General features: G+C 41.0%; 2 protein-coding genes and 4 pseudogenes across 2 annotated transcripts; 1 reads left to right on the top strand and 5 right to left on the bottom strand.

Moving 5' to 3' along the window:
* Window positions 1-43,352: 43,352 nt before the first annotated feature.
* On the bottom strand, window positions 43,353-162,336 carry LOC138592138 (mucin-2-like). Its single transcript, XM_069662834.1, has 49 exons — window positions 162,267-162,336; window positions 161,490-161,742; window positions 146,315-146,432; window positions 136,713-136,803; window positions 134,870-134,976; window positions 132,888-133,098; window positions 132,642-132,767; window positions 132,402-132,519; window positions 114,118-114,256; window positions 113,752-113,862; window positions 113,499-113,568; window positions 106,144-106,281; window positions 105,872-106,036; window positions 105,629-105,723; window positions 105,408-105,538; window positions 104,252-104,494; window positions 102,472-102,515; window positions 102,092-102,198; window positions 101,840-101,991; window positions 96,651-96,789; window positions 96,359-96,466; window positions 95,826-96,002; window positions 83,613-83,852; window positions 83,169-83,325; window positions 82,928-83,056; window positions 81,910-82,057; window positions 79,787-79,830; window positions 79,424-79,624; window positions 78,974-79,151; window positions 69,939-69,948; window positions 68,637-68,808; window positions 67,604-67,842; window positions 67,284-67,467; window positions 66,173-66,446; window positions 64,838-65,022; window positions 64,680-64,749; window positions 63,638-63,759; window positions 63,520-63,551; window positions 63,266-63,434; window positions 55,485-55,580; window positions 51,038-51,078; window positions 50,483-50,564; window positions 49,302-49,345; window positions 46,665-46,778; window positions 45,117-45,215; window positions 44,597-44,725; window positions 44,459-44,498; window positions 44,229-44,349; window positions 43,353-43,608 (listed from the first exon to the last, which is right to left on the bottom strand). The coding sequence occupies exons 1-49, from the start codon at window positions 162,334-162,336 to the stop codon at window positions 43,407-43,409; spliced, it is 6,435 nt and encodes a 2,144-aa protein (XP_069518935.1). The 3' UTR covers window positions 43,353-43,406.
* A 6,943-nt stretch (window positions 162,337-169,279) lies between these two features.
* LOC138592061 (uncharacterized) lies at window positions 169,280-196,922 on the bottom strand (annotated as a pseudogene).
* A 1,117-nt stretch (window positions 196,923-198,039) lies between these two features.
* Window positions 198,040-200,679, bottom strand: LOC138591978 (uncharacterized; annotated as a pseudogene).
* Window positions 200,680-204,721: 4,042 nt separating this feature from the next.
* On the top strand, window positions 204,722-229,137 carry LOC138591829 (uncharacterized). The gene is given in 18 exon segments (XM_069662546.1): window positions 204,722-204,805; window positions 205,474-205,980; window positions 210,037-210,271; window positions 211,582-211,706; window positions 218,099-218,207; window positions 218,462-218,481; window positions 218,588-218,622; window positions 218,757-218,844; window positions 218,990-219,083; window positions 219,235-219,302; window positions 219,391-219,456; window positions 219,621-219,782; window positions 220,094-220,225; window positions 220,349-220,411; window positions 220,591-220,671; window positions 221,137-223,473; window positions 224,586-227,500; window positions 227,502-229,137. Coding segments are annotated over 18 exon segments (8,757 nt in total).
* Window positions 229,138-243,696: 14,559 nt separating this feature from the next.
* LOC138591738 (uncharacterized) lies at window positions 243,697-248,228 on the bottom strand (annotated as a pseudogene).
* Window positions 248,229-249,304: 1,076 nt separating this feature from the next.
* LOC138591646 (uncharacterized) lies at window positions 249,305-253,955 on the bottom strand (annotated as a pseudogene).
* Between the last annotated feature and the right edge of the window lie 23,878 nt (window positions 253,956-277,833).

The following is a 277,833-nucleotide window of genomic DNA, read 5'->3' as shown; positions in this document are numbered from 1 at the left end:
GATTTACAATAAAACCAATAGTAACTCACCAATGTCATCGTGAAAGCCACAACAAATACTGAGTTTAAACATGTTAATGCTCACAGTATTGTGGAACCTCTTATTTTAATATTTATACACTGAAAAATTGGAAAAGTTAGGTGTTGTGACTTTGTTGGAGCAATTTGGTTTTTAATAAAATATTAATAATAATAATCATGATTATTAACATTAAAATCATTCTAGTTGGCCTTCTGGTATGGCAGACAAGCAAGCAGCAGCATTAACCCGGCGCTCCAAGGTGGAGAAAAGTGATTTAATGTAGAATTAAAGGGGGAATAAACGAAAGACTAGAGGAAAACCGCAGCAAAACATTGAACTAAACGATAAATCACTGAGTGAAAGTGAAGATGCTGGCGACACTGCTAGCAGCCAGGCTGAGCACGAGGATATGGAGGCTATTCAAGCTAACATCATTACCGAAATACAAGCGTTTCGTTTGGACTGGAAAAAAGAATTTACTGAAACTACGGGACAACTTCAGAAGGAACTGGCCGACTTCAGAGGGGAAGTTAGCTAGAAGCTAAATGTTATCACTACTGATTTAAAAGAAATAACGGACAGACTAGACAAGACCTGACAGAGACTGGCCGATGTGGAGCGCAGAATCTAAAGAGATGCTTTGGCACACTGTGGAACTTCAGGACAACATCCAAGCCAAACTAACGGACCTGGAGGCGCGCCGACGTAGAAACAACATACACATCCACCGAGTTGCCGAAGGGGCTGAGGGAGAAAATATTCAGGATTTCATTGAAAACTTTATCTTAACGGAGCTAGACCTTCCCCGAATCACCTCTCAGTATACAGCGCTGCCACCGGTCACTTGGAGTTAAATCCCCGCAAGGTTCTAACCCAAGGTCGATCGTCGTCTATTTTCTGGAATATAAAACTAAGGAGCTGGTACTGCGCAGTGCGTGGAAGAAGAGAGAGATCCAGTACGACGGAAAATGAGTGTTTTTTGAGCAAGACTTTCTGACCAAGATAGTTTTAAAAAGAAAGGCTTACTCCACCATCAGAAAGGCGTTAAAAGAAAAGGCGCTCCGCTTCCACACTCTTCACCCAGCAAAACAGTTTTTTGACAACGGTCCCGTCACCTACAACAGCGCACCAGAGGCCTCGGATGACTTGAAGAAAAGGGGACTGCTCCCGGACACTTCTGGCGAAAACAACACGAAAGGTGCACCCGCGGCGAGACAGAGACGGCCTCCCTGGGAAACAGCAGGTGCAACATCACGCCGGCATCGGGAGTCACAACTAAAAGGTATCCAATACAAACTGAAGGGGTTTCGACGCAATGAAGACACTGCATGAGAGCCAACTAGTATAATAATGACTGTAAAAAGTTTCGAAAAAGTCTGGTAAGACGACAGCGTGACACTCACACAAAACTGGTTTGCAATATCAATCAATCAATCAAATTTGATTTGTATAGCGCCAAATCATAACCAGGGTTATCTCGAGACACTTTACAGAAAGAGCAGGTCTAGACTGACTCTTTGTTAAGTTATTTAAAGAAAGGCCCAACATGAATCCACCATGAGTAGCACTTAGCAATTCGGCACATTGGCAAGGAAAAACTTCCTTTTAACAGGCAGAAACCTCGAGCAGAACCAGACTCATGTTGAACAGCCATCTGCCTCGACTGGATGGGCCGAAAATGGGATAGAAGGCGATGCAGGATAGAGACAGGCAAAGAGAGCAACAACAACATATGTTCTTGTTACAACAACAACAAATGTCCTTGTTACATGAACAACAACAGACACATACTTATGGTTACAATGCCAATAATAGTGGTAGACTAGGGTGAAGATTAGCAAAATAAATAAATTAGCGAGAGAAGCAGAGTAATGATAAAGGCTGAGGTAATCGTAATTGTAACAGTTGAAGTCAACAGGTCTATTATTAGCATTAGCAGCAACAATAATGATACTATGGGGAAGGCTGATGTTAGTAGTTGTTGCAGTCGAGCAGGTCCACAGCAGCAGGTGGTCTGCAGAAACGATCCTCAGGAACCTTCAAGACAAGGGAGCACGAGAACTCCCGGGAAGATATGTGGTTAGTAATGTTAATGGGACCGGAGGATACAGAGTTAATGAGCTGCATTAATATGACACAGAGAGAGATAGAGAGAGAGAGAGAGGAAGAGAGAGAGAGAGAGAGAGAGAGAGAGAGAGAGAGAGTCAGAGAGTCAGAGAGAGAGAGAGAGAGAGAAGCTTGGTGTGTCAGATCCCCCCGGCAGTCTAAACCTATAGCAGCATAACTATGGGCTAGTCCAAGCCTGAGCCAGCCCTAACTATAAGCTTTATCAAAGAGGAAAGTTTTAAGTCTACTCTTCAAAGCAGAGAGGGTGTCTGCCTCCCGGACCTTGACTGGTAGATTGTTCCAGAGGAGGGGGGCCTGGTAATTGAAGGCTCTACCTCCAACACTACTCTTAGACACTTTAGGTACCACAAGCAGGCCTGCATCCTGGGAGCGCAATGTTCTCGAGGGGTAATTTGGCACTATGAGCTCTTTAAGATATGATGGTGCCTGACCATTAAGAGCTTTGTAAGTAAGAAGAAGGATTTTAAATTCTATTCTAGATTTTACAGGAAGCCAGTGCAGAGAGGCTAATACAGGAGAGATGTGATCTCTCTTCCTAGTTCTTGTCAGCACACGTGCTGCAGCATTTTGTACCAGCTGCAGAGTTTTTAGTGACTTATTAGGGCAGCCTGATAGTAACGAATTACAATAATCGAACCTGGAAGTAACGAATGCATGGACTAGTTTTTCTGCATCGTTTTGAGACAAGATGTGTCTGATTTTTGCTATGTTGCAAAGATGAAAGAAGGCTGTCCTTGATATTTGTTTTATGTGGGAGATGAAGGACATATCCTGATCAAATAGAACTCCCAGATTCCTAACAGTAGTGCTGGATGCCAGGCTGATGCCATCTAGGGCAGCTATATATACGATATAAAAAGAGGTTAAATGAATTTTCCTGTAACAATCTTGAGTGATTTTTAAATAGATCACACTGGGAACTGTTTTGCTTTTCTATGTGCACTGCTCTGATTTTAACCAGTCAGAGATGTAGGTTTGCCCTTGGAGGCCACCTTTTGTTACTAAGGGCTACCCCTCCTAACATAGAAGTGAAGTTGATAATTCAGAGATGGGAGTTATTAATGTTAAATGTGTGTGTTTATCTGTTATGTCTAGTTTTATTTTACAGACAGAAGGTTCTTTGTTCAGGTCATCTTGGTACGTATAGTTATCCAGGGAAATGCTTTTTCTTTCTATTTTACCATTATCTTTTTACATACCATGCCGCATGAAACATACAGAGTAGTCACTCTTAATGTGAATGGGTTACACAGCCCTATAAAAAGAAGTAAAGCAATTGCTAAAATGAAGAGAGAAACAACAAAAACTGAACATGAGAAGTTGAGGAAATTGGGGTTTAAAAATTCATATTACTCATCTGATGAAAGGGGAAACTCAAGGAGGTTGCAACATTAATCTCAAACAAAGTAAACCTTCAGTTTTCCTCTCAAATTACAGACAAAGAGGGGCGTTATTTACTAATTAAGGGTCTTATTGATCATAAAGAAGTTACACTTCTGAATGTTTACAGACCACCAGGACATGACAAACAGTTCATCCAAAAGATTTTTAATTTGATATCTGTGGAAGCATTGTGTACTATTATATGGAGGGGACTTGAATATCTTTTTGAATCCCTCCCTTGACTCCTCAAATAGAGCAAAAAAAGACTCAACTAGAAGCTTTATACGTTTAAAAACTGCTTAAAGAAACAGACATGATTGACATATGGAGAGATTTACTTCCACGTGATGAACATTTTACTTTATTTTCTTACCCTTACTATGTGTACTCAATAATTGACAATTTTTTATGTTTAATCTAGACGGACACAGGATTATAAAATGTGATATAGGAGTAAGAGACATTTCTGACCATTCGGGGGTGCATTTGATGCTACACCTAGGCAATAGGCCAAAACAGACACTATGGAGATCTTAACTCTAGCCTCTTAAACGACCCTATAATAATAATAATAATAATACATTTTATTTGTATAGTGCTTTTCAGGGTACTCAAAGTCACTTTACATTAAAAAAACTAAACAAACAAAATAAGAACAGCAAAAGAAACACAATAAGGAACTATGAGAAAAAAAATCAGCATCAGAGGTTCAAAGCAGTTCTAAAAAGGTGGGTCTTGATCAGAGATTTGAAGGAAGTCAGGTCGGTACAGTCTCGGATGTATTGGGGTAGAGAGTTCCAGAGGGAGGGGGCAGCTATGGAGAAAACTGTCACCCCAGGTTCGGTGCTTGGTTCTGTGTGGCGGAGAGAGGAGGTTTGTCAAAAATATATTAAGAAAGAATTTAAGAATTATATGACCAACATAACCTGATTCCATGACCTGATAATGGAACTGTGTCTCCCAGCACTCTGTGGGATGCTGCAAAGGCCGTCCTCAGAGGCAAACTTATAATGTGGTCATCGCAGAAGAAAAATGAAAGAGAGAAACAAATTAAGTACCTGACTGAAAAATTAAAATCTTTGGAGAGCAAACATATGGAGGATAATGACAATTACATCTTAAGTCAGATCCTGGAAACAAAACAATCTCTTAACAACCTATATGAAAAACAAGTAAAGAGGAAAGTTAAAAAAATGAAACAGAATTTCTACGAGAATGGCCCCAAATCCAGTTGTTGCAGTCGAGCAGGTCCACAGCAGCAGGTGGTCTGCAGCAATGATCCCCAGGAACCTTCAAGACAAGGGAGCACAAGAACTCCTGGGAAGATATGTGGTTAGTAATGTTAATGGGACCAGAAGATACAGAGTTAATGAGCTGCATTAATATGACAGAGAGAGAGAGAGAGTCAGAGAGAGAGGAAGAGAGAGAGAGGGGGGGGAGAGAGAGGGAGAGAGAGAGAGAGAGAGAGAGTGAAAGGAGCTTGGTGTGTCAGATCCTCCCGGCAGTCTAAACCTATAGCAGCATAACTATGGTCTAGTCCAAGCCTGAGCCAGTCCTAACTATAAGCTTTATCAAAGAGGAAAGTTTTAAGTCTACTCTTCAAAGAAGAGAGGGTGTCTGCCTCCCGGACCTTGACTGGTAGATTGTTCCAGAGGAGGGGGGCCTGGTAATTGAAGGCTCTACCTCCAACACTACTCTTAGAGACTTTAGGTACCACAAGCAGGCCTGCTCTTGGGAGCGCAATGTTCTAGAGGGGTAATATGGCACTATGAGCTCTTCAAGATATAATGGTGCCTGACCATTAAGAGCTTTAGAAGAAGGATTTTAAATTCTATTCTAGATTTTACAGGAAGCCAGTGCAGAGAGGCTAATACAGGAGAGATGTGATCTCTCTTCCTAGTTCTTGTCAGCACACATGCTGCAGCATTTTGTACCAGCTACAGAGTTTTTAGTGACTTATTAGGGCAGCCTGATAGTAACGACTTACAATAATTGAACCTGAAAGTAACGAATGCATGGACTAGTTTTTCTGCATCGTTTTGAGACAAGATGTGTCTGATTTTTGCTATGTTGCGAAGATGAAAGAAGGCTGTCCTTGATATTTGTTTAATGTGGGAGATGAAGGACATATCCTGATCAAATAGAACTCCCAGATTCCTAACAGTAGTGCTGGATGCCGGGCTGATGCCATCTAGGGCAGCTATATTATTAGAGAAAGAATCTATAAGGTGTTTTGGGCCGAGCACAATAACTTCAGTTTTGTCTGAATTAAGTAGCAGAAAGTTTCTAGTCATCCAGATCTTTATGTCCTTAAGGCATGCTTCTAGTTTAGATAGCTGATTGGTTTCATCTGGCTTCATAGATAAGTATAATTGAGTATCATCTGCATAACAATAAAAACTAATGGAGTGTTTCCTCATGATATTACCAAGAGGAAGCATATATAAGGTAAAAAGAATCGGTCCGAGAACAGAACCTTGTGGAACTCAATGACTAACTTTGGTGTGCATAGAGGACATATCATGAACATTAACAAACTGAGATCGATCTAATAAATAAGATTTAAACCAACTTGATGCAGATCCTGTAATGCCAATTAAATGTTCTAGTCTCTGTCACAGGATGTGATGGTCTATCGTGTCGAAAGCGGCACTAAGATCTAACAGGACGAGTACAGAGAGAAGTCCTCTGTCTGAAGCAGTAAGTAGATCATTTGAAACGCGCACAAGGGCTGTCTCAGTGCTATGGTGGACTCTAAATCCTGACTGAAAGTCCTCAAATAAACTGTTGTTATGAAGAAAGTTACATAATTGATTAGCGACTGCTTTCTCAAGGATCTTTGAGATAAAAGGAAGGTTAGATATAGGTCTATAGTTAGCTAAGGTGCCTGAATCTAGGGTAGGCTTTTTAAAAAGTGGCTTAATTACAGCTAGTTTAAAATACTGGGGTACATAGCCAGTTGATAAAGACATATTGATCATATCTAGTAAAGAAGTGCTAATTGAGGGAAAGACTTCCTTAAGCAGCTTGGTTGGAATCGGGTCTAAAAGACAGGTTGATGGTTTAGACGAAGATATCAGAGAATTTAGCTCAGGAAGGTCAATTACACCTTACAGAGGTCAATCTTACAGAGGTATCAAGATTTTTAGAATCTCTGGATTTACCATCTGTGGGAACGGAACAGAACAAAATAATAACAAAGGAGATAACAGAAGAAGAAATAAACAAGGCGATATAAAGACTGAAAACAAACAAAATGCCAGGTGCCGATGGCTACCCATCAAAATGGTATAAAACCCTCAGAGAGATGATAGTACCAACACTTAAGGAATGCTTTAACTATATTCTGAGAGGTGGGGAGACCCCATTGTCCTGGAGACAAGCAGTTATTTCAGTAATCCCTAAAATGGGTAAAAATAAAACAGAATGTAGTTCTTATAGACCTGTATCTGTCTTAAACATGGATTACAGGTTATACGCTTTAATACTAGCAAAACAACTGGAAAATATAATCCCTGATCTGATACATACATATCAGACAGGCTTTGTGAAGAACAGGCAAACCCAGGATAACCTGAGGCACGCTCTCCACCTCTTTGACCACATGGGGAAGAGTGACAAAGATTCTTGATTATTATTAACCTTGGTGCCGAAAAGGCTTTTGATTCTGTTTGTTTGGAATATCTATATTTGGATTTTGGATTCAATAATCAGGAAGTCACATGTCTGAATACATTTTAAAATTGTACTTGCCCTATAAGGCCATAAACAGTCTGGCTCCCGATTACATAAAATAACTTTTAACCCCCTACAGCCCAGCCAGGCCCCTGAGATCAGCTGATCAAAACTATTTTGTTGTTCCACAGACCAGACTGAAAACCAAGGGTGAACCGTTTGTTCACGGTTATGAACCTTGGCTTTGGAACAGCCTTCCCCTTAGTGTGAGATCAGCAGACTCCACTGCAGTTTTTAAGTGCCTCCTTAAAACTCACTTTTACAAGATGGGCCTACTCCTAAGAAAGTTTTCTTATATTTTCTCGCATCACTTCATTCACCAATTCACCATTTTGTTGTGTTTTACGTGAATTTTATTGTCATTGTGCTTGTCGTTGTCTCATCATGTATGTATGTACTTTCTATGCACTTTTATTTGTCGTACGTTCAGGAATTTATTCTTTTATTGTCATTCTATATATTTATATTTATATTACTATCTGCCCTTATTATTATGAGATCATATCTTATATCTGCATCTGTTTCTTTATGTGGTTAGTTCCTTTCACCTGCTCCACATGGGCTCATTCTCTTATACACATTTTACTTAGTTATACCTGAACTTAATTATTTTGCATTTGCACCACCATGTGTTTAGGTATGGGTTCAGAGCTGCTTGCTGCTTTATACTATTGTATGTTGTATGAATTTTGTTTAACATTGGGGGTGGGGGGGTTTCCTGATTTCTGTTTTTTCTCTGTAAATCTTTCAATCTGGAAAGCACTTTGTGCTCAAAGCTTAGAGGGCTTTATAAATAAAAGTATTATTATTATTATTATTATTTATTCAATTGTTAAAGAAGTTGTTGACATTCCCCCGGAGAGATTACAGCGCACCGTAGAGATGAGAAGACCAGATATTTTAAGTTTCCCATTACGTGTCGACTCGCCGCTATCTCACCAGGCGAGCGAGCAGCGAGTCCGCTAATTGTTTACTTTATGAATAAATACCAGCAGTCAGTCACCGTCACAAACATAATTTCCTCTGTAGGAAACACAAAGTCAAACTACCTCATTCATTATTTATACAGTCTATGGCTAATAACCAGGAGCTACACTGAGGAGCATATAGCCTAGCTTCGTAGCCGTAGCTGACTATTGCGGCCCGCCCATAGTGCTCAGCCATAGGCTTCAGCTCAGTTGCTGCTGCAATTCGGGCTTCAAAACACACTAACACACAAAACCAATGGGTTACGTCACTGAGACTACGCCATTATTTATACAGTCTATGGTAATGCATAACAATTGAGAAAGTTATCAGTTATGTTCTGGATTAGGGCTGTCCAAAATGTAATGCACTTCACTTACAGTCACAGAACCAACAACCTGTCTATTAGATTTTCCACAAAAAAAAATTGATGACCGGGTCCTGTTAATTCTTGTGTTTTGCTGCTGTTTTTGTTTTAACTCAACTATCACGCTAAGACCAGTTCAATCCCTACTTTTACACTGTGGTTACTTTTTACATGGTTAAATAAGAAGTTAAAATAAGCAGTTTTGATAAATGTTGAATGTAAACTACATGAGAAAACACAGATTCTGCCTGTAATTTCATGTGTCATTTGTGATTGGTTAATGTGAGTGTCAGTCAGTGCCACCTGTGGTGGAGATAGCCTGGTGAAAGTTGGTGTAAACACCAACACCAGGGAAGCTGTAGCTGTGGATTATTATACACGTTTATTGCTCAATCTCAGTTGACTTGAGTGACGTTTCGTGTGTCTGGGCTAAGCTAATGTTGATGCTCCGCCAGAGGGAGGATGCCATGATGCCAAGCCCTTTCAATTTTGCAGATTCTAAAGCCAATTAAGTGGTGTTCTAGTTTTGATAAAGGTATTTTTGTTTAAAATCATTTCCTGAGGTACTATAGGTGATATTTGAGACTATAAAGGGGTATTTTTGCGTTAATTTGTGTGTCATTTGCATTTAACTTAAAGGGTTATTTGTACAATTTAAAAAAACATTAAGTAAAAACCTTCATTTCTTTTTATTCCAAAAAGTAGGGCTCAGTTATTTCATATAGAGCATAGTTAAGGTTAAAATACTGCTATGTGTGACAGTCATGATTTTTATCAGGGTATTGTATTTTCACCCATAACAGGTAAACCCTCGAGGTAGCTACCTTAAAAACCGAATCCAAACACCCCATCATTTAAGTCTAAGGTTAGTTATAGCCACTTAGGTATACGCTGGGATCTTTTTAGTTTTATATTAGTTCCTGACCCAGACAACTTCAGTAGAGATATAAAATAAGCAGAGCATTTGCAAGAGAATAAATTAAAGCTGCAATAATATTTTAAGTTAATGGGTTTTGAAAGTAAAATCAAGGCTTTATTTCAGTTAATAGCTTTAAAGTAAGCAACAATAAGTGATATCCTTGGCTCAGATTAGCTTTCTCTATAGAAAATTGACACAGTAAAGGCTACAGCCAACAGTATAGTGCAGTTCCCAGACAAAAGGTACCATGACACAACTAAAGCATTGGTGCAAAGGAGAAGACATTAACCCTTTGCATGCCATATTGGTCAAAGATGTCCGAGAAGACACAGACATTGGCTTCATTGAAGGAACCCTGCAGTCCATAAAAGCCCCTGGACGTGTTAAAGTCAGAGGAAGGATCTATGATCCTCAGTGTCAAGGTCTAACTGTACTATGTGAATGCGGAGAGCAAGTTAACACAAGAGCAATCCCTATAGACATTTTACCAGAAGGCACTAGTTCACCGTGGAAGATTTTTGGACCCTCAGAGGAGGAAACTGTATCCACTGATGAACAAATAAGGACAAATGAGAACATATGGCCTACTAGTGACAGTAACTCATACAGGAGATTGAGAATGTTTTCTGGTGTCATCCCCACACCTCCTGGAGAAGAGCAGCTGGATAACTGGATAGAGCAAGCAAGGCTAATGATAGAGGGGTGTGATCGACCAGACAGAGAAAAGAGAATCACAATCATGACAAGTGTAAAGGGTCCTGCATTAGAGATCCTGCAAGCCATTCAATTCAACAACCCAGACCTGTCTCCTAAAGAGTACATTGATGGGATAGAGAGCACTTTTGGTGCACCTGAAACTGGTGAGGAGCTGCACTTTGCAAGTGACAAACTTTCAGCATTTCTGCAAAGGATGGAGAAAATTCTGAACAAAGTAGTCCAAAAGGGAGGCTTGACCAACTCATGAAAGATTGTCCCAGATCTGACATGATGTTAAATGAGATCCACATTGAAGAGGAGTACAAAGCCTCTCTGACTGTTGCTGTACCAGTTGGGGCCGACATAAAAGATCTCAGAGCAGAGATACAAGAACTGAAATCACAAGTCACCGAGCCTACAGCCTTGGCAGCATCACCGTTCCCTCAACCACTTGCCCCTGCAGTCACTAATGAGGCGGAAGCTTCAGGGGAAGATAAAGACCTCAAAGCATTAAAGAAAGAGGTTGGTAAGCTGAGGAAACCTACCAGTGTATCCAAAGATGGCCAACACAGTCAAGATCCTCTGCCCATTCAAAGGCAAGAGAGAGCTTCATCACAAAAAGACTCAAGTGACTTTTTCTGCTACCGTTGTGGTGAGGAGGGGCATTTTGCTACTAAATGTGGCACTTCAGAAAACCAGAAAGTGGTTACAGAAACTAATCCATGCTCAACAACAACTGAAAGCCAGTCAGAGAGAGAAAGGTGCCACTACAGTTACAGAAGGCACCCATAATGTCAATGTGAGGAGGAGTGCCATGGACGTCCAGACTAGCCGTCAGAGGTACTAATAGGGCCACCCTCCACTGTCTGTGTAAAAGTTGAGGGCCAACCCTGCACCCCTCTCCTTGATGGTGGATCACAAGTTTCGATAATCTTTGACAGCTGGTATGCCATGCACCTGTCACATGTACCCCAACATCCAGACAGCGGGTCAGACATCTGGGGACTCAGTGAATCAGAGAGCAGCTACCCCTACAGAGGCTACCTCCAGATTGAATTACAGCTTCCAGACACCTGGCAAAGCCAAGTCAGTCCCTGTTCTTGCCTTAGTGTGCCCAGATCCCTGTTGTACAGACAACATTCCTGTCCTGATTGGTACCAATGTTCACAAGGTCCGACTATTCACTTCCAGTGAGGACATTGTGGAGCCAGATAACATCCGGTCATTGAGTGTTACCGAACAGAAAGCCCAAACCTTACCCCCCACAAAGCCTCCAAATACATAGCAAACAGCTGTCTGTAAAGTCGAAGAGAAACACACCTTGGAAGATAGTATCCTTATCACCAAACAAGCTCCCTCACCTGCTCTCCCTACAATTCTGTTTGTACAGCCATCTGTCCTATTCTCAAAAATGATGGACAAGAACAAGATCCTAGTGTTGTTTCGGAATGAGTCATTGAAGGACACCTCCATTCCCAATGGCACAGTGATTGCACACCTGCATGTAGCTGATATGGTGACAGAGGTTCCAAGACCAAAGTCAGAGACTACCCCCAAGATTGATGGGTCACTATACGATTTTGGAGATTCTCCCATGAAGGATTAGCCAAGGGAGTTGAACATCATATTCGGCTGAATGAAAACACCCCCTTCAGAGAAAGGTCTCGCCCCATATCGCTTGCTGACCTTGACGACCTTCGTCGTCACCTTCAGGGCCTTCTGGCAGCAGGGACAATAAAGGAATCGAGAAGTCCCTATGCTTCACCCATTGTCTTAGCACGGAAGAAATCTGGAACACTGCGCATGTGTTTGGACTATCGGACACTGAACCGAGGAGCAATCCCTGATCAATATACAGTGCCATGGATTGATGATGCCTTGGACTGTTTGGCTGGCAGCAAGTGGTTTTCACCAGCGCAGTGGTTACTACTAGATCCTGATGGCCAAAGAGGATAAAGAGAAAACTGCCTTCATATGCCCACTGGGATTTTATCAGTTTGAAAGGATGCCACAGGGGATCACAGGGGCCCCAGCAACTTTCCATAGGCATATGGAGAAGGCAGTGGGGGACATGCACATGCTGGAGGTTGTGTATTTGGACGATCTGATTGTGTACGGGAAAACCCTGGAAGAGCACGAACAAAGACTCCTCAAGGTGACCGACAGGCTGGAAGAGACTGGTCTAAAGTTGTCAAGGGACAAATGTCAGTTCTGCCGACCACAAGTACCTACGTGGGGCACATTGTGTCAGAGAATGTAATCGCCACAGACCCTGCCAATGTTGAAGCGGTAGCTCACTGTAAAAAGCCCACTGATTTGCCCTTTCTGCAGTCCTTTTAAGTATTCTGTGGGTACTACTGCTTCATATAGAACTACTCCATCATAGTCAGACCTCTTACAGAATTTTGCAAAGGTTACCCTCCAACCCAAAAGAAGGGGAAAGCAGATAAAGCACCTGATAAGACCTACTACAAAGCAAGCTAACCTTTTGGGGACAGGTGGGATCAGTCATGCACAGAGGCCTCCAAGAAGATCATTCACTGCCTCACCAACGCACCAGTCCCAGCGTTTGCTGACCCAGCCAAGCCCTATGTGTTACACATAGATGCTAGTTTTAAGGGCTTAGGGGCTGTGCTTAACCAAGAGTACCCTGAAGGGCTGAGACCAGTCGCCTTTGCTAGCCGGTGCATCAGCTTGAATTCCTGGCACGTAAATGGACTGTGGTTCATAAATTTCATGATTATCTGTATGGAGCAAGTTTTACTGTGAGGACAGATAACAACCCCCTAATGTACATTTATATCCTCACAACCACCAAGCTTAATGCAACTGGTCATCGCATACAACATATAACTTCACCCTTTAGTACAGACCAGGGAGTAGCAACATTGATGCCAACTCATTGTCACGCAACCCCCTTCCAAACCATAATGTTGTGTGGCAAAACATTCTGCCTGACAGCGTCAAAGCTCTCTGTACACAGATCAGATGTGAAAAGCCAGCAGGGGAGTTTCTCAACTGTACAGAACCGTTAGGTGTTTCAGGTCATTTAAACCTTTAGTTTGATGAGGACATCAAATCTTTGAGAAGGGGGAGAGTGTAGTCCCGGTTTAAAAGTAAGGGAAATTAAAACATTTTTATTTAGTTCCTTATAAAGTTGAATACAACTAAGGCAGAGAGGGAATTCAACTGCAAGTAATTTAATTTACTAAAGAAAGCAAAATGGTAAATTGAGGGATTAAAACAATTTAGTAATAATAGAATGTAAATGGTTAAATAAGAAGTTAAAATAAGCAGTTTTGAACAATGTTGAATGTAAACTACATGAGAAAACACAGAGTTACGGTAACTGGGTTTTGTAACACACAAGTTACAGTTAACTTTTAACTGTAACTTTACCATTTTCAAATTGTTGATCTTTCCTTATCAACCCTTCATATTGTTTATGTTATCACAATTTTTTCATTATGACGAATCTCTCCTAATAGGGACTTGGGCTTTAAATGTCACTTCAATAACACATAACAATGTCTGTATATTTGTTTACATCCCTTTTTGTTTCTCTTAATATGAATACAGCATAAACATATCGGTTAAAAAAGTGAAATGTGAAACATTGTACTTTAATGTTTTTATTTATTGAATAGCAGGCCTAAATAAAAATTGTGTGTCTCATCTCTCAGACATTGTACAGAAACAAATAATAAAAAACCTTCAACCCTCTGGGGCAGAGAAAGACCTGTGGCCAAGACAGGGAGAGAATTGTGAGCATATTCTATCCAAACCAAATTTCTGCCCCAGAGGGAAGGTTCTTGGGATACAGGACAGCGGAGTCCTGTCTCTAGCTCCTGGTTGTAACGTTCAGTCTGACCGTTGGACTGGGGGTGGAATCCAGTGGACAGACTAGCCGTAGCCCCGATTAGTCTGCAGAACTCCTTCCAAAACTGAGAGGCAAACTGAGGGCCCCGGTCCGAAACAACATCCTGTGGGAGCCCATGCTGTTTCCTTGGCAGAGGAGAGCTTAGAGAGAGGGACAAAATGAGCCATTTTGGAAAATCTGTCCAACATGGTAAGAATAACTGTGTTACCTGCTGATGGAGGCAGTCCAGTGACAAAGTCTATGGAGATGTGAGATCAGGGTCGCCGGGGAATGGGCAATAGGTCGAGCAAACCAGGATGCCGCAGGTGGAAGGTCTTATTCTGGGCACAGACAGGGCAGGCAGCTATGAACTCCTGGACATCCTCCTTCAGCGTTGGCCACCAGAAACGCTGTTGAAGGAAACTGATGGAGCGACCTCAGGGTGACAGCTAAGGTTATAGGAGTGCCCCCACTGCAGGACCCGCGGACGGAGGGCGCGCAGGACATAAAGTCGATTTTAAGGGCAGGCTTCAGGAATCTCCTCCCCCTCCAATGCCAGGGTGACCTCATCAGCTATGCCACCCGTCACTGCTCTGATGACACAGGACACAAGAATGGTGGCAGGAGTTTCAGGGGTTTCCTCACGCTGAAACTGCTGGGACAGGGCATCTGGCTTGATGTTTCTAGAACCAGGACGGTAAGACAGGGTGAAATCAAACTGATTGAAAAACAGTGCCCACCTTGCTTGATGAGAGTTCAATCTTTTAGCAGTCCTAATGTATTCCAGGTTTTTGTGGTCAGTCCACACCAGAAATGGCTGCTCAGCCCCCTCCAGCCAGTGCCTCCACTCCTCCAGAGCCAGCTTGACAAATAGTAGCTCCCGATTGCCCACAACATAGTTCTGTTCAGCAGGGGAAAGTTTTCAAGAAAAGAAAGCACAGGGGTGAACCTTGTTGCCCTTGGGGAAGTGTTGGGAGAGGACCGCCCCCACCCCCACATCAGAGGCATCAACCTCGATGATGGACTGAGCTTGGGATCCAGCAGGGTGAGTATGGGAGCAGAGAAGAACCGCCGCTTGAGGGATTGAAAAGCCTCCTCAGCTGGAGGGCTCCATGCGAACCTGATCTTTGGGGACAAGAGAGCATGGAGAGGGAATGCAACACACTATAGTTCCTAATAAAGTGTCTATAGTCTAAGTTAGCAAAGCCCAAAAATCTCTGCAGCTGCTTTCTATCAGTGGGGACAGGCCAATCACTGACAGCACTAACCTTATCAGGGTCCATCTTAAAACTGTCAGGTGCCACAATGAACCCCAAGAGGGAAATAGAGCGTTGGTGGCACTTGCATTTGTCTGCCTTGACAAATAGTTTATTCTCCAGCAACCGCTGAAGAACCCACCAGACGTGTTGCACATGCTCCTCCTCAGACTTTGAAAAGATCAAAATGTCATCAAGGTAAACAAAAACAAATTTGTTTAACATGTCTCTTGGAATGTCATTTACCAGGGCCTGAAAAACTGCTGGAGCATTAGTGAGACCGAATGGCATGACAAAATATTCATAGTGGCCACTTGGAGTGTTAAATGCAGTTTTCCATTCATCCCCCTCTCGTATGCAAACTAGATGATAAGCATTCCTTAAATCGAAGGAATTAATCAAGAAAAACTACCACAGGTAAATCATTGACTCCTTGCTGACTATGTACTACGAGCGTATTGCGTCATTTCCTGTTTTCTCGCTGCTACTGTGTTGTCCTTTGCTGTTTGTAGCTGTTCCTAGAGCTCGAGCTAAATCGATGATTCTGCTGTAATTGTCATCACTGCGGTTATTAAGCCGGCTCCCACCTCCGTATTTGCAAAGACGACGTCGGACTCCGTATCTTTCTCTGGACCCCTGCCTAATCTGATCAGTGATGACATGTATAGCCGCATGTCATCATTCAACCGCTGGCTGTCGAGGTGGTGCCCAGCAAATTATGTGGGCTACATAGATAACAGGCAGACATTCTGGGGAAAGCCTGGTCTGATCGGAAGAGACGGCATTCATCCCACTTAGGATGGTGCAGCTTTTTATTACAGTTCAAACTTAAATAAAAAACTTAAATGAAAAACTGAAATAAAAAAGGAGTAAATCAAAATAATTTTATAAAAATTAAAACAACAACCGAAGTTATGCCAAAAAATATGATAATTAAAAGTGGTCTGTTAAATATCAGATCCCTGTCATCTAAAGCTCTATTAGTGAACGATCTGATATCAGATTATCATATTGATTTACTCTCTTTACCTGAGACTTGGCTGTGTCAGGAAGAATATTTCAGCTTAAATGAATCCACTCCTCCCAGTCATCTTAATACTCATATTCTTCGAGACACTGGTCGAGGTGGTGGAGTGGCAGCTATTTTCAGTTCTAGTCTTCTAATCAACCCTAGACCCAAACTTAGTTTCTCCTCTTTTGAAAGCCTTGTTCTGAGTTTTTCACACCCAGCCTGGAAAACTTTACAGCCTGTTTTATTTGTGATATTATACCGCCCTCCTGGCCCATACTCTGATTTTCCAACTGAATTCTCAGAGTTTTTATCAGATTTAGTTCTGAGTTCAGAAAAAATAATTATTGTAGGGGACTTCAATATTCATGTAGATGTTGATAATGATAGTCTTAGCATGGCATTTTTGTCCCTTTTGGACTCTATTGGCTTCACTCAAAGTCTAAACCAGCCTACTCACTGATAGAATGTCTGAGGGCTGTAGCTAAATTTAAGGAAGCAATTCCGGCTGCTTTTAATTCTTCACCACATCGCTTTACTACAGAAAGCTCGTATGCTAATGTGAGTCCCTCTCAGCTTGATCAGTTTGTTGATAGTACTGCAGGTTTGCTGAGAAGTACTCTAGATTCGATTGCCCCCTTAAAAAAGAAGATTATTAAATGACAGAGGCTAGCTCCATGGTATGACTCAGAAACTCGTAACCTGAAGCAAAAGTAGCGTAAATGTGAAAGAATGTGGCGATCCATCAAAACAGAAGAGTCTCGTTTGCTCTGGCAAAACAGTCTTAATAATTACAGGAAGGCCCTACGGCATGCTCGAGGTGTCTACTACTCCTCCCTCATAGAAGAACATAAAAACAATCCCAGGTACCTTTTCAGTACTGTAGCTAGGCTGACAGAGAGTCACAGCTCCATTGAGCCATGTATTCTTATAGCCCTCAGCAGTGATGATTTCATGAGCTTCTTTAATGACAAAATCCTAAAGATTAGAGACAACATTTGTAACCTCCTGCCGTTAACTGGTGCAGATGTATCTTTGGAAACTGCTCAAAAACCTGATGTTTACCTTGACTGTTTTTCTCCAATTGACCTTCCTGAGCTAAATTCTCTGATGTCTTTGTCTAAACCATCAACCTGTCTTAGACCCGATTCCAACCAAACTGCTTGAGGAAGTCTTTCCCTCAATTAGCACTTCTTTACTAGATATGATCAATATGTCTTTATCGACTGGCTATGTACCCCAGTCTTTTAAACTCGCTGTAATTAAGCCACTTCTTAAAAAGCCTACCCTAGATTCAGGCACCTTAGCTAACTATAGACCTATATCTAACCTTCCTTTTATTTCAAAGATCCTCGAGAAAGCAGTTGCTAATCAATTATGTGACTTTCTTCATAACAACAGTTTATTTGAGGACTTTCAGTCAGGATTTAGAGTCCACCATAGCACTGAGACAGCACTTGTGCGCGTTTCAAATGATCTACTTACTGCTTCAGACAGAGGACTTCTCTCTGTACTTGTCCTGTTAGATCTTAGTGCCGCTTTCGACACAATAGACCATCACATCCTGGTACAGAGACTAGAACATTTAATTGGCATTACAGGACCTGCATTAAGTTGGTTTAAATCTTTTTCATCAGATCGATCTCAGTTTGTTAAAGCCCCTGGAAACCCAAATCCACAAAATCCTTCTCACTATGCAATTTAAAGTCTTATGTACATACTTGTAAGCATGTTAAAAGTTTTAGAAATGACTTTTAATCCAAACTGGAGTTATTGCCATTCTTACTTTGTTAACTTCCCTGACGCTGGGGTTAAATTGGGCGTGGTCAGTGAAGATATTTATGTCGTCATAAATTTTCTCGAACCAATCGTGAAATAATCAACAGCAGTTGCCCCGCCCTGACAGGTGCAATATCACTTCTCGCGATCAATCCCTCTCTCTGAGTCTGCGCTTACTTGTGTCCACATACCTTCTCTACATAACATCTCTGCATACCTGTTGCAGTTACCTGCCTAACGATCGCCTGTTTTCCCCATCATGCCTGTGTTTGCTGTCCCCGGGTGCACATCCACCATCTGAGATGACAACGTGTCATTCTTTTATTTTGTAAATGCGGCGGACTTGGAGAAGCAGTAGTGTTTCCGCCACATACATTTAATGAATTGTTGCAGCCGTTGCTTCAGAAGTTGTAATTGAACGACTCTTTGGAGATTTCCACTGCAAATCAACGATCGTCCATCCTCTCCTCATTGAGGAAGACCACTGAAACAGTGAACTCGTGAAGTCTTGGCAACCACATAAACAACAGCGGAACCAGTTTATTTCTAACGGCAAAAGAGGGTCCGCTCCGCATCGCTGACATCGGCATGCATACGCAGTTCTAATACGCAGTGTAAACAATCCACGTGCCCATATCAGCTGTGCGCTCAGTATCGAACTTTCAGCTCCCTGGCGATCTCCCTCCAGCAAGCTGCACAATATTATACTGAAATGAGGAGATATTGTCTGTCTAACTCCGTACGTCCCTACTGTAAATACATTGATTGTCGCGCTTCATAAAGCTTATAAAAGGAGATGTCATTTGGTAACGATCGATCGTTTAGATCGCTACGTCATTAATAACGTCCCTCGTGCACACGTGACTCACTTGCTGTGAGAACTGAATTGCGAGAGAAAATATGTAACTTTTGTGACTTAATTAAACAGACTGCTGATGAAGACAGTCAACACCGCAGACAGAGAGACAGACAGAAGCGGGGGCGGGGGGGTTGAGCGGGGCCAGTAGTGGTGCAGGGAGCAGAGGTGCAGGTGTGTTGGGGGACTGAAGCAAAGTGATCAGGTTAAAGTAGTTTGTGAATTAAAACTTAATGAGGTGAAGAAGAAAGTACAATTAAAGTGTGGAAGTAAGAAATAACCATCTAGAAAGAGGGTAAGTCTACATGTGATGTGCTTCTCACAGAAATCATTGATATATGAGATTAATTGAAATCTATTAATTACAAAGCCTGTAATTAATTAGATTCATTTTTTTAATCACCTGACAGCAATAGCTTTGATATGATGTGCGCACATACCTGGGTGGTACAACACCGTCTACCCTACTGCTGAGAAAAATCCTAGAGGAAACACTGCTTTCCCATGCGCCATTGTTGTGTTGACAGTTGCCATGAGAATTCGGACAGGCGGACCCCGGCAGGTGTCAATAAACACGGGAGCTGCCACGCCTACACAGTCCTGAGAAATTGTCTGCACAGCCAAACAAGCTGTTTTTCAAGAAGATTTTCTAGTGGTTCTGAACGTTTATTTTTGTGGATGCTTTATGACACACTCACAACTGATATCATATATGCATTTTTGCTATTACAAGCTGAGTTTCCAGGGGCTTTAATGTTCATGATGTGTCCTCTATGCACACCAAAGTTAGTCATGCAGCTCCACAAGGTTCTGTGCTTGTGTAACCCCTGTGTTCATGTAATAGATTTATATTTCACCCAAAAATCCATTTGTTCCAATTTTGTTAATGAGCTTATCAGAATATACATGTTTCTCTGTCAATTCTTATTTTGGGTACCTCTTTTTTTGACAATGGTATTTTATTTTGTCGGCCAGGTTTTCCGGTTGCGCCTCACTTCCTGTGTATTTGCAGTATTTTCCTCAGTCGGCTAGATACGCTCCTGAGAAGAGGTGAGACTATGCAATCGGTCCTGCCATTGCCATGTAAAATGTGATTAAAAACACTGAATATAGGTGCAAATAGTTGTTTCTTCAGGTCAGAAACTTTGGTCCATTGCAGTAAGAATGTTATTTCATTGTGTAAATGTATTTTTATTGAGTACAGCAGTTTTGTTTAACTTGTTAACTTGCCGTTTTCAACCTAGGCTATATGGCGCAAAAGTATGGTTCTTCGTGTATTCATTCTAAACGTATTTAGTATTTATAATTTTGATATTTCTTGGTTATTCACATACAGTATATGTCTTTGTATGCTGTATGCTAATGTTTATATTCAAAGATTTTATATTAATCCATAAAGTATAAAACATTTTAGCTGGTGAGTGGGAAAATTTAATTTTCAAAGTGACATATTGACTGTAACTATACGATCAGGATTAGATGTATTTTGTTTTATTGATTTAATGTGGAAATGTAGTTATGTTAGACATCTTATACACTGAGTTGGCTAGATGCGCTCCTGAGGAGAGGTTTACATGTAGAACCGGAGATTGTGAAGCTGCTGTGCTGATATTTTTGTGGTTTACACAGAATAAATCCGCCCCGGATGGCAAGACAGTGGTCTGCATCTCCTTCATTATTCACCAACACACAACGCAGTGGGTACAGCAGCATGGCGTGTCAGGCCAGACCGGCTACACTTGGACCGATTCTTTTTAGTGGAGCAGATAAGTCACATAATTGTGCATTTGGTGATACAAGCATAAAAAATTGGCATGAGCAGTCTCCATGGGTCACTTGACAAGAAAATTGTCCCAGCCACTTGAAATTTCAAGATGGCGGCCATTTTTCAAGATGGCCGCCACCTTAGTAGAGCAGTTAAGTGATGTTATCATTCAGCTGGTAATACACACATGAAAATTTGCATGCGCAGTGTACATGGGTCACTTGACCAGAAAATGCTCACAGCCAATTGAGATTTCAAGATGGCGGACATTTTTCAAGATGGCTGCCACCTAATTGGAGCATTTAGGCTAATACAAGCATGGAAACTGGCGTGAGCCGCCTAATGGATCTTCAAAAGGTCCATTTTCTCATATAAATATTGTATTGTAAAAATACACTTGTGTTGATTTGGTGATTACAGGTAATCTAGACAATAGTGAATATCTGCACTACCAGGGCACACTGGTGATATATCACTGCTGTTAAACTCAGAGTGTGGTTCAATGTCAGCTAATTGAAAGTTAGTATCCCAAATGTTATCTAATTTACCCCAAATCAGTTAGATAGCCGCACCTGAATTGACAGGTTGTGCCAGCGCGGCAGAGCCGAGCCAAGGTTAACAGGGTTTTAGTTAACCGGATGGTTTACAGATCGCACGGGATTTAAATGGCATTGGATGAACGATAGGACTAGGTGCAGGGCGAAAGCATGAACCTAGTTGTATCCCATACAAGAATGTGCTTGGTAAAAGGTGGTAAAAGGATGAACCCTCGGCCTTTGCTTATACATTTGCTGCAGACATGGCAGAGGTTATCATAACAGTTCATAAAAACCAACTGGGACAGGAAAAACTCGTTCAGAAAACATGGGACGTGTGTGATGAGGTCTCAAACACATTTGCAAAACTCAGTGAATGCCCCTCTGCAGTTGATGACAGCGACCTGCAAGCTTTGAAGAGATTTGTTGTGCTAATGTATGACAGATCCAGCGATGTCACAACTGTGAATGAGGCGAGGCTTGATCTCTTTGCCAGAAAACAAAGACCATATGACCTGATCCCACCAACTCAAGCAGCACTCAAGGAGCATGCCAAACGTGCATCTTATGAGGCTGGATACGTGTGGGGAGAGGCATTAAAGCAACAACCGGAAATGCCAAGCCCATCCGACTGGGGATGTATGAAACAAGATGAGGAGAGGAAAATCTTTTGGACTCCTCTTCCACCTATTGCAGAGAGTTGTTGGGAGTTGACCAAATGCGGGTGCACCAAGGCATGTACTGGAAGGTGTAAGTGCTTCAGATATGGAGTCACTTGCACATGTCTGTGTAGTTGCCCCTGCTAGACCCTGTGTGTGTATTCTTTTGCCAGGGTTACTCCCCCTTGGCCACCTGTGTTTTCTGATGTAGACCTATGGCTCGGCTCCCCATCGCCACATCAGTGTGTCTTCATTTCTAACAGTGAATCACATTTTTAGTTTAGTTCTTTAGTATTGTTTTCCACTGGCTAATTACCAGTGAGAGATATTTTTAGTTGAGGAGTTACTTTGTAATGTCAGCACTTCTACCTTTTATTTGTGAGAGATATTTTCAGTTTGTCATGGTTCCACGGCTGTCAGTCAGAGCTGCTGTTGCCTCTGGATCGGCCTATATTGCCATTCAGTACTAATTGCTCAATTATTTTTTGGAGCGCTGTCCATTCAGCACCACAGCTGTGCTATTTTACTAATCTTCCTTTTTGTTTTCCCATCCCTTAGTATTTATTTGACAATGTAACTGTCTGTTTGTTTAGGCCTTAAAAAAATAAAAAAATAAAACCTCCCTTGTGACTGTTACCTTGTCGTGGTAAGGGAGCTTGTGTACTTCACTGAACCCTGAGAGCTATGCCGTACTCCTGGCAGGTTTTACCACATCGGACAGGTCAAGAGTGAGGAGTTAGACAAAACACAATCAAAAAAACACTCTTGGCCTTTTTAGGAACTCAAATTAACATCAATCAATCAATCAATCAATCAAATTTTATTTGTGTAGCGCCAAATCATAACCAGAGTTATCTCGAGACACTTTACAGAAAGAGCAGGTCTAGACCGACTCTTTGTTATGTTATTTAAAGAGAGGCCCAACATGAATCACCATGAGTAGCACTTAGCAATATTCGGCACATTGGCAAGGAAAAACTTCCTTTTAACAGGCAGAAACCTCGAGCAGAACCAGACTCATGTTGAACAGCCATCTGCCTCGACTGGATGGGCCGAAAATGGGATAGAAGGAGATGCAGGATAGAGACAGGCAAAGACAGCAACAACAACATATGTTCTTGTTACAACAACAACATGTGTCCTTGTTACATGAACAACAACAGACACATACTTATGGTTACAATGCCAATAATAGTGGTAGACTAGGGTGAAGATTAGCAAAATAAATAAATAAATAAATTAGCGAGAGAAGCTGAGTAATGATAAAGGCTGAGGTAATAGTAATTGTAACAGTTGAAGTCAACAGGTCTACAATTTAGCATTAGCAGCAACAATAATGATACTAGGGGGAAGACTGATGTTAGTAGTTGTTGCAGTCGAGCAGGTCCACAGCAGCAGGTGGTCTGCAGCAACGATCCCCAGGTACCTTCAAGACAAGGGAGCACGAGGACTCCCGGGAAGATATATGGTTAGTAATGTTAATGGGACCGGAGGATACAGAGTTAATGAGCTGCATTAATATGACAGAGAGAGAGAGAGGGAGAGAGACAGACAGAGAGAGAGAGAGAGACAGAGAGGGAGAGAGACAGAGAAACACAGAGAGAGAGATAGAGAGAGAGAGAGAGAAGCTTGGTGTGTCAGACCCCCCCGGCAGTCTAAACCTATAGCAGCATAACTATGGGCTAGTCCAAGCCTGAGCCAGCCCTAACTATAAGCTTTATCAATGAGGAAAGTTTTAATTCTACTCTTAAAAGAAGAGAGGGTGTCTGCCTCCCGGACCTTGACTGGTAGATTGTTCCAGAGGAGGGGGGCCTGGTAATTGAAGGCTCTACCTCCAACACTACTCTTAGAGACTTTAGGTACCACAAGCAGGCCTGCATCCTGGGAGCGCAATGTTCTAGAGGGGTAATATGGCACTATGAGCTCTTTAAGATATGATGGTGCCTGACCATTAAGAGCTTTTTAAGTAAGAAGAAGGATTTTGAATTCTATTCTAGATTTTACAGGAAGCCAGTGCAGAGAGGGTAATACAGGAGATATGTGATCTCTCTTCCTAGTTCTTGTCAGCACACGTGCTGCAGCATTTTGTACTTTGTATTCCTAACAGTAGTGCTGGATGCCAGGCTGATGCCATCTAGGGCAGCTATATTATTAGAGAAAGAATCTCTAAGGTGTTTTGGGCCGAGCACAATAACTTCAGTTTTGTCTGAATTAAGTAGCAGAAAGTTTCTAGTCATCCAGATCTCTATGTCCTTAAGGCGTGCTTCTAGTTTAGATAGCTGATTGGTTTCGTCTGGCTTCATAGATAAGTATAATTGAGTATCATCTGCGTAACAATAAAAATTAATGGAGTGTTTCCTCATGATATTACCAAGAGGAAGCATATATAAGGTAAAAAGAATCGGTCCGAGCACAGAACCTTGTGGAACTCCATGACTAACTTTGGTGTGCATAGAGGACACATCATGAACATTAACAAACTGAGATCGATCTGATGAATAAGATTTAAACCAACTTAATGCAGATCCTGTAATGCCAATTAAATGTTCTAGACTCTGTAAAAGGATGTGATGGTCTATCGTGTCGAAAGCGGCACTAAGATCTAACAGGACAAGTACAGAGAGAAGTCCTCTGTCTGAAGCAGTAAGTAGATCATTTGAAACGTGCACAAGTGCTGTCTCAGTGCTATGGTGGACTCAAAATCCTGACTGAAAGTCCTCAAATAAACTGTTGTTATGAAGAAAGTCACATTTGATTAGCGACTGCTTTCTCAAGGATCTTTGAGATAAAAGGAAGGGTAGATAAAGGTCTATAGTTAGCTAAGGTGCCTGAATCAAGGGTAAGCTTTTTAAGAAGTGGCTTAATTACAGCTAGTTTAAAAGACTGGGGTACATAGCCAGTCGATAAAGACATATTGATCATATCTAGTAAAGAAGTGCTAATTGAGGGAAAGACTTCCTTGAGCAGCTTGGTTGGAATCGGGTCTAAAAGACAGGTTGATGGTTTAGACGAAGATATCAGAGAATTTAGCTCAGGAAGGTCAATTACACCTTACAGAGGTCAATCTTACAGAGGTATCAAGATTTTTAGAATCTCTGGATTTACCATCTGTGGGAACGGAACAGAACAAAATAATAACAAAGGAGATAACAGAAGAAATAAACAAGGCGATATAAAGACTGAAAGCAAACAAAATGCCAGGTGCCGATGGCTACCCATCAAAATGGTATAAAACCCTCAGAGAGACGATAGTACCAATACTTAAGGAATGCTTTAACTATATTCTGAGAGGTGGGGAGACCCCATTGTCCTGGAGACAAGCAGTTATTTCAGTAATCCCTAAAATGGGTAAAAATAAAACAGAATGTAGTTCTTATAGACCTGTATCTGTCTTAAACATGGATTACAGGTTATACGCTTCAATACTAGCAAAACAACTGGAAAATATAATCCCTGATCTGATACATACAGATCAGACAGGCTTCGGGAAGAACAGGCAAACCCAGGATAACCTGAGGCCCGCTCTCCACCTCTTTGACCACATGGGGAAGAGTGACAAAGATTCTTGATTATTATTAACCTTGGTGCTGAAAAGGCTTTTGATTCTGTTTGTTTGGAATATCTATATTTGGATTTTGGATTCGATCATCAGGAAGTCACATGTCTGAATACATTTTAAAATTGTACTTATGCCCTATAAGGCCATAAACGGTCTGGCTCCCGATTACATAAAATAACTTTTAACCCCCTACAGCCCAGCCAGGCCCCTGAGATCAGCTGATCAAAACTATTTTGTTGTTCCACAGACCAGACTGAAAACCAAGGGTGAACCGTTTGTTCACGGTTATGAACCTTGGCTTTGGAACAGCCTTCCCCTTAGTGTGAGATCAGCAGACTCAACTGCAGTTTTTAAGTGACTCCTTAAAACTCACTTTTACAAGATGGGCCTACTCCTAAGAATGTTTTCTTTTCATTTTCTCGCATCACTTCATTCACCAATTCACCATTTTGTTGTGTTTTACGTGAATTTTATTGTCATTGTGCTTGTCGTTGTCTCATCATGTATGTATGTACTTTCTATGCACTTTTATTTGTCGTACATTCAGGAATTTATTCTTTTATTGTCATTCTATATATTTATATATTTATTACTATCTGCCCTTATTATTATGAGATCATATGGCCTCAAAGCTTAGAGGGCTTTATAAATAAAAGTATTATTATTATTATTATTTATTCAATTTGACGAAGTTGTTGACTTTGCCCCGGAGAGATTACAGCGCACCGTAGAGATGAGAAGACTGTTATTATAAGACAGTTATTTTAAGTTTCCCATTACGTGTCGACTCGCCGCTATCTCACCAGGCGAGCGAGCAGCGAGTCCGCTACTTGTTTAATTTATGAATAAATACCAGCAGTCAGTCAACGTCACAAACATAATTTCCTCTGTAGGAAACACAAAGTCAAACTACCTCATTCATTATTTATACAGTCTATGGCTAATAACCAGGAGCTACGCTGAGGAGCATATAGCCTAGCTTCATAGCCGTAGCTGACTATTTAATGCGGCCCGCCCATAGTGCTCAGCCATAGGCTTCAGCTCAGTTGCCGCTGCAATTCGGGCTTCAAAACACACTAACACACAAAACCAATGGGTTACGTCACTGAGACTACGTCATTATTTATACAATCTATGGTAATGCATAACAATTGAGAGTTATCAGTTATGTTCTGGATTAGGGCTGTCCAAAATATAATGCACTTCACTTACAGTCACAGAACCAACAACCTGTCTATTAGATTTTCAAAAAAAAAAAAAGATGACCGGGTCCTGTTAATACTTGTGTTTTGCTGCTGTTTTTGTTTTAACTCAACTACCACGCTAAAACCAGTTCAATCCCTACTTTTACACTGTGGTTACTTTTTACATGGTTAAATAAGAAGTTAAAATAAGCAGTTTTGAAAAATGTTGAATGTAAACTACATGAGAAAACACAGATTCTGCCTGTAATTTCATGTGTCATTTGTGATTGGTTAATGTGAGTGTCAGTCAATGCCACCTGTGGTGGAGATAGCCTGGTGTAAACACCAACACCAGGGAAGCTGTAGCTGTGGATTATTATACACGTTTATTGCTCAATCTCAGTTGACTTGAGTGAAGTTTCGTGTGTCTGGGCTAAGCTAACGTTGATGCTCCGCCAGAGGGAGGACGCCATGATGCCAAGCCCTTTCAATTTTGCAGATTCTAAAGCTAATTAAGTGGTGTTCTAGTTTTGATAAAGGTATTTTTGTTTAAAATCATTTCCTGAGGTACTATAGGTGATATTTGAGACTATAAAGGGGTATTTTTGCGTTAATTTGTGTGTCATTTGCATTTAACTTAAAGGGTTATTTGTACAATTTAAAAAAACATTAAGTAAACACCCTTATTTCCTTTTATTCCAAAAAGTAGGGCTCAGTTATTTCATATAGAGCATAGTTAAGGTTAAAATACTGCTGTGTGACAGTCATGTTTTTTATTAGGGTATTGTATTTTCACCCATAATAGGTAAACCCTCGAGGTAGCTACCTTAAAAACCGAATCCAAACACCCCATCATTTAAGTATAAGGTTAGTTATAGCCACTTAGGTATACTTTAGAGTGTTGGGGTGCTACATAAAATGGGGGCACCGCTGGGATCTTTTTAGTTTTATGTTTGTTCCCGCAGCTGACTTTTTCCCCCCTCCTCTGTGACTTGATTGACAGATTCCGAGTATTTTTTTCTCTCTGTCCCTTTAATGTTATTTAGGGATTTCAAGATGATCAAAACATGTTTTTGAATATATTTGTAGTGCTTGGCAAACTTTATATAATGAAGTCAGTCCAAAAGTTGTCTTTGAGAACCTTTATTTTAAGGATTAAGGATTATTATCCTCAGGAAAAGCTGATTTCGAAAAGTAAAAAGTGCAATAAAATAAAATGGGATATCCTGACATTATCAAAAGCCTGGGATACAGAGGAATGATTCTTATGATAATCTTATGCTCTCCATAATGTAATAAATTTTGGTATCTTTTGATGTTAAAAGAGTGAAGAAACTTTAGACCTGAATTATTTATTTTTTATTATTATTATTATTATTATTTGTATGTATTCAAATGTATGTAGAAAATGTATGTAGATATATATATAGACACGTATGTATATACCGTTTGCTTGGGTATGTGTATTTTGGTAAAAAAAAAAGATAAAAAAACAAACAAAACTAGTGCTGCAAACAGCATTGAACGGGCCTTCGCACCACCGACTCTGACACCGGGGTGTGTCCGCGTTCAGACCGGGTGCAGTCGCAGAGGAACCTGCTGCCACGTTCTCACATTTCAAACACAATGCAGCGAAAACAGCTCTAAAATCCTCCTAGAATACCTCAAACCAGTAGGTGGCGCTCTGAGAAAGACTGATTCCGACATGTAGGAGTGTTTAGGCAGTGACATATGTCGTACTTATAAAGTTTCAGGCTGACAAGATCCTGTATGTTTGAGTTAAAGCAACTTCCTGTTTCTTTGGCGAGCCACGGCCACGCCTTTTAAGTTGCGGAATAGTTTTTGATAACTATGCATCGTTCATGTGTCCTCTGTGCCCTGGAAAAATTTGAGGGGGATTGGCGCAACGCCCTAGGAGGAGTTCGTTGAAATATGAGCCCTGGAAATGTCGAAAAACCCCGGGTTTTTGACAACGTCATCTACAATGGCGGACTTCCTGTTGGTTTGACAATATGGGTCCAAGAGGCTTTTTTGTAGATCTAGCCATCATACATATGTGTGCCTCATTTCGTAAGTCTAAGTTTAACGTGCTGCAGGGGCTGCATGTTTGAAAATTGTAGGGGGCGCCACTGAGACATTTAGCCACGCCCACTAACAAAACCTATACAGACCTTCCCAGTACCCCACTGGGGACATGTGTACCGATTTTCAGGGCTGTATCAGTATTGTAAGCCCCTGAAAAATGTACTTCCTGTTAGTGGCGAACAACGCCACGCCACGGCAACAACGTGGGACATAGACTCATGGGTTTCAAGATGGAGCATGTCAAAGGTCTTGTGAGGTTGTTGACCAAATCTGAAGGGGTTACCTACAACCTGATAGGAACTGGACGTGTAAAAGTAGAACGAGTGACTTCCTGTTGCCAGTAGATGGCGTTGTGCCCGTTATGCAAATGTTGAGTATAGATGTGTTCAGAATGGGACTCTTATTAAGCACATGACATATGATGCAGATATGTTGATGTACAGTTGAGTTATGGCAGTTTGAATTTTCATGGCGAAGGATTTTGCCGACTGTATTTTTGCCACGCCGCCACGACCACAACTCTGGAGGCAGAGTCACAGAGTTTTCCCCAGACCTTAATCCAGGTCTTAGGTCCCTACTGAGACACATTTGAGGAGGATATGTTGTACCGTCTTTGAATGGTAGCTCATAGCGTAAAACATGAAATTTCCTGACATTTCCTGGCGCCAGTAGAGGGCGCTTGGAGTATCAGTGAATTATGGCATATCAACGTGTTCAAGCCGGGAGCCTTATCAAACATGGAAAGTCAGGGGCACATTGGAACTTGTACGGCGGAGTTAAAGGCAACTTCCTGTTCACTTCCAGGTTAGAAATTCGTCCTATAACTTTGAGCCCCCCAAAAGGCCACTCCCCCTTCAAAAAACGTCAAGCTTTTGATAACTTTTAATCCTCAATGTCTTGTAAGTACACTGACCGAATTTGAAGTCGATTGGATCTAGTCTCTAGGAGGAGTTCGTTAAAGTATCGACCATGTAAATGGCCAAAAATCGCCAAAAAACGCCCTTTTTCTGACAGTAAAGTAGGGCAGTGGGTTATGGGCATATGTATATGAGACTTTTTTGTAGGTATGGACATGATACATATGCCTACCGAATTTCAGGCCCATAGGTGAAACCTCCTTTAGGGGCTGACTTTTGGGAAAATTCTAGGGGGCGCTATAGAGCCATTTTACCATTGCCATGTGGGAAACCCACAAAATATGAAATTTTTCGCCAGACATGATGCACATTCCAAATTTGATGAGTTTTGGGGCATGTTTAAGACACCAAATTTGCGATTCATTGCGGATTAAAATAATAATAATAAGAAGACGAATAATTCCTTGCATTCCAAGAGGTCCTCGCCACTGCGTGCAGTGCTCGGGCCCTAATAATAATTCCTTCAATTTCAAGAGGTCCTCGCACCGCCTTCGGTGCTCGGGCCCTATTTAAAGCCGCAAACGGCGATGAACGGGCCCTCGCACTCGTGGCCACGTTGGGGCTTGTCGCGGCCGATCGGACAATGTATGTGAGAGTTAGTACTGGCTCTGCCCAGTAGGTGGCGCTATGACTTTGAGTGAAAAATGTATCTGTAGATGTGTTCAGGGCAGTACCCTCATCAAACCTGTGAAATTTGGAGGAGATTGGACAATGTATATGAGAGTTGATACAGGCTGTCACCAGTGGGTGGCGATATAGGATTGGTAAGGAAAGGAGTGTGTAGATCTGTTCAGGGCGGGACTCTGATCAAGCATGTGAAATTTGGTGCAGACAGGATGAAGTACAGGCGAGTTATCGTAGCCTAAATGTCATGGCGAGGCATCATGGCAAAGGTTATATTCGCCGCGCCGCCAGGGTCACGCCCTCTGTTGTAACCTGACCAAGTTTTGTCACAGACCTTAATCAAGGTCTTAAGAGTTTCCTGACATCAATTTGAGGTTAACATGTTTTACCACCTTGGAGGAGGGGCTTGTAGAGTAAAATATGTCACTTCCTGTTTCCAGTAGCGGGTGCTAGGCCTGATGGGAAATATTTTCCTGTAATTGTGTTCAGGCTGGGACTCTTGTCATACACGTGAAATATGAAAAAGGCAGAAGACTATATATGAGAGTTACAGTGATTTTACATTTTTGGCATTTTGCCAAACAAACATCAGACTTTGACCCCCCGCCAAGGCCACGCCCATTCTCAAAAACTCAAGCTTTTGATAACTTTTCATCTCCAATGTCTTGTCAATACACTGAGCGACTTTCAAAAGTCTGGGAGGAAGTCCCTAGGAGGAGTTCGTTAAAGTATGACCACTGGAAATCCACAAAAACACGCTTTATTTTGAAATTCAAAGCAAAATGGCTGACTTCCTGTTGGGTTATGGGCATATGTATATGAGACTTTTTTGTAGGTATGGACATGATACATATGCCTACCGAATTTCAGGCCCGTAGGTGAAACCTCCTTTAGGGGCTGAATTTTGCTAAAATTCTAGGGGGCGCTATAGAGCCATTTTGCCATTGCCATGTGGGAAACCCACAAAATATCAAAATTTTCGCCAGACCTGATGCACATTCCAAATTTTATGAGTTTTGGGGCATGTTTAAGCCGCCAAATTTGCGATTCATTGCGGATTAAAATAATAAGAAGAAGAATAATAATTCCTTGCATTCCAATAGGTCCTCGCCACTGCGTGCAGTGCTCGGGCCCTAATTAAAGCCGCAAGCGGCGATGAACGGGCCCTCGCACCCGTGGCCACGTTGGGGCTTGTCGCGGCCGCGGGGTGTGCTGCAGACACGGGGTGCACCTCAGAAGCGGGGTGTGCATGAAGCACAGGATGCGCTGTAGCCACAGGCTGTCCACTAGTAGGGGCTTGGTCAGCATCACCCAAAATTCCTATGGAGATCTGTTCAGGCCAAGACTATAATCATGCATGTGAAATTTGAAGCTGATATAACATTGTATGTGACAGGTAGTACTGACTCTTGCCAGTAGGTGGCGCTATGAGTATGAGCGAAAAATGATTATGTCGACCTGTGCAGGCCGAGACTGTTATCATGCATGTGAAATTAGGAGCTGATCGGACAATCTATGTGAGAGTTAGTACTGGCACTGCCCAGTAGGTGGCGCTATGACTATGAGCGAAAGATTAATATGTAGACCTGTTCAGGGCAGTACCCTCATGAAACCTGTGAAATTTGGAGCTGATCGGACAATCTATGTGACAGTTAGTACTGGCTCTGCCCAGTAGGTGGCGCTATGACTTTGAGTGAAAAATGTATCTGTAGATGTGTTCAGGGCAGTACCCTCATCAAACCTGTGAAATTTGGTGGAGATTGGACAATGTATATGAGAGTTGATACAGGCTGTCACCAGTGGGTGGCGCTATAGTATTGGTAAGGAAAGGAGTGTGTAGATCTGTTCAGGGCGGGACTCTGATCAAGCATGTGAAATTTGGTGCAGACAGGATGAAGTACAGGCGAGTTATCGCAGCCTAAATATTGTGGCGAGGCATCATGGCGAAGGTTATATTCGTGGCGCCGCCAGGGTCACGCCCTCTGTTGTAACCTGACCAAGTTTTCTCACAGACCTTAATCAAGATCTTTAGAGTTTCCTGACATGAATTTGAGGTTAATATGTTTTACCACCTTGGAGGAGGGGCTTGTAGAGTACAACAAGTCACTTCCTGTTTCCAGTAGCGGGCGCTAGGCCTGATGGGAAATATTTTCCTGTAATTGTGTTGGGGCTGGGATTCTTGTCATACACGTGAAATATGAAGAGGATAGAAGACTGTATGTGAGAGTAACAGTGATTTTCATATTTTGGCATTTTGCCCAAAAAACATCAGACTTTGACCCCCAGCCAAGGCCACGCCCATTCTCAAAAACTCAAGCTTTTGATAACTTTTAATCTTCAATGTGTTGTCAATAAACTGAGCGACTTTGAAAAGTCTGGGAGGAAGTCCCTAGGAGGAGTTCGTTAAAGTATGACCCCTGGAAATCGCCAAAAACACGTGTTATTTTGAAATTCAAAGCAAAATGGCTGACTTCATGTTGGGTTATGGGGATATGTATATGAGACTTTTTTGTAGGTATGGACATGATACATATGCCTACCGAATTTCAGGCCCGTAGGTGAAACCTCCTTTAGGGGCTGAATTTTGCTAAAATTCTAGGGGGCGCTATAGAGCCATTTTGCCATTGCCATGTGGGAAACCCACAAAATATCAAATTTTTCGCCAGACCTGATGCACCTTCCAAATTTGATGAGTTTTGGGGCATGTTTAAGCCGCCAAATTTGCGATTCATTGCGGATTAAAATAATAAGAAGAATAATAATTCCTTGCATTCCAAGAGGTCCTCGCCACTGCGTGCAGTGCTCGGGCCCTAATTAAAGCCGCAAGCGGCGATGAACGGGCCCTCGCACCCATGGCCACGTTGGGGCGTGTCGCGGTCACGGGGTACGAGCCAGCCTTGGGGCGTGCTGCAGCAGCAGAGTGTGAATGAGCCACAGCATGTGCTGCCGCCAGGGGCTGTGCACCAGTAGGTGGTGCTATCAGCATCACCCAAAATCCTATGGAGATCTGTTCAGGTCAGTACTCTCATGACACCTGTGAAATTTGGAGGAGATTGGACAATGTATATGAGAGTTTATTCAGGCTCTGCCCCGTAGGTGGCGCTATGACTATGAGTGAAAAATGTATATATAGATCTGTCCAGGCCGGGATTATAATCATGCATGTGAAATTAGGAGCTGATCGGACAATCTATTTGAGAGTTAGTACTGGCTCTGCCCAGTAGGTGGCGCTAAGAGTATGAGCGAAAAAGTAATATGCCTATGTGTTCAGGGCAGTACGCTCATGAAACCTTTGAAATTTGGAGGAGATTGGACAATGTATATGAGAGTTGATACAGGCTCTGCCCAGTAGGTGGCGCTATGTCTATGAGTGAAAAATGTATATGTAGATGTGTTCATGGCAGTACCCTCATCAAACCTGTGAAATTTGGTGGAGATTGGACAATGTATATGAGAGTTTATAAAGGCTCTGCCCAGTAGGTGGCGCTATGACTATGAGCGAAAGAATAATATGTACATGTGTTCAGGGCAGTACCCTCATGAAACCTGTGAAATTTGGAGGAGATTGGACAATGTATATGAGAGTTTATTCAGGCTCTGCCCAGTAGGTGGCGCTATGACTATGAGCGAAAGATTAATATGTAGACCTGTTCAGGCCGAGACTATAATCATGCATGCAAATTTTGAAGCTGATATAACATTGTATGTGAGAGGTAGTACTGGCTCTGCCCAGTAGGTGGCGCTATGACTATGAGTGAAAGAGGAATATGTAGACCTGTTCAGGGCGGTACCCTCATGAAACTTGTGAAATTTGGAGCTGATCGGACAATGTATGTGAGAGTTAGTACTGGCTCTGCCCAGTAGGTGGCGCTATGACTTTGAGTGAAAAATGTATCTGTAGATGTGTTCAGGGCAGTACCCTCATCAAACCTGTGAAATTTGGTGGAGATTGGACAATGTATATGAGAGTTGATACAGGCTGTCACCAGTGGGTGGCGCTATAGTATTGGTAAGGAAAGGAGTGTGTAGATCTGTTCAGGGCTGGACTCTGATCAAGCATGTGAAATTTGGTGCAGACAGGATGAAGTACGGACGAGTTATCAATGCCTAAATGTTATGGCGAGGCATCATGGCGAAGGTTATATTCGTGGCGCCGCCAGGGTCACGCCCTCTGTTGTAACCTCACCAAGTTTTCTCACAGACCTTAATCAAGATCTTAAGAGTTTCCTGACATGAATTTGAGGTTAATAGGTTTTACCACATTGGAGGAAGGGCTTGTAGAGTAAAACATGTCACTTCCTGTTTCCAGTAGCGGGCGCTAGGCCTGATGGGAAATATTTTCCTGTAATTGTGTTGGGGCTGGGATTCTTGTCATACATGTGAAATATGAAGAGGATAGAAGATTGTATGTGAGAGTAACAGTGATTTTCATTTTTTGGCATTTTGCCCAAAAAACATCAGACTTTGACCCCCAGCCAAGGCCACGCCCATTCTCAAAAACTCAAGCTTTTGATAACTTTTAATCTTCAATGTGTTGTCAATAAACTGAGCGACTTTGAAAAGTCTGGGAGGAAGTCCCTAGGAGGAGTTCGTTAAAGTATGACCCCTGGAAATCGCCAAAAACACATCTTATTTTGAAATTCAAAGCAAAATGGCTGACTTCCTGTTTAGTTTGAGGTATGGGTGCAAGAGGCTTTTTAGTGCGTCTTGGGCTGTTCAATATGCTTACCAAATTTCATACACCTAGGTGAAAGTAACCTCTATGGGGAGGCGTTTTTGAAAATTTCTAGGGGGCGCTATGGAGCCATTTTGCAACAGTCATCTGCGAAACCCACAAAATATCAAATTTTTCACCAGACCTGATGCACAGTCCAAATTTGATGAGTTTTGGGGCATGTTAAAGCCGCCAAATATGCGATTCATTTGGCACCAGAAACAAACAAAGAAAGAATAATAATTAAAGCCGCAAGCGGCGATGAACGGGCCCCCGCACCCGTGGCCACGTTGGGGCGTGTCGCGGTCACGGGGTACGAGCCAGCCTTGGGGCGTGCTGCAGCAGCAGAGTGTGAATGAGCCACAGCATGTGCTGCCGCCAGGGGCTGTGCACCAGTAGGTGGTGCTATCAGCATCACCCAAAATCCTATGGAGATCTGTTCAGGTCAGTACTCTCATGACACCTGTGAAATTTGGAGGAGATTGGACAATGTATATGAGAGTTTATTCAGGCTCTGCCCCGTAGGTGGCGCTATGACTATGAGTGAAAAATGTATATATAGATCTGTCCAGGCTGGGACTATAATCATGCATGTGAAATTAGGAGCTGATCGGACAATCTATTTGAGAGTTAGTACTGGCTCTGCCCAGTAGGTGGCGCTAAGAGTATGAGCGAAAAAGTAATATGCCTATGTGTTCAGGGCAGTACGCTCATGAAACCTGTGAAATTTGGAGGAGATTGGACAATGTATATGAGAGTTGATACAGGCTCTGCCCAGTAGGTGGCGCTATGACTATGAGTGAAAAATGTATATGTAGATGTGTTCATGGCAGTACCCTCATCAAACCTGTGAAATTTGGTGGAGATTGGACAATGTATATGAGAGTTTATTCAGGCTCTGCCCAGTAGGTGGCGCTATGACTATGAGCGAAAGATTAATATGTAGACCTGTTCAGGCCGAGACTATAATCATGCATGCAAATTTTGAAGCTGATATACCATTGTATGTGAGAGGTAGTACTGGCTCTGCCCAGTAGGTGGCGCTATGACTATGAGCGAAAGATTAATATGTAGACCTGTTCAGGGCGGTACCCTCAGGAAACCTGTTAAATTTTGAGCTAATCGGACAATGTATGTGACAGTTATTACTGGCTCTGCCCAGTAGGTGGCGCTATGACTTTGAGTGAAAAATGTATCTGTAGATGTGTTCAGGGCAGTACCCTCATCAAACCTGTGAAATTTGGTGGAGATTGGACAATGTATATGAGAGTTGATACAGGCTGTCACCAGTGGGTGGCGCTATAGGATTGGTAAGGAAAGGAGTGTGTAGATCTGTTCAGGGCGGGACTCTGATCAAGCATGTGAAATTTGGTGCAGACAGGATGAAGTACGGACGAGTTATCGCAGCCTAAATGTTATGGCGAGGCATCATGGCGAAGGTTATATTCGTGACGCCGCCAGGGTCACGCCCTCTGTTGTAACCTCACCAAGTTTTCTCACAGACCTTAATCAAGATCTTAAGAGTTTCCTGACATGAATTTGAGGTTAATATGTTTTACCACCTTGGAGGAGGGCCTTGTAGAGTAAAACATGTCACTTCCTGTTTCCAGTAGCGGGCGCTAGGCCTGATGGGAAATATTTTCCTGTAATTGTGTTGGGGCTGGGATTCTTGTCATACATGTGAAATATGAAGAGGATAGAAGACTGTATGTGAGAGTAACAGTGATTTTTCATTTTTTGGCATTTTGCCCAAAAAACATCAGACTTTGACCCCCAGCCAAGGCCACGCCCATTCTCAAAAACTCAAGCTTTTGATAACTTTTAATCTTCAATGTGTTGTCAATAAACTGAGTGACTTTGAAAAGTCTGGGAGGAAGTCCCTAGGAGGAGTTCGTTAAAGTATGACCCCTGGAAATCGCCAAAAACACGTCTTATTTTGAAATTCAAAGCAAAATGGCTGACTTCCTGTTTGGTTTGAGGTATGGGTGCAAGAGGCTTTTTAGTGCGTCTTGGGCTGTTCAATATGCTTACCAAATTTCATACATCTAGGTGAAAGTAACCTCTATGGGGAGGCGTTTTTGAAAATTTCTAGGGGGCGCTATGGAGCCATTTTGCAACAGTCATCTGCGAAACCCACAAAATATCAAATTTTTCACCAGACCTGATGCACAGTCCAAATTTGATGAGTTTTGGGGCATGTTAAAGCCGCCAAATATGCGATTCATTTGGCACCAGAAACAAACAAAGAAAGAATAATAATAATTCCTTCAATTTCAAGAGGTACTCGCACCGCTTCGGTGCTCGGGCCCTAATAATTCCTTCAATTTCAAGAGGTTCTCGCACCGCCTTCGGTGCTCGGGCCCTAATAATTCCTTGCATTCCAATAGGTCCTCGCCACTGCGTGCAGTGCTCGGGCCCTAATAATTCCTTCAATTTCAAGAGGTACTCGCACCGCCTTCGGTGCTTGGGCCCTAATAATAATTCCTTGCATTCCAAGAGGTCCTTGCCACTGCGTGCAGTGCTCGGGCCCTAATTAAAGCCTCAAGCGGCGATGAACGGGCCCTTGCACCCGTGGCCACGTTGGGGCTTGTCGCGGCCGCGGGGTGTGCTGAAGACACGGGGTGCACCTCAGAAGCGGGGTGTGCATGAAGCACAGGATGTGCTGTAGCCACAGGCTGTCCACCAGTAGGGGCTGCTGTCAGCATCACCCAAATTCCTATGGAGAACTGTTCAGTCCGACACTGTAATCATACATGGGAAATTTCAAGCTGATTGAACATTGTATATGAGAGCTACTACTGGCTCTTACCAGTAGGTGGCGCTGTGACTATGAGCGAAAAATGAATATGCAGATGTGTTCAGGGCAGTACCCTCATCAAACCTGTGAAATTTGGTGGAGATTGGACAATGTATATGAGAGTTGATACAGGCTGTCACCAGTGGGTGGCGCTATAGTATTGGTAAGGAAAGGAGTGTGTAGATCTGTTCAGGGCGGGACTCTGATCAAGCATGTGAAATTTGGTGCAGACAGGATGAAGTACAGGCGAGTTATCGCAGCCTAAATGTCATGGCGAGGCATCATGGCGAAGGTTATATTCGCCGCGCCGCCAGGGTCACGCCCTCTGTTGTAACCTGACCATGTTTTGTCACAGACCTTAATCAAGGTCTTAAGAGTTTCCTGACATGAATTTGAGGTTAACATGTTTTACCACCTTGGAGGAGGGGCTTGTAGAGTAAAATATGTCACTTCCTGTTTCCAGTAGCGGGTGCTAGGCCTGATGGGAAATATTTTCATGTAATTGTCCAAATTTCACAGGTTTCATGAGGGTACTGCCCTGAACAGGTCTACATATTAATCTTTCATTCATAGTCATAGCGCCACCCACTGGGCAGAGCCAGTACTAACTCTCACATACATTGTCCGATCAGCTATTAATTTCACATTCATGATGACAGTCCCGGCCTGGACAGATCTATATATACATTTTTCACTCAGTCATAGCGCCACCTACTGGGCAGAGCCTGAATAAACTCTCATATACATTGTCCAATCTCCTCCAAATTTCACAGGTTTGATGAGGGTACCGCCCTGAACACATCTACATATTAATCTTTCGTTCATAGTCATAGCACCACCTACTGGGCAGAGACAGTACTAACTCTCACATACATTGTCCGATCAGCTCCTAATTTCACATGCATGAGGACAGTCCCGGCCTGGACAGATCTATATATACATTTTTCACTCATAGTCATAGCGCCACCTACTGGGCAGAGCCTGTATCAACTCTCATATACATTGTCCAATCTCCACCAAATTTCACAGGTTTGATGAGGGTACCGCCCTGAACACATCTACATATTAATCTTTCGCTCATAGTCATAGCGCCACCTACTGGGCAGAGCCAGTACTAACTCTCACATAGGTTGTCCGATCAGCTCCTAATTTCTCATGCATGATAACAGTCTCGGCCTGCACAGGTCTACATAATCATTTTTCGCTCATACTCAAAGCACCACCTACTGGCAAGAGCCAGTACTACCTGTCACATACAATGTTATATCAGCTTCAAATTTCTGCATGATTATAGTCTCGGCCTGAACAGATCTCCATAGGAATTTGGTTGATGCTGACCGCAGCTCCTACTGGTGGACAGCCTGTGGCTACAGCACATCCTGTGCTTCATGCACACCCCGCTTCTGAGGTGCACCCCATGTCTGCAGCACACCCCGCGGCCGCGACAAGCCCCAACGTGGCCACGGGTGCGAGGGCCCGTTCATCGCCGCTTGCAGCTTTAATTATTATTATTATTACATTTTCGTATGTTTACCCTTTTTCCACCTGGCTTTGATTTTTGATGTTTTATAATGACACAGCAATGTATTGTCTTCATGTTCTTGTCTAATTGTATCAGCGTCTTGTACAATGTTTGTTATTGCACAATGAAAAACAAACAAATAACAAAGTAACCCTGGCTTTTAATATCATTAAACAGAGCAGTATTTTGCAGTCATTAAAACTTTGGATGGTAAGATACCTTCACACATATACTACAGCCTGCTTTAACGTTAGTCCTAGTCTAGCTAGATGTGAAATGTTTTGATCCTAAATCTGATGAATGATAATAGATGTACAACATTTTAAAGATTTTTATAAGCTTACAAGAATTGAGAATGAATGTGACATGAGGGTCATAAACATGAGTAACAAAATATGGATAGGAGACCAATTCCTGGACTCAAATTGTTTAACTTTGAGGTGCTCTTTGGATATTGTGTTGCCCTTTAGGCAAAAGGTTGTTTAGACTTTTATTTTGATAAGACTACTTTTATTTTTTCAAGTCCATTTGTCATGCTTGTAGACATCTGACTGTGACCTGTTAATCATTTGAGGAAGTCAGGTAAGTGAGAGCAAATGGCTTTTTGTCTCAACCTCTACTGACACTGTAAACGCCACAGAGGCAATGTCGTAAGTACATAAATAACTTATTTCATGGTTAGACTTATAAGTTATGGTTAAAATATATTATTTACACTTAAAAAGTATTTTATTTGTTGTAATTAAAAACAAATTTATTTACATGTATGTGCATTATGAAAAACACATTTAGTCAGCAAATTTGTGACAGTTTGTATTGTCTGTTACAGTTTTCACTCTGTCTGTGTATGAAGATTGAGCCACAGTAAAGAAAGAGAAAAGGCTAACTACGACTCGAGTCATCTTTGTACAAGAAAGAGTTTAGCTGGTGGGATAGCTGCAGCTTCTACGCTGTAGCGAAGACAACATAGATATTGAAATGCCTTTATTGTCACAGCATGGTCATTTTAGACCTTAATAAACTGATAAATATTGTTTTCCCAAACAATGTGTTTTAAGCTCTAACATTAAAAGGGCTATATGTAAGATTTAACAAATATTCATCAATCAAATATCATTTTATATTGCCAATGTGTGAAGTGATAGTAGAGGAACTGATAAATAGAGACCTTCCCCAACTTCCTCCATTGGCCCTAACAACCTGTGGGCGGATTTTTATGTAAAGCACTCTGGAATTTTTTTTCAGCAAACAAGAGGATGTGATGTATCTGCGTGTTCGCGAGTACCCCTGCCGAGGGCTAATTCTACGCCACTACATTCAACAGTGTGCAACACAAGACAACACAAGCTGTGAAATGGAGATGGATAATACCAGTGAACGACCGGCACCCACAACAACACGAACACAAACTACACACAAGAATAAAAAACAAAAGTAAGTTTTATCTAGTGAAGCCCGTCTGATCAAACAGGAATGTGATCGACGTCAGGGGGAAAACTAGAGTCAGCATCGCCAGGGAATGCGAATCATGGAGACCTTTGATTGCTTTTGGGGATCAAAACAGACCAACAACTTATTGTTGTCATAGAAACAAAACCCACGCGCAGCGTTCTCTCACCAGGTAAAGCGTTTTTTCTCTCACAGCACAAGTGCTTCTTCTCAGCTCTCTCCAGCTGCCCTGACCTGCTTGGCTAATGTTAGCTGATGCTTGTGATGATTTGCTGGTTAACCGGTTAACCTTTGCCAGCTAACATGACAAACAGTGTTGATTTTGTAAATTATGAAGCAGAACACAGAAAATGTGTATATCTACCGATTGTCTTCTATTAGCCAATATCACTGCATTACCTGCCTAGGCTAATGTTAGCCAACCAGCTGTAAGCTGGCAACAAGCTACCGTTAGCTTGTCTGCTATCGCAAACGATTTGCCAGTTAGGCAACGTAGCAAAACACCGTTGAGTAGATAACATTGGCTAAGTCATGCAGACTCCTGTGACTGATCTGGCTAGTAATTGAGTAATTTGCTGTTTGGTTATGAAGCATAATGCCAGATCCATGCAGTGTAGTTATGTTCGAGCTAGTTGGTTAACCTTAGCATGCTCGCTAATGTTATGACAACCAAAATACTATTCAAGTGTGTATGTCACATAGACTGTATAAAAACACGGACGACATGACAGCTCCCTAAAAGTGAAGCCAAAACATTTCGGGCGCTAATGTTATGACAACCAAAATACTATCCAAGTGTGTATGTCACATAGATTGTATAAAAACATGGACGACATGACAGCTCCCTTAAAGTGAAGCCAAAACATTCCGGGCGCCCCCTGCTGACTGGCTGCAGTATAGGTCATAAAGCCCGTCTCCTCCATATTAACAGGTGGGACATGGGTCAAACAATAAAATCAAAATACACGCCCGATAATTTTTTCCTCAAACATGGTTTCTGTCATTATAGCTAGTTATTATCATGGTGATTCACGTGCTAGTGTTCATTTTTCAAGTTTTTTTTTAATTAGTTATTTGATGCTGTCAAAATGATGATTGACAGCTCTGTTGACAAATTCGATAACCTCAGACCAACAGAGAGAAGCTATTCTGCTGTTAAACACGCCGGTGTGCGGGATCCTTGCTGTTTTTTCACTAAGTTAGGTGTGTGTTTGGGTTAGCGGAAGTGGCTACGGTTGCTTCACTCCCCAATTTCTACTGTGCAGTATCTGGTGCCATCGCAAGATGGCGGCGCCTATCACAGGGGCTATTTTGGCATCAATTTCGTACAATGGGAGCAGATGGAGACGCGTTGTCCATCTATATATACAGTCAGTGTTGTCAGTCTAGCTTGACAAATAACTTCACCACCTAACATGATATCAACTTAGGTGTTATGACAAAGTGACGATCCAATGATTTTGGACAACATGATGCTGGTCAACATGATACCGGTCAATGAACACATCTCGTCAGTGAAAAGTAAACAGAACCGGTGAGTTCTGAAATTGAGCATGCTCAGTTTGACTGCAGTTCCCTCAACGATATAGCGCTGCTTTGGAGCTACTGCCTTTAGCTGCTATTAGCAGTGTCACTTAACATTAAGTTTGCCTTTGATAATGGCCATAAATACGGTAATGTTTCATCTCATTTCAGCATGAATTTGTTAGTTTACACAGTAATCTTGAAGAGATACAGGCAGTATCAAGTTGAAGAAATTCAATGTTTTTTTCATGTCTGTTACATATTATACATGGATAGACATGGATTATATTGCGGGTATTATGTGAATATGAGTATCCACAGACTATCTTAACAGTGTAGTTTGGCTTAGAACAGCATGCAGCTTGTGGAACCTTCTATTCACTAGATGTGTGGTGCTGTGGCAGAAGAGGTTCCACAATACTGTGAGCATAAACATGTTTAAACTCAGTATTTCTTGTGGCTTTCCTATTGACATGTGTGAGTTACTTTTGGTTTTGTTGGAAATCTGCTCTCAGCCAAAGTTTTCTCTGAAAAACTTTCTTTATTTTGTGACTTTAAATTTCAAAACTATTGCTGTTGAAATTTTAAATTAATTTTTCATATTATTCTGTTGTACCAATTTAAATGCTACAAAAAACTAAAGTCCAGGCACATAGGTCTTAAAGCTCCTCGCAGGAACTTCAAAGTTTGAAGTGAGAAAACAAAAGGAGGGCAGGTGTGTTGTTCCAGTAGTTGGCTGAGGAAATGAAAATGGTGATTTATGGTGGCACCAAAACCACAACAAGAACTTTTAGAAACCTTTGTCCATTGTAAACTACAGTCATAAAAATGTTTTGGAAACAAACTGCTCTTTAAAGAATATAAAAAATATATTGATTTGCTTTAAAGTCTTAATCACATGATTAATTCCCCAAAAATAAAAAAAAGTTCACACTAGTGTTTTTGTTGCAGATATCTATTTTTAATAATATTGAGTTGAATGAAGAAAGATTATATCACAGTAGTCTGTTTTGACACTGACAAGAAGACAGTTTGGCCATAAATATTCTATAATAAGTCTTCAAGGGTTCAGTCCGGTGTTAAGCAGAGAGGAATTGATCAGCGTCTCCTGCGGCGCTTCAGTAGAACAGTTGTCCCTCCCACACACTCTGCTCTGTTGCAGTGACAGGTTTCCACTACAGTATAGCTGTGCTGGACCTTGGAGCCATCAGCACATTGCAGCTCCACCTGCCTCTCACTGGTGGTGTCTTCTTGGCAACACTCACACTGGTGCATCATTGTGTTAGCTGCAGCAGAATACCTGCACACACACATACACGAACACACACACACAGACAGAGAAAACAACTCTTAATTTTAAATTCTGACTACAATAGCTCTATCACTTAGTCATCTACCGGCCTTATATAAACTTAGTTAAACTGTATAGAACCCTTAAATGCATGATTTTTGAGTCATAGTTTTTAATTCTTATTGTCTTGTACTAGTGTAGCTTTAGCTATATGAGCTGCTGCAGAGTGAGTGATACTGTCAAGTTGACCCTGGATTATATGTTTTTTGATCCAAGACCCAAATCATCATATTGATTCTGGAAAGGTTTGTTTGTTGATAGCTCATTTTTTTGTCATGGTGATAACTTGCACTATCCAGGAACCACATGGTGATAACTGTCCTGGATAACATGTACATAACAGTAACATGACAGTGGTTGTGCTGTGTAAATACAACACATTATCCAGGATCAATGATGTTCTAAGTTCAAGAAGTGAATTATTCAGGTTTTAACATGTTAGTGCAGGTCCTGGACAGGTACTGTAATAAATAGCTTTCAGTGAGCTATAGAAAAGGATATGTATCATTCTCCTGTTCATTTTAATTATGAATTATACTTCCCAAAGCAAAAAAAGTAAATAGACTTACATGGACAAGCTTCCACAGTGTCCAGCGCAGTATGTCATGTTGACCAGCTGCACGCTCTTACAGTCGTTCACCTTGATGACTTCCTGCTTACTGAGGACCTCACAGACGCTGCGCAGCTTGCCTGTAAGACACAGCAACTGTTCTATCAATGGTCCAAACAGGCTCTAACACACAGATTTGTCCTCCAAATTAGGAGTTATTATTTCAATATTCTGCCTCCACTAACTTACAGGTTCTGCAGCATCCACTTGCATCAGTTGTTTCTGTACCCTGGAGGAGGAAGACACATGTCATGTTGTGTGTCAGACATGGACAGTATGTGTTGAGACAGGGGAGGGATCTTAGTTATAGAGATTTGATTAACTTACAGGTTCACAGTCCAAGGGATTAAAGGCAGGGCAAATGGTCTTGGTCTCCTTAGTAACAATCTGTCCATTAATGTTCTCACATTTATATTGCACACACTTGTTGCTGGGAAGTACAAACGTTTTGTTGACCTATATCATGAGAAAAACAGAAGCAAATTCAAATTATATTCAAATAAATCATCTTTAACCTTTTCAACTCATATGCCAAGCCAACTTTGCCTTAATGCAACTACACTTGTGATCCAGAGGAAGTGTGACAGTACCTTAAGAATTTAATTGTGACAAGATGATATAAATAGCTTCAGGCTTTTTGTTTCATTTTATCATATTTTCGTCACTTAATTCAAAACGTTTCAAGTTTTGAAATAAAGCTAGCTTTTTGTGTAAAGTGTATTTTTCTTTTCTCCTTGTCTTACTTTCATTAAAAAACATTCTGAATATATATATGTCTTAATTGTTGATTGTAAAAAAATAAATTGTATAGAAATGGAGGAAAAGGCTCCACAGCGGCAGTACTGACCTCAATTATATGTGTTGTGTTGTCAGGTGCAATGAGGAAACAGCTCTTCTGAACACATTTCCCGCAACACTCTTCAGGTACAGCCTGGTATTCAAAACCCTGGTGAGTGACAGAGAGTGAAAAAAATGAAACATCTTTGGGTTTGTAAGAAATTGCTGCTGCATAGTTTATAATGTGTAATAAAATGAGTCAATAATGCCAATGTGCCGAATTGCTAAGTGCTACTCATGGTGGATTCATGTTGGGCCTCTCTTTAAATAACTTAACAAAGAGTCGGTCTAGACCTGCTCTTTCTGTAAAGTGTCTCGAGATAACCCTGGTTATAATTTGGCGCTATACAAATAAAATTTGATTGATTGATTGAATAAAAAAAACAATAGATCTAAGCCAACTTTAATGCATAATTTAAAACTTAGCATGCATTTATTTTTTCATTGTAAAAATATCGTTCCCCCCACAAACAACGTATCCTATTTATGGATCAGATTTGTGTATAATTAACCAAATATCTCAATTTTTTTCTATTTTTGTCAGATAGCATCACAAATAGGCTTTATTATAGTTGGTTATCTACTGTTACTATTTTTACTGTATTTTATTCTCCCATATATTGAAGAGCTCATTTAAAGCTGTAGTAGGTAACATTATTAAAAATAACTTTTTGTCATATTTGCTCAAACTGTCACTTTAAACATGCAGTAGTACATGAGAGAGATAATCTGTGAAAAACAATGCTCCCGAAACACAACAACAAATCAGAGCCGAGCAGTCTCTCAGGCTGCTGTTAATCACACGCTGCAAAGCAGCTCTACGCATGCTCACATGGTCATGCACAATTTCTTCAGTGTGCACAGCGTCAGCTGGTTTGTGTCCACAATGGCTTAAAAAACAACCACCACGAATGAAAAACTGCCCATCCCTCCATTGCCAACTACGGCTTACTCTACAAAGACCGTTAACGCGAAGGAGAAAAAAGAGGAAAAGCAAGCTAAAAGGAAAGAGTTGGACTGAGACTGAAAGGAGACGAGAGTAAACATCGGAGCGGCATTTCTGAGGTGGAGATAGCTACGGGACCTGAAAGGATTAAAAACAGATGCTGAGTTAAACAGTTCTGCTCAACAGGTAATTACCCCAGTTTAATTTCTGCCGTATTTGATTCACATTGCTAAGATGTCTGCCATTACTGTAATGTTACGTCGGTGTTGCAGTCAGGCTAACATTAGCTTGTTCCCGCTGCTGCTGCTGTTTGTCCACTGTCCAGGCAGTGTTACCGTTTCAGACTTTCTCCTGATAGTTCTGTGTGCCTATTAACATGTGAGGGACTTTATACAACTCCTTTGGGCACCTTGCACCTGAGTAAGCACCCAGATATACACCGTAGACCATGTGATCTAGATCGATTAAAGATGGCCAAAAATATAATGGTGCACAAATTTTCCCAAGTTTGTTTTCATTTATTATTCAGTTGTGTTGCATTTAGCATGCTTTAGTGGAAGAGTAGTAGTGAATGTGTGTGCATTTGTTTTTAAGACCTGTGACTGAGCTTACTTCAGAGCAGTTGGTGTTGCAAACAATAGGTTTGCAGTGAATGATGTTCAGCTTTGTGATTGGATCCATTTTTGGGCCACAGTAACACTCCTGGCAGGGCCCCGGCTTGAAAGCCTCTCCCAATCCTGATGTTGTTGTTCCTGATGGTTGTCCCACTCCGGCTGTTGTTGTTGTTCTTGAAGGTTGTCCCGCTCCAGTTGTTGTTGTTGTTGTTCCTGACGGTTGTCCAGCTCTTGCTGTTGTTGTTCCTGATGGTGGTCCCGCTCCTGCTGTTGTTGTTCTTGAAGATTGTCCCCCTCCAGTTGTTGTTGTTGTTGTTCCTGATGGTTGTCCAGCTCTTGCTGTTGTTGTTCCTGAGGGTGGTCCCGCTCCTGCTGTTGTTGTTCCTGAAGGTTGTCCCGATCCAGTTGTTGTTGTTGTTCCTGATGGTTGTCCCACTCCTGCTGTTGTTGTTGTTCCTGATGGTTGTCCCGCTCCAGCTCTTGCTGTTGTTGTTCCTGATGGTGGTCCCGCTCCTGCTGTTGTTGTTCTTGAAGGTTGTCCCGCTCCAGTTGTTGTTGTTGTTGTTGTTCCTGATGGTTGTCCAGCTCCAGCTGTTGTTGTTCCTGATGGTGGTCCCACTCCTGCTGTTGTTGTTCCTGAAGGTTGTCCCGATCCAGTTGTTGTTGTTGTTGTTCCTCCTGATGGTTGTCCAGCTCTTGCTGTTGTTGTTCCTGATGGTGGTCCCACTCCTGCTGTTGTTGTTCCTGATGGTTGTCCCGCTCCTGATGTTGTTGTTGTTGTTGTTCCTGATGGTTGTCCAGCTCTTGCTGTTGTTGTTCCTGAAGGTTGTCCCGATCCAGTTGTTGTTGTTGTTGTTGTTCCTGATGGTTGTCCCACTCCTGCTGTTGTTGTTGTTCCTGATGGTTTTCCCGCTCCAGCTCTTGCTGTTGTTGTTCCTGATGGTGGTCCCGCTCCTGCTGTTGTTGTTCTTGAAGGTTGTCCCGCTCCAGTTGTTGTTGTTGTTGTTCCTGATGGTTGTCCGGCTCTTGCTGTTGTTGTTCCTGATGGTGGTCCCGCTCCTGCTGTTGTTGTTCCTGATGGTTGTCCGGCTCCTGATGTTGTTGTTGTTGTTCCTGATGGTTGTCCAGCTCTTGCTGTTGTTGTTCCTGAAGGTGGTCCCGCTCCTGCTGTTGTTGTTCCTGAAGGTTGTCCCGATCCAGTTGTTGTTGTTGTTGTTCCTGATGGTTGTCCAGCTCCAGCTGTTGTTGTTCCTGATGGTGGTCCCACTCCTGCTGTTGTTGTTCCTGAAGGTTGTCCCGATCCAGTTGTTGTTGTTGTTGTTCCTGATGGTTGTCCAGCTCCAGCTGTTGTTGTTCCTGATGGTGGTCCCACTCCTGCTGTTGTTGTTCCTGAAGGTTGTCCCGATCCAGTTGTTGTTGTTGTTGTTCCTCCTGATGGTTGTCCAGCTCTTGCTGTTGTTGTTCCTGATGGTGGTCCCACTCCTGCTGTTGTTGTTCCTGATGGTTGTCCCGCTCCTGATGTTGTTGTTGTTGTTGTTGTTCCTGATGGTTGTCCAGCTCTTGCTGTTGTTGTTCCTGAAGGTTGTCCCGATCCAGTTGTTGTTGTTGTTGTTGTTCCTGATGGTTGTCCCACTCCTGCTGTTGTTGTTGTTCCTGATGGTTTTCCCGCTCCAGCTCTTGCTGTTGTTGTTCCTGATGGTGGTCCCGCTCCTGCTGTTGTTGTTCTTGAAGGTTGTCCCGCTCCAGTTGTTGTTGTTGTTGTTCCTGATGGTTGTCCGGCTCTTGCTGTTGTTGTTCCTGATGGTGGTCCCGCTCCTGCTGTTGTTGTTCCTGAAGGTTGTCCCGATCCAGTTGTTGTTGTTGTTGTTCCTCCTGATGGTTGTCCAGCTCTTGCTGTTGTTGTTCCTGATGGTGGTCCCACTCCTGCTGTTGTTGTTCCTGATGGTTGTCCCGCTCCTGATGTTGTTGTTGTCGTTCCTGATGGTTGTCCAGCTCTTGCTGTTGTTGTTCCTGATGGTGGTCCCACTCCTGCTGTTGTTGTTTCTGAAGGTTGTCCCGCTCCAGTTGTTGTTGTTGTTGTTCCTGATGGTTGTTCAGCTCTTGCTGTTGTTGTTCCTGATGGTGGTCCCGCTCTTGCTGTTGTTGTTCCTGATGGTTGTCCCACTCCTGCTGTTGTTGTTGTTCCTGATGGTTGTCCAGCTCTTGCTGTTGTTGTTCCTGATGGTGGTCCCGCTCCTGCTGTTGCTGTTCCTGAAGGTTGTCCCGCTCCAGTTGTTGTTGTTGTTGTTCCTGATGGTTGTCCCACTCCTGCTGTTGTTGTTGTTCTTGAAGGTTGTCCCGCTCCAGTTGTTGTTGTTGTTGTTCCTGACGGTTGTCCAGCTCTTGCTGTTGTTTTTCCTGATGGTGGTCCCGCTTCTGCTGTTGTTGTTCCTGAAGGTTGTCCCGATCCAGTTGTTGTTGTTGTTGTTCCTGACGGTTGTCCAGCTCTTGCTGTTGTTGTTCCTGATGGTGGTCCCGCTCCTGCTGTTGTTGTTCCTGAAGGTTGTCCCGATCCAGTTGTTGTTGTTGTTGTTGTTGTTGTTGTTCCTGATGGTTGTCCAGCTCTTGCTGTTGTTGTTCCTGATGGTGGTCCCACTCCTGCTGTTGTTGGCCCTGATGGTTGTCCCGATCCTGATGTTGTTGTTGTTTTTCCTGATGGTTGTCCAGCTCTTGCTGTTGTTGTTCCTGATGGTGGTCCCGCTCCTGCTGTTGTTGTTCCTGATGGTTGTCCGGCTCCTGATGTTGTTGTTGTTGTTCCTGATGGTTGTCCAGCTCTTGCTGTTGTTGTTCCTGATGGTGGTCCCGCTTCTGCTGTTGTTGTTCCTGATGGTTGTCCCGCTCCTGATGTTGTTGTTTTTGTTCCTGATGGTTGTCCAGCTCTTGCTGTTGTTGTTCCTGATTGTGGTCCCGCTCCTGCTGTTGTTGTTCCTGAAGGTTGTCCCGCTCCAGTTGTTGTTGTTGATGTTCCTGATGGTTGTCCCGCTCCTGGTGTTGTTGTTCCTGATGGTGGTCCCACTCCTGCTGTTGTTGTTTCTGAAGGTTGTCCCGCTCCAGTTGTTGTTGTTGTTGTTCCTGATGGTTGTTCCGATCCAGTTGTTGTTGTTCCTGATGGTCGTCCCACTCCTGCCGTTCTTGTTCCTGATGGTTGTCTTGCTCCTGATGTTGTTGTTGTTGTTCCTGATGGTTGTCCAGCTCTTGCTGTTGTTGTTCCTGATGGTGGTCCCACTCCTGCTGTTGTAGTTCCTGATGTTGTTGTTGTTGTTCCTGATGGTTGTCCAGCTCTTGCTGTTGTTGTTCCTGATGGTGTTCCCGCTTCTGCTGTTCTTGTTTCTGATGGTTGTCCCGCTCCTGATGTTGTTGTTGTTGTTCCTGATGGTTGTCCAGCTCTTGCTGTTGTTGTTCCTGATGGTGGTCCCGCTCCTGCTGTTGTTGTTCCTGAAGGTAGTTCCGCTCCAGTTGTTGTTGTTGTTGTTCCTGATGGTTGTTCAGCTCTTGCTGTTGTTGTTCCTGATGGTGGTCCCGCTCTTGCTGTTGTTGTTCCTGATGGTTGTCCCACTCCTGCTGTTGTTGTTGTTCCTGAAGGTTGTCCCGCTCCAGTTGTTGTTGTTGTTGTTGTTCCTGGTGGTTGTCCAGCTCTTGCTGTTGTTGTTCCTGATGGTGGTCCAACTCCTGCTGTAGTAGTTCCTGATGGTTGTCCAGCTTTTACTGTTGTTGTTCCTGATGATTGTCCTGCTCCTACTGCCGTGGTTCCTGATGTTGTTCCTGATTGTTGTCCTGGTGTTGTTGTTGTTCCTGATGGTTGTCCTGGTGTTGTTGTTGGTCCTGATGGTGAACCTGGTGTTGGTATCTTGGAACCAGGCTAAAGGATACAAATTGATTAATGTTAACTATCAAACATTTCATCACATATTTAGAGAAAGCTGTTACATCTGTATTTTAGTTACTTTGTTCTGGATCACAAACAGTAAAATGACCCATTGTGGCTTTATATTCAGAATGACCAACCAAACAAGAAGTGTAAACATGAGTCAAACTGGTACTGATACTTCATTACACAGAATGTTTTGTTGACTGCAAAACTACATCATCAATGTTTTATGGAACCCTTGGTAAAACAAATAGGAATTCCAAGGACTGGCTGCTGTTCACACTGCACTTTGTTGCACCTTGATTCTTAAGGTTTTGGTATTTCATAAAGAGCTGAATTGAGATATTGTTCATTATGGGTGGTGTTAAACCGGGTCACAGTTGTTCTGTGATCCATACGGGTCAGCCCCACGGTTCGCCTCACAGTTGGTATATTGACATCTGGAATTTGAACTGCACACTTACCATGTACTCAGTACCTTCAAAGACACATACACCTTTAGGTACTGCAAAAAAGAAAAAAGATATGAGTCAGATTAATTTTGACATTTGTCCTTTGCCATTTGTCAGAATTTTTAAGCTTAACTAACTGTATGAATTTTGAAAAGGCTCATATTTCAAAATTAATGACCAGAACAATCATAAAATCCTCTTCCAAACCATTGACCATTAACTCTGTTTTTAACATACCGTGCAATCTGTCTACAAACTCTGCATATGAAAATTTTGTAGTCCACTTCAGAAATAAGATGATATGAATTTAAATACCCAATAATCTTTGTATTTAAATGAGGAAACACTGGAGAAGTTTGTCCTGGTAGGTGCTGAAATGCTCTGCAAAGTCATTTCCCAACTAAGACCAGCAACGTGCCTTTTAGATCCCGTCCCGACATCCTTTTTAAAAATATTTTCTGAATTTTTTAATCACGATCTTCTTAACATTGTGAATTATTCTTTTCAGATATTTGTCTTCCCCACTGCTTTGAAGACTGCCGTAGTAAAACCTCCTCTGAAGAAGAACAATTTGAATGCATCAGTACTGGAAAACTACAGACCAGTATCAAATCTGCCATTTTTTTTCTTTTGTGATTAACTTTTTATTGAGTTTCCACATTGAGATACTTGTATATAAAGATCCATTGAGACAAATTACTGTACAAACAGCACCATCAAACACAAACTATTTACACATTGCCATTGCCTTAATTAGAAAAATAGGTACATAAAATAAAAGGACAAAATATAAAATACATATATAAAACAAAAATCATAATAATAACTGAAATAACAAGATATACATTTACAGAAATTATATAATTTGTGTAGATTCTACATTCTTTCAAACAGGTCCAGTTATATTTGTACAAGAAAAAGTGGGTCTGAGAGAGAAGCTATCAGGAAATCCCAAGCCTCTACAGCGGATGCCCGTGCTTTATGAACTACAGCCAAAGTTTTTTCTATGAGAGCTATATCTCTTACGTGGTTAAACTATTCTATTATCGATGGAGGTTCAGCAGAGAACCAACAGTGTAGCATAATCTTTTTGGCAGCAGTTGAGCCTGCAAGTATGATTTTCCTAAAGGCCAATCTGATTTTGTCCCTGAGCGCAGAGTCATTGTTGAATAAGAATAAGGAAGGTTTAGGAATTGGGAGTTTCAGGATTATTTCTAGACACTTGGCCACCTTAGTCCAAAGGTTTGATACTGAAGTGCATTCCCAGAAAACATCAAAGTATGTACCAATAATATCCTGATTACATCTAGTACAGTTTGGACATCTGTTAGCTTCATTTTGAAGTGCCTGTATGGTTAGGCATAATATTTATGCACAAACTTGTAATAAATAAGTTGGAGTGCTGGATTTTTTTGATGAGATAAATATATTTGACCAGATAATGTCCCAGATGAGTTCCAGGTTTTGTCCTTCAAAGTCACAGTCCTAAGAGTTAGTCACCCCCAAAGTTTTTGCACATTTGGAGATTAAATCATTATACATTTTGGACATCAGTCCAGTAGAGGATTTTCGGGGGTTAATCGAAGCGTTCAATGGATGAGCGGATAAAGGTAATTCCCATGGAACTCCGTGGGCATGGATTGCTGACTTTAATTGCAGATACAAAAACCAAGAAGACCCAGGAAGAGAATAACATTCCTTAAGCTGTTGAAATGAAAGTAATCCATTTCTATCGTACAGATCTAAAAGTCTGTGGACTCCCCCAGAGGCCCAGCTTTCATTGTAGTATGGGCTGGAGTTCTGTAGTAGATTGTAATTATACCATATTGGAGGGCAGTCACATAGCTTGACATTACAACCCATTTCTGGACATCTTATCAGATTTGCAGATTTTATAATTGGTCCAAATATTCTATGTGCTAATTTCGGTTTTATCCAGTAGAATATTACATCTGCTAATCTACAAGGTTTCACTAGAGCCTGCTCTATCTAGTGGTTTCATCAGCACACCAAGTTGTCAATGCCTTAATCCAAAAGGACCAGCAGTATAATTTGAAATCAGGGAGTGCCAGACCTCCAGCATTCTTAGAACGCTGAAGTGTGCGCATACGAATGCGAGGTCTTTTGCCATCCCAAATGAATTTAGAAATCATAGATTGTAGTTCTTCAAAGTATGTAGGTGGCGGAAGCAAAGGGATCATAGAAAATAGAAAATTCAGTCAGCCAAGAAGTTTCATTTTTACAATTGAAATCGTGCCTTGCAATGACATTTTAAGATTAGACCATCTCTGGATATCAGATTAAATTTCAAGTTTCAGTTTTTCATAGTTTGTTTTCGATATATGCGATTTATGATATGAGAATTTGGTTGTAGTCAAACTATGTAAAACTAGAGTCATGCCATTGTATATATGGAACACCTGGTTGCTTTGTTGAAACATTCAGAGGAATGAGAAGGGATTTATCCCAGTCGATGTGATAACCAGAAAACTAAATTGGGTAAAGACTTGTAATATTTGAGTTAAAGAGATAGAAATATTAGTAAAGCACATTAATACATCATCTGCGTAGAGTGAGATTTTATCATTTGTTTCGCATACTTATTGGTGAAATAAGGGTATTTAATATTATTTCTTGGGCAAGCTGTTCCAATGATAGAGCGAAGAGTAACAAAGAAAGTGGGCAGCCTCGACAGGTGGGGAAATGCTTTAGACACAATGTTATCTGTTTGAACAACTGCAAAGGGATTGGTATTAAGTTTTTTTTATCATTGATATAAAATTTCTATAAAATCCAAATGCCTCAAGAACTGACCAAAGATATCTCCAACTCACTCTATCAAAAGCCTTTTGTGCATCTAGGCTAAAAACTGCGGCAGGGGCGCTGGTTTAGCTCAGTTAGTAGAGCATGCGCCCCATATACAGAGGCTACAGTCCTCGTCGCATTGATCGCAAATTCAACTCCCGGTCTGCCAATTATTTGGTGCATGTTATCCCCCACTCTCTCCTCCCAACATTTCCTGTCTATCTTCAGCTGTCCTATCAATTAAAGGCAAAAAGCCCCACAAATAATCTTTAAAAAAATATATATATATGCGGCAGATTGCTTGTCTGATTCAGATGCCTGAATGTCTTCCTTTCAGAAATCCTGTTTGTTCATGATGAATTCATTTGCCTATGTATGGCTCCAATCTTTAAACTAAAACTTTAGCGAAGAGCTTCAATTCTGTAGTGATTAGTGATATCGGTCTGTATCTACCACATTTTAGAGGAGGTTTACCTTTTTTGAGCAATACTGAAATAAGTGATGTATTTTGGCTGATGAAAAGAAGAAGTGGTCCAATTATTCTTGCTAAGGAGGCAGGCCATCAAGGCCTCACACCGATTTTAAAGTCTGTGCATTGGCTCCATGTATGTTTTAGAATCAATTTTAGGTTATTTTATCTTAAAGATTATTTACTTATTTAATTATTTAGCGTCTATTTTAGTGATTCATATTGATTAAGTGTGTTATTATCTTATTTTAGTGTAACTTTACTTTTAGTTTTTTTGATTATTATTTATTTATATAATTATTAATTTCTTCATTTTTTAGTGTTTTATTATTCTATTCTCGTGTATGGATAACCTTTGGTTTGGTTTATGGTCTTATTTATGTTCTCCATTTTATTTTGCTATTTTGAATCTTTGAGAACATTTTGACCCTACCTCCAGTGTTTCCTTATTATAAATTCATGATAGCGTTTCTTCAGTTTCATCAGTTCCTATTTTTTTTTTAGCTCTGTTTGCTCTATAATGTTTTTTTTAGCCTTGTGTATGAATTTGGGGGTGGGGATGCTGATTGTTCTTGTTTTGTTTTTATTTATTTTCTGTCTTTGTAAAGCACTTTGTGCTACATTTTACTTGTATGGGAAGTGCTATACATATAAAGTCTGATTAATTGATTGACATGCTTGTGTGTGACTTTTTAAGAACTATTTTAATGTCCATGAACTAACCCAAAACAAATTGTAAATAGCTCACTGCTATGAGGCACTTCCTAAAAAGACCATGAAACAGCTGCAGCTCATTCAGAATGCTGCTGCTAGAACTCTGACAAGGACTAAAAGAATGGAGCACATTACTCCGGTTTCTCTGCACAGGCTTCCAGTTAACTACAAAATAGATTTTTAAAGTGTTTCAGCTGGTTTACAGGTTACTGAATGGTATAGGCCTGTAATATAATTGTTTAAAATGATTCAACCAAACAGGAACCTTAAATCTGCTGCCACAGGTCAGCTAGTTCAGCTGAGAGTCCTAATAAACATGGTGAAGCTGCTTGTAACTGGAACAAACTGCCATTAGGTAGATAAGATGTGCTCCAAACGCAGACATTTTTAAATCCAGGTTATTCTACAATACATATCATGCACAAGCAGATAATTCTCTGTTGACAGATGTACACTTTTTGAGTCACTTACCACACTTGTAGGATTGGCAGCAGGTGCCTTGTGAGATAGAGAGCTCAAAGCCCAGCGGGCAGGTCATTGGTGTCGGACACAGGGCTACGTCGCATTCTGTTGGGGGCAAAGGGATAGGAATAATGAGTTTGACTTGGAGGTTTACCTCAATTTGTACCACAACTTAGTAACTTACAATTACAAACTTAGAAAACCAGGCTGTGTTAAAAAAATGTGCTCTTACATATAACAATACAACCAGCCTGAGCGGCATTGCTCCAGCAGCAGGCGGTTAAAGGCCTTGCTCAACACCTAAGGGAAGGTAATCAGAGAGGCACATCCACTTCTTTTGACCAACATTAATCCTGAATGTCCTTGAACTGAATCAGTTACCCTCTGGTAACAAACCCACTTTTACAACAACAAACAACATTTTACTACTGACCATTGTTCAAAGAATTCCCTTATGTTCCGTAGGTTTCCCTTCAATACTTCCCTGAGGAAATCTTCCTGTCGAGCCTTGAAACCCGCTCAGTATTACATCACAATATCGGTTGAAATTACTGTATGACATTACAGTTACATCTGTCTATTTATTTAAAACCTCTGATGGATTACATATCTCGCGACAATTTAATGATACAAAAACAATTAAAACCACCAGATGCGGGACTTCCGGTGAAGCCATTTTGGGAAGGACACATAGTTAATTACTCTGTCCCAATCGGTCCTCAAATCAACCTCCTACTTAAAGACATACATTTGAACTTGCAAACTTAGAGGGGAGAGAAATGAGTGGGGGGAAATCACAGAGAGATCGGAAGAGCTCGAAAAAACAGGTAACTGAAAAGTTAACGTCGAAAGAAGACCCCGATGAGGAAAATGGCATCTCGCTAGCTAGCAGTGAAGAAGCTACTGAACCGCGAGACGAGCTGCGCTGTGAAATGTCGTCTATCTCTAAAGATCTTCGGGGCTTTAAAACAGATATACACACAGCCATTTCCGAGCTTAAGGGGGATTTAAGAAAAGACTTGAAGGAAGGGCTAACAACGCTAAAACAAGAGCTTAACCAGAAGCTATCCAAGGTCTGGGTGTCACTTCAAGCTCAAAGCCAGGTTATAGCCGAGGCGCAGGAGCGCATTTCGGATGTGGAAGCAAGCAGCGCCATCACTGAAGAGGCCCTTCTGTGTATGCTGAAAGAACAACGTAGGCTGTGGGAAAAAGTGAACGATCTGGAAAGCAGATCCAGAAGAAACAACATTCGGATGTACGGGGTGCTGGAGAGCTCCGAGGGTGACTCGATGATTACCTTTGTGGAAAACTTACTGACAACTGAGCTCCCCTTACCCAGCGGTATGTCCCTCCAAATTCAACGCGCTCACAGAGCTCTGACACAGAAGCCAGGACCCAATGCAATTCCAAGGTCCATCGTTATAAACTTCCTGCAATTTGACGTTAAAGAAACCATCCTGAAGCTGGCTTGGAGGAAGAAAATTCACATAAATAACAAGCCGATTTTCTTTGACTACGATTATGCCTATGAGGTGATGGAGAAGGACAGAGCCTACGGGTGAATTAAAAAAGCCCCAACCATTTGGTGGGCAATTTCCCTCCACCCCCCCAACAGGGACCTTATTGAGACGAGGGTCCCTTCCTTCAGGGAAGTCTTTGTATTTGTTCTGATGTTCTTGAATGTGTGTTACTGTTTTGAGTTAAAACTGGGGGAGATCTATTTTAGTTTTTTTCAAGGTAAGAAATCTGCATCTGTGGAGGGTAATACCTTATATGATATAATACTTAAAATAAAAACCCTGTATATAGGCACCACATGGTTAATATAATTTCTCTAAATGTCTATGGAGTTCTCAGCCCTATCAAACAGAACAAAATTCTTACAAAATTAAAAAAAAGAGAACATAGAACATTCCTGCAAGAAACCCACATGACAGGAATAGAACATGAAAAACTTAAAAGACAAGGATTTAAACAAGTATTTTCCAGAGTAGTGTATGAGCATGTATCTACTATAAGGATAAAGTAGGTAGATTCATAATAATCAAAGAAAAAGTTGATGGAAATTTGTTTACCTTCTATAATGTATATATCCCTCCTGGCTTTGAGCCAGATTTTTACATACAAATAATAGATAGGATTGTAACAGAAGCACAGGGGACTTATACGTGGGGGGGATTTTAATACCACTCTGAACCGTCACCTTGACTCATCAGGAATGAGAATATCTCAACCCAAAAAAACAACAAAGAAAATAAACTCAATAATATCAGAGATAGGACTGATTGATGTGTGGAGACACCTAAATCCCTCAGTTAGAGACTATACTTTCTTTTCATCTCCACATTCAACATATTCAAGAATCAATTATTTCTTATTATTTGGAACGGATAGCTGCAGGGTGCACTAGTGTCATATTGGAGCAATGGATCTTTCTGATCACTGCCCATTGTATCTGTCCTTAAAAATGACGTATAGAAGGAAGTTTACACATTGGAGATTTAATTCTAGCATATTGAATAAACATAGGATAGAACAGTTTGCAAGAGAAATTTCAGAGTATTTAGAATATAATGATAATGGAGAGGTGTCTCCGCCCGTTCTCTGGGATGCCTGTAAAGCAGTAATGAGAGGGAAGGTGATTGCCATAACATCTTTTCTTAAGAAACAAAGAACAGAAAAACTCAACACCCTTCAGTATGAATTGAAAAACCTAGAGTCTGAAAATAAGAACTCTATAGATTCTAGATTCCAAGATTAAATTAGAAATAAAGAGGAAAAGAAACCAGATTGAAGAAATATATACAAAAGAAACCCAAAATAAATTGTTAGACACTAAACAAAAGTACTATGAAGGTGGCAGTAAATATACATAATTATTGGCTTACAAACTACGAAAACAACAGACAGATAACACAACATATAAGATAAGGGACCCCAAAACTAAGGACATCCACCACCAAATGAAGGAAATTAAAGATTGTTTTAAGCAATATTATGGAAAATTATATTCACAACCGCAGGTTGCCAATGACCAGAAAATGGAGACACTACTCAAATCATTACATCTGCCTACCCTTACAGAAGATCAAAATAAAGCACTAAGCTCACAGATGACAAAAGAAGAAATTTAATCGGCTATATCCACATTAAAAGCAATTAAGTCCCCGGCCGCAGACGGATTCACTTCGGAGTGGTATAGATCGCTGAAAGAGGCTCTGACACCTATTTTACTGAGAACATTCAAATGGGTTCTGACAAAAGGGGAAATCCCGGCTTCATGGAAAGAAGCGATCATTACCATTATACCTAAGGGAGGGAAGGATAAATTAGACTGTGCAAATAGACCAATTGGTGTGCTAAACCTTGAATACAAATTGTTTACTTCAATCATTGCAAAAAGACTTGAACATTTTTTACCTGAAATAATCAATATGAACCAAACAGGATTTGTTCAGTCATGTCAGAGCCATGATAACATTAGAAGATCTTTACAAATTATTAGACATATAAATAAAAATAAAATACCGGCTATGTTAATAAGTTTAGATGCTGAAAAGGCTTTAGATTCAGTTCGATGTAAATTCCTATTTAGTGTTATGGAGAAATTTGGGTTTAACCAAGTAATCATCATTACATTAGAAGCCCTATTCGGCAAGCCATCAACTAGAATAAAAATCAATGGAGAACTAACTGATTCCTTTCTGTTAGAGAGATCAACAAGACAGGGCTGCCCATTAAGTCCACTCTTATTTTTATTATTTTTATTGAACCACTGGCACAATAGATAAGGCAGAACAACACGATTAAAGGCATAAAAATGGCAGGGGGAGAACAAAAATTGGCCTTATTTGCGGATGATATTCTTGTGTATCTCTCAAGCCCAACCGACTCTTTACCCCCGCTGATGTCAGTGCTGGAGGAATACGGGTCATACTCAGGTTATAAACTAAATGAGCAAAAAACTCAGGTTCTTAATATCCACTATAATCCCCCTCAGTATCTTCGTTCTAGGTATCAAATGGGATGGGATATAAAAAATTGTGAAATATCTGGGAATCTACATCTATAGACCTGTCCAGATTGGCAGATATTAACAGATGGAATATAATTCCTTACCTTAATATCAGTTCACGCATAGACTCAGTGAAGATGAATACCCTACCTAGACTTTTATATTTATTCCTATCAGTACCTATTGAAAAACCAGAACATTGTTTTAAGGAGTGGGATAAAGTTATCTCTAGATTTGTTTGGGCTGGAAAAAAAACAAGAGTGAGATATAAAACCCTTCAACTAGCAAAGGAGAGAGGTGGATTGGCCCTTCCATGTCTGAGGGATTATTATAGTGCAGCTCAAATTCGGCCACTAGTTGGCTGGTGTAAACCTAACTATAGATCAAGATGGAAAGAGAAAGAAAGCTCAATGGGGAAGGGAATACCAGTTAACACGTTAATTGGAGACCCTTCATTATCTAGCCATTTGTCAGACCCCAGTAATCCTTGGATAACTAGCTCCCTAAAGACATGGAATGAAATAATTAAAAGGCACCAATTTAAGGGCAGGGCTGAAATCCTTAAATGGTTTACCTATGACCCAGACTTCATGCCTAGTAAATATGACAAGAGGTTTAGAAGCTGGTGTGAAAATGGTCTTACCGCATATTGCACACTCTTAAATCAAGGTAAGGGTTTGAGCTTCCAGGACCTTAAGGACAACTTTAATCTGCAGAATCAGGATTACTATAGGTATTCATAAATCAGGGAATTTGTTGGCAAGAAATTTCCCAAAGACGATATCACAATTGGAGAAGAAATCCTTGCTTTTTTTTCAAAAAGCCTATAAAGATGCTAGATACCAAAAAGTAGTATCCATGCAATTTAAAAAGAGACCACACTCAAAGTAAAGATTATCAAAGCAAGATGGGAAGCAGAGGGTAATTTCACAATAACACTGGAAGAATGGGACAGGATCTGCAGACAGCAATGGTTAATGACAAGCTCTCCCTCCTGGAGAGAATTCAACTGGAAGAATGTTACTCGATACTTCTGTACTAGGGATGCACGATATTAGATTTTTGCCGATATCCGATATGCCGATATTTTACAACTCATTTAGCCGATTACCGATACCGATATTTTTTTCCTGCACACCTAATTACAGAGATCATCAACTCTCTTCTTTAATGGAATTAGCGTACAGTATAATGGTGACACTCTTATCACATTTGTTACAACGGTTGGGGTGACGGGTCTTCAGATGGTTAATCAAGTTTGTAGTGTTGAAAGACTTTGCCTTGGCTCCTCCTCGCATCACTGAAGCTGAGCAGTCATTGCAAAGAGCAGTTTTGCTGTCTATTTCGGACACTTTGAAACACTTCCACACCACCGACATTTTGGCTTCTAACTCTCTCATGCTGCAGGTAGACACACTTGACGTCATCACACTGCCCCGCGCAGGTCTTCTTCGCGCCGGGGACATTGCGCCAAGGTCAGGCATTTAATCAAGTATGCAGCAGCCCATTTTATCGGTTAATTATATCGGCGGATATCGGCGTGTTGGCCACTTTTCATTTTTAAGCCGATATTGGCCAATACCGATAACGTGCCGATAATATCGTGCATCCCTATTCTGTACTCCAGCGCAAAAGACTTGGTACTCTAATCAGTCTGCCTGCTGGAGGTCATGTGGAAACACAGTGGTCACTTTCACATTTTCTGGAGTTGTCCCTCTGTAGCTCCATTTTGGAAAAGTATCCATGGTGTCCTGGAGGCAGTTTTTAAGAGGAGAATATATTTTGATTTTAAAACCATGTACCTTGTTGATCTTGAAGAGCTTCACTGTGCAAAGCAAGATAAATATCTGTTGAGGGTGTTGTTAGTGGCATGCAAAAAGGCTTGAGAAATGGCTTAAGAAAGACATACCAACCATAAATGAGTGGATCGACATAGTTTACAATATATACACAATGGAGAGAATTACATTTAAACTAAGATCTCATCTCAAATAGGTATCTTCGAGGAAAATTTGTCAAAATGGCTGAACAATGTGTCAATTATAAGACCTGACTTTGTGTAACAGATATGCCTATATCAAGGGCTTCTTTTCTGATTATTTTGGGGGTTTTTTCTCTCTTTTCCTCCAAGTGCAGAATAATTATGGGTTATTATGAATGTGTGTGTATGTAGATAAGCATCTGTATATATGAGGATATGTGTAATAGTATGTAGGTACGGGCGTATGTGTTTGGGTATGTCTATGTACCTATCGTAGATTCTGTTTATTCAAAATAAGGATCCTCCCCCTGTTGTTTATTTTGTTTCAGTGTATGCTATGTGTCCTTTTGGAACATATGTACCACTCTGTGAAAAAGAAAACCTAATAAAAAGTAAATGACAAAAAAAAAAACCCAAAACCACCAGATGCTAGAAGGTAGAAAAACACATTCTTCAATCAGTGACATATCAACTACAGTGAAGCCTCTGTTAACTGTGAAGGACAGAGAATCAGCAGTCTCACATGAAGAAGTCGTCCACAGTTTGGTGCATCTGTGGATTTTATTTTCTGCTTCAACCGTTAATTACGACGGAGTATTAGGGCCAAAGATTAAATATTGTGTATTTGTGAAACCTATACTAATGTATTGATAGCTGTTTATAGTGTGCTTGCGCATTACTAGGCAGGAGATCTCGCATGTTCTCGCGAGGTACATGTATGCTATGCTTCCAGGCTACCCGGTGTGTTCAATAAAGAATACATAAATACAATAAATACAGCTCCAACTCAAGTTGTGTTAAGCCTCCTGTGCAATCATTTATAAGCAAAACTTGACACAAGATGTCAGACGTTCCTCGTTTCAGTGCAGGCGGCTGTTGCTCTTCTGATATTTATAACATTTAGGCTAACAATAGTCTAAAATTACAACTAATAAACTAATGACTTTATTCTCATAAAATTATGACTTTATTCTCATATTTTTACGACTTTATTCTCGTAAAATGACGTCTTTTTTGACTTTTTTTTTTTTTCTTTAATGTGGCCCTTATACTCCGTCGTAGTTAATAGATGCAATTCATTAGTAACTTGATACTGAAAGGAACATGTCCCTATGCCCTTGACACTCCATTTCACCTCAGAGGAGAGGATGGATTAAAAGGTCTGAATCCAGTAGAATTTAGCATTGATCCGAGCACTTACATGAACCATAAGATGAAAGAAGGGGTTGGACTGGACTTTGGAGGCAGGCTGGTGTTGCCCACCTTATTAAAAGTTATAAATAGTTATTAAAAGTTATAAACAGCCCACTGGTATTTTATGCTTTCTAAACAAACATGGTGGGTCTCAAGTGAAGTGAAGCCTCAGCATCGACTCCCTAGAAATGTTTCCTTAATTTCGGAAAGCTTATAGGTAGCTATAATTCAACTGCAAAGAAAGGCCTCAAGTTATCTCACCTCACCACCAAAATAGAAACTAGTGGAAGAGTTTACAAATCCCATGCTGATTTTTATGTTCAATCCAAAGTTATGTTGTAGTCCCTGAAAAATTAGTCCAGATATGTTTTTTTTAAAGCTTTGCTGCGTTTGACTGCCTTCAGAGTTCTAGTAGTAGTCATATCCAGTCTGTTGCATCCATTCAGTACGGACCAGGAGGCACCCAACACTGTGACAAACTGCACAGCAACAAGGCAAACTGTGGACGACTCACTTGCCAGTTTGGGAATGTTGATGATTCAGTACAGTCAGTAAAGAAGGTGAAATAATCAATTCTACTTCTACAAAACTACAACTGACCACATGAATGTGTTGAGCAGCAGCCGTCCGTCTTGGTAACCAGTTTCTGGCCAGGCTCGCTGCAGTCAGGGATCCTTACTGTTGCACAGGGAACAGGCTGACACTGGACGCTCATGGAGTCCTTGTCACACTCACAGATGTCGCAGCCACTTTTCCATGTTTCACCAGGCTGGTTAAGAGAAATAAAAACAGTTCAGACACACAGCTAAGCTTTGCTTGTGTACATAAATGTATGTTTGTGGCAGAGTTCTCACCATTTTTGGTTTTCCATCAGGTCCAACACAGTCTGAAATTCAAACAGAAACAAATGTTTGTGGAGCTGTAGATGTGCAATTTGATGAATTATGAGTTATCTATGGAATTTTTTCTTACCACAAGAGGGGACACAATCTTCATAGACTTGGTTGAATAAGGTGGTGCCATGGGGACAGAAGCAACCCTCCTTAGTGTCGTTAGAAGATGATATACCTCCTGTGTTGAACTTGTTGTTGTATCTGATGTCGGAAATTAAATGAATGTTTATATGTGTCAAATATTCAGCAATCTAAACTAACTTTTGAGAAATGTGTACCTCATCTAGACAAGTGGCGTCTGTTATTTATTTTTACAATGAATGATTACTCCATAATTCACTAAATGATGTGTATATGCTCTTTTCAGTGACTGCAATAGTTCAGAGTGTAGAATTCAACATTCTGTCAGAACTTTGTTTTTTTTGCCGATAAAATTCTCTATTATAAGATTGGAGATTTATTCAACAAGACACTTCGATGCACTGTAGGCTTAACCTTTGATAGATGAAAAATGTGTCTGGATGGTTTGTGGAGAACCGTCTAATGATACAGTGAGCAGGTATGGTGTCGACTCGGAAAAAAATGCGAGAGGATAAAATTTTAATTAGATTACAATTTTTTAAAGAAAAAGTCTGGACTTCAAATTTCCTGCCAGTTACAATTGGTACAAGTTGCTGATTTGTTTTGATTTTTTGAAGTTTTCAGTTGGTTGCTTCAGCAAAGACAGGTTGACATAGAACTGGACCTGTGTGCAAACTTGCATTTGCTTTCGGGGGAGCAAATGTAACTGGCAATGACTGAGACTATGGATCGCTACATCTGTCATTTGTTTTTCTAACAATGTTTGTGAAATTGTCTGAATATGATTTTTTTCAGGTTCATTTCTGTTGGGTTTGATGATGGACAACTAAAAGGAGGGTAAGGGGTTGGGGTCACATTCAGATTTTTGTGTTTTCATGATAAAAAAGTACAAAAATCTAAAAAAAAAAATATATATATTAAAATTGAATTGCTTACCTGAAAGCAGAAATGACAGCATATGAATCAGGCGGTGGTGTTTAAACATTTAGAAAAACATACAGATAAACAAGATCACACTTTTTACACAACATGTTCTCTACCTGTTATTGCATGTAGGCTCTACTGAGGGGCCACAGGCCTTGTACACTTTGTTGCTTGGACACTTGTGCTCTGTAAGTTTTAAATATATTTATATACACATTTTTGAACACTGCATGGAACAACTGTGGAATTTTACACTTAGGAATACATATCTCACCACACTGCCCATTGGTAGCATTCCTCCAGTCAATACAGACTCCTTCTTTAGAACACTCAGCAGCATAGGCCTCCAGGCTGGAGCAGGTAACATTACTATTATTAGTAGTAGTGTTGCAATTGTCAGATCGACAGGATTCAACAAATGTCAACAGGGGTACGACTGACAAGCACGGCTGAAATATACTGAAAGGACACATACAAGCAAGAACACTTTGTCAGAAAAAGTGATCATAGCAATAAAATACACCTTACACTAACTATATGTTCAGTTTTTCGGGAGGTTCCTGTTTGTGTTTTAGCTAGATGATTCAGTTCTACAGTGTACTATGTGGCCATAATAAGTGCACTGTACTAATGCATTGTGGTGTGGAGAAGTTTTACATTCACTTCTTATAGACAGTCTATGGTTTTTAAGCTCACAGAGGGTGGACATGTTGGGCTGCATCAGGGTTATGGAAGGTCCAAAAGGTTTCTATTAACCATCAAATCAACGTGTTTCACATTTAAAACTATGCATGTATGTTTCAGAAATAAAGCAATGTGCAATACCGTATGTCAGATGCTGTTGAAACCAGTGGTGGACAAAGTACACAGCTTTATTATTTGAGTCAAAGTATAGATACTCCCGGTCAAATATTACTCCAATACAAGTGAAAGTTCAGCTCAGAACAGACTGTTCACTTTGGATCAAGACGACATCTGTTGAGGCTTTTAGAATACACTGTAGTGATTTAATAATAATTTTAGGTCGGTGAACTCAGGACCGGCTAAAGGCATAGGCAATATAGGCCGTCTTCTAGGGCGCCACTTTCTTGGGGCTGTTGGCTTGAGCCTCAAATGTTTCGAATGTAGCCCCGGGTATGATGTTAAATAGGCTACTTTATTTCCTTTCTCTCTGCTCTGCCTGTATTTACTCCCTCTCTTACTTGCTTGACCACTCACTCACTGCAACAACAAGACGAGAGGAGAGATGTGAGAGGTTCAGGTGAAGATAAAAATACTCAAACTCCATCTTTTAATAGAGAGGAGAGAAAGAAGTTGGCCTCTGTGGTACCTTCTCAATAATTGGTGAGTTATGTTTCACTGCACAAATATTGTACATTCTTTTGTTCAATTAGCTTGCCCCTAGTTGTCTAATTCCACCATTTTATGTGATACAGACAGATGGACAGACGGAGGGAGAGAGAGACAGGAAAGAGAAAGCACAAATGAAGTGAGAGGAGAGAGTAGCAGATGATCTGGCTCTGAGTAAACTACTTATATTAAATGCATCAGATGTCTCCTAATCCACAGCAAATAGTGCAGCAGCTTAAGAGGATGTGTCTCCCCTTACCTGCTAATTAGGAGTTCACAGATGGGTGGTTTGCAAGGTTGTTTCACAATTTCTTTTGTGGTGGTCTCGGTTGATGCTGTCTCGGTTGATGCTGTCTCGGTTGTGGTTGTTGTTGTTGTTGTTGTTGTTGTTGTTGTTGTTGTCAATGGGGGGTGTGTGGGGGGAACACATGTATCATTATTTGGGACAAGCCAGTGTCCTGCACAATTTGAGCAGCTTCCCATCATGCCGTTGGGAGAACGGCAGTCATTGTATTTGGAGTTGTCACAGGTCCCTGGAAAATGAGAAGGAACAGTAGCTCATTAATAAAAAGTGTCCTGGATTACTTCTGATGTTATATTGTGCTCTATGAATAAAATTGACTTAAAAACACAGAAACAACAAAATGATTCTCTAATTTTACTAATGACTACTTTCGCTAAACATAAGTCTTCGGTGGCTTTTTTAATATGGCAGCAATTGAAGCTGCACAATGTGGCTCGTTTGTAGCATGTTGTGACTACAAGTTGTCCATGAACACAGCAGAACAGGTATCCCTATATGGATTACCCTGTAAACCCTTTATAACATCTATGTTAGACTGGACCAAAGGACTCTACCAAACTCGCTCATCTAACTATATTGTAGTAGAGCGATGTGCAATTGTTTTCACTGAGTAGCGTCCTTTGTTTGATTTGTTTTAATGGTGCATTTTTCCGTATCTCAACCGAAATGCTAACTAAGGAAACATTTATGATTTTTGAAGCTTTTATAAAGGTTTGACTTGAACTAATATAGCAATTTTAGGGGACTTGATTATAACACTCAAGTCTAACAAGCATGCACATCCTTATGAACATTTGGCACTAATTGGTCTGAAAGTTCAAAGATAAAGTAGACGGCCTTGACAAAAAAAAAGTTTTAATGTGAAAATGCTATTGTTTTTTTTTCTTCATTAAATATCAGATGTGTTAGTTTGTGAAATCTGGGGCCTATCCTAACTGAAAGTTGTGTCAGTGGTGTGTCAGTAGGTCCATGGGAAAGCACTGACATCTTTTTCACCCCATTATTTCTTACATTACTGAAAAGGCTTAGAATAAGAAACAGCAGCATGTCTGTTGTGGAAACTCACCGCACTGTCCCTCAGTGTTCCCACTGAAGAGGGAATAAGGAACGTAAATGGCGAACAATGTCCTTCTATAAATAATTGATGTCTCAATTGCTGGTATTTTCAATGTGACCTCTATATCTGTGCTAGTGAGGAGCAGGTCGGAGTTGCTGTAAGCAGGATAGATACGTTTTTGGTTTATATACACCTGTAGAAAGGAAAAGACAAAAAAATGAATTCCTAAGTCCAACTGCACAACGCATCCCACAGTCTCAAAATAATCAATAAAGTGACATACTGACACTTATACAATATGTGTCGTGACGATTTAAAATGATGCTTACCACATTGCCTACATCCTTCAACTGAGTCAAAACTATCTTGTAGGATTGGAACAAAACAATGACAGCCTGGGGACAGAATGTGCTATCTGAAGGATCACACTCTTGGTTATCTGTTATAATAGTCAGGTTGTATTTATTTATAATCTCTTTGACCAGGTAGAAATCACAGTACTGTTCGAAACAGTAATGTATTCCATCAAACGTGCTGTAGTGCTTTTTATTCCAGACAGTGCATACACCTGCAGGATGAGAAGAACCATGGAGGGAAATGGAGAGTAAACACTGAAACAAGCAGAGAGCATAATTACTTCCACCAAGGCTACTTCAATATACCTTTAGTAGTTAGCTGTAGTTAGCAGCAAGCTGCTTTAGTAGCTACTACTTCCTGCTATTGGTTGGTGAGTTATTACATGCAAGACCTTATCGACAGAAATCAGCAATAAAATGTTGGAGGCAATGTGTTATCAAATGTACGTAAGATACATTTCTGACTCTCATTGACTCTGCAAAGCATTATGGCATTTTGCATATTTCTATGTGGATTCTAAAAGCAAATGAAACATTTTCTAACATTTTGTATTATAACAATTAGAAATGTACATAGGAAAAAGGAATGCGCTCCATTGGTAGATGTACTAGCACAGTTACATTTACTAGAGCTATTACACCTAGAATCGGGCAGATGTGACACAATCTACCCTAGATACTTGCCGTATTTATCAAATTGACATAAGATTGCATGTCATTTAAGCTGGCTGTATTGAAAGAAAACATGCAGTTGAGGCCATAAACTCACAAGGAAAACGTTCACTGAGGTGAAGTAGGCTCATTTGCTTAAAGGCGTCTATACAATTTGACTCCACAAGTGGAGTTGCACCTTGCTGGTCCTTAAAATTGATTTTCTGACCAGGAGGCGTTCCACTTCAATACTGCAGTCTAGGCAGCTGTCTTTCATAATGAAAGAAGATCCTCACTGCATATAAAAGTAATGGTAAACTCTGTTTAAATACATACATGTACATATTTAACTTACATTGACATTCATAGTGGAAACAGCATCCATTTTCATCATAGACCTTAACAGCGGGGTATCCATTGGTACATATGAGTTCTTGTACTTCGGGACAGGAATGAACTTTCTTTATAACCTTGCTATCATTGCAGATAGCATGGGTGCAGTTGTCAATCATCCAGGACTCTCCATGCTGGATAGGGGTTGAGCAGTAAGCAATAAGTTATGTAAGAGGAAAATATGAAGTCTTAAAGAATAAATTGTAATTCATTTTTTCAAGATGCAGGGCTCTCTGTGCACAATATTTTGTCATTTTATTTTATGATCTATTCTATAATCTGAAGACAAATGTAACCATAATTCCATGTGGTCTGGTTTTCTACATGTTGATTTTTTCAGTTCTGAATTATTACGTTTTAATAGTAACATATTACAACATGTCAAATTTGGTTGGATAGTACATATTTTACTGGTTTATATGCAAACATAACATCTGACAATCTAGGTACAATAAAGTCGCCTAATACATCTTCATGGTGTCACATAAATATGATCCTGGTAATGACACACTCATTAAGTTGGACTTATAAAATAAATGATTTGTTTCTTGGAGGACCACTTAGAAATTTATCTTAAACTATCACACAAAGATAGCCATCATAACCGCACATCTGTGGCTCAGTGGTAGAGTTGGTCTTCTTTCAATAGGAAGGTCGGAGGTTCGAGCCCTAGCTCCCTCAGGATACATGTCGCAGTGTCCTTGGGCAAGACACTGAACCCCAAATTGCTCCTGGTGGCATAGTCAACGGGTATGAATGTGATAACTGATTGACAGTTGGGCACTTTACGTAGCAGCCTCTGCCACCAGTGTATGAATATGTGTGTGAATGGGTGAATGTGACGTGCAGCGTAAAAGCAGCTTTGAGTGGTCGACAAGACTAGAAAAGAGCGATATAAGTACAGTCGATTTACCATTGACATCTGTTTAATTACAAAGTAAAGTTATGAGGCTAAGTAAAGTATTTTGGCAAAACTCTTGGATTTTAGTTGTTTCGCTGACACAATGCAGCTCTTGGTATACAATTATTAATGTCTTTTGGAAACATAATTACATATAAAAAAACACCTATGATCTATTTTTTTACCTGTCTTGTTTGATTCATATAGATGCAGGGCTTGGATGGAGTTGTTGGTACAGTGGTGGTACCAGGGTTTGTGGTAGGTATTGGTGTTGTGGGACATGGATGTGAAAGTGTTTCAACTTTACAAGAGTCATTGCAATATGCATCATAACACCATCCATGACCATCAGTGACATTGTACACCCTTTCCCCTGTGAAAAACAATTGAGATAAAAATTTATTGCAGAACATTGAAGGGTTACTAATTCAAAATAATCAATAGGTGCTGTGTTAAATATTGATGGCTCAGGAAAGCTGGACTTCTGTTCTGTTTTGAAGCTTAACTTAACTTAAAGTTGTAATCTCGATGATAAACGGTAATTGTGGGAGCATACTTCCCAGATATCCAGACAGTGTTGCATGTGTGACATTCACGGTTGGCCCTGGTTGTAACTCTTGATATTCCTGGCTGATGGTCGCTTCCCTTTTAAGACTGTTTGCCTTCAACTGAGCGTCAAATTTATTCATTTTTCTCACTTATTTTTGAAGTTGTATCGGTAGTCATTGATCTTTTCTTTGTTTGTTCAGCCATAGTAGATTACTGTTTACTCGCAACACTTGCAGAGACTCTCTCTAGCAGACCAACCACTGCTGGGTGATGGAAAATGCGTCACCCAGCAGTGGTAACTGGACGCCGCTTGTGAGTTTTTTCCGCAAAAGTTGCACCAGAGACCGAGTCCATAATAATTCTTTGTACTGCAAATGCAAAAGCTTTCATCAGTGGGCCATAGGCTCAATCACCATTGTGTTACCTGATCTGGCGATATATATACAGTGACTTAACGTTTCTATTTATGTGAACATAACAAAATAAATAAGACTTGCATTAATATAGAATTGTACATCTAAATAAAGAAAACTAAACTCTACATACGTAACAGATGTATTTGTGTGCCTCTGCTAATAAAGACACAAGGGTTGCCATTTATTCTCCCTGTAGATAGATAAATCAATGTCTAGAATGTGAGGTTGAGACAGGACCTATATAGCTACTGTATATTTTCATTACAATGGGGTGGCAGCAGAGTTTGACAGAGGGTCTTTGAGGAATCAAAAAAGAAAGCAGTGAAATGACAACATAAATTGAGTGCCAATTATCAAAAAGATAGGACAATATTTAAAATTGATAAAACTATTTTTTGTCTCCATGACAGCACAATAATGGGAATATACTACACAGGGTGCGAAAAATACAGTGGGTCTCGGGGGTCAGAGACCCCTTGATTGACACTGGAGACCCCCTGAAAACCTCAACTGCAAAATTTTGGGGGGGTCTCTTTAAAGAATTATTTGTCACTGGCAATTTTCTCAAAATGTAATTTTAAAGCATACTGTATCCAGTATCTATTATTGAAATTGCAAAACATTTATTCACAAATATTAATAGCCTACAGATAAATATTGTTGTTGTGGTGTTTCCTAATGTAGCATATTGGCAATAAATACACGGTTATTTCAGTGGAAATTGTCCATAATCCATGTGTAATAGAGAACCCAACGTTACCCCATACAAACTAAAAAGCCGTGGATTTGTTTTTGCTTGACTTCATGGTTACACTCAGTGAAAAATATGTGCATGTAAAGTCAGGAAAATATGTCAAAGAGAAAACAGAGTTCTTTACTTGCTTGTTTTGGATTCACTTTGAAAAAGCTGAACCAGAATTACAATGTAGCAGAGACCATAGCTAACATTGGTCCATCATGCACAAGGGAGTTAGAGGCTCCTCTCCTGCCTAGTCACTCCCTAGAACCAGGTCAGGTTGAGGTTCAGAGGTGCGGCGGCTGCTAGCATCAGTAACCTACCAGCTGGTTGGACAATTAACAGGTTGGAGAATGGAAAGACCGCAACACTTGGCTCGACATCAAGGCCGGAAAGTAAGGGTGTTTGTGTGCATGTGTGTGTGTCTCTGGCTCGCACCGGTTTAGTGAGAGAGAGGCAAGTATGCTGTGGATTCTGTTGCAGCACATAGTTGTTACGTGGTTGTGTGACTGGCCTTATTGTCAATGATTGGTGATATGCATGCAAGGCTTTTATATCCTAGCTGATTGCCATGGCTTGCGTCAATGAAATGTTGCAAGCCAAGACTTCAGAATAACGCTGGAGTACTAGGGGGGACCTACGATTGCCACTGGGTATTTTGGATACTGGATACTACATATATGTGAATACAAGCCTTTAATTAAACTAATGTTTGGCCCAAAAAGCATGAAGCAGACTGTCTTAATCACAAGTTGTAATCTAACACTTTTTTGAGGTGTAAAAATATTTAAATGTCAAGATAATAAGTAAGTCATGATAATCAATAAAAGTGAAGTTAGTATATCACTTGAGGATCCAAAAAAGTAACAAATGATCAAGTAAAATATAATCATTGAGTTTGATAAACTGGTGTGATCATTAATAGCCATTAAGAGGTATATTTAAAATAAAAATGGAAGATCACCCACCAGGATAATATGATGTTCCACTGACAATGCAGACACATAATGTCGTAGTTGTTGTATGCAGTGATATTGTTGAAACCTCTGTGGATCCAGTTCCAACAGTAGTGGTTGCACCAGTTGTGTAAACAGTTGTGCTTCCTGGAAGAGTCGTTGTCAGTGGGCTTATAGAAGTTGGAGTGGATGTTTTACTTAAAGTTGTAGACACAATAGTTGTGTTTACAACAATAGGTTTTGAAATGGTTGTTTGTGGCTTTTCAGTGATGACCGTGTGTTTTGTTGTGGTTCCTGTAGTTGTTGTTGATGCACCAGTTGTGGTAGAAGTTGTAAATGGGCCAGTGGTGGATTCTGGAAGTGTTGTTGTGGTTCCTTTAGTAGTTGTAGTTGTTGGTGTTGGTGTAGTTGTTGTGGTTGTACCAGTTGTGGTAGATGTTGTTATTGGACCAGTGGTGGATTCTGTAGGTGGTGTTGTTGTGGTTACTTTAGTAGGAGTAGGGGTAATTGTTGGTGTTGTTGTTGTTGGTGTAGTTGTTGTGGTTGTAGCAGTTGTGGTAGACGTTGTAACTGGGCCAGTGGTGGATTCTGTAGGTGGTGTTGTTGTGGTCCCTTTCTCAGTAGTAGTAGTAGTAGTTGGTGGTGGTGTAGTTGTTGTGGTTGGACCAGTTGTGGTAGATGTTGTAACTGGGCCAGTGGTGGATTCTGTAGGTGTTGTTGTTGTGGTTTCTTTAGTAGTAGTAGTAGTAGTAGTAGTAGTTGGTGGTGGTGTAGCTGTTGTTTCTTTAGTAGTAGTAGTAGTTGGTGTTGGTGGTGTAGTTGTGGTTCCTTTAGTAGTAGTAGTAGTAGTAGTTGGTGGTGGTGTAGTTGTTGTGGTTGGACCAGTTGTGGTAGATGTTGTAACTGGGCCAGTGGTGGATTCTGTAGGTGGTGTTGTTGTGGTTTCTTTAGTAGTAGTAGCAGTTGGCAGTGGTGTAATTGTTGTTTCTTTAGTAGTAGTAGTAGTAGTAGTTGGTGTTGGTGGTGTAGTTTTGGTTCCTTTATTAGTAGTAGTAGTAGTAGTTGTTGGTGGTGGTGTTGTTGTTTCTTTAGTAGTAGTAGAAGTAGTAGTTGGTGTTGGTGTTGGTGTTGTAGTTGTGGATCCTTTAGTAGTAGTAGTAGTAGTAGTTGGTGGTGGTGGTGTTGTTGTTTCTTTAGTAGTAGTAGTAGTAGTAGTAGTAGTTGGTGTTGGTGGTGTAGTTGTGGTTCCTTTGAAAGAAGTAGTAGTAGTTGGTGGTGGTGGTGTTGTTGTTTCTTTAGTAGTAGTAGTTGGTGTTGTTGGTGTAGTTGTGGTTCCTTTAGTAGTAGTAGTAGTAGTTGGTGGTGGTGTTGTTGTGGTTGATGTTGTAACTGGGCTAGTGGTGGATTCTGTAGGTGGTGTTGTTGTGGTCCCTTTAGTAGAAGTAATAGTAGTAGTTGGTGTTGTTGTGGTTGGACCAGTTGTTGTAGATGTTGTAACTGGGCCAGTGGGGGATTCTGTAGGTGGTGTTGTTGTTGTTTCTTTAGTAGTAGTAGTAGTAGTTGGTGTTGGTGGTGTAGTTGTGGTTCCTTTAGTAGTAGTAGTAGTAGTAGTAGTAGTAGTAGTAGTTGGTGGTGGTGGTGTTGTGGTTTCTTTAGTAGTAGTAGTTGGTGTTGGTGGTGTAGTTGTGGTTCCTTTAGTAGTAGTAGTAGTAGTAGTTGGTGGTGTTGTTGTTGTGGTTGGACCAGTTGTGGTAGATGTTGTAACTGGGCCAGTGGGGGATTCTGTAGGTGGTGTTGTTGTTGTTTCTGTAGTAGTAGTAGTAGTAGTAGTAGTTGGTGTTGGTGGTGTAGTTGTGGTTCCTTTTGTAGTAGTAGTAGTTGGTGGTGGTGATGTTTTTTCTTTAGTAGTAGTAGTTGGTGTTGGTGGTGTAGTTGTGGTTCCTTTAGTAGTAGTAGTAGTAGAAGTAGTAGTTGGTGTTGGTGGTGTAGTTGTGGTTCCTTTAGTAGTAGTAGTTGGTGGTGGTGGTGTTGTTGTTTCTTTAGTAGTAGTAGTAGTAGTTGGTGTTGGTGGTGTAGTTGTAGTTCCTTTAGTAGTAGTAGCAGTCTTAGTAGTAGTAGTAGTAGTAGTTGGTGGTGGTGTTGTTGTTGTGGTTGGACCAGTTGTGGTAGATGTTGTAACTGAGCCAGTGGTGAATTCTGTAGGTGGTGTTGTTGTGGTTTCTTTAGTAGTAGTAGTAGTAGTAGTTGGTGGCGGTGTTGGTGGTGTAGTTGTGGTTTCTTTAGTAGTAGTAGTTGGTGGTGGTGGTGTTTTTGTTTCTTTAGTAGTAGTAGTAGTAGTTGGTGGTGGTGGTGTTGTTGTTTCTTTTGTAGTAGTAGTAGTAGTAGTAGTTGGTGGTGGTGGTGTAGTTGTGGTTCCTTTAGTAGTAGTAGTTGGTGGTGGTGGTGTTTTTGTTTCTTTAGTAGTAGTAGTAGTAGTCGGTGTTGGTGGTGTAGTTGTGGTTCCTTTAGTAGTAGTAGTAGTAGTAGTTGGTGGTGGTGGTGTAGTTGTTGTGGTTGGACCAGTTGTGGTAGATGTTGTAACTGGGCCAGTGGTGGATTCTGTAGGTGGTGTTGTAGTGGTCCTTTTAGTAGTAGTAGTAGTAGTAGTTGGTGGTGGTGGTGTAGTTGTTGTGGTTGGACCACTTGTGGTAGATGTTGTAACTGGGCCAGTGGTGGATTCTGTAGGTGGTGTTGTAGTGGTCCCTTTAGTAGTAGTAGTAGTAGTTGGTGGTGGTGGTGTAGTTGTTGTGGTTGGACCACTTGTGGTAGATGTTGTAACTGGGCCAGTGGTGGATTCTGTAGGTGGTGTTGTTGTGGTTTCTTTAGTAGTAGTAGTAGTAGTAGTTGTTGGTGGTGGTGGTGGTGTTGTTGTTGTTGTTGTTTGTTTAGAAGTAGTAGTAGTAGTAGTTGTTGGTGGTGGTGTAGTTGTTGTGGTTGGACCAGTTGTGGTAGATGTTGTAACTGGGCCAGTGGTGGATTCTGTAGGTGGTGTTGTTGTGGTTTCTTTAGCTGTAGTAGTAGTTGGTGGTGGTGGTGTAGTTGTTGTGGTTGGACCACTTGTGGTAGATGTTGTAACTGGGCCAGTGGTGGATTCTGTAGGTGGTGTTGTAGTGGTCCCTTTAGTAGTAGTAGTAGTTGGTGGTGGTGGTGTAGTTGTTGTGGTTGGACCAGTTGTGGTAGATGTTGTAACTGGGCCAGTGGTGGATTCTGTAGGTGGTGTTGTTGTGGTTTCTTTAGTAGTAGTAGTAGTTGGTGGTGGTGGTGTAGTTGTTGTGATTGTACCAGTTGTGGTAGATGTTGTAACTGGGCCAGTGGTGGATTCTGTAGGTGGTGTTGTAGTGGTCCTTTTAGTAGTAGTAGTAGTAGTAGTTGGTGGTGGTGGTGTAGTTGTTGTGGTTGGACCAGTTGTGGTAGATGTTGTAACTGGGCCAGTGGTGGATTCTGTAGGTGGTGTTGTTGTGGTTTCTTTAGTAGTAGTAGTAGTAGTTGGTGGTGTTGTTGTTGTTGTTTCTTTAGAAGTAGTAGTAGTAGTAGTTGGTGGTGGTGGTGTAGTTGTTGTGGTTGGACCAGTGGTGGATTCTGTAGGTGGTGTTGTAGTGGTCCCTTTAGTAGTAGTAGTAGTAGTTGGTGTTGGTGGTGTAGTTGTGGTTCCTTTAGTAGTAGTAGTAGTGGTAGTAGTTGGTGGTGGTGCTGTTGTTGTTGTGGTTGGACCACTTGTGGTAGATGTTGTAACTGGGCCAGTGGTGGATTCTGTAGATGGTGTTGTAGTGGTCCCTTTAGTAGTAGTAGTAGTTGGTGGTGGTGGTGTAGTTGTTGTGGTTGGACCAGTTGTGGTGGATGTTGTAACTGGGCCAGTGGTGGATTCTGTAGGTGGTGTTGTTGTGGTTTCTTTAGTAGTAGTAGTAGTAGTAGTAGTAGTTGGTGGTGTTGTTGTTGTTGTTGTTTCTTTAGAAGTAGTAGTAGTAGTAGTTGGTGGTGGTGGTGTAGTTGTTGTGGTTGGACCACTTGTGGTAGATGTTGTAACTGGGCCAGTGGTGGATTCTGTAGGTGGTGTTGTAGTGGTCCCTTTAGTAGTAGTAGTAGTTGGTGGTGGTGGTGTAGTTGTTGTGGTTGGACCAGTTGTGGTAGATGTTGTAACTGGGCCAGTGGTGGATTCTGTAGGTGGTGTTGTTGTGGTTTCTTTAGTAGTAGTAGTAGTAGTTGGTGGTGTTGTTGTTGTTGTTTCTTTAGAAGTAGTAGTAGTAGTAGTTGGTGGTGGTGGTGTAGTTGTTGTGGTTGGACCAGTGGTGGATTCTGTAGGTGGTGTTGTAGTGGTCCCTTTAGTAGTAGTAGTAGTAGTTGGTGTTGGTGGTGTAGTTGTGGTTCCTTTAGTAGTAGTAGTAGTGGTAGTAGTTGGTGGTGGTGCTGTTGTTGTTGTGGTTGGACCACTTGTGGTAGATGTTGTAACTGGGCCAGTGGTGGATTCTGTAGATGGTGTTGTAGTGGTCCCTTTAGTAGTAGTAGTAGTTGGTGGTGGTGGTGTAGTTGTTGTGGTTGGACCAGTTGTGGTGGATGTTGTAACTGGGCCAGTGGTGGATTCTGTAGGTGGTGTTGTTGTGGTTTCTTTAGTAGTAGTAGTAGTAGTAGTAGTAGTTGGTGGTGTTGTTGTTGTTGTTGTTTCTTTAGAAGTAGTAGTAGTAGTAGTTGGTGGTGGTGGTGTAGTTGTTGTGGTTGGACCACTTGTGGTAGATGTTGTAACTGGGCCAGTGGTGGATTCTGTAGGTGGTGTTGTAGTGGTCCCTTTAGTAGTAGTAGTAGTTGGTGGTGGTGGTGTAGTTGTTGTGGTTGGACCAGTTGTGGTAGATGTTGTAACTGGGCCAGTGGTGGATTCTGTAGGTGGTGTTGTTGTGGTTTCTTTAGTAGTAGTAGTAGTTGGTGGTGGTGGTGTAGTTGTTGTGATTGTACCAGTTGTGGTAGATGTTGTAACTGGGCCAGTGGTGGATTCTGTAGGTGGTGTTGTAGTGGTCCTTTTAGTAGTAGTAGTAGTAGTAGTTGGTGGTGGTGGTGTAGTTGTTGTGGTTGGACCAGTTGTGGTAGATGTTGTAACTGGGCCAGTGGTGGATTCTGTAGGTGGTGTTGTTGTGGTTTCTTTAGTAGTAGTAGTAGTAGTTGGTGGTGTTGTTGTTGTTGTTTCTTTAGAAGTAGTAGTAGTAGTTGGTGGTGGTGGTGTAGTTGTTGTGGTTGGACCAGTGGTGGATTCTGTAGGTGGTGTTGTAGTGGTCCCTTTAGTAGTAGTAGTAGTAGTTGGTGTTGGTGGTGTAGTTGTGGTTCCTTTAGTAGTAGTAGTAGTGGTAGTAGTTGGTGGTGGTGCTGTTGTTGTTGTGGTTGGACCACTTGTGGTAGATGTTGTAACTGGGCCAGTGGTGGATTCTGTAGATGGTGTTGTAGTGGTCCCTTTAGTAGTAGTAGTAGTTGGTGGTGGTGGTGTAGTTGTTGTGGTTGGACCAGTTGTGGTGGATGTTGTAACTGGGCCAGTGGTGGATTCTGTAGGTGGTGTTGTTGTGGTTTCTTTAGTAGTAGTAGTAGTAGTAGTAGTAGTTGGTGGTGTTGTTGTTGTTGTTGTTTCTTTAGAAGTAGTAGTAGTAGTAGTTGGTGGTGGTGGTGTAGTTGTTGTGGTTGGACCAGTTGTGGTAGATGTTGTAACTGGGCCAGTGGTGGATTCTGTAGGTGGTGTTGTAGTGGTCCCTTTAGTAGTAGTAGTAGTAGTAGTTGGTGGTGGTGGTGTAGTTGTTGTGGTTGGACCACTTGTGGTAGATGTTGTAACTGGGCCAGTGGTGGATTCTGTAGGTGGTGTTGTAGTGGTCCCTTTAGTAGTAGTAGTAGTAGTTGGTGGTGGTGGTGTAGTTGTTGTGGTTGGACCAGTTGTGGTAGATGTTGTAACTGGGCCAGTGGTGGATTCTGTAGGTGGTGTTGTTGTGGTTTCTTTAGCTGTAGTAGTAGTTGGTGGTGGTGCTGTTGTTGTTGTGGTTGGACCACTTGTGGTAGATGTTGTAACTGGGCCAGTGGTGGATTCTGTAGGTGGTGTTGTAGTTGTCCCTTTAGTAGTAGTAGTAGTTGTTGGTGGTGGTGTAGTTGTTGTGGTTGGACCAGTTGTGGTAGATGTTGTAACTGGGCCAGTGGTGGATTCTGTAGGTGGTGTTGTTGTGGTTTCTTTAGTAGTAGTAGTAGTTTGTGGTGGTGGTGTAGTTGTTGTGATTGTACTAGTTGTGGTAGATGTTGTAACAGGGCCAGTGGTGGATTCTGTAGGTGGAGTCGTTGTGATTCCTTTAGTAGTAGTAGTAGTAGTAGTAGTAGAAGTAGCAGTACTGGTAGTTGGTGTTGTTGGTGATGTTGGTGGTGCTGTCGTTGTTGTGGTTGTACCAGCTGTTGTAGATGTTGTAACCGGGCCAGTGGTGGATTCTGGAAGTGTTGTTGGGGTTTCTTTAGTTGTAGTAGTAATAATTGTTGTTGTTGGTGCTGTGGTTGTTGTGATTGTACCAGTTGTGGTTGATGTTGTAACTGGCCCAGTGGTGGATTCTGTAGGTGCTGTTGTTGTGGTTTCTTTAGTTGTTGTTAAAGGTGTTGTTGTACCAATTTTCGTAGATGTTGTACCTGGGCCAGTGGTGGATTCTGTAGGTGGTGTTGTTATGGTTTCTTTAGTTGTTGTTAAAGGTGTTGTTGTACCAATTGTGGTAGATGTTGTAACTGGGCCAGTGGTAGTTTCTGTAGGTGGTGTTGTTGTGGTTCCTGTAGTTGTTGTTGGTGCTGTAGTTGTTTCTTCTGTTGTTTCTTCTGTTGTTTCTTCTGTTATTTCCTCTGTTGTGGTTGTTTCTTCTGTTGTGGTTCCTGTAGTTGACGTTATCTGTGTAGTACTGGAGGTAGTAACAGGAGGTGTTGATGTTACAATTGTTGTTTCTCCTGTTGTGGTATTTTCTTCAGTTATTGTGGTTCCACTTGTTGTTGTAGGTGAGGTTGGGCCAGTTGTGACTTGTGTTGTCTCTAATGTTGGAATTGGAATGAACAAGTTGTGTAATGATTTTAAAGTTAGTATGAAGAAGTACTAGTTATTTGAATGTGCGTTTGTTAAAGAGAAAATTAAAAAGATAACTGGTAATGTTGAATAGATTTATGTACCTGAAGTTGTGATTCCAGTAGTGCTGAATGTAAAGGGGGTTGTTGTTGGGCCAGTTGTGGTAGATTTGCATGGATACATGTTCACGATTGTTTTCCCATCAGTTCCACACAAAGCTTTAATGCAGTTTCCCATTCCATCATGGACTGTGTAGATGACTTGCCCATATTTGTAGATCTTTCCATCAAAAAAGCATGTACAATCTATGGATTCAGAGTTCCATTTTATATATGGTTAAGGTTACGATATATACAGTATGTATAGATATATATACATATATATATATATATATATATGTAGTGTGTGTGTGTGTGTGTGTGTGTGTGTGTGTGTACTTAATTATTTAAATGCATATGTATACTTACAGGATACATTGTAGTTGCAGCTTATTCTGAAGCCCATACATTTACTTTGAAATAGAAAAAATATGGTCACATTATGAGAAAAAATGCTTTTAGATTCACAGAATTACATCAACAGTTTTTAAACAATTTACTATGCCAAAACATTTTTCATTTTCATCTCTGTATTTTTCCAGTATCTAATTTTGTTACGTAAACAATGAATTGCTAAACTTGAATCGTTGAAGTAAAAATTTAGATATTATTTGAATCACATAATTTGAAAATTGAATTTATCAGTTTCAAACTGAATTTCAATAAACCTGAAACTGAATGTAATAACCTGAAATTGAATTTAGATTATTTGAAAATTCAATTTCCACATTCAGTTCTTACAATTCAAATTCAGTTCTTGAAATTCATCAGACATTAAGACATTGGCTCTACAGCAGGTCCATTTTGCAGGTATTATTGCTCTGTATACTGATGCAAAATATGTACTGGATCCAGCCAGAGACAGCACTGGTCTATGACAGCAAAGCATTGAGGACAGAATTGTAAAAAACGGAACATCATCATTGGGAAAAGATAAACCGGAACACCCATACAGTTAGGAGAATGTCCTTGAAACAACCAATGCAAAGTTGACAATGAAATGAAGTTACCAAAATAACTGTCTACTATATCATCAATGCATTAGGTTGCTACAAGAAAATGTCGGCTTATTCAGTTTAAATGAATAACCGACCAATTAACCAATTAAGAACAACAACCAAACCCCAACTTAATCCTATAGAATCATTATGTGATCATTAGGTAAAGCTAAAATTGCTTGTAAAGGTCAGCCCCTATTAACCTGGACAGTGTATCTGTCACGTTATACTGTCATAATGAGCAGGCTGAAGGAAAGTAGCACATCATATGCCTGTAAGATCCAAGAGATTTGGAATACCTTCATTGTATCAGATTTATGGGCCTAATAGATTCTGTAGCTGAATTCAAAGTTCAACAATTTGAATTTCCAAAATATTCGCTGAACCAAAATATAAACGCAACACTTTTGTTTTTGCTCCCATTTTTCATGAGCTGAACTCAAAGATCTAAGACTTTTTCTATGTACACAAAGGCATATTTCTCTCAAATATTGTTCACAAATTTGTCTAAATCTTTGTTAGTGAGCACTTCTCCTTTGCAGAGATAATCCATCCACCTCACAGGTGTGGCATATCAAGATGCTGATTAGACAGCATGATTATTGCCCAGGTGTGCCTTAGGCTTAACACATCAAATGTAACTATGCACTCACAAAACAATACAACAACACTGCACAGAGAAGATCAGGGAGTGATACAAAGAGTACAGTGCAGCGATGATATGTCATTTCATGAAGGAGACGAGTGATACGCAGACCGATGTAAATTCAGACCACAGAGCCGTTCATATGAGACTGTTTCATTCTGAAGTCTTCAGTGAAGTTACACACTTCCCTGATGAACTGAGTAATATTAGGGCAAGATGATCTCCACTCCTGTTCATAATCGCACGCTCCCTCTCTATAGCTCCTTATGACACCTATCTCTCCCTCTCCACGGTGTTGATTGTTTTAAATTATTTAATGAACTACCAAATTTTAACATTTGAAAGTAACATTTAGTAAGTCTCCTTTACTTTGTAATTCACAATCACACAGTCAGAGTTACTTCACCTTTTTATAAGTTGATGATTTTTATTTCTTCTGATTTTAGGGGGTGCTGAGCACCTTCATACACCATACATACAAGGGTCATTGGCTGGATCAATACTTTTAATTGCCAGTATTTTAACCAAAAATTTGCATTTTTGTTAAGTATATTAAAGAACTAAACATCTTGAGGACACATTGTAGCTGTCAACAGTTTTCAGGTCAACCATGTTATCATTGGACCTGTCTGGGAACTGTTTAGCTTAGTAAAGACAGGAGCTTAGAACTATTCTGCCACTGTGCGTGTTGATCTTGTCTTAATGTCTATCAATAGGCCACATGCTAAGTGGTCAAAGGTTGCGGTCACTCAAAAAGATGAACAACATGAGGGTTGTCCAAATGTGGTGTATGTATCATTGCTGACTGTGTGTTAAGCCCATTGTTCTATTCTCTGTATGAGACTTACCATTCCTCACAGTTTTCAGATGGAACCTTTTCTCCGTCGTTGTAATGGTTGCCCATTTCATCAAAGCAGCCACATTGGTTCCATGCAACACACTTCATGGAGTCTTCATCAAAGTAGGGGTGGGTATGGGGACACTGTGGATAGCAGCCTGAGAAACCGTTGTAGGGTTTGATTAGCTTTCGGAGAAATACAGTTACAGCCAAAGCACTTTACAGTTTTCCCCTCCTTCACCCATCCACTCACACATTCATCCAGATATTTTCCACCCACACATTTCATATGTTTTTTGTTGTTGTTTGTTTGTTTGTTTGTTTCAGAAGTATATTGATTCTTTAAAAATCAAATGTTGTCCATGTGCGCTTCTGTTGCTAGAGGAGTGGTTGTCTGTGATTTGAAACAAGGGCTGGACACACATTGGGGCGGCTGTGGCTCAGTAGTAGAGTCAGTCGTTCAATAGGAAGGTCGGAGGTTCGATCCTCAGCTCCCTCAGGCTACATGTTGAAGTGTCCTTGGGCAAGACACTGAACCCCAAATTGCTCCTGGTCGCATAGCCAACGGGTATGAATATGATGACTGATTGACAGTTGGACACTTTACGTAGCAGCCTCTGCCATCAGTGCATGGATTTGTATGTGAATGGGTGAATGTGACATGTAGTGTAAAAGCAGCTTTGAGTGGTCGCAAAGACTAGAAAAGCGCTATATAACTACAGTCCATTTACAATGCACAGAAGACCTGATTTTAAATGGTTTAAAATGTTCCATTGCAAACATTTCTTTTTGTTTGCAGCTTTGAGAGGAATTTCCTGACACAGAAAGGGTTACTTTACACATTTATTTACGTAGCTGCCCAACAGATGAATTAAGCTATAAAACAGACTAACCCTGTCAATTAAAACAGCTTTTAATAATTGACCCATTGAATCATATAAAAGTGTTGCAAGCATATCCTTTAAAATAAAACCGCACCAGAAAAAGTAGGGACCCCCATAACATGCCAAAGGATCAGTCTAATGTACCTTCCATGGCTGTGATGAGGTTGGAACAGTTGCCCGATGGATTCCTGCATGTCTTCATGCAGGAAGCTCCGCAAGGCTTGTAGTGCCATTCACAGCCATCAGGGGCATTGTAGTAGTCACAGAAAATAGCTGCAAGAGAAAAATAAGTACATACATGCTCTTGTTCCAAAATCTGGAAGAAACTGATGGTGACCAAATTCCCTTGCTAGGATAATCCTGGTGTGATGGTAACCAAACTTACGGCATATTTTTGGAGTTCTCCATTTAACACAGACCCTGGCTTCATTACAAGCTCTGGCATAGGCAGCCACCGCAGTGCAGAAACACTCACAGTCCCCACCAGTGTCACAAGCACAAGAGTCTCTCACACAAGAATCAAAGAATGGACCAGGATCAACCTTGAACAAACAAAAATGTACTTTTAGCAGTATATTTAAAAAGAGGCTCACACTGATGACAATCTGTGCTGTATAAGTAGGAGCATTGGTGGTGTAGTAGAAATCAGTCCTGATAGTAGAGATATTGAGGTGTTGGTGGAGCTGTAAGTTCAGGGCTCAAATTACAAGGAAACAACCAGTGGAAATGAAAACACTTATATTGATTTGTCACACTTTCAGTCTTGGATCATCTTGGATCATGCCGAAGAGTAACGGTTAGGACACATGGTTGCTATCACCATAGTTACCTGTGAGTGGCATTTCTTGAAGGTGACACTAATGATGATGCTACATTGTCTCTTGGACCAGGCTGCCCGATAGCTGTTGTCAGAACAGGGATCAGGATTCAGTTGGGTGTTTGGGCAGCTGGGCGAAACCTTCCAACTGTTACCAAACTCTAGAACGTCTGCCACTGTCTCCTGGGAGCGGGTAGTGAAGTCATTCTTACTGTTGCCGTCGTAGTTTCCACACAAGCCACAGACTTGACCCTGAGTGGGAGATATCCAAAGACAAAATTGACTGCTATATAAGATGACTAATATAGAGTAAGGTATCTGTTTGATGTCGGTGACATATCCTTTACCTCCCATAGGAGGTTTGGCATCTCTGTTTGGCACCTTTACGGTCCCATTTATAAATTGCTGACACAGTTGTGTGTTATATTCAGTGTTGGAAATGGGGAGGTACGTACGGGACGCCATTCCCACAAGAAATGTGGGAGGAAATGGCTTTCCAACTCATCCAAATAAGATTTTAAAAATGTATTAAATGGTTTCTGTTTCTTAAGCAACCAATAGGACAGGGCAATACATATGATCTCCCTCGCCATAGTGGAGTTTCTGTGTCAGTGTTTTTTTTTCTCAAGCAGCTAGAGGTATTGTGGAAGATATCGAGAATCTCATCATGATTTATGGCTGTCTTTCACTTTTGGGATACAATTATTCTGTGTGCAGTGCAGAAAAGTTAGCGGGTCATCCTTTCCTCATGGACAAAGGAGATGCCGCAGCTGGGATAGATTCTTAAAGTAAGTCATGCTATTACACAATTTCCCAGATTATAATTAAGAGTGTCGGCGACAATGTATTAAAATGAGATTTGAAATTGCAGATCTATCATTTGTGCTACAAGCAAACTTCATCCAGGCAGCATCTGTAATGATAACACTGTGTGATCTCCTGACCATCTAGGAATTGTAAATTGTAAATTCATATTTAAAATAAACAGACTGTTACTGTTGAAAAGTGTATAACTGAATTAATTATCATGTGAAATGAACATATTACTACGGTAAAGTATTTAATACACTCTGTTCAGAACTCATGAACAACAATAAAGAATAAACTTTAATCTACACATGACTTTGGGTAGAATCCAATTCAACGATGTTTTTAAAAGGCATATGTTTACAAAAGAGCAGCTGACTACAAACTAGAGATTCACTGTCCAATAGAGCTTCAACTTTAATTTTCTCATGTCAGGGTCATACCAAATTCCCGCACCAGACTATATTCTCATGTTTTACCGTAACAGCTAAGGTTTATCAGAGTTTTCATTTAGCTTCATCTTTTAAGCGAGGATCGGTGTGAAGTACCTATTTAAGTTAACAGTGTCCGTATGATTGGAGTAATTTTAGTTGAAATAATTTACCCTAAATTAAAAAAAAATACTTTCACCCAGTATTTGACACAGAGAACCACATAACATTTCTTTTCATTGGATGAATTCTCAAATAAAATAAAAATAACAAATCCAGTGTCACTTCTCACAATACTTACAAAACTAGAAGATAGTCTTATTTTAACTCAAACTAAGAAAGGAACAAAGTAACCCCTTAATCAACTAATCAAGCATGTACTGAAACTTCAATATAACTAGTATCCAACAGAGCAAAATCTGAGAAATATTGCATAAAAGGGTTTCTTTCCCTTTTTTCCCCTGTAAAACCAACAGCAACATAAAAGCTGTACACTTTATCTGTCACCAACAAGCTTGAATCTAAAAAGCCACTAGATTTGGGCAAAAGACTGGATATGACTGTCAATAGGTCTACATTTTTAGTTTACATTAGTTTTCCATTTCTGAAATGACCCTGTCAATGATTTTGAGCAGGGATTTTTTCACAGACTGACAGGGAGTGATAGTGAGCTCATCAGAATCTGTATGACCTGTTGACAGCACCACACTTTAACCAAGGTGTTTACTCAGTGTACTCTTTGTAGGGAGTAAATAATTCCCAGCTGGTTTCTGTGAAAGCTCTGTATGATAGTCATCTTTACAGATGTCTTTTAAGAACTCACAAGCAGGGCACATATCCACAGACTGTAGAATGACATTCACTAGTTTTAACCCAGCACCTGCCAAAGAAATTTGCCAATCTCAAAGAAATGGTGCCTCTTAATATGAATTAATAAACCTGATGACTCTGAAACACTCGATTGCATAAATCAACAGTGGCATCGTCATCCTCTGAGATTTCTGCCAGATTAGCAAGAAGATGGTCTTCATTCTCAACAATGCACTTTGTCACATGAAAATGGCTTGTCCAGCAAATTTCAAGCAGTCTAGTGAGACAGGCAGCATCATATTTTTGAGACACATAATGGTGCCGAAAAAAGTTATACATTGAACTAGAGAGGTAGAAAAACTTTTTGGTACTTGGCTACCCCTGCATGGCACGCACAACCACTAAGTGCAACTGGTGGTTGTAACAATGTTACAATTCCATTTGGCAGGAGCCGTTCAATATGAACAGTGGAGTATGTGCTGTTTTAGGTTAAGACCAGTCACGCTGCTGCGTTCTGAATCATTGAGGTTTGAAAGTGCATGCAGGTAGGCCTGCCAGTAAAGAGTTGCAGTAGTCAATGCGTGATATTACAAGGGCCTGTACCAGGAGTTATCATGCTCTAACAGGTAGGGTCTGATCTTCCTGATGTTGTACAGGACAAATCAACATAATGGACCAATCAAGGCCACGAAAACCTTAAAGGTAAGCTGGTCGTCAATTATGACACAGAGGTTCCAGGCAGACTTTGTGGGCATGAGTACAATTGGGCCACGCTGGATATTGATTAATGTACCAGTGAATATATGGGATATATTATGCACGCTTCTTTTAAAGTAATGCATGCACACCACCTCATACTCCACTGGTTGAGGAGGCACCAGCATGACTGTATATATAGATGGATGATCCTTCTGCTCTCATTGTTCGAAGTAAGGCCAAAAGAGCCCCTGTGTTGGGTGCTGCCATCTTACGATGGTGACATCATTTGGAGCCAGAGCTGTGCAGTAGAGATTGGCGAGTGAAGCGGCCGTAGCTACTTCCGCAAACCAAAACACACACTTAACTTACTAAAAAACCAGCAGCTTTGTGTTGGAATGAGTTCAATGACTGTAGTGATTGTTATTGTTACGTTTCCTCTCACGTGCGTCCTCTACTCTGCTAATCCGGAACTGATTGGCTGCAGCAGCTGTAATGGTCAACAGAGCTGTCATCATTTTGTCAGAAAAAAATAATTTGGCGTGTATTTTGATTTAATAGTTTGATTCATGTCCCATCTGTTAACATAGAGGAGGCAGGCTTTAAGACCTATACTGCAGCCAGTCAGCAGGGGGCGCTCAAAAGGTTTTGGCTTCACTTTGAGGGAGCTGTCATGTCATCTATCTTTTTGTACAGTCTATGGGAGGCACCACCATAACACTGGCTAACAATGTTGTCAGCATTATAGCCAGCATCAACAACATGTCTCAAAATTTCAGTGGTAATATACTCAGCATCAAGTTGTTGCAAATTGAGTAACCCAATCAGATGCTCCTCTGGCATGGAATCACAGACGAACAAATCAATATCGACACATTTTCAGTAATAGACGATGTCCTTGTCCCATCATTTTTCAAGCAGAACCCTGCAGGGAGGGAGGAGTTTAAGATTGGAGAGGCGAAAAAAAACATGTATGTACAGGCTTATAATTTTCTGTGATATTTGTTTTAACCTCGAAAATAACAGATTTATAAAAAATAAAAAAAAATCTTTCCTTCCACTGTGCCCCTGCATCTTATATTAAAGTTCTGTGTTCTTACCATCAAAGAAAGGTCAGCTGTAAATGTTTATTCAATTATTTTTGCTGCTGGATCACATGGCTTTATTTTCCAGTGCGCGTGTAATGGAAAACTGGACAGTGTATTTATGCATTAACAAAGTGTATTCAGAAAAACAAAGTGTATTAACAAAGTACATTTTTATGTTAACAAACTATTAAGTGTATTAAGTGTAACTAGGGCTGTCAAAGTTAGAGCAATAATAACATGTTAACGCACATTTCCTGTAACATCACTAATTAATTAATGCACGTGCGTTCTATTATTATGACCCTCCGCCCGCCCCGTAGTTTGAGAAATCAGGAAGCGATGCAGCGGTAATGTTGTGGATAGCAAGCAGGAACAAACCTCCATGAGCACAAATGGATAAAGAAAAGGGTCTTTTAAATGGAAAGTTCAGCCTCAAAGCCCTGCTACATGGTTCTCTGGACAAGACAAAAGTTATTTGTATTTACTGTCAATGTGAACAGAGTGACCACCAGAGTACGTTGAATCTAAATACCACATAGGACCAAAATTCTGTATGGCCAATACCCCATCATATTCAAAATGCAAAAAAAAGCACTCAAAAGTTTACCAACACCTAAAAACCAATGACCCCCAGACCTATCATCACACAGCCCTGAGGTGCCGAGAGCTGAAGCCAGAGAAAAGTCCCCTCAGCCAGCTGGTCCAAAGGCTCCGCCTAGACCCCATGACCAGGACCAGACAGCCTCAGGACTACATCAGCCCCCCAAAACGACAACAAAACCAGCCTCAGGACCACAACAACCCCCCCCAATACGACCACAACACCAGCCTTAGCACCACAACTCCCCCCAAATACATGACAACACCAGCCTTAGGACCCCAATCCCAACCAAATCCAACCAAATCAGCCTACGGACCCCAACATCAACCAAATCCAACCAAACCAAATTGTCAAGCAACAAAAAGAAAAATACATGACATATTGGAAGGAAACATCCCAAACACAAATGCTATCTGGCTCTAAACCGAGACTATACATGAGCAGAGTTTCCGAGCAGAAAAGTCCTGACGGTGTCCAGACTGTAGAGACGTGGCTATAGAAAGACCTGGCTGCCAGAGGAGGACAGACTGCTCTCTATGTGACAGCCAGCAGGTAGAGACCGAGCTACACTACCTCACATCATGCCTCTAATACCAGCCTGTGAGAGAGCAATACTTTCCCCCAGAACACAAACACACACCCGGAGTTTGAACACAGCACACACACAGAAACTCCCATATTTACTGGGAGAAAAAACATGATATGAGATTTTAGTAGCAAAATATATCACTGCCTGTGAGGACCTGCGGACAGCCAGTGGAACCTGAACACACACACACACACACACGCACACACACACACACACACAGACACACACACTATAAAACATTCAACAGTCTTTCATAAACACGAAAAATAAAACAGTGAATTACAGCTTTTCCTTTTCTATGTTTATTTGTTGTTGGTTATTAGTATTATTTTCTTTCATATTTATCTGATTATTAATCTTGTATTGACTGTTGCTTCATTACTGAAATGCTATTTGTATAATTACATTTTGCTTTGGCAATACTGTCACTGTTACATTCATGGCAATAAAGCTTATTAAATTAATTATCTTATATCTGTGGGCATGATAGTCGGTACCACAGGTAGTTATGTATGGGGATTATAATAAATTTACCTCTTAGCCGTGTCTGTGTGAGCGTGTCTGTTTTTGCGTGTATTGGAGAGCTTGGTGTATCAGCAGTTTTAGGCTTGAGCAGGAATCTCTGTGAGAGTGAAGCAGGCCTGTGTGGAGGGAGCGGTGAGCCTGTCCACATCTTCTGGCACCAGATCGGTAACAAACTGAAAGCAGTATCATGATTTAAGGAGATAAGGAAAACTACTCGCCGATGTATGCCCATAATTTACACTTTAAATAGCAGACAGACTGCGCCACAGACTATAAACTTTAGACTAGGTTTTTGTTGGTCTATGGCACAGTCGCTTTCTGCGTTCTCAAGATAGCAACACACCACCCGTTTGCCTGACCGAATCTCATTTTAAGACCCAACAACAGGCGCTAACGTGGGTGCAAGATGACTTGCTATTTACATAACATGGGCGCTGGGCGTCAATATGACATTAATGCATAATCTTTCCATTAAATACCCAAACAGCATTGGAGCACAGAGAACCTCTTTGCTCTGCAGTGCAGTTTAAGCTTTTGTGTGTGCGTCAAGATTTTGGGCTGAGTCTTCTTGTCTTATTTGCACTGGTTTAGCGATAAGAGATTGGGCTTTGGAAAATAGTTTTTTCACTCGATTATGTTCACCTTCACCGCTATGGGTATGTGCGAAAGATTAATATGTCGACCTGATCAGGCCGACACTGTAATCATACATGTGAAATTTGAAGCTGATATAACATTGTATATGAGAGGTAGTATTGGTTCTGCCCAGTAGGTGGCGCTATGATATATATTTGGAGGAGATTGGACAATGTATGTGAGAGTTGATACCGGCTGCCACCAGTGGGTGGCGCTATAGAATTGGCCATAAAAGGAATGTGTAGATCTGTTCGGGGCGGGACTGTTATCAACCATGTGAAATTTGGTGCAAACAGGATGAAGTACAGGCGAGTTATGCCTAAATGTCATGGTGAGGCATCATGGAAAAGGCTATATTCGCCGGGCTGCCAGGGTCACGCCCTCTGTTGAAACCTCACCAAGTTTTCTCACAGACCTTAATCAAGGTCTTGAGAGCTTCCTGGCATAAATTTGAGGTTAATATGTTTTACCACCTTGGAGAAGGGGCTTGTAGAGTAAAACATGTCACTTCCTGTCTCCAGTAGCGGGCGCTAGACCTGATGGGAAATATTGTCCTGTAATTGTGTTGGGGCTGGGATTCTTGTCATACATGTGAAATATGAAGAGGATAGAAGACTGTATGTGAGAGTAACAGTGATTTTCTTGTTTTGGCATTTTGCCCAAAAAACATCAGACTTTGACCCCCAGCCAAGGCCACGCCCATTCTCAAAAACTCAAGCTTTTGATAACTTTTAATCTTCAATGTGTTGTCAATAAACTGAGCGACTTTGAAAAGTCTGGGAGGAAGTCCCTAGGAGGAGTTCGTTAAAGTATGACCCCTGGAAATCGCCAAAAACATGTCTTATTTTGAAATTCAAAGCAAAATGGCTGACTTCCTGTTTGGTTTGAGGTATGGGTGCAAGAGGCTTTTTAGTGCGTCTTGGGCTGTTCAATATGCTTACCAAATGTGATACACCTAGGTGAAAGTAACCTCTATGGGGAGGCGTTTTTGAAAATTTCTAGGGGGCGCTATGGAGCCATTTTGCAACAGTCATCTGTGAAACCCACAAAATATCAAATTTTTCACCAGACCTGATGCACAGTCCAAATTTGATGAGTTTTGGGGCATGTTAAAGCCGCCAAATATGCGATTCATTTGGCACCAGAAACAAACAAACAAACAAACAAACAAACAAAGAAAGAATAATAATAATTCCTTCAATTTCAAGAGGTTCTCGCACCGCCTTCGGTTCTCGGGCCCTAATAATAATAATTCCTTCAATTTCAAGAGGTCCTCGCACCGCCTTCGGTGCTCGGGCCCTAATTAAAGCCGCAAGCGGCGATGAACGGGCCCTCGCACTCGTGGCCACGTTGGGGCTTGTCGCGGCCGCGGGGTGTGCTGCAGACACGGGGTGCACCTCAGAAGCGCGGTGTGCATGAAGCACAGGATGTGCTGTAGCCACAGGCTGTCCAGCAGTAGGGGCTGCTGTCAGCATCACCCAAATTCCTATGGAGATCTGTTCAGGCCGAGACTATAATCATGCATGTGAAATTTGAAGCTGATATAACATTGTATGTGAGAGGTAGTATTGGCTCTTACCAGTAGGTGGCGCTATGACTATGAGTGAAAAAAAATTCATATGTAGACCTGTGCAGGCCGAGACTGTTATCATGCATGTGAAATTAGGAGCTGATCAGACAATCTATGTCAGAGTTAGTACTGGCTGTTACCAGTAGGTGGCGCTATGACTATGAGCGAAAAATGATTATGTAGATCTGTTCAGGGCAGTACCCTCATCAAACCTGTGAAATTTGGTGGAGATTGGACAATGTATATGAGAGTTGATACAGGCTGTCTCCAGTGGGTGGCGCTATAGGATTGGTAAGGAAAGGAGTGTGTAGATCTGTTCAGGGCGGGACACTGATCAAGCATGTGAAATTTGGTGCAGACAGGATGAAGTACGGACGAGTTATCAATGCCTAAATGTTATGGCGAGGCATCATGGCGAAGGTTATATTCGTGGCGCCGCCAGGGTCACGCCCTCTGTTGTAACCTGACCAAGTTTTCTCACAGACCTTAATCAAGATCTTAAGAGTTTCCTGACATGAATTTGAGGTTAATATGTTTTACCACCTTGGAGGAGGGGCTTGTAGAGTAAAACATGTCACTTCCTGTTTCCAGTAGCGGGCGCTAGGCCTGATGGGAAATATTTTCATGTAATTGTGTTCGGGCTGGGATTCTTGTCATACATGTGAAATATGAAGAGGATAGAAGACTGTATGTGAGAGTAACAGTGATTTTCATTTTTTGGCATTTTGCCCAAAAAACATCAGACTTTGACCCCCAGCCAAGGCCACGCCCATTCTCAAAAACTCAAGCTTTTGATAACTTTTAATCTTCAATGTGTTGTCAATAAACTGAGCGATTTTGAAAAGTCTGGGAGGAAGTCCCTAGGAGGAGTTCGTTAAAGTATGACCCCTGTAAATCGCCAAAAGCACGTCTTATTTTGAAATTCAAAGCAAAATGGCTGACTTCCTGTTTGGTTTGAGGTATGGGTGCAAGAGGCTTTTTAGTGCGTCTTGGGCTGTTCAATATGCTTACCAAATTTCATACACCTATGTGAAAGTAACCTCTATGGGGAGGCGTTTTTGAAAATTTCTAGGGGGCGCTATGGAGCCATTTTGCAACAGTCATCTGCGAAACCCACAAAATATCAAATTTTTTACCAGACCTGATGTACAGTCCAAATTTGATGAGTTTTGGGGCATGTTAAAGCCGCCAAATATGCGATTCATTTGGCACCAGAAACAAACAAACAAACAAACAAACAAAGAATAATAATTCCTTCAATTTCAAGAGGTTCTCGCACCGCCTTCGGTGCTCGGGCCCTAATAAGAAGAAGAAGAAGAATTCCTTGCATTCCAAGAGGTCCTCGCCACTGCGTGCAGTGCTCGGGCCCTAATAATTCCTTCAATTTCAAGAGGTCCTCGCACCGCCTTCGGTGCTCGGGCCCTAATAATAATTCCTTGCATTCCAAGAGGTCCTCGCCACTGCGTGCAGTGCTCGGGCCCTAATAATAATAATAATTCCTTCAATTTCAAGAGGTCCTCGCACCGCCTTCGGTGCTCGGGCCCTAATAATAATAATTCCTTCAATTTCAAGAGGTTCTCGCACCGCCTTCGGTGCTCGGGCCCTAATAATAATTCCTTGCATTCCAATAGGTCCTCGCCACTGCGTGCAGTGCTCGGGCCCTAATAATTCCTTGCATTCCAAGAGGTCCTCGCCACTGCGTGCAGTGCTCGGGCCCTAATAATAATTCCTTCAATTTCAAGAGGTACTCGCACCGCCCTCGGTGCTCGGGCCCTAATAATAATTCCTTGCATTCCAATAGGTCCTCGCCACTGCGTGCAGTGCTCGGGCCCTAATAATTCCTTGCATTCCAATAGGTCCTCGCCACTGCGTGCAGTGCTCGGGCCCTAATAATTCCTTCAATTTCAAGAGGTACTAGCACCGCCTTCGGTGCTCGGGCCCTAATAATTCCTTCAATTTCAAGAGGTACTCGCACCGCCTTCGGTGCTCGGGCCCTAATAATTCCTTGCATTCCAAGAGGTCCTCGCCACTGCGTGCAGTGCTCGGGCCCTAATAATTCCTTCAATTTCAAGAGGTCCTCGCACCCGTTGGTGCTCGGGCCCTAATAATAATCACTACAGTTACAATAGGGTCCTCGCACCCGTTGGTGCTCGGGCCCTAATAATAAACGGAGCAGATCCAATAGGGCCTTCGCACCAGTCGGTGCTCGGGCCCTAATAATTTCTTGGGTTCCAAGAGGTCCTCGCCAGTGCGTGCAGTGCTCGGGCCCTAATAATAAACGGAGCAGATCCAATAGGGCCTTCGCACCACTCGGTGCTCGGGCCCTAATAATAATTCCTTGCATTCCAATAGGTCCTTCACCACTGCGTGCAGTGCTCGGGCCCTAATAATTCCTTGCATTCGAAGAGGTCCTCGCCACTGTGTGCAGTGCTCGGGCCCTAATAATAATTCCTTCAATTTCAAGAGGTACTCGCACCGCCTTCGGTGCTCGGGCCCTAATAATAATTCCTTGCATTCCAATAGGTCCTCGCCACTGCGTGCAGTGCTCGGGCCCTAATAATTCCTTCAATTTCAAGAGGTACTCGCACCGCCTTCGGTGCTCGGGCCCTAATAATTCCTTCAATTTCAAGAGGTACTCGCACCGCCTTCGGTGCTCGGGCCCTAATAATTCCTTGCATTCCAAGAGGTCCTCGCCACTGCGTGCAGTGCTCGGGCCCTAATAATTCCTTCAATTTCAAGAGGTCCTCGCACCCGTTGGTGCTCGGGCCCTAATAATAATCACTACAGTTACAATAGGGTCCTCGCACCCGTTGGTGCTCGGGCCCTAATAATAAACGGAGCAGATCCAATAGGGCCTTCGCACCAGTCGGTGCTCGGGCCCTAATAATTTCTTGGGTACCAAGAGGTCCTCGCCAGTGCGTGCAGTGCTCGGGCCCTAATAATAAACGGAGCAGATCCAATTGGGCCTTCGCACCACTCGGTGCTCGGGCCCTAATAATAATTCCTTGCATTCCAATAGGTCCTTCACCACTGCGTGCAGTGCTCGGGCCCTAATAATTCCTTGCATTCCAATAGGTCCTCGCCATGGCGTGCAGTGCTCGGGCCCTAATAATTCCTTGGGTTCCAAGAGGTCCTCGCCACTGCGTGCAGTGCTCGGGCCCTAATAATTCCTTAAATTTCAAGAGGTCCTAGCACAGCCTTCGGTGCTCGGGCCCTAATAATTCCTTGCATTCCAATAGGTCCTCGCAACTGCGTGCAGTGCTCGGGCCCTAATAATCCTTACAGTTACAATAGGGTCCTCGCAGCCGTTGGTGCTCAGGCCCTAATAATAATAATAATAATAATCCTTACAGATACAATAGGGTCCTCGCACCTGTTGGTGCTCGGGCCCTAATAATAATAATCCCTACAGTTACAACAGGGTCCTCGCACCCGTTTGTGCTCGGGCCCTAATAATAATCCCTACAGGTACAATAGCTAATAATAATCCCTACAGTTACAATAGGGTCCTCGCACCCATTGGTGCTCGGGCCCTAAAAAACGGAATAGATCCAATAGGGCCTTCGCACCACTCGGTGCTCAGGCCCTAATAATAATTCATTGGGTTCCAAGAGGTCCTCGCACCGCCTTCGGTGCTCGGGCCCTGATAATTCCTTGGGTTCCAAGAGGTCCTCGCCACTGCGTGCAGTGCTCGGGCCCTAAATATCCCTATTCAACCCTCCCAATCCTGTTCAAATCATGAGACTCCACAGTAAATTACACTCAACATCAAATTGACAACATTCCAAAAAACAAACACCAGGGAGGATTGGAAGCCCCACATTTTTCTATTACTTCCTAGCAAAATAACTCTAATATATACCTAAATGGATTCCCCACAAACAACCAACCAAACACTAACATTTCACTTGTGGATTGAAAAGGGAATTACTCAGGTCAGACATTCAGAAACAACACCATGGTCCCATTCTCTGACCTATTCCAGAATTTCACCATTGGGAGAAATCGCTTTGTTGAATATCTACAACTCAAATGTTCCATTAAAGTTAAACATGAAAGCCACTAATCTTAGTTTATCATCCCCAACTTCAGATTTTGTGACTATTTATGGCAACCATTTATCAACTCCATTCATTGATAATGCTGCTCCATCCATGTTTTTGTTTTTGTCACCTACAGCAATTACTCATATCTTCACATAAATTAGCTCATATGGAAACAACAAATGAACAGGAGTTATTCCTGTCAGTCAAAGACATCACATTCACTAGACCCCTCTTCTCTGCGGTCAACTTTTCAACTCTTGTCTGTGTCTTGTTGATACATTAGTTAAATAGTTTTTGTAACTGTATATCATGCAATATTTGCAGTGAATGTCAGTTCACTGCACTGTCTGACAGTTTCAAGAGTCTGAATAAATGCTTTGTGCATAAACCTGTTGTCAATCATGACACACAGACTTGAATATTTACCTGAAACTTTGGGTTGATTTTAATGAAAAGACTGGTCTTCTTGTCCCACATGAGCACAAGTCCTGGCTTGATCCTCACCACCAGGTAAATACCCATCTTGTGCACCTGAACAGGGAACACCTGGCTGCCACCTTCAACCACGTGGAAGTTCTCATCTTTAAGCTGGAATTCATTATCCTGTGGGTATCAACATTAAATGAACATGCATTTTATACTGTACCAGTTAAGGGAGGTAGAACAAGTAATCACTTGCGTGATGATTATTTTAAAGGACTTTTACTCATGTTTCTCCTGAAAAGTTGCATGATGCTTTGTGAAAAGACAGGTTGCATTTCATTGGGAACATGGGATGATAGCAAATGAAGTTAAGTGTCAGTTTAGTTTAAAGCACCCAAGGGTGTTCCCAGTCAATTAAATATGAATGACTTATAAATTCTAAATTAATAAATAATCGTGATTATAATTTGAGTCATAGTCCTAGTCCAATATTAGTGTTCGGGGGCCAGTGTGGACAGTGAGAGTGTTGTCTTTACCCCCAGGAAGATTTTGATGGTCTTGGAGCAGGTGGTTCCAGTGGTTCCACAGGCAATGTTCTCAGTGATAATCTTAAAGCTTCCTTTGCGCGGACTGCCGCAGTAGTCCTGAGTTAGGCACAGACACGGAATGCAATGATTGGAAACCATTGTTTTTGCTCTTACCTTTTTAGATTTTTTTTTATCCACGCATTTGATATATTCTGGTAACCACATTTGTTTTATATTGACAAGGACTGAAATCACAAGATTTAAACTTCATTAACTGTACATCTGACAACATGCCACTTACCTGTAGAAGAGCATATTCACACTGTCCATTGAAGTCAAACCTCTTATCATCAAATGTCACGTAGTGCCCGTCGCCATAGATCCCACAAGTGGCATCACACACATTCTTGGTACATGTGAACTTCCTATTAGAGCAGGAACTGAGGAGACACACCGGATACAGACATTCAATAATTTAAACCTGTCGAAATAATATTAACAGTACTTACAATAACAATACGAAATAAATCATTCAGTTGCATTTTTTAAAGTTTCAGGGGGTTTAGAGAGTCACGGCTACAATGATCTGAAATTATTATTTTGTAAAAAAAAAATGACAAATACAAACTGACAACGTTTTTTCCCCCTTATAGCTTACTTTATTACATTTGTCAAATTAACAAGAGACTTCTAATGATGAAGACAATTTTAAGCTTGAACTGGAACTTGGTTAGACATAAATAATGGTGCAGCTGTTCTTATCGAGGTAACCCATCCCAACTTCAGTTTTGTAAGCGAGACAAGAGCGCATAAGAGAGGAGGTGGAGTTGCAATTTTGTTGAAAGAGTGCAAGCAGTTATCTTTTTGAAATGTTTCTTCTTTTACCGTACGTGGCTCTTCAGCTTAAGTCTTTCCCTCGAGCCATGCTCCTGAACAGGCCACCTAAATACTGTGCAAACTTTTTTTGATAATCTAAGTAAACTGCAAATAATTTATATTGATAATTGATAATTCATAACTAAGGAATGTAAGGCCATCTTTCTTCTCTGACAAAATCAGCAAAAAATAATAATAATACACATGCCTTGTTTGCTACTGTTGCTAACAAACCCTCCTACATCAGCACCTGAACTTCATTCTACTAGGGCCTGCAATGAATTTGCCTCCTACTTTACTGAAAAAATTCAGAAATTCAAACAAACAGTAAGCACTTTAATATCAGGTTCAGGATTTGTGCTGTACCCAATTAAAACTAATTTCTGCCAACACCATGACTGTCACGACCCCTGCCAACTTATAGTGTTTATTTCTTCATCATTCATTACTAACTCTGCTGCCATTTCATGTCCTGCCACTTTCTGAGGCCTGGCAATCAGCTTATTCCCCTAACCTGATCCATCTCCTCACCTGCAGCTCATTCCATCATTAGTCACTTCGTATTTATACCAGTATTTCGTATTTCACTTGTTCCCTGCCAGAATATCTTGTGTAGCTATTTCTGTCAACTCTCCAGCGTTTTTGGTGCAATGTTCCCTCATCTTTGAGCAACAGCCCTCAGCCTTCTCCATCAAGCGGTCCTGAGTACATCGTCTCTCTGCTCACGGGGAAAGCCAGAGACTGGGGTATCGCTGAGTGGGAGAAGCAGTCCTGCCACCTGCTCTTCAGTCCAATTGTTCTCTGCAGAGCTCTGCAAGGTCTTCGATCATGTGACTCCAGGTCGAGAGGCAGCTCATGGTTACTGAGCCTAAAACAAGGTGGGTGGACTGTAGCAGATTATTCCATCGAGTTTTGCACCATTGCGGCGGAGAGTGACTGGAATGCCTCTTCTCTCCTCGATGCGTTCTACAACGGACTCTCCGACCTCATCAAGGATGAGCTGGCTGCCAGGGACCCTCCTACTGACCTCGACTCTCTCGTCACCTTTGCCATCCGCATCAATGGTCGTCTCTGGGAGCGGAGGAGAGAGAGAGCCTAGTCTTCTGCTTCCTTAGTGCCGCTCCACTCTCCACCTAGGCGATCCTCCTCTCCAGCAGAGCAGAGTGCCCCAAGCAGTCTTCCTGAACCAATACGACTTGGTTGAGCTTGACTCTCCACAGCAGAGAGACAGAGCTGCCTGCTGGAGAACCAATGCCTGTACTGTGGCCAGGGTGGCCATTTTGTCTTTTTTTTTTCGCCTCCACATCAGTCAAACAGAGGGCGCTGGTGAGCCAGTTTATGAACTATAATATGCCCTCTGCACCTGTGCTTCAGGCTCAACTCTGCTTCTCAGGACAGAACCACACTGTCATCGTTCTTATCGACTCAGGAGTTGACACCAACCTTTTGGACATTACTCTGGCCATACGATGAGGGATTGGTCAGAAGCCTCCAGTTAAACCCATACTTGCTACAGCATTCCATGGTCATCTTCTCTGTCGAGTCACACACCAAATGGTCCCTCTCCAAGTCAGCATGTCAGGTAACCACATCGAAACACTTTCATCTCATTCATGCACCTCAACAATCTGTTATCCTAGGATTCCCTTGGCTTAGAGGACATAATCCACACAAAGATTGGGGACAGGATCTATTCTCCTGGGAGAATAATCCAAGGAGTTAATCGCGGCCTCTGTCACGACCCCTGCCAACTTATAGTGTTTATTTCAACATATGTTTTGTTTTTATGATCATTCATCACTAAATCTCTTGCCAATTCAGATCCTGCCACTTTCTCAGGCCAGGTGATCAGCTTATTCCCCTCTCTTGCCATTTCATTCCCTCTTTAGTCACTTGGTATTTATACCAGCCCACTTTCACTTGTTCCCGGCCAGATTGTCTTGTGTTGCTGTTTCTGCCAAGTTCTGCAATGTTTCATTATTCGTTATTCTGACCTGCTTTTGGACTTCGGATTTTTTGCCTGCTTGATTGCCTGTTTGATTGAACTCCTGGTCTTGACCTTGCTTGAACTCTGACCTAGTAAACAGAACTCTCCTATTATTTTGTGGGTGTCTCAGTGTTGTGCTTTTGGGCTCAAATCTGCCAGTACCAGCAAACTTTACAATGACATAATATTACGCGATCAACTATAAAGACCTGGAGGACATCATACCACACCTAAAATCCTGCACCTGCTGTCTTGATAACAGGTTTTTTCAAAAAAGTGTAAAAGTCATGGCATCAGATCTGACACAGATTGTCAACTTGAGGCACTGAAAAATGAAGTCATAAAGCCACAGTTAAAAAAGAACAATCTAGTCACTAATGCAAAATGAAAGGCCTACCAGTTTGTCAAATCTAAGTAGAATCATTGAAAAAGCTGTTTTTCAACAGTTTAACAACTTCTTGACACTGCTTTGATGTCTTCCAGTCTGGTTTTTGACCACACTACAGCACTGAGACTGCTCTTGCTAAGGTGATAACTGACATTGGCTTAAACACAGACAGTGGCTGAATTTTAGTCTTAGTACTACTGAATATCAGTGCCGCATTTGACACATTTGACCACAACATAATGATCTACCAGCTGGAACAGTGGGTGGCTCTGGCACCGAAGTAAACTGGTTTGATTATTACTAAAGGACAAGGACAACTTTGTGTCTATAGGTATCTTCACATCTGAGCACACCAATATTACATGTGGAGTTCCCCAAGGCTCAATTTTTGGGCCTCTTCTGTTTAACATCCACATGCTTCCACTGGCTCAGATTAAAAAAAATTAGTAGCCTTAACTACGCAGGTGACATACAGATCTAAATTACAATGTCACCCATTGAACAAATCAATGAGTGGATGTGCAATATTTTTCTTGTTAAAAAAAGACAAAACTGAGGTCATTTTTGTTTTTGAGCCAATGAGCAAAAGTCAGCGTATAACTTCAACCTACCATTGAAAACCATTGACCAATCCAGAAATGTGAGTGTAGTCTGGACTTAGACCTAAAAAATTACAAAGTGGGCCTGTCATAACCTTAAGAATATATCAAAAATTACTGTATGTCTCAGCAGGATCTGGAAAAACTCCTCCATGCATTTATCTTCAGTCAACTAGATTACTGTAACAGTGTATGTGCAGGTCTCCCTAAAAAGAACAATCAGACAACTGCAGCTAAATCAAAATGCTGCTGCTAGAGTCCTCACTAAGACCAAGAACGTGGATCACATCCCTCCATTATGAGGTCTTTACACTGGCTCTCTGTCTGTCAAAGAATATATTTTATGGTACTACTGTTGGTTTATAAAGTACTAAATGGTTTAGGGCAAAATTATATTTGTGATCTACTGACACAGTACAAACAACCCAGACCACTCAGGTGATCTGGGACAGGTCTGCTTTCTGTCCCCAGAGTCAGCACCAAACATTGACATGGAGGAGCAGCATTCCGTTTTTATGCTCCGTATATCTGGAACAAACTCCCAGAAAAATGCATGTCCATAACCTGAGACAGTGGAATACTATATACTATAGTGTTTAGTTACTTTTATGCTTAAATTGTATTAGTGTCTTATTATATTTTAACTTCTGTTTTAGGTATTTATATTTGACTTTACTTTGCTTTTTATCTTGTTTTATCATTTGTATCTTTTGGCCTTTAAATAGCCTTCTTCCTGAAATGTGCTACAGTATATAAGTACACTTGCCTTGCTTTGAAGAGAGTATCTACTTCAAAATGACAAATTTAATGCTTGTAGACTTTAGGTCAGAGGCTTGTTGCTGATCAGAATTTAGAGGAAAGTCAATAGAAGACCAACAATGTCACTTTATACAATATATAACACTTAAGTCATTTAAAAAAATTTTAAGCAACAAAAACCTAAAAATTGTTCAAGCAAAAAAGATGCGAGGATCTTGGAAGACATCGGCAATGGTTGAATATATGTAGAACAACACATGCACCTATCATCCCATTCCTGGAAAGAAAACACACTCAGAGAAACTTGCATTTTATCACACCATATTGACACCGCCATATGAGAGCTGAGTTTCCAAGAAATCCCAAGGCTAAAGAATTATGGAAGTAAACCAATGTGAAAAGCACTCCTTTTTTAAATGTATAATTATTAATGTGAAGTGAATGGGGCCTTTATTTACTTCAACCCCAGTGGGTGGCAGGCCTTTATTTGAGGCAGATTAGTATAAAAGGCAGGATTTCATTTCTTATTTGCTCAGTTTGACTGGTATAATTGGTCACATTTTCTGAAACTCATGAAATCCCTTTATAACTTAACCAGGCTTTTTTTTAAATGAAAGGTTTGTAACGTTGTGCTGTGAATAGTTCAGTGAGTTGCCCAGTGAGTTGCCCAGTTCCTATGCGGCATTTGTGTGTTACTACAAAATACAGTTTGGCTGAGATAATAGCACACAAACACCTGAAAACACTATAATTGGAAAATAACACTTAAATGAGTACGTTTGAAAAATGTTGACAAGAAATATAACATTGTTATTATAATTATTATTATTATTGAGGGGAAACAATAGTTTACTTGTGTGTATGTAAGGCCCTGTACAAACCAGGTGTTGCAGTCCACAGTCAGTGTTTCTCCAGCTTGGTAGACCTGTCCATTGTGCACACATGGACACTTGTGCTCTTTGATACAGCCTCCTGCTCCATCTGACACCAAGCTTTCAGGGCACATGCAACCTGGTGTACAGCCAGTACTGACCTGTAGCCAAGAAAAGTGAAGGGCAAAAAGGGTGTTTCAGACAAATAGAGCCTGTGCTTATAGGTTTTCTGAAAGTGTGAGAGTGCTAAGCAACACTTACACAAGCCATGTCCAGAGTGCTGCAGCTCTTCTCACACTCAGTCCCAGTAGCCCCAGGTGGAACATTGGAGCAGTTGAAGTAAACCATGGGGGGGCTGCATGTTGGGCCTGGGTAGTCAGAAACAAAATCATAATAGAGACAATAATGTCAAACCGACAGGAGGCATTGACGTAATGACATCAACAACATTGTGTGATTAAAAATACATTGTTTTGTTTCAGCTTGGATTTGGAAGATTAAAATACTTGTCAACACGTAACAGACCTCTGTAATAACTGAATGTTATGGATTAAACAATTGAACAGGTAAGCACAATAAACTTTTTTGGTGAGAACAATTACAGGGAATTGGGTTCAATATTTGAACATGTGTAAACCTACTTTGTGACCCTCCTGAGCAGCTGAGAGCTCCATGTCTGCAGTAACTGTGAGAACAGGTACGAAGGGACACAGAAACAGTGTTAATGTCATCATCAGGCTTCATTCTTGGTCCTTCAGTTAAATTGATTATAGAGTAAGTTCTATGTGTAACAGCATGTCACAGAAAATACCTGTGTTCTAAAATTAAATTGTTGTTTCCATTACAATGGCTCTCCCTGATATGTTTTTATCTATAATCTAAAGCAGGGGTTTTCAAAGTATGGAAAAGTGAGCCTCCCCTGAAAGAACATAAAAGCAGCTGCGCCCCCCCCCCCCCCCCCCCCCCCCTCACACACACACACACACACACACACACACACCACCACCACCTCAAATTAATTATTCAATAATTGATCCTCCACAATTCATTAGCTAAACTGTGAAAGACAAACTAAAATCATTCATTGTAAGACCTATTTGAGCAATTTTATAATTTTGTGAACACGAAGACAAATGTGCGCGACATGTAAGGGTCCCGGCAGCATCTAATTTTCAATCTCCACCGGCTGCGACCACAGCAAAGATGAGTCTCAAAGTCAGCCAATGGTAGTTGCGGTTCCTTGCCGTAAATTGGGGTGGCAGTGACGCTAAAAACTGTGCAGTCTGCTGGCAACAGTAAAAAGACAACTTTGCAAGCAACTTAAAGACTTATTTCTTAATTGTGCATGAATTCTGAATTTATGTAGGATGTAGAATCAAATAAGAATGAATTAATAGGACAGTTACACCCAGATCTTGAGGAAATGTACATATTCATTGCTCTTTTAAATTAATTTTGCCTGCTCATCAAGCCTATAAATAACTTCAAAAGGAAACAGAAATCAAAGTTGGCCAAAATGAAGAGATCACATTGTTTAGCATGGATTCCTTGGTTATGGGCATGTATTTACATAACAGTCAATGGCTTTCTGCTTCACTGACACGCAGCAGCGGGGGAAAAATAGGCTCAACAAGTAAAACGAACAGAACAGCAGAAAATGACTTGCGTGTTACACCCGCCTCCAGTGCAGCGTACGCGGCAGCTGGAGATTGCAGCATTGAATAACATTAGAGTGGTTATATTCTTTTTTTATTTAATTTAATTTAATTAATTCTGGCGCTTTCACATACATATATTCTCCTCTCACATTTAGTGTATGTATGTGAAAGGAGAATATACACTACCAGTCAAAACTTTGGACACATTTTCTCATACAAGTGAGTGGGAAAGTGTGTCCAAACTCTTGACTGGTAGTGTATGTGAGAGGACAATGTATGTATGTGAGAGGACAATGTATGTATGTGAGAGGAGAATATATGAATGTGAAAGCGCCAGAATGAATTATGGCTCTTACGGCCCCTCATACAGTTATGTCTCCACAGACTGCTTGTTCTCAATATGACTTATGAGTTAACATGGTCTAATACTAACATTCTGCTCGCTCCGTTTAAATTAATTTTTTTGTAGTTTTTTCTCACGCTGCGCCTCCCCGGAAGTCTTCTGGCGCCCCCCCAGGGGAGACGCACACTTTGAAAACCGCTGGTCTACACAATACACAATTGGGTGAATTCACAAAATTGTGACCACGAAATCACTTGCCACTGCTTTCTGCCTGATCTCAGGACCTGATTCACAAAATAATTTGCGCTGATCATGACCTGTCCATGAACTTAACTCACTGCTCACTATGAACTAAACAGCTGTGTGTTTGTTACCTCACCCCCATGCCCAACCCTTGAAATCACGTCACTCTGTATTTACCATGGGCGGCCATCTTTTGTCACAGATTGTCCAGCAGGAATAATGTCGTCTTTATAATAGCAGGGACAGTCTTTACTGGCCACACATTGGCCTTTGTCATTCATGTAGGTTCCCTCGTTACAGCCGCAGCCATCCACTGTGATGAGGTTGGCCTGGCAGGAGAAGTCAGGTTGGCTGAGGGAACGGCAGCTACGATGGCAGCTGGTCATGTTGTAATGATAGACCATGTTTGCTGGACATAAACTGTATTGGCCTGGTGGAGAAGATACACAATGAGTTAGCATTAGAGAGGGGTGTGGACCATTCTCTTACTGCATGGTAATACCTTTGATTTTAACCTTTTTAATTACCACTGATGGCTATTCCTGGAATCTGCACATGTACACTGATTTTCAAACAACATGCTGCATTTGGATATTCTAAATTAGTCTGTGTAAGCTGTAGCATTATCCAGTTCTGGGCTGTACACCTTTTTATATTATTTACAGAGACCCAACATGAATCCACCGTGAGCAAGTACTAGCAACCTGTTCCAAATCAAAAGGTCCCTCTGATCTATTTCTGAATTAGAATCAAAATCATGACACCCTTAATTAAAGTGCATCTGCCAGAAAAAAACAACAAACTTATGTTCTAGATGCTGCAGACAGACAAACGCAAAATGGCAAAGGGTGCAGGGTGCACCTGGATTGTTACAATAATATTTTTTTGTTTCCCTTCCTGTTCTATGCTCGACATGATTCAATACAATACAAACAATATTGTATGTACTCTGCTTAGATTTCCTCATTAAATAATAGTGGTTTAGTGCTGCATTAAACATATTATTGAGGGGCAAGCAAGAGCCACAGCTCCTTAAACTCCTCCAACCAGTGGTTTTGAGAATCCATCTAATGTAGGTGTTGCACTGACTATTGATAAGTATCTGATACAAACCCAGTTAAAATAATACAAACTATCCTTTAAAGTAAATAATACAGGAGAGAAAACAATTTAGATTCAAATAAAACATTTTTTTCCTCACTTGCCTCCAGTTACTTCATGAATCACATTTAATATGCTCCTCCTGATTTTTTATGTTGCATTTGATCAGCTGCTTGTTACAATCCCAGCCTTTCTATTACCACAATAAATAAAAGGAGGGCCTTTGTTTTACTCACCACAGATGTCTTTCCGCCAGCCACTGAGATGGACTCCTGCTGCTGAGCAGGCGAGGACATATGAGGAGACAGCGGTACACATGCAGTCCTCACTATTATCACAGTTACAGCTGTCATACATGCATTTCTATAAGGGGACACAGCAGGCATGGACTTATTAATGCAGGGACAGTATCTGAGTTTATTTGTCATTATAGCATTGTGTGTGCAGACTCACTTTAAAGTACGTATTAGGGGGAACAGTGCTGTGGCACGGTGCAAACACTCCATTGCGATCCATTATTTTGGAGCACCAGTACCGGGCAAATTGTTCTGAGAGCCAGTAACAAAGAGAAATGAAGCGGTTACAAAACAAAAAGGCATTGTTAACTGTATGGTGTGGTATGGTGTGGCATAGTTTATTTGAAATGAGATGTAATATGACATGACGCAAGATGCAGGAGAAGAGATAAAGTAGTACCCCGATTGATGCCCTGGTCACAGGGATTTCCTAAGCGTGTAGCTATGTCGGGGCAGCTTCCTTTGGTTTTCCATGTGTTGGCGAAAGCTGCAGCGGTGCCCTCCACCAGACCACTTATCACCTTGAAATCATCACTCATTTTGTTGTTGAAGTTCCCACACAAACCTGTTGGAAAAGTTAAGAGACGTTTTTTTTAAATGCTAGTAACCACGAGATGAACCTGCTAAATTGTGGGTTCTGCGTTTTCCAGAAACAATAAGGTGGAGGCATACCAGCAGTGGTTCCTCTTAGTGAATAGTCCATCTTGATGACGACCTGCATCCTGGGCTTCAGCTGGACTAAAATCACTACGCCCATCTTGAGCTTTACCACGATGTATAAGGATGATTGTTTGAATGCCATGAACTCCGCTGCAGCAGTGAGAAGACATTGAAAAACTCAGTGTTACAGCTTTACACTTTCAAAGTTACACATTACTGTTAGATTGTTTGAAATTCTCTTGTTCAACATGTTACCATCTGCACTTGAAAAGAAATCTGCCTCTATCCACACAGATTTTTCTGTAATACACCCTTTCTGTAATGTTGTCAGTCACCTCGGTTAACAATCAGAGCCTGTGGCAAAAACAAGCACTTGTGGGGCATAGACATACTTAAATTGGGCACAATTTCACAATAGAAGTATTTACAGCAGTAACTGGAAACATTTCTGTACCTATTTATCAGACCCCAAAATGTGAAAAATAGGGTTTAGATATAGAAATATTGGCAGTCCCTCTTCAGTTTATAGATAAAGGGCTTCCTCAAAACGCCCCTGAAGTCAAATCTAGCAGAACCCCCTGAATCCAGTTCAGAGAACAAGGTCTCATCCCAATGCCTGGCTAACTGAGTCCGCTATGCACACACTGAATTCTTGGAAGAAAGACATACAGGAGGACATATTTCACGAATGGAATAGCATCTGTATTGAGGCTCAGACTCAGACTATGAATACTGGGTTAAAACTTTTACAATACAGCTGGTCGATGCGAACATATGTAACTCCTGCTAAGTTACACACATTTAAAAGTACCAATAACTCAAGGGGGACTTTATATATTTTGTTTGTGGGACTGCACAAAAATTAAAGATTTTTGGAAGGAGGTAAGCCATATGATATATCCAGTCGGGTCAGTTAATTTACCTCTTGAACCCAAAGTCTTTATTCTGGGTTTGTACCCAACCAGTCGTCATATAAAAAAAAAATGTAAAAGCACTCATAGAAACGCTGGTTAGCTCTTGCCTAGAAAAGTATGAACAGGATTGGTCAATGGCTTAAGGAAATGTCCACTTGCCTTACAATGGAAAAGATAACATATGGTTAATGGTAAACAAGACACTTTCAAAGAGGTTTGGGGACCATTTTTGGACTTTGAGCGGTGAAATACTGGCTAACGAGGGGCACTCTGGGTAATCTACTACGATTTGTGTACATGTGGAATGGAGGCACTATTTTATTACTTATTGGTCTGTGCTTCATCCAAAGTATGTTTGCCTGTGCTTCATCCAAAGTATGAGGCAGCAGTAAGCTTGTCCATGTCTTCCGGCACTTCTCACCAGATCAGTAACCAATCGAAAGCAGTATTGTGATTATAAGAGATGAGGGAATCAAAAGCTTGCCGTCTCACAGCCCTCTTAATTTCACTGTATCTGCAAACACAGCTGCTTTTTCCTTATGAGTAGAAGCGCTGCTGTCCATCCTTGTGTGTGTAACAAGCAGATACGTCTTGTGAACTCTCCGATGTATGTCCATAATGCGCCCTTTAAAGAGCAGAGTCAGACTGCGCCATAGTCTTTAGACCAGGTTTTTGTTGGTCTATGGCACAGTCGCTTTCTGCGTCCTCAAGATAGCAATGCACGACTTCCGGTGGCGCGCTACACGGCATGGCAGCATAGTAACTGAGCTCCGGGCATCAGCCTTAAATTCAATTATCTTTACTCATTAATACAACACACAAACAAGCAAATTACATTTTGCTTCGATGATGGATGGGGACAAAGGCAAGAAAGGAGGATATGGACTACGCAGTAACTCTGAAAGAGAACCCGAGACGGAGGCTGAAGCTAGCGAAACTCCAAAACAAGATGGAGGCCGCAGAGAGACCGAAACTTTGGATTCAATACGTACGGCGGTGAGTGAAGTTATGACTACGGGAATTGCAGCGCTCCAGGCCGAATTGAAAAAAGACCTCTCAGACTTCCGCACGGGCTTCAGGGAAGATATTAAAAAACAAATGGACGAATTTGTATCAGAAGTAAACCGGAAAATACAAGGTGTGACAGGCCAAATTGAAGGGGCAGTGGAACGCGTAGGCCAGATGGAGGAAAACATGCTCGTCATGGAAAGATGGGACATCGGAGTCAAAGATACTCTCACCCAGCTGCTCGCTAAACAGCGGGCGCTACAGGAAAAAGTGACCGATCTGGAGGGACGCTCTAGGCGCAATAACATCAGGATCTATGGCATCCCCGAGGACGCCGAGGGCACGTCAGCAGTGACTTTTATTGAAAGCTTCATCAAGACAGAGCTGGGGAGCGAACTCGACCGTGGACTGGGGATTGAGCGCGCGCACCGCGCCATGGCACCGAAACCACCACCGAGTGCCCCGCCACGCTCTATGGTGGTCCGTTTCCTCCAGTTCTCTGTCAAAGAAAAGATCCTTCACGCCGCCTGGAAAAAAGAGCTCCGTGTCCAAAACAAACGGGTGTATTTTGATCATGATTATGCAACGGAGGTGCAGAACAAAAGGAAGGAATATATACCCATCAAGAAAATACTACGGGATAATGGCGTACGTTTCCAGACCCCACTAACAAGAATGCGTGTTTTTTTTTAAACGGGCCCTGTAACGTACAACAGCGCTGCACACGCAGCAGAAGACCCGCGGAGGAGAGGATACACGGTGGGTGAGATCCCCGGCAGCAGGACCAAGAGCAAAGACATCTCGGAGGAGACGCTGGCTCGGCTTCTACCCTGGGAGACAACGGAGGCCCGACCCGGTGGAGAAAAGCACTGGTTCCAGAAGCAGATTCGGGAGAAGCTGAAGGAGTACCGCAGAACGGAACCAGGAGCCACAGCAAGGGATGAGTGAGGCATTTAATCATAACTTCCCCATTATCTCATTATAATGATGTTCAGTTAAAACATAGGCTGATGCCCACGGGCAAAAGACACAGCCACCAAACTTTCTTTTTTTCCCACTACTGAGGGCCCCCACCTTGTGGCCAGCCCCCTCACTGTCTAAAGCGACACGACAGCTTTTCTGATGGAAGTTCAGTTCACTGTTCTACAAAGTTCTGTTCTATATTGTGTTGTTTATTACCACTGGTCCGGGGTGATAGAAGAATGGTTTAAATGTAAGACTGACGCATTATCAACACTATAATATACTGTCTCTGAATGTAAATGGGCTGAATAACCCGGTCAAAAGAAGCAAAATGATAGCTAAAATAAAAAGGGAAAAGATAAATGTGGCATATTGGCAGGAGACGCACCTTTCAGGTGCTGAACATGAAAAACTTAAAAAGATGGGATTTAGAAACACCTTCTTTTCATCATATAAGAAAGGAAAAAGAAGGGGAGTAGCTATATTGATTTCTAATGCTGTCAAATTCGAATTAATATCTCAAATTAATGATAGAGAAGGTAGATTCGTTTTGGTAAAAGGAAAAATAGACCAGAAAGAAGTAACATTATTTAATGTCTATGCTCCCCCTGGGAGCAATATAACCTTTTTCAGAAGGATATTTGAACTAATTACATCACAAACGTATGGGACCCTTATATGTGCAGGAGATTTTAATATACTTCTGAACCCTTCTCTAGATACAACTAATAGAACAAGAAGAAGGAATTTGATTGAAAAACGCATAAACAAAGTACTTAAAGACTTGGGACTTATTGATGTATGGCGGGCTCTGAATGGTTCAACTCCTGGATATACTTTTTATTCTGCAAGACACACAGCCCACTCAAGGATTGACTATTTTTTCATGTATAACAAAGATCTACATAGGCTGAAATATTGCAGAATAGGTCAGAGGGATCTTTCAGACCACTCAGGGATTTCTCTAACTTTACATTTAGATGGTAGACAGCGAAAAACTTTGTGGCGACTTAATACCGGTTTGCTAAATGACCATACCTTTAGAAATTCAATGGAGAAGGACTTAGCATTATACATGCAGGACAATAATAATGGAGAAGTGAACCCCTGTATATTATGGGACGCAGCTAAAGCTGTTCTCAGGGGGAAGATTATAGCTAGGACAGCTGCACTAAAAAAGGTGAAAACTCAAAAATTAATTGGTTTACAGGAAAAACTGAGAAACCTGGAACAAATACACATAACAAATAAAGAACCCTCGATTATACAACAAATCAGACATACTAAACAGGAAATAGATAAAATATTAGGTGAGGAGGTGGAGAAAAATATAAGATTCATGAAACAAAGATATTACGAGGCGGGCCCTAGGGCTGCAAAATTGTTGGCTTGGAGGCTCAAAAAACAACAGGCAGAAAACACTATCCACAAGATTAGAGACCCTACCACAAATAAAATTACTAACAATTTGGACGGCATACAAAAAGCATTTGAAAGATATTATAAATCTTTATATTCTCAATCAGAACAGGTTAATAATCACTCAGCTGCTGAATTTCTGAGCTCCTTAGACCTTCCCACACTAGGTAAAGAAGCTAATGATAAACTCATCTCACCAATTACAAAGGAGGAAATAAGTAAAGCTATCTCAAGTTTAAACACTAACAAATCACCTGGCACGGATGGCTTTCCTCCAGAATGGTATAAGTCAATGAAAGATCACCTGCTCCCTTATTTGGAGTCCAGTTTTAATTACATTCTAAAAGGAGGCTCCCTCCCTCCCTCCTGGAGAGGCCTTCATATCTGTGATCCCCAAAGAAGGTAAGGACAGAGCGGACTGTAAAAGGTACAGACCTATTAGTGTTTTAAATTCAGACTATAAATTGTATGCCACCATTTTAGCAAAAAGAATGGAACCTGTAATGCCCTTGCTAATAGACGAGGACCAAACAGGATTCATAAAGAATAGACAGACACAGGACAACATAAGAAGAGCCTTACATACCATCGAACAGATTAACAAAGATCAAATTAGTGCCATCATTCTTAGTTTAGACGCTGAAAAAGCTTTTGATTCAGTTGGGTGGGAATTTCTGTATTTAGTTATGAAGAGATTTAACTTTAGTAAGGATTTTATACACTGTATCCAGGCACTTTACACCTCCCCCACTGCGAGAATTAAAGTTAATGGCAGTCTGTCTGATCCTATAACTTTACGACGTGGTTGCAGGCAGGGCTGCCCCCTCAGCCCCAACCTATTTAATTTATTCATCGAACCTTTAGCCCAAGCAATACGTCAGGAGACAGAATTAGAAGGTATATCCATGGGACGAGAGGAATATAAAATAAGTCTGTACGCGGACGATGTATTGATCACAATAAAAAATCCTAATTCAGGCCTGCCCCTATTAATGAAAATGCTGGAAACATATGGGGAATATTCAGGATATGCCCTAAATATACATAAAACACAGGTTATGACATTTAACTACACACCTACAGAAGAACTCAACGTAATGTATAGTTTTAATTGGAACGCACCCTTCATTAAATATCTGGGAGTGAGTTTGCCTAAAGATATGTCACAATTACTCAATATTAACTATAACTGTATTAACAAAAAAATATATGATGATCTTGATGGGTGGAGCCTGTTGCCTCTTGACTTTGGAAGCAGAATTAGATCAATAAAAATGAATATCCTCCCTAGGTTATTATATCTCTTTTTATCATTGCCAGTGGAAATCCCTCTGAAACAATTTAGAGAGTGGAATAAACATATTTCACGATTCATCTGGAATAAACAGAGACCAAGGGTTAAATTTTCCACCCTTCAGCTTCCGGAGGAGAGGGGCGGTAAGGCCCTCCCATCTTTAAGGGACTACTATTTAGCAGCCCAACTGAGACCTCTAATATATTGGTGTAATTCTTCTTATGTAGCTAAATGGAAAACCATGGAGTTATCATTAACAGATGCACCAATACAATCACTGCTTGGCTGTGTGGGAATGGAGAAAAAAATACTACAAACGGAGAGCCAATGGGTGAACTGCTCTTTGAAGGTATGGGCCGAGGTGGTTAAAAAATTTGAACTCCAAAAACAGATAAAACTACTTACATGGCCAGCGTATGACCCCGAATTCACACCAGCATTACTAGATCATAGATATAAACAATGGACCTATTATGGTGTTACTGCTGTATGCAAAATTGTTAAAAAATGGGAGCTTAATAGCTTTAACAATTTATGTCAAATGTATGGACTAGGTGGGCATGACTTTTATAGGTACTTACAGTTCCGTGACTATTTTTGTAAAAAGCTGAAAGGTGGTAACCCAGCAGAGCCACCAGCGATTATTCATATATTTATGGATGCATACAACTCTTGGAATATTAAAGGACTTGTAAGCAAGTTATACCACAGCATTACCTCATTGAAGAAGGATTCTACAGACTATGTGAAACAATGATGGGAAAAAGAGTTGAACATTGTGATAACAGAGGACATGTGGCTGAACGCTTGGGAAACGCAGTCATCCTCCACCAACTCCTGGACTTGGAGAGACTTCTGTTGGAAAAGCTTGATTCGTTTTTTTATAACCCCCAAGCAGAAGTCCAAACAGACTGGTACACAACTGGCCTGCTGGAGAGAATGCGGAGAGGTCTTTGCTGATCATGCCCATATTTTTTGGTCTTGCCCCTCCATCCAGTCTTTCTGGAGAGAAGTGGCAAAAATTATCTCAAAGGTTCTATGCTTTAATATGAATGTATTATTCACAACTCTCTATCTCTGGAATATGCCAGATGGGTTGAGTAAAGCTGATATATATCTACTTAGGGTCCTGCTGGCTGCAAGTAAAAAGGCCATCACAAAATGTTGGCTCCAGAAAAATGCTCCCACTACAGACTCTTTTGTTAATATCGTAAAACAACTACATGTACTAGAGCAAATGACTTACTCAGTCAGACTCCAAAAAGATCTAGGTGAAAAACAATGGCAGAAATGGCAAGCCTATTTGGCCAATGAGTGAGACTGTATGCACGTACTGGGTTTGATACTTTGTCTTTTGTATTTACTGATCACCCCCGGACCATGAATATGGGTAATTGTTCAATGTTTTGTATTTGTCTTTTGTTTTACCTTCCTGTACTAAAAGATGAAAATGATCTATAAATAAAGAGTTTAAAAAAAAAAAGATAGCAATGCACCACCTGTTTGCATGACCACACTCCACTTTAAGACCAACTCGCCCATGAACACTCAAATGGGTGCAAGATCGCTTGCTATTCACACAACGTGGCCGCTGGGCGTAAAAAATTGCCTCGGATGGAAATTAGACACGATCCTTGCTCTGCGTGCTGCTGCGCTTTGCACCAGGCGTATGATAAGGCCAAAGGACTGTAACTGATGATTTGAGGGTCTTTATAGCTGTTTCTATGACATGCTGTGTGTCTCCTGATATATATGTTGAAGTAACTCACGATTAGACAGTGGAAGCTCAGAACGAATCTGGTTTATCTGAACCTTCCCAGATGCAAGGATTTTCATCACCTGTCAGAGTGTAGAAAGAAACGTTTTAGATTTAGAGTCCAACAGTATTGTTAATAATCTTATGATAAATGATGTTCAAAACTCCAATCCAAACAGAATTTAATAATGAATACCTGTTTCTCAGTGTGTATCCTGACAAATTAGTGAATAGCAGTATATATATAATATCTGTGTGCAGCTTACCATAGTATTGCTGTTTAAGGCCACAGTTACAGATCTGAGGCAGGTGATTCTTTCAGAGACACCACACTTTTCCAGGTCCACCAGCACAGCGAAGGAAGAGCCACTACTTTGCTGCAACACACATTGGGGATAAAATGACTGTATTAATGACAAACACTGATCTGTTTCATGATGACACACTCAAAGAGCTCTGTTCACCAAAAACTTAATGGGTCTTTCATTAGTTCATGACATTATATAATCATCAACATTGCGATATAATTCTCAGCATAGATGGATACCAGCCCATGCTGCTTGTGTGCAGTGTATAACTCTGGTGTGTATGTGGTGGTACACTAGCTTTATTGCAGATGATGTGTGTGCTACCTTGGCTAGAACATAGGAGCAGTCTCCATGGAAGGTGTACATTTTTCCATCAAAGGTGTTGACATGAGCTCCTCCCTCCACAGAGCACGTTCCTGGACAGTCCTCCTCTTTGCACTTCCACAAGCCATCTTTACACTTACTGTCAGTAAATACACACACACGCACACACACACACACACACACACAAAACATTTTTTGAAGCAGTGTTCAAATTACTCTGGTGCTTTATCTAGAAATCCTGAAAGAAAAACATGGTTTAGTAGGCAGAGGAATATAAGGAAGACTGTCATTCCCTGCAAACAGGCTAACATTATATCAGCAGGAACAACAGATGAGGAGTACATAGACCTAAGTCTCAGGAAATATAATTAAACTTCGTATGCCTGCCGCCTGCAGCTACTAAAAAATAGAACTGCTCCTCGTCCCCAGGAAGGAACCCACTGTCCTCTCTGTTCCAAACCAAACACACATGAACACAAGGTTGGGAAAGGTTCCTCAGGCAAAATGTAGCGATGAAGAATGTTTGCCATCATGAGTAATTCTGGAGCAGGCTGAAGGAAGTGAGACCAGAAAAGAAAAGGCTTATTTCTGTGGCGCTAGTTTTCAAGCGGAGGTGTTTTCACATGTCCAGAGCAAAACCAGCGTACAGCAGGATTAGTTTCAGACATAATTAATGACAAAACCAAAAATGTAAGTCGTAAACAGCGATGAACAGGCCTTTGCAACTATGCACACATTAGGGTGTGCTGCAGTGGCAGGGTGTGCATGAGCCACACAACTTGCTGCACACATGGACGCTCTATCATGACCACTGGCCCTGGGCCAGTCCGTCTGGTGATGCCAGAAGACGAGGAAACGCTCATCACTTCCTTTTACACAACAGTGTAACAGTGTGCAACACGAGACAACGCAAGCTGTGAAATTGAGATGGATGCCAACAAATGACCAGCACCCACAACAACACCGACACAAACTCCACACAAGAATAAAAAACTAAAAAAAGTTTTATCTAGTGAAGCCCGTCTGGCCAAACAGGAATGTGATCGACGTCAGGGGAAAACTGGAGTCAACATTGGCAGGGCATGTGAATCATAGAGACCTTCGATTGCTTTTAGGGATCAAAACAGACCCACAACTTATTGTTGTCATAAAAACAAAACCTGCATGCAGCTCTCACCGGGTGCAGCATTTTTTCTCTCACAGTACAAGTGCTCTATCCAGCTCTATCCAGCCACCCTACCCTGCCTGGCTAGTTTTCGCTAATGCCTGTGATGATTTGCTGGTTCGCCGGCATAATTTGCCGTTTGGTTACGAAGCACAATGCCGGAGTCATGCAGTGTATTTATGTTAGAGCTAGTTGGCTAAACTTAGCATGCTCACTAACGTTATGACCAAAAGACCAAAATACTATCTGAGTGTGTATGTCAGTTATCTAGCTTGACACATAACTTTGCCAGCTAACATGACAAACGGTGTTGATTTTGTAAATTATGAAGCAGAACAAAGCAAATGCCTAGGCTAAGGTTAGCCAGCCAGCTGTAAGCTGTAAGCAGACTCCCGTGAGCTGATCTGGCTGGAAATTGACTAATTTGCTGTTTGGTTACGAAGCACAATGCCAGATCCATGCAGGGTAGTTATGTTAGAACTAGAGCCCCGACAACCAAAATACTATCCGAGTGTGTATGTCAGTGTTGTCAGTCTAGCTTGACAAATAACTTCGCCACCTAACATGATACTAACTTAGGCATTATTATATAATGATATATACAGTATTGATTTAGGACAACATGATGCCGGTCAATGAACACAACTCATCAGTGAAAAGTAAACAGAGCTGATGAGTTCCGAGACTGAGCTTTCTCAGTTTTGTGTGTCTTCAGCAAAAACCCTGGATGCTCGTTCATGTGTGCGAGTGTCCGCGCAAGCACGTACAAAAAGGTTGACTGCAGTATCCTCAACGGCCGACCGTGTCGTTAGGAATGAGGATTTTCTGAAAGTTACATATAGCACCTTTAATAAAGATGGTCCAGTGTACATTACACATCCAGTAGAGAACATACCCATGGTTTCCAGCAGCAAAAATAAGTAAACAAATATGTTTACAGATTACCTTTCTTTGATGGTAAACACAGAAATGTAATAAATGTAATAAGATCAAACCCAGAACTGCATAGCAGCAGAAATAATATATTACATCATATATATAACATCATTCGCCACTAATTTAAAAAACATTCAAACAAATTTATTCAAACAGTCAAAATTTTATTTATTTCAAAAAGAAACATTTTTACACATGGTAAAAGACTGTACTTAAACAGCAATTTTACAGTCTTTGCGACCACTCAAAGCTGCTTTTACATTACATGTCACATTCACCCATTCACACACTGATGGCAGAGGCTGCACATAAAGAAAATGATACTCATTCTTAAAGTCGAGGTGAAATGAAAAATGTCATTTTAATCCTTTTAGATCACATCCCTGGTAATATTGTGCATCTATTTGACAATATAGGCCAAAAAAAATACTGAAAATCCATTTCTTCGTATTCTTATATCAAAATCCGGTCATTTTTTCTTCCGGTAAAACTAAATTTCACTCGTGCTTAAATTAGCACCAAACAATTTCAACCAATCAATCTGCAACATTTAGCCGAAGAGCACCAACAACGCTCGGTCAGTTAGCTAGCTACTGCGCTGTGGAGAACGTCTGTCTATGCCCACTTCTCAATGATCAAATCAAATCCCTCTAATGATATGTCCCGCCTGCACGTCCTGTTTCACTCGGAAATACGTCACGATACGGAAGCTAGATACTCTCGAAATGCCGTTTCAGCTCAACTTTAAGGCCAAGAGCCCCCCATGGGCTCAGGGCCCTGGGCACGTACCCACTTTGCCCATGTGGAAACCCATTACTGGCTGCAGCCACGGGCTGTGCACGGGTAGGTAGTGCTTTCAGCATGACCCAAATTTATATGTAGATCTGTTTAGGCCAAGACTAACATCACCCAAACTAATTTTCCAAAAAAGTTGGGACATTGTGTGAAATGTGAATAGAAACAGAATGCAATGAATTGCAAACCTAAATTCATTCAATACAGCATAAAGACAAGATATTTAATCTTCAAACTGAAACTTTTTTGTTTTTTCGGGAAATATACACACATTCTGAATTTGATGCCTGCATCATGTTCCAAAAAAATTGGGACAGGAGCATGTTTACCACTGTGTCACATCACCTTTTCTTCATTTGGGGACTGAAGACACAAATTAGTGGGAATGCTGATTCAGCATTCACACTATTGTTATTCGGTTCTTTAATATTATTAGCGGAAATGCTGATTCAGCATTCACACTATTGTTATTCGGTTCTTTATTATTGGTGCATTCACAGCACATGTTCTTCTACTTTATATTTATTGGGTATGCTGATACAGCATTCACACTCTTGTTATTCGGTTCTTTATTGGTGTGAATGCTGAATTATTATTCCGCCGCGTTTTTCGGCGCGCTACTCCTTCCACAAACTTCAACCAATTCAAACCATTCAAACATCATAACGTGCGCTTCATTCGGGAATAGTGTGCTATGACTTTTGGTATTCATACAATTCAAGAATTCCGAGTTATTCTAAATTCAACCCTCCATAACTTCATTCACTTAGAAACTCCATTCAACTTTTAAAATATTAACACATCTTTCAGCTTTCATCAAAATCCTTCCATAGCATTCATACTTTATTCACAGGAACCTTTCAAAGCACCTAAAGTTTTCACAAAACAAGTGAAAAATGCCCAGCATTAGAGTGGGTGATGTCATCGCCAGAGGTGGGAGGCTGTGAAAAAACACCTTGGAACTTTCCCAAACAAATTGCAACAGCGCACAGAATGTTCACTCCACATACATAAAAAATACATCAAATCGTAGGTAATCTTGTGCTGCTCGTGGTAAATGGCGGCCCAAAGCCAAAAAATGTACGCTTTTGCCACTAGATGCCTCAATGTCACAGAAAGTTGCCCAACTGCCCCATCTGCTCTAATGTTAAACATTTCTAGAAAACCGCAAACGGAAGCCCTTCTTTCTGTCTCCACCCTGACCACCCTCATGACGATCATATTATAATGTTGTGTTGATAGCATTTACGGTCTTGGCACAATGGCAGAAGATTGAGAGGCTGTTTTCGGCTAAAATCTCAGTAAAATCGACTGCTCAGCCAAGGAGTCACACAGCTGCTGCTAATTAACCCACAGCCTCTCCTCATGAGCCATCACCAATGGCAACAGCTGAGTTCAGCTAGGGGTCACTTGAGTTCATTTGGAGCTCAGTTGACACATACACACAGGACAGACATTTTAATACTATCTCAAGCATTTCTCAAGGCTGGTCTTCCATTTTAAACTCGTCCATCATCCTCATCACCTCCTCAGTCATCTTCCTAACCTCCAGATTGACTATGATCACCTCTAACCTAACCTTTATTACCTCCCTAGTCATCTTCTTCACCTCCAGACTCATTCATTCATATATTCATTCAACATTAGCAGTTCAGCCTTAGCAGTTTAGCATCAGCTCTTCTACAACATATTCAACAACATTCATACATTATATCCATTTAACATTCAAGCACAGCATTAGCAGATTACCGTAAGATATTCAGCAGACAGCATTCACACCGCAATTTTGTTCAGAAATTGCATTTTCTAGTTGGTGTGAATGCTTTCAGCATTCACAGCATATGTTCTTCTACTTTATTCTTATTAGTGGGAATGCTGATACAGCATTCACACTCTTGTTATTTGGTTCTTTATTATTATTATTATTATTAGTGGGAATGCTGATACAGCATTCACACTCTTGTTATTCGGTTCTTTATTATTAGTGGGAATGCTGATACAGCATTCACACTCTTGTACACATAATTTGACACTCAGAATGTAGGAAATCTTCTCCTCTACCGCTGATTAAATTCTGAAGCCAAACGGATTAACCGTTTTGGCACAATGAACTCTAAAGCAACAGGAGTCCATCTGCCGCAATGTTAAACTTGACTTCAACTTCCTCGGGCAAACCACTTTGTTGCAACTTTTGTATTTCGCTGTGGGATCCACATATCTAGCATCACAGACATAAAAAAAACATCTACACGTTCAGCAGACTCTCTACATGCTCACAGTATCATTCTTTTGCTGATACTCGTTAGTTTTGCCCCTTAAAATTAGCACTGTTTAGAGGCATGTTTTCAGATTTTTCTCACTTAAATCTACTGTTTTAGCTGGCTAGGCTTTTTGACTGCTGACTGCTTGTATCTCTCTCCAGCTGTCTGTCTGTCTCCTCTTTCTTTCTCTCTCTTTTTCTGTACCTCTCTTTCTTTCTCCCCCTCTCTTTCTGTCTCTCTTTCTCCCCCTCTTCTTCCACACCTTCAGCTACTTCCACACCTTCAGCTATTTTTTCCTCACCTTTAGCTACTTCCACATCTTCAGCTATTTCCTCACCTTCAGCTACTTCCACACCTTCAGCTACTTCCACACCTTCAGCTATTTTTTCCTCACCTTTAGCTACTTCCACATCTTCAGCTATTTATTCCACACCTTCAGCTATTTTTTTCTCACCTTCAGCTACTTCCACATCTTCAGCTATTTCTTCCACATCTTCAGCTCCCTCTTATACACCTTTTGCTTCTTCTTCCTCACTTTGACCTTCCTCACCTTTTTAAATATTTTCAACAGCTTTCTGCAGTTTATTTCACATTTCTGCATTTTCAGCAGTGTTTTTGCATTTTCAGCTGTATTTTGCAATTGCATTTCAGCCTTCAGCTTCAGCATTCCCACGCGTTTTCTGCAAGGAAATGCAATTTTTCTAGTTATTATTCTTCTTCTTCCGTACGTTTTTCACTGAGCTACTACTTCTGCACACTTTGTGCTACAGAAACCATTCAACTATCAAACTGTTCAGCATCTTCAGCACATTTATGCTATGACTTTTCACATTTCTACTCTTTATACTTTTTAAACTATTCTACTTTTTCTACTTTTTTTTTTACTATCGAAGCAGATGGGAAAAATCTTCAACTTCACTTCAACTCCTTCAACTTTGTAATGCTCTAACTTCAGCATACTTTCACTCACAAACTTCATTTTTACTTTAAAACGTTCACACTCTTTTCAACTTTTCAGCTATGATTCAGCTTTTTGCTATCTTTTACACTTTTTATAATATCACTGTTTAAGTTTTATGCTGTTTTTAGCCTTTTTCAGATTTTAACATTAGTGTGTATTGTGCGGAATGTTCAGGGCTAGAGTGAAGATTTGAAAATTAGAGTGGGAGGGCCGAAAAAATTGCTCCTCAGCCCACAATTTTCACTCCCTACACATAATTTTACACTCAAAATGTAGGAAATCTTCTCCTCTACCGCTGATTAAATTCTGAAGCCAAACGGATTAACCGTTTTGGCACAATGAACTCTAAAGCAACAGGAGTGCTGAAAAACTCTCCATCTGCCGCAATGTTAAACTTGACTTCAACTTCCTTGGTATACCACTTTGTTGCACTTTTGTATTTTGCTGTGGGATCCACATTTCTAGCATCACAGACATAAAAAACACATCTACACGTTCAGCAGACTCTCTACATGCTCACAGTATCATTCTTTACTGATACTCATTACTTATGCCCCTTAAAATTAGTGCTGTTTAGAGGAATGTTTTCAGTTTTTGCTCACTTAAATCTACTGTTTTAGCTGCCTAGGCTGTTTGACTGCTGTTTGCTTGTATCTCTCTCCAGCTGTCTGTCTGTCTCCTCTTTCTTTCTCTCTCTCTTTCTCTCCCTATCTCTTTCTGTCTCTCTTTCTTTCTCTCTATTTCCCACTTCTTCCTCACCTTCAGCTATTTCCTCACCTTCAACTACTTCTTCCTCACCTTCAGCTACTTCCACATCTTCAGCTATTTCTTCCGCACCTTCAGCTATTTCCTCACCTTCAGCTACTTCCACACCTTCAGCTACTTCTTCCTCACCTTTAGCTACTTCCGCACCTTCAGCTATTTCTTCCACACCTTCAGCTTCTTCTTCCTCTCTTTCCACTTCCTCCTCATCACTTTTAACTACATTTTCCTTCATTTCAACTTGATTTTCCTTAACTTCTGCTTCTATTCCCTCAATTTCAGCTTCTTCTTCTGCACCTTCAGCTCCCTCTTCCACACATTCTGCTTCTTGATGATCTGTGATCATCTGCTGTGTTTCTGCGTGATAAAGTTACAGTTACTGAATCTTACTGCGACTAGTTCAAGCTGCTTTGTTTTGCCTTACCGGCATATCTTTCTCCTCCTTTGTACTAACCTACATACACACACACATGCACTCACATCCGTCACGGTAACTCATACACACCTTAAAAGGTACAGATTGCCCGAGCACAAAGCTTTTCCATCATCTTGTGTAGTTAACCAGACCAGGCCACAACTGTTTTCTTTGTTCAACTCATGCAGACTTTCCGCTATTTTGAACACCTGCGCATGGGGATGCTGCCATCTTGTTCTCTCTTTCACTCTCTCTCTCTCTCACACACACACACACACACACACACACACGTGTGAATTCCAGTACCCCTGCCATATTTAGACATAGCACTGGTAATTTAGGCCTTAAATTTAATTTAAAAAACGCATAAACAGAGAACAGGGAAGAGAAGTGGGGATTAGGGAAAACAAATAAGAGAGTTCATCTTAAAGTACACGTTAACTTTACTAGTGTAATTCTGATCATTTTTATTATTAATAATGATGATTATATGTTTTGGTGCCCCAGGTGAGGCCTTCAGATATCAGCCTTATAACAGTGTTTAAGCACAATAATCCAGAAACATTATTTTGAAATAATTCCCCACCCCCAATTTATTTATTTTTTTAAATAATTTTTTTTTTTTAGTGTATTGTGGTTAGTTTAATTTGTTTGAGACAACAATTTGGCATTGTTCTCAAGTTGAGGTTTGCCCTTGACCACAATTAAAAAAAAAAAAAAAACACTAAAAAGGGAATTCCAGTACCCCTGCCATATTTAGACATAGCAGTGGTAATTTAGTCTTAAATGTAATTAAAAAATGCATAAACAGAGAACAGGGAAGAAATGTGGGGATTAGGGGGAAAAAAGTAGAGAGTTCATCTTAAAGTCTTTAGGCTTTTTCTGTTTATTAATTAATATTAAGTAAACTTGACTTAAGAAAGTAGTCTCCAAAAATTATTGTATTTTAATAAAAATGTTTTGACAATTTCATCTTCATTAGACAGGTCAGCTAGAGGAAAACAGGAAATAAAGTGAAGAAAGTGGGAGATGACATGTGGGCTTCATAGATAACTGGCAGACATTCTGGGGAAAGCCCGGACTAATCGGAAGAGACGGCATTCATCCCACTTTGGATGGAGCAGCTCTTTTGTCTCGTAATATGGCTAAGTTTGTTAGTCGTAAAACCTGACGAACCAGAGTTGAGACCAGGAGGCAGAGCTATAGTCCTACACACTCCTCTGAGCTTCCATGTGAGCAGTTTACCGGCCACAATGTTAATGTTATAGAGACTGTGTCTGCCCCCCAACCCAGGCCTTTTGTTACAGTTAATTCAAACTTAAATAAAAAAGGAGTAAATAAAAAAAAGATTAAAACAACAACCAAAGTTATGCCAAAAAATATGATAATTAAATGTGGTCTGTTAAATATCAGATCCCTGTCATCTAAAGCTCTATTAGTGAACGATCTGATATCACATTATCATATTGATTTACTCTCTTTAACTGAGACCTGGCTGTTATGTGAGCTTAAATGAATCCACTCCTCCCAGTCATCCTAATACTCATATTCCTCGAGACACTGGTCGAGGTTGTGGAGTGGCAGCTATTTTCAGTTCTATTCCTCTAATCCAGTGTTTCCCAACCTTTATTGAGCCACGGCACAGATTTTACATTTGAAAAATCACACGGCATACCACCAAACAAAAATGTCCCAAAAAGTATATATAATGAAATATAATGAAAATCTAGTCTCAATTTACTTACTCAGTGTGAAACCTGGGCCTGTTTAGTTGAACACAAAGCCGATATTCTTGCAGGAATTGAAGAAAGACAAACACGAAGATCTTCCTCAACAGCTCTGAGTCTCTCTCTTTTCTTAGTCTTTATAGTAGTCATGCTTGAAAAGCCCAGCTCGCATAGATAGGTTGTGGAGAAAGGGAGAAGAGCTGAAATTGCTTTGTTTCCCAGAATAGGGAACTCCTTGGCAGCAGTCAGCCAACAACTGTCCAAAGGTAGATCAGCAAAGCTCAGCTTTAGACCACGATTTTGTCTCAGTTCAGTTATTTCTTCCTGCTCCTGCAAAGTCATGTCCCTTCCAACTGCAGCTGAGCTATATGGGTTCCTAACCCAGTCAAGGCAATCAGTGGAAAGTGAAGGGAAATAACATGACAACTTCTGCTCAAGACTTTGCAGATGTTTACCTATTGTCTCACACAGTGCAGCACTGACACTCTGCCATTTCTGGGTGTGTGGCACTTTCCACATGTTGTTTCCAGAGCAGCACCTTTGAACAAAATCCCTGTATTTTATCTGTACTTGTGAGCAGGTTTTCATTTCGGCCTTGCATTCGTATGTTCAGGTCATTCAGATGTTGAAATATATCTGCCAGATATGCTAGTCTTGCACACCACTCGTCCCTTGAGGGCAAGGGAGACATGTCTTGAATACGTCTGGAAATTGTATAATTTGATAGAGGGACTTGGGCTATTTCTCTAACGGCGCCAGGGCTGAGCATCTCTTTTAAGATAATTTTGCAGGCAGGCATTATTAATGTCTCTGCCACGGTGTGTGGCTGTTTTGATTTGGCGATGAGTTCAGCAACTTGGTAGCTAGCTTGAAGAGCTTTTTCACCTGTCTTGGTGGTTTTCCTCAATAACGCTGCCTGTTTTCCAGTCTGTTCACGCAGTTGAACAAAATAGTCCGTATTCTTGTTTTGAAGTGACTGGTGTTTTGTCTCTAAATGGCGTTTAAGTTTACTTGGAACCATGGCACTGTTGGACAACTTTTCCCCGCACACCAGGCATAGTGGAGTTGGCGCGCTTGGTTCCCCAGTAAAAGTAAATCCAAAGGCAAGATAACTTTCATTGTATTGTCTTGAGCTCATGACTATGCACTGCCAGCTGCTGGACATATCCCGCTGCCCTCTGTTGGAAGAGCATTTAATTGTTCTGCCTGTCACTACATGCCGCTCACTTAGGGTACCAATCAGGTGAAATTGGATAATCCTCCACGGCACACCTGATGATTTCTCACGGCACACTTGTGTTCCGCGGAACAGCGGTTGGGAATCACTGTTCTAATCAACCCTAGACCAAAACTTAGTTTCAGTTCTTTTGAAAGTCTTGTTCTGAGTTTTTCACACCCAGCCTGGAAAACTTTACAGCCTGTTTTATTTGTGATAGTATACCGCCCTCCTCCATACTCTGATTTTCTAACTGACTTCTCAGAGTTTTTATTAGATTTAGTCGTGAGTACAAGTAAAATAATTACTGTAGGGGACTTCAATATTCATGTAGATGTTGATAATGATAGTCTTAGCATGGCATTTGTGTCCCTTTTGGACTCTATTGGTTTCACTCAAAGTGTAAACCAGCCTACTCACCGCTTTAACCACACCCTCCACCTTGTTCTAGCTTATGGCCTTGAAACGGAAAACTTAATTGTCTTTCCACAAAATCCTTTTTTATCAGATCACTATTTAGGATGGGGGGTGTCACAGGGTGTTTGACGAAGATGGCTGCCTGAGGCGAAGCTCCGACTAGTATCCTTCAATTTATCCTGTAGGTGTTGTTTATAATAGCCATTGAGGCGTGCTTTACATGTACAAACTCGTTTGGTCGCGTAAAATGTCGAGGAACCCCCATCATGATGCCGATGGTAGCGACTTGGGAGGCCCTGAGGCGGGCCAGGTCGGCCAGGATATTGCTAACATCTTTGCCACACTTCAAAAAATATCCAGCGACTTAGCCAGCCTTGAGGATATACGTCGAGCCACATCCTCGGTTGAAGGTAAATTAACTTCACACATATCGCGAATGACGGAAGTGGAGAAGAGGGTGAAATACCTGGAAGAAGCAGACAAAGACCGGGAAGCGCTGCTGGAAGCTAATCCTGTCGCCACGAAAGCAGAGGTGGAGGATGTCCAGGATAAACTTGAGGATATGGAGAACCACAACAGACGCAATAATCTCTGCTTTGTGGGTGTCCCAGAAGGTAACGAAAATGGGGCATGACATGATGTTTATGCAGAAACTTTTGACATCTGTCTTCAATTGGGATGATACCGTGCAACAACAGGAGATCGACCGGGCGCACAGAGCTCCGATACCGCGACCCAACCCGGGGAAAGACTGCGAACGATCCTGGTGCGCTTTCTGCTCTCAGCTGACAGAGAGCTTATCCTGCGTACTGCTTGGAATACACCGGATCTGACCTGGGAAGGTAACCGTATTATGATATTCCTGGACTTCTCACGGGCCAGACAGCTGAAACAGGACACATTCAGGGAATGTAAGAAGGCTCTGGGGGAGCGCCGTATGAAGTTTGCTCTCTTATATCCTGCTATCCTGCGGATTGATCACAACGGGGGCAGACGTGTTTTGACGACCCGAAAAAAAGCAATGGGATATATTCAGAAGGTTGCAGCGTAAAGATGGCTTGGAAACGGCCGGAACGAGGATTTACAGACTTGTATCTTCATTTGTACAGCACGTTGATATGGAGGAGGTCACTGGACTCAGAGGACAGAGGGAGTAAATGGGGAGACAGATATTGGACTACTTCGACAATGTGCCGGAATGTTTTATTTTCTCTCTTTTTTTTTTTCCCTTTCCCCCCCAGGTTTTTTTTTCTGACAGTGTTCTCCTTATTTATTATTTATTTTTTATTCATTTGCATTTATAAAATGATGCAGTTGGGCTATGTGGGGTAAGTCACAGTTAGGGGTAAGTCAGGCTCAGTTAGAACTAATGGACTGTGGGTTATGTTCTGTTAAGGGGGAAAGCGCAGAGTTAGATGTCATGCGCTAGGTTCAGGGGTTTGGATGTTTCAGGCTAGGGGGGTTTAACCAGGTTGGATATAATAAGTATACGGTTGATGGGTGGCTGTTTTTTTGAGTAAATGATTAATGGTTGTTTATGACCGCTAAAAATGACAACTTGTGCATTTCCACTTGGAATGTGAAGGGCCTGGGGCATCCAATTAAGAGGAAAATGATATTCTCTATTCTGAAATCCAAATATTTGGATGTAGTGTTTTTACACGAGACACACCTCTCTGCTGAAGAATCAGACAAATTATGCAGAGACTGGGTGAGCCATGTTTATTATAGTGTAGGGACTACACAGAGTCGTGGGGTCATAACACTCATTAATAAAAAATTACAATTTAAATGCATCAAACAAATTAAAGATACAATGGGAAGGGTCCTTATAATAGTTGCAGAAATACAAGGTCACGATTATTTTGACAAATGTTTATGCTCCTAACGGAGATGAGGCACAATTTTTTGTTGATTTGGAGTCTAGGTTGCAGCAGGCAGGAGATTATAATGCTATTATTGGGGGAGATTTTAATTTGGTAATGGACCCCGTTCTTGATCGTAGTGGTAATATCCCAATTAGAGTGCCTAAGGCTTAATTGGCTGTGCGACATATTGCTGAATCTTTGGGTTATATAGATGTGTGGAGGATTTTGAATCCAAAAGGAAGGGATTATACCTTTTTCTCACCTCCACATGCGGCATTTTCTCGAATAGACTTTTTTCTTATATCCAGTAGTTTGCTGCAGTCAGTACTCTCCTGTTCTATTGGGAGCATTCTCGTTTCGGACCATGCCTTAGTTAGCCTGGAGGTGCTGCCTTTTAGTGATAGGATCAGAATGTCTAGGTGGAGATTTAATTAATCTCTTTTGCAAGATTCTGGGTTTAAGGAGGCACTAAGAAACCAAATTAATATGTATATTGAGCTGAATGAACCCACAGCGCCCTCTGCGGGGATTGCCTGGGAAGCCCTGAAAGCTGTACTGAGGGGCTTTGTTATTCAGAATGCTTCCTATAAGAAGAAAACAAACGTTGCAAAACAGACTGAAATTGAAGACAAAATTAAGAGGGTGGAGGCTAACTTAAAAAGGAATTGTACCTCTGCGGATCTTAGGGCTCTATCACAACTAAAATATGATTATAATTGTATTCTATCACAGAAGGTGGAGTTCTCACTGTTCAGGATGAGACAAAAATATTATGAATCAGGGGACAAAGCGGGCAAGTTACTAGCTAACTGTTTAAAGCAGAAGGAAGCATCCTCAGTTATCTCCGCCTTAAGATCAGAGGACGGAGAACTTAAAACTAAATAGCTAGATATTAATAATAAGTTTAAAGAGTTTTATGGGAAATTATATACAGCAGACCCACAATTGAATAAAGAAGGTATGGAAACATTTTTTCAAGGATTGGATCTTCCCAGATTGTCTGAATTACAGAAGGCAGACCTCGATCGCCCAATAAATCAAATCAAATCAAATTTTATTTGTATAGCGCCAAATCATAACCAGAGTTATCTCGAGACACTTTACAGAAAGAGCAGGTCTAGACCGACTCTTTGTTATGTTATTTAAAGAGAGGCCCAACATGAATCACCATGAGTAGCACTTAGCAATATTCGGCACATTGGCAAGGAAAAACTTCCTTTTAACAGGCAGAAACCTCGAACCGAACCAGACTCATGTTGAACAGCCATCTGCCTCCACTGGATGGGCTGAAAATGGGATAGAAGGAGATGCAGGATAGAGACAGGCAAAGAGAGCAACAACAACATATGTTCTTGTTACAACAACAACAACATATGTCCTTGTTACATGAACAACAACAGACACATACTTATGGTTACAATGCCAATAATAGTGGTAGACTAGGGTGAAGATTAGCTAAATCAATCAATAAATAAATTAGCGAGAGAAGCAGAGTAATGATAAAAGGCTGAGGTAATCGTTATTGTAACGGGTGAGGTCAACAGGTCTACTATTTAGCATTAGCAGCAACAATAATGATACTATGGGGAAGGCTGATGTTAGTAGTTGTTGCAGTCGAGCAGGTCCACAGCAGCCGGTGGTCTGCAGCAACGATCCCCAGGAACCTTCAAGACAAGGGAGCACAAGAACTCCCGGGAAGATATATGGTTAGTAATGTTAATGAGACCAGAAGATACAGAGTTAATGAGCTGCATTAATATGACAGAGAGAGAGAGAGGGAGAGAGACAGGGAAACACAGAGAGAGAGAGAGAGAGAGAGAAGCTTGGTGTGTCAGATCCTCCCGGCAGTCTAAACCTATAGCAGCATAACTATGGGCTAGTCCAAGCCTGAGCCAGTCCTAAGTATAAGCTTTATCAAAGAGGAAAGTTTTAAGTCTACTCTTCAAAGAAGAGAGGGTGTCTGCCTCCCGGACCTTGACTGGTAGATTGTTTCAGAGGAGGGGGGCCTGGTAATTGAAGGCTCTACCTCCAACACTACTCTTAGAGACTTTACTTACATTCTTTACTAGATATGATCAATATGTCTTTATCGACTGGCTATGTACCCCAGTCTTTTAAACTCGCTGTAATTTAGCCACTTCTTAAAAAGCATACCCTAGATTCAGGCACCTTAGCTAACTATAGACCTATATCTAACCTTCCTTTTATCTCAAAGATCCTCGAGAAAGCAGTCTCTAATCAATTATGTGACTTTCTTCATAACAACAGTTTATTTGAGGACTTTCAGTCAGGATTTAGAGTCTACCATAGCACTGAGACAGCACTGAGAGTTTCAAATGATCTACTTCCTGCTTCAGACAGAGGACTTCTCTCTGTACTCGTCCTGTTAGATCTTAGTGCCACTTTCGAAACGATAGACCAGACACTAGAACATTTAATTGGCATTACAGGATCTGCATTAAGTTGGTTTAAATCTTATTTATCAGATCGATCTCAGTTTGTTAAAGGTCCCATATCATGCAAAATTCACTTCAATGGTTTTCTAACAATAATATGCGCCTACAAACCCCCCTGAAATGAGAAAAGTCTATCCTCTCCCTCTCTTGCTTGCTCCACTTTTCAGAAAATGTGTGCTGAAACAGCCCAGTTGCAGCTTTTCCCTACATGATGTCATGAAGGGCAATAACACCTCCTCCAGGTTGGTGACCCCGCCCCAGATAAATGTTTGGTCTGCCTCCTGAAACTTCCTCCCGGATGCTATTTTTTTCCTCTTGCAAACGCTGCTCCGGTAAAATAAACATGGTGAAGGTACGGGCAAAGCACGGCAGATGCTCTGTTGTTGGCTGCACAAATGAAGGCAGGAGTCTATTTTTACCTCCTTCGTCTGAGGTTATGTTGCTTTACTGTATAGGCCTACCGAGTGTGATAGCCTGTTGAATGTGGTTTTAGCATAGCAGCTAACGTAAGTTACTGTTGGTAACATAGTTTCCTTATACTACGTTAAAACCCGTTACCACTCTAATGCCCGCCGGCGGGCCGTCATCGCGATTACTACAACATTTGCCCTGCAGCTACGATGATAACTTTATGTTGCCAATCATGTGTTACATCGTTGGAAAGCTACGCTCAAGCTCAAGATTCGATTGATATTAACCATTAAAAGATCCAATCACCACAGCGGGTGCAATCAACGGCAACAGAACATAAACAAACATTTACAAAATGGGGTAACTCACCGATGAAGGCTCACTGTATTCCACTGATGCATATTATTTTCATAAATTCACTCCTGGTACATTGCTGAAGGTCCAGATGATATAATCCAGTAAAGTATTTAGTCCAAAAGCATTATCCATCAATAAGTATCCATGGATCGCCGTTCGTCGTTACTAATCGGCCGTCAGAAATGCCGCATTTCTCCCTGTATTTACAGTAATTATTACTTCATATTCCCTTTGAAGTGCCGCTTCGTTCCTTTATCAAAGTGGAGGTGAGCTTCTTAGCTTTCTATAAAGGTCTCATTTGAACCAATAGGAGCTTCCATTACTGATTCTCAGCCTACAATAGCCAACTAGAGTCAGTGTTGAAGGAAGGTGCCTGTCCCTCTTTGACTGAAGGCAGATAGCAACCGAATTAGCGCATGGTACCGGAGCGTAAGCTACAACCTCTTCCAGAGAGGGGCGTGAACAGGGTGTTGACAGGCACAGCTCATTATCATTTAAAGCTACAGACACAGAAACAGCTTTTTCTCAGGAGAGCTCAGTCGAGGGAGTTACAGGCTGGCTGAAGTCCAGGAACAAACTGGGTTTTTAGGAAACAGACTTCAAATTGACTGTTCTGGGACCTCTATGTGAACTTGCTGAAAAGGAGTATAATATGGGACCTTTAATGTTCATGATGTGTCCTCTATGCACACCAAAGTTAGTCATGGAATTCCACAAGGTTCTGTGCTCGGAGCGATTCTTTTTAGCTTATATATGCTTCCTCTTGGTAATATGATGAGGAAACACTTGATTAATTTTCATTGTTATGCAGATGATACTCAATTATACTTATCAATGATGCCAGACGAAACCAATCAGCTATCTAAACTAGAAGCATGCCTTAAGGACATAAAGATCTGGATGACTAGAAACTTTCTGCTACTTAATTCAGACAAAACTGAAGTTATTGTGCTCGGCCCCAAACACCTTAGAGATTCTTTCTCTAATGATATAGCTGCCCTAGATGGCATCAGCCTGGCATCCAGCACTACTGTTAGGAATCTGGGAGTTCTATTTGATCAGGATATGTCCTTCATCTCCTACATAAAACAAATATCAAGGACAGCCTTCTTTCACCTGTGCAACATAGCTAAAATCAGACAAATCTAGTCTCAAAACGATGCAGAAAAACTAGTCAATGCATTTGTTACTTCCAGGTTGGATTATTGTAACTCGTTACTATCAGGCTGCTCTAATAAGTCACTAAAAACTCCTCAGCTGGTACAAAATTCTGCAGCACATGTGCTGACAAGAACTAGGCAGAGAGATCACATCTCTCCTGTATTAGCCTCTCTGCTCTGGCTTCCTGTAAAATCCAGAATAGAATTTAAAATTCTTCTTTCTACTTACAAAGCTCTTAATGGTCAGGCACCATCATATCTCAAAGAGCTCATAGTGTCATATTACCCCTCTAGAACATTGCGCTCCCAGGACGCAGGCCTGCTTGTGGTACCTAAAGTCTCTGAGAGTAGTGTGGGAGGTAGAGCCTTCAATTACCAGGCCCCCCTCCTCTGAAACAATCTACCAGTCAAGGTCCGGGAGGCAGACACCCTCTCTACTTTTAAGAGTAGACTTAAAACCTTCCTCTTTGATAAAGTTTATAGTTAGGGCTGGCTCAGGCTTGGACCAGCCCAGAGTTATGCTGCTATAGGTTTAGACTGCTGGGGGGATCTGACACACCGAGCTCCTCTCTCTCTCTCTCTCTCTCTCATATTAATGCAGCTCATTAACTCTGTATCTTCTGGTCCCATTAACATTACTAACCATATATCTTCCCGGGAGTTGTTGTGCGCCCTTGTCTTGAAGGTTCCTGGGGATCGTTGCTGCAGACCACCTGCTGCTGTGGACCTGCTCAACTGCAACAACTACTAACATCAGTCTTCCCCATAGCATCATTATTGTTGCTGCTAATGGTAATAGTAGACCTGTTGACTTCAACTGTTACAATTACGATTACTACAGCCTTTTATCATTACTATGCTGTTCTTGCTAACTCATTATTATAAACCTGTTATTATTACTATGCTGTTGTTGTTGATGTAACAAGGACATTTGTTGTTGATGTAACAAGGACATATGTTGTTGTTGTAAAAAGAACATATGTTGTGGTTGCTCTCTTTGCCTGTCTCTATCCTGCATCTCCTTCTATCTAAATTTTCAGGCCCATCCAGTCGAGGCAGATGGATGTTCAACATGAGTCTGGTTGTGCTCGAGGTTTCTGCCTGTTAAAAGGAAGTTTTTCCTTGCCAATGTGCCGAATGTTGCTAAGTGCTACTCATGGTGATTCATGTTGGGCCTCTCTTTAAATAACATAACAGAGTCGGTCTAGACCTGCTCTTTTTGTAAAGCGTCTCGAGATAACTTTGGTTATGATTTGGCCCTATACAAATAAAATTTGATTGATTGATTGATTGAACATACGCCAGGTTTGATTTAAAACCAGGGTTGCTGTTTAATTTGCTTAAATTTGACACCTCAATAAAGGTCTCCAGTCTTACCAGGATCTGCAGTTGTAAGAGTAGGACTCTCCTGGCATGTAGACTTGGTTGTTGTGCACACAGGGACATTGTTTAAATATGACACAGCCAGTTTTACCAATATCATCGAAAATCATTCCTGCAGAGGGGAGGAGAGATAATTATTACTGTCATGTTTTATGTATGTGCGTGTACCATAAAATAGATCATGCTTGCATGTAATGTAAGCTTGTTATTGTAGTGTAAAATGTGTGTGTATACCAGCAGGGCAGCTGCAGCCATCATGGCAGTGGTTTTCACATACTTTGCTGGCCTGAGGGTTGGCGCAGGTATCAGGACATGAACTGCCACACTCCATAAACTCCATGTTGTATGGACATGTCTTGGCTGTGGAGACAAACACTTTACTGTGACTGTATCATCCTACTCAACACTGCAACTCATGAGCAAGCACATTCAGATGAACTGCAAATACATTTAGTCATCTTCAGGTGTCAGCATCCTTACGGCAAAAAGATTGACTCCTCCATTGTTTAGGCTTGCCGCCTGCATGGACACACTGTCTGGAGAACTCTGAGATTGTTTTGCAGAGCATGGATTCAGTGTTGTTTTCAGAGTAGCACATATCAGCCATACAGGTTCTAATGAAGGCTTCCTTATCCAGTAAGTTTTGGCAGCTGCTGAATGGAGCACTGGAGAAGATGTCGTCACAGTATTGCTGAAGAAAAAAACAAAACAATACAATCAGTTATAAAAATCCTGTAGAGAGGCCCTGAATAATATAATAGATAAAATCCATGGATGTTGTGTTTTCCTTGCAGACTATTTCTGAACATTTAGAACGCACACATTCTGGGGTGCAGACCAGCATGGATGGTATTTTATGAAGGATGTGGTGAGCGTGGTGTGCTGGAGATCAATTTGAGCAATTTCTGTTAATTTTCACAAACTTGCTCTACAAATCAATCTACAAATTGATCTTAAATAGGCAATAGTTTTTTTATTTAAATAAATAGAATTTGTTAACTTAGGTTCAGGAACAGAACCATACCTCAACCAAACCCATGATATTTTTCAACTTATGGTGCTTCGACCTTGGCTAAGGTGGCTGCTATATGTGATGTCTCATCCTTTACGAACAGGATTTTAAATATTAATTGTACATCTTGTTGGAGAAGTCCGGTTTTAATTTCCAATGTACCAGCTTAAGGTAAATAAAAAACACTCTGCAGCACCTTTTGTTGCATTTTCAAAGCACTTCATACTGTGGACGTTGTCCTGCTTTTGAAGTGGCTACATATTTTTGATTTGATACTAATGTTGATTGAGGAACTAGGAGTCAAACAGGGAACAATCTGTTATATTGTAGTTGTTATATTGAAACTGCCATTAACAAAAGGTCATGAACAGGCTGATGACACAGTGTTGTTTTATGTTGCTGATTTCATACATCCAGCAGTCAAAAATGTTGAGCATTCTTTAAAAGTTCTGTAAGATGCTTTTAATGCCATATGAATTGTTTTTAATTGCGATATAACAAAGTTTATGCTATCAAGAGCTGAATATTATAATTATAATCAACACATCTACTAGCTATAGATTCCTGAATGGAGAGTCACAGAATATAAATATCTCTTCATGTGGATTGATGAAACACCTCAAGTTCATATTTTGCCTGAAAATCTTATTTACAGACTCAGGAAAAGAATGAATATTTCTACAGATGTTAAATAGATACCAGGAAGTCTGTCTTCCTATGCATGAAAATAAACCATACTTTGCACATAGGTCCATTTCTATGTCAAAAGTCTTTAACTGGCTTAGTGGGCTAATTGTCCAAATGATTGTGCTGTAGCAACAATCTAAAGGTAACCATTCTGAAGACTCATAACAAATCATTCCTGCGTCCTACAATTTATGCCAAAATATAGGCTGGAATGAGCACATTTTTTCATGCACGTCAAGTCTGAAGGAATTATGAAGTCCTATGTTTTTCCTCAAAACTGTAAAATTAAAGAAACCTATCACATATTTATGCTGAACTGACACCAAATTTGCCACAAATGATCCAGCCAGATGTCTGATTTTGTCCATCTCTGTTGTAATAATGTACTGAAATAACTCCTTTAATCTCCAATTTCCAAATAAAAAATCTGATGACATGGTAGATGTAGTGTGTTACATTTCTGAATTTTATCAGAAAAACTTTGGACATCAATTCGAATGTTATAAAGATAGAAAAGGGAGCATCTTTAAAATTCAGTCTGTCACTTATGGAGCGATAAATCTATGGAGCGATAAATCTGTGTAAAAAAACTGTCAAAAAACTTCAACAGACATCTGTAAGTGTTCTAGATAAAAGCACAGATAATGTGCTGCTTGAATAAAAGTCATATGCTTTTACAATTGACTCAAGGTTATTATAAATGTGGGTCACATCTCAATGGCCTTGATGATGATGATGATGCTGATAAAGAGTGCAGAGTTACCTTATCTCCACATGTCTGGACTGAGATATCGTCAAACTCCTCACAGACCTCTGGTGGCTCATTCACCTTGTTGGTCTCAGCATAGTCTGTCACAGATAGTTGAGACCCTACAGCACAATACAGTGAATCACAAAGTTAATGTAATATTAATGGTTGATTAATATTGGCCTTTTAACTCTGTTACATCACATTTGTTGATAAGATAATCCATTAATGATCCTCAGTGGGGAAATTTGGGATAATAAAAGTGATATTTATTTTTTGTGACAAAACATAATAGAAGATATCTAATGCAGATGTTTTTGGAAAAACACAAATTATCTTAAACAATATAAATGAAACAAGGTCTACACAACATGAGCCCCATCAAAAAGGTGCAATATTTATGCCAAAGTACATTTTAGTCCAAAGTGGACCAAACAAATGTGTTTGTTCCACCTTCTGCCTTTGGACAAAAGGGTCTGTTAAAAGAAGTTGTAACATTGTTGTGTTTGCACAAATAAATAATACAACAAAGAGTACACTCTAGTCCCACTCTATATGTAAAGTGTCTTGAGATAACATTTGTTATGAATTGGTGCTATACAAATAAAAATGTATTGATTGATCTCAGGCAGGAGTTCTTTTGACATCCCTCCAGCATTGGATTCTATCTTGAAAGTTTGACCAGCTTGCATTAAGACAGAAAGGCCTTTGAACGATCTCTTCCATCATATCTGAAGAGCTCCTGTGCAGGAGTAAATGAAAGAGTGATTTTTTGTTGTGATCACTTGTGAGGAAAGCAGGTCGATGAACATTCAGAACTTTAAACCATTGACCACTCCTTCTAAGATCTCTCTCGGCTGATTTCGGTGAATAAGACAGTCAACATAAGTTTGTACACTGAAAACAGTTTCAGCTGCTGCAGGTAGACTTCTGAAGATGCACTTTGGTAGAGCCTTCATTGTGTGGGGCAAATCATTTATAGAATGAGGAGTTCCCATCTTGAATAAAGGCACATTGGCAAGGAGAAGGGAGCTGTGCATTTCAACCATCCTTTATCATGTAGTTCAACCCATGCGCTTTGTTTGTGTTGTTTTTCTTGTCATGGCCCAGGGTATATAAACAGACAATAATAATGGGGAAAAAAAGTAATTGCATAACTTGTTATCGAAACATTGAAAACAACACGTAAAGAGAAGAAGTGCCATTCAGTTTGTACGACTGTTTGGGGTTGGGGTTTTACATCTTTTCACGACCCCAAAAGGCTGCCTATACAAACCGCCTTGTGTGTCCAGTGTTTCCGACACAGACTTTATCAGCCAGGTATATTCACAGCCGTCCAAGTATATGTAGCGGCACATTTTGGTGTTGATCAATACATCTTTTCTAAGCAATTACGCCATCAGCAATCGATTAATTAGTGGACACTCTCCACTTGCTCTGCCCCTCCCACTCCTGTTCCCTCTTATTATGTCCTGTCTGTAAACGCACTGATTGTTGTTGGACTTCTCCTGATGAATTCCTACGTATACAATTGTCTTGTGTTGCTGGTTTTATATACTACTTTTGTTTTGATCATGGCGGAACATTACGTCATAAACAAACCTCCCCCGCATGTGGATCACCTGCTGTTGTGAAAAAAGATTGCGAGGGGGAACATTTTTTATTGTTATTGTTTTAGACGACTTCATGAAACATATTGTTTATGATATGTAAAAAAAAAAAAGGCTGAGGTTAAATATACAAGAATTCCCTTTAAGGAGATTGTTCAAACATTACGTACCTTTACAGAACAAGCTTCACCCAGTGCCACTACAATCGACAGCACATTATCCCTCCATAATACTGAACAGGACCTTACCATCTGACTTCTGTATGAAGTCATTGTCTAAGCCGTCAAAGTTTCCACACAGTCCACATGTCTGGTTCCGGTATTTTTCATCCATTTCGATCTGTGAACACACCCCAAACATATATTACTTCTTAGCAAATCAAAAGTGAAATTAATTTGTTGTTAAGAGCTAAGCTTTTGTTTTCCTGTTGGTGCATGAACGCCCTCAAATAAAGAGAAGATATTTGTGATGTCAAGAATCAACTGTAACATTCTTATGCCAACTGCCATGAAAACTCAAAGAAGAAGAAGAAGGTATCATCATTTGTGTAACACTACAGTTAGCCTGTTAGCATGAAGGAGATTCAACTTGTGCTGGGTTATGATCCTGCTTAATTGCATTGCAAATGGATTCATGTAGCACGAAAGCTTGCATCTCCTACTTCCCATTGGCACACACGACCTCAAGCTGTGTGCGCTGCAGGTGTAACTGCTAAGAGTAAACACTCCGCGGTACGTCCACTCCATGAACTGTCCATTTATGTTTCTTGTAACAGCGACACCTCCTCCCGGTGCTGGTTGCTGTGGCTACATAAACGGACAGTTCAGGGAGCAGACATCCCGCTTGCACACACACGGCAAGAGATTGTGTGTGGAAGTAGGAGACGTGAGTTTTCTTTTCATAAAGTTACTGTCACAGTGCAGATCACGCTGATTAAACTTAGATGGGGATGGGATGTTATTTTGACTCATAAAAGCTCAAATCTGTGTCTCTAAAACTTTGGATAAAAAAGGGAGTTTGGAAATTGGAAGTTTGGAAATTTGGAAATATGTTCTTTTATTCACGGAATTCTTTATTATTGGTGTGAATGATGAATGAATTGGGAAATCTTCAAAATCTCCACAATTCACACTAATTTCAAGCCTCCATAACTCATTCATACATTCACTTTAAAACTCCATTTCACTTTTAAAATATTCACACATCTTTCAGCTTTCATCAAGATCAGATTTATCATAGCATTCATACTTTATTCACAGGAACCTTTCAAAGCCCCTTAAGTTTGCACAAAATGAGTGAAAAATGCGCAACATCAGGGTCAGTGATGTCATCACCAGAGGGCGGAGGCTGTGAAAAAACACCTCGGAATCCTCATACATACATAAGACATCAAATCGTAGGTAATCTTGTGCTGCTCGTGGTAAATGGGTGCCCAAAACCAAAAACTGTACGCTTTTGCCACTGGATGCCTCAATGTCGCAGAAAGTTACCCAACTGCCCCATCTGCTCTAATATTAAACATTTCTAGAGAACTCCAAATGGAAGCCCTGTTTATTTCGCCGCCCTGACCAAATTACGACATAAAGACATAAAATTCAAATCGCAGCTTCATCAGACCCTTGTGATGGTCATATTAAGATTGTGTTGATAGCATTTACGGTCTTGGCACAATGGCAGGAGATTGAGAGGATGCTTTCACCTGAAATCTCAGTAAAATCAACTGCCCAGCCAAGGAGTCACACAGCTGCTACTAATTAACCCACAGCCTCTACTCATAAGCCATCACTCGGGCAACAGCTGAGTTCAGCTGGGGGTCAATTGAGTTCATTTTGAGCTCAGTTGACACACATACAGGACAGACATTTGAACACTCTCTCAAGCATTTTTCAAGGCTGGTCTTCCATTTTAAACTCGTCCATCACCTACTCAGTTGTGTTCCTCACCTCCAGACTCAAAATTTAAAAAAAAATCGGCATTGAAATAGGGGTGAAATAGCTAAAATAGTTATTAATATATGTGTGGGATTGTAAAACATGGTCAGGGGCGATAATCTGTTGCCTAATGTCGTTTGTTTTTATTTGTTAAGAATTTTAAAAATCTCTTACGTCTCATGTGAGGCATCTTTAAAATTACAGGGGAAGGGGCTGGTTCTATTTTGTATAGGCTTCGCCCTTTAAGGCTATAGCTAGTGAGACCATACAATCGGCTCCCAGTTCTTCTTCAGCGACATAGAACAGCATTGAGAAACTACCTTCTAATGAGCATGGCTTCTTCCGGAACCATCAGGATTTGTTCGGAGTGTCAGACCGGCTACATCATGAGCTTCAACCTGCACACCCGCTGTTAGGCTTGTCTCGGCCCGGAGCACGCCGGCCTGGCGCTCACACCTCAGTCTAAGTGCCCTTATTGCAAACACTTACCTATTGAAGAGAAGCAGCATCGAGTTGATGCCTTCAAACCGCTGAGGATGGGTTCCTGGTCGCTGACTCTTAATCCCTGAACGAAGCCATCTCCTTCTTCGACGAGCCGTAGTCGGATGACTCAATCACCCCTTTGGTTCTCCAACAGGTCGCCTCCCCCTCCCCTGCCGGTGGGGCCGGAGCCTGAGCGCAACCTGCTGGGTGCTCACTCAGGCGTCCCTGTGGTCCCCTTATCGGCGATGACGTCACTGCCAGCCATCGGGGCTCTGATCCAGGAGCTCCCTGCTATAATTGAGAGAGCAGCCGCTTTCAAAGGCCTCGCCGTCCCGCCGGCTCTAGCTCCACCTCAGCAGGAGGACATGGTTGGCACCTTCTTCTCGTCCCAGATGGCCCGACGTGACCCTGTTTGGCCTCGCTTTCCATCCATCATCCCCTACCTGTCTGGTGCAGCAGCTGAGCCCGGGAAATTGAAAGCTCCGGTGTCAACATACGTTCCCATCACAAAGGTCGAGGGTCTGACAGAGCGGGGTTTCCCTCCTGTTCCGCCTCTGGATCCCAGCCTATCAGCAGTCTTCGGGGTGAAGACCAGCCTGCTCAGCAGGCGGCGCCCAACCCCGCCCTCCAACAGGGATCAGCTGAAAACCAGGTTCGCTGACAAAGCTCATCAGTGTGCCAGCCAGGCTGCGGCTGCAGCGAATAACATCTCGATGCTGGCATATTCCATGGGACAGATGGCTGCAGAACCTGATCTCCTTCCTCCTGAACGGGAGGATGTGTGTCACCATCGCTGTCTCCGCCGCTCGCATCGCTGCATGGCAACACCAGATCCACAGGAACGTTTGGCTGCATCTCTCCTCCTGCATCCCAGAGCCTGTGAAGAAGGAGCTTCTAGATGCTCACATCAGCCCTGATGCCCTGTTCGGCCCGCATCTTCACTCGGTGGTCGATCAGATGCAGAGAGCAACAGAGGAGGACGAAAAGATCAGGAAGCATGTGGCGTGCTCACAGTCTGATTCACGCCAGCAGCGCTCCTCTGGTCACTGGTGGGACCGCCGGGACCATCGACACATGCAGAGGTGACCCCCGGCAACCGCCGCGGCTGCGTCTCGCCCTCCTCGTCCTCCTCGTTTTCTGCAAACAAAATGGCTCTTATAAGAGCCACTCACAAACGTCTTTTAACGAGCAGTTTTCCCACTGAAACTCAGTTTGTTCCCCAGTCTGCTGACCTGGTAACAGCTGTTCAACACACACCCTCCACACTGCGTGAGCCAGCTGCAGTTAACCTGCCGGTAAACAGTCAGCAAGGACTCATGTCATCACAGAAGCACACCCCCTCTGTCACACATGCAGAGTTTTTCTACACACATTTCTCTCATGCTAATATGTGTAATGATGAGCCCACGAGCGCGGCTGTTGCACCTCGTGTGGACGGCACAGACACACGCTGTCCTCCTCATCCTCCGGTGGGGCTGAGAGTGAACGCTCCTCAGTGTCACGTTTATGAGTCTCCCTCTCCTACACGGCGACTTCTCAGCGCAGATTTAGACCGTTATTTCCTGCTTCCAAAAAAGACGGGCAAAGTGAGACCTATCCTGCATTTGTCGCTATTCAACAAAGCGATAATGGAAAGGCCTTTCTACATGCTGACAATCAGACAGGTGCTGGAATGTGTTCACCAGGGAGACTGGTTCACTTCCATAGACCTGAAAGACGCATATTTCCACGTTTTCATCATCACGAAACAAAGGAAATTCCTGCGCTTCTCTCTCAGGATGGGGCGGCACATGCCTGTCACCGATGGTGGGGGGACAGTGGTGTAGCGTAAATCGGTCGAATAATTATTTAATAATTAACTAGACTCGTCATAGAATGCCTGCACTCTATAGTGACGAGAAGTTAACTTTAACGTTAATTAAAAGACTTAACCTATCATAGGTATTTAACGGGGCACCACCCAATTTTGACAAAACAGGGAAAACATATAATTAGTTATTAATGACTTTAATTCAGTCTCATAATCTGAAGGTTGCTACAGTTTAGAATTGAGTTCGTTTCGCGGTGTACAGAGGCTTAGTACTTCACACACACAAAGACACTTGAATCAGTTCTTTATAAATGAAGAATTTATTGACTAATACTACTAAACATACATGAGATAACTAAATATGGTGATGAACGTGAAAGATTAATAACAGGATGAATATGATGAAAGATGGATTGAAACCTGTTCAAAGGAGTGAAGTGTAGCAGCTGAGATATTAGGAGGTATATCGCCCAAAACCTTATCCTAACCTTCCTAACAAATCTGTGACTGAAGCATCAACCCCAATATACAGTAAAACCAAAGTTAGACCTACTCAGGGGGGGGGGAGGGTCAACCACGTTGCAGATGAGGCGTGCAGAGAGCGTGAGGTCGAAGTGGTTCGAAGCTTCTGATGCCAGGCTTGTACCCGGGTTCCCTCGGAGCGGCGCCGCACGGCCGATTCGGTCTCTCTTAATGATGACGTGCCGGTCAGTCCAGCATTGCGGCCTGAGCCGGATGGAGACTGAATGCGTCTTCTGGGTTCGGGACTGAGATTCTGTCCGAGCACCGGGGCTTGAGCACCGGGAGAACTAGAGTCTGTATTTTGATCAGTTCGGATCTAATGCTGGAGCAATGTTGACACGCGAGGTCTTCAGCACGGCAGAGTGCACGCAGGTTCTGGGCCTACTCGCGGGCAAAACTTAAAAAGGGGAAAGGGAAGAAGTTACGGGGGAAGGGGGAGGCGGAGGCGCTCGTCAGCGGCCGGGACGAAGGGTGTAACACCAAAGGGGAAGAAGCAAGAGAGCGAGAGAAGCTGTCACCTCTCATTTAAAGGGTCTCCCCTCCCCGGGGGGGGCGTCCGGGCAACGGCGCGAGTTTGACCACTCCTCATATCCGAGACTTTCTCTACTTATTAAACTATTTATTTCTACCCAAAAGTAGTTATCCTTATCTATATAACCTCCCCACATGTAATACCTCTGGATTCTCAGCAGCACATAGACTCCAAACACCACAGGATGAAAATACACAGAATGAGGTTACATGTCAGATTCCTGAGGATAAAAGTACAAGTTAATGATGAATGTCCAGATCAACACATAGCAACCTTCCACAGTCTTTATGCATTTCCGTGTGAATGTGACACCTGGATCTATATAGATATATATATACATATATACTTGTAGGGCATATATGTATTCACAGACACACAACCTTGCTAAATTCATTAACAGATGTCCTGACTGAATCAACATTCCTTTGTCTCAGTCTCACCCCCCCTTTCCCTGCCTGTCTGCAGGTATGGCAGAGAAAGGGGCGTTAGGGGGGGGAAACAAATAGATGCTCCAAAACTCTTTCTTCTCCCCAGGGCTCTGGGGTGTGAGTCGTTTCTGTTGATCCACCGTCCCTGGATCAAAGCATGTGGTTCCTTATTTCACCACAGCTAATCTTGTGAGACAAACATGAACTGACCGTAATCCCATGATTTATCAGATGATGTCCTTCATCTGGTGTCTGTGGGATGTTGGTCCTGCAGACGAAGAGTTGTAAAGTTTCCCCTGTGGATAACATCTTTAATTTATTGGTCCCCAGAGCAGAGCTAGTGGTCTAGCTCTCTTCCTGGTGGGGTCAAATGACCAGGTCAGGCCTGGATCAGGCCTATCCTGATGCCACGCTACAGTGGCCAGCTCACATGTCTCTCCACATAAACGCACTGGAGCTTCTCACTGCCTGGGTCTCTCTCAGGATGTTGTGCGCACTATCCAAGGTGCGAGAGCCGCGTCTACTAGAGCATCTTACACTGCCAAATGCAACAGTGCCAAATCCAGTGTTGAAATGCTAATTTCAACGCTGGTGTGTGGGAAAAAGCTTGGATCCCATTATGTGTCCCCTGTCTCAAGTGCTCTCTTTCCTCCAGCTCTTGGTGGATAGAGAGCTGGCTTTCAGCACAGTTAAAACCTACCCTGCTGCTATTTCGTCCTGTCACGAGGGCTTTGGTGACAGATCAGTGTTTAGTCACCCGCTGATGAAACGTTTCCTGAAAGGTGTACGGAGACACAGACCTGTGTCTCGCTCCCTCGCCCCCGAGTGGGATTTAGCGCTGGTTTTACGCGCGCTGGTTACAGCCCCTTTTGAACCTCTGGAGCAAGTGTCACTTAAGTTTCTGTCACTCAAAACTGCCTTGCTTTTGGATCTGACTTCTGCAAAGAGAGTATGTGATTTATCAGCTCTCTCTGTGGCTCCTTCCTGCCTCAGGATCCAAGGAGATGGCAGCTCGGCAGTTTTATGACCCAACCCTGCTTTTACGCCTAAAAGTATCACCAGCTCGTTCATATCGAGGGTGATTACGCTGGATGAATTCTTTCCTCCTCCTCATGGCTCTGAGGACGAAGCTGCTTCGCATTTCCTCTGCCCAGTGCGCACTTTCCTGTGTGTCGCGCGCACGGCTACACTCCGTCGTTCCCAGCGCCTGTTTGTGCATTACAGATCGCAATCTTTACACAGACTTATCTTTCGTCTGGCACGGACCCCCCAGAGAGCATCAGAGCGCACTCCACCAGAGGGATTTCATCCTCCGTGGCTTTACACAGAGGGATGACAGTGGGAGACATCTGTGCTGCGGCTTCGTGGTCCTCCCACTGCTCTTTCATCCGCTTTAATGGATGGATGTCTCGCTTTTCTCAATGACACACTCGGTATGTTGTCTGAGTGAGTGAGTGAGTGAGTGAGTGAGTGATTGTTGGACCGGCCTTCATTCCAACATGGACATGTTTTCTTTTTACTATGCTGCACTGTCGTTGCACACAGGGGATCCTGTGGTGCGTCATTGTGCGTCTCTCTGTGGCTGGGCATGGTGAGTTATGGATTTGTTTATTGAAATAGATGTGTCTGTGCTTGTGGTACCGAACGGACTCAATGAGGCATGGACTACATCCTGCTTTGCCTTTAACCCACTAGCGATAGCCTTAAAGGGCGAAGCCTATACGAAATAGAATGTTAGTTACGTATTGTAACTCCAGATTCTATGAGTATAGGTGCAGCCCTTTAAGCTATGGGCCTCACTGGTTCCTTTAAATGGCTGAAGACAAAGCTGTTTTATTTTTGGGAGCCGATTGTATGGTCTCATGGCAGTATATAGTCAGGATGAGACCGTGAGTGAGGCCCATCACGCAGGTGGGCGTGGACTAAAGTTTTTCAGTGCTGCGCATTCCAAGAGGGATAAACCCACTAGCGATAGCCTGAAAGGGCTGCGCCTATACTCATAGAATCTGGAGTAACAATACGTAACTAACGCTACAAATACAGTCTAAAATTTTACATAAAATTCTTGGGTTAGAGGAATTAGATAAAATTACATTTGAATAAAAGGGTGCTCTTGCTAGTTTTTCAATGCATCTTTCCGAATTTCATGAAATACATTTTAACCAGATTTTTTTCCATTGTCTTTCTTTTCTTCTGCAGTCCGTTTGTTAATTCTCGTGCTGTGTCATTAAGCCAGGGCTGCTGAGTTTTAAAAGACTTCTTGATTTTGTTTGGGGCAACAAAATCCAGGGTAGTCTCACACATGTGGTTAAAAAGGAGACCAGCTCCTCTATGTTAAGATTAGGATTAAAAGCAGTTAAAGAAGCAGCAGTAAAAAGATCAGAAAACTTGCTAGCAGACTTAGAATTAAAAACCCGGCAAGGGACCGGTATGTTTTCAAGGACAGGTAAAAATGATAAAAGCCCACTGAATAAAACAAGTTTATGATCTAACGCAGATATCCTTAGTTTCGAAGTTGTAGGGAATATTCTCCAGAATAACCCAAAAGGTACTGCATGCTCAAAAAATATGCTGAAAGCAAAACATGGCAATCATTGCATATCAATGATTTCTGTGAGAAGCACATCACGTGTAGACTTACTCAGTCTGGATTACCCTCTTTCTAGATGCTTATTTTCCTTCCATCGTTTAATTGTACTCTCTTCTTCACCTTAATTCATGTTTTAATTCACAAACGACTTTAATCTGATCACTTTGCTTTGCTTGAGTCTCCCCAACACACCTGCACCTCTACTCTCTGCACAGCTGCTGGCTCCGCCCCCTCTTTCTGTCTGTCTCTCTGTCTGCTGTGTTGACTGACTTCATCAGCAGTCTGTTTAATTAAGTCATAAAAGTTAATTTATTAATTTCTCAAAGTAATTGAGCTGTGTGTGCCCGAGGGACGTTATTAATGATGTAGCGATCAAAACAATCCATCGTTAACGAATGACATCTGCACCTTTTATAAGCTTTATAAACAGCGACAATCAATGCATTTACAATAGGAACATACGGAGATACACAGTAGGAATGTTTCATTGCATTACAGAGCTGCATATGATTAAGTGCGGACAGAGAGCGTCCTGATGCCCTGTGACTCCTGTCACTCTTTCACTGCTCTTCCTCGTTCACATCTACAGTAAAAACAAATAACTTTTGTCTTGTCCAGAGAACCATGTAGCTGGGCTTTGAGGCTGAATTTGCCATTTAAAAGACCCTTTTCTTTATCCATTTCTGCTCACGGAGGTTTGTTTCTGCATGCTATCCACAACATTACTGCTGCATCGCTTCCTGATTTCTCAAACTACGGGGCGGGCGGAGGGTCATAACAATAGAACGCGTGTGCGTTAATCACACGTTAAAATAATTAGTGCTGTTAAAGGGAATGTGCGTTAATATGTTATTAACACGTTATTAACGAGTTAACTTTGACAGCCCTAATCTGTAGTCATCGATCTTTTCTTTGTTTGTTCAGCCATAGTCGATGACTGTTTACACGCAACACTTGGAGACCGGAAAAGCAGCCGCTTAGGTCCGCCTACCCTCTCTGGCAGACCAACCACTGCTGGCTGATGAAAAATGCGTCACTAACTGGGTGACGCTTGGTACTGCTCTTTCCACAAATGTCGCCACAGACACACAGTCTGTAATAATACTATACACTGCAAATGCAAAGGCTTTCATCAGCTGGCCACAGGCTCAATCACCATTGTGTTACCTCATTCTGTGATGGTGACTTGAAAGACATTTATTTAAATGAAAAAGTTTGTTACTTTAAATTTGAAATAAATCTTTGTCCATATGTTGCAAGGATTAAATAATGCTTTCTTTCTTACTTGTTTAGAGTTGTTGCTATTTTCTGTTCTGCTTAATGTAATTAAAAAAACATTTCTTGTTTATGCAACAACGTGCAATGCTCACTGATTACAAGGATCTGTTGGCTCTTATTGAATCATTTCAAATAATGCAGGAATGAACTTATGCAGTTGCACAGTCAGCTCCTTTTGGGTTCACAATCAAGTACATTTTTTGTAAATATATTTAAAATACACCCGAACGCTAAATTGAGTGCAAACGTGTGCATGTGTGAGAGTGTGCTTCATACATCCAGGGAGTCCTCCATGTTCCAGATTACAATGATTCCCAGACTGATCGATTTGACGAAGATAGCAGATGTGGTCCTTCTGACAATAACACCGAATTTCATATATGGCAGAGTCACCCTGAAGGACACACAGAGGGTTAGTGTAAAAAATGAGACAGATAGCAGCAGCTGAATCAGGGACTCATATAAGAATAAGAATATAATATAATAAGAGGCTAAATAACTGTCTTCTGACAGTGAAAACCTATAAAATGACAGGAATCACAGAAAGCCATAAGTCTTGTTGGAGGATTCTAGGTTCACCTGAAAAGTGGGTAGGGAGCACCCTAAAGATGTGGCTAAAAGGATGCAATCAAGTTAGACAGTCGACTGACTTCCCAGAGTCATACAAAATGTATTTATATAAATTTGACAAATTTGATTTGATTATTATGTCATGTAAAAGTAGCCCAGCCAAAACACTGGCTTACAAATGGTTTAAAGGACTGTACTTATGTAGCGCCTTTTTAGTCTTCTGACAACTCAAGGCACTTTACACAGTATATGTCTGCATTCACCTGTTTACATCCACATTCATACAGGGCCGGCCTGGGGCATTAGCAGTTTAGGCGAATGCTAAGGGTGCATCCATCCATAGGGGGCGCCACACCACCGCCTCTTAAAGTTGTCATATTTTACAGTATCATCACACATCCCTGGAATCAGCACAACCTCAGCTATTTGTATATGTCACTCAATAGAGAGTTCACTAACCCGTAATAGGGGATATCAGCCTATAAAAGAAAAAAAAAAAGAAAAATGGAACTTAAATTTTTATCTATTTTATTGAAAACCACACTGCAAACCGTATGATCAAAAAAAAAAAACTTTACTGATTTCAAGCTTAGCTCCTACTGTTCATGAGTTATGCCCATTCTTTGGGCGTTTTCTTTTGCCAGGTATTGTCTTTTTTCCCCTGCCAGTGCATTTCCTTATTGGGTGCAGGGTCATCTGATTTTTTGTTCACATCAAAAATCAACTGCAGGGCCTCAGCTGTATTACACTTCTTTTTCTTTTTATATAAAAACTTTTTTATCTAAAAACTAAAATTCGGAAAACGTATCTCTTCTCTCTTTGTCATCTTGCTTTGCTCTGGAACTCCCCCGTTGTTGCCTTTGTATCATTAAATAAAACATGCCAATCAAAGTGTCTGATTCGGAAACGTGACTCTCTACATCAACAACAAAGATGGCTGATGAGCACTGATCAATAAACATACAGAGAGAATCTTTACGCTTTAGTTTACTAACAAAACGAAAATTCACACTTAAGCAAGCTTGGGCTTGTTGGAAAGCTCTATTTCCCTAGTTCTTGTAGGGAAAGAAACAGCTGAAATCTTGCCTCGGGCACCAACTTGGTTTAGGGCCTTCTCCTCATTCAAATACTAATGTAGCGAGGACAACGGACTGAACAGGAAATGCCTGAGAGCTAATACTTTATCTGTATGAGGAAAGGTCAGACTGTAAACCCCTTTCCTATAGGGGGGGTCTAAAGTGAATCTCTTGAAAAGTTCTCCTTCAAACAAGGATACACTTCAGTACTAAATGTGAAACAATAACACTGTCCAGCCCAGGACTTTGGTTCCACAGCCTCTTAGAGAGAGATCGTCTGATCCAATGACTGTATACAGTATATAGATGGACGATGCGTCTCCATCTGTTCCCATTGCACGAAAGTGATGCCAAAATAGCCCCTGTGATAGGCGCTGCCATCTTGCGATGGTGACGTAATTTGGAGCCTGAATCTGCGCAGTAGAGATCGGCGGGTGGCGCCGGCATAGCCAGTTCCGCTAACCAAAACACACACCTAAGTCACCGAAAAAACAGCAAGGATCTTGCTTGCCGGCGTGTTTACAAAACAGCTTCTCTGCGTTGGTCTGAGACTAACGTTCGCAGGTATGGAAACGTAAAAAAAACAATCACTACAGTCATTGAACTGTAGTGATTGTTTTTGTTACGTTTCATCTCGCCGTTTGTCCTCCACTCTGCTAATCCGGAACTGATTGGCTGCAGGAGCCGTATAGGTCAACATAGCTGTCAATCATCATTTTGATAGCATCAAATAACTAATTAAAAATAAACTTGTCAGAAAAAATGAACACTTGGAAGTAAATCAGCATGACGACCCAATCCCAATCTCCACCCTAAAGCCTAAGCACTGAACACTCACAGATTTTAATGGCATCAGGCATGTAGTGTGTGAGTGCGTGAGTCCGTGAGGGTTTGAGAACTGCATAAAAATGAGGAATGGGACACACTATCTGGGCATCACACGTTGCCTGGAAACCAGATGGGCCATTAAATCTAATAAGTAATGTATATGGTATATGGTCCGACCCCATAAAACAGGATGTATGAACAGATGAAAACCTGGGTCCACACTTGAAGACAACTTTCTGGGCCCTATTTAGACGGCAGAAGGCGCACAGTCTAAAGCACACGGCGCTATGTGATTTAGGGCATGTCCGACCTATTTTTTCTAGTTAGACAGCGCAAACCGAGGCGCAAGGCGCAAAGAGGTTGGTTTAAGTCCCTGGATTATTTATAGGCATGTTTTCAGCATAATATGAATCAAACCAATCAGAGTGTCAGCTGTCATTCCCTTTAAGAGCCCAGTGCGTCTGCAGATGTGTTGCTATTTACACAGCGGATTTCAGTCATTCTTCTTAGATAAACCGGACCCCGACTGGCATGTTTAACTTTCTTCTTTCCACTCTGTCCTTGAAAACGCAGAAAAAATAGGTTACTGTACAATACATGTCGAAACACGGATTGATGTTAAAACCACAGAAGCGATCCCACTGCCCAGCAGAAACAAAAATGAAAAGAGTCATACTGTGTACATTTACGTACGAGGCACAGCATTAATGATATAAGTCTCCAGACAGACAGGATCGAATGTTTATTAAAGTTCTGTGATCTGACATGAAAGAAAGGTCGGCTTTAAATGTTTATTTACTGATTTCTTTCTGCTGGATCACATGGCTGTATTCTCATGTGTAATGGAGACTGGACAGTATTGATATCTGTTAGCACAATTGTCGGTGCTACAGGTAGTTATTTTTGAGTAAGGTAATTCATTTACCTCCTAGCTGCGTGTGTGCGTGTCTCGGCTTCTGCTGTATTATAGAGAGCGTGTGTCTGAATGAGCGTGCAGTATGGAGAGCTTTGTGTCGGTCTCAGTAGTTTTTGGCCCGTGTGTGCTGGAGCAGGAATCTCCCTGAGGTGAAGCAGGTGTGTGTGGAGGCAGCGGCAAGCTTGTCCATGTCTTCCTGCACTTCTCAGCAGATCGGTAGCAAACCGAAAGCAGCATCATGATTTAAGGAGACGAGGGAAACCGAAGCTTGCAGTCTGTCCCTTAAAAAACGTTTTTTCACTGTAACTGCAAACACACCGCTTTTTCCTTAGGAGAAGAAGCACTGCTGTGCGTCCCTGTGTGAGTGACAAGTGTTGTAAACTCGCCGATGTATGTCCATAATGTGCCCTCTAAATAGCAAACACAGATTGCACCATAGCCTTTAGACCAGGTTTTTGTTGGTCTAAGGCGCGGTCGCTTTCTGCGTCCTCTAGCTAGCAACACGCCACCCGTTTGCCTGACCACACCTCATATCAAAACCAACCAACGGTGGTTCAAGATGACTTGCTATTTATACAACGTGAGCGCTGGGCGCAACTATGCCGGGTGGAAGATAGCAATGACACTTGCGCCGTGCGCTTTGGCGCTTTGCACCGTGTGGATGATATGGCCCTCTGTCTGTCTGTCACATTCACAGACACGCACACACACACACACACATTTGTAAGTAAATAAAATTACCCAGATAACCGTACTAACATTAGGAAATAATAGACAGCTAAATAGAAGACAAAGAAACAGATGCACAAGTTACACCGTGACTAGAGACGCAAGCAAGCCCCCACCCCCAACCCCTCTTTTGGATCACTGATAAAACTGCTATCCTCCTTTGTCTCTGCCCTTCTGGCCCTTCTTCTCCTTCCTCTTCACTCTATGCACTTTCCCCCTTGTTGTCTTTCCAGATCTTCGAGCATTTTCTGTTTCTTTTTAAGTTCTTGTAAGTCTTAATTAAGATGTATTGAGTTTTTGCTAATGCACCCTTGACATATGCTTGTTTTTCACTGCTCACACAACTGTCTTTTATTCTTATTCAAGTTGTTAAGAATTTAGAATTTTTTCTGATCTCACGTTTAATGCTGAACCTGCCGGCCAGGCAAGCCAGTTTTTCTTATCTTTTGCACCTTAAGTAATCTCGTCTTTATTGATCAAAAGTTTGATCGTTAAGCCAAACGGCATTCCTTTGAGTCAATTAGACAAGTTAAATAAAGATTGTTCTTGATCCAACTTCAGCTTCTGATAGACCAGCATCTGGATCAGTCTGCACTCTTTCCTGAAAAGAATTGAAAAGCTGCTAAACTCCAGAGACTTTTACAGATCCACCGAGGTGGACACTTTTGCCCAGCTCAGAATCAGCACTATTCGTCTCCATCACCGGGCACTACTCGCTGGAGAGCGGCAAAGAACAATAATCATAACTTTGTTTATAGCACCTTTGCTTTGATAATGCTTTGACAAACAAGCGATCACAAGCACAGTAGGAAACAAAAGAGTCAAAACAACATGGCCAGACAGCAAGACAATACAAAGTTACAGTCAATATGAAGTTAAAGCCGTAGGACAAAAGATGTAAAAACCTAAAAACATGGCAGTGAGGAAACATGGTATAAATGGTAAAAGCAATAAAAAATAAAAGTAGGAATAAATTAAACACACAAACATCACATCCCACACAACATACATACACATACGTTTTAGGAAATGATTTAAAAGATGTCACTGATTCTGCAGCCTTATCTCCTCAGGTACCATCTCCTTTAGATTTAGAGGAAGCATGACGTACACATTTTCTGTGTATTTCAAAAGTATGATGGCAACATTACTTCTAAATTTCTAGCAGAAGGTCTACCAAAGCCACCCTGAGTGAGATTGGGAGTTATTTGGATTGAACAATATGACTGCTGATTTTAAATTGTTCATTGTTGTCAAAAGCTGCATTGAAGTCAAAAAGAATTAGAATTGCACTATCCCCCGTCTGCTGCTAAAAGGTAATTGGTTACCCTGAGGAGGGCCGTTTCTGTGCTATGTTGATCTCTAAAACCAGACTGAAAGTTCTCAGAGAGGTTGCTATGACACATAAACCTAAAAGTTGGGTTGAAACCACTTTCTTCAAATTTTTGGTACAAATGGAAGTTTCGAAATTAGCCTAAAATTGTAAAGAGGTTGGACCACAACGTGTTTAAAACAGATGGAAGTATGCCTTCTTCCAAGGATCTACTGATAATCAATAAAATACTGGGCCATTTATGTAAAAAAAAAAAAAAAAACTCTTTAAGGAACTTTGTGGGAATGAAATGGACAGTGATAGGAACCACAAATATGTTTATCTTTAAGTGACTACAATAAAATATTTGCAAATGATTAAAATTAATGCCATTTCGGACTTTTGATAGTTTGTTAAATAAAGCTTATCTTATCTTAAAATATGTAAACACTGTAAGACACACAAATATATGCTGCAGGTCGTCTTTTTTACTTATTAGATTTAATGGCCCATCTGGTTTCCAGGCAACGTGTGATGCCCAGTGTGTCCCATTCCTCATTTTTATGCAATTCTCAACCCTCACAGACTCACGCCCTCACACACTACACGCCTGATGCCATTAAAGTCAGTGAGTGTTCAGTGCTTAGGCTTTAGGGTGGAGATTGGGATTGGGTTGTTATGCTTATTTACTTCCAAGTGTTCATTTTTTCTGACAAGTTTATTTCTAATTAGTTATTTGATGCTATCAAAATGATGATTGACAGCTATGTTGACCTATACGGCTCCTGCAGCCAATCAGTTCCAGATTAGCAGAGTGGAGGACGAACTGCAAGAGGAAACGTAACAAAAACATTCACTACAGCCATTGAAGTATCCATTTCTGTGAACGTTAGTCTCAGACCAACACAAAGAAGCTGTTCTACTGTTAAACAGGTCGGCGAGCAAGATCCCTGTTGTTTTTTCAGTAAGTTAAGTGTGCAAACCAAGGCACAAGGGGTAAAGAGGTTGATTTTGGTGGCTCATAGCTTTTACATGTATATAGTTATTAGCAAAATTCAAAGTCATTCACTTTTCAATGATAAAAAGATGTAGGAAGGAACATAATAGGAGAAGAGATAATGACGAGAGTGAGGAAGGAGTGAAACACTGGGGGAAAAAAATTGTGATTCTGATGATAAATAAATCTGGACATCAGGAGTCAGGAAAAATGAGGTAAGGGAAGAATTAAACAAGACTATGTCAAAACCTAGTATGTGGCTGACAGGTCATTGTGCGCTTTTGTGAGCAACACTGGAAGCATGGGGTGACGGTTGTGGGACGTGTTCATTTTCATTTTAAAATGCATGAAAACAGATTACAGTCCTCACACTGCTGGTGTGACACGCGCCGAAAATGTAGAGAATAGGAGGTTCGCCTATTTTTACTACGAGCTGGGTGCGGTTCTCGGCCAAAATAGACAGTGAAAATGAAGTGTGATGAGCCCTATTAATCTCTGACAGCAATATTAACAGTAACCGGTATGTTTTTTCAAAGCCCGACTCCCCTCATTTGTACACAATGCTTTTATTTTGAAGTGTTTCCCAGGCTGTTGATGTTTTTATTTGTAACTTTCCCAGGAAGTTATTTGATCGATAAAGTCACTCACAGGCTCCTTATTGGGGTTCCTGCTTAATTTTCTGTGAAATAAAAACGTAGTCATAAGTCTCTGGCAGGCCATAAGTATATATGTATGTAAAAATAAATAAATAACATCATGTTACCAAATAAGTCGATTGCGATATGTCCCTCTCTCCCCCTCGCTCACTTTTCGTCTCTTCGTCTCAGTTCATATGGTTGTTTTCGCTGTGTGTTAATTAAGGTTCTGTTTCTAATGTAAATAAGATCGTTTTCTGTTAAGACCAACCCAGGGACATCTTTAACAGTAGAACCGCCAAGGGGGTCATTTTTACCCCCTCACTTTTTCAAATGCATGTAACTTTTTAAAAATAGAACCTGACATTTCAAATTTCCTGACTTTTCCCTAAATTGTGTTCTTAGTGATCTACAAAATTATGGGGGTTGTGGGATACAAAGAAAAAAAATTATTAACATTTATCCCTCCAATCGCTGCTGCCGTCAATTTGACCCCTCCATAGAAACAGCTGGGGCGAGCCGCTGCCACTCAGCTTTCAGTGACAGCGGTTAGCGACGCCTATTGTTACAGTTTTGAAAAGAAGACAGTCACATTACTAAACAGTATATTAACTATTTTTGGATTTGAAACATGGACTGGGGAAAAAGAACGATGGATGTGGAGGGAGCCCTGGCAACGCTCCAGGCCATGAGTGACGGAGAGTCAGATGGGGGAGATATAACAGAGAAGAAATCAGATTGGGATGAGGTAGATGACCTCTTTTTCACCAGATGATGAGTGTGAAAAAAATAAAGCAAAAAAGATCTCCCTGAAATGCCGATGTGCAGCGTGTGGACAGTGCACTGGAAAAGTCCACAGCATGTGCACGAGTTCAAATCTCAGATATTTTTTTACCATAAATACTTTTAAGCACTGCAGACAATTCTTCTGCATTAAAGCAGCACTGAATAATAAAAAAGGTCTCAATGTGTTACTGTTGTTCATGCCAATGTCCCCCCCTTAACCACTGGTATTTAACTCAAAAATAGTAAGGGCAGACAGCTTCTATTTATAGCAATGGCTTGAGTACAGTGCAAATACCCGCTGTAACGCAAAAAAATCGCTCCTGGGGACAATGCCCCCAGACTCCCCTACTTTTGGTCTAAGCCCCGAATGTTTGTAACATCTCGCACCGCCTCTGCTGCCAGTCATTCAAAAACCTCTTCTTTCTACAAGCAGAAGTATAAACTCTCTCAAAACTTGGTTATTTGAGCGTTTACCCTGGCCTTTTGCCAGTTGTAACGTGTTACACTTACTCCATTACATGTACTTGAGTAATTTAAAAAAATTGTACTTCTAAGAGTAAATTTGCGCTAGAAAATGTGTACTTCTACTCTGTTACATTGGGCTACACATGTCTCGCTACTTTTACTGACACCAGGGTTGGAAATTAGGCACCCGCCAGTCCAAAGTTTAACTGTTAAGGATCAGTTAAAGACTTCACCACATACGTGGACGTGTCTGTGAAGCGGACAGCAGTACTTCGTATGATGACGACATCACTGTCTAATCCTTAAGCAGACACCTGCGACGTCTTTTCTGCTGCAGACAGCTCGTGCGTTTACTTCACGGAGGAACGCTCACTCAGATGATTCCTCTTGAATAAGCTAACGCAACCAACCGCTCCTAAGTTAACAATCATCAGTGTAGTCTGCAAGTACCGGTTAGCAACTTAACAGCTAACCACAGAGCATAGAGGAGAAGAGGTGCACAGAAACTGAGGCAACGGTTTGGATTAGGGGAGAGTGGGGTAAGGTGAGCCACCTCATGTTTCTGGACAAATGTGCACACTGTTTGTCATTTAATAGTACATTTTGTTGGCATTTGATCTGATATATGTAAATTTCAATTATTAGGGTCATTGTGTTAAAATTGCACTCTAATGCTTTAAACTGGGATGTATTTAGATTTTCAAGTTTTAGAATATCATCAAAAAATTATCAGCTTAGCTTTTCAGTCATGTTGGATTGGAAAAAAGATACAGATGAACTTCCTAAGTGTGCACTGTTTATAGTCTAAAGTGTTGATCCAAAAGCAAATGCCAATTTCATAATTGGGGTATCAGCACTTTTTTTTTGCATTTATACATTTAATTCAAATGACATTTTAACACTGTGCTGGCCTTATCTTTTCTAGACTGAATCGTCTGAATGATGGCTGCAAGTGTAAAACTGCGGATAATCCTTGGTGCCAACAATGTTGAAAAACTGAACATAGAATCGGGAATGCCGAAGCCTGTGGAGGATCTTGCAAACAAGATCAAACATCAGTTTGATATAGATGTGGACATACGACTGCAGTACATCGACAGTGATTTTGATAACAAATTTGTTAACCTTAACCAAAGACAAAAAGCATAGTGAAAATCATCCGTTTGCCAGAAGTTTCCGACCTCAACCAAAGCAACATACATTAAGCCAGAGTGGAGAAGAAACTTCTCTGTCATCTTCTGACACAATATTACTGTCCTCGTCTGTTTCAGAAACTGCTCGATCACAGTGGCCCAGTGGATACCAAAGTTTCCATATGATGTGGAGATGCAACTTCAAAGAGCAAACCAGGACTTCTGGTCTGACATCTTGGAAAGTCTGGCAGAGCAAATCATTCAGTTCAAGGAAATCCTATCAATCCTATCCTTCAAAGAAATGATCTGTTGCTGAAGCTTTAATCAAAGCCCATTCATGTTTGAGGGAACAAGGAAACTTCAGTGGCTATTATGGATGGAAAAGATGGCCAAGACGCTTGTATACAGGGGACAGGAAGTCATCAGAGATAAGCCCATGAATGCTGAGTTCAAGATCAGATGGCCAGGATTGTTCAGTGTGGCAGAGGTTTGAAATGCTTCTTAAATTGTATAGTTATTTTTTTGTCAATGATTAAGAAATATGGCAAAATGTAGAAAAGCCTTTTGAGATCTTACAATACATTTAAATATTTCAGTAGCTACTAATAATATCTTGTGTTTGTTGGCATGTAATAAGGTTGAAGTCTATTTTGCCTTTGTTTTCAGGTTTAAGCATTAGCTATTTTTAAATGCAAAAAAAGCGGTTGGCGCCATAGTGAATTAACTGTATCCTTTTAATCTGAACATCGAAAAGAGGTGTAAGACATGTTTGACATGGTAGCCATTAGGACCCATGCAATGACTGATTAGTCATTGTGTATATCTGCTTCTTCAATTGTGATATCCTTTTCAAATGCTTAAAGAAAAGTATGGTGTAGTATGTGTGCATGTGCATTCCTAAGGCACCACTACATGTCACGTTCTCCCTTTAGAATGAAAGTATTGAAAAGAGAAGGGAGTGCATCCTGAGGGCACTTTGCATCTTCCTGAATGAAGACCCAAATGTCCTCTTCAAGGAATACCTGGTTGGTAATTAAAATAGTTTGTTTTCTACCTGTATTATCCCAATTCTTTAATTAGTTTTCTTATTACTGTGTTACAGTTTGCAGGGAATCAGTTGTTTGAACCTTTTTGGAAATTGAATTTACAAATGCAGCAATTGTGCATTACATTTCATATAAAGTTTTTTTTTCTGTTAAAAAAAATGTTTTTCATTTGTAGTGGGAGGTAGTGTTTTTACTACGTTCAGGGTGGATATGTAACTCTAGCCACTAGCAAAATAGTCAGCATGATAGTGCTAGAATTTAGACACCAATAATTATGTCCTATTTACTTGCTGGTGAGACTGAACCTTTTGGTGGCTGGTAAATGTTCACATTACAAGAGTATTTCCCTTCCAGACTGTAGTGCTTAGTAAATACATAATGTGTCCCTTATATTGTGTCTACTCCATAACCAAACAATAGGGGGCATAATATCTGGACACTTTTGACACAATGTTTACAGTAAGTAAATGTTTAAAATAAGTAAAAGGGAAAAAAAAAAAAAAAACCTACTAAGCTAGCTAGCTAAGTAACATTAATGGCTGAGCTGTAGTATTAAATTTCATTCGATGGTTTGCATTTTTTTATTAAGTGCTTTTGAGTATAAAAAAACTTGATGAAGTCATCCAGTACTATAAAGTGGAAATTCATGTAACACTCATTTTTGTGTTATATCTTCTTTATATTATTTTAAGTATAAATCCTTAAAAGACAAAGTAACTTTTTAGAATTCTGCTCAATTTGTTTGTGGTTTGACAGTTTGGTGTTGTCCTGTCTTTCTCTCCTCTGTTAAGGACTCGACTTGAGCGGGACCATGGAGAAGTTGTCCTTGGGATCTACTGTGTCAATGTCCAGTGAGGTGATGCCAACACCCCTCCAGCTGATGTAGGAATAGTCAGCGAAGGCATGGAAGTCCTGCATGACTGAGGAAACATTGCCACAGCATGTGCTCTCTTGATGGGCTTCATATACACTCTGAACCTCAATCATCCTAAGGAACTGAAATCCTTCTTTGAAGTGCTTCAGAAGATCTCTCTTCATCTGGATACTAGCAGACTGTCAAACAAGGTACAGATGCTGAACAACATACTGTATGAATAAATCAATCAAGATGATACTGTAACCCTGAGAACATCTTCCTTCAGTGAAAGGTGGTTGTCTTTTGGTGCGAAGTGACAAAAGGGATTTGAACTGAGAGATTATGCTGCACAACTGATGACACGTTTATTGATATTTTCCTTATTATTGAGGTTTTACAACCAAGCAGCAACAAAGAAAACTACAAGAAGTTAGTTTGTTAACCAGATTATAAGAATGTTGCAACATGAGTATGTTTGTTAGAATGTTGACATCTAAGGTTTTCCTACGACAGCACTTACAAAAAATGTTAACAGCAGAAAAAGTAGTAGTTTGATCGTGGTACTTTTATGCTGTGGCAGAAGAGAATGATGCAACATAAATATATATGTTTCCAGAAAAGTTTACAACTTGGGTGTTCCAACCATAGCATTTGAAAAATGTTGAAGGCAAAAAAAGTGTTTTGTTGTATAGTTGTACCTTTATGGTGTTGCACAAAATTTGGAAACCTGCCAGCTAGTTGTATTGTTCAGTTTCCACACAAAAAAAATTACAGTATGTTTTGTTGTCTTTTTTAGGCAACAATATGTGTACAACTAATTGTTCACAACTGGTTTAGTTTATAATATGTATGTCAAAACTCACACGCAAACAGAGAGAGAGAGCAAGAGAGAGAGAGCATGATGAAAAAACAGCTCCAAATGTGAGTAAACGACAGCTGAGGAGCAGAGGCGCTTGTCGGCCGGCGCGGAGAAATGCGCGTCTGGTGTGAACGGAAGTGCTCCGGCTCGCACACGATTTTCGTTGCGCGGCGCTTCGCAGCGCTTTGGCAGCCGGTGTGTCCCCGGCGTAAGGCTGCATCCAACAATCGTTTTATTCTCAACTTAGGTGGTTATAATTTCTTTTAACCGATAAATTGTTTGACTTTCTTTGTGTTGTTTAAGAAACTAGATTTACATTCTGCACCATTTTGTTACATGTTTGCAGCTTTAAGCCAAGTGCAAACTTTAGTTTCTTATCGTAGTTGGACCAACTGTTCACTGAACAGAGATTCTGTTTGCTGGCGTAGAACAAAAGTTTGTGTTGGTGAATAATGTAAAAAGAAAAAAATATGTTGGGTTAACGTAATTCATTTATGTGGAAAAAGTGTACAAACATTTTTGTTGTAAAGTAGTTAGTTAAAAATACACTGGATGAAAACCTTCCTTTTTAGTTAAATTAACATAATTTCATTAATTAATCACTACAAAAAAATATTTATCTTGAGAGGACAAATGTTAAATATGTAGCCAGTAATTGTCTTTTTTAAGTCAGTTGAACATAACAGATCTAATTTGGGTCAACTTAAATATCTATTGTTTATCTGAAGTATTTATTTTTAATTGGCCCAATTTAAAATCATTAATCATTACGTTACTATAGCACAAGTTCCTTTACTTAAATTTTTAATTTTCTCATTAGTTTTAGTCAAACTTTAGTCATTTTTACCTTAAAGTCTTAGTCAATGAAAACTCAAAACATTTCAGACCAGTTTTAGTCAATAAAAAATCACTACACTTTAGTAATTACTTTAAGTCAAAACGTTTTCAGTTAGACCAGTGATTCTCAAACAGCGGGGCGCACCCCCTGGGGGGCACGGCGGCTTGACAAAGGGGGTGCGTCACCGCACCTGTGTGTTTTTTTTTCGTTTGGAAAATGTAGCAGGCGGAACTATGTTTTGACGTTGGACAACCTGGACTCATTTTCGGGTGGCACAGTACACAAACGCGTTGCCCTGGCGATTTCCATGACAGATTTCACATTCAGACACACACAGAGAAAAAGTCTAGCATTGCCAACGGACAAATATATTACAGGGGCGTAAACAAAAACAGCTGACACGTCCGATACCAACAAGACGACGTCGGCCGACGTTAATGCTGTCCAACAGCCAAAATCCAAGAAGTCAAGAAAATATGACGACGCTTATCTTGCTCTTGGATTTACAGCGAATATGGTAGGAGAAGAAGAGAGACTGTCTGTGTTATATGTCTGAAAAGTCTGGCAGCTGCAGCTAAAATCTGTTTGTTGTTTTTCTTAGCAAAGATTGAACTTCATTGTTATTGTTCTGAAAAAGTTATTGCACATTTTATTATATTTCTATTTGAAAAAGTCCGATGGAGCAATAGGAATAGTTTTTTTTCTCTTTTTGCACAGCAAATTACTCAGAGAAAAGTGAAAAGAATGGTCACAATCTTGACTTTCTATCAATAAAAGTTCAAATTGACCCATTTGAGACAATATTGTTGGGGCGGGGGGGGCCTGGAAATGTTTCTTACTCCAAAGGGGGGCATGACAGAAAAAGTTTGAGAACCACTGAGTTAGCCTAATACAGGTTTAATCTGTAAAGGGTGCTTTCCTTTCATTTGATATTTCCTGACAATGTTCTCCATAGGACATATAAGTCTTAGCTTAGCTTGTTTTCTTTAGGCCTAAGACACCACTTACCACCCACATACAATACACTTTTGACTTCTCTGCCCCAACAACTGAAATCACACTCAGGATCATTTAAGCCCAACATACCATCTACACCAGAGGGCGCTAACGACTCTTGTTGCCGTTAGGTCAACAGGCCAGGTTAACAACTCTCCCTTGATTACACATCTATTAGCATACTAATGACCTACAGAGGCTAATATTTCTAGCTCTATCCACCAATCAGTTTAGAACTGAAGATGAGGTGGAAAAGAACTTCAACCAACTCCAGTTGCCTTTTGGATTAAGCTTTAAATTTTAATATATTCATCATCACTTCTCATTTAAACAGACTGTAGCAGAAAGCCGATGATCGCTCTTTTTGTTCGGAAGAAGCGTCAAATGATGCGTAAAAAGTCCCTTTTTCAGCAGAAAGCCTTGGTTAACAGAGAAAGTTAATAACCACCTTTGTGACACCTGTTATCTGTAAGTGGTGCTTGAGGCTTTGATGAGCCAGCTTACATAAAGAAAGCCTGGGTATGTTGAACTTGCTTCATAGTACACCTCTCTGTTTTGCGATGATGCCGTCATGTTGTCAAGCTGCCGCTTTGGGATGTCATCACCTGTGTGGCTGGGTTGGATTCAGGGCTATCTGCACACAGCCCTCAACCAATTCAACCAGTTACAGGAATGCATTGCTTGTAATGTGACAGACAGTTTAGATGCACATTGGGGGAAATTTAATATTAATATTTATTCATTAATGAAAACAAAACAGTGTCGTCAGAGTTTTTATTATCAAAGATCTATCTTAAACTCATCAACATGCTGTCTCTGTGATAGAAAAAAGGTAATTAACGAACGTTTATCATCATTATTTTTGTGAACAAAATGAACGATGATTTCAAGTTGACAACTGTTTATAAGTTAAGAAGCTCCACTTGGATTTTCTTCATGTGTTTTTAGTTTTTCATGTATTTGTTGATGGTCATCTACGTCCACGCAAAAAACAGAGAAAACAAGTGGCCTGTAATTCTAATCTACACAAATAAAGGGCTAAAACTGATAAGGCCATGTCTTTATAGGAGACAGCTTTCAGTCTCATTTAGATCTTAATGCATTTCAAGGGAATCTTTGTGTATAGTGCAATGTTCTCCTTTTCAAGAACTTATTTTTGTCGTGATGTATAAACCAGAGAGATACGTAAAAAACATGTGAAAGGGCGCGCCAGAAAATGTTTATGCATTTATTTTGTCCAACTACTGTCTATACACAGTAAACGTTCATGCTCAACCCGTTATGCAATACTGAGTATTATATATATTATATATTAAATATTTGGTTTTAATCAAATTCCCAGTCTCAGACAAATTTAAGCAAAGAACACATGAGGTAAAGTATGGTCACAAGGTTTAAACTGAGCTTACGTTATGCGATCGACCCGCACAGTATTGTTGGACAGCTCCACATTGACAGGTCCCAGCTTCATGTTGATTTTGCTGATGACGGGGGACTTGATGTTTGTGTGTCTCAATTGGATGTTGAAATTCTCATAGGATTCTTGACACTGCGAGGCCAGGACATGGTTACAGCCGGATGGCAGATGGAAGAATTTTCCATCAAAGGACTTCCAGTTATAATGTCCCCAAGTTGTGCACACGTGATCGATGTGAGCATCCACTGAAACAACAACATTATCACAGTATTAGCAGTTTATTGATTGATTGACTTATTGATGAGACAATTATTTTGGAAAATTGTATTTTGATAAATAATTGGAGTCATATTTTAGCAATCATGTTAAACATGAGCTTGTTCTACAACTGTGAGGATTTGCATTCTTTATGACACATGAATGAGTCTTTGGATTAGGATCAAGATTTTTTCACAATTTAAGGACTTCTTATAGACGATATGACAAATCAATTTATTGTTAAAATAATTAGCCAATAATTAAAGTCATTTTTATTTGCAGTCCGACATTTACTTCAAATGTAGGGGTCAAAGTGTGTCAATTATATTAAATAAGACCCCAAGAGTATCTCAGGACATTTAACAGAATATACAGAGGATAAGTATGAAAAGGTATTAAACATCTGAATTTGAAGTTTTCTTTCCTCCAGCACACACAAACATGAACTTTTGTTCAAAGAACAACATCTAGTCTTCCTCTGTGTGACATGTTCCATGAGGTGTTAACTTACCAGGGAGAGAGCCGAAAAACAGCGTCAGGTAGATGAGCCACAAAGTGGATTGGAGTTCTGTGGTCCCCATGTTGGTCCTGAGGACTGACACTCTATGAAAGACTCACCTGGAGGATGTCATTTTATATCCTTCCAGTCAAGGTGGAGCTACACCACTTCCTTTAGGTAAGAGTGAGAGAAAGAGGAATCTTCACTTTCAATCCCTCCCTTATTCTAAATATCATTGTGGTTGGACTGTGACATTTGCACGTTAAATTAGTACCTGACAAGGTTCACAAAATGATTATTGTTTGCTCAGCAACCATGTCCTCATTTCCATCACTGTACAAAGCAGCTTTTTCACCCTACAGGCCTCTAATGACCCATCTTTTATAATCAATACACACATCTTTATTTGCAAGCTCATTGAGTTATGTGTCAGTATGTTGAATGACACAGAAGAAGGCAGAATATGCCCAAAAATTATTTCAACATGCATGAAGTGTGATGGGTTAAATGATTTGCTCTGGTGGAGCTTTTCTGCAGTCACGCATTTAAAGGTTAACCAGATCCTGGTTTCTGTTCAATGTCACACAATTTAAAAAAGTCTTTTAAATATTTGACCAAAACCGCCAGCCCTCCCTAAGCTAAATCAAGCAGTGTAATGTGGATCATTTAAGGTAACGGTGATGCCACCCATCCTGCAATACAAATGGTAAAATACATATTTCAATGAAAAACCTCTTTATGGTATTATCACACGATTATATTGCTCCTGATACTGCACATGGTAATAATAAATAAGCAGAACCGGCAAACTGACCGCCATCCACTGTCTGTAGTACAATTACTACTATTAAGTATCTCATACAACCCCACTTCAAACAAACCGAACAATCCCTTTAATGCTCTGAAGACAGTGGAGATGGTTGTGGATTTTAGAAAGAATGCAGCCACACCCGCCCCCATCACCATCAGTGACTCCACTGTTTCCACTGTGGTGTCTTTCCGCTCCTTGGGGACCATCATCAGCCAGGACCTCAAGTCAAAAACGGACAGCAGAGGATGTACTTCTTGTGGATGCTGAAGAAGTTCAACCTGCTCTAGACAATGATGGTGCACTTCTACTTAGCCATCATTGACTCCATCCTCATTTGCTCCATCACTGTCTGGTACGCTGCTGCCACTGCCAAGAACAAGCGCAGGCTGCAGCGTATCATCCGCTCTGCAGAGAGGGTGATTGGCTGCAATCTGCCATCTCTCTCCGGCAAGAGGCTGCGGTCCATCAGGACCAAAATCTCACGACACAGGAACAGTTTCTTGTTTCTTGTTTGTTCTTGTGTTCTTGTGTCCCTGTGAAACGTCATCCTATGTGGCCCAAGTACTGTCCCAAAACACAAGTTCACATTTTGTCAAGAACGGTAAATATTGCCGGAAGTGTTCTTGACACGCCCATTTGACAGAGGATGCATCGGTTGGATACTTGTGTTAACTTGTCAGCACAAATATCCCAGCATACATTTTGGCATCCAGGCCCAGGACCGGAGAGCCAAAGGACGAAGCAGACACCTGTACGTTTTTCATGATTTTCGTATAGTATTTTATCATTAAATACATTTCTGAGAGTTTTTGAGGCGAGAAATTAATGGTGGAGAGTATGAACATTGAGGGTTTTACGAAAATAAACGACAAATGGAGAAGTTGCGCCAGTGGTTTCGGAGTTAAGAAGCTGCACAATGTCCAGCGGGGCCCGCTAGCTAGCAGGCCGGTCATTTACGTCTCCTCTTGCCCCCACAGTAACAGAAGGAACCGCAGCAAAATGGCAGAGGAAAGCCAGGCCCACAACTGTAAGATATTTATATTTTGCGTAGCGCTGTTACTCTGTAATTACATTCTGGGAAAGATTAACATTTTTTACTGAAATAAAGGGTCATCTGATGAAACCAGGGCGCTCATTGAATGGCGTGCCGCGAACGAGCACCTGTTGCTTTCTAGAGTCTTTGGCAGTGACAGACAGTCCTGATTTGTTAACAGACAGTCCATGAAAAAATGGAACAACTTGAAGGAGAAATACAAGGTAAACCACCATTGTGACTGAATCTCAGCAAAGCCAGGTTGTATAAGTTAATATTAAAGTATTAGACAAGTGGGTGAGCTTACTTGTACAGGTGCAATGGGCAACAACGAAATTGATCAAACATTAAGTGGGCTCAAACTAAACTACAAAGCTGCAATCAAATTCTGCTGTTTCACAATATTTTTAACATCACCTTTTCTGCTTCCTTAGTTATTAAATCTTGAAACTACTGTTGTAAAGTACCCACACATGGACTGATGTTTACACATACATTCACACATATTACACAAAACTTAAAAGCCATTCAAACTGTAGAAACTTTTTGGATTAGAACATATGTGCAACAATACATTTCACCTTATTCATCAATATTATTTTCATAGGAGCTTAGGGATCCTCCGACAGGGAAAGGGGTGGAGGCGGGTGGGGTGACTGCTGCCACCTGGCAATGGTACCCGTTAATGGATGCTGCACTCCAGGGGCAGCACTCCATAAGTCAACCCCTGGTAGTTGCAGCAAATTTGACTGCAACTGCAGGTGGTGTTGTCACCTCCCCGTCCTCTGCCCCTCCTGAAGAGCAAGGACACCTCAGGAGGAGACCAAGGAAGAGACCCAGTGAGGCGGTCCTTGAATTTTTAAAGGAGCAGGCAGAGAGGGACGAGGAGTTGCCAGACAGGAGGCCAGGGAGAGACAGGCTGCGGACAGGGCAGAGAGATACTTGTCCCTGTTTGAGAAACTTGTATATAAGTTGTAAATAAGTTATGTTACGTAAATAGTTAAATCAAATCAGGTTCGTAATAGTTTTGTTAATATTGCATTTAATAGTTATTCTGGAGTGTTTGTCTGTTACTACAATGAATATATTTGAAATTGAGTAGTAGTTGTTTTATGCTGGATGAACAGTAAGACAAAGTGGCAACATGCAGGTTATAATTGTGGTCACAACAATTATTTCTGCTACATATCTGCTGCATAGTTAGAACATTTATTTTACTTTACATACTTTACTTTTTCTGTCATTGTGTCAAAGAGCAGTTAATAACATTATACACAATCATCTACATTTACAATTTATATATCGATTCAATTACAAAACAGAAAACAGTTAATTAATTTAAATGTAGAGAATTTAACAATAATGATTTATAACATTTCATTTTGCAGCCTTCACTGGACTTTAACCATTGGGTTTACCCCCTTGTTGCTGATGTAGGTGTCCAGAAATGTTCCCTTGCTGTCACATACGTCCTGAAGTATAACTGAAGGAAAGAGCTTTCGGTTGAAGTAGCACTTTTTTTGTTCAGTGGGAGGATTGTGATGTGGCACCCATCAATTGCACCAGCAGCACAGCGGAAAGCCTCATGGCCAGCCAGGTGAGCAAAGCCTGCCCCCACCTCCTCCATCTCTCCTGGCTTGGGGAAATGGCAACATTTGGACCAGCATCGTGATGGTGTCCCTGGAGAGCCTAAAGGCTGGTTTAGGGTCAGCCTCAGAGAGGAACATGCAGAGGATTGGCACATGTCTGTTCAATTGTTCATACCTCTGAAGTGGAGTTTGATCCTGTTTTAAGAAAGCAAATATTAATTGTTTACTCTTCTCAAAATCTACAAAAAATGATTTGTAGTCATTTATCTATTTATTTAAAATTATTTGTATTTGATCATGAATTGATCCCATTGGTGTGATAAATTTTTTGTTATGTAAAATGTATTTATATGTATGCATGTGTCAGTCTGTCATTACACATTATGAGCAATTCTGTTATTCACTGTCTTTGCCTATTTCATGAAAATGTCCATTTGTAGCCTATTAGTTGTATTCTCTGTGTTAGTGTGTGAGTGTGTGTGTGTGTGTGTGTGTGTGTGTGTGTGTGTGTGTGTGTGTGTGTGCGTGAGTGCGTGTGTGCGTGTGTGTGTGTGTGTGTACATGAAAACATACTGTATACATGGTCCAAAATGATGCTTACTCGTTGTACCTGTTTATACTACTCCTATCATGAACCTATTAATCTGCTGCCCCACTCAGTTCAATAAGTAATGGGTTATACTAATGAACCACTAGATTAATAGCTCAAAGCATATCTGACAAATCTCTGAAAATGTCTATGTGATGTATAGTAAGTGTACCGAGTGTAAAGTTATTTGTTTTATGCTATGTTATTTAACTGTCCCCTACTGAAATGGGACTGTATAAAAATAAATCCCATTTCTTTAGTGTTATCCATCAGCAGTTTGTGACAAGGTCACACTGAGGCTCCTAAGAATATCAAATGATTGTCTTGACTGAATATCATACGATCATATCAGTATGTTAACAGAGGGGCAGGCCTATAGTAGCAATGCTGAACTGTTCTGGGAGAACAGCGCTATTCAGTTGTAAACATTTAGCTTATCCATCTACCGTATTGTCTTTTTTATTGTCCATTGTCATCAAAGTTAAAGGCTGAGTTAGCTAATCTTCAGATAACATACATAGCGTAAAACAAACGCTATTATAGCTCACTGCCATTCCGTCCTCCTCCGCCTCCAGGTGAAGAATACCGACAGTAACAGCCAACAATGCCCGGTCCATCTCTGATCTTAACACGGTGCCTTAAAGTTTAAATAACACAGACAATAGACTGCAACAATTGTTTTTCCCGCCGCTGTGCAGCACTTTGGATAACGATAACAATAAACAACAGAGGCAGTATGGAGGCGACTCTCGCTTTATTGTTATCAATAGACATGTAATTGTTGATGTACAGTTGTAATCAGATGTGCTTAGGATAGGTTGAACACAATACCGATTGTTTTGGGTGTTAAAACCTGTCTTTGGAGCACGGCAGGCTGCGTCTCTGCCGGCCGGAGGTATTGCGCAACACCTGGAAGAACGCCTCGTCTCAAACAGTGAACAGTGTTTGTGTTCTCGTGAGCTTGTGAGTTCATTCTTCCAAGAACAACTCGCAAGAACGGTCTCTGGAGAACACAAGTCCGTTCCATGCATTCTTGGGTTTTGAGAAAGGCCCTTAGTTAACACAAGATACTGTTGGTCCTGTTGGTGGCGGAGATATTAAAATAAAATTTAAGTAACACTGTTGTGCCTTGTGCATAATTGTACTAACAAAGTCTCTATTAATTTGGAAAGACGCTAATCACAACTTCTGAGCATCAGCATATATCATACAGTGGCCAGTGTGTGTTCTGCGTGGGGGTTCAAAGGAGGGAAAAAAGTTCCATGAGGCCAGAGCCTGGTCTATTTAAAAAGGAAGGCTGTAATCCGACATGTCAATTGTAACGCACCTGACTTTGAAAGGAAATGAGAGATGACACTCTGGTTGGTTGGTTTGATTCATGTTATGCCCAAAACACACCTATGAATAATCAAGAGACTTAATCGAACCTCTTTGCGCCCTGCGCCTCACGTAGCAACCAGATTGTTAGCAGAGTAATTAGCAAAAGGTAGTTTGACACCCCAATTGACAATGCGCCATGTACTTTAGACTGTGCGCTTGGAGGATCCCATTACAATTAAAAAGGATAACAAGAAAACAAAACACTGCAACAATATGGTGAATACAACATCCCTTTCGGCTGTTTCGGGGTAACAGTGGTAGAGTTAGTTGTCTTTCAATTGGAAGGTCGGAGGTTCAATCCCCAGCTCCCTCAGTCTACATGTCGAAGTGTCTTTGGGCAAGACACTGAACCCAAATTGCTCCTGGTCGCATAGCCAACGGGTATGAATGTGATAACTGATTGACAGTTGGGCACTTTACGTAGCAGCCTCTGCCATCAGTGTGTAAATGGGTGTGAATGGGTGAATGTGACATGTAGTGTAAAAGCAGCTTTGAGTGGTAACAAAGACTAGAAAGCGCTATATAAGTACAGTCCATTTACCATTCATGACCAATGTTTCTGTCATGTTTGGGTCATTCTTGGCTATTGGTGACTTTTCATGTGCTAACACTTAGGGAAAAAATAGTACATTTTTTGTTTTTTTTAACATTATTTCAAGTAAATGACATCTTTAACCTGCAGGAACTTGTATTGGTAGAGCTCAAGCCTATAAATAGTAATAATTATGGGTGGATCGTTCAGACATGGACTGTGAGGGAGTTCCACCCTGTTAGGGACATATACATAGGTATTGCAAATTGTTAATAATGTAAATATTCAACAATATTTAGCTTTTCTTACACCTTATGTGTCCCTCGTTCCACCATATATGTTTTTTTTTTTTATAATATTGAAACAAGAATTGTTGATTGGAACATTCATTTTTTAGAACGGTCACATTTTTGCACCTAATATACCCAACATGGTGAATAATAACAGAGATTTGCACGAAAAAAACACTTTTACTTTTAATCCTTTTCAACTCTGCAAATTAACATTAAAACATGTAAAATATTTAACATAGTTGTTATATTATTATTATTTTTATGTAATATCATATGGATGCTACGGGGGTTCATTGGTAGGTACATCTGGAGCCACAACATTTTGCAGAGTTGCTTCTTTGAGCTCGAAGCATGGGCAATCCATAACCCCCTTCTCCTTTTGACAGAGGCAGGTTAAGTCTCTGTACTTTACTTTGCTGTCAAAGGGACGATGAAGATTCATCAGATCATGAGCACCTCACCTGGCAGTCAAAGTGGGTACCTAAGAACAGCACAACGTCATGGTCCAAGATATGTAGGTTATCCATGAAAGCAAGGCTCATCATTCATTTGGGTAAGTATATACACTACAATCCATTTAAGCAGAGTAAGAAAGATTTTTCATTCGCCTACATTTTTCTTGGATGAACTTATCATTAACAACAATAATACACGATGCATATCATTAATACATTGGTGGTCACTTGAGGATTGATCTATGACAATAAACAATTTAACATTTCCAATTACCGCCTGCATTTCCTCCACACTCCTTTCCGTCACATAGAATAGCTGAACTGTGGACTCTTGCATGTTGAGCTATTGGAAGACTACTTCTGCATTGGGAATGTCTTCTCCTAAGCGAACAAGTCTGTCGGCCGATTGCGCCAGGGTCCCACCGATCCCATCTGGAGCCCCTTTGCCAAGACTGGCTTCGAAAAAGTTCCAGGGGATATCAAACCCCCTTTTGAACGGCCCAGTGCAAAGCAGGAAGAAATTCCCCTTTTGTTTGTACTGTGTCAGGGCCCATCCCTGAAGAAGGAACTTCTCCTTTACCATCTCCAACACTGGGTCCAGGTGGGCCCGGATGGCCAGTGGGTCATGCCTGCGAGAAGGTGAGATGGAACAAAAGCTCGGAGAGGACTGCGATGATGTGTACAAAACACCTGTGTGGAGGGTGGTTTGCTGATGGGATCCACCAAAGTGGACAGACTGAACCTCATTTGTGTACTTGCAAACATAATTCTCACTGAAGTCAACATGAATGAGTCATTCGTTGTCTGTGAGTTTCCCCCCTCAGCTCCCTGTACGCCCTTTATTGCCACCAGATGTTGAAAATATGTTGCCGAAATTTTGCCATCCGGTTTTGGAACTGTTCTACTGCTTGATCCTCTGTCAGCATCATCTCTTTTTTTAGTGTCACTGTGGACTTTTTTTCATCTTCGCTGACTTCAGTTGACCACTGGGTGGTCTAACCAATGCATCAGCAGTAATGTTGCACTCACCACAGGCACTATAGGCACAAGCCTTCAAATTGGGATTGCAGACCATGGTATTTGCCATCCTCTCTACATCTTTAGTGGACAGAAGCCGACTACTGAACAGGCTATTAGACATGAACTGCAGGTTCTCATGCGTTTTGCACTGGCAGGTTTCCCTGTCAGCTTCAGTTGGTGCTACAACCCAAAATGGCCTTTGACTGCAGAAAAAGGAATATGACACCTGGTGTGCACTTTCAGAGACAAATTTCATGTATATGTTTTTAATGGTGTCTGTCAACAATTTCTTCTGCATTTTTTTTTCTGAGGGGTGACGGTTTGCTTTTTGCTGGTTATCATTAAGCTAATGTTGTCCCGCAAGTAGTACGCTACTACTGCCTGTCTTTTTGTCTGTCTCTGTCGCATTCTCCTCTGGTGGCTGCAAAGGTTTCCATCTTTTCTTTGAGAAGCCCAGGGTTTGCTGAGCTAACCTCTGAAGCCTATATTTTTTTTTAGTACATTCCAAATTGTGGTTCTAGCAAGCACCTGCTTTTCTTTTTCTCTTCTTGTATTGTGGAACTTCTTTCTACTACCACTTCTTATATTTATCTTTTTTACGTTTTTCTTTAGCCAAGACAGCTTTGAGTAGTTCAATTTCTCTTTCCAGCTTCTTCTTCCGTGTATTTTGACCTTATTGCCTTTGCCTAAAACACAAACGCACACATTTTATCTATGTTTTCCTATCATTGTAGCAAAGTACCACTGCCTTTTATTCAAAATCCAATCATCCCTAAACCATGACCTAATCTAATCCTTTTTTCCATACTTAATACCTGACTGTAGATTTAACCATTTTCCATGTGGGGAACAAAAAGATGTGGAAGCGCTTTATATTAAGGTCCTTGTCATAAGCGTTAATTAACAGTTAATAAGACCTTATAAGTCCTTATAAGATGCTTATTAACATTAAATATACATTAATACGACTATATAAGTGTTAATAATAGTATTATTATCATGTTTTTATTAGATTATGAGACATTTATAATCACTCAAAAGATACTTGTAAACAATTTATAGGCAGCTTATGAGCGTTTATAAAAGCCTTATAAGTTTATTATAATTGTTTATAATAGCATTACAAACCTATTCATTGAGTCTTACTCACTTACCTATTATGCCTTTGTTAAGCCTTTAACAGATACAGACACTTATTGTAACGATCTGAGACTGTCAGCAGCAAAAACAAGCTTTTAGTGCCTGTATATTGGTGTATGCCGGGTGCCCCGTTTAGTTACATTGTATCTCATTTCGCGGCTGCCGGCCGGTGCTCCCTCCCTGAATACTGGATCGATTTCAATAATTGTTGTCTCCACTAGTCACTTACACGCAAACACATGGGAAAATAGGGTCTAGATTGAAAAATCCCGAAGTTATCTTTTAATAACCTCATGAGTGTTTTAAGTTGAAATAAGATCCTTTATGTCACTAAGGCTAATACATAATTTACTTCTTCTTCATCATCTTAGCACGTGGTCCAGATGAGGTGATTGCACGTTATAAGACAGTGTTGAAAGCCTTCAAGAAGGAAAAATCAGTTGCTGTTACATGCAAGACCATAGGAGTGGATCGAAATACAATTGCAATGAATGCACCTATTGCAGAACTAGCCATTGCTGTACCTGAGAAGTATTCCTAGTTGAACGATCAGCATACAAGAAGGGAAAAACTTAGCGACTTTGCCGCGAAATGTCTGGATGCCATTCATGGTAGCACAGACATTGAGGATGCAGTTCAGGCTTAGGAAAGCAGGGAAACTGTTGCCTGTAGGGAAGGGGAGTTTCTAAAGTGCCCTAAGTCGAAAACGTGTCTGTGGGCAATACAATTTTTTTTTCTGTTAAAATATACCTCCGTTTTTATGTAACAATTGCACTTTTTTGTTGAAGTAACTAGTGCACGGCCTGTTTTAGTTTGTTTTAGATAATTCACTCCGTGGCCGCATGTATCAAACGATGCATATTTAAAGTGTTTAATTCAGTTTTTATCTAACAATTGCACTTTTTTGTTGATGTTAGCATTGCACGGCCTGTTGTAGTTTGTTTAAGATAATTCACTTTGTGGCCGCATGTATCAATGATGCACATTTAAAGTGTTTTATTCAGTTTCTATGTAACAATTCCACTGTTTTGGTGACGGAATTAGTCATGTTTGATATTACCTTTTTTAAGAAGTGTTTTATAATGTACAAGTGAAATAGGAGCTGTCTGGAAGTGTTTTTTAAATTTTATTTTGATGTAATAATTTATTTACATGTTATCAACCTTTGCCCCCCATGTAGTGCTTATTACAAATGGGAGCTGCAAAAAGCATTTAACTGTTAAGTGCATAATAAGGATTTATTAACCTCAATAAGTCACTGTCCTCGCTTTAGATCCAGTAGCTGCAAAAAAGCATAATTAACTGTTAATAAGTGCATAATAAGGATTTATTAACCTTAATAAGGTGCTATTTTCGCTTTAGATCCAGTAGCTGCAAAAAGCATAATTAACTGTTAATAAGTGCATAATTAATTGCTAATTACTGCATAGTAAAATATGTATTATTCATAGTAAAGCATAGTAAAGGCTTAACAAAGGCATAATAGGTAAGTGAGTAAGACTCAATGAATATGTTTGTAATGCTATTATAAACAATTATAATAAATTATAAGGCTTTTATAAACGCTTATAAGCTGCCTATAAATTGTTTACAAGTATCTTATGAGTGCTTATAAATGTCTAATAATCTCATAAAAACATGTTAATAATACTATTATCAACATTTATATAGTCTTATTAATGTATATTTAATGTTAATAAGCATCTTATAAGGACTTATAAGGTCTTATTAACTGTTAATTTACGCTTATTACCAGGACCTTAATATAAAGCGCTTCCAAAAATGTTATAAGATAATAATTAGCATTGTAACAAAGTACTTACAAAGTAATGATCACCTTTGCTGTGCAGTTATAAGACAATTCTGCTCAGCCAATGAGAAGTGAATATTCATGCAATACATGATAATAAACTAGTTTTGTACATTTCTAACCTTGAGGACCCTGCCACTGGTTGCAATCCAAGAGGTGTTGTAGGTGGAGATGGTATAGCTGCCCTAGCCTGTTCCCTGCATTTCGCTTTCCTCCTTCTCTCTCTCCATTTCTTCCTCTGGGCTCGTTGCTCACGCTCACTGAGGTCTGCCATTTTTATTTTTTTTCCCTGTCTCTCGGTCTCTCCATTTCTCCCTCTCTTTCTGAATATACACTGCTCGTCTCTCTGGATCTGCGTCTCGCTTTGCTCTGTAGCGATGCATTTCTGCTGCACTTAGTGCCAGTGGAGCCATTTCCTCACAAATAAGTACAATTTAACTTAATAGTGTCATGCAAATTGCATAAGCAACATGTTATAATAGAGATCAATTACTGTGTAAATGTATATTGACTGATTATACACAGGAGGGTGATAAATCAATCATGGCTGTGATGCAGCAGGACAGAGGGTAAAGCAAAAATGCCCTATAACCTATTAGTTACATTTTATACATATTAAATTACAGTTTAATTACAAATGACCATTTAAATTACAATTGAATATGTGTATATAAGCATTTCTTTACATTTTGAAATACATTTTCCACCCCTCAATCTACAATAAAAGCCTTTCAAAATAAACATTTCATTTATTTTAAGTAAAATATTCAGAGTTATTTCAAGAAAAGTCACCAATAGCCAGGAATGACCGGTTTAATGATCTTTTAAATTGAGATTCAATAATAAAAATCATCAGTATTTACAGGAAATCTGAAGTGTAAATTGAATAAATATCTATTGAGATTACAACATCCAAAAATGTCTGTGCTGGTACTCAACCTGGGTTTGCATTAAAGAGTGGTGAAATTTTTTCGTTGTAGTTAAATGAAATCCATACACAAATCTAAAGCTACTGTTTCAATCACAACTGCACTCTACCTCCCTCCTGTAGTGTCGGAAAGGAAGGCATTATGAATGAACAAAAAATTTAATTTTTGTTCCATTATTAATGCTGTAGTCATACTGTATTGAATAAATGCATTCCATATTATCGAGGCAACTCACAAATCCCCTAAATATTTCGCCTGAAATCTGAGGAGGAATGATCCCAAGAGATTGGCCTGAAGAATACTTTTTACAATGTCAAGCAATTTGAATTCAGTCACACAACAAAAAGTTATGTCAGGACACTTTACATAAAGAGCATGTCTAATCCATACTTATATTTATAATAATATTAAATATTTGTGCCTTAACTAGAGTGACCATATGTCCCGATTTGACCGGGGGTCATCTCGCTTTCAAGCTCTGTGTCCCGAGTCCCGAAAAATACCTATAAAACACTAATATGTCCCGGTTTTGAACAGGCCCTGTCCCGGTTTTGACCAATTGAAATACTAAAATAATGCACCAATAGAAAAATAGAAAAACATCACTAATGCACCGCTGGTCAAAGTTCAATACTGATTTGTTTGTACATGTGTCAATCAGTCATGGTGTGCGGCTGTTGCTTAGCTTGCCCTACTCATAATACTGAGAGGACCTGCTGTGTGACATCAGGTACGCTCGCTGCATGTTTCTGTCTAAGTTATATTGGCCTCAAGAAATTTATAGGCCTACCTTGTTTTTGTTAAAACGACTTCCATTCATACTTCTTTTTCTGCCTGCTGCATTGTTTACAGAAAAAGAAACATTTTCCTCTGTGATTTACTTTAATGAAGGAGTCTTACCTTTGCCGAAATTTCAACATCATTATGCAGATTAGTAACAAGTCAAAATGAAGCTTTGTCAGGTCTGTCCTCAAGAGGAGAAGAAAACTACTTTTAAAATGCTCGATTGTTGAATGGAGGTCGGATCGATAATTTCTGATGATGCATTCAAGAAGGTCGGGAAATCTCAATGTACCAATTGTACCATGAGCTCATGCATGTGGGTTTGTGGTATAATCCAAACGTCGCTATTTGGAGATTTTAAAATGGTCACCATACCTTACCTTTGAGGCAAGTGAGTAAGTAACTAATTAATTAATTAATTAGTTTAAGCAGAATCAAATTAAATGGCAAAAGGACTAGTTTTAACGATTTAAGTTGAATGCACTAAAGACATATTTGTACATAAAATCTGCTGTAAAACCAGTCCTGCTGTCCAATCATTCAACTCAGCATTTTAAGTTAAAAAGGACAAATTTTTCTCAATTGTATTTAGTTTCATTTATCATTCATCAAACTCAAATTTTGAAGTTGTAAAAACTTAAAAATATATTCCCCATCAAAATTGATTGAATTGAATTGATAAACTAATGAACACAGGGCAATGCAGGGCATTTTTGTTTAACTTTATTTAAAATTGCCAAAACACAAAAGCAAAAGCTGCAAAAAACATAAAATAAAAACAGCATGGAAATGTTTTTGTTTTTATCTCACATTGGATGGACTGTTTTGCTGACAGACTTGAAGTACTTGAAGACACCATTTGTAGCACAGATCCTACAAAACATCCTACTCTAAAACATCTTTGGATTTTTAACAGTTTGTGTTTTGAACAGTTGCAACTTCTAACATTCTCACAGAGAGCAAGATAAGAAAACAGGGTTCAACTTCTGAAGTCAGCTAACAGTTGGGCAGCCAGACCTCTCTTCTTCTTGACACAATCCATCAAGGCACCAAAGAATTCTTCTTTAAGATTTCTTCCAACAACCCTGTTGAACTCTCAGTAAACCTGTCAAATACAAACAAGACAAATTTTGTTAGACAGTCAGAGTCATTTATAATAACACTACAATGGATGTGGATTTGTTAAGAAACTGATGTTAGCTCTTGGGCCCAAAAAAGTTGAATGAAATAATTTGTATTATTAACTACCTCTCCAAAACAACGTTTACCAGCAAAAGTTCAGAGAGGCTAAGTTAATTACAGTAGAGTAACACGAGAGTGATCTGTTGCTAATTATTCTCAAATGCTGTTTACACATCAAAATGTTCTATCGTGACTTAAGCGTCAATGATGATAATTTCCTTTAATCTACTGAACATGGAAACAACTCACCTTCCAGAATGAAAGTTCCAAAATGCGAACTGAGAAAATGGCGTCTTCTTTACTGCAGTGAACTGTTGGATTACTCTGACTGTGACAAACAGCAAAAATTTGAAAAATTTCGTCTTTTTCAAGTGTACGCACTGCAGATAAGTCTCATAGTCCGGAGTATTTTTCCAAGGCAAAGGTATCTTGAATAAAATGCAGAGAACAGGAAAGCTAACTGTGAAAACAAGAAAAAGGCACAACTTTCGTCCATCAACAAGCCCAGACTAGTTTTGAAATAATTAGCCAATGAGATTGCAGTTCAGGCTAAAAAAAAAGATGTTTTAAATTTATTACACTTTATTACAAAACTGTTAGTGCACCCATATACTCAGGCTAAATGTATGTTTTAAGTTTATTCAACTTAAAACTACAAGTGTATCTAGTGATCACATCATAATAGTACAACATACTAAGACTGTTCAAGAAATGCAATAAAACTTTTTAAAATTAATACGTTCTTAAAGTATTTGCACAGAAACAAATTCAGGGTCAACGTTCTAGTGGAGCCCGTCTGACCAAACATGAATGTGACCGACGTCAGGAAAAAACTGGAGTCAACATTGGCAGGGCATGCAAATCATGGAGACCTTCGATTGCTTTTGGGGAACAAAACAGAACTTATTGTTGCAGGGCTGCCAAGTTTCAGAAAATGACAAGAGTGAGACTTTAGTGTAATGATGTGTTTGGCAATTGGTGAAAACATTTTGGCCTGTTTTAACGTCGATTTGGCCTGTTTTAACGTCGATTTATACCTTAAGACTGATGTCCTCACCTCCATGCCAGCTGCTCTCCCTGCACTGTGGCCTCCTAATGCTAGTCTTAATTAACCAGAAATTAGAAATGAAAATTGTAACAAGAATTTTGACAAAATACATTTATTTGTCAATATTTCATTTCAACCAACTGTCCATCATTTAGCTGGGGACATGTCTCATGTTGTAGGCGTTTGTGGCAGATTTTGATGCCTTGATGACAGAGGCAGGGGGCTCCCACTTGAAACACTGTGGCGAGTAGGGGGTGATTTCGGACACAGCCAAAGTGGATTCCAGGGACTCCGTGGGTTCCTTTAGGGGGGTCTAATAATAATACAGATAGAAAACTAAGAGCAACATTTGTCCTACGTCGACATCAAACTAGTAAAAATATTTAAAAAGTGAACCCATTTTCAATAATTTTGTGTGATCAAAATTGGGTAGTTACCTACCGTCCGTCTTCTAGCAAGCAGGAGAACGTCGAGTGGGTTTTAAATGTCGGCGCTGTTGTGTGTGAAAGATCGTTAGAGACGCCAAGACCCGCCTTACGTTGCTTCTGATTGGTTTATATTGCGTGGTGCCTTCCGTGGTTGGTTAGATTTAGGCACAAAGGACTGGTGGATTGGTCTGGGATTGGTTATCTCGGTCAGTCAATCAGAGTTACTCGAACTACGGCATGCCGCGAGGACCAAAGTTTATTATCATGAAAAAAATAAATATAGAGTATTGAATGGGGAAATATAAGTGTGAGAAATGTCAAGTGTGGCGTGTGGTGTGAGAATGGGTCAAATTGTGTGACTGTCACACTCAAAGCGTGACGCTTGGCAGCTCTGTTGTTGTCATAGAAACAAATCCCGAGTGCACATTTTTTCTCTCACAGCACAAGTACTTCATCCCAGCTCTCTCCAGCCGCCCTGCTCTGCCTGGCTAATGTTAGCTAATGCTTGTGATGATTTGCTGGTTCACCGACGTAATTTGCCGTTTGGTTACAAAACACAATGCCAGAGTCATGCAGTATAGCCAATATCGTTGCATTATCTGCCTAGGCTAAGGTTAACCAGCTAGCTGTAAGCTGGCAACAAGCTACTGTTAGCAATCAAGCAAACGTTAGCTTGTCTGCTATCACAGACGATTTGCCAGTTAGCCCAGTTAGAAGGGAATTCCCATAACATCGGCTAAAATTACCTACAAGTTCTAATTACGTTTGAAAGAAATTGTTTTAATCTATTCTAATATTCAAAGAACTTTTAAGGATGTTTATCATTTCAAATAAAGTTCTTGTAACATTAAAACTTAAACTAAGACAAAACGTTTTAACTGCAACATTCTTTAGATATTTTCAGGATGTAAGTATGGCCTGAACTATCAGACTGTGATTAATAAAACTTCCTGAAATGTGATTTGAACATTCTCATTGCAACTTTCTGAAAAGGTTTTTAGAGAACGTTCTCCTGCTATTAAAGGGAACATTCTGGGAACCAAATAAAAACTTCCAGCTCAAAACATTGCCAGAACATTGCACATAACATTTTTAGAATGATCACGTTTACTTTATTTAAGTTGATTTAAAAGCACGTCGATTTTGCTACTGCTGTAGTTCCTATTCTTCTTACTACCTTTTTCGGGGGCATTTCTTCTTCTACTTGTGCCCGATTTCCACACGGCACAACATGCACCTGTCCATAGTGTTTAAGGGGCATGCTATGCTAATTTCAAAAAAACACCCATGCCCCTCCAGTTTGAGATTCATCAGTCAGCTCTCCTGGGTAGGCAGATTGGGATGGTTAAGAAAGTTTTGTGCATTTGGCGTTAACTTCTCTTATTTTTTCTCTTAGCAGAAAATAAAGAGCATATTAAGAGACTATTTTTTACAATGTTCAGTTTAACATACAGAAAAGAAGACGGGCGAGCCGCGAGCGATCGCGTCAATCCTGGCAGGAAGTCACACATGAAACAACGAGAGAATCCGGTCAATTTTCAAAATTAAAACAATTTTCAAAATAAAACACCGCGATTGACAAAAGCGATGTTATATATGTGTGCTTTTATATATTTGTCAGTATCTAAACAGAGCGCGAGAGAGATGAAGATACACACAGACACACACACACACACACACACACACACACACACGGACACAGACACAGACACAGGCACACACGCACACATACACACATACACACACAAGAAAGATAGAGACACAAAGTGGACTGGCTATAGGGGGTGCGGGCGGGGTGTCAAAACACACACGCAAACAGAGAGAGAGAGCAAGAGAGAGAGAGCATGATTAAAAAACAGCTCCAAATGTGAGTAAACGACAGCTGAGGAGCAGAGGCGCTTGTCGACCGGCGCTGAGAAATGCGCGTCTGGTGTGAACTGAAGTGCTCCGGCTCGCGTTGCGCGGTGCTTCGCAGCGCTTCGGCATCTGGTGTGTCCCCGGCGCAACAGCACCTAGCCGAGTTGTGTCTATTTGCTTATTGGTAAAGAGAAATTTTGAGTCCAGGGCTGCTTGCCCCCAATCAGCCAATACTTAAAGGTAATCATTTATGTGTTAAGAGAATATTTACCTCAGTCACAAAGTAGACTGTGCCAAATTTTAATTTACTTATAGATATCAAAATAATAATAATTACCAAAAAATACTTCAGTCTACGATGCAGTCTGAATCAAAACACCCTAAAAACAAAATGAAGAAACCATACATTTTCACTTGGACTAAATGACTAATGAATGGCTTGTTCTTTGTGTGAAACATTGTTATGCTGGTGTTGTTCAGGCATATATCTGACGTCTGTTGCTCTAAGGCAGGGAAGAACTTTTCGGCTGGTGTTGATATCAGAGGCCTGTGTAAATAATCCACAGTGACTCAGTACTTTAGTCCAGGATATGCATCCTGTGGTGCATTTTTAATTACGGCTGTGCTCTGCTACTTACTGTTTGTGTTGTGTCAATATAAATCGTATGTTCTGCCAAAATCAGTTCATGTAACTGTGAGGTCAATGCAGAATGGAAAATAATTCAGTTTCCTTCTTAGAGTTTTGCACTCTGCAAGTATGAAATTACATCTGTTCAGAATGCAGGGTCAAAATAAATTCCCAGGAACTTTATTTTACCCCTCAAAAGTTCCTACTAAGGGCATTGCACTTTCCAAAGGTACAGGGACATTTGGTGTTGGATGGGTGGTTGGGGGCAGCACTGAACATTTCTGATGGGTCGAGTGGTCAGAGCATTTACAAGACCAGCTGAGCAACAAATATTTTAACCATCTCGATGTCATGCTGAGTTACAGACCACCTGCCTCTGGAACAGTTGCTCCCTTACACTGGCTTACTGCTTAAAGGAGAAGTTCAGTATTGTTAAACCTGGGCCCAATGTTTACAAATTAGGGCGTTGAAATGATTCATAGGAACAAAAACTTTTGGAATCGGTCCAGTAGTTAGCTTCCGTGCTAGCTTCGGTATGGACTGGGGCAACTGCGGCCGATCAAAAGACGTCCACTAAAAGTGCTTGTTTTTGCCACTGACAGGCTCAGATTGTTACCCCAGGAGTCCGACAACATTACCTCCTTATTGAAAGAGTAAGATCCTTTATGTGTAAAGAAACAGAAGTCTCGGTCAAGGAGAACATGTTCTGACATTTCGTGGGTGTTGAGATGTTGCCTAAACAGGACAGTAAAAACGTAAAAAGTGCGCAGCTTTCATAGACTACCCTATTCAGACAGTTAAACGCTGAAATGGATGCTAACACTCCAAATGCTGACCATCAGGTCTGCAGTAATCATTTTGAACGGGATGACTACTGCCAGCCAAAGAAGAGAAGCTATTCCCAAGCACTTTTTTCTCAAGAAAACTGCTGTTCCACGAGTGGGGAGACCAGCTTAAGAGTGGAGGTAGGCCTAATGTTATTAGCTAAAATAATTGTGTTGACCTGGCATCAGTAACATTACACACGAAAGCATGGCAGGATAACAGGGAAAAAAATCAATAAACCAGTAGTATGTACAAAATATCAAATTAGATATAACTAATAATAAATATCTATATAGATTAATTTCCCTTTTCAGCAGTTCCCAAGAAAAAAGTCTTACACTATCATCTCTGCATTGTTTTATTTTAAAAAGTTGATGTTTATGTCAGAAGACCATTATCGTCTTGAGAAACTGTAATAAGTGTGTGTAGGGATTGACTTTTTCTTTGGAATTGGATCAAATTGAAAAGAGACAGCGCAAGTGGTGTGCGTGTTGCTTTCTACCAGCCTTTTCAGCTGTCGAAATTCCTAATAGTAGAATAAGTGAGATCAACACACTGTCATTATATGGGTAATATTGTTGCCAAAGTCTGTGTGCAATGTGTAAAAATGCAATTTTTATGCTTACCTATCATATGACCCACTAGACCATTTTATGTCTACATTTACATGTCCTATACATTACGATTTTTGAAAGACAGTGAAATAGTGTACCTACATATTTTCCTACCTTCTTAGTACCTGTATGAAATAAAATCGTAGTTACTTCTTTAATGTTTGTGTGTTTCTTCACAAGCAACAGACTATACTGCTGTCCCGCAATCCACTCCACTCCAAAGAAACAACACAGAGCAGATCCTGAACCATCTGGATCAACTGGGCCTAGTCTCTCTTCTGGCATGACACTTCTCCTTTCAAGTCCACATCAGACCACATCAAGCAACAAGCCATCATTATCTGGAGTGTACCTTGCACAGCCTCCTACATGGGCACAATCAGAGGTAAGCATAGCACTGATGACACATTTCTGAACAATTGAATAGTATCCATCCACCTCCGAAGTGACTGGAGTCACACTCAGTGTACATTGGTTTTGATTGTAGAAAGACCGGACTGGCACCGCACAAACAACAACTTTGACTGTCAAGCCTATAACCAATGAAGACGTATCACAAGTGAGTTGAATAGCTTGTTTTATCGTCTTTGCCAAGGAAAATACGGCTCCATCATACAGCTATCAGCTCTGCATAGTGCTATCATTGATGTTAGATCCAAAATCAATAGCGGAGTGGGCTTAACTACTCAATCTGCAAATTCCAAAGAAGACCCAGTTTTATGCCATGCAGTCGACCTATTTCTTACCTGTCATTTAACATGCATACAGAGAACAACATGATAAACTCATTGAGCGCCTCCTTCAGGGGCGAGGCCAATTTTGATGTTCCTTTCAAGACTGAAGTCAATGCCAGTGGTACAGGTGCTGGAGCTGTCTTGATCCAGGAGGATTCAGCTGGCATTGACCACCCTGTGTGCTATTTTTCTAAAAGGTTTTCACAAGCCCAGCACAACTACAGTATCAAAAAAAAAAAAAAGCCCTAGCTTTGCTGTGGGCTTTACAGCATTTTGAGGTGTATGTTGGTTCCTCTTTGCAGCCTGTTGTTGTGTACAGGGACCATAACCCATTGGTGTTTTTAAACCGAATGTACAACAGCAATCAGAGGCTAATGCGTTGGGCCAACATAGCTCAGAGCTATAATTTCGAGATCCGCCATGAAAAAAGAAAGAAAATGTTGTTGCTGATGCTTTGTCACATGTTTTTAAATGATGTCACATTTTGTGCCATCTTTATGGGGTGAAGTGTTACATCACTGTTTCCTGTCTAAATTTGTTACTTCCTGTGTTGCCTGTTGGATTTACTTGGTGCTTCCTCAGGTGTTAATTCAACTGGTTGCATTCACCTGTGCTCAATCAGAGTCTGTTTAGGCAGGGCCTTCTAACCAGCGCACTCTCTATCCCCACCTTGCAGCAGCAACACCTCAGTGTTGGTTTCAGGTTGATATTATTTCTGTTTGTTTCTTTTTTAATAAAGTAAAATGTATTAATTTAATTCCACTGCTTTGTGTCCCGTATTATGTTCAGCATTTGAGCCAGCCGTAACACGTGTTTAGCGTTGTAAGGAAAATGATTGATAGGATACTGGATACGAATGTTATTCCATTTGTTTTTCGCCCTGGTATTATCCCAAAGAAAAAAAAGTATACCCAATCTGCTGCCCCAGATACATACTCTGTAGTTAAGGTTCTTTTCCTATACGGTGAGTTCTCAAAGGATAAATGTGGCACCTAGAGTCCATTCTCATTTTATTAGGAATGTGGGCGTTGGTGGAAATCACTGCTGCATCACATTTGCGGGGTGCATAGATGGGAGGAGAATGGTGTGGAGTACACCTATCATCACCCAGCCTTGACAGAGGAGCAGCAGAGGAAGTGGCTCCAAGCAGATTCACCTGCTTTCCAGGCTCTCAGAGGAGTTGTCTTGAACAACAGTCTCCCTCAAGACTTGAGACAGATGTCACGCTTCAAGCTCACTGGTATACTTTGTTTACAGAATCAAATGTTTCAGTCAAGTTCACCTGTGTTATTCCAAAGTGGCCACTGCGGTGAGGACAAATACCACTATTACACTGTCCACACCCTACTGATAATACTAACACTACTGATAGTTTTACACCCAGCTAGCAAACTCACATTTTCTCAATTTGTAGTTGTACAAATATGTTTACCAACTTAGTTATGAGATGTTACGAGGTAATTTGTCATATTTGGATGTAGCACCAACTGTCATTTTCAAACTTGAACCAACACAGTATCTCTGGAGGTGTACAATTCTTCCATGCTGAAGTATGCTTGGAAGAGGCTGCACTGCAAATATGACTCCATGAGGACCCGTACCCAGCTGGTGAACATGGATCATAACGCCAACGTTGCCAGACCACAGGCAACAACAAATGAAGGTAAAGATGTGATAAATTACTGGGAATGTTTAGATGGTAGATTCAGCACAGTCTAAATTGTTATGTTGTTATTGTTTACTAGCTGGGAAAATATTCTGTGCAGAGCTCAGTGACATCATGAGATATAACGTGGCATTAGATAAGATAATCCGGAAGTTGATAAAGATAGAAATCCATGAAACATCTAATAAAAACTGTGTAGTAACTGTAAGATAAAGATGAAAGAGTATGTGTCTGTGAAAGAATAACCTTAAAACCACGAGACCATAAAACAGAATTATACTTGCCAGAGTTGGACCCATTAGTATTTGTTATACTTTTCTATGGGAAAAAGGTCTATGTTCATGAGTGTTATTGGTGTCCATCACAAGGCATTAGTGCAAGCAAGGCGTTGGTGTGTAAACAAAGGAAGACTCATGCAGTCATTTTCGTGACTGCTCATGATAATGCATGGAGGACTGAAACTGTAAAGTAAAGTAAATAAAATAATAAAGACAGAAATGCCAAACAAATGTTCATGTTAAATTAATAAATTATAAATAAATAAATATATTCACAAATAGAAAAATAAATAAATGTATTTGTGTATTTGACAAATTCCTTATTTTTGTATTTATTTATTTTTATATTTAATTATTTCCCAATTTATTCACTTCTGTCTACATTTATTTCTGTATTTCTTCATCCATATGTAAATGAGTAGGCATGTCTTGATTGTATGACTTAACAGCCATTGGCTGATCATATGAGAGTCCACAGATTGGTTGGTTATGTCTAGCTCCCTACAGTTTCCGGAAAGCATATGCAACTAGCAATGGATGTGAACTGGCGTACAATTGTGACTGTGAAGACTTTTGGGTGACATAGCTGGAGATGCTTCTCCATACTTCATGCTATTTCGAGTTGAGGCACAGTTGGAAAGTTTGGTAGAGTTATCCGAAAGCACTGAGTTTTTGGAAATTTGAATGAAGTGGCTCAGCCAATCGAATCTTGAACTTGCACAAAGTTTCCAGAACAGTGGAGCAGTTGGCCGCCCATCCTATGAAGTACCTATGGACGGGGTTGAGGATTATTTATTAGCAGGTGTTACTGTCCGCGACATAACTCATCTGCTTGGTGTTAGCGAAAGAACGGTCTATCGACGAATGGCGGAGCATGACGTTAGGTGACAAACAGACTCCGAACAGTGATAGTCGCTTAGAGTATACAGTGAAAATCTGCATATAGCCTGTTTACCACAAGCTTTTATTTTGAAGGGTTTCTGACTCGACCAATGCAACTGGCGATGACGGATTAGATGCAATGGTCAGTGAGATCCTCGGTCGTCACCCAAATACAGGCTACAAGATGATGCTTGGACATCCCAAGGCTTGAGGCTATTTTATTTAGTGAACAGTACAGGCTTGCTTGACCACTATAAGTAATACCTACAACAGTGTGAAGGTGTGAAGCAGCCTTTTAAATGGCCGCTCTTTTTTCTGTTTTGCATGGAGGACGACGACGTGTGCAAGAATCAATGCATCGTGTAGATCCACAGGGGGTTCAAGTGTGCACACTATAGCTGCAGACAGTGAGGCGCAGAAGATATTCTGTGCGAGCTCCTAAAAGTCTATGGCATACAGATGGCAACCACAAACCTATAAGGTAAGGCTGTACTTCTGGGAAGTGTGCAATTCATACAATACTGTGTTACAAAAAATATTTTCTTTTCTTGGGTGTTGATACCCATCAGCAGTTACTTAAGATTACATGAAGATCATCTGACTTCTGTCTATCTTTTGGAGTATATTCACATCAAGATATTGCACTAGATAAAAGATTAGATAAAACAAAATTTATCCCAAATGAAATTGTTGTGCAGCAGTTGCAATACAAAGCAGGAAGCTACATCCAAAATCATCATATATAAATGAAATTAGAGCTTATTTCCTATTATTCCACGCTATATCACATGGTGGTCTGTGTTTAACGTGCTTTTACATTCAAGGCATCATTCAAATTTGTTGGAAAGTTGATTGCAATGTTCAATGTGTTTGGCACTGTTGACAGATGGCGAATTGCTGTCCATGGTGGCGTTGATGGCTTTAGCCGAATAATTGTCTACCTTTGTGCTGCCACCAATAACCGTGCATCAACAGTGATGAATGGCTTCTTGGAGGCAGTCCACTCTTATGGAATACCATCTCGTGTACGGTCTGATAAAGGAGGTGAAAATGTTGAAGTAGCACGCTATATGGTGACACACAGAGGAGTCAACCTTAATTCCCATATTACCGGAAGAAGAACACACAACTAAAGGTATTATCAGTACCTCTTTATCAAGTGTGCATTTGACAGATTTTTCTTACAAGCCTTGGTAATGACAATGTCCATATGTCTGAAGAACCTCTGCAGAACAAGGTTCTAATTTGCAAAAGTCGTGTTTTAAGAGCTTAACAAACATTAGTTCAACATTCAAGGTAATATTACAATGAGGTAATTTGTTTCATAGTTTTGGTCTTAAATTTTAGAGTGATTTTATAGCAATTATGATTGCTATAATATAAAATCCCTTCCCTTTATTTGGCTTTACTGTTGTTGGCTTTCCAGGATTGAGAGATTATGGTGTGATGTCTTTGGGGGAGTGCTGGACCTCTTCTACTCTTACTTCTGCAATCTGGAGAGAGAGGGTCTACTCAACCCAGATGAAGAAATCCATATCCATGCATTGCATTGGAGCTTTCTGCCACACATTCAGAGGCACCTGCAGTTCTTCAAGGACAGCTGGAACCCCCATAGACTGCGCACTGAAGGAAATCAGTCCCCTTTTCAGTAGTGGACTCAGAACCAACGGAAGGGACAAGACAAGAAGGTTTGCTCTCCAAAGACTGAGCTCAACTGTAGACCCTATTGTATCTGTAAGGATTATTATTAGGGCCCAAGCACCAACGGGTGCGAGGACCCTATTGGATCTGCTCCATATTGGATCTGCTCTGTTTATTATTAGGGCCCGAGCACCGAGTGGTGCGAAGGCCCTATTGGATCTGGTCCGTTTATTCTTATTAGGGCCCGAGCACCGAAGGCGGTGCTGGGACCTCTTGAAATTGAAGGAATTATTAGGACCTGAGCAGCAACGGGTGCGAGGACCCTATTGTAATTGTAAGGATTATTAGGGCCCGAGCACCAATGGGTGCGAGGACCCTATTGTAATTGTAAGGATTATTAGGGCCCGAGCACATACGGGTGCGAGGACCCTATTGTATCTGTAAGGATTATTATTAGGGCCCGAGCACCAATGGGTGCGAGGACCTATTGTATCTGTAAGGATTATTATTATTAGGGCCAGAGCACCGAAGGCGGTGCAAGGACCTCTTGAAATTGAAGGAATTATTATTCTTTCTTTCTTTCTTTCTTTCTTTCTTTCTTTCTGGTGCCAAATGAATCTCATATTTGGCGGCTTTGATTATTATTAGGGCCCGAGCACCAATGGGTGCCACGAGATCACCAAAATGGCCCTGTAGTGCCCCCTAGAAAATTGAAAAAAGAACTCCCCATAGAGGTTACTTAGAGGTAAGCTAGGTCTGAAATTTTTTAGGTATACATATGGGGTCATGACGCACAAAAAAGCCTCTTGCACCAAAATCGCAAACCCAACAGGAAGTCAGCCATTTTGCTTTGAATGAAAAAATGGGCGATTTTGGGCCATTTTGTAGGGTCGATACTAACTCCTCCTAGAGACGTGATCCAATCGACTTCAAATTCGGTCAGTGTACTGACAAGACATTGAGGATTAAAAGTTAACAAAGGCTTTACGTTTTTTGAAGGGGGAGTGGCCTTTTTGGGGGCTCAAACTTACATGATTTAGTACAAACCAGGAAGTGAACAGGAAGTGGCCTTTAACTTGGCCATACAAGTTCCAATGTGACCCTGACTCTCCATGTTTGATAAGGCTCCCGGCCTGAACACGTTGATATGCCATAATTCACTGGTACTCCTAGCGCCCTCTACTGGCGGCAGGAAATGTCAGAAAAGTTCATGTTTTACGCTACGAGCTACTACTCTAAGACGGTACAACATATCCTCCTCAAATGTGTCTCAGTAGGGACCTAAGACCTGGATTAAGGTCTGGGGAAAACTCTGTGACTCTGCCTTGAGAAGTGTGGTCATGGCTGTGCGGCAAAAAAAACGTCGCCAAAATCCTTCGCCATTAAAATTCAAACTGCTATAACTCCACTGTACATCAACATATCTGCATCATATGTCATGTGCTTAATAAGAGTCCCATTCTGAACACGTCTATACTGAACATTTGCATAACGGGCACAGCGCCATCTACTGGCAACAGGAAGTCACTCTTTCTACTTTTACATGTCCAGTTCCTATCAGGTTGTTGGTAACCCCTTCAGATTTGGTCAACAACCTCAAAAGACCTTTGCCATGCTCCATTTTGAAACTCTTACGTCTATGTCTCACGTTGTTGCCGTGGCGTTGCGTTGTTCGCCACTAACAGGAAGTACATTTTTCAGGGGCTTAAAATACTAATACAGCCATGAAAGTCGGAAAACATGTTCCCAGTGGGGTAATGGGAAGGTTTATATGGGTTTTGTTAGTGGGCGTGGCTAAATGGCCCCCTACAATTTCTCAAACATGCAGCCCCTGCAGCACGTTAAACCTAGAATTACGAAATCAGGCACACATATGTATGATGTCTAGCTCTACAAAAAAGACTCTTGCACCCATATTGTAAAACACACAGGAAGTTTGCTAGTTTAGATTTTGTTGCACAACAATCCTGCCATCTCGTCATTTGGGACAGGAGCTTCAATAAACCAAGCGCTCCCTCTTTCTCCGTCAACCAATGAGAAGGCGCCCTTATACCGCGTCATGCAGAACAGCATTTACTGGCTAAAAATAACCCATGTGAGAGAATGTCTGAGTTAAGTTACGTGAGGAAAACTTCCAATGCTTTACTGTCCTTACGAAGGACAAATAAAACAACAAAATGAATCCAGAAGATGGTGGTGAGATCAATAACATATGGCTCCACAGTTTCTTGTTTTCGACGTGTTTGGAGTACTGTTATCGGTCGATTGCCGTCCAGGTAGAAGCGAGCCAGGGCTCAATTGTTTACACCAGGGATCCGCTTCACTCCGACACAGCTGCATAAGCCAAGTAAGTAGGAGCTGAGAAAGAAATACCGGGGCTGCAGAGCCTGTTGCAGGTGAAGGCTAAGGAACTGTAGGCTCCGTGAACTGTCTGTTTGTGTAACCACAGCGTTAACCAGCACCGGAAAGATGTTCCGCTGTTAACAGACCGCCACACAGCTTAACAGAGCCGCAAACATTGTCCGTGACGTCAGCAGCTCCGTTAAGCGAGGTGGCTTTTAAGTGAAAGTATTCCCGTTAACAGCGTCAACTCGTCCCGGTGCTGGTTAACACTGGAGCTAAATGAACGAATGGTTCACGGAGCGGACGTCATGTTTACTGTTACACCTACAGAACACACACTGCCCCCGGCTGTGTGCCGACAGGAAACAGGACACGTGATTTTTTATTTCATAAAATGACTGTAACGGGGCTGATCACGCCGAGCATATACACATGTGCTCATCATTATTAGTATTTGTTTATTAAAGATCCTGAAGCGTTTGATTGTAATTGTAGGGCTTAACAATCTGTTTATTTCAGCAATGTATATGTATGATAATGTTTCTACAGTTTTAAAACAATGTATCAGCAGCTGAATCAGTTATTTAAAATAAATTGTAATGAAGGACACAACACCTGTTTTGTTTTTATTGTTCTTTATTGAAATGTAGTACATTAAAGTACAACAGAAAAAACACTAACACAAAAGGCAAGCACATAATTGATTGCGAACATTCATTACACTGTAAAAATCAACACATTAACAAACACTTTCAAAGTTATGTGATTTTATCTGCATCCGTTTCAAAACATTCTAACCTTTTCCAAAAGTTACATCCATCATATAATTCTCTGCTTTATCTGTGAAGGTTTACAGTGATCCAGGTCATGGTAATTGAAGCTTAATCCTAAATGCAGCTTGATTGGGTTGAAGTTCTTGAAGAAATTTGTCATTCAAACGACTTGTTCAATATACACTGACTAGCAGACAGAGCTAGAAATATACGGTTTTACAGGTCATTAGGACACACGTGAATTAGCATTCTAGTGACTAACAGAGGCATGTATTCTTGCTTTACCCACCAGTTACTTTAGAAACCTTTGGATGACAGGTGTAATATCTTCAACATGTTCAACCACATCAAACTGCCTTTGGGATTAGAAGTAATATCATGTTTCATTTTCAAAAGATGCGCTTTGAAACACACATAAAATCCCTTCATGATCACTGAAATAAGTTGGCAGCACAAGTGTTTCCACTTTATATTGTGTTGTTTTGACATAGACATGATCAATTAGTGTGCATCTCTCTGTAGTGGACTGCGTCACTAGCTGAACATACCCTCTGTCTGTAACAAATTTGCAGATTGATGATGATTTCAATATGTTGTCATTGAAATCACCCATGACAGCTATAGTGTTACTGAGTGGATTAAGCCAATCAAGCAACTTTCCAAGATACTCTTTAAACAAGGAGATGGGATAAGAGGGTGGTCGATAAAGGGCTGCAACTATGATGTCTGAAGCAAGATATTTGTACATCACGCATTCCAAATTCACATCTGGTACTTTGATTATTTCAAAAGCCAAATTGTCTGCACTATACATGCCAACACCCCCATGTTCTCTTCCTCTGGTTGTATACATGTAGAAGCCTTTAAATCAGTCGAAACAATTGGTGATTGTTTCCTCTTTTGTGCGCCAATTATCTCGTCATCAAACCTCACATACCCTTTCACAGGAAATGGTTCACCCTCGATACTCACAATATGTGTCACAGTACCACATACCCCATTAACAAGGCCATCCAATACATCCACATTTTTGCACAACATCACACGTGCATTTTTGCCCAAAGGCAGACTTTCCTCAAGAGAAGTGTTATATGTTTTGCCATGGTGTCCACGTATTAACTGCAGTTTGCCTGTTTTCTTGCTGTTAACAAAGTCCTGTGCTTCTATTTCAACATAATCAGGACAAGTCTTTGAGAGCTGTTTGATGTTGTGTTCATTGACTTGTTTATTTGTTGGAAATATGTGTAAAGCTGAAGACTCTTCACCAGTTTCACAACGCTTCAGTGTGTCAATGTCACTGTCAAGCATTGGGGTGCCCTTTGAACGAGTTCTAGCCCTGTTTAACAACTCGGCAAACAGATGATCTTTTTGCCGAACAATAGTTGTCAGTTCCATAACACTAAATAGACTCGACCATAAGCTGACGCTGTCGTCATAAATATATAGGGGTTTCCCTTTAACAGGAGGCAACTGGAAAAAGTCTCCAACAGCAAGTACACTTACATTCCCAAATGGGGAGAAGTCACCAGTCTGTTTGATCTGTCTCAATCTACCATGAATGTAACACAACAACTTGTGATCAACCATGGAGATCTCATCAATGATCAAAATCTACAAGTCACTCAATCTAGCACGCAGAGAATTGAGCTTTTCCTCCCCCAAAGGAGTGAAAGGTAAGCGCACATCCTTTCCAATGCATAATGTACTGTGAATAGTTGTGGCGTGCAAATTATATGCAGTAATTCCTGCAGGTGCTGTCAACAACACACAGGTGTTATCAGGCTGACGACATGTTGGTGACAACAACCTCAATGCTTCATATTGAATGGCCTTAATTAAGTGGGTTTTCCCTGTGCCAGCACCGCCTGTAATAAATACATGTAAGGGCTCAGGTCTTTTTCCTGCGACCTTTTCTAAGCACCATTGTCTTATCTGATAAAACACAGCCAACTGTGTCTCATTCAGAGACCTTATCAAAGCTAAACCTTCACATCTGAGCATGATGTTATTGGTCTTTTCTACATGTGCCACTTGTTTACTACTAACTGCTAAATCTGGAATGTTTTCCACATGTTCATCCTCACTTTGCGCATTGTCTAGACGTACCTCCCTACACTGTAAACGCTCCAGCTCTTGCTCTGGACACAGCTCGCACCAGGCATCTTCTATTGCTCCATTATTTTCTATGTCCTGTCGAATGTCATCCAATGTTTCAGAATCGGCTTCAAACTTACATCTATTCAAATCTACTAGTGACTTCACTGTAGGTTTGGACCCATCACTAAATGTCACAACACCGTTCTTATAAAACTGCTCAAATGTAACACAGCCTGGAGGTTTGAGCTCCACATCTACATGGTAGGGCAGAAACAACTGCATGAGGCTCTGATAAAACAATTCTGGAATTTTTGTCTCAGAAACGCACATAACGCACAACTGCTGGTTGTGAACGTGTTCTTTTAGTAATAAATCCACAATCATTTTTCAATTGAATTCTGGTCTGACATTTTTCGTTTTTAGTTAAAATGCGATACTCTGAAACAAAAGTTGCCATGCATATGTTACTCAAAACATCAGGTCTATTCTTGTAGCAATCAGCTAAGCTAGTCATCCACATGTCTTTTGTAGTTAGATCATTTGCTGATGCCTTTTGTTTTAACACATTTAAAGGCAAACTCATTTTAACAATGTTGTCCCCTGTTGGTACAAACACAACCTTCCTTGAACACTCTTTTAAATGCATGCCAGATAACCTATACACTGCCTCTTGAGCACACACATCCCTGTTGTGAAGATACACACTGCCCAGATTCTTCATTGCATCCTTTGCACTAAGGTGTTTATCCCTGGAAGCTTCTCTTTGGGCATTTCCTAACAACAATCCTATTTCTCGTTCTGCCTTAGAAATGTAAGAAATGATATACACTACACATGCATATGCATCAACTACATACTGGATGTCCATATTAGCATTCCAGCATTTTAAAAGTGGCTTGCTGTACTGATTGACCCAAACCTCATTAAGTTCCCTTTTCATCACTACATGTGTATTACGGCTAAAGCATTTGTATGCTTTCTCAAAAGATGCCTGATTTATGCCTACACTTTCAAACAACTGATTCAAGTTTGTAAAACTACTGTCCTTATCAGAAAGAGCCAGTTTGACTGCTGTCATTATCTGTAGTGCTCGCTCTTTTGACATCTGACCTGAAGCATTCTGACCTACACATTTACAGGGTGCTAAATTACCTGTCTGATCTTCCTGACACTTGCACACTGTGTTTACATCCTCTACACTTTTGCCTCGACATATAAATGTACGCGCTGATGCTGGCCTGGGAAAATTAAATCTACAAACAGTGTTTTTCTTCTGGCATGTCTTTGAATGATGTTTTGAATGTTGTTGCACAGACATCACTTTCTCCAATAGCTGCTCGTCTTGTGATGGTAACTCACAAGTAACATATTTATCAATAAAGTCTACCACTTCCTCATCAGTGTTCTTATCAATCTGTGGAGCATTCTCGATCCAAAACAAGCTATGAACATGAGGTGAGACACGTTGCTGAAATTCTACCCTATAAAAGTAATCCTTAATTTTACCAATAGGCTCAGCTGGAGACATGAGAACCTCCCTCAGAAAACAATGCCAGCGAAAATCAAACATTCGCGCTGCAGTGACTGGATTGCGACGCAGTAAATCACACCTGTCTGCCCACTCTAACTCCTCAATAGTCTGTGTTCTACCTTCCTGTTTCAAAATACTATAGAGAAGGTTTTGCCAACGCATATCAGCAGAAGAAAATGAACAAAACCAGGTAGGAATGCCAAGCTGACGAACGCAAGCCAACAACTCACGCTGAGCTCCCTGCCAAAAAGCTGGAGTACCTCTAAGAGGTTGTAAAAAACGATAACCATCATCACACTCCAACAGCTTTTTCAAAGACTCTTCATCTTTAAGGAGATCAGTACAAACTCTTTGAGCTGTTGAACCTGCTGTTCCTTTTCTTAATGCTATTGACACATTAGACAAAACCTTTTCTACCTCAGACATGTACTGAGCAAAGAATATGTATTCAACATTTTCAGCAAACCTACCATCAGCATGCAAAATCCTGTTATTAAAATAACACGATAAAGTCAACCTGTGCTGTCTACTCTCATGATAAGTATTGCGTCCTTGCGGAAACAACACAGGGAAACACTTAGCTTCATTAGCTGGATCTGACAACAATTTAACAGGGTTATTTCCCTCTGCTGGAGCCACATTCAAAATACCATCAAAGTACTGATCCAGTGCTTCCTGACCTATGTCAACTGGCATGAGACACGTATCCTGAAACATACAGTGCTGCTGTCTATCATGCAAAAGCTCATCTTGAGCTTCATCAGCAGAAGGTTTACCACTTTCTGCTTTTTTATCACTTTCATTCACAACTGTCCCTGCAGCCTCATCCTCTTGTTCCTTACAAAATGCATTCAACCACTCCTCATTAAACTGTACATCTTTATAAAGCGTATTAGACTGTTTCAGATATTGTAAAGCTTGCCTAACATGCACAGTGTCCACAAACTGATATTCGAAATGCCCCTTATAAGTAAGCTTACGTTTCAGTTTAACACGCAATAAAGAGCCTTCCATATTGGAACGGGGCAGCAGATTGTCCGTCTGCACTATATTTGCTGGAACATAAGTGACAGGTCCATGAACTCCGTTTTGCCCACCTTTAGGCAATGCCAACATCTTCATAAATGGAATATGCAAAGCTATTAAATGTTGTTCTAAGCTATTTAAACATGCTAATTTTGGTGGAATGGGATGAACCTGTAAATTATTTAGAACACTTTCAGGTGGCACTTCACCTTTACTAATCTTACTATGACAAGTGTAACAAATCCACAACTCACCTCTAGCTGTCTCTAACCACTGACGAGGCATTACACAGTCCTGACTACATTTGTGTAAATAATCCTCTGTTATACATGTTGCTGCAATGGAAGCTATCCCCCTGCTGTGATTATACGCATCTGTTTTACAGTGTAACACCTGATGTCTAAACAACAACCTGTGGCACACACTGCATACGAAATCAGGACCATCTTTAACTTTATCCAAAAACTGCTCAATTACAAAATCAAACTGCTTTGCCTTTTCTTTTGTTAATTGCCTTTTCTTGCAATTTCCTGCTTTAACACGGTTTTTATGTTCTAAATTGACACGATACTTTTCCCTACTGATGGATTTTAGGTTTTGCTTGTGCAAATGATTAGAGCTATATTTGTGTTTACTCATTTGCTTTACTTTCTCCCTGTGCAATTTATCTTGGGAATACTTTTGCTTACTGTTGCTTCTAACTTTCTGTCTGTGCAATTCATCTGTGTTATATTTTGTTTTACTATTGGCCTTAAGTTTCTCTCTATGCAATTCATCTTCCACATATTTTGTTTTACTGATGGCCTTAAGTTTCTCTCTATGCAATTCATCTTCCAAATATTTTGTTTTACTGATGGCCTTACATTTCTCTCTATGCAATTCATCTTCCAAATATTTTGTTTTACTGATGGCCTTACGTTTCTCTCTATGCAATTCATCTTCCAAATATTTTGTTTTACTGATGGCCTTACGTTTCTCTCTATGCAATTCATCTTCCAAATATTTTGTTTTACTGATGGCCTTACGTTTCTCTCTATGCAATTCATCTTCCAAATATTTTGTTTTACTGATGGCCTTACGTTTCTCTCTATGCAATTCATCTTCCAAATATTTTGTTTTACTAATGGCCTTACGTTTCTCTCTATGCAATTCATCTTCCAAATATTTTGTTTTACTGACGGCCTTACGTTTCTCTCTATGCAATTCATCTACCAAATATTTTGTTTTACTGATGGCCTTACGTTTCTCTCTATGCAATTCATCTACCAAATATTTTGTTTTACTGATGGCCTTGACTTTCTCCCTATGCAATTCACTGTCATGATATGTTTGGAGACTTCTCTTTCGACTCTGCTCCTTCACTATCTCTCTATGCGACTCAATGGCATATGTTTGGAGACATTTTTTTCTACTCCTCTCCTGCACTTTCTGTCTATGTAACACATTTTCACAATAAGTTATGGTATTCCGGCACCTAACTTTGTCTTGATAAATGATATTTTCCTCACGTTTTCTTTTCCGTTCCAAATTATATTTGGTTTTCAAATAATTCGACGTAGAAGTACGTGTTGTGGTCTTTGTTTCTGTTTTTGCTACCCCCTTCCCTTTGCTTCTAAAGTCATACCTGGTCTGACATGAGGCATCTATTTTTAGTTCTATGGCATCAACTACACCACTCTCAACTTCACCAAAACTCACAGAAGAACTACTGCTGTTAGCTGCACTCTGCTGGCTGCTATTATACCCTGTACAGGACCTGTTTACCTTGCAGTAACCGTAACAAGTCTGATTTAGAGGCTGTTGAACACTACTGTATTCTGATGCACTACATGTAGACTCTACCTGCCTGGGCTGCACAGATCTTGAACATTGAACACAAACACCTGCAATCTCAAACAATTGTGCTGTGTTTGTAACTGCAGCTGCAAATTTGCATATGTGCTGAAATAACTGGTCTATAGAACTAAAATATACAACAACACTGAGTCCATCAGCATCCATCATTCCTTCTGCACTGCGTGCACGAGAATCTACTACTGCATATTGTCCATTTTGGCCAATAATTGCACAAGTATTTACATAAATTGTTAGGAAGCAAGTGTCATATTTTGTACACATCTTCCCCAAGCCATCCCTTAAAGTGGTGTGGCCAAATTCCTTCTTAACATTTATACCAACCACATCTACAAGTCCCATCACAGCATCACCATATTCAAGCTCAACTAGTTCACCTTCAATGACAAGCTGCTTGGGCAACTCTGAAACACAAAGCATTTCAAACCCACTACTGATCAAGTTATTCTTCCTCAAAGAAGAATACAGCTCGTCACCTAGAACTACGACCTCATCCAGATAATCAGACTCCCATGAAAACATGCTGTCAGTAGTATGTTTGGCCATGGCTACCAAACTTACAGCCATACACTGTAGTCCTCCAAATTCAAATCGAGGGTCACCCTAATGAAATGTCCCCTGAACTGATCGTACATAACTTGTAGGGTTGCCAGAGCTGCTACGAGAATCACACACAACATCTACCATCTCAACATCACCATCTACAACAACTGATGCAGATTCTTGTACCACATCACTAACTTCTACCACTGCTGCTGTTTGGTTATCTGCTACCACTGTTACACTCTCAGTGCCAACGTCAGCTTCAAGCTCTGTCACCTTAATTCTGATAGCAGCATACCACTCTGCTTTCAAAGACCCCTTCAGGTCACTGATGTGGGACAGCAGATCATTCATGTTCGTAGTAAACACTAACACAGGTCTGCCATGACTACATGCCAATCCAGATGCATCACGTGTGCCACAATCAACCACAAAATAGTAACCATTGTGTTCAATCACAGCACTAACTGCACCCTCAAAGTGCAACAGACACATTCCATCCCTGGACAGCAGGTCCTGCAACTTGGTGTCAATGTTGTTCTCTGGTTTCATGGCCGGCAAATTGATGTACTCTACCTCACTCATAGCAACTCTCCACTTGCTTCCAAACACATTGTCATGTTCAATCAAATTGCACAACACCTTCTTTTCAGCTTTAACTTTCCGGCTTTCCGTTGCTATGAAGTTAACCAACTTCCTACCTTCTGCACGGATCATATCTAGATCTCTTGTTTTCCATGTTGCAGGCAGGTGCTATCACATGTTTGATTACAGACACAACGCCACAAGCTATCAATGTATTGACATCTGAGTTGTGTTTAGCAGGTCCTACATAACTACCACAAACAACAGCTTTAGGCAACTCTTTAGCAGTCACAAGACACTGTTTTAACATCGCTTTCACCTGTTCTTGATCTTGAACTCTGATGCGTGTCACACACATCCTCCTGCAAAGAACTGGCATGAGATGACTCAGCTGACACTTCCACCACACCAGATGTTGCCTCCTGCAAAAAAGAAATGTATTATTTTACCTTCATTAACAGTAACAGACCTCTACACACATACACATAAATACAAACTACTACAAATGACATCACAACTTGTGCTGTTTGTGTCTGTTTGGATCACTTATGCAACCTAGCCTGGACAACAGATATCTACAAGAAATCAAACAGCTTCACATGTTCTGTAAAAATACACTAGAGCACAAACCTCCTCCTTTGCAGCATCTTGCACAACTGATGTGGACGATGATGTCGTGGACACACACCCCTCATTGCCCAGTGATGCCTTCACCTACAACAACACAACCACAACAAAACGTATAAATGAACTGCCCAAACTAAACTCACCTATTGGTAACAAACAATCACATATACTCAAGCAAACTGTATTTGATGGACACTGTTACTTCTCTCAAACAACCCAAATATATTGTCATTATATTGTTCATTATATACATAGAATATCAACAAACCTCCTCCTTTGCAGCCACACACACAACACTGGTAGGAGAAGAACAGGAGCTCTCCTCTGCAACACTCAGTGCTTCCTCCACCTAAAACAGGCAAACGCATGAATAGACTTCATAAACACAATAACATTGGTACCTTCACAAACTGTCATATAGTTTCTTAGTGTACATGCTTAAAACATAGCCTTGCTGTCTAACTTGTCCTCGCTATAGAACAAACATACATATATAACTGAAACATAAAAAATACAAACAATAACTTACCTGGCACTGTGACAGGCTCTTCTTCAAGGACACAGCCCTCTTCCTCTGTACCAAAATGGGCTTCTGATTAACAAACAACATAACATCATTTAGCAATTGTATTGCATACTGCATATACACAATTTACGCAGTTGTCATTGTTTTAATCAAGAGTACATACACAGTAGAATTTCTCCTAAAATTTACCTTTCTGCCTTTAGGAACACCTGTGGACTCTGCAACACAGGGCACATCTGATGGTACAACCTTGTCCATCGCAACAGGGCAAAACTAAACCACACCGGTGTTAATGGGATGGAGCACTCCTTCACCAACTGCAAAAACAAATTTACACACAATATTGTTGTTGAGTCTGTCAACTCATAAGTAGACCATACTGTAATACATGTTACACTAAAAACATACATTTCTAAAAGCTGTATGAGTGTATTTGTCTGTGCTAGCATGAGAGAACATAACAAACCTGCTGCTCAACCATCCTGCTCTCCCCCGACGAGTTCCTCTGTAATAAAACACAACATTGTTGGTTAAAACACAAGTACTGTTTTACCAACACTTACATTTCATACTATTACTTCACATTTACCATATCTCTATTTCACAACTACATTGCAAGCATATTACCTTCCTGCTCTGTCCAACAACAGACCACTCAAAGGGGTTCAATGGAGGACGTGGTGATGTTTCCTTCCCCTTCACCACCACCCTTGGAGTGAAACGCGCTGCCACGCTCCTGGAGGGAGACTGCACCTGCGACTGCGCACTTGCAGAGACTGACTCCAGCTTCTGTAACAAGCATAATTTCCTTAATGCATAATTTGTTAAAATGAACACTTACAAAGTCAAGAATTACAGACAAACAATTCAAAGCATACATGACTATGATGACTCATAGCATACATGACTACAATTAACACCGTCAACAATAAACACATCTACTACATCTAAACAGAAAGCATTTTACATCCAACTTACTGTATAAGCAGCATTCCACAACAACTGTGCAAAGATAGGCATCCCCTCATCATCAGACAAGTGGATCTGTTCAAAATACATGACAATATATCAATCACATGCAATCCATATGTATCTGCCATAAAGTGCTCTAATCATAAACGACAATTGCACTTACGCCATCAGTGGCCCACAGTTCAGGCTGGGACAAAGGGAAGTGCTTAGCATTGGACAAGTACTTCACACCTAACATAGGACAACAGAGAGTATGAAATATCACCAAATACTTTGCATGTCATTCATGTCCAAAAATAATATAATTCAATTACGTATTTATTGCTAACATAAAAATTATACAGTGAAGACCACTATACATCAGATCTTTTAGAATACATACCCATACGAGCTGCTACACGATGAAACTCCTGCCGCAAAAGATCCTGAGGAGCCACATCCATGCAGAGGCGTGGAGGGAAATCCACAGCCACAACCTGGTTATAACAATTCAGGTTAGATAACAGTTATGAATTCATACCTATCAACACAGGAAATTACAAACTTTTTCTTGAAATACACTTACATAAACATATATATTTGTATACTATATATATATATATATATATGATATAACACCAGCAGCAATAAATAATTTACAAGTAAGCTTACATTGGACCAACGGGAGCAAGCACTCGTCAGAAGCTTGCCAAACTCTTCACCAGCTTCACCAATGGTCCTGGAGGCTGTCAGGTTGTTACTAGGAGCAAGAACACAAACAAGTTCAGGAGATTGGGAAATGGGTGCATTAATCAACTCAATCCTCTCATCATTAGCAGAACCCCCTGGTGTCGACATGATACCAAAACACAGTTTTCCCTCTGGCATCTTCACGAATCCATCAGCAATGGATCGTAGATGAGAGTCCCCTACAAGAAGAACAAACTAACACAACAGAGAACACTTATTATTAATTGCCAATTCACAATTACTACATTTACACATCTGGTACTTGCTATATGAAATCATAAATATTACCTACTTGTCAGGAGACTCAGCCGGAAGGACCAGTTTATGACATTTACCACTCAATGTCGAAACTGTCCATTTCCGCACAGCATGGCGATACCCTGTACCCCTGCCTATTCATAACGACAAATCACAAAAGAACACATTATACATATCAGGCTTTCATAACATGAATTTTGTATGAATAACACTTAATGTTTTTGCTACTACAAAACACGATAAAACACAGAATATACTATAATCACTACATACACTTCTATAGAAAATAAAATATTAATACATATGTGCATTGAACCAATTGCTGGGCTTCAGAAACTTCACGTCCGGTGTACACCGCTCAGTCATTCGCTTTTTGGCTGCCACTGAGCGACGATGACCACGACCGCGAGGCATCTGCAAATATAACAAAAACCTCTTAGAAAGACATGAAAAAACCCGTATTAACTTAACTCTGATAAATCGATACTTACAAAGATGGATAAGGAATTACAACGACTTACTAAAAACAATCCTTCTCACACTAACATTGCGATCCTACATTATTACGCCTTCATTCCATTTTCTATCTAAAACACACGAATACATGACGAAACCAAATCTTTCAACGTCTTAGAAATCAAGTACTAATACTAACGTCACAAATGCGATCTCCACTCTACGTAACTGCAAACCCTAACATGGAACATCGCCATGTATTTCAAACACATGCTGTTTGTTTACACATCAACCACGTTTTAATTCCATGAAAAAACAGATCACCATTTAGAAGATCATCACTGACGATGTACGCAGACATTGTGTGATCCAATGTAAAATGACTACAATGTCATACTTACATATAACGTATAGATATCACAACTGAGTAAAAGCAAAACAGTGTAAAGGCGCCACAGTGTTTGTTCACCTTTCCAACGTAGCAAAACAACACCGACGCTACAAGTAAACAGAGAACGTGCTTGAAATGCAACCACGTGAAGCCCTATCGTAATACCAGTTACGCTATTTACACTTCTTATGCTGCCGACTCACAGGCATAACAACTTCGAGCCATATTTCGCTTATGTGAGATTTTCGCACAACACACATCATAACTAAACACCCATTTAACTGATTTAATAAACTCCTGTTAATACATGTGCTGCCGACTCTAAAACAATACAACTTTACGCCATTTTTCTTACGTGCGGTATACTCAAAGACTAAACCGTAAAAAAAAACAGTAACGCTCATTTAACCTTTTCTTTTCAAACTGCTGTTATACCTGTGCTGCCGAAGGAACAACTTCACACTCTATTTCACTCACGTGCTATTTACACACAACACTAAGCGTCATACATCTACAACGCGCATTGAACTTTGTTTTCTTCAGAATTGATGTTAAGACCTTTGTTGCCGACACAAAAGCAGAGCAACATCGCGCCAAATTTCGCTTACATGCCATTTAAACACTACAGAAAGCGTAACAAATCAATAACGCTCATTTAATCTTCTACTCTTTAAAACTCTGTCTTGCTTATGCTGTCGACTCACCAACGAAACAGCTTTGCACCATACATGTTATTTACACAGTAAACAAAGCGTCACAAATCAATAACGCTCTAAAATAACATGAACACAATGAACACACACACAACAACTCACACAAGTAATACGGATAAATGCCACTCACCTTAATATGAAGAGATCCTCAAGGAAAACAGCTACACGAAGAAACAAAGAAATTAAAATCCCTGTTGTGTCTTCAAAGTCTGATCCTCACGAGCCAGGAAACAAAAGTCTCTTGTCTCAGAAGAGCAGTAGGAGCCTCTCGATGAAACACCAAAAAGCACAGAGCATTACCTGGGCTCACCTTTTATGACCAGCCTGTATTGTTTCAACAAGCCAATCAGCGGCAGCCATACCACATTACGTATAACAATGCAGGGCGTACACTGTCCTCACCAACGTCCGCAGAGCTCGCCTACTATCGAAACATTATCAGCAACCAAAATAAAAGTCCCTAAAAAACAGTCACATTTGTTACTAAACAATCATGACTATTGTATCGCGTATATTATTGTTAGTATTAATCAATTTAAAGCCTACACATATCACTATTTACTGATGTATGCCCTCATTATAAACATGGTATTCTTGGTTCCTTTTTTAATCTAAATAAAACTTACCATTATTACTTAGAGAAACCTTAATTACCTCACAGTCAAACACGTATACCTCCACGAACGATTAACTTTTTTAAAAACTGCTCCTCGCATTTAATCTGTCCCTAAACAAACACATCTTCAAAGACGCTGCTTTAGCTCAGTTGGTAAAGCGGACGAATATTGTATGGAAGCTTTACGCCCCATTGCACTGATCACAGGTTCGACTCTCGTTCTGGCGATCTTTTAATGCATGTCATCCCTCACTGTCTACTCCCAACTTTAATGTTACCATTTCACTACCTTATAAACAACTTTGCAACTTTATAATTCGTCTACATACTCTAACTTTACCTGACTTCACATATTATAACATCAACACATCCACAAAAAGAGGAGAAAATAACTATGGTATCTGATATCACACGGAAATCCGCCGTTACCAACCAATCCCGCAACACCTCCTTAAAAAACCTACACTTCCGATTCTACCTTCACTCTTCATGAGACATCCACAAAGATACATCTCCGACTCAACACTTAAAGCCTCAAATTCTCCAAACACTTCTCAAGACACTCTAAAAGTAAGTATATATTCTTGGTTCTTTTTGCCAAACAACAGCCACTATGCCATTCAGATATGCACTCACAACATTTTATTAGATATGTTAAAACAAAAGATATCTAATTCACATTCACCATTTACAGTGACACTCACACAGCGAGTTTCCCTTCTCAGACGAAAACAAAAACGGATAAAGAAACAACTAATCCACTAAATGTATTACAATGTGTCTTGAATTTGTGTATCAACTAACTCATTATACACGAGCTCATTACAATAACACTCGCCACTACATTCGCTATCTACTATGCATCAAATACCATCCCCCACATCCTTGTCACAACGACAGGCCTAACACCACAACAGTACAGTAGGCCAACAAATTACACCTACAGTCACTGACAAACGAAGAAACCGCGCTAACCAAAAGCACACTAACTGCGCTTTTCAACACATGCAACCTAAACATTGCATGTGTAACGACAAACCTAAATTTCCTAAATAGAAACCTGCATTTCAAACAGTTAACGCATAACTTTCCACCGCGCTTCTGGACAAACAAACACGCACACACACACAAAAACCATAGCTTCGTTAAATCGTTACAATACGGTTTATTGTTACATTCAACTACGCGAGCGCAATTAATATACCGCACATAAATGCAATGACAAAACTCTTTCACACATACAGTCCTGAATTATTCATAGCAAAATAAAACAGTCTAACTTAGAAATTGCCCTAACTTTAACACAATGTCCCTCCCACAACTTGATATAACTCTCCAAAGCAAAACAAAGACAAGAACATAACTACAAAATTGGCCTATTACCTCACTCACGTATGTCCACATCTGTTTAACACAATACTATCCGCGAACAAGTAACTTACTGTACACTGTCACATAACATTCTATCGCTCCCATATGATCATTTCAGCACACACACACACGCAACCACACATGCACACACCACAGACACAAAGTCACAAATGCGTTCGCAATACGTGCACCTGTACATACAGTGCTTGACATGTGACGTCTTCTGTGCAGCACCATAATTATAATTTTCCTACATAATCCGTGCAACTACGTACTGTCACTGTCATTACTTAAATTAATTCTGTACCAGACCATGACACCTTCACGCGCAATTCACACGTTCAGAACATGACATCATGTATAAAATTACTAACCCACCATGTGTTTCAAGACCAAAATGACACAGCTGAAGACCGTCATGCATATACACAATACAGCTGTATCATGACAAACATACACAATTACACCTACAGCAGATGATGAGCTTCCTAATTCAACACAAAACCCTTACATAGAATACAGTCAATCACAGTTAATTGTTGTCTAAGGAAATCTACAGTAATAACACCTTCATCACTGCAAGAATTTTCTAACCATCAGTGTTCTCACATCATCCACACACATCTCATCACTTCAATACACTACAATGCAGAAAAACACAAAGCAATAGTCAGGTCCTAAACACATATATACACACATTGTTATTCAGCAACACATGACACCTAAAACATAATATGACAAACATCAATTTCCATTTCTGACATAAGCTACCATGTACCATCACTCAAATAATACCCTTTACACCTTATATATCAGCTCAAAACCTACATGTCCCATAACCACATATTCACCACTCAAAAGCTAATGACTACTCAAACTTCTGATTTTACTTATCCTTCTTTCAAGACTATGGCTTACGCATCACCTTCCAAACTGCCCAAAATGGACGATTGCTATACAAAAGCAATTCGAAACAGCTGGGAACTACTCACTGTAAGTATATCCACGTTTACTCCAAAAAAGGACATCAATATATCATATTATAACAAATATACAACCATATATAAACTGTCTCACATTAATTTCAACTGTCTTCTTCTTTCAGTATGCAGCTCAAGACAGACAGCTCACCAAAACTGATTTGCTAAACAAAATACAAGAACACTGTCACCAAATCATGGAAAACCAAATTCACACAACAAAACTACGACACAGTCAAGAAAAAAACCATCGAGTTCCTTAGAAAAGACAGCAAACGCCTTGAACAAGAAAACAAAACACTACAGTACAAACTACAACAACAAAAACAAGAGTTGGAAAACTATGAGCACATCTTTGCAGATAACAGTAAGTATAACATAACACCTTTCAATTACAACATCCAACACACATGCTTCAACACATCATTACAATATACACCACATCACACAACATTTTACTAACCATGACAACTTCACAGTATACATTCATTATAATCAAATGTCCTACACCTACTACTGAAACAAACACATACATTTCCACTAACATTTCAACAAACAAAACATACAAATACTGACACACACCAAACATTCTACTACAACTTCATACATTATACTAAACAAAATCAACGTCAACAATTTACTGCTTTGTAATTGAACTCACCTTGCTTGAAAATATTTCAGTGGAGTGATGAAGAAGAAAAAATCAAAATACCAAATGAAGACAGCACCAACAACACAAAAGGTACGTCACAGGGTCCAGAGCTTGGGGTAAACAGTTCGAGACTTCAGGCATACAGCCTGGAGGGGCAGAGTCCAAACAAATGCCTTCAGGAGGGCGGCCGGGGGGCCGACCAGGCGAGCGAAGCAGATCAGGAGGGCGGCCGGGGGGCCGACCAGGCGAGCGAAGCAGATCAGGAGGACGGCCGGGGGGCCGACCAGTCAGGTGGAGCCTCTCCGGAGGATGGGCAGGGGGCCGAGCAGGCCGGCGGAGCCTCTCCGGAGGACGGGCAGGGGGCCGAGCAGGCCGGCGGAGCCTCTCCGGAGGACGGGCAGGTGTTGGCCGGGCCGCCGATGGGGAACCAGAACCAGGTGCAGGTGTCGGTCGGATCACCAACAGGGAACCAGGAGCAGGTGTCGGCCGGACCACCGACGGAGAACCAGGATCAGGGTTATGGTTTAAACAAAAAGGTGAGGACCCAGATGCAGACTGAAATAATGGATTTAATTAAGTAAAAGGCAAAAATGCACTAACAAAATCTAACTCCAACAAAAGACAAAAAGGAAAATCAAAAAGCACAGCAATAAACTCACAAACAAAACCAGGAACAGGTAATCCAAGAGACACGAGGAAAACACGGCACGAAGACAATCCAGAGTAAGGTCATGGACATAGACTAACACACGATGGAAGACAATGAACAGGCAACGAGACAAGGGAGCACAAAGACTAAATAAACTTAGCAGGTGAGGCTAATCAGACACAGGTGAGACAATCAAGGGAGCAGGTGAAAACAATAAGGGCAGGGCACATAATCCAACAGGCGGGAAAACACACAAAGGCAGGAAGTAAAACAAGACAAAACATACATAGGGCAAGAACTACAAAATAAAACAGGAAACACTAAAAACCAAACTCAGGACTGTGATAGCAGAACTCATGCAGAAAATCTCTAGACAATAAAACACAAATGAATTACATAACTAAACAAGACTAAATCAAGACAAGAACACAATATATTAAATATAAAATCAAACAATGAGAACTCATGACAGGGAGACAAAGTGACATGGTTAAACAAGAAATAATAACTGAACACCAAAATCCAAGAAAACCGGAACTAAACTAGAAACTCCTGACAGCTATGTTCTCCAGTGGTGTTACGTGCCGTGTGTGTGTTTTCTCCCTCTCTCTGCAGGTTCCTGCTCTGCAGTAGAGGTGTGGCAGGTGTGGCTAATCTGCTGATGAGTAGGAGGCTAGAAGAAGGAGAAGAGAGCTGTGGTCTCTCTCTCATACCTCCCTTCTCATCAAGCCTGTGTGGACCAGTGTGTGGCTGGGGTAAAGTTCAGCGTGTGAACCTAGCATGCCTCCAGTGGCAGTGAAGCCTGCAGTGATTTAGTTTCTTCTTTATTGTTAGTTAGCCTACTCTTTGTGTTGAAACTAGTGGTTTTCAGTTTCTCACTCGCTTTAAGTTGTTTTGTTACATTACTGAATAAACCTTTGGCCTACTTTGCTTAATCCGCTTCATCCGTTATTTTACCTGGGTTTTTCAATTTATTGTTACTGCCGTCATCCTCTTAAACATCTTTTGGGTCGTAACAATTTGGGGGCTCGTCCGGGATCTAAATTAACGTTTGATAGTAAAAAGAAAATGGTGTTATAGGCGAGGTTTTTTTTTTTTGTATTGTGTATTTCCTCAGTGTGGTACGCTTAAGTATTGATGTCTGTATGCCAATTTAACTAATCTTTACTGTGTGTCAAGAGCTTCCTCAGATAAGTTAGGGGAGTGTCTAGCTGGGCTGTATCAGCCTTTCCAACAGGCACTCATTTATTATTTTGCCTTTTTTATTTTCGGAGTAATCCTGGGCGAGGTGAGATTTAAATCTCCAAAGGGGGCTGGCGTTTCAGGGTTTCGGCCGCTGATGTGTTGCCTGTGAGTCGCCTCGAGCCCGGCACGCTCCAGAAGATAGATGGGTAAGGTTAAATCAGGCAGGTTCTGGGGAAGTTTGTTTGTGGTAAGGTTTGCTTGGTGTGGCATCTGACATTAATCTTATGTGTTGTCACCAGTGGAGGTGATCCCATTAGTGGTAGCTTTGGTTTATGCTGCTTGGCCTTGCTAGGTCACCTTTTGTTGTGCTGCATCTTTTTCCACAATGGCAGCTTTTGATGTGAATGTCTTTGTTTCAAATCCAATGTTGTTACAGTTTGATAAATGTAAAAAGAGTGACCTGCGTGAGATTGCAGATTATTATGATATCTCTGTGTCCAGCTCTCTAGCTAAAGCCGAGTTGAAAGCTGTCCTTTTGGATGGTTTAATTAATAAAGGCGTTGTCAGTTTACCTGCATCTTATGAAACGCTGGGGTTAGCAGCTATGTCCTCAGCCGAGGGTTGCGCTGATTCTCCAGTGGAGGAAGTGCGCAGGAGTGAACAGCCTGTTGGTTTGACTCCTGCTGTAATGAGCGGTAGAGCTGAAGTAAAGCCACTAACGTTGCCGCAGTTTGTTCCACTCAGCAGAGTCCACACCTGGCTCTAAGCTCGATGCCCGGTTGAAGGTAAAGTTAGCTCGTCTTCAGTTTGAGAAAGAGGAGCAGGATCAGGAGTTTCAGCTTCGTATAAAAGAGCTTGAAATTAAAAATCTGGAAGCAGAAACTGCTATTAAATTGCGGCAGTTAGAGTTGCAGGCCGACTCCATGCGTACTGTTGCCAGTACCGCGCCCCCGCCTGGTTCTGCTGCTGTTTTTGATGTGAGTAAACACATTTCTTTGGTTCCTGTTTTTCGCGAGTCCGAGGTAGAATCCTACTTCAGTGCATTTGAGCGCATCGCTGCTGCTTTGCATTGGCCTGAAGATGTGTGGGCTATACTATTACAGTGTAAATTAACAGGTAAGGCTCAAGAGGCCTGTGCATGCTTGTCAGTGGAGGATGGTTTGATGTATGATAAGGTTAAGAGTGCTAACCTGCAAGCTTATGAGCTAGTGCCAGAGGCATATAGACAGCGTTTCCGTGGTCTTAAGAAACTGTCAAATCAGACATACACTGACTTTGCCAGAGAAAAGAGTATTCTCTTTGACAGATGGTGTGCAGCATGTAAAACTGTTGATTCTAATTCACTGCGCGAGTTAATGTTATAGAAGAGTTCAAGAACTGTGTGCCTGACCGCCTTGCTGTTTATTTAAATGAACAGAAAGTTTCCACTCTGCAGCAGGCTGCTACGCTCGCTGATGAGTTTAGACTCACACAAAGTTGAGCTGTTCCTGAAGTTGTGAATGTTCCAATTCCAGATTCTGAACATGACAACTTAGTCCAGAACCATCCCAATATCTTCACTGTGAGTGTGTTGACCAGAGCTCGGGCCCATAAGCCGGTACAGGATGTGGATTTGTCTGACACCTTGTTTGCCTCTGTTGTGACAGAGGATAACACCCCCTCGACAGGTACACAATTGAACTGCACCTTGGAGGCGGAAAAGGTAACAGAGTCTGTCGGTCCTGTCCAGTCACAGTGTTGCGAGATAGAGTCTGTCACAGCCCCAGTTCCTCTCCCATTAACCAGAGAGGCTCTCATTTCTGCTCAGCAGAATGACCTGTCCCTAGCTAAATGTCTTAGCGCAGCTTCTCAGAGTGCTAGTGAGTGCAAAAAGGGGCAGTCTTTCTTTTTCGATGAAGGTATGTTGATGCGCAGGTGGTTATCTCAGTCGGTTGGTACTGATGATGTTTCAGGGGAGGATTGGAACACAGTGTACCAAATAGTTGTGCCAGTCAATTGTCGGCAACATGTGCTTGAACTAGCACATGAGCACCTATGATCTGGACATTTGGGAATAACGAAGACGTACAACCGTGTCCTAAAACATTTCTTCTGGCCAGGAATGAAAGATGATGTAGTGCTTTTCTGTAAAAGCTGTAGTGTCTGCCAGGTTGTAGGAAAACCTAATCAAGTGGTGCCCCCAGCTCCTCTGCAACCTGTCCCTGCAATTGGAGAACCTTTTGAGCATGTCATTGTTGATTGTGTTGGTCCTTTGCCCAGAACAAAGTCTGGTAACCAATTTCTGCTCACGGTGATGTGTGTTGCTACCCGTTTCCCGGAAGCTATTCCGTTGCGCAAGATCACTGCACCAGCAGTTAGCAAGGCATTGCTAAAGTTCTTCACCACCTTTGGTCTCCCCAAAGTGGTTCAAACTGATCAAGGTACTAACTTTCTATCCAAAACTTTTAAGCAGATGTTGCAGTCTTTGGGGATATCTCACTCTAGTGCATATCATCCAGAATCGCAAGGTGCACTTGAGCGCAGGCATCAAACATTAAAGTCCATGCTCAGCAAGTTCTGTCATGAGACGGGTAAGGACTGGGATGATGGTGTACCTTTTGTTCTGTTTGCCATTCGTGATGCCAGACAGGAGTCTTTGGGGTTCAGCCCAGCTGAGCTTGTGTTTGGTCACAATGTGCGTGGCCCCTTGAAAGTGTTGAAGGAGAAATTTGTGTACAGTGCTTCTCCTAAATTTAATGTTTCTGATTTTGTCTCCAAGTGCAGAGAGCGTCTGCACTGTGCTGCCTTGCTGGCGAAAGAAGCTCTCTCTTCCTCTCAGGCTAGTATGAAGAAGAGGTTCGATAAGAAAGCGGTTGAGCGACAGTTCCAGCCTGGTGATAAGGTTCTTGAGTTGTTGCCTACACCTGGTTCTGCTCTCACTGCTCGCTTCTCTGGTCCCTATGTGGTAGAACGCAGAGTTTCGGATACAGATTATGTCATCCACACACCTGAGCGTAGGAGGAAAACATGTTTGTGCCACATTAACATGCTCAAACCTTTTCATTCCAGAGCAGCTGCCAGTCAGGAGGAGCCAAAAGCTGCTGTCCCTGTAGTGGTCACCCCTTCGTTGATCTGTGTCGCAGCTGAATCTGAGGGGTTGGTGGGTCCATCTGACAGTAATTGTGGTGGTAGGCTGTCCAATTCTAAGTTGTTGTCTAGCATAGATAGTCACTTGTCATACCTCCCTGAAGCCCAGCGGTGTGACATAACTGATTTGATCAGCTCTTACCCCACCTTATTTGGTGATGTGCCGTCATGCTCCACTGTGTTGGAGCATGACATTGATATTGGTAATGCAAAGCCCATTAAACAGCATGCATATCGTTGTTCAACGGAGAAGAGAGAGAGCATGAAAAAAAGAAGTCCGCTACTTAGTTGAAAATGGTCTAGCTAAGCCCAGCAGTAGTCCCTGGAGCTCTCCATGTTTGCTCGCACCAAAGTCAGATGGAACCCTTCGTTTCTGCAAAGACTTTAGAAAAGTTAATGCAGTTACTGTGCCAGACTCTTTCCCATTGCCTCGTATGGAGGACTGTATTGACAGTGTTGGTCCTTCCACATTCATCACCAAGCTGGACTTGCTTAAGGGTTACTGGCAGGTTCCATTAACACCACGTGCGTCTGACATCTCAGCATTTGTTACTCCATTTCTGACATAAGCTACCATGTACCATCACTCAAATAATACCCTTTACACCTTATACATCAGCTCAAAACCTACATGTCCCATAACCACATATTCACCACTCAAAAGCTAATGACTACTCAAACTTCTGATTTTACTTATCCTTCTTTCAAGACTATGGCTTACTCATCGCCTTCAAAACTGCCCAAAATGGATGACTGCTATACAAAAGCAATTCGAAACAGCTGGGAACTACTCACTGTAAGTATATCCACGTTTACTCCAAAAAAGGACATAAATATATCATATTATAACAAATGTACAACCATATATAAACTATCTCACATTAATTTCAACTGTCTTCTTCTTTCAGTATGCAGCTCAAGACCAACAACTGACCAAAACTGATTTGCTCATAAAGATACAAGAACACTGTCGTAGTTTTGTTGTGTGAATTTGGTTTTCCATGATTTGGTGACAGTCAAGAAAAAAACCATCGAGTTCCTTAGAAAAGACAGCAAACGCCTTGAACAAGAAAACAAAACACTACAGTACAAACTACAACAACAAAAACAAGAGTTGGAAAACTATGAGCACATCTTTGCAGATAACAGTAAGTATAACATAACACCTTTCAACTAGTGCTGCAAGCAGCATTGAACGGGCCCTCACACCAGCGACGCAGACGCCGGGGCGTGTCTGCGTTCGGATGGGGCGCAAGCGCAGAGGAAGCTGCCGCCACGTTCTCAGGTGTCAAACGCAACGCAGTGAGAACAGCTCTGAAATCTCAGGCGTGTTCAATAATATCTAAAGGTGCTATATTCTTGGGTTGACAATATGCGTGTGAGGGTTTTTTTTTGTGTAGTCATCAGATGAACGTGGTTCTGATTTCAGCGGTGTAGGTTTTATGTGCTGTAGCTGCAGATTTTGGACGATTTGTAGGTTGTGTGATAAAAGCACATGACTTTACACCTCATTCAAATTTATACAAATGTTGTCATTACCCCTCTGGGGACATTTTTTTGTGCCATGGTTGTGTTTTCAGTGCAAGTCCTAGAAATGTTAACTTCTTGCAGACGTTTGGGCATGTTCAGTTTGGCCAAGTCGGAGGTGCAGATCATGAATTCACATGATTTATTTTGTGAATGTGATGGTGAAATGATATGTGTAAAATGCGGCCCTCTAGTGGTGTTTACGCTATTTACATTTTGATGTTGTGCATCTGACATTGGCGGGTGATGAGGTACTGTGGGGTTGTTAGGTTGCAGGAATTGTTGTTGGTAACATAGTTGTTAATCGTCGTATTGACACCTTGAAATGTAAACATTATCAACGTGTTTTCCATAATTGCATTCTACATAACAATGTGAAGGAGGTTTAAAGGTTGTTGGTTGTGGGGAACAAAGGAAGTGTTGTAGTTTAACAGTATATGTATGTCAAGATGTAGGTAGGTGAGTGGTACGATAAGTAAATTGTGTATTGAAATTATAGTATAGAAAAGGAGGAGCATGTTGTGTTTATAAGAAACATGGCTTTATTAATATCACAAATTCACAGTAAATTTTACAAACCAGTAAAGCTGGTGTTATATTAGTTTTGTTTTTTGCACACACACATATATACAAGATGTATAAATTAAAACACTCACAGAAGTACTTACAGTACATATTGTACTGAAGATGTGTATGGTATGTTATGTACTGGGAAAGACGAAAGGTTCCAGTGATCACTCTGAGTCAGTGTTTGAACAATCACTGTCAGCCTTGGGAACAGGTGATGGAGTTTTGGTGGTGGGAAGTTGAACATCCTGTTGGCTGTTCAAGTCTGTGGGTGGAGAAAGAGCAAGATTGAGGTTAGTAGTTATGTCGTAGCATTGCATGTGAAGGTATATATGATTATGTAATTATGCTTTGAGGCAAGGTAGTTCTTGCTATTATGTACCGTTTGGTAGGACTTGTTGTTGTTCGGGGGGTGAGGTGTGTTCTGGTCCAGGCTCTGTTTGCATAGTGAACAAAGTTAGTGCTGGCATTTATGTTGTTCACCTTAGGTTTTGTAATATCTTGCGGTGTAATGTATGAGGAAGATGTTGTGTCTACATTAGAAATAGTACATATAGAATGTGCAGTGAAGTAAGAGATGTGTCGTCTCTGTAATGTAATATATCTTGATATGTAGGTTTGTACCTTTTGAGCCTTCAGGACAGGTTATGTGTGTTGCGTCAGGTTGCTGGTGGGAGTCTGTTTCCACTGAAAAACATAGCATTAAGGCATTAGAGTGGCATGTAGTGTAAGTTGTCATGCATGGTATATGGTAATTGTTGTCATAATGGCAGTTGTTTGGTAGGATAGAGTCATGTTATAGATGGCATGACGTACCTTTTGTGTTGTTGGTGCTGTCTTCAGTATGTATGTTGACTTTGTCTTCTTCATCACTGTTCACTGAAATATTTCAAGCAAGGCGAGTTCAATTACAAAGCAGTAAATTGTTGATGTTGATTTTGTTTAGTATAATGTATGAAGTTGTAGTAGAATGTTTGGTGTGTGTCAGTAGTTGTATGTATGGTTTGTTGAAATGTTAGTGGCAATGTATAATGTGTTTGTTTCAGTAGTAGGTGTAGGACATTTGTTTATAATGAATGTATACTGTGACGTTGTCATGGTTAGTAAAATGTTGTGTGATGTGGTGTATATTGTAATGATGTGTTGAAGCATGTGTACTGGATGTTGTAATGTAAAGGTGTTATGTTATACTTACTGTTATCTGCAAAGATGCGTGCATAGTTGTCCAATTCTTGTTTTTGTTGTTGTATTTTATACTCTAGGGTTTTGTTGTCTTGTTCAAGTTGTCTGTTGTTTTTACGAAGGAAATCAATGGTCTTTTCTTGACTGTGCCTTAATTTAGTTGTATGGATTTGGGTCTCCATAATTTGGTGACAATGTTCTTGAATTTTGATGAGCAAATCTGTTTTGGTGAGGTGTCGGTCTTGAGCTGCATACTGAAAGAAGAAGACAGTGAGACAGTTTATATATGGTTGTACATTTGTTATAATATAATATATTGCTGTCCATTTTTGGAGCAAACGTGGATATACTTACAGTGAGTAGTTCGCAGCTGTTCCGGATAGCCTTGGTATAGCAGTCATCCATTTTGGGCAGTTTTGCAGGTGATGCGTAAGCCATAGCCTTGAAAGAAGGATAAGTAAAATCAGAAGTTTGAGTAGTCATTAGCTTTTGAGTGGTGAATATGTGTTTATGGGACATGAATGTTTTGCGTTGATGTATAAGGTGTGAAGGGTATTATTTGAGTGATGGTACATGGTAGCTTATGTCAGAAATGGAAATTGATGTGTGTCATAATGTTTTAGGTGGCATGTGTTGCTGAATAATGTGTATATATGTGTTTAGGACCTGACCATGGTTTTGTGTTTTTCTGCATTGTAGTGTGTTGAAGTGATGAGATGTGTGTGGATGATGTGAGAACACTGCTGGTAATACAAAATTCTTGCAGTGATGAAGGTGTTATTATTGTAGATGTCCTTAGACAACAATAAACTGTGCCTGACTGTATTCTATGTAAGGGTTTTGTGTTGAATTAGGAAGCTCATCATCTGCTGTTGGTGTAAATGTCTATGTTTGTCATGATACAGCTGTATTGTGTATATGCATGACGGTCTTCAGCTGTGTCATTTTGGTGTTGAAACACATGGTGTGTTTGTAATTGTATACATGCTGTCATGTTCTGAGTGTGTGAATGGCGCGTTAAGGTGTTATGGTGTGGTACGGAATTAATGTAAGTAATGACATAATTATAATAAATATGGTGTTGCACAGAAGACGTCACATGTCAAGCGCTGTATGTACAGGTGCACGTATTGCGAACGCGTTCGTGACTTTGTGTGTGTGTGTGTGTGTGTGTGTGTGCTGAAATGATCACATGGGAGACAAAGCTGCAAATATGGGAGCGCCGACAGATGTGGACACACGCGAGTGAGGTAATGGGCAAATTGCGTCGTTACTTAGTTGTCTTTGTTTTGCTTTGGAGAGTTACAAGAAGTTGTGGGAGGGACATTGTGTTAAAGTTAGGGCAATTTCTAGGTTAGACTGTTGTTTTAATTTGCTATGAATAAATCTGGACTGTATGTGTGACAGATTTTTGTCATTGCATGTATTTGCGGTATATTAATTGCGTGCGCGTAGTTGAATGTAACAATAAACCGTATTGTAACGATTTAACGAAGCTATTATGACAGAGAGAAAGTGTGTGTGTGTGTGTGTGTGTGTGTGTGTGTGTGTGTGTGTGTGTGTGTAGAAGCGCGGTGGAAATTTCTGCGTGAAATGTTTGAAATGTAGGTTTGTATTTAGGAAATGTAGGTTTGTCGTTACACATGCAATGTTTAGGTTGAATGTGTTGAAAAGCGCAGTTAGTGTGCTGTTGGGTAGCGCGGTGTCTGCGTTCGTTAGTGACTGTCGGTGTAGTTTGTTGGCCTACTGTACTGTTGTGGTGTTAGGCCTGTTGTTGTGACAAGGATGTGGGGGATGGTATTTGATGCATGGTAGATATCGAATGTAGTGGTTCGTGTTATTGCAATGTAGTTCGTGTATAATGAGTTAGTTGGTACACTAATTCAAGACACATTGTAATACATTTAGTGGATTATAGTGTAATAGTGTCTTTAGCCGTTGTCGTCTGAGAAGGGAAACTCGCAGTGTGAGTGTCACTGTCAATGGTGAATGTGAATTAGATTTGCTTTAACATATCTAATAAAATGTTGTGAGTGCATTTCTGCATGGCAAAGTGACTTTTGTCTGGAAAAGAGAACCAAGAACATATACTTACGTTTAGAGTGTCTTGAGAGTTGTTGGAGAACTTGAGGCGTTATGTGTTGAGTCGGAGATGTGTCGTCGTCGATGTCTCATGCAGAGTGAAGGTAGAATCGGAAGTGTAGGTTTTTTGAAGGAGGTGTTGCGGGATTGGTTGGTAACAGCGGATTTCCGTGTGATAACAGACACTGTAGTTATTTTCTCCTTTTTGTTGATGCGTTGATATGATAATATGTGCAGTCCGGTAAACGTAGAGTATGTAGACGAATTATAAGGGTGCAAAGTTGTTTATAAGGTAGTGAAATGATAGCATGAATGTTGGTAGTAGACAGTGAGTGATGACATGCATAGAAAGTTCGCCAAATTGGGCCGACCCTGTGATTAGTGAAATGGAACCTACAGTGTCTCTACAATGTTCGTCCGGTTTACCTACTAAACCAAAGTAGCGCCTTGAGGACATTGTTTATCAGGGAAAGATAAAATGCGAGGAGCAGTTGTTCAAGAAGTTCATTGTTCGTGGAGGTAGATGTGTTTTACTGTAAGATCATAAAGGTTTCACTAAGTATTACTTGTAAGTTTATTTTTATTAAAAAAAGGCATTAAGAATACCATGTTTATAATCAGGGCATATATCAGTACGTTGTGATATGTGTGGGCTTGAAATTGATACATATTAACAATAAGTATACAACAATACGTCATACAATAGTTGTGATTGTTTAATAACAAATGCGAGTATGTGTTTTTTAGGGACTTTTATTTTGGTAGCTGTTAATGTTTTGATAGTTGGCGAGCTGTGCGGACGTAGGTGAGGACAGTGTACGCCCTGCATTATGTGTAATGTGGTATGGCTGCCGCTGATTGGCTTGTTGAAACATTACAGGCTGGACATAAAAGGTGAGCCCAGGTAATGGTCTGTGCTTTTTGGTGTTTCATCGAGAGGCTCCTACTGCTCTTCTGAGACAAGAGACTTTTGTTTCCTGGCTCGTGGGGATCGGAATTTGAAGACACAACAGGAATTTTCATTTCTTTTTTTCTTCGTGTAGCTGTTTTCCTTGAGGATCTCATCATATTAAGGTGAGTGGCATTTATACGTATTATTTGTGTGAGTTGTTGTGTACGTGTTCTTTGTGTGCTTGTTATTTTAGAGCGTGAAGGATTGGTGACGCTTGGTTTACTGTGTACATAAGTTATATGGTGCGAAGTTGTGTAGTTGGTGAGTCGGCAGCACAAGAACAGCTGTTTTAAAGAGTAGAAGATTAAATGAGCGTGCGTGATTTGTTACGTGTTGTGTATTGTTTAAATAGCACGTACGCAAAATTTGGCGCGAAGTAGCTCTGCCTTTGTATCGTAAATAAAGGTGTTAACGTCAGGAAACAACGTTAAATAAGTGTTGTAGATTTGTAACTGTTAGTGTTGGTGTAAATAGCACGTAAGCGAAATGGTGTTACGGTGTTTTTTTGGAGTCGGCAGCACAGGTATATCAGCAAAAGAAAGGGTTACGTGATATTGTTTTTTTACATTGTAGCTGTTGAGTATACCGCACGTAAGAGAAATATAGCGTAAAGTTTATTGCTTTAGAGTATTTTACAGTATTGTTGTAGAGTAGGCAGTACATGTATTAACAGGAGTTTATTAAAGCAGTTAAATGGGCGTGTTTGATTAGTTACGATGTGTTTTGTGTGAACATCTCACATAAGCCAACATGGCTCGATGTTGTTAAATAGCGTAACCGGTATTACGAGAGGGATCCACGTGGCTGCATTTCAAGCATGTTATCTTTGTTTACATGTAGCGTCGGAGGTTTTTTTGCTACGTTGGAAAGGTGAACACGCACTGTGGCGCCTTTACACTGTTGCTTTTACTCGGCTGTGAGGCCTATACGTCGTATGTAATTATGACATCGTAGTCATTTTACATTGGATCACACAATGCTTGCGTATATCATTGTCAGTGATGCACTTCTAAATACTGATATGGTTGTTCTTGGCATTTAAACGTGGTTGCAGTGTAAACAAACAGCATGGTTTTGAAATACATGGTGATGTTCCACGTTAGGGCGTGCAGGTTCATATACTGGATATCGCATTTGTTACGTTAGTATTAGTACTTGTGCTTTCTAAGACGTTGAAAGATGTGGTTTCAACATGTATTCGTGTATTTCCGATAGGATATGAAATTACGGTGTAATAATGTAGGATACCAATGTTAGTGTGAGAAGGATTGTTTTTAGTATGTCGTTGTAATTCCTTATCCATCCGTGTACGTAGCGACTTATCAGAGTTAAGTAAATAGGGGTTTATGCGTATCTTTCTAAGAGGTGTTTGTTATATTTGCAGATGCCTCGCGGTCGTGGTCATCGTCGGTCAGTGGCAGCCAAGATGCGAATGGCTGAGCGGCGTACACCGGACGTGACGTTTCTGAAGCCCAGCAATTGGTTCAATGCACGTATGTATTAATATTTTTTTCCTATATAAGTGTATGTAATGATTATAGTATATTCTGTGTTGTATAGTGTTTTGTAGTAGCAAAAACATTAAGTGTTATTCATACAAAATTAATGTTATGCATGCCTAATATGTATAATTTGTTCTTGTGTGATTTGTCGTTATGAATAGGCAGGGGTACAGGGTATCGCCATGCTGTGCGGAAATGGACAGTTTCGACATTGACTGGTAAATGTCATAAACTGGTCCTTCCAGCTGAGTCTCCTGACAAGAAGGTAATATTTATGATTTCATATAGCAAGTATCAGATGTGTAAATGTAGTAATTGTGAATTGGCCGTTAATAAGTGTTTTCTGTTGTGTTAGTTTGTTCTTCTTGTAGGGGACTCTCATCTACGATCCATTGCTGATGGATTCGTGAAGATGCCAGAGGGAAAACTGTGTTTTGGTATCATGTCGACACCAGGGGGTTCTGCTAATGATGAGAGGATTGAGTTGATTAATGCACCCATTTCCCAATCTCCTGAACTTGCTTGTGTTCTTGCTCCTAGTAACAACCTGACAGCCTCCAGGACCATTGGTGAAGCTGGTGAAGAGTTTGGCAAGCTTCTGACGAGTGCTTGCTCCCGTTGGTCCAATGTAAGCTTACTTGGAAAGGAGTTATTGCTGCTGTTATAATAAATATATATATATATATATATATAGTATACAACAAGAAAATGTTTGTAATTTCCTGTTGTTATAGTATTCATACCTGTTATCTAACCTGAATTGTTATGAACAGGTTGTGGCTGTGGATTTCCCTCCACGCCTCTGCATGGATGTGGCTCCTCAGGAGCTTTTGCGGCAGGAGTTTCATCGTGTAGCAGCTCGTATGGGTATGTATTCTAAAAGATCTGATGTATAGTGGTCTTCACTGTATAATTTATATGTTAGCAATAAATACGTAATTGAATTATATTATTTGTGGACATGAATGACATGCAAAGTATTTGGTGATATTTCATACTCTCTGTTGTCCTATGTTAGGTGTGAAGTACTTGTCCAATGCTGAGCACTTTCCTTCGTCCCAGCCTGAACTGTGGGCCACTGATGGCGTAAGTGCAATTGTTGGTTATGAGTAGAGCACTTTATGGCAGATACATATGGAGTGCATGTGATTGATATGTTATGTATGTTGAACAGATCCACTTGTCTGATGATGAGGGGATGCCTATCTTTGCACAGTTGTTGTGGAATGCTGCTTATACAGTAAGTTGGATGTAAAATGCTTTCTGTTTAGATGTAGTTGATGTGTTTATTTTTGACTGTGTTAATTGTAGTCATGTATGCTATGCATTGTTTGTCTGTAATTCTTGATTTTGTAAGTGTTCCTTTTAACAAATGATCCATTAAGGAAAATATGCTTGTTACAGAAGCTGGAGTCAGTCTCTGCAAGTGCGCAGTCGCAGGTGCAGTCTCCCTCCAGGAGCGTGGCAGCGCGTTTCACTCCAAGGGTGGTGGTGAAGGGGAAGGAAACATCACCACGTCCTCCATTGAACCCCTTTGAGTGGTCTGTTGTTGGACAGAGCAGGAAGGTAATACGCTTGCAATGTAGTTGTGAAATAGAGTTATGGTAAATGTGAAGTAATAGTATGAAATGTAACTGTTTGTAATAAAACACACCATTGTTTGTTAAAACACAAGTATTGTTTTACCGAGGAACTCGTCTGGGGAAACCAGGATGGTTGAGCAGCAGGTTTGTTATGTTCTCTCATGCTATCACAGGAAAACACACTCATACAGCTTTTACAAATGTATGTTTGTAGTACATCATGTATTACAGTATGGTCTGTTTATGAGTTGACAGACTCAACAACAATATTGTGTTTAAATTTGTCTTTTGCAGTTGGTGAAGGAGTGCTCCATCCCATTAACACCGGTGTGGTTTAGTTTTGCCATGTTGGATGCAATGGACAAGGTTGTACCATCAGATGTGCCCTGTGTTGCAGAGTCCACAGGTGTTCCTAAAGGCAGAAAGGTAAATTTTAGGAGAAATTCTACTGTGTATGTAATCTTGATTAAAACAATGACAACTGCGTAAATTGTGTATATGCAGTATGCAATACAATTGCTAAATGAGGTTATGTTGTCTGTTAATCAGAAGCCCATTGTGGTACAGAGGAAGAGGGCTGTGTCCTTCAAGAAGAGCCTGTCACAGTGCCAGGTAAGTGATTGTTTGTATTTTTTATGTTTCAGTTATATATGTATGTTTGTTCTATAGCGAGGACAAGTTAGACAGCAAGGCTATGTTTTAAGATGTACACTAAGAAACTATATGACAGTTTGTGAAGGTACCAATGTTATTGTGTTTATGAAGTGTATTCATGTGTTTGTCTGTTTTAGGTGGAGGAAGTACTGAGTGTTGCAGAGGAGAGCTCCTGTTCTTCTCCTACCAGTGTTGTGTGTGTGGCTGCAAAGGAGGAGGTGTGTTGATTTTCTATGTATATAATGAACAATATAATGACAATATATTTAGGTTGTTTGAGAGAAGTAAAAGTGTCCATCAAATACAGTTTGCTTGAGTATATGTAATTGTTTGTTACCAATAGGTGAGTTTAGTTTGGGCAGTTCATTTATACGTGTTGTTGTAGGTGAAGGCATCACTGGGCAATGAGGGGTGTGTGTCCATGACATCATCGTCCACATCAGTTGTGCAAGATGCTGCAAAAAAGGAGGTTTGTGCTCTAGTGTATTTTCACTGAACATGTGACGCTGTTTGATTTGTTGTAGATATCTGTTGTCCAGGCTAGGTTGCATAAGTGATCCAAACAGACACAAACAGCACAAGTTGTGATGTCATTTGTAGTAGTTTGTATTTATGTGTATGTGTATGTGTGTAGACGTCTGTTACTGTTAATGAAGGTAATATAATACATTTCTTTTTTGCAGGAGGCAACATCTGGTGTGGTAGAGGTGTCGACTGAGTCATCTCATGCCAGGTCTTTGAAGGAGGATGTGTGTGACACGCATCAGAGTTCAAGATCAAGAACAGGTGAAAGTGATGTGAAAGCAGTGTCTTGTGACTGTGCTAAAGAGTTGCCTAAAGCTGTCGTTTGTGGTAGTTATGTAGGACCTGCTAAACACAACTCTGATGTGAATACATTGATAGCTTGTGGCGTTGTGTCTGTAATCAAACATGTGATAGCACCTGCCTGCACATGGAAAAAAAGAGATCTAGATATGATCCGTGCAGAAGGTAGGAAGTTGGTTAACTTCATAGCAACGGAAAGCAGGAAAGTTGAAGCTGAAAAGAAGGTGTTGTGCAACTTGATTGAATGTGACAATGTGTTTGGAAGCAAGTGGAGAGTTGCTATCAGTGAGGTAGAGTACATCAATTTGCCGGCCATGAAACCAGAGAACAACATTGACACCAAGTTGCAGGACCTGCTGTCCAGGGATGGAATGTGTCTGTTGCACTTTGAGGGTGCAGTTAGTGCTGTGATTGAACACAATGGTTACTATGTTGTGGTTGATTGTGGCACACGTGATTCATCAGGATTGGCATGTAGTCATGGCAGACCTGTGTTAGTTTTTACTACCAACATGAATGATCTGCTGTCCCACATCAGTGACCTGAAGGGGTCTTTGAAAGCAGAGTGGTATGCTGCTATCAGAATTAAGGTGACAGAGCTTGAAGCTGACGTTGGCTCTGAGAGTGCAACTGTGGTAGCAGATCACCAAACAGCAGCAGTGGTAGTAGTCAGTGATGTGGTAGAAGAATCTGCATCAGTTGTTGTAGATGGAGCTGCTACGAGAATCACACACAACATCTACCATCTCAACATCACTGTCAGCCCTACAAGTTACGTACGATCAGTTCAGGGCACATTTCATCAGGGTGACCCTCGTTTTGAATTCGGAGGAGTACAGTGTATGGCTGTAAGTTTGGTAGCCATGGCCAAACATACTACTGACAGCGTGTTTTCATGGGAGTCTGATTACCTGGATGAGGTCGTAGTTCTAGGTGACGAGTTGTATTCTTCTTTGAGGAAGAATAACTTGATCCGTAGTGGGTATGCAATGCCTTGTGTGACAGAGATGCCCAAGCAGCTTGTCATTGAAGGTGAACTAGTTGAGTTTGAATATGGTGATGTTGTGATGGGAATTGTGGTTGGTATAAATGTTCAGAAGGAATTTGGCCACACCACTCTAAGGGATGGCTTGGGGAAGTTGTGTACACAATACGACACCTGCTTCCTAACAATTTATGGCAATACTTGTGCAATTATTGGCCAAAATGGACAATATGCAGTAGTAGATTCTCATGCACGCAGTGCAGAAGGAATGATGGATGCTGATGGACTCAGTGTTGTTGTATATTTTAGTTCTATAGACCAGTTATTTCAGCACATATGCAAATTTGCAGCTGCAGTTACAAACACAGCACAATTGTTTGAGATTGCAGGTGTTCGTGTTCAATGTTCAAGATCTGTGCAGCCCAGGCAGGTTGACTCTACATGTAGTTCATCAGAATACAGTAGTGTTCAGCCCCCAATCACTTTTGGAAGCAGCTACAGAGGTGGGAAGCGTAAGCGGGAATCAGGAAGTACTTTGTCAAAGAAGTGTAGAAGCAGTGATGCTGATTGTGATGTTGTTTTTGTGAGTGATGACACAAGTAAGGGACTGCATTTTATCCCACTTAGCATTGAAGTAGCACAAGCTCTGTGCACACAGTTAGATACAGAGTCAGAGAAAGTTGCACCTGTAGCTACAGAGGTTGGTGTGTTAGGAGCTCCATGTACAAAGGCCAAAATAGTTGGTGATGGAAATTGTTTCTTTAGAGCAGTCAGTCAGGCCATCAGTGGAACACAAGACCATCACAAGAAAGTCCGACTTGCTGTAGTGAAGCAGTTGGCAACTAATGCACTGACATATAAGAATCTGTTGAGAAGTGAGTATTCTTCAATGACACAATACCTTAGCATGTCACAAATGCACAAACTTGGGCGTTGGGCTACTGAAGTAGAAATTCAAGCAGCAGCAGATTATTTGGGAGTCAGTATTTTTACATATTATGTTGACCGCTGGCTTGAATATAGTTGTAAGAGTAGCAAGATGTCAAATCAGGGAGTGTATTTAGAAAACTGTGATGGTAACCATTATGACACTGTGGTTTGTGTGCAACAGCCTCTAAATCAGACTTGTTACGGTTACTGCAAGGTAAACAGGTCCTGTACAGGGTATAATAGCAGCCAGCAGAGTGCAGCTAACAGCGGTAGCTCTTTTGTGAGTTTTGGTGAAGTTGATGCCATAGAACTAAAAATAGATGCCTCATGTCAGACCAGGTATGACTTTAGAAGCAAAGGGAAGGGGGTAGCAAAAACAGAAACAAAGACCACAACACGTACTTCTACGTCGAATTATTTGAAAACCAAATATAATTTGGAACGGAAAAGAAAACGTGAGGAAAATATCATTTATCAAGACAAAGTTAGGCGCCGGAATACCATAACTTATTGTGAAAATGTGTTACATAGACAGAAAGTTCAGGAGAGGAGTAGAAAAAAATGTCTCCAAACATATGCCATTGAGTCGCATAGAGAGATAGTGAAGGAGCAGAGTCGAAAGAGAAGTCTCCAAACATATCATGACAGTGAATTGCATAGGGAGAAAGTCAAGGCCATCAGTAAAACAAAATATTTGGAAGATGAATTGCATAGAGAGAAACGTAAGGCCATCAGTAAAACAAAATATTTGGAAGATGAATTGCATAGAGAGAAACGTAAGGCCATCAGTAAAACAAAATATTTGGAAGATGAATTGCATAGAGTGAAACGTAAGGCCATCAGTAAAACAAAATATTTGGTAGATGAATTGCATAGAGAGAAACGTAAGGCCATCAGTAAAACAAAATATTTGGAAGATGAATTGCATAGAGAGAAACGTAAGGCCATCAGTAAAACAAAATATTTGGAAGATGAATTGCATAGAGAGAAACGTAAGGCCATCAGTAAAACAAAATATTTGGAAGATGAATTGCATAGAGAGAAACGTAAGGCCATTAGTAAAACAAAATATTTGGAAGATGAATTGCATAGAGAGAAACGTAAGGCCATCAGTAAAACAAAATATTTGGAAGATGAATTGCATAGAGAGAAACGTAAGGCCATCAGTAAAACAAAATATTTGGAAGATGAATTGCATAGAGAGAAACGTAAGGCCAATAGTAAAACAAAATATTTGGAAGATGAATTGCATAGAGAGAAACTTAAGGCCATCAGTAAAACAAAATATATTGTAGATGAATTGCGTAGAGAGAAACTTAAGGCCAATAGTAAAACAAAATATAACACAGATGAATTGCACAGACAGAAAGTTAGAAGCAACAGTAAGCAAAGTATTCCCAAGATAAATTGCACAGGGAGAAAGTAAAGCAAATGAGTAAACACAAATATAGCTCTAATCATTTGCACAAGCAAAACCTAAAATCCATCAGTAGGGAAAAGTATCGTGTCAATTTAGAACATAAAAACCGTGTTAAAGCAGGAAATTGCAAGAAAAGGCAATTAACAAAAGAAAAGGCAAAGCAGTTTGATTTTGTAATTGAGCAGTTTTTGGATAAAGTTAAAGATGGTCCTGATTTCGTATGCAGTGTGTGCCACAGGTTGTTGTTTAGACATCAGGTGTTACACTGTAAAACAGATGCGTATAATCACAGCAGGGGGATAGCTTCCATTGCAGCAACATGTATAACAGAGGATTATTTACACAAATGTAGTCAGGACTGTGTAATGCCTCGTCAGTGGTTAGAGACAGCTAGAGGTGAGTTGTGGATTTGTTACACTTGTCATAGTAAGATTAGTAAAGGTGAAGTGCCACCTGAAAGTGTTCTAAATAATTTACAGGTTCATCCCATTCCACCAAAATTAGCATGTTTAAATAGCTTAGAACAACATTTAATAGCTTTGCATATTCCATTTATGAAGATGTTGGCATTGCCTAAAGGTGGGCAAAACGGAGTTCATGGACCTGTCACTTGTGTTCCAGCAAATATAGTGCAGACGGACAATCTGCTGCCCCGTTCCAATATGGAAGGCTCTTTATTGCGTGTTAAACTGAAACGTAAGCTTACTTATAAGGGGCATTTCGAATATCAGTTTGTGGACACTGTGCATGTTAGGCAAGCTTTACAATATCTGAAACAGTCTAATACACTTTATAAAGATGTACAGTTTAATGAGGAGTGGTTGAATGCATTTTGTAAGGAACAAGAGGATGAGGCTGCAGGGACAGTTGTGAATGAAAGTGATAAAAAAGCAGAAAGTGGTAAACCTTCTGCTGATGAAGCTCAAGATGAGCTTTTGCATGATAGACAGCAGCACTGTATGTTTCAGGATACGTGTCTCATGCCAGTTGACATAGGTCAGGAAGCACTGGATCAGTACTTTGATGGTATTTTGAATGTGGCTCCAGCAGAGGGAAATAACCCTGTTAAATTGTTGTCAGATCCAGCTAATGAAGCTAAGTGTTTCCCTGTGTTGTTTCCGCAAGGACGCAATACTTATCATGAGAGTAGACAGCACAGGTTGACTTTATCGTGTTATTTTAATAACAGGATTTTGCATGCTGATGGTAGGTTTGCGGAAAATGTTGAATACATATTCTTTGCTCAGTACATGTCTGAGGTAGAAAAGGTTTTGTCTAATGTGTCAATAGCATTAAGAAAAGGAACAGCAGGTTCAACAGCTCAAAGAGTTTGTACTGATCTCCTTAAAGATGAAGAGTCTTTGAAAAAGCTGTTGGAGTGTGATGATGGTTATCGTTTTTTACAACCTCTTAGAGGTACTCCAGCTTTTTGGCAGGGAGCTCAGCGTGAGTTGTTGGCTTGCGTTCGTCAGCTTGGCATTCCTACCTGGTTTTGTTCATTTTCTTCTGCTGATATGCGTTGGCAAAACCTTCTCTATAGTATTTTGAAACAGGAAGGTAGAACACAGACTATTGAGGAGTTAGAGTGGGCAGACAGGTGTGATTTACTGCGTCGCAATCCAGTCACTGCAGCGCGAATGTTTGATTTTCGCTGGCATTGTTTTCTGAGGGAGGTTCTCATGTCTCCAGCTGAGCCTATTGGTAAAATTAAGGATTACTTTTATAGGGTAGAATTTCAGCAACGTGTCTCACCTCATGTTCATAGCTTGTTTTGGATCGAGAATGCTCCACAGATTGATAAGAACACTGATGAGGAAGTGGTAGACTTTATTGATAAATATGTTACTTGTGAGTTACCATCACAAGACGAGCAGCTATTGGAGAAAGTGATGTCTGTGCAACAACATTCAAAACATCATTCAAAGACATGCCAGAAGAAAAACACTGTTTGTAGATTTAATTTTCCCAGGCCAGCATCAGCGCGTACATTTATATGTCGAGGCAAAAGTGTAGAGGATGTAAACACAGTGTGCAAGTGTCAGGAAGATCAGACAGGTAATTTAGCACCCTGTAAATGTGTAGGTCAGAATGCTTCAGGTCAGATGTCAAAAGAGCGAGCACTACAGATAATGACAGCAGTCAAACTGGCTCTTTCTGATAAGGACAGTAGTTTTACAAACTTGAATCAGTTGTTTGAAAGTGTAGGCATAAATCAGGCATCTTTTGAGAAAGCATACAAATGCTTTAGCCGTAATACACATGTAGTGATGAAAAGGGAACTTAATGAGGTTTGGGTCAATCAGTACAGCAAGCCACTTTTAAAATGCTGGAATGCTAATATGGACATCCAGTATGTAGTTGATGCATATGCATGTGTAGTGTATATCATTTCTTACATTTCTAAGGCAGAACGAGAAATAGGATTGTTGTTAGGAAATGCCCAAAGAGAAGCTTCCAGGGATAAACACCTTAGTGCAAAGGATGCAATGAAGAATCTGGGCAGTGTGTATCTTCACAACAGGGATGTGTGTGCTCAAGAGGCAGTGTATAGGTTATCTGGCATGCATTTAAAAGAGTGTTCAAGGAAGGTTGTGTTTGTACCAACAGGGGACAACATTGTTAAAATGAGTTTGCCTTTAAATGTGTTAAAACAAAAGGCATCAGCAAATGATCTAACTACAAAAGACATGTGGATGACTAGCTTAGCTGATTGCTACAAGAATAGACCTGATGTTTTGAGTAACATATGCATGGCAACTTTTGTTTCAGAGTATCGCATTTTAACTAAAAACGAAAAATGTCAGACCAGAATTCAATTGAAAAATGATTGTGGATTTATTACTAAAAGAACACGTTCACAACCAGCAGTTGTGCGTTATGTGCGTTTCTGAGACAAAAATTCCAGAATTGTTTTATCAGAGCCTCATGCAGTTGTTTCTGCCCTACCATGTAGATGTGGAGCTCAAACCTCCAGGCTGTGTTACATTTGAGCAGTTTTATAAGAACGGTGTTGTGACATTTAGTGATGGGTCCAAACCTAGAATGAAGTCACTAGTAGATTTGAATAGATGTAAGTTTGAAGCCGATTCTGAAACATTGGATGACATTCGACAGGACATAGAAAATAATGGAGCAATAGAAGATGCCTGGTGCGAGCTGTGTCCAGAGCAAGAGCTGGAGCGTTTACAGTGTAGGGAGGTACGTCTAGACAATGCGCAAAGTGAGGATGAACATGTGGAAAACATTCCAGATTTAGCAGTTAGTAGTAAACAAGTGGCACATGTAGAAAAGACCAATAACATCATGCTCAGATGTGAAGGTTTAGCTTTGATAAGGTCTCTGAATGAGACACAGTTGGCTGTGTTTTATCAGATAAGACAATGGTGCTTAGAAAAGGTCGCAGGAAAAAGACCTGAGCCCTTACATGTATTTATTACAGGCGGTGCTGGCACAGGGAAAACCCACTTAATTAAGGCCATTCAATATGAAGCATTGAGGTTGTTGTCACCAACATGTCGTCAGCCTGATAACACCTGTGTGTTGTTGACAGCACCTGCAGGAATTGCTGCATATAATTTGCACGCCACAACTATTCACAGTACATTATGCATTGGAAAGGATGTGCGCTTACCTTTCACTCCTTTGGGGGAGGAAAAGCTCAATTCTCTGCGTGCTAGATTGAGTGACTTGTAGATTTTGATCATTGATGAGATCTCCATGGTTGATCACAAGTTGTTGTGTTACATTCATGGTAGATTGAGACAGATCAAACAGACTGGTGACTTCTCCCCATTTGGGAATGTAAGTGTACTTGCTGTTGGAGACTTTTTCCAGTTGCCTCCTGTTAAAGGGAAACCCCTATATATTTATGACGACAGCGTCAGCTTATGGTCGAGTCTATTTAGTGTTATGGAACTGACAACTATTGTTCGGCAAAAAGATCATCTGTTTGCCGAGTTGTTAAACAGGGCTAGAACTCGTTCAAAGGGCACCCCAATGCTTGACAGTGACATTGACACACTGAAGCGTTGTGAAACTGGTGAAGAGTCTTCAGCTTTACACATATTTCCAACAAATAAACAAGTCAATGAACACAACATCAAACAGCTCTCAAAGACTTGTCCTGATTATGTTGAAATAGAAGCACAGGACTTTGTTAACAGCAAGAAAACAGGCAAACTGCAGTTAATACGTGGACACCATGGCAAAACATATAACACTTCTCTTGAGGAAAGTCTGCCTTTGGGCAAAAATGCACGTGTGATGTTGTGCAAAAATGTGGATGTATTGGATGGCCTTGTTAATGGGGTATGTGGTACTGTGACACATATTGTGAGTATCGAGGGTGAACCATTTCCTGTGAAAGGGTATGTGAGGTTTGATGACGAGATAATTGGCGCACAAAAGAGGAAACAATCACCAATTGTTTCGACTGATTTAAAGGCTTCTACATGTATACAACCAGAGGAAGAGAACATGGGGGTGTTGGCATGTATAGTGCAGACAATTTGGCTTTTGAAATAATCAAAGTACCAGATGTGAATTTGGAATGCGTGATGTACAAATATCTTGCTTCAGACATCATAGTTGCAGCCCTTTATCGACCACCCTCTTATCCCATCTCCTTGTTTAAAGAGTATCTTGGAAAGTTGCTTGATTGGCTTAATCCACTCAGTAACACTATAGCTGTCATGGGTGATTTCAATGACGACATATTGAAATCATCATCAATCTGCAAATTTGTTACAGACAGAGGGTATGTTCAGCTAGTGACGCAGTCCACTACAGATAGAGGCACACTAATTGATCATGTCTATGTCAAAACAACACAATATAAAGTGGAAACACTTGTGCTGCCAACTTATTTCAGTGATCATGAAGGGATTTTATGTGTGTTTCAAAGCGCATCTTTTGAAAATGAAACATGATATTACTTCTAATCCCAAAGGCAGTTTGATGTGGTTGAACATGTTGAAGATATTACACCTGTCATCCAAAGGTTTCTAAAGTAACTGGTGGGTAAAGCAAGAATACATGCCTCTGTTAGTCACTAGAATGCTAATTCACGTGTGTCCTAATGACCTGTAAAACCGTATATTTCTAGCTCTGTCTGCTAGTCAGTGTATATTGAACAAGTCGTTTGAATGACAAATTTCTTCAAGAACTTCAACCCAATCAAGCTGCATTTAGGATTAAGCTTCAATTACCATGACCTGGATCACTGTAAACCTTCACAGATAAAGCAGAGAAACTGCAACTACATATGATGGATGTAACTTTTGGGTAAAATAACTACAATAATAAATAATAACTTATAATAAAATCAAATAATAAAATCACATAACTTTGAAAGTGTTTGTTAATGTGTTGATTTGTACAGTGTAATGAATGTTCACAATGAATTATGTGCTTGCCTTTTGTGTTTGTGTATTTTCTGTTATACTTTAATGTACTTCATTACAATTTATTTTAAATAACTGATTCAGCTGCTAATACATTGTTTTAAAACTGTAGGAACATTATCATACATATACATTTGCTGAAATAAACAGATTGTTAAGCCCTACAGTTAAAATCAAACACTTCAGGATCTTTATAAAAACAACTACTAACATATACATTTTTCACTCATAGTCATAGCGCCACCTACTGGGCAGAGCCTGTATCAACTCTCATACATTGTCCAATCTCCACCAAATTTCACAGGTTTGATGAGGGTACCACCCTGAACACATCTACATAATCATTTTTCGCTCTTACTCATAGCGCCACCTACTGGTAAGAGCCAGTAGTAACTCTAATATGCAATGTCCAATCAGCTTGAAATTTCCCATGTATGATTACAGTGTCGGACTGAACAGTTCTACATAATCATTTTTCGCTCATAGTCGTAGCGCCACATACTGGGCAGAGCCAGTACTAACTCTCACATACAATGTTATATCAGCTTCAAATTTCACATGCATGATCATAGTCTCGGCCTGAACAGATCTCCATAGGAATTTGGGTGATGCTGATATCATGACCTACTGGTGCACAGTCCCTGGCTGCAGCACATGCTGTGGGTGCAGCACGCCCTGCTTCTGCGACAAGCCCCGCGGCCCCGACAAGCCGCAACGTGGCCACGGGTGCGAGGGCCCGTTCATCGCCGCTTGCGGCTTTAATTAGGGCCCGAGCACTGCACACAGTGGCGAGGACCTCTTGGAATGCAAGGAATTATTAGGGCCCGAGCACCGAAGGCGGTGCGAGTACCTCTTGAAATTGAAGGAATTATTATTATTCTTTGTTTGTTTGTTTGTTTCTGGTGCCAAATGACTCGCATATTTGGCGGCTTTAACATGCCCCAAAACTCATCAAATTTGGAATGTGCATCAGGTCTGGCAAAAAAATTGATATTTTGTGGGTTTCCCACATGGCAATGGCAAAATGGCTCTATAGCGCCCCCTAGAATTTTAGCAAAATTCAGCCCCTAAAGGAGGTTTCACCTACAGGCCTGAAATTCGGTAGGCATATGTATCATGTCCATACCTACAAAAAAGTCTCATATACATATGCCCATAACCCAACAGGAAGTCAGCCATTTTGCTTTGAATTTCAAAAGAAAGCGTGTTTTTGTCGATTTCCAGTGGTCATACTTTAACGAACTCCTCCTAGGGACTTCCTCCCAGACTTTTGAAAGTCGGTCAGTGTATTGACAAGACATTGGAGATGAAAAGTTATCAAAAGCTTGAGTTTTTGAGAATGGGCGTGGCCTTGGCTGGGGGTCAAAGTCTGATGTTTGTTTGGCAAAATGCCAAAAATGTAAAATCACTGTAACTCTCATATATAGTCTTCTGCCTTTTTCATATTTCACGTGTATGACAAGAGTCCCAGCCTGAACACAATTACATGAAAATATTTCCCATCAGGCCTAGCGCCCACTACTGGAAACAGGAAGTGACATGTTTTACTCTACAAGCCCCTCCTCCAAGGTGGTAAAATATGTTAACCTCAAATTCATGTCAGGAAACTCTTAAGACCTTGATTAAGGTCTGTGACAAAACTTGGTCAGGTTACAACAGAGGGCGTGACCCTGGCGGCGCGGCGAATATAACCTTCGCCATGATGCCTCGCCATGACATTTAGGCTACGATAACTCGCCTGTACTTCATCCTGTCTGCACCAAATTTCACATGCTTGATCAGAGTCCCACCCTGAACAGATCTACACACTCCTTTCCTTACCAATCCTATAGTGCCACCCACTGGTGACAGCCTGTATCAACTCTCATATACAATTGTCCAATCTCCACCAAATTTCACAGGTTTGATGAGGGTACTGCCCTGAACACATCTACAGATACATTTTTCACTCAAAGTCATAGCGCCACCTACTGGGCGGAGCCAGTACTAACTCTCACATACATTGTCCGATCAGCTCCAAATTTCACAGGTTTCATGAGGGTACCGCCCTGAACAGGTCTACATATTAATCTTTCGCTCATAGTCATAGCGCCACCTACTGGGCAGTGCCAGTACTAACTCTCACATAGATTGTCCGATCAGCTCCTAATTTCACATGCATGATGACAGTCCCGGCCTGGACAGATCAATATATACATTTTTCACTCATAGTCATAGCGCCACCTGCTGGGCAGAGCCTGAATAAACTCTCATATACATTGTCCAATCTCCTCCAAATTTCACTTGTGTCATGAGGGTACTGCCCTGAACAGATCTCCATAGGATTTTGGGTGATGCTGATAGCACCACCTACTGGTGCACAGCCCCTGGCTGCAGCACATGCTGTGGCTCATTCACACTCTGCTCTTGCAGCACGCCCCAAGGCTGGCTCGCACCCCGTGGTCGCGACATGCCCCAACGTGGCCACGGGCGCGAGGGCCCATTCATCGCCGCTTGCGGCATTAATTAGGGCCCGAGCACTGCACGCAGGGGCGAGGACCTATTGGAATGCAAGGAATTATTAGGGCCCGAGCACCGAAGGCGGTGCGAGGACCTCTTGAAATTGAAGGAATTATTAGGGCCCGAGCACCGAAGCGGTGCGAGTACCTCTTGAAATTGAAGGAATTATTAGGGCCCGAGCACTGCACGCAGTGGCGAGGACCTATTGGAATGCAAGGAATTATTAGGGCCCGAGCACCGAAGGCGGTGCGAGAACCTCTTGAAATTGAAGGAATTATTATTCTTTCTTTGTTTGTTTGTTTGTTTGTTTGATTGTTTCTGGTGCCAAATGAATTGCATATTTGGCGGCTTTAACATGCCCCAAAACTCATTTGTGGGTTTCGCAGATGACTGTTGCAAAATGGCTCCATAGCGCCCCCTAGAAATTTTCAAAAACGCCTCCCCATAGAGGTTACTTTCACCTCGGTGTATGAAATTTGGTAAGCATATTCAACAGCCCAAGACGCACTAAAAAGCCTCTTGCACCCATACCTCAAACCAAACAGGAAGTCAGCCATTTTGCTTTGAATTTCAAAATAAGACGTGTTTTTGGCGATTTACACGGGTCATACTTTAACGAACTCCTCCTAGGGACTTCCTCCCAGACTTTTCAAAATCGCTCAGTTTATTGACAACACATTGAAGATTAAAAATTATCAAAAGCTTGAGTTTTTGAGAATGGGCGTGGCCTTGGCTGGGGGTCAAAGTCTGATGTTTTTTGGGCAAAATGCCAAAAAATGAAAATCACTGTTACTCTCACATACAGTCTTCTATCCTCTTCATATTTCACATGTATGACAAGAATCCCAGCCCCAACACAATTACATGATTATATTTCCCATCAGGCCTAGCGCCCGCTACTGGAAACAGGAAGTGACATGTTTTACTCTACAAGCCCCTCCTCCAAGGTGGTAAAACATATTAACCTCAAATTCATGTCAGGAAACTCTTAAGATCTTGATTAAGGTCTGTGAGAAAACTTGGTGGGGTTACAACAGAGGGCGTGACCCTGGCGGCGCCACGAATATAACCTTCGCCATGATGCCTCGCCATAACATTTAGGCATTGATAACTCGTCTGTACTTCATCCTGTCTGCACCAAATTTCACATGCTTGATCAGTGTCCCGCCCTGAACAGATCTACACACTCCTTTCCTTACCAATCCTATAGCGCCACCCACTGGAGACAGCCTGTATCAACTCTCATATACATTGTCCAATCTCCACCAAATTTCACAGGTTTGATGAGGGTACTGCCCTGAACACATCTACAGATACATTTTTCACTCAAAGTCATAGCGCCACCTACTGGGCAGAGAAAGTATTAACTCTCACATACATTGTCCGATAGGCTCCAAATTTCACAGGTTTCATGAGGGTACCGGCTTGAACAGGTCTACATATACATTTTTCACTCATAGTCATAGCGCCACCTACTGGGCAGAGCCTGTATCAACACTCATATACATTGTCCAATCTCCACCAAAATTCACAGGTTTGATTAGGGTACTGCACTGAACACATCTACATATTAATCTTTCGCTCAAACTCATAGCGCCACCTACTGGTAAGAGCCAGTACTACCTCTCATATGCAATGTTCAATCAGCTTGAAATTTCCCATGTATGATTACAGTGTCGGACTGAACAGTTCTACATAATCATTTTTCGCTCATAGTCATAGCGCCACCTACTGGTAAGAGCCAGTACTAACTCTGACATAGATTGTCTGATCAGCTCCTTATTTCACATGCATGATAACAGTCTCGGCCTGCACAGGTCTACATATGAATTTTTTTTCGCTCATACTCATAGCGCCACCTACTGGTAAGAGCCAGTACTACCTCTCACATACAATGTTATATCAGCTTCAAATTTCACATGCATGATTATAGTCTCGGCCTGAACAGATCTCCATAGGAATTTTGGTGATGCTGACAGCAGCCCCTACTGGTGGACAGCCTGTGGCTACAGCACATCCTGTGCTTCATGCACACCGCGCTTCTGAGGTGCACCCCGTGTCTGCAGCACACCCCGCGGCCGCGACAAGCCCCGACGTGGCCACGAGTGCGAGGGCCCGTTCATCGCCGCTTGCGGCTTTAATTAGGGCCCGAGCACCGAAGGCGGTGCGAGGACCTCTTGAAATTGAAGGAATTATTAGGGCCCGAGCACCGAAGGCGGTGCGAGAACCTCTTGAAATTGAAGGAATTATTATTCTTTCTTTGTTTGTTTGTTTGTTTGTTTGTTTCTGGTGCCAAATGAATCGCATATTTGGCGGCTTTAACATGCCCCAAAACTCATCAAATTTGGACTGTGCATCAGGTCTGGTGAAAAATTTGATATTTTGTGGGTTTCGCAGATGACTGTTGCAAAATGGCTCCATAGCGCCCCCTAGAAATTTTCAAAAACGCCTCCCCATAGAGGTTACTTTCACCTAGGTGTATGAAATTTGGTAAGCATATTGAACAGCCCAGAATGCACTAAAAAGCCTCTTGCACCCATACCTCAAACCAAACAGGAAGTCAGCCATTTTGCTTTGAATTTCAAAATAAGACGTGTTTTTGGCGATTTAAGCGGGTCATACTTTAACGAACTCCTCCTAGGGACTTCCTCCCAGACTTTTCAAAGTCGCTCAGTTTATTGACAACACATTGAAGATTAAAAGTTATCAAAAGCTTGAGTTTTTGAAAATGGGCGTGGCCTTGGCTGGGGATCAAAGTCTGATGTTTTTTGGGCAAAATGCCAAAAAATGAAAATCACTGTTACTCTCACATACAGTCTTCTATCCTCTTCATATTTCACATGTATGACAAGAATCCCAGCCCCAACACAATTACAGGAAAATATTTCCCATCAGGCCTAGCGCCCGCTACTGGAAACAGGAAGTGACATGTTTTACTCTACAAGCCCCTCCTCCAAGGTGGTAAAACATATTAACCTCAAATTCATGTCAGGAAACTCTTAAGATCTTGATTAAGGTCTGTGAGAAAACTTGGTGGGGTTACAACAGAGGGCGTGACCCTGGCGGCGCCACGAATATAACCTTCGCCATGATGCCTCGCCGTAACATTTAGGCATTGATAACTCGTCCGTACTTCATCCTGTCTGCACCAAATTTCACATGCTTGATCAGAGTCCCGCCCTGAACAGATCTACACACTCCTTTCCTTACCAATCCTATAGCGCCACCCACTGGTGACAGCCTGTATCAACTCTCATATACATTGTCCAATCTCCACCAAATTTCACAGGTTTGATGAGGATACTGCCCTGGACACATCTACAGATACATTTTTCACTCAAAGTCATGGCGCCACCTACTGGGCAGAGCCAGTACTACCTCTCACATACAATGTTATGTCAGCTTCAAAATTTACATGCATGATTATAGTCTCGGCCTGAACAGGTCTACTTATTAATCTTTCGCTCATAGTCATAGCGCCACCTACTGGGCAGAGCCTGAATAAACTCTCATATACATTGTCCAATCTCCTCCAAATTTCACAGGTTTCATGAGGGTACCGCCCTGAACACATCTACATATACATTTTTCACTCATACTGATAGCGCCACCTACTGGGCAGAGCCTGTATCAACTCTCATATACATTGTCTGATTTGCTCCAAATTTCACAGGTTTCATGAGGGTACTGCCCTGAACACATCTGCATATTCATTTTTCGCTCATAGTCACAGCGCCACCTACTGGTAAGAGCCAGTAGTAACTCTCATATACAATGTTCAATCAGCTTGAAATTTCCCATGTATGATTACAGTGTCGGACTGAACAGTTCTACATAATCATTTTTCGCTCATAGTCATAGCGCCACCTACTGGTAAGAGCCAGTACTAACTCTGACATAGATTGTCTGATCAGCTCCTTATTTCACATGCATGATAACAGTCTCGGCCTGCACAGGTCTACATATGAATTTTTTTTCGCTCATACTCATAGCGCCACCTACTGGTAAGAGCCAGTACTACCTGTCACATACAATGTTATATCGGCTTCAAATTTCACATGCATGATTATAGTCTCGGCCTGAACAGATCTCCATAGGAATTTGGGTGATGCTGACAGCAGCCCCTACTGGTGGACAGCCTGTAGCTACAGCACATCCTGTGCTTCATGCACACCCCACTTCTGAGGTGCACCCCGTGTCTGCAGCACACCCCGCGGCCACGACAAGCCCCAAAGTGGCGACGAGTGCGAGGGCCCGTTCATCGCCGCTTGCGGCTTTAATTAGGGCCCGAGCACCGAAGCGGTGCGAGTACCTCTTGAAATTGAAGGAATTATTATTATTATTAGGGCCCGAGCACCGAAGGCGGTGCGAGTACCTCTTGAAATTGAAGGAATTATTATTATTCTTTCTTTGTTTGTTTGTTTCTGGTGCCCAGTGAATCGCATATTTGGCGGCTTTAACATGCCCCAAAACTCATCAAATTTGGACTGTGCATTAGGTCTGGTGAAAAAATTTATATTTTGTGGGTTTGGCAGATGACTGTTGCAAAATGGCTCCATAGCGCCCCCTAGAAATTTTCAAAAACGCCTCCCCATAGAGGTTACTTTCACCTAGGTGTATGAAATTTGGTAAGCATATTGAACAGCCCAAGACGCACTAAAAAGCCTCTTGCACCCATACCTCAAACCAAACAGGAAGTCACCCATTTTGCTTTGAATTTCAAAATAAGACGTGTTTTTGGCGATTTCCAGGGGTCATACTTTAACGAACTCCTCCTAGGGACTTCCTCCCAGACTTTTGAAAGTCGGTCAGTTTATTGACAACACATTGAAGATTAAAAGTTATCAAAAGCTTGAGTTTTTGAGAATGGGCGTGGCCTTGGTGGGGGGTCAAAGTCTGATGTTTGTTTGGCAAAATGCCAAAAATGTAAAATCACTGTAACTCTCATATATAGTCTTCTGCCTTTTTCATATTTCATGTGTATGACAAGAGTCCCAGCCTGAACACAATTACATGAAAATATTTCCCATCAGGCCTAGCGCCCGCTACTGGAAACAGGAAGTGACATATTTTACTCTACAAGCCCCTCCTCCAAGGTGGTAAAACATGTTAACCTCAAATTCATGTCAGGAAACTCTTAAGATCTTGATTAAGGTCTGTGACAAAACTTGGTCAGGTTACAACAGAGGGCGTGACCCTGGCGGCGCGGCGAATATAACCTTCGCCATGATGCCTCGCCATGACATTTAGGCTGCGATAACTCGCCTGTTCTTCATCCTGTCTGCACCAAATTTCACATGCTTGATCAGAGTCCCGCCCTGAACAGATCTACACACTCCTATCCTTACCAATCCTATAGCGCCACCCACTGGTGACAGCCTGTATCAACTCTCATATACATTGTCCAATCTCCACCAAATTTAACAGGTTTGATGAGGGTACCGCCCTGAACACATCTACATATACATTTCTCACTCATAGTCATAGCGCCACCTACTGGGCAGAGCCTGTATCAACTCTCATATACATTGTCCAATCCCCTCCAAATTTCACAGGTTTCATGAGCGTACTGCCCTGAACACATAGGCATATTACTTTTTCGCTCATACTCTTAGCGCCACCTACTGGGCAGAGCCAGTACTACCTCTCACATACATTGTTCAATCGGCTTGAGATTTCACATGCATGATGACAGTGTCGGACTGAACAGTTCTACATATACATCTTTCACTCATACTCATAGCGCCACCTACTGGGCAGAGCCTGTATCAACTCTCATATACATTGTCCGATCAGCTCCAAATTTCACAGGTTTGATGAGGGTACTGCCCTGAACAAATCTACAGATACATTTTTCACTCAAAGTCATAGCGCCACCTACTGGGCAGAGCCAGTACTAACTGTCACATACATTGTCTGATCAGCTCCTGATTTCACATGCATGATAACAGTCTCGGCCTGCACAGGTCTACATAATCATTTTTCGCTCATATTCATAGCGCCACCTACTGGCAAGAGTCAGTACTACCTCTCACATACAATGTTATATCAGCTTCAAATTTCACATGCATGATTATAGTCTCGGCCTGAACAGATCTCCATAGGAATTTTGGGTGATGCTGACCAAGCCCCTACTGGTGGACAGCCTGTGGCTACAGCACATCCTGTGCTTCATGCACACCCCGCTTCTGAGGTGCACCCCGTGTCTGCAGCACACCCCGCGGCCGCGACAAGCCCCAACGTGGCCACGGGTGCGAGGGCCCGTTCATCGCCGCTTGCGGCTTTAATTAGGGCCCGAGCACCGAAGCGGTGCGAGTACCTCTTGAAATTGAAGGAATTATTATTAGGGCCCGAGCACTGCACGCAGTGGCGAGGACCTCTTGGAATGCAAGGAATTATTATTCTTCTTATTATTTTAATCCGCAATGAATCGCAAATTTGGCGGCTTAAACATGCCCCAAAACTCATCAAATTTGGAATGTGCATCAGGTCTGGCGAAAAATTTGATATTTTGTGGGTTTCCCACATGGCAATGGCAAAATGGCTCTATAGCGCCCCCTAGAATTTTAGCAAAATTCAGCCCCTAAAGGAGGTTTCACCTACGGGCCTGAAATTCGGTAGGCACATGAATCATGTCCATACCTACAAAAAAGTCTCATATACATATGCCCATAACCCAACAGGAAGTCAGCCATTTTGCTTTGAATTTCAAAAGAAAGCATGTTTTTGTCGATTTCCAGTGGTCATACTTTAACGAACTCCTCCTAGGGACTTCCTCCCAGACTTTTCAAAGTCGGTCAGTGTATTGACAAGACATTGAAGATGAAAAGTTATCAAAAGCTTGAGTTTTTGAGAATGGGCGTGGCCTTAGCGGGGGGTCAAAGTCTGATGTTTGTTTGGCAAAATGCCAAAAATGTAAAATCACTGTAACTCTCACATATAGTCTTCTGCCTTTTTCATATTTCACGTGTATGACAAGAGTCCCAGCCCCAACACAATTACATGAAAATATTTCCCATCAGGCCTAGCGCCCGCTACTGGAAGCAGGAAGTGACATGTTTTACTCTACAAGCCCCTCCTCCAAGGTGGTAAAACATATTAACCTCAAATTCACGTCAGGAAACTCTTAAGATCTTGATTAAGGTCTGTGAGAAAACTTGGTGAGGTTACAACAGAGGGCGTGACCCTGGCGGCGCCACGAATGTAACCTTCGCCATGATGCCTCGCCATAACATTTAGGCATTGATAACTCGTCCGTACTTCATCCTGTCTGCACCAAATTTCACATGCTTGATCAGAGTCCCGCCCTGAACAGATCTAGACACTCCTTTCCTTACCAATCCTATAGCGCCACCCACTGGTGACAGCCTGTATCAACTCTCATATACATTGTCCAATCTCCACCACATTTCACAGGTTTGATGAGGGTACTGCCCTGAACACATCTACAGATACATTTTTCACTCAAAGTCATAGCGCCACCTACTGGGCGGAGCCAGTACTAACTCTCACATACATTGTCCGATCAGCTCCAAATTTCACAGGTTTCATGAGGGTACCGCCCTGAACAGGTCTACATATTAATCTTTCGCTCATAGTCATAGCGCCACCTACTGGGCAGTGCCAGTACTAACTCTCACATAGATTGTCCGATCAGCTCCTAATTTCACATGCATGATAACAGTCTCGGCCTGCACAGGTCTACATGATCATTTTTCGCTCATACTCATAGCGCCACCTACTGGCAAGAGTCAGTACTACCTGTCACATACAATGTTATATCAGCTTCAAATTTCACATGCATGATTATAGTCTCGGCCTGAACAGATCTCCATAGGAATTTTGGGTGATGCTGACCAAGCCCCTACTGGTGGACAGCCTCTGGCTACTGCACATCCTGTGCTTCATGCACACCCCGCTTCTGAGCTGCACCCCGTGTCTGCAGCACACCCCGCGGCTGCGACAAGCCCCAACGTGGCCACGGGTGCGAGGGCCCGTTCATCGCCGCTTGCGGCTTTAATTATTATTCTTTCTTTGTTTGTTTGTTTGTTTGTTTCTGGTGCCAAATGAATCGCATATTTGGCGGCTTTAACATGCCCCAAAACTCATCAAATTTGGACTGTGCATCAGGTCTGGTGAAAAATTTGATATTTTGTGGGTTTCGCAGATGACTGTTGCAAAATGGCTCCATAGCGCCCCCTAGAAATTTTCAAAAACGCCTCCCCATAGAGGTTACTTTCACCTAGGTGTATGAAATTTGGTAAGCATATTGAACAGCCCAAGACGCACTAAAAAGCCTCTTGCACCCATACCTCAAACCAGGAAGTCAGCCATGTTGCTTTGAATTTCAAAAATTGTGTTTTTGGCGATTTCCAGGGGTCATACTTTAACGAACTCCTCCTAGGGACTTCCTCCCAGACTTTTCAAAGTCGCTCAGTTTATTGACAACACATTGAAGATTAAAAGTTATCAAAAGCTTGAGTTTTTGAGAATGGGCGTGGCCTTGGCTGGGGGTCAAAGTCTGATGTTTTTTGGGCAAAATGCCAAAAAATGAAAATCACTGTTACTCTCACATACAGTCTTCTATCCTCTTCATATTTCACATGTATGACAAGAATCCCAGCCCCAACACAATTACAGGAAAATATTTCCCATCAGGCCTAGCGCCTACTGGAGACAGGAAGTGACATGTTTTACTCTACAAGCCCCTCCTCCAAGGTGGTAAAACATATTAACCTCAAATTCATGTCAGGAAACTCTTAAGATCTTGATTAAGGTCTGTGAGAAAACTTGGTGAGGTTACAACAGAGGGCGTGACCCTGGCGGCGCCACGAATATAACCTTCGCCATGATGCCTCGCCATAACATTTAGGCATTGATAACTCGCCTGTACTTCATCCTGTCTGCACCAAATTTCACATGCTTGATCAGAGTCCCGCCCTGAACAGATCTACACACTCCTTTCCTTACCAATCCTATAGCGCCACCCACTGGTGACAGCCTGTATCAACTCTCATATACATTGTCCAATCTCCACCAAATTTCACAGGTTTGATGAGGGTACTGCCCTGAACACATCTACAGATACATTTTTCACTCAAAGTCATAGCGCCACCTACTGGGCAGAGCCACTACTACCTCTCACATACAATGTTATATCAGCTTCAAAATTTACATGCATGATTATAGTCTCGGCCTGAACAGGTCTACATATTAATCTTTCACTCATAGTCATAGCGCCACCTACTGGGCAGAGCCTGAATAAACTCTCATATACATTGTCCAATCTCCTCCAAATTTCACAGGTTTCATGAGGGTACTGCCCTGAACACATCTACATATTAATCTTTCGCTCAAACTCATAGCGCCACCTACTGGCAAGAGTCAGTACTACCTCTCACAAACAATGTTATATCAGCTTCAAATTTCACATGCATGATTATAGTCTCAGCCTGAACAGATCTCCATATTAATTTTTCGCACATACTCATAGCGCCACCTAGTGGAAAGAGGCAGTAGTAGGTCTCACATACATTGTCCGATCAGCTCCTAATTTCACATGCATGATGACAGTCCCGCCCTGGACAGATCTACATATACATTTTTCACTCATAGTCATAGCGCCACCTAATGGTAACAGACAGTATTAAGCCCCATATACATCGTCGACTCTCCACATTTCAAATGTATGGTGCCAGTGCCGGCCTACACAGATCTACATATTAATTTCACTCATACTCTGAACACCACCTACTGGTTAGAGCCTATACTGCCTCTCATTGACAATGTTTAATCTGCTCCAAATTTCTACGGTATGATCAACACAGAAATTCTACCTATACCCATATCGCCACTTAGTGGAAAGAGAGACTTGTATGTTTTCCTCTTACTTTACTATAACATTTTACCTCAAATGTGGTGAGAAAAAGCCTAGAGACCTGAATGATGCTTTATTGTAAACACGTACGTTTTTTTTTAAGGCCAAGTCCCTGGCAGCAGTGCGAATATCCATGTCTCACCATGAAAAAGGAAGCTGCAATAGCTCTGCTGTACATGATTACATCTGCACCACATAACAAATGTGAGGTCCATTAGAAGTCCAGCCTTTCATTCAAAGCACCACCTAAGGGCAACAGGAAGGTATTGCTTCTATATATTTTTTTCACTTTGCTTCCTTCCAGGTTTGCCATACCAGCTTAAAATTTGGTCTGGAACCTCCCAACACTTTCATACTGTCACATTAATGTTTTGTCTTGCAAATACTTTATTTGGCCTTATGGTAGCTAATAGCAATCAAAATATCTACTTCCATGTAAATGCAAACTTATCAGCAGGACACCGCAGGGAATTGAACCCCATCCCAGTAAACCAGGAGTACCATTACCAGTGCCTTTTGCTTTCTGACTAAACATGGAAGGTAAAGCAAAACCTGCATTAGCAACAGCATATCATTAAGTGTCTCTTTTGTCTGTCTAATTGTACTTTCTTTGGTTGACCTAATGTGGATATCTATTATACTACTGCAGTTTTAATAGGTGCAATAAATATAAATATTTGTCAAATCAACATTTTTCTCATAAATGCTGTTGTAATGCAGGAAACGAAACCTTAATCCCATTTACTTTATACATGAACATATGAATGATGAAAATAGATTGTTTTTGGGGGGGGGGGGGGGGGGGACAAAATTACTCTGAACCAGACTGAATCTAAACAGGGAATACAAAACACAGATTACAAAGGTAACTTATGTTAACTACACAATTAAGCTTAAAATACATCTGCTATACATTATGGTATAATGGAACTTTTACTTTTTTTTTTGTTTAGTTTTTTCTTTTTTTTATTAAACACGAGGAACATGTACTAATGTGACAGGAAGTATAGGCACAATACAAAAAAGGCACAATTCTGGCAACAATGCTACTACACATAAGGCTATGATAACTGCTGATTATAGGACAGCTAAGTATCAAGGATACAACACAGCTGTCCTCTAAAAAGAGAGAGTTGCAAGGTAGGCCAACCAAGAAGGCTTTCACTGCAATATGTACCACGACAATTGCGACAATTCTCTCATCTTGCACTGCAGAGGCTAATACACCAAGGATAGCACAAAGCCATAACACCACAACACTACACATTCAACCATACCATTCAAACATACAGCTGCTAACAAGTTTTAAGTTGACGATTTAAAGACACATACAATACCCTCATGATCAGAAAAATATGTTGGCAACACTGTTGACTCTACTTCGTACTGTGTTGTTTTCACATACACATGGTCAATCAATGTGCCTTTCTCTGTTGTGGGCTGAGTCACAAACTGCACAAACCCTCTTTCTGCTACAAATTTGCTGATTGATGATGACTTCAAAATGTCATCATTGAAATCTCCCATGACAGCAATTGTGTTACTTAGTGGATCTAGCCAATCAAGTAACTTGCCAAGATTCTTTTTGAATAAAGACATGGGATAGGATGGTGGTCGATAAATGACCGCCACTAATATGTTACAGGTCACATATTTGTAAACCAGACACTCCAAATTGACATGTGGTGCTTTGATTAAGTCAAATTCCACATTGTCTGCACTATCCATGCCAACACCGCCATGTTGTTGGCCCTGCAATGACATCAGCGCTGGGTCGTTGCTGCTGTACGATAAATTCCGTGGACAGTTATGGAAACTGTAACCATCAATCTTTACCTTTTCTAATGGAGAATCATCAGGTATCCATGTTTAAGTTACAGCAATACAGTTAAACTGCAAATGCTGTGTGCACAACGCCAAATCTGATACATGTTGAGTTAAGTTCTGGACATTCATTAAAAACAAAGCAAATGTGTGTGTATTGAATGTTTGCCCCGTAATCTTTGAATCCAAGAATGGAGACATGTTTTGTAGTGCTTCCTTAATGTTGTCTTTGCAATAGATTACTTTCTCTTCAAAATCCTGTATCACCAAACCTGACAGACTTCTAACACGGCTGAGTGCCACATAAGCCTGGCCTGCAGAAAATATCTTTTTAAGAGACACTGTGGCTTTATCAACAGTAATCCCCTGTACTTTATGTACTGTACAAGCCCAAGCAAGTTTCAATGGAAATTGCCTGCGCAGTCCACCTTTAACTGTTACGTTGTCCTCTTCTGGTTCAATGGCTGTAGAACCTATTTCAACTGCTGGTGCGTGTGCACAGCGTTTCCTCCTCTGTGTGCCAACTTGATCATCATCAAATTTGACATACACGACCTGAGGAAACTTTTTGTCATCATCATTGGGGTAAACTATGTGTGTTACAGTACCACATACCCCATTAACTAGACCGTCCATGACATCTACATTTTTACACAACATAACTCGGGCATCCTTACCCAAAAGCAGTGTTTCCTCCAAACACGTTTTACTTGCTTTGGTATGATGTCCTCTTATTAACTCCAGCTTGCCCGTTTTCTTGCTATTCACAAAGTCCTGAGCCTCAATCTGAACATAATCAGGACAAGTCTTAAACAGCTGCTGAATATTATGCTCATTTACTTGTTTATTTGTCGAAAATATGTGTAAAGCTGAGCTGACTTCACCGGTTTCACAACGTTTCAAAATCTCTTCGTCACCGTCTAGCATCGGGGTACCCTTTGAACGAGTTCTTACTCTGTTCAACAACTGTGCAAATACATCATCCTTTTGCCGAACTACAGTTTTTAATTCTGCAACCCTAAATAGGTTAGACCACAAATTAACTTCAACATCATCTACATACAGGGGTTTCCCTTTAACAGGAGGCAACTGGAAGAAATCTCCCACAGCAACAACACTAACATTTCCAAACGGGGAAAAGTCACCTGATTGTTTTATCTGTCGTAATCTACCATGGATATAGGCCAAAAGCCTATGATCAACCATGGAGATTTCGTCAATTATCAAAATCTGCAGGCTACCATATTTAGCACGTAAAGAATTGATCTTTTCTTCACCTAAAGGCGTGTACGGTAAGCGTACATCAATCCCTATGCTAAATGTGCTGTGAATAGTAGCTGCATGCAAATTGTATGCAGCTATCCCCGTAGGAGCAGTCAACAAAACACAAATGTCGTCTGGATGACGAGAAACTGTTGACAATAACCTCATGGCCTCGTACTGAATAGCCTTTATCAAATGGCTTTTTCCAGTGCCTGCACCACCTGTAATAAAGACATGGAATGGGTCTGGATTTCTCCCCATTACCTTGTCCAAACACCACTGTCTAATCTGATAGAAAATAGACATCTGTGTCTCATTCAGAGATCGAAGTAACGCCAGACCGTCACTTCTGCACATGATGTTATTTTTCTTCTCTAAATGTGAAACCTGCTCCCTACTGACGGCTAAATCAGGGATATTTTCTACCTGTTCGTCGTCTGCCTGTTTTTCATTTCTTCGTAGCTCTTCACACTCTAAACGCTCCAATTCTTGCTCTGGGCAGAGCTCGCACCAGGCATCTTCTACAACGCCGTCACTATCTACCTTGTTTCGGATATCATCCAACTCATCTGCCTCAGTTTCAAATTTGCTTCTGTTTAAATCCACAACTGTCTTTACCGACTGTCGTGACCCATCACCTAATCTTACACAACCTTTACTGTAAAACTGCTCATAGGTTTCAAAACCTGATGGTTTGTGCTGAGCATCTTTGTGGTATGGCAAAAACAACTGCAGAATACTCTGATAGAACAATTCTGGAGTCTTTGTTTCGGAGAAACGTGCATAACGAACTACTGCAGGCTGTGTACGTGTTCTTTTCAAGACATAACCGAAGTTATTGTCAAGTGTAATCCTATTCACAGACTTTTCATTTTTAGAAAGAACGCGATACTCTGATGCAAAACTAGCCATACACATGTCGTAAAAACCTCATCTTTAGGCCTGTTCTTATACCTATCAACCAAACTCTTCATCCACATATCTTCTGTTGTGAGAGCATTTGATGATGCCTTTTGTTTTAAGACACTTAAAGGCAAACTCATTTTCACAGCGTTATCCCCTACAGGCACAAATACAACCTTCCTAGAACATTCCTTCAGATGTTTACTCGTCAACCTATACACAGCCTCTTGGGCACACACATCTCTGTTGTGTAAATACACATTGCCTAAATTTTTCAACGCATCTTTTGCACTAGCATTTCCTTCCTTGGCTGCTTCTCTTTGTGCATTTCCTAACAAAAGTCCCATCTCTCTTTCTGCTTTGGATATGTAGGAAATAATGTAAACTACACACGCATACGCATCAACTACATATTGGATATCAATATTTGCATTCCAGCATTTTAACAGTGGTTTGCTGTATTGATTAATCCAAACCTCATTAGCCTGCCTTTTCAATACAACATGTGTATTCCTAGCAACACGTTTATATGCAGCTTCATAGACTTTTTGAGTTATACCCACATGTCTAAACAACTGTTCGACAGTATCAAAACCAGCATTCTCATCTGAAAGTGCCTCCTTCATAGCTTTCAAAATTTTCCCTGCACGCTCTTTATCCATTTTCTCAGTTGTCTTCTGTCCCTGATTCCTTGCTTCCACGTTGCTGGAATTCCACCCTATAAAAGTAGTCCTTAATTTTGCCTATTGGATCTGATGGTGACATAAGCACCTCCCTCAAAAAACAATGCCAGCGAAAATCAAACATTCTCGCGGCAGTGACAGGGTTGTGACATAAAAGCTCACACCTGTCGGCCCACTCTAACTCTTCCACAGTCTCTGTTCTTCCTTCCTGTTTCAAAATACTGTACAAAAGGTTTTTCCAACGCATATCAGCGGAGGAAAATGAACAGAACCATGTAGGGATACCTAGCTGACGCACACAAGCCAACAGGTCACGCTGAGCTCCCTGCCAAAACGCTGGGGTACCTCGAATAGGTTTCAGAAACCGATAACCATCATCAAACTCCAATAATTTTTTTAAAGACTCCTCATTGGTCAACACATCACTACTAACTTTTTTACTTTTACCACTTCCTTTACCTTTCCGCAATGCTATGGAGACACTTGAGATAACCTGTTTTACCTCAGACATGTACTGAGCAAAAAAGATGTATTCGACATTCTGGGCAAACCTACCATCAGCATGTAAAATCCTATTATTAAAATAACGCGACAATGTCAACCGATGCTGTCTGCCATCATGGTACGTAGGGCTACCCTTTGGAAACAACACTGGGAAGCATTTGGCTTCATTTGCCTGATCTGTCAGTAATTTTACAGGACTGTTTCCTTCTGCCGGAGCCAAATTCAATACATTATCAAAATAGTGATCTAATGCTTCCTGACCAATATCAACAGGCATTAGACATGTGTCCTGGAACATACAATGCTGCTGTCTATCATGTAGAAGCTCATCCTCACCAACATCAGCAGATGTTTCTACAGTTTCTACACTAGAATCGCTGTCCTTCTCTAAAACATCAGAATCCACTTCCCTACAAAACTCATTTAACCACGCTTCATTAAACACAACATCTTTATAATGTACATTTGTGTCTTTTAAGTACTGCAAAGCCTGCTTTATGTGTATAGTATCCACATACTGATACTTATAATGTCCCTTATACGTCAGCTTACGTTTCAACTTTACAGGCATCAAAGATCCCTCCATGTTACAACGTGGCAGCAAATTACTAGTTTGCACAATATTAGCTGGAACACATGTCACCGGTCCATGCACTCCATTTTGCCCACCTTTAGGCAACGCAAGCATCTTCATGAAAGGGATATGTAAGGCTATTAAATGTTGCTCTAAACTATTCAAACATTTCAACTCTGCTGGAATAGCATGGACTGCTAAATTGTTCAGTGAACATTCAGGTGGCACTTCACCTTTATTGATCTTATAATGACACGTGTAACAAATCCAAAGCTGACCTCTAGCTGTATCCAACCACTGGCACGGCACTTCACAGTCTTTAGTACATTTATGCAAATACTCCTCAGAAATACATTTATCTGCAATCAAGGCTATTTCTTTCCTCTGCTTATAGTAATCCCTTTTCAAGTTTAACACCTCATGTCTGAACAACAATCTATAACAGACACAACAAACAAAATCTGGCCCATCTTTCACTTTGTCCAAAAACTGCTTCATCACAAAGTCAAACTGCTCTGCCTTTACTTTAATTTCTTTCATCCTCAATCTGTTACCTGCTCTAACACGCTTATTATGCTCTGCATTTTCACGATACTTCCTTGTACTCATGGCTTTTACACGCTGCCTGTGCAACCTATCTAACCGATATTTACTTTTACTAATTTCCTTGACTCTCTCCCTATGCAACACGTCTTCCTGATATTTACTTTTACTCTTCTCCTTATTTAGTCCCTTTACTTTCTCCCTATGCACCACATTTCCCTGGTACTCACGTTTACTCCTCTCCTTACTCTCTCCCTGAACTTTTTCCCTATGCACCACATTTCCCTGGTACTCACGTTTACTCCTCTCCTTACTCTCTCCCTGAACTTTTTCCCTATGCACCACATTTCCCTGGTACTCACGTTTACTCCTCTCCTTACTCTCTCCCTGAACTTTTTCCCTATGCACCACATTTCCCTGGTACTCACGTTTACTCCTCTCCTTACTCTCTCCCTGAACTTTTTCCCTATGCACCACATTTCCCTGGTACGCAAGTTTACTCCTCTCCTTACTCATTCCCCTAACTTTCTCCCGATGCACCACATATCCCTGGTATTTCCTTTTACTCCATTCCTGTACCTTCTGCCTATACAATACATTTTCTTGACATTTAATTAGCTTATGGAGGTTCTTCTTTGTTTTCAAATACTTAGAAAAACAATAATTTGTATTTACACCACTCTGTGTTTCTTTGTTTGACATATCCTTCCCTTTCTTTCTTAACCTATACTCAAACTCACATGAATGATCTCCTCTGCATAAATCAAAGCAAACCTGCTCATCACCTTGTTGTACACAAACTACTGCTTCAAAATGATTCTCACATTGTAAGTATATGGCTTCATCTGCCAACACAGTATTCATGCAATGGTATTCCACCCATTTCCCATTTACATATATAAATACGTTGACTCCAAGAGCATTTGCCGTAGCCTGAAACTCTATTTCTGAAGCACAGAACCCTACATACTTAATCTGCGACTTTTCTATATAATCTGAAATTGAGCTATATTCTTCTCCAATTAACGTCATAAACTCCTCACTGTGACTTTCTATATGTTTCACAACAGCCAATCTTATCTTACGATGACTCTTCTGACTACCACTAAGCACTTGAGCTACAGCTCTAAAAAAGCTATTTCCATCCTCTACATCTTTATCAGTCTTACAAACAGCACCTAAAGTCCCACACACTTTGGGCCCTTGTACATCTAACTTTTCGAAGTCTACATTACACCTACTGCATAATGTTCTTGCAACTTTGTTGCACAACGGGTTAAATTCAAAAGTACTTTTACTCACGTCACTAAATATTTCCACACAATCTGAGTCTAAAACAGATAATGGAGTATGCTGCTGTTGTTCTGTAACATCATCTTTTACATGCTCTACTACTAAACTTTCAGCTGAAGTCAAACCTCCTAAACAAACACCATCTTTCTCTCTGCTTTGCCGTCTAACATTGTAACCTGTGGAACAACACGTTTTTACTTTACAATAACCATAGCAACTCTGCATTTGGGGCTGTTGAACACACACAACTGTCTCATAATGGTTGCCATTACAATTTTCTAAATAGACTCCCTGATTAGACAACTGCCTATTCTTACAACTATATTCAAGCCAGCGATCGTGATAATACGTAAAAATATTTACTCCTAAACAATCTGCTGCTGCTTGAATCTCTATTTCTGTAGCCCAACTGCCAACATAACGCATTTTCGAAACCCTAAGGTATTCTACCACAGTCGAATACTCACTTCTCAAAAGACTCTTATAGTCCACTGGATTATTTTCTAATTGCTTGACAACTGCAAGTCTAATCTTCCTGTGATACTTCTGCGTACCACTCACAGCTTGACTGACTGCCCTGAAGAAACAATTACCATCACCAACTATTTTCTCTTTTGTACATGGAGCCCCTAACAAACCAACCTCTGTAGACACTACATCAACTTTCTCTGACTCGATATCTAACTGTGTGCACACAGCCTGTGCAACTTCTTTACTCAGAGGATTAAACTGAAGTTTTCTACTTGTCACATCACTAACAAACACAATATCTGAATTAACTTCAGTGACATCACTCTGTTTGAACTTCTTTGATGAAGTAGTTCCTGTTGACATCTTACGCTTTTCTGCCCTCTGACTGTTGTTGCTGATTGTTTGCTGAACAGAAAACTTTTCAGACAAACTACAACCAAAGCCAGTCTCTCTAGTTTTAACTGTTACTGACGGACCCAAGGACAAATTACTGTCAACAGTGGGGCCTGTGGGAACGACACGAACACCAGCAATCTCAAACAGCTTTTGGCTTTTCTTCAGCACATTCGCAAACTTGCGTATGTGATCAAACACATGATCAAGGCAACTAAAGTAGACAACAACACTAAGCCCTGTCTCAGCAATCATCCCATCTGCACTGCGTGCATGGGAGTCAACTATGGCAAACTGTCCATTCTGACCAATGATTGAGCAAGTATTGCCATTCAATGTCAGAAAGCATGTGTCGTATTTCCCACAAATCTGTGCCAATCCATCTCTTAAAGAGGTGTGCACACCTGCCTCAATAAGATCTCCCTTAACCACATCGACATCTCCTGTCACATAGTCGCCATACTGAAACTGGAATTTGTGTCCATCAATGACCTGCTGCTTGGGCAAATCTGGAACACAAAGCAGCTCGTACCCACCACTGATCAAGTTGTTGTTCCTCAAAGAAGAATACAACTCGTCCCCTAAAACTACAACCTTATCCAAGTTATCTGACTGCCATGAAAACACGCTGTCGGTACTATGCTTTGCTATAGCTACCAGGCTTATAGCCATACACTGGAGTCCTCCGAATTCAAACTGATCGTCTCCCTGATGAAATGTCCCCTGCACTGATCTTAGAGGACTTGCAGGCCTGACAGAGCTGATATTCTCAAGGTCAGCTGCAACTTCTATTTCATCACTGTCTGCAACCACTGTTGCACTCTCTATGTCAACATCAACTGCACACTCTTCCACAGAAAGGCTGCTAACGGCATACCACTCTGCCTTCAGAGACTTCATCAGACTCCTGATGTGAAACATCAGGTCAGTCAGGCATGTGTTAAAAACAGCCACTGATCTGCCAAACCTAGATGCCAACCCAGAAGCATCACGTGTGGCACAATCAACCACCACAAAGTAATCCTTGTGATGAATCACTACACTAACTGCACTCTGGAGGTTCAGCAGACACACTCCATCCCTCAACAACACTTCCTCCAGCTTGTTGGACAAAACTGTCTCCTCTTCCAACGACCCGAAAACTCTGTACTCTGGCTTACCCATGTCTACTCTCCACTTCCTGCCAAACACACTGTGCTGTTCAATCAGCTTACACAACCCCTGCTTAGCATCACTTTTCTGACTTTCCTCAGCTACAAACTCAACTAACTTGCTGCCTTCTGCTCTTATCTCATCTACATCCCTCCTTTTCCAGGTACACACAGGTGCAATCAGATGTTTGATTGCAGCCACAACACTACAACCTATCAGTGTATTAACATCAGGAGTAAATGGAGCAGCCTTTACATCACTTCCAGCAACAAAAGACGGTGGTAACTTTTCTGAACACATGCAAGGAACTGGATCAGTCTGACCTTTGACGACTCTTTGAGTGCGCTGTGTGTCAGCACCCTCCTCCTTCACAGCCGTGCCAGGAGATGGCTGGGGTGACGCCCCCACGACGCTCGGTGCTGCCTCCTGTTAGAAATAAAACTATTGTATTAAATGCATAAACTAAAGCACATTTTTAAACACACTGAAATAAATTAAATAAGGTATGATGTCATTTCAGTTTGTACACTTTATATGAAAGCTACCAAAAAACCTTTAAGTGCTTTTTAATAAGTAAAAAGCTATGTTGTTAGTGATTCCTATACTGCATCAACAATAATGGTATAACAGCATTGCATTTTTAGTCAAAATAACAACAGAGTGCACTGACCTCCTCCTCCTCCGCCACTTTCAAGCACGCACTGGTAGGTGACGGCCTGGAAGACACCCCCACAAAGCCCGGTGCTGCGTGCGACTAGAAAACACAAAAGTAAAAAATGTATGAATAAACTAAACTAAAATTATTGCCACAGACAAACACTCAATAAAATAAATCAAGTTCTGTTTTCAGTTCAACATGCAGACTTGATGCAAACAATATTTGTGCTAAAAACAATATCTTTTTTATTTATAAATCAATTGTAACAACAAAGTGCACAAACCTCCTCCTTCACATCCACGGTCATGAAACTGGGAGGTGATCGCCTGGAAGTCACCTCCACAGCACTCGGTGCTGCCTCCACCTAAAACAAGGCAACACATGAATGAACTCCATGTAGAAAATACAACAGGAGTCTTCTCTGTGTTTCAGACCCTACACAGAAAATGGCTTTGCTGCCTGTAGAAATCCAAACTGTTCAAACAATCACAAATATCTCAAAAAATGTATGGAAAAACAACTGACCTGCCGCTGGGACAGGCTCCTCTTGGCAGCAACCCTCCGCCTCTGTTCCACAAAAGGCGTCTAATGAAAGAACAAAACAAAGTTTTTCAAGCCATTTTTAAAGCACATTGCATTTACGTAATTTAGTCAGAAAGGGGAGACCAACAGATAGAATTTCCATAAAAATTACCAGTCTGCCTTTGGGAACAGCTGTGGACTCTGGACTGGGAAGATGTGATGGGACAACCTTGTCCATCGCATCCAACAGGGCAGGGCTAAACCAGACTGGGGTTAGCGGGATGGAACACTCCTTCACCACCTGCGAAAGACGAATGCAGAAAGACTGTTGTGAATTTTGGATGCTCATAACAGACCAGACCATACTCAGATACAGCTAATCAAAGAAAAAATCATAAAAACACAACAAACCTGCTGCTGAACCATCCTCTTGGGAAGCACACCAAAGGACGGGTCCCCTGATGTGTTCCTCTGTAATGAAAGATAGCATAGTTTGTTTTAGACAAAAGCCTACTGTTTTACCTGGACTAAACTTTACTGATTAAGCGGTATTACTTTTATTTTAGATCTCAACCAAACAATTAGATTTGCAGCCTATTACCTTCCTGCCCTGTCCAACCACTGTCCACTCGAAGGGGTTCGGTTGAGGACGTGGTGAGACGTCCTCCCCCTTCACAACGACTCTCGGAGTGAAGCGTGGTGCCGGTATCCTGGGGGGAGCCTGCGCCTGCGTGCTTACAGGTACTGTCTCCAGTTCCTGGTAGTAGTAGTAGTAATACATTTCTTCATTGATCACTTTTTAAAATGCATTTACAAAGTCCCTTACATGAAGAATTAAAGACGCACACAATTAAGAGCTATATTGACTAAAATTGAAGCAGTCTGCCAAAATAAACACAACTAAATCAAAACACAGAGATTTTAATAATCAGGCTTACCTTATAAGCAGCAGTCCAGAGCAACTGCGCAAGGATAGGCATCCCAACAGTGTCAGACAGGGGGATCTGTTAAAAAAACAACACATTTATTTACAAACAATGTATTCTCTATATCTGACATAAACTGCACTTGTCATATCAAACATTTTCACTTACACCATCTCTGGCCCACAGTTCAGGGTGGTCCAAAGGGAAATGTTCCGCAGTGGACAAATACTTGACACCTAAAAAAAGGACAAATAAATCATGAAATATCAACACGTTATTCTGTAGTCATTTTTTCATTTACATTTAATGATTGAAAGTTATAATATATAATATATAAATTATACAGTAAACTGTGCTTGCACTAAAATCTCAAACATACCCATGCGTGCTGCAACACGATGGAACTCCTGACACAGAAGCTCCTGGGGCTGGAGCTCCATGTTGAAGCGTGGAGGGAAATCCACAACTACAACCTGTTGAAAACAATGGAAGTTCATTAACTCTCAAAACACTACAAGTACATAAATATTATTCTGCTACTTTTAACATAAACATACATACTACTAGTGCCAAAGATGAACGAGCAACATCATCTGTTATAAATACATTAACAAGCTTACATTGGACCAACGAGCGCAAGCACTCCTGAGAAGCTTGGCGAAGTCAGCGCCAGCTTCGTCAGTGGTCCTGGAGGCGGTCAGGTTGTTGCTGGGGGCAAGAAGGCAAACTGCTTCAGGAGTTCGAGGAACGACGGCGTGAACCAACTCGATCCTCTCGTCCTTAGCAGAGCCCCCGGGTGTCGACATGATGCCAAAGGAAAGCCTTCCCTCTGGCATCTTCACGAAACCATCGGCGATGGCTCGGAGGTGGGAATCACCGACAAGAAGAACAAACTGCAACAACAGAGGTCAAACATTAATTAATGACAATTACTAATAATTACTCATTTTACAGCTCTGGTATTTGTTTCATAAATTTTAAATTAATATTACCTTCTTGTCAGGAGACTCGGCCGGAATGACCAATTTGTGGCTTCGTCCGGTCAGGGACGAAATTGGCCATTGCTGCACAGCATGGCGGTACCCAGTACCCCTGCCTATTCATTAAGACACAAAAACAAAGCAAAATATAACCATAAACACTTAAATATTTTGCTACTACAAAAGAAATATACTAAATGCAGGGAAATGTATAATAGTGCAACTACAATTGAAGCCATGACAAAGACTTGACAAAATGACTACATACGTGCATGACTGGCATTGCTGGGCTCCTGAAAGGTAACGTCAGGAGTTCGTCGCTCGGCCAATCGCTTCTTGGCTGCCAGGGAGCGACGAAAGGACTTGCCACGAGGCATCTAAACATATCAACAGAAAAAAGAAGGAACAATTTATCAGTAACAACATTCAATACATATTTGGCCTCAAATGTTTTTTTAAATGCATCTATAAACTACACAATAAATGTTTTTTCAACAAATGTAATAATAATAAATAAATAACTCACCTTGCTTTCGTACCAAGTCCTGCTGTCAAAAAAATCTGGGAAATATTGGACAGTCTCCTAAAAAGGCTAAACACAAAAGAACGGATTTTTTCCATTTAGTTTTGTTAATTGCCTACTTTTCTATGCACACACTTGATGAAATTAAAAAAGACAGAAGTGATTCTACATTGTACGATACATTTCATGATTATACTTTTAATTAAATGACATCTGTATACTTGTCTCATATTTTGATATTATATTATATATATTATGTATCAAATAATATATATAATATATATATTTTGATTAACTTTTCCACATATTTTTTTCCCACAGTGTTGTATTAGAACACTTCAGTCAAAGGGCTAAAAACTGCCTCAACCACTGCTTTACTACTTCTATCAACTATTAAAATTAACCAGTAGGTGGTGCTATCAGCATGAAATATATATATCGATCTGTTCATCACGAATGTGAATTTAGCATACAAGCTTTTTTATCACTCTCCCCCTGGCTTTAAAGCATGAGGACAGAAGAACAGTATATTCAGTATATTAATGTATAAGGTTATACAGCACTACTTCTATCAGCTATTTAACCAATTAAATTTAGCATGATGTTACATTATTATAATTTATGAACCATCTTCAATAGTACGTTAAAACTTCAAAAACAAACACCATATTGTTTCAAATTCAAGCACACATCGCATGACTCTGTAGCTTCAAGCTTATTTTAAATAACTCACAATGCAAAAACAAACACACCCTGCAGCTTGGTTCAAATTTTAAACCTAAACACCACATGACACTGCAGCTTCTTCTTTATTTAAAAAACAAATGCACCCTGTAGCTTGGTTCAAAATTCAAACCTAAACACCACATGACACTGCAGCTTCTGCCTTATTTAAAAGCAAGAGCACCCTGCAGCTTGGTTCTAATTCAAACCTAAACACCACATGACACTGCAGCTTCTGTCTAATTTAAAAACAAGCGCACCCTGTAGCTTGGTTCTAATTCAAACCTAAACACCACATGACACTGCAGCTTCTGTCTAATTTAAAAACAAGCGCACCCTGTAGCTTGGTTCAACATTCAAACTACACACCACATGACACTGCAGCTTCTGCCTTATTTAAAAACAAGCGCACCCTGTAGCTTGGTTCAAAATTCAAACCTAAACACCACATGACACTGCAGCCTGGTGCCAATTTAAAATAAGTTATAATTCAATTTTGAAATTCAAAAATAAATAGAACATTTCTGTCCGACAGAGTCTGAAAAGCACCTTTAAAAAAATTAAAAATACACACATCATGTACTCACTCTCTAACAAAACGCCTTTAAAACATTTAAAAATACACACAGCATCACTCACTATCTGAAAACCGCCTTAAAAACAATTAAAAATACACAAAGCATTTACACATTCTCTGAAAACCGCCTTTAAAACATTCAAAAATACACAGAGCATTTACACATTATCTGAAAACCGCCTTTAAAACAATTTAAAATACACAGAGCATTCATTCACTCTCTGGAAACCGCCTTTAAAACAATTTAAAATACACACAGCATTCACTCATTCTCTGAAAACCGCCTTTAAAACATTCAAAAATACACACAGCATTTACACATTCTCTGAAAACCGCCTTTAAAACATTCAAAAATACACACAGCATTTACACATTCTCTGAAAACCGCCTTTAGAACAATCAAAAATACACAAAGCACTTTTACTACTACAGTTAGCTTCCTAACTAGCAACACCAGGCAGACTTTTTTTACTCACTGTGTGTCCAAAATGTCCTGGAGTCCTCGAAAAGTCCTCGACAAAGCCGGGGAAAACTGCAGAAAAATCTGTACAGAAAAATTGGAAATATATCCTTCTCTCTCTGTCTCTCTCTTTCTCTCGTTCTCTCTGTCTCTGTCTCTCAAATTTGCTGTAAGCAAAGGGGACGAAATGCTCAAAGCACACAGCTTCATAACCTCCCTTCTGTTTCAAATCATGTATCAACCAATCACAACGCAGGACAAGTAACAGCTTCAAACCAACCAATTACAACGCAGCACACAAATACAGGCCGTGATAGGATCATACCAACTTACTGGGGGTATAGAAAACATTAAAAACAACATTAAACATCCAAAGGAGGTAATTAAAGCCACATATATGATACTTTATCCTATTTTAAAACTCTAAAGCTAAACCTTATGTGTGTTTCCTCAATCACTTTTCAGGCCAAACATTTACAATGCAGCACACATTCAAACATTAAGTGGTTCAGTCTCACCTCAAGTTGAAATGTGTAGAGACTTTTAGTAAAGAGCTACATGGAGAAAATACACACGTTTAACAGGAAGTAACAAACTAGAAAAAGGAAGTTGTCAAAATAAAAGTCTCCTAATAATATCTTGCATTGTAAATGATGGAAGATATTAAAAAATTATATTAAAATGCCCCACAATTATGACAAGAATTAAATACATTTGAGGTGTCATTAGGTTACTTATGTTAAAAATTTGATTTACACATTTAGACGTGATTAAATAAAAGGCTAGACAGAGGACATCTCTAATAACATCTTTTACTGTATATCAGTTAATATAAATAGAAAAATACCATTCCTAAAATGCCTGTAATTATATGACCTATGACCTATACACTGTTTTTCACACAGTAATGACAATTAAATACTGCCACCTACTGACTTTAAATATAACCATACTAAAACATTTCTAATGTACCTTAACAATGCTGAAGTGGCATTTCACTAATTTAACGTGCAATTTTCTCTCATGTATTATTGTGGATAAAATTATTACTGCGACCAAGTTTATTCATTTCATTAAATAATTAATTAAATAATGAATGGAAGAAATTTTACTCCTTTTTACAATACTTAATGTTCATCTGTTTTTTATCTCACTCTTTCCCTTAATAACTCCAAAGTTCACCATTGCTTAGAAATAACACACTTACAAACGATCAACAACAATGTAATATAATATTTATTTTTAACAAACAACAGAACACTTAAACAACCAAAAACAATTACTCAAAAAAAAAAAAAAAAAATCAATTCATCTCCTCTGCCCTCTCCTCTGGCTGGGATGATGCCACAATCATATCTACAAATGTAGAAAAACATGCAAACACATAAATTGTCAAGCAAACAATAATAAAGTCACACTCACTCACTGACAGCCTTGGCATTTGCTACATTTCATCCAGAACACAAATGGAATATGGAATATTATTATATTATATTATATTAAAATATTATTATTCTATCATACCATGACATTCATTACATTTCAAACAGGAAAACAACATAAATACTTACCATCATTTTGGAGTGCGAGGCACGCCTCCAAGGCGTCCACCTTCTCCACCAATGCCGAACACTGCCCCTGCAACCGGGCTGCCTCCTGCTCCCGGCTCAAAGCCTTTTTTTCTGCTGCCTTTTTTTGCCTGCTGAACTTGTTCAGCAGGTCCATGGCCATTGAAGCCACGGCTGTGGCCTGGCTGAACAGCTCTGCCCTGCTCAGTCCTTCATCAAGGCACTGGTACTGCAAATACAAAAGAAAAGTAAATATAATTCATGGCAAACAATTTCTAATACTTTAACCAGACAATCCTCACACATCATACAAAGATATCACATGCTTGTAACAACTGTTAATTTTAAGAATCTATATATTTTTGTGGAGATATGCAATTGTGGAATTCTAATAAATATGTATCAAATAATTACACTCTCTTTGATTAATATTTACAATAATCATATCAAATCTATAGTTGTCATTGTTTTCTCAATACAAGTACAGAAGCATGTTTAAAAGAAGGGTTCATACATGAATACAAAATCAATATTATGAAGGTGATACATGTAACTTTAAAAAAAAACGTAATTCCTAGCAATACGGTCGACTGTTCAGGGAACTGCAGTCAATCTTCTTGATATTGCAATAAGTTGTGTGTCTGTTTTGATCCCCAAAAGCTATCAAAGGTCTCCATGATTTGCATGTACTGCCGATATTGACTCTAGTTGTCCCCCTGACATCAATCACATTCCTGTTTGGCCAGATGGGCTAGATAAAACTTTTTTAAAAATCTTACTCATTAAAACTTAAATTAATTCTAATTACTCAAACACAAACACATTTCCAACTTACGCTCAATAATTAGAATTTCTCCCTCATTTTGCAGGTCTCTTCATCCTGCCCAACAGGGAATTTGGCGGGGGAATATTTAGCCATTTTCTGGAATAAAAAAGGGACTACATATAACAACTGCAACATACAACATTTATAAAACATTTGAGCTAGCTAAGTTGGTTCAGTGAAAACGATGCAGCATCAGCCGCATGTGTAAACCTGAACACTTAAACACTTGACATCAGTAATCCTAGCCATTATTAATTACATTTCATCACTGCCTTAACAAAAAAACCCGCAAATTATTAGAGTCAAAACCGCGTAGAATTTAAACAATATTATCATATTGTAAAAAATGTTAACATATAACCATGTAACAACACTACTTACCTCTTGAATTCCTTGCAAATAATGGCGGTAACAGACAAGTGGGCGCCAAAGTATATCCACTGATCACGTTACTGCCACATGCACCACCCCTTGATGCTTTGCAGACAGTCTGACAAATGCAACTTTTAACGAAAACTATAACCTCTTGTGTTTACATATTCCGAATACATAGTCTACTAATCGTATAGTGGAAGAGGCGCATAACACTCAAACTTTGTTCTTTAACTAGAACTTCTGAAAGAACCATGTTGCGCCTCTGATTTCAGTCTTCGTCATTTAACACTGTTTGTAGATAGCATTGATTAATACGATTATATTTTGCTGTACTTAAACGCACCACAAATCCACGTACAACCCCGCCCACACAGAGACACTGCGTCTACATGACAACAGAAGGAAAACCACCAGAGTTGATATGACATGAAGAAATGATATTCTTAGTCCTAAAGAAGACAAACAAATAAGAACGGAAGCTACTTTGGGCTGCATATCTTAATGGAGAGTCCTACAAACTACTCCACTCTGCTCAACCTTGAACCGGACTTGCATCTCCTTTTTTCGGATGCGTAAGTAACATAGCGGATTCATAGCATTGATGTGCATGCTTTTATTAATGACGAACCACAGTAACGTTAAATCTCATAGCTTGCCTACTGTCGTTGATAGTATGACTATGATTTTTAACCGGCTCCATGTACTGTAATGATATCACCAACACTGTATGCATTGTATAATGCTAGCGGGCTAATTGTTAGCGCCAAATTGTTATTTATTTGGCTCACTTTTCTCTGAGTACATGAACATGGATTGTGGTCTAGCAAGCGTCTCCCTAGCCGTTGGTTGTCATCTCACTTTATATTTCTTCTATTAATGTCTATCTGAAACCACAAGCAGCTTAACATAACGGGTGCTCACATTAGCCTGTTGCAATGTGAGCTACGGCCTCCCGCAACATACATTAGCTTGAAGTGGGCTATCGACCAGTGCCTGCTGTTTCACCTACAATAAGTATGTCGAATTATTGTCATAATACTATATCAGGGGTTCCCAACCTCTTTTGACTACACTAACAAGACAGTATCAATAATATTTTTGAGGGATGGGCGGTCTCCGGTCTCATGCACGTAAATACAGAGACGATCTGTCTGTGAGGACTGGACACTTCATCTAAATTTTTCATACTGGACGATCCGATGACAGGTACAGAAGGTGCGGGTCGGAAAGAGATAATCCAAAGTCTTATCCTAGCTGTTTATCACAATTTATAACAATGTGATCAAGCACTGAGCAGTTTACATTCATGCAGCGCAGTGATGACACCGATCTGTGCGTTGCTCGAACTGTCCGTGACCAAATAGAGTCGCAATCGATGCCGTGTTTCTGTGAAAACCCGTTACAAAGCATATAATACATCCTCACACGCCGTAATTGAGATAACCCGGAGGTAATCTATGCGTAATTTATCAGTTATCATGCCGTGCGGTGAAAAGACAGACGTAAGAACAGGGGCAGATATGACAAGTATGTGTCTGCGTGTGTGTGTATGTGTGTTTTGATGCTCTGTACCAGACCCAATTACGTTCTGATCTGTCCGTATTTCTGCGCACAGTTTAAGTATAAACTTAATCTCAACAGCCTGTCATTTGTCCATATGTTGTGTCGTTGATATATTTAACTGATAACACAGAGCTTTAAAGAGGAATCAGGCTTCATGATTTAAAGTTGCATATCACGTCATATGATGCTTACCCAGGGTTGCCAGGTCCGCGGTTTTTCCTGCCGAATTGCGCTTCTTTTGAAGTGTCTTTCAAGTCGTACGCATTTGCACACTTCACACAACCCATGCGACGCTTCTAAATCCGCTTATGTTTCACGGCAGTAAATGACCTAAGGCCCACTAAGGGTCCGCAGACCGACGGTTGGGAACACCTGTGAAAGATAGTAGTACGAAATACAGTATTACTAAATTACCTCACAAATGTCCAGCTGAATAGGCCAGACCAAATAATAGATACATATAAGCAGTCGTAGAACTGTACTGCTGCACTAACCAATTAATGCCACAACAGGGCCTGGGCACTTATATATTGTGTCTGTACACAGTCACTGAGCAATAACAGCAATAAAGCTTCATTCATTTTTTTTTTAGTATAGTGTTGGTCGATACTGATTAAAAGCTGTTCAATCCTTGGTAGAGTTAACAAGCTAATATTACCTGATTGCTTACATCTGAGCTGAAAAAACACAAACATCACATTTTAGAAACATTTTTACTATGAATATAATTACTGATTCTTTTAGCAACACAAGTAAAATCTGTGACCTCTACAATTGAGCTGCACAAACACATGATTTGGTTACACATTTAACCCTGTGGTCATATTAAAACATAACGTTAACTGTTTTCCTTGTTTCAGGTTTGAAAAAGACCCTCAAGCTCCCAAACCTGTGAAGACTACAAAATATGATAGAATGACTTCTGATTGTAAATTGTCACATATTGATGACATCTCAACTTCTGAACGGTTAGTAGCATTTACAGCTGTGGCTCAGTGGTACAGTCAGTTGACTCTTAACCAAAACATAGTTTGATCCCTGACTAAAACAGTCAAATGTCAGTGTCAAGTGTCCTTGCCTAAGACACCGATGCCCAAATTGCTCCCCAAGGCTAAGTCATCACATATGAACGGGCATAGATTTGACTGGAGATTGGTAGTAAGGCCTCTGCCATCAGTGTGTGACTGTGAATCTGTGAATGTATCATGCAGTGTAAAAGCACATTGACTGAACGGAAGACTAAAAAAGAGCTTTATCAGTATAGTCCATTTACCATTTACATATACAATGATGTAATGATATCAAATAAAATAATAACTAACTCTTTTTCATTGTCTCTCATTTAGAAGATACAGAATAATCAAAAGACTTACAGCACTACAGCTGACATACACCGAAACTGCACCATGTCTCTAAAACTATGAGTGGAAGACTTTGGCAGCTGTGGAAGAGCAAAGGACCTTGTACAAGACATAAAAGCATGTCTTTACCCTCACTCATCGACAACCTCACACACACTTTTTATGATCTAAGCCTTTTGTGGACTAAGCACAGGGTATTATATTGAAATACTTTCATGATTTGCATTTCTTATTGTATTTTATTACATCAGTAGTGTAATATTTAGATCACAGTTTAATTATATTTGTTTTAAATATATTGATGTTAACTATTTGCTAAAAGCTGATTTCTGTCATTTTGCACTCAATTGAAATTAAAATCTCCTTGAGTGATGTCGACACTAGCTGTATTTTCTTTTTTACAGTTGATTTATTAATCGCTTTATTTTATTTATCGCTCATACAGCTGTATATTTTTTTTCCCTCTAATGTGTTAACATGAGATAAGATAGTACTTTCTTGATCCCCAGAGGGGACATTCAGTGTTCTAACAGCACAAAGAAAACTAGCAAGGAGGCAAGTACAGATAAATATATGAATACATAAAATTAAGTAAGAAATATATAAAACTGGTATACAAAAGTGGCATAAGTGACAATCTAAAGGTGTATGATATGGGATAAAGTGACATACGTGGGTAATAGTAACATTTAGCAATATGAAATGATACAGTATAAAGTTTGAAATAGTGCAGTGTTAATATTGTGGAATAAAAAAAGTGTCAAATAAAAACAGTATATTAATTACAGTATGTATACAAATATATAATGTAGTATGATATGGAGTTAATAACAGTGTATATTACAGTAGTCAAAACAACATATCAGATGTTATGATAACATTATATAGTGGAGTATAGTATGAAGGTAAGTAGTAGTATGAAGACAACAAGAACTAACATACACACATTGTGCTCTGAAACATGCAATCACAAAAAAATGTTTTATATACTGGAACCTGTTAACTAACTAATCAACCATTTTTAATGATTCAAAACACAATTACAATAATAGTTTAATTTCTGATGTCCACTGCAGCTCTAATGTCTGCTAATATGCATTGTCACTTACAGCTGTAAGTTGCTTTGAAAATAACAAGAAAGAACTGAATACTTTTTAGCTGTCACTACAGCCAAAGAATAATTGTATATAGCACCAACTGCTGTTACATTTCCCAGCTAAGGCTCTTCTTTCTTTTTTCAAGTTAAATCAATGAAGATATGAGATTTACAATTATACTCTTTAAAACATTGGAAAAATAATTGGATTGAAATATGAAATAAAGAAGTAAACAATGCCTTCACAAACTCAACAGGACATATCTTGGTGACTTAAACAGGAATATTAACTTAAAAACATGTACGAATACTAATGAAGACGTCGTTGGAGTTGCAATAATGACTTCAATGGCAAGAGGCATGACAGTCCAGTGATCTGTGATGTAGAAGTAGTTGAGTACTGCTTCTAACATTTGTCACCCTTCTCAAAAGCTGAGTTGTCTGAACTGTTAATCACTGTAGTTTTACCAACAGAATAACGATAACAGAGCACATCAGTCTGTAACCTGTAAATAAACAACTGTATAAAATATAATAATCACTTTACAAAATGCAATCTCGCACATTGAGCTACTGTCCTGTGTGGTGATGTTGAAGACTCACTCTTCCATGATTGTCCATCAAAAACTGGTAGATGCACACTGTTCTGCTTATAACCTTGAACTCAGATGTTCTCAGAGAGGGAGAGAGTTCATTTTGAAGCTTGCCAGTGTTTGACAGGGTGAACAGTAACTATTGTTTAACGCGCTGCTTCAGAAAACATTTCTCCTTGAAACACTGTTGTGCTGGCAAAATCCTGGATGATGGATGACTGCTTCTTGGCTAACATGAGGTTGGTACAAAATGCCTGTAAAAGATATAACACTTTTGATCAGCTTACATTTTGAATAAAGCTATGTCTATATATTATGCTACATCCACGGCGACACTTTGTTCACCATAGCACAGCAAGTTATTTTAATTCTCATCTGCTTTTTTTAATCTCATCAAAATCTTACATGTGTTTATCAGTGGAACCACTTAAACAGATCTTCATGCCTTTAGTCACTCATACTCATAGCACCACCTACTGGTAAGTATCAGAAATAGCTCTCATATACAATGCTCAATCAGCAGCAAATTTCACATGCATGATTATAGTATATTATATAGATTATGATTATAGTCTCGGCCTGAACAGATCTCAATAGGATTTTGGGTGATGCAGATAGCACCACCTAGTGTCACCACCCTGGTGACAGCCTGTATCAACTCTCATATACATTGTCCAATCTCCACCAAATTTCACAGGTTTGATGAGGGTACTGCCCTGAACACATCTACATATGCATTTTTCACTCATAGTCATAGCGCCATCTACTGGGCAGAGTCTGTATCAACTCTCATATACATTGTCCAATCTCTACCAAATTTCACAGGTTTGATGAAGGTACTGCCCTGAACACATCTACATCTACATTTTTTGCTCATAGTCACAGCGCCACCTACTGGGCAGAGCCAGTACTAACTCTCAAATAGATTGTCCGATCAGCTCCTAATTTCACATGCATGATTATAGTCCCGGCCTGGACAGATCTATATATACATTTTTCACTCATAGTCATAGTGCCACCTACTGGGCAGAGCCTGAATAAACTCTCATATACATTGTCCAATCTCCTCCAAATTTCACAGGTGTCATGAGGGTACTGCCCTGAACAGATCTCCATAGGATTTTGGGTGATGCTGATAGCACCACCTACTGGTGCACAGCCCCTGGCTGCAGCACATGCTGTGGCTCATTCACACTCTGCTGCTGCAGCACGCCCCAAGGCTGGCTCGTACCCTGTGACCGCGACACGCCCCAACGTGGCCACGGGTGCGAGGGCCCGTTCATCGCCGCTTGCGGCTTTAATTAGGGCCCGAGCACTGCACGCAGTGGCGAGGACCTCTTGGAATGCAAGGAATTATTAGGGCCCGAGCACCGAAGGCGGTGCGAGAACCTCTTGAAATTGATGGAATTATTAGGGCCAGAGCACCGAAGGCGGTGCGAGAACCTCTTGAAATTGAAGGAATTATTAGGGCCCGAGCACCGAAGTGGTGCGAGTACCTCTTGAAATTGAAGGAATTATTATTATTATTCTTTCTTTGTTTGTTTGTTTGTTTGTTTGTTTCTGGTGCCAAATGAATCGCATATTTGGCGGCTTTAACATGCCCCAAAACTCATCAAATTTGGACTGTGCATCAGGGCTGGTGAAAAATTTGATATTTTGTGGGTTTCGCAGATGACTGTTGCAAAATGGCTCCATAGCGCCCCCTAGAAATTTTCAAAAATGCCTCCCCATAGAGGTTACGTTCACCTAGGTGTATGAAATTTGGTAAGCATATTGAACAGCCCAAGACGCACTAAAAAGCCTCTTGCACCCATACCTCAAACCCAACAGGAAGTCAGCCATTTTGCTTTGAATTTCAAAATAAGACGTGTTTTTGGCGATTTCCAGGGGTCATACTTTAACGAACTCCTCCTAGGGACTTCCTCCCAGACTTTTCAAAGTCGCTCAGTTTATTGACAACACATTGAAGATTAAAAGTTATCAAAAGCTTGAGTTTTTGAGAATGGGCGTGGCCTTGGCTGGGGGTCAAAGTCTGATGTTTTTTGGGCAAAATGCCAAAACATGAAAATCACTGTTACTCTCACATACAGTCTTCTATCCTCTTCATATTTCACATGTATGACAAGAATCCCAGCCCCAACACAATTACAGGAAAATATTTCCCATCAGGCCTAGCGCCCGCTACTGGAAACAGGAAGTGACATGTTTTACTCTACAAGCCCCTCCTCCAAGGTGGTAAAACATGTTAACCTCAAATTCATGTCAGGAAACTCTTAAGATCTTGATAAAGGTCTGTGAGAAAACTTGGTGAGGTTACAACAGAGGGCGTGACCCTGGCGGCGCCACGAATATAACCTTCGCCATGATGCCTCGCCATGACATTTAGGCTGCGATAACTCGCCTGTACTTCATCGTGTCTGCACCAAATTTCACATGCTTGATCAGAGTCCCACCCTGAACAGATCTACACACTCCTTTCCTTACCAATCCTATAGCGCCACCCACTGGTGACAGCCTGTATCAACTCTCATATACATTGTCCAATCTCCACCAAATTTCACAGGTTTGATGAGGGTACTGCCCTGAACACATCTACAGATACATTTTTCACTCAAAGTCATAGCGCCACCTACTGGGCGGAGCCAGTACTAACTCTCACATACATTGTCCAATCAGCTCCAAATTTCACAGGTTTGATGAGGGTACTGCCCTGAACACATCTACAGATACATTTTTCACTCAAAGTCATAGCGCCACCTACTGGGCAGAGCCAGTACTACCTCTCACATACAATGTTATATCAGCTTCAAAATTTACATGCATGATTATAGTCTCGGCCTGAACAGGTCTACATATTAATCTTTCACTCAAAGTCATAGCGCCACCTACTGGGCAGAGCCAGTACTAACTCTCACATAGATTGTCCGATCAGCTCCTAATTTTACATGCATGATCTTAGTCTCGGCCTGAACAGATCTCCATAGGAATTTGGGTGATGCAGATATCACGACCTACTGGTGCACAGTCCCTGGCTGCAGCACATGCAGTGGGTGCACCACGCCCTGCTTCTGCGACACGCCCCGCGGCCGCGACATGCCCCAACGTGGCCACGGGTGCGAGGGCCCGTTCATCGCCGCTTGCGGCTTTAATTAGGGCCCGAGCACCGAAGCGGTGCGAGTACCTCTTGAAATTGAAGGAATTATTATTATTCTTTCTTTGTTTGTTTCTGGTGCCAAATGAATCGCATATTTGGCGGCTTTAACATGCCCCAAAACTCATCAAATTTGGACTGTGCATCAGGTCTGGTGAAAAATTTGATATTTTGTGGGTTTCGCAGATGACTGTTGCAAAATGGCTCCATAGCGCCCCCTAGAAATTTTCAAAAACGCCTCCCCATAGAGGTTACTTTCACCTAGGTGTATGAAATTTGGTAAGCATATTGAACAGCCCAAGACGCACTAAAAAGCCTCTTGCACCCATACCTCAAACCAAACAGGAAGTCAGCCATTTTGCTTTGAATTTCAAAATAAGACGTGTTTTTGGCGATTTCCAGGGGTCATACTTTAACGAACTCCTCCTAGGGACTTCCTCCCAGACTTTTCAAAGTCGCTCAGTTTATTGACAACACATTGAAGATTAAAAGTTATCAAAAGCTTGAGTTTTTGAGAATGGGCGTGGCCTTGGCTGGGGGTCAAAGTCTGATGTTTTTTGGGCAAAATGCCAAAAAATGAAAATCACTGTTACTCTCACATACAATCTTCTATCCTCTTCATATTTCACATGTATGACAAGAATCCCAGCCCCAACACAATTACAGGAAAATATTTCCCATCAGGCCTAGCGCCCGCTACTGGAAACAGGAAGTGACATGTTTTACTCTACAAGCCCCTCCTCCAAGGTGGTAAAACATATTAACCTCAAATTCATGTCAGGAAACTCTTAAGATCTTGATTAAGGTCTGTGACAAAACTTGGTGAGGTTACAACAGAGGGCGTGACCCTGGCGGCGCCACGAATATAACCTTCGCCATGATGCCTCGCCATGACATTTAGGCTGCGATAACTCGCCTGAACTTCATCGTGTCTGCACCAAATTTCACATGCTTGATCAGAGTCCCGCCCTGAACAGATCTACACACTCCTTTCCTTACCAATCCTATAGCGCCACCCACTGGTGACAGCCTGTATCAACTCTCATATACATTGTCCAATCTCCACCAAATTTCCAAGGTTTGATGAGGGTACTGCCCTGAACACATCTACAGATACATTTTTCACTCAAAATCATAGCGCCACCTACTGGGCAGAGCCAGTACTACCTCTCACATACAATGTTATATCAGCTTCAAAATTTACATGCATGATTATAGTCTCGGCCTGAACAGGTCTACATATTAATCTTTCGCTCATAGTCATAGCGCCACCTACTGGGCAGAGCCTGAATAAACTCTCATATACATTGTCCAATCTCCTCCAAATTTCACAGGTTTCATGAGGGTACTGCCCTGAACACATCTACATATACATTTCTCACTCATAGTCATAGCGCCACCTACTGGGCAGAGCCTGTATAAACTGTCATATACATTGTCCAATCTCCACCAAATTTCAAAGGTTTGATGAGGGTACTGCCATGAACACATCTACATATATATTTTTCACTCATAGTCATAGCGCCACCTACTGGGCAGAGCCTGTATCAACTCTCATATACATTGTCCAATCTCCTCCAAATTTCACAGGTTTCATGAGCGTACTGCCCTGAACACATAGGCATATTACTTTTTCGCTCATAGTCATAGCGCCACCTACTGGGCAGAGCCAGTACTAACTCTCAAATAGATTGTCCGATCAGCTCCTAATTTCACATGCATGATTATAGTCCCGGCCTGGACAGATCTATATATACATTTTTCACTCATAGTCATAGCGCCACCTACTGGGCAGAGCCTGTATCAACTCTCATATACATTGTCCAATCTCCTCCAAATTTCACAGGTGTCATGAGGGTACTGCCCTGAACAGATCTCCATAGGATTTTGGGTGATGCTGATAGCACCACCTACTGGTGCACAGCCCCTGGCTGCAGCACATGCTGTGGCTCATTCACACTCTGCTGCTGCAGCACGCCCCAAGGCTGGCTCGTACCCCGTGACAGCGACACGCCCCAACGTGGCCACGGGTGCGAGGGCCCGTTCATCGCCGCTTGCGGCTTTAATTAGGGCCCGAGCACCGAAGCGGTGCGAGTACCTCTTGAAATTGAAGGAATTATTATTAGGGCCCGAGCACCGAAGCGGTGCGAGTACCTCTTGAAATTGAAGGAATTATTATTATTATTATTAGGGCCCGAGCACCGAAGCGGTGCGAGTACCTCTTGAAATTGAAGGAATTATTATTATTATTATTATTATTCTTTCTTTGTTTCTGGTGCCAAATGAATCGCATATTTGGCGGCTTTAACATGCCCCAAAACTCATCAAATTTGGACTGTGCATCAGGTCTGGTGAAAAATTTGATATTTTGTGGGTTTCGCAGATGACTGTTGCAAAATGGCTCCATAGCGCCCCCTAGAAATTTTCAAAAATGCCTCCCCATAGAGGTTACTTTCACCTAGGTGTATGAAATTTGGTAAGCATATTGAACAGCCCAAGACGCACTAAAAAGCCTCTTGCACCCATACCTCAAACCAAACAGGAAGTCAGCCATTTTGCTTTGAATTTCAAAATAAGACGTGTTTTGGGCGATTTCCAGGGGTCATACTTTAACGAACTCCTCCTAGGGACTTCCTCCCAGACTTTTCAAAGTCGCTCAGTTTATTGACAACACATTGAAGATTAAAAGTTATCAAAAGCTTGAGTTTTTGAGAATGGGCGTGGCCTTGGCTGGGGGTCAAAGTCTGATGTTTTTTGGGCAAAATGCCAAAAAATGAAAATCACTGTTACTCTCACATACAGTCTTCTATCCTCTTCATATTTCACATGTCAGACAAGAATCCCAGCCCCAACACAATTACATGAAAATATTTCCCATCAGGCCTAGCGCCCGCTACTGGAAACAGGAAGTGAAATATTTTACTCTACAAGCCCCTCCTCCAAGGTGGTAAAACATGTTAACCTCAAATTCATGTCAGGAAACGCTTAAGACCTTGATTAAGGTCTGTGACAAAACATGGTCAGGTTACAACAGAGGGCGTGACCCTGGCGGCGCGGCGAATATAACCTTCGCCATGATGCCTCGCCATGACATTTAGGCTGCGATAACTCGCCTGTACTTCATCGTGTCTGCACCAAATTTCACATGCTTGATCAGAGTCCCACCCTGAACAGATCTACACACTCCTTTCCTTACCAATCCTATAGCGCCACCCACTGGTGACAGCCTGTATCAACTCTCATATACATTGTCCAATCTCCACCAAATTTCACAGGTTTGATGAGGGTACTGCCCTGAACACATCTACAGATACATTTTTCACTCAAAGTCATAGCGCCACCTACTGGGCGGAGCCAGTACTAACTCTCACATACATTGTCCGATCAGCTCCAAATTTCACAGGTTTGATGAGGGTACTGCCCTGAACACATCTACAGATACATTTTTCACTCAAAGTCATAGCGCCACCTACTGGGCAGAGCCAGTACTACCTCTCACATACAATGTTATATCAGCTTCAAAATTTACATGCATGATTATAGTCTCGGCCTGAACAGGTCTACATATTAATCTTTCACTCAAAGTCATAGCGCCACCTACTGGGCAGAGCCAGTACTAACTCTCACATAGATTGTCCGATCAGCTCCTAATTTTACATGCATGATCTTAGTCTCGGCCTGAACAGATCTCCATAGGAATTTGGGTGATGCAGATATCACGACCTACTGGTGCACAGTCCCTGGCTGCAGCACATGCAGTGGGTGCACCACGCCCTGCTTCTGCGACACGCCCCGCGGCCGCGACATGCCCCAACGTGGCCACGGGTGCGAGGGCCCGTTCATCGCCGCTTGCGGCTTTAATTAGGGCCCGAGCACCGAAGCGGTGCGAGTACCTCTTGAAATTGAAGGAATTATTATTATTCTTTCTTTGTTTGTTTCTGGTGCCAAATGAATCGCATATTTGGCGGCTTTAACATGCCCCAAAACTCATCAAATTTGGACTGTGCATCAGGTCTGGTGAAAAATTTGATATTTTGTGGGTTTCGCAGATGACTGTTGCAAAATGGCTCCATAGCGCCCCCTAGAAATTTTCAAAAACGCCTCCCCATAGAGGTTACTTTCACCTAGGTGTATGAAATTTGGTAAGCATATTGAACAGCCCAAGACGCACTAAAAAGCCTCTTGCACCCATACCTCAAACCAAACAGGAAGTCAGCCATTTTGCTTTGAATTTCAAAATAAGACGTGTTTTGGGCGATTTCCAGGGGTCATACTTTAACGAACTCCTCCTAGGGACTTCCTCCCAGACTTTTCAAAGTCGCTCAGTTTATTGACAACACATTGAAGATTAAAAGTTATCAAAAGCTTGAGTTTTTGAGAATGGGCGTGGCCTTGGCTGGGGGTCAAAGTCTGATGTTTTTTGGGCAAAATGCCAAAAAATGAAAATCACTGTTACTCTCACATACAATCTTCTATCCTCTTCATATTTCACATGTATGACAAGAATCCCAGCCCCAACACAATTACAGGAAAATATTTCCCATCAGGCCTAGCGCCCGCTACTGGAAACAGGAAGTGACATGTTTTACTCTACAAGCCCCTCCTCCAAGGTGGTAAAACATATTAACCTCAAATTCATGTCAGGAAACTCTTAAGATCTTGATTAAGGTCTGTGACAAAACTTGGTGAGGTTACAACAGAGGGCGTGACCCTGGCGGCGCCACGAATATAACCTTCGCCATGATGCCTCGCCATGACATTTAGGCTGCGATAACTCGCCTGAACTTCATCGTGTCTGCACCAAATTTCACATGCTTGATCAGAGTCCCGCCCTGAACAGATCTACACACTCCTTTCCTTACCAATCCTATAGCGCCACCCACTGGTGACAGCCTGTATCAACTCTCATATACATTGTCCAATCTCCACCAAATTTCACAGGTTTGATGAGGGTACTGCCCTGAACACATCTACAGATACATTTTTCACTCAAAATCATAGCGCCACCTACTGGGCAGAGCCAGTACTACCTCTCACATACAATGTTATATCAGCTTCAAAATTTACATGCATGATTATAGTCTCGGCCTGAACAGGTCTACATATTAATCTTTCGCTCATAGTCATAGCGCCACCTACTGGGCAGAGCCTGAATAAACTCTCATATACATTGTCCAATCTCCTCCAAATTTCACAGGTTTCATGAGGGTACTGCCCTGAACACATCTACATATACATTTCTCACTCATAGTCATAGCGCCACCTACTGGGCAGAGCCTGTATAAACTGTCATATACATTGTCCAATCTCCACCAAATTTCAAAGGTTTGATGAGGGTACTGCCATGAACACATCTACATATATATTTTTCACTCATAGTCATAGCGCAACCTACTGGGCAGAGCCTGTATCAACTCTCATATACATTGTCCAATCTCCTCCAAATTTCACAGGTTTCATGAGCGTACTGCCCTGAACACATAGGCATATTACTTTTTCGCTCATAGTCATAGCGCCACCTACTGGGCAGAGCCAGTACTAACTCTCAAATAGATTGTCCGATCAGCTCCTAATTTCACATGCATGATTATAGTCCCGGCCTGGACAGATCTATATATACATTTTTCACTCATAGTCATAGCGCCACCTACTGGGCAGAGCCTGTATCAACTCTCATATACATTGTCCAATCTCCTCCAAATTTCACAGGTGTCATGAGGGTACTGCCCTGAACAGATCTCCATAGGATTTTGGGTGATGCTGATAGCACCACCTACTGGTGCACAGCCCCTGGCTGCAGCACATGCTGTGGCTCATTCACACTCTGCTGCTGCAGCACGCCCCAAGGCTGGCTCGTACCCCGTGACAGCGACACGCCCCAACGTGGCCACGGGTGCGAGGGCCCGTTCATCGCCGCTTGCGGCTTTAATTAGGGCCCGAGCACCGAAGCGGTGCGAGTACCTCTTGAAATTGAAGGAATTATTATTAGGGCCCGAGCACCGAAGCGGTGCGAGTACCTCTTGAAATTGAAGGAATTATTATTATTATTATTAGGGCCCGAGCACCGAAGCGGTGCGAGTACCTCTTGAAATTGAAGGAATTATTATTATTATTATTATTATTCTTTCTTTGTTTCTGGTGCCAAATGAATCGCATATTTGGCGGCTTTAACATGCCCCAAAACTCATCAAATTTGGACTGTGCATCAGGTCTGGTGAAAAATTTGATATTTTGTGGGTTTCGCAGATGACTGTTGCAAAATGGCTCCATAGCGCCCCCTAGAAATTTTCAAAAATGCCTCCCCATAGAGGTTACTTTCACCTAGGTGTATGAAATTTGGTAAGCATATTGAACAGCCCAAGACGCACTAAAAAGCCTCTTGCACCCATACCTCAAACCAAACAGGAAGTCAGCCATTTTGCTTTGAATTTCAAAATAAGACGTGTTTTGGGCGATTTCCAGGGGTCATACTTTAACGAACTCCTCCTAGGGACTTCCTCCCAGACTTTTCAAAGTCGCTCAGTTTATTGACAACACATTGAAGATTAAAAGTTATCAAAAGCTTGAGTTTTTGAGAATGGGCGTGGCCTTGGCTGGGGGTCAAAGTCTGATGTTTTTTGGGCAAAATGCCAAAAAATGAAAATCACTGTTACTCTCACATACAGTCTTCTATCCTCTTCATATTTCACATGTCAGACAAGAATCCCAGCCCCAACACAATTACATGAAAATATTTCCCATCAGGCCTAGCGCCCGCTACTGGAAACAGGAAGTGAAATATTTTACTCTACAAGCCCCTCCTCCAAGGTGGTAAAACATGTTAACCTCAAATTCATGTCAGGAAACGCTTAAGACCTTGATTAAGGTCTGTGACAAAACATGGTCAGGTTACAACAGAGGGCGTGACCCTGGCGGCGCGGCGAATATAACCTTCGCCATGATGCCTCGCCATGACATTTAGGCTGCGATAACTCGCCTGTACTTCATCGTGTCTGCACCAAATTTCACATGCTTGATCAGAGTCCCACCCTGAACAGATCTACACACTCCTTTCCTTACCAATCCTATAGCGCCACCCACTGGTGACAGCCTGTATCAACTCTCATATACATTGTCCAATCTCCACCAAATTTCACAGGTTTGATGAGGGTACTGCCCTGAACACATCTACAGATACATTTTTCACTCAAAGTCATAGCGCCACCTACTGGGCGGAGCCAGTACTAACTCTCACATACATTGTCCGATCAGCTCCAAATTTCACAGGTTTGATGAGGGTACTGCCCTGAACACATCTACAGATACATTTTTCACTCAAAGTCATAGCGCCACCTACTGGGCAGAGCCAGTACTACCTCTCACATACAATGTTATATCAGCTTCAAAATTTACATGCATGATTATAGTCTCGGCCTGAACAGGTCTACATATTAATCTTTCACTCAAAGTCATAGCGCCACCTACTGGGCAGAGCCAGTACTAACTCTCACATAGATTGTCCGATCAGCTCCTAATTTTACATGCATGATCTTAGTCTCGGCCTGAACAGATCTCCATAGGAATTTGGGTGATGCAGATATCACGACCTACTGGTGCACAGTCCCTGGCTGCAGCACATGCAGTGGGTGCACCACGCCCTGCTTCTGCGACACGCCCCGCGGCCGCGACATGCCCCAACGTGGCCACGGGTGCGAGGGCCCGTTCATCGCCGCTTGCGGCTTTAATTAGGGCCCGAGCACCGAAGCGGTGCGAGTACCTCTTGAAATTGAAGGAATTATTATTATTCTTTCTTTGTTTGTTTCTGGTGCCAAATGAATCGCATATTTGGCGGCTTTAACATGCCCCAAAACTCATCAAATTTGGACTGTGCATCAGGTCTGGTGAAAAATTTGATATTTTGTGGGTTTCGCAGATGACTGTTGCAAAATGGCTCCATAGCGCCCCCTAGAAATTTTCAAAAACGCCTCCCCATAGAGGTTACTTTCACCTAGGTGTATGAAATTTGGTAAGCATATTGAACAGCCCAAGACGCACTAAAAAGCCTCTTGCACCCATACCTCAAACCAAACAGGAAGTCAGCCATTTTGCTTTGAATTTCAAAATAAGACGTGTTTTTGGCGATTTCCAGGGGTCATACTTTAACGAACTCCTCCTAGGGACTTCCTCCCAGACTTTTCAAAGTCGCTCAGTTTATTGACAACACATTGAAGATTAAAAGTTATCAAAAGCTTGAGTTTTTGAGAATCGGCGTGGCCTTGGCTGGGGGTCAAAGTCTGATGTTTTTTGGGCAAAATGCCAAAAAATGAAAATCACTGTTACTCTCACATACAATCTTCTATCCTCTTCATATTTCACATGTATGACAAGAATCCCAGCCCCAACACAATTACAGGAAAATATTTCCCATCAGGCCTAGCGCCCGCTACTGGAAACAGGAAGTGACATGTTTTACTCTACAAGCCCCTCCTCCAAGGTGGTAAAACATATTAACCTCAAATTCATGTCAGGAAACTCTTAAGATCTTGATTAAGGTCTGTGACAAAACTTGGTGAGGTTACAACAGAGGGCGTGACCCTGGCGGCGCCACGAATATAACCTTCGCCATGATGCCTCGCCATGACATTTAGGCTGCGATAACTCGCCTGAACTTCATCGTGTCTGCACCAAATTTCACATGCTTGATCAGAGTCCCGCCCTGAACAGATCTACACACTCCTTTCCTTACCAATCCTATAGCGCCACCCACTGGTGACAGCCTGTATCAACTCTCATATACATTGTCCAATCTCCACCAAATTTCACAGGTTTGATGAGGGTACTGCCCTGAACACATCTACAGATACATTTTTCACTCAAAATCATAGCGCCACCTACTGGGCAGAGCCAGTACTACCTCTCACATACAATGTTATATCAGCTTCAAAATTTACATGCATGATTATAGTCTCGGCCTGAACAGGTCTACATATTAATCTTTCGCTCATAGTCATAGCGCCACCTACTGGGCAGAGCCTGAATAAACTCTCATATACATTGTCCAATCTCCTCCAAATTTCACAGGTTTCATGAGGGTACTGCCCTGAACACATCTACATATACATTTCTCACTCATAGTCATAGCGCCACCTACTGGGCAGAGCCTGTATAAACTGTCATATACATTGTCCAATCTCCACCAAATTTCAAAGGTTTGATGAGGGTACTGCCATGAACACATCTACATATATATTTTTCACTCATAGTCATAGCGCCACCTACTGGGCAGAGCCTGTATCAACTCTCATATACATTGTCCAATCTCCTCCAAATTTCACAGGTTTCATGAGTGTACTGCCCTGAACACATAGGCATATTACTTTTTCGCTCATAGTCATAGCGCCACCTACTGGGCAGAGCCAGTACTAACTCTCAAATAGATTGTCCGATCAGCTCCTAATTTCACATGCATGATTATAGTCCCGGCCTGGACAGATCTATATATACATTTTTCACTCATAGTCATAGCGCCACCTACTGGGCAGAGCCTGTATCAACTCTCATATACATTGTCCAATCTCCTCCAAATTTCACAGGTGTCATGAGGGTACTGCCCTGAACAGATCTCCATAGGATTTTGGGTGATGCTGATAGCACCACCTACTGGTGCACAGCCCCTGGCTGCAGCACATGCTGTGGCTCATTCACACTCTGCTGCTGCAGCACGCCCCAAGGCTGGCTCGTACCCAGTGACAGCGACACGCCCCAACGTGGCCACGGGTGCGAGGGCCCGTTCATCGCCGCTTGCGGCTTTAATTAGGGCCCGAGCACCGAAGCGGTGCGAGTACCTCTTGAAATTGAAGGAATTATTATTAGGGCCCGAGCACCGAAGCGGTGCGAGTACCTCTTGAAATTGAAGGAATTATTATTATTATTATTAGGGCCCGAGCACCGAAGCGGT

This window comes from Semicossyphus pulcher, unplaced genomic scaffold (genome assembly GCF_022749685.1).
Source record: "Semicossyphus pulcher isolate SPU_LCO1_2020_fin unplaced genomic scaffold, fSemPul1.0.p SCAF_1, whole genome shotgun sequence".
Classification (NCBI taxonomy): Eukaryota; Metazoa; Chordata; class Actinopteri; order Labriformes; family Labridae; genus Semicossyphus; species Semicossyphus pulcher.
The sequence above is the reverse complement of the archived record's forward strand: the minus strand, read 5'-3'. Positions and strand labels throughout refer to the sequence as shown.

Coding starts and splice junctions, on each gene's coding strand:
- LOC138592138 (XM_069662834.1), bottom strand. CDS start 162,336: ATGGGGACCACAGAACTCCAATCCACTTTGTGGCTCATCTACCTGACG. Junction 83,853..95,825: donor AAATCAACCCAAAGTTTCAG/GTAAATATTCAA, acceptor TCTCCCACTCAG/GGTCAAGTCTGTGGCTTGTG. Junction 79,625..79,786: donor CTGCAACTACAATGTATCCT/GTAAGTATACAT, acceptor CTGAATCCATAG/ATTGTACATGCTTTTTTGAT.